General features: G+C 40.2%; 8 protein-coding genes across 22 annotated transcripts; 3 read left to right on the top strand and 5 right to left on the bottom strand.

Annotated features, from left to right (window-relative positions):
• Positions 1–7889: 7889 nt before the first annotated feature.
• LOC137260760 (probable G-protein coupled receptor No18) lies at positions 7890–9128 on the bottom strand. Its single transcript, XM_067798336.1, has one exon. It carries the CDS (start codon positions 9126–9128, stop codon positions 7890–7892), a length of 1239 nt encoding a protein of 412 aa, XP_067654437.1.
• A 20320-nt stretch (positions 9129–29448) lies between these two features.
• Positions 29449–46953, bottom strand: LOC137261081 (uncharacterized). 2 transcript variants are annotated; one of them, XM_067798750.1, is made up of 8 exons: positions 46652–46868; positions 39465–40232; positions 37806–37908; positions 36816–37084; positions 35400–35576; positions 34490–34637; positions 30372–30397; positions 29449–29680 (listed from the first exon to the last, which is right to left on the bottom strand). In XM_067798750.1, the coding sequence occupies exons 2-8, from the start codon at positions 39774–39776 to the stop codon at positions 29564–29566; spliced, it is 1152 nt and encodes a 383-aa protein (XP_067654851.1). In that variant the 5' UTR covers positions 39777–40232; positions 46652–46868; the 3' UTR covers positions 29449–29563. The 2 variants fall into 2 exon arrangements, with proteins under 2 accessions (XP_067654851.1, XP_067654852.1); XM_067798751.1 differs by lacking the exon at positions 29449–29680 and having other exon boundaries at positions 29717–30397; positions 46652–46953.
• A 13385-nt stretch (positions 46954–60338) lies between these two features.
• LOC137261954 (uncharacterized) lies at positions 60339–76506 on the bottom strand. The gene is made up of 15 exons (XM_067799768.1): positions 76425–76506; positions 73051–75001; positions 70893–72608; positions 70208–70368; positions 69806–69849; positions 68511–68664; positions 67827–67990; positions 67053–67207; positions 66706–66786; positions 66183–66294; positions 65807–65884; positions 65079–65206; positions 64474–64590; positions 64216–64326; positions 60339–60503 (listed from the first exon to the last, which is right to left on the bottom strand). Exons 2-15 carry the CDS (start codon positions 74967–74969, stop codon positions 60413–60415), a joined length of 5031 nt encoding a protein of 1676 aa, XP_067655869.1. The 5' UTR covers positions 74970–75001; positions 76425–76506; the 3' UTR covers positions 60339–60412.
• Positions 76507–76663: 157 nt separating this feature from the next.
• LOC137261908 (splicing factor 3A subunit 2-like) lies at positions 76664–95979 on the top strand. The gene is made up of 9 exons (XM_067799726.1): positions 76664–76765; positions 80070–80211; positions 80965–81036; positions 82296–82342; positions 83311–83420; positions 85171–85220; positions 85943–86083; positions 88000–88068; positions 95377–95979. Exons 2-9 carry the CDS (start codon positions 80086–80088, stop codon positions 95743–95745), a joined length of 984 nt encoding a protein of 327 aa, XP_067655827.1. The 5' UTR covers positions 76664–76765; positions 80070–80085; the 3' UTR covers positions 95746–95979.
• A 2667-nt stretch (positions 95980–98646) lies between these two features.
• On the bottom strand, positions 98647–164041 carry LOC137261905 (transcription factor ETV7-like). 11 transcript variants are annotated; one of them, XM_067799720.1, is made up of 10 exons: positions 163896–164041; positions 122780–122896; positions 119513–119620; positions 117160–117264; positions 109710–109817; positions 108904–109101; positions 106469–106543; positions 105591–105713; positions 104922–105165; positions 98647–103324 (listed from the first exon to the last, which is right to left on the bottom strand). In XM_067799720.1, the coding sequence occupies exons 1-10, from the start codon at positions 163942–163944 to the stop codon at positions 102862–102864; spliced, it is 1590 nt and encodes a 529-aa protein (XP_067655821.1). In that variant the 5' UTR covers positions 163945–164041; the 3' UTR covers positions 98647–102861. The 11 variants fall into 11 exon arrangements, with proteins under 11 accessions (XP_067655821.1, XP_067655820.1, XP_067655819.1 ...); XM_067799719.1 differs by having other exon boundaries at positions 108904–109104; positions 163896–163999; XM_067799718.1 differs by having other exon boundaries at positions 108901–109104; positions 163896–163984.
• Positions 164042–170139: 6098 nt separating this feature from the next.
• Positions 170140–181140, top strand: LOC137261676 (CD151 antigen-like). Its single transcript, XM_067799454.1, has 7 exons — positions 170140–170280; positions 175136–175372; positions 176071–176145; positions 176647–176754; positions 177503–177706; positions 177881–177964; positions 179571–181140. Exons 1-7 carry the CDS (start codon positions 170212–170214, stop codon positions 179643–179645), a joined length of 852 nt encoding a protein of 283 aa, XP_067655555.1. The 5' UTR covers positions 170140–170211; the 3' UTR covers positions 179646–181140.
• A 2467-nt stretch (positions 181141–183607) lies between these two features.
• Positions 183608–186882, top strand: LOC137260627 (uncharacterized). Its single transcript, XM_067798225.1, has 4 exons — positions 183608–183960; positions 184737–184815; positions 185928–186077; positions 186751–186882. The coding sequence occupies exons 1-4, from the start codon at positions 183631–183633 to the stop codon at positions 186861–186863; spliced, it is 672 nt and encodes a 223-aa protein (XP_067654326.1). The 5' UTR covers positions 183608–183630; the 3' UTR covers positions 186864–186882.
• Positions 186883–192960: 6078 nt separating this feature from the next.
• Positions 192961–228381, bottom strand: LOC137261903 (putative ammonium transporter 1). Of its 4 annotated transcripts, XM_067799710.1 has the most exons (13): positions 228138–228329; positions 213493–213582; positions 207846–208073; positions 206520–206626; positions 205778–205915; positions 205381–205614; positions 204899–205037; positions 202595–202689; positions 202062–202188; positions 201299–201415; positions 199804–199824; positions 198128–198142; positions 192961–195631 (listed from the first exon to the last, which is right to left on the bottom strand). In XM_067799710.1, the coding sequence occupies exons 1-13, from the start codon at positions 228268–228270 to the stop codon at positions 195354–195356; spliced, it is 1722 nt and encodes a 573-aa protein (XP_067655811.1). In that variant the 5' UTR covers positions 228271–228329; the 3' UTR covers positions 192961–195353. The 4 variants fall into 4 exon arrangements, with proteins under 4 accessions (XP_067655811.1, XP_067655812.1, XP_067655813.1 ...); XM_067799711.1 differs by lacking the exon at positions 198128–198142; XM_067799712.1 differs by lacking the exons at positions 198128–198142; positions 199804–199824 and having other exon boundaries at positions 228138–228381.
• Positions 228382–244361: the final 15980 nt, after the last annotated feature.

Below are 244361 nucleotides of genomic sequence, written 5' to 3' on the forward strand. Positions count from 1 at the left end.
TCCTATTCTACCCGGGGCCTTCATGAGTCAGCAGATGTATGGATCTATATGGTCGCGCTTCATGTTCAGTAGCAGCTTTCAAAGTACAATTCCATCAGGGTAATAATGTAACACCAGAGAGCAGCATTGCATTGGATAATTTCTTAGGCATTATTATTCTTCATATTATTATTAACAAATGAGCAGGCTGCGAGTGTGGCCTTATGAGGGCAGAGTGCTAAATATGTTGAATACGGTAATCCCCAGTCATTGTCCTGTCTGTCAGAAAAAGCCCTGACCTACATTGACACTGTCACTCATGAAGGGTGGGTGGTTATTGTTGCTCTGTTTTTAAGGCTTTGTTTAAACCAGTGGCGCATCTAACAGAAACACCTAATTATATGAGGAAAGGTGGAGTTGATTAGCTGTTGAGAAATATGTGCATGCTTTCTTGTTTCAAAGGCTTCCTTTTAATGAAAGATTCAAACTTTGAGAGGTGAGATAAGACAGTCAGAACTTGTTGAAATGTGTGATTTGAGAACTTGCCTTGATTTTTTTTCCATTTTATTTTTGCCTAGCAGGGATTCTTCAGTTCGGCCTGAGTGCATAAAAGTCACGCTTTTGCCACGTTGTTTTACACAGACTATCTGATATTTGTGGTGCATAGAGTCCTTCATATACAAGTGTAACAAAGAATATTTTATGAGCTGTTGTAAGTGATTTTCTGTTTACTTTGGATTCATTTCTGTTTGAACTCTGCTGTTCTGAGAGGAGAGTGCTGAGATAAAATGTCTCCTTGTGTGTTGTGAAATGTTGGTAGTCGCTGTGTGGCTGAACCAGTTGCTAGGCAACTGTAAATTTTAATTCACTTTGTTGTTGGTTAAAAAGTTATGGTTCAAACATCTCTGATAATCATGTTGATTGTGTGTCCATTCTTTAGGATGTCAGTGTCATTCATAACTTAAAGATCACATTGTCTGAGGTGCTGAGTTGCCTCCCTTTGGAACACCAGAAACCTATTTTGAGCTTGAATCCTGACTCTATTGTTTAATAACAGCAGAATTTTTAACTATCATAAACCAAGAAGTAGATATGGCTTTACATGACTAGTAGTAAGAAATGTATTTAGTCACTAAAATTTTTCATTCTGTTTTAGTTTTAACAATATCAGCTGCCAAATAAGTATTTATGGACATTCTATGGATATGTTAGAAATCCATGTCATAACAGACATTACGAATTATTGTAATCCAAAACCATTGCTCTTATCTGGAAACTTGCCAGCATCCTATCACCCCTTATATATGTAATGGAATAAACCACATGAATATTCATTTATGCGATACATTTATGCAGAGAACTTAGAAATGAATAAAGGCAGCAGTAGTGGTGCTGATCTCAGTTTTATGAGTTGTCATACTGAAGGTTATATTTTTTTAAGAAGTATTTACTTTCAATTTTTATAATTAAGAAGTGTAAATTTAAGCTTATCTTATTCCACAACTAAGGATTCAGTTTAGGAATGGCTGGCTGGAACCTGTGGCCAAATTGGACAGGTGTTCAGACCTGTTTACTGAATTGTTCACTGAATTGATCATGTAATCCTGAGATGATTGATTAAGTGTGTAGCAGGTGTCCAGCTGATCAACATAAATGACAATCAACCTCTGACCACTGAGAGTGTGAGCTAAGCGTTCACTGTAATGAACAAACATTCTTGTTTACTGGCATGTATATAATTGCTACAGTTAATTATCTACAATTAAATTTAATTATCTATTATCATCAGTTATTTTTGATGACTGTTGTAATCATCTGTATTGAATAATGTGTATATGTAGTATAATGTTTCTACTTACAAGACTTTCTGTGTGATATATGAGAATGGTATCTGAAATATTTCCAAGATTATCAAGTGTTTTATAGGACTGTTTTGCTGTAAAGAAACATGTTTACTGGGAAGTATTTTTTTACTGGTGTATGTAGACTTTGTGATCAGGTTCATTCCTTCCTACGGAAGCATCATTGAAATACAAAGAATGATAAATGTGTATAATATTTAGAATTTTTAGTGATTTTGTACTCTGAAATACATCTTATCTCATGAAGAGAGGAGGTTGGCCATTGTAGTTTGATATGCTGTCTGGAGCCATTTGCAGCTTCAGCTTCCTTGTGACATCCATATCTCCAAAACTCTCATGTTCAGGTGAGGTTGGGTAGCCATGTGGTTAAAGCATTTGCTTGTCACACCAAAGACCCGTGTTTGATCCCCCACATCATTTGGGTCTTCTACAATTGTCAGAATCGGCTATGTACCAAAATGTTACAGAATATTTAGAACAAAACAGAAGTCAAGCCAACATTCTGTTTTTTGTTATTTACCAACTTTTAAAATGATAATCAAAGCTTTTATGCCATTCTCTGTAATATTCTGCAATATTCCTGCGATATGATGTTGAGTGAGTTTTAACTCCACTTGTAGCAATATTCAAGCGATATCACTGCAGAGGACTTAAGACATGGGCTTCAAACATCATTTGATTATCATTTTAAAAGTTGGTAAATAACAAAAAACAGGATGTTGGCTTGACTTCTGTTTTGTTCTAAATATTCTGTAACATTTTGGTACATAACCGATTCTGACAATTGTAGAAGACCCAAATCATAGAGCAAAGTTGTCATTTAGCTTTCAGCTTTCGGCTCCTGCCACCAACTTAGCAGACGACATTTCTCGCTTATGAATTTGAGGTCAATAACCAGTCAAAATAACTGCTGCAGGGAGTTTGACAGCTTCATGTCAGAGTTCATGTTATTGAACAGGTGGTTTTGACTTCATTTTATTTCAACGATCTTCTAAATGAGTGAGTGCATGAGTGAGTGAGTGAGTATGGTTTTGTGTGCTTTTAGTAATATGCCATTATGGCAGGGACACCAGAAATGGGTTTTGCATCGATGTGGGGAATCAAACTCAGGTCTTAGGCATGACAGATGAACACTTTGAGCTAGGTATGACAGATGAACTACAAGGTTAGCTATTCCACAGTTTCTAAATGAAAATGTAGTGAATGAGTCCAGGGGTTTATCAGTGTCAAAATACAGTTTTATGTTATGATGTACTACATATGGAAGGTTGATAAATGCAGTATGTTTTTTTTTGGGAAAGTGTTTTGATTGCTCAAAGTCACAGATTTCGTGAAAATGAAAACCACATTCTGTGTGTAGGCCATCATGTTGTAAGCCTTTATTGATCAGTTTAACCACCTTGACAAAACTTCAAAGATTTTTGTTTAAAGGTGGTATTTGAAGCTTTAAAACAATACCAGGCAATATTGATTGAGATCAGTGCATATAGAATGTGGAAATTTGCATATTTAAGTAATTGTAATCCATGTTGTCATTGCTGTTGTGCACATTTTTTGAAGATTTTTACTTGAAATGCAATACTAAATACAATAGTTATTATATCGACTGGTCTGTGTTTGTTGTATTTAATTGTAATGGATATATTTTTTTTTAAATCTTAATTTTATCTGACTGTCATAATTATTAACAAATATAGTGTTGTGCATTATGTGTACCTGTTTTTCTAGATCCAGCTTTGAACTGGTTTTCAGTAACCCATGCTTGTCGTAAGAGGCAACACTTGGAGTCAGACGGTCTGTGACACAAGTCATTGTATCCCAATCACTTGTGCTGAAAGTACAGACCACCAGCACTTAGCTTGAATACTTCAGAGTAATAATTGAGACCAGACAATCCAGTGATCAACAGCATAAGCACCGACCTAGTCAAGTGGGATATGTCAACAGTGTCTGACCATCTGATCCCATTGGTTGCCTCTTATGATGAGCATGAATTGCTGAAGACCAATTCTAACCCAGATCTTCATCAGTCTGGATAAAATAAATGACATCTCTGTCACTATACTATCTGCCTTGTACACAGTGCAACATGTCGTAGCATGCAAATAATTTTTATGTATATGGACCAGGCAAAAAAGGTGGCTGTGGACATTGCAACACAGTCAGTTGTGGCATTCTCTCGCTTGTTTTGAGTAGTATGTAGATAATAGCATGCACTGCTCAGTTGTCATTTTGTTTTCCAGAAGTGCTTCATATTGGTCAGAGGCTGACTTACTGTGGTAGATGGCTGTTGTAGGTGACCACTGACCTTGTGCCATAAGTACAAGGTCATATCAGCAGACAGTCTTCATGACTTTGAGATGCTTTTGTAATTCATTTGATTGTACCCTACAGGACATTGTAAAATAATGTCTGTCTTTTGTAAATGCAATGTTTTTTGTAACCTTGAATAACAGAAAATATGCAATCAGGGAAAATGCCAACGGACTGTGTCTTAATGATCAAGTTTGTAATTACAGATCTGTTGCTTTCATCATTGAAAGTATACTTTTGTGTGATTCCTGTATATATTTGTCTTTGTGGCATTTTATAATAAAAACAGAATTTTGGATGTTGTTTTTATAGAGAGTTAATGTATTTACTTTGTGGTTTAGAGGTTGACACTTACAAGCAACCCATCTGTATTCCCCGGCCACAGCTTCTTGGAACATGGGCACATACAACAGGGTCTTTTTATAAGCTGTCAGTCATGACTCCCTCAACAAATGGATGTGTAACCGACATGTGGAATGTGGAATCCAGACTCTGACCACCCGATCCCGTTAGTCGCTGTTATGAAGATAAGTCTTATCCCGGATCTTCAATGTTTGTTTTTTTTGTTTTGTTTTTTTGTCGCTAAAATGAAATACAGGAATGGTCATATATTTGATGCAGGTACTGCCGTTAGGGTTTTCAGGTGCCAGTGCTTTAGCGACTATTTCAAGACTATTTCAAAAACAACGTCCGATAATCTATAAAAACTGTATACCCAGCAGGAATATGCATGTTTGTGAGTTGTTATGACCGACAGAAATAGATGCTATCAGATCAACTTCTTTACCAAGTGTCTGACAGCCAAACAACACGATACTAGGATATGTTTCATTGTTCACGCACACTGGCCGAATTGTTTGGTTTAAGGGTGTGTGCTTTAAGCTGGCTTGAATCAACCGAAGTGAGTGAGTGAGGTTTAACCAGCCTTTGGTAGTATTCCAACATTACCACGACAAAAAAGCGGTCCGGAAAGGGCTTCACATATTGTACCTAATTTAATTTTACGCTGCTTTTAACAATGTACCAGTAATATCATGGTGGGGACACCAGGAATGGGCTTCACACATTGCACCCATGAAGGGAATCGAACCCAGATCTTGGGTGTCGAGCAAAGGCTTTAACCACTAGGCTGTAGTCTTTTGGCACCATGGTATCGAATGGGAGACTTTCGTTCTCAGAGCTTCTCTGACCATTTCACCGCTATAATATGCCCTGGAACATCTCGTTCAGTCGAACTTATTGGTTCAGATGTTGCTACTAACCGGAACGGGTGGTCAGACTCATGTCATCCCAGTTGCGTAGATCGATGCTCATGCTGCTGATCACTGGATTGTCTGGTCCCGACTCTGTTTAAAGACAGACGCCTTACAGATGGAATATAACCGATTGTGGCGTTAAACAGCAAACAAACAAAACAAAAAACAAAAAAACCCAACAAAAAACGTCAATGTTGGTAATATAGTTTCTTTTTGGCTCGACGGTTATTCTACTGATGTTTTGCGCTATTTCTTACGATTATGATGCCCTTTGATTCATCTCGCAAGTGTCTTTATAAATAAGAATTTAGCGAATTTTCAAAAAAAGATAATTCGTTATTTCCTATATTGGATGTATATTTATATAACCGACATTAGTGTATGCACTGATGCAAATTACACCTTTACCTTATTTATTTATTTATTTATTTATTTATTCATTTATTTATTTATTTATTTATTTACAAATGAAAAGAAGTCTCTGTCGAGTGAAAGCAAGCAAGTAAAATCTTTCACCATCGATGGTAATGATCACGGGTGTTCGTGCAAACTTTAAATACACTGCCCCACCGCTGTCACCAGTCACAGAAGCATGCAGAGGTAGGTCAATGTTTCAACTGATAAACACTCTGGTATAGTAAACATATTAAGTCGCTGTGTGGTTTAGAAGGCCAATAACTATTGCAATTTGTACTTTCCAAACCTGGGTCCTATCCGTGAAAATTACATTGTGAAACAAAAGCGATAGCGTGGTCATGTGCAAGAATTACCATTTACTGTATGCACAGCAGATTTGTCTCCTGGTTCGATTCCCCACGTGTGCATAGTGTGTGAAGTCCATTTCTGGTGTCCTGCGATGTTATATTGTTGAAATATTGCTAAAAGCGGCATAAAACTACCCTCACTAGCTGACTATTGTCATAAGGTAAAATGCATACTCTAAATAAATGAGAGAATTACATCAGACTCCGTGTATAGATTTGCAGTTTGGCTCTCGATTGATAACTGCTAGACTCTCTTGAGAGACTAAAGTCTAAATGGCGTTTAGTCGTAAGTTAGAAATGTATACGTCGTGGGAGACGGAACACAATGACGGATCCATAAAATAAGGGAGGCGTTACAGAAAAGTACTTACCAATAATTTTTCAATCATAATACATGTATTCATGAGTTCTGGGACGGATAGAAGATTTACGAATCAAAAAGACAAGTTGAAACATGTGGCAAGATGAAGTATAGGCTCGAACCATATAAAAAGATAAGTTGGGCCCGAGCAAGCGGTGCCCACTTTTAAGTGACTAAAGCCAGTCCAAGCCACTAAGTTGCCCCGTAGACTGCCCTGTCTGTTGGTTACGTTGTAGTTAGAAAGATGGACTGAGCCCGAGTTAAAAACAACTATGCGAGTATAATTATAGACTGACCCGTGAAGGTCCGGGGTACGAATAGGCCTTCACAACCCATGCTTGCCATAAAAGGCAACTATATTTGTCGTAAGAGGCGACTAACGGGATCGGGTGGTCAGGCTCGCTGACTTGATTGACACGCCATCGGTTCCCAATTGAGCAGATCGATGCACATGTTGTTGATCACTGGATTGTCTGGTCCAGACTCGATTATTTACAGAATAATGGTGAGTGCGGGGTAAAACTAAAACTCACTCACTGGTGACATGGTTGCTATTTAGGACCTTTCCATGTGACGTAATAAGGTATGGCGTCAAAACAGAATTACCTTTGCGTATAGTCTAATTTTGTTTCAGACCGAGTTCTGTGCAAGACGAAGATGTGTGAAGATTCGTTTTGCGCATTTGCTTTCCATAAATCAGAACATATGCACAACAAACTATAATTTCAGATCAAGCACCGGGCTACAATTACGTGCCGCCCTCTCTTTATTGTAGCGAAATTTCTGATGTAATGCTGAAATCCAAGTCTTCTTAAAGACATGTTCTATATATCTTATTGCGCATAAAGTCTTGTAAACAAGATTAAACTTCAAGGTGAGAAAATAAGTCTGTAATCAGACGGAACTGTTTCTTTAAGGCGTAACAAGGAAAATAGCGTTGGAAACAACAAACTTTTCTGTAAGCCAGTAGAGAAAAATAAAAGAGATTTTGAGAAATAATTGATAATACATATATATTTGCGGCAGAGATAGCTGCGCTTCAATAACACATACGCACGCAAGCAAAATATCCGTCCTCAAAGTGTGTCACCAAACATCCTGTTAATGAAAGTGGTAATTTTTCACCCGCTCATTAATTACCAGTTTTAGTTCCAGGGTGTTTATACTACCTAAAGTGTTCTGTTTTTTCTGAATCTAAAATAATAAGCCGACGTAAAAACGCACAGAAATAATGAGATTATCACAATTCTAGGAAAATGAAATTCACTACAAACACTAATTTCAGGTTTCACTGTAATTATACATAGACCTTCCATACAAACAAATTAACAATTTGTAAACAAGTAAAGCGCTTTTAATCGATTGGGCGTTCATTGTTTGTGGAAACAGATGGTTTCTGAAGATCTACCTTAAACACAAAACTAACACTCGGTTTACACTCGTGAAGGAGTTTCAGAAATGATTGTCTTACGTGTGAATTGACGATGCCGTACACGAGGGGGTTTGTGGCATTCCCGAGGAAAAACATATATCTTAGAAGAAGAAACTGCGTAACGCCAAATATGTCAAACCAAAAGGGCATCCAGGTAACCAGGTATATCACAGTACACAAAAACAACATTTTCGCGGTTCGATAATGAAGCCAAATTCTTTTATGCCTCACTGTTGTCCCAAAGGTACTTCCGTTGGCAGATTTGCAATGTTTGTCAAAATGCGTTTCTTCATGTTTTGAAACTTCCGAACGTTCTCCTTTGACAATGTTCGAACCATTGTCAGCAATGCGTGAACTTAGTACGCTTTTTGGTCCGGAAGTGTCACTTTTGTTCTCATTTTCGATTGTCGTAACTTTGGGGTTCTGTTCTGTTCTCAACTTTGTTCTATTCCATAGCCTGGAATAAATCAGGGCGTAGAAAATGACAATGAGTATGAGGGAGATGAAGAATGACATCATAAGGAGGCCTTGGTAAAGATATGCAACGAGGGGGCCGGTAACTGATGTCGTAAAGTGGCAGAAGTGGGTCGCATTTTCGGGATGTGGAAATTGACACTCAATATCTCTGATGTCATCGACTGTTACAAGAGTAAAGATCAGGACTGCAGGTGTTGCTAGGATACCACTTATTGTCACGACAATTAGCATTCCACAATTCACTTGCTTAACGGTGAACCTTTTTGCGAAATGACAAACTGCAAAATATCTTTCCGCTGCTATGGCAACCAATGTTACATTCGATGATATGACGGCGAAATGTCTCATAAATTCGAATAATCTGCAGAAGATATCTGAATAGACCAAATGAAGTTCATAAACCAGAGTATAGGGCATTATAAAGGCACATACTAATAAATCTATCACAGACAGAATTTTTATGAAAGTATTTGAGGCTTTTTTATCTTTCCGGCGGAAATACACAATAAGCACTGGGATATTTCCTGCAATTCCAACCACAGACAGCACGCCGATTGCAGTGAAGAAAAGAATGTACTCAGGAGTGTATATGACGTCAGAGATAGTCTTGACGTCATGTCCGGTTGTGTTTACGTTGTCTATCACATCAGCGTCCAGCCCAGTCGTATCTTGTTGAGAGGCCATTATGCGCTGCTTGACTGGTTATGTAGGAGGTCTGCTCGTCCCTTCAACTGGAACGAGATGTCATTTGAGAGTTACACTTTTTTTCATTCAAACAGTCATTACGAAATGGTCAGGAAGACGTGGGCGTTTCAGATGGCAGTCGTCAGACAACATGCATGTAGAAACCATGAGTGAGTGAGGGGGAGGGGAGGTGGTTGTTAGTCTTTGACACCATATGATGTTCATCGGATATTAATACTTGTAAGATAACAATCCCACAGCCATGTTGCTTTAAGTGCACCACATCGTTGAACTATTTTGGTTTCTCATGGGTCGGCTTGTTCTCCAACAAACATCACCGTGCAAACGGCGGAATGTCGTTGGCGATGCCGTTGAAAAGAGTCGTTAGTAAAACGCCGCCAGCTGTTTTACTGTATTATGTTTCAGTTTCTGAAAGTCTTGTGCTGACTTTGTAAGCTAAAAATGAGACGATAGATTTCACAAAATAATTGATACTGATCTCTTTCACAGCAACAAACAACTTCTTGGAGCACTTACGACGTCGTTGTCACGTGGCACTGTGAGGTCAAATGTGATTGGTTCAAAGGGCCGCACCAGAAACCACTAAAATACCAGACGATTGGACCACTAAATAGATCTGGCAGGAACAGAAATACATATCGTAATTGTCTAATTTACCACATAACAATTCCGTCAAATTTGTCTCCCTGGTAAAATGGTCGATACTATAGTCCGCTTGGCTCAAAAGCTGACCGATGAATAGCGATGTAACTCGAAAACGAATAAGCATTACATACTCAGTGAAACGCTGATCATAATCCAAACATTCTAACAACTCTGTGAGGCTTTCGCAGATTTTTTTCGCAGAATAATAAAAAAAGTTGTTTAATAAACTATCATTAAAATATTGACAGTTCACTGTTTATAACTAGGGAGGAGTGCAGAGAACGACACGGCCAGGTGTTCGAGAAGCACGTACACAAGTGCCGACAAAACTATTTATTCATTAACCTGTGCTGTCTCCGTATTTTTTTCGCACACCTGGCTGTTCCTTCCTCAGCACTCCTCCCTCGTAACAAATATTGAAATGTGTGTATTCATGGTGCTAAAGGACCGTATGGTATTTGATGGAGAAGCTGTATCCTGACAGAACTTCAATTCTCTGTATGACGACTTATGTTCGGCAAGATCGCTTTATCTTCAGCCCTATAGCATAATGGCATTGGTTTCCCAATGCAAAAAATACGTCTCAAAATGTGTTACATTTTCCGTGAAATCGAACTGATTTGAAAATCATAATCTCAATTTAAGTAGTAAAATCCTCAAGCTTTAGTCGCAAATACCGCATTATGCTTCAACCCCTAGCACAAAGAACTTGTTTTACAATGCTAGAATCTGTTCTGAGAAAGTGTAATCCCAAATATGTATTACATTTGACCACTTTCCTAAATGGGCGGCGAGGTAGCCAAGTGTTTAAAGTGTTCGTTCGTCACGGCGAAGGCCAGGGTTCGATTTCCGGTATGGGTACAATGTGAGAAGCCCATATCACGTGTCCCCCATGATACTGCAGGAATATTGCTAAAAGCGGCGTAAAACTCAACTCAATCAGTCACTAAATAGCATTGTGTATTTAATACGAGGAGTAAGTCTCGAGATTTTTTGAGGCTTCGTGAAATTCGAACCGAACTGGAAAACGCAATCTCATTCACGTAATAAAATCCACGAAAGGGAAAAACCCTTTAAGGCGCCTTGATCTCGTCTCTTGGTAGCTTTACGTCCTAGGTAGGAGATCAGAGGACGCAAGTGATTCGGTCTAAGTAGGATTGTAGCTTTAAGGGATATTATCAGTGTTCGTGCACGGACGGATTCAGCTTTTTGAGAAAGTGGGGTGCACACGACTGAGAAAACAAGGTACACGCGAGTTTCAATGGTCATTTAATAACCTATTAGGAGAGAGAGAGAGAGAGAGAGCGAGAGGGAGGAGGGTTAGTGTCGGTGAGTTTAGTTTTACGCCGCACACACCAATATTGGAGTCTTGACCAGACAATCAAGCGATCAACAGCATGAGCATCGATCTATGCAACTGGGATACGATGTAATGTTTCAGCCGATTCTGACCACTTTTAGTCGCCTCTTACGGAAAGCATGGGTTCCTGAAGTTCAGTTCTAACACGTACCACACGTTTCACGTTTATTATATACTCTATACATTGCTTGTCGTCAGAATTAATTCCATAGTATAGCATATGAGAAATATACCCCTTATGCTCATAAATATACATATATTTACAGGTCATATTAAGTCGGGAGCGTAGTCGGTTCTGATACATCCTCGATAGTGTAATGTAACCATTTCCATTTCATTTTCAAACAAAGGCGGTAGGGTAGCTTAGTGGTTAAAGTGTCTGCTCGTCACGCCTAAGACCCGGGTTCTATTCACCACATAGGTACAAAGTGTGAATAACGGTTGCGTTGCAAGCCGAAAGTCGCTTCGAGTAAGCAAATGAATCGCTTATTCCGGGCTTGCAACAACTGGAAGCGTTTATAGCTCTTCCAAAAATGGCGGAGCGATTACCGTTTGCTCGTTTGGCGCTAATAAAGAACGTATTAGAGTCTCGATGACGAGTGATGAATGATGTTGATCTGAACCAGTGGAAGTGGAGTGTAACCTGTTTTTTTTTCTTTTTTTGACAATTTTGCAGCCGAACAATTTTGTTCAGCCTCCGAATTCAAATTTTCTTAAGGCGCCAGTTTGGTTTGAGAGCGAGACCTCATCCAGCGACTGCTGCTATTGCAAGTCCCTGAACGTTAGCGCTCCGTTGTCAGGCGAATCGCTGTGCATCGCTTGCAACCACATACTCACTCACTCTCAGTTTCAAACTGCGGTGTCACCGCGTAGCATCGTTTAGGAAGTGGCACATTAATTCTAATTCTACTGTCGCAAACAGTTAGTACACTCGCCAGAACATTTGTTGCTCATGGGTATATATTCATTGAACGTCTTCTTCACGCCAAATGCTCCTCGTCGGCTCAATACGAGGCCATGCTGGCAGACATATCTTAGGAATTTAACACAGTAGAATGGGCACGTGATAATGGAAGATACTTTGCTTATCGAGCGTGGAAAAAAACTGAAGGCAATTAGCGTGTTAATACAGTGAAAATTCGTTAAATCGAAATCCATTAACTTGATGTGTCGTTTAAGATGATGTTCCCGGTCAATTCTAATCGTGACCTTGAGTTTGTTGTTTACCGCTAGTATTCTGCAACATTCCAGATGTATGTGGGGCGGTGGGGTAGTTTAGTGGTTAAGGCGTCATGTCGAAGATCCGGGTTCGATTCCCCACATGGGTATAATGTGTGAAGCCCATTTCTGGTGTCCCAAAACCGCGCCATCACTGGAATATTGCTAATTGTGACGTAAAACCATACTCACTCACTTTATTAAGGCCGTAACTGTTAAGACGTTATGAATGTACGCTGATACAAGATAAAGACTGTCTAATATAAATGCTGATTTCGGTTTGGTGATAAGCATGATAAGAGCGCGACTTTTTGAATTACTCGCTCAGAATTTAGTCAAGGTGATATGATGGTGTTATACACATCCTCTTGTAGTGTCGAGACACGTGCATGAAATTCAGGAACACGTGTTGACGTGTCCAAATGGGTTACATAATTTCTCCTTTACATTATTAATGTTTTCGAGCTGTCGCACTTTAAAAGATATTACTTTGAAGAAAACTGGATGGAATTGAAAATATGCGCTTTTCTAGCCGCCAGGCCCTGAACTAATAGGGCTTATTCAATAATATTTGGCAAGTGGGTCTGAGTGAGTGATTTTAGTTTTACTCAGCAATATTCCAGTTATATGGCGGCGGTCTGTAAATAAAAGAGAAATGGAAACATATTCCTCAGTTCGAAGGCTACAATTTCGAGTTTTTCAGTATCTTAACCATGCATGATATACAAAAGAAATGACTGTAAAGTATCTCTAAATCTCCAAAGACAATACAACCTTTTATTCATGAAAGAATAACATATTACATTGTCTAATCTATTAGTCAGCTCTTTACCCACCCGTCCAGGTTGCTCGCCCCACCTCTAATAGAAAGAGTACAATTGACCATTCTAAGGTTTCATCAGGGTACTTCCAGTCTGATTCCAAAAATATTTGTCACAACCCTAGGATGTTTTACAGATGTAAATGATAAATGCAAACACGCATAAAAAAATAATGGTTACAATAACACGCATGAATGAAGAATGTAAACATTTTACTACAATAAAAATGAGTTCTCATGTTTTTATTGACAAACGTGTCTCGGGCTGTAGCAATGTATATTGACAAGGTATGATCGAATACTAGTAATTAGGAACGGCTAAGTGGTAGTGTTTGCTCTATAATTGCCTTCCTAAGTATACTGTGACAAGGCGTTCCTCACACACCCTGTACAAGACAAATGTGTTTTCCTGCAGTTCAGTTCTTTCTAATCAGCCCTATGACGATCCGGGTTAGAATTATCTTCAGTAACCATGCTTGTCACAAGAGGCGATCGGGTGGTCGGGCTCGATGACGTGGATGACACATATCATCGTATCCCAGCAGCATAATTCGATGCTCATGTTGATCACTGGATTGTCTAGCTCAGACCCGAATATTTACAGCCAGCGCCAAATAGATGATATGTTGCTGAGTGCTGCTTGAGACTAAACTCACTCACTCACTCACTCACTCACTCACTCACTCACTCACTCACTCACTCACTCACACACTCACTCACTCACTCACTCACACTAATCCAGATATAACACTACTGTAGCCACAAAACGGTCAAGCTAAATTTTCAGATTCATGTGAGTTAATATTATATTGAAAAGATAGTGTAATTTCCTTTTTACCCACTTATAACGTACTGTACTAATTGTACATATTGTTTTCTGTTCTTTCGTTGATAGTTCGTAAATTTGATTCTTCTCATCATTTGTTTTAAATGTGACTCATCATTCATTAATAGCTTTTAATTTGTCTCCAATGTCCATAATTTGTAGTTTTGTTCATTTAAAAAAAAATTCTGAAGGTTTTGTAACTGTATGTACAGTTATTAATGGTTCTTTTTAATATGGACCCGTGAAGGTCCCTTGGTAGAATAGGCCTTCAGCAACCCATGCTTGCCACAAAAGGCGACTATGCTTGTCGTAAGAGGCGACTAACGGGATCGGGTGGTCAGACTCGCTGACTTGGTAGACACATGTCATCGGTTCCCAATTGTGCATATCGATGCTCATGTTGCTGATCAGTGGATTGTCTGGTCCATACACGATTGTTTACAGACCGCCGGCATGTAGCTGGAATATTGCTGAGTGCGGCGTAAAACTAAACTCACTCACTCACTCACTTTTTTTAATTTGCCTTATAAAGAGCCTGTATTTTTGCTTATGATTTGTCTGAACTACCAAATTATTAGATATTTCTCTTTTAGCTCTACTAAGTATCTATTCGTGCAAGTCGGGTTAGAATGAGCTTTCAGTGCTCTTCGCAAGAGGAGACGAACGGGATCGTTCACTTGGTTCACACATGTCGGGCTAAATGAAAAACAAAACTGATTTTCAGCGTTTGCAGGTCAAGTGCTGCCCGCATGTTCATCTTTTGACCTCCAAATAGGGGCGTGTTTTACGCAAACACCTATCTTATGAGGCCACTTCTGACACAGTTATGAAACACACGAACAAGTCGCCAGTTACTTGTCGGTCTCCAAATAATAGCATTCGCAAATGTGTCCTGCTACTTCAGATGTGACATTATTTTTATTCAATGAAATTAGAGTAATGTATGCCTTCACGACCTTTATTACAAGATGACAAACTCATTACATACCAATTTAAGCCCACTACCAAACTGAAGTTCCATAATCATGCATTGACCTGTTCATAATTGATTATTGATCCCTGGGTGGCACATTTTTCGAACTTTGGTTTCTTTAATGACGTTCCGATTAACAACACGCAACCCTACTGATTAAGTGTTCGCATTATCGCGTCACGAATGGCGGAGGACGAAGGTAATAATATTTCTCCGTGGGTGTCAAATTGGAAACCGATAAAGCTGGAGACTTGTTCGTGTGTTTCATAATTGTGTCTGAAGTGGTCATATATAACAGGTATTTGCGCAAAGCACGCCCCCATTTGGAGACCAAAGACTGAACGTGTCAGCAGCACGTGACCTGTAAACGTTGAGAATCAGTTTTGTTTTTCATTTAACCTAAAAAATTATTTAATTATGACTACTTAGGCACCAAACTTGCCCTTTTATTACAATCATCTTCATCCTGTAGAATGGCTCAGAAGAGAAACAATATGTAATTTCTCTACATATTAACTGTGACACATTTTCTATTTTGATACTGCACATTGACCTTTCGTCTTCTCACTGCGACAACTATGGGTGAAATACCGAGAAACAACCAAATGACAAAGCAAAAATAAAATCACAGAACCCCTCCCCCCCCTCCCCCCGCAACCAAAAGAAAGAAAGAAACAAACAGACAAAAACGAAATAGAACGAGAAGAGACAGAAAAAACACACACACACACACACACACACACACACACACACACACACACACACACACACACACACACACACACAGACAGACAGACACACACAGACAGACACACACAGACAGACAGACACACACAGACAGACAGACAGATAGACAGACACACACACACAGACACACGCACACAGAAAAAAACAAAACAAAACAAAAAACGAACAACAACAACAACAACAACAAAAAGCAACAAAAAACGACCAAAAACAAAACTAAAAGAAAAACAAAAGCATCGCTTAACAACAACAACAACGACGACGACGACGACATAAAAAAACAAACCCCAATAACACCCAATATCAGATAAACATAAAACCCACATGGATGCTGTCGTTGATCTAGTTTGTATCTTGTCGGTTTCCAACATGACGCCTACAGCAGAAAAGGATGAAGTGACATTTTTGTTGTGTGACCTAATCCTCTTGGCAGAGTGGATTCCGGATTGTTTGAGATATACACAGCGCAGGGTGTGTATGGGACAATATGGTCCGATTTTTGAGAGCTTTGGATGATGAGACCTTTCACATTCCCATACTCCAGAGTTAGTGAGTATGGCTCAACGCTGCTTTTGGCAATATTCCAGCAATATCACGGCGGGGAACACGATAAGTGGGCTTCACACATTGTACCCATGAATGGAACAAAGAATAATTCTTATTATTCGTGGTATATGAACACTTCTAAGGACTTGTACCTTGGAAAGAGTAACCATTCAAATATACACTGACGTACAAATGAAAGTATACTTTTGGCGTTTTCGTTTGCGTTTGCGTTTGCGTGCGATTCAACTCACTTTTATCTATCTACGAACTATACATTAAGTTACTTACATTAAACCGCTTCCTTCAATTGTTCCGTTCCATGGGCTTGAGGCTCCACATTACCTTTGAGAATAAAGATTTGTTAACAAACTTAATAGTTTCATGATCTTTACCACGCACAACACTGTAAAGGATATTAATCACGCACACGATGATTGCAACTTTTAATTCACAATCCAAATACTTTCGAAAGTTTTACGTTTGCGGTACAAAAATAACCGCGAAGCTCCAGCTGTGTACTTTCTTTGGTACGTCAGTTTACTTTTCTCACCTTCTGACCAAACGCACTTACGCGTTGACAATACATCAGAGAATATCACAGTATTACAGTACAATATTACAGTTTTCCGGCACTGAAACACTTCTAAAGCCGACATAGATGGCGATGTTTTTGATTATATGGTATGATTATTTATCCTGAGTCACATGCTTTCCTGAGATTATGGACGCCGCGGGAGCAATATTACAGCTACTAAAATCTCGTTCGCTCGTAAACTCACCTAGAAATGTCAATACGCTCCTTCATAGTATACACGTTAAGTCAGAGTCAATTCCATTGACGCTGAGTTTTTAAACTCGATACCCGTATGAATGTGAATCCTAATTGGTAAACCTCACCTCAAAGGTCAACGCTGCATGGATATCCTATGATTGGATTTGGTAACCAAGAAATATCGATCTTGGAACCACTGCAATATATCAGCACTACAGATGGAGTCTTACAGATTCTGTAATATATTACCCACTTCGGGGATGGAAGAGTTAGAGAATAGCCAACGAGGCACGAGTGATTACCGGAAATATGCCCGAGTTGAAATAATGTTCACAATGCCGAGCCTTGGCGAGACACTGAATATTATTCTAACGCGGGCATATTTCCCGTAATTACTCGTACTGAGCTGGTTATTCTGTTTATTACCCATAATGCAATTTAAAAAGAAAGAAAGAGGGAAACACCAAACCTAACGTCTCCGCGGTAATAACATATCTACGCTATAACAAAGAGCAAATATAAAATCTCTTTAAAATACAACAAATACTATCTTTTATGGAATAAGTTATCATTTGTTTATATGATGTTTAAGTGCTATGTCACTGAACTTAAAAACAACAATGAAGTTGTTTCATAATGTCAGTGCGCCGGAACATCGTGTGTCTAATGAGGGGTGACTGTGTACGGTTGAAACACGCTTTGACAAAAACCTGTCAATTTCTGGGAAAGTGAACGATTAAATGTTGGGAAATTTAAAACACAACCATCCAACGAATGCATCTAAAAGGTTTTCAGTCAAGAAACTCAACACGTAAGAAGATTGAACAACATTTCGTTCTGTGGAAGGTGTGTTACAGTCACCTCTGTGGAAGGTGTGTTACAGTCACCTCTGTGGAAGGTGTGTTACAGTCACCTCTGTGGAAGGTGTGTTACAGTCACCTCTGTGGAAGGTGTGTTACAGTCACCTCTGTGGAAGGTGTGTTACAGTCACCTGATTCCAAGAAGGATAACTGTCAATGGGAAGAATACGCCACTTTGGAGCTGGAAGTCGACTGACAGAAGTTTCGTTCGAGATGTTGAAGTGGAATACACCACCATAGACTGGGCCTGAGCATGGTGTATCGACAGAATGAAGATTTACGGCTTGCCATAAAACCTGTCATGGTGGCAGTCTGAGGCAGAGAGTGAGCGAGCAGAGTGGTGGAGTTACAAGAGTTTGACAAAAAATTATTGATGGACTGACGTTGATACTCATTAACTGAAGGGTATCTGTTTACTGATTGAACGTATTTTATGCCCGGAAATGATTTGATTTGATGTACACTATTGTCAGAGAGGGTCTGGATGAGACGTTTTCGGGATGGGGGTTAGACTGATGGGGGCCATATGTGTTTACAAACAATATGCAAACGATTGTTTTCTTCTTCCTTTTTTTGTAATGTTATCTTTTTTAAAAAGACCACTTATTTATCACGCAGTTGTATTGCAAACTAATATCTAAAGAGCATTCATAATCTTTAACCTATATATTTTCTTCTTAAATCTCGGAATGTGGGAGTACAGCACGTCTTAATTATCAAAGAGTGAGTGAGTTTAGTTTTACGCCGCACTCAGCAATATTCCAGCTACTTGCCGGCGGTGTGTAAATAATCAAGTCTGGACCAGACAATCCAGTAATCAACAACATGAGCACCGATCTGCGCAATTGGGACCGATGACATGTGTCAACAGTCAGCGAGCCTGACCACCCGATCCCGTTAGTCGCCTCTTACGACAAGCATAGTCGCCTTTTGTGGCAAGCATGCATTACTGAAGGTCTATTCTACCCCAAGACCTTCATGGGTCCTAATTATCAAAGAAAAGGGAAAAAGTTGTCAATGAACTTGATTCATGAAAAGTAGTTCTGTATACAACATCCCTCAAGCAATTATATTTCTGCTTAGCTGACCACTCAACACCGAGAATAACTAAATTGCACACTATGCAAATGTTATGGGTACTAAATCGATTTATTACCTACGAGGACGAACATATCGGGGTTCATGTTTTTCATATGATACGATGCCTTAGGGCAAAATATTACTTTGTCATGGTAACGTGAAGTCATGAACAATGTCATGACGTCATGATTCTCTGTGACGTTGCGTTCTACGGCGGGTAGCCAGCCCATGTTTGAAAGTAGATTGTAAACCAAAGGTTACTGTGTTCTGTAATCTGATTGGTTGAAAAACATGATTAAATGGTATTAGATTCAAGGAAACTGAAAGACTATTCACCGCGTATTGACACGTAAACAATTGTTTTGTTGTGTCATCAACAGTGGTGACGTCATTCAAATCATATTGTGACGTAAAGTTGGAATGACGTCACAAATGAGCAACTCCAGATGCTACCATGAGAACCAGCTGAAACGGCCAGCTGATGACACTTCACTGCTGTGTCCGTATTGGATGTAAACGAGTGCAGACACTAAAACCCCTTTGGTTTACTTTTGTGTTTACAATGTCGATAAACATCATGTGTTGGCCAATTTCCGGGTGTTATTGAGTATTTCAGGCACGGGAATATTTCATTTGAAACCTCCGGCTGACGCCGTTGGTTCCAAATGCATTCCCGTGCTTCAAATACTCAATAACACCCGGAAATTGGCCAACACATGATGTTTATCTCCTAATTTAAGTTTATTTTCACAATTTAACGATGTCGGTAATAATATCATTTTTTTACAAGACGTGACGGAACGTTAATGAATCGAATGACGTCGTGTTAGATCATGGCCGGGGAGAGGTCGGTAGCGTCTTGATTACGACGATTGCCTCTTGTCCGGAAGATTTAGTAGAGAGAGAGAGAGAGAGAGAGAGAGAGAGAGAGAGAGAGAAGGAAATCGAAACGAAACGAAGCAGTATGCTGAAAGTGTGAAGTATGGTAACACGAAAAGGAAAACTAAATATGACGTGAAATTTCTTCACACCACGATACCGTCGGAAGGCGAAGATAGAAATATATTCTTCAATTAACAACGCGTATTTGGACCAAAATCCCCAACCAACCAACCAACCAAAAATCAACAAAAAAAACAAAAAAAAAAACAAACCCCAAACAAACAAACAAATAAGCAAACAAACAAAAAACAAAAACTACAAGAAAGAAAATCAGTACCCTAGCAAATTAACAAACAAAATTAAAGATAAGCAACAGCAATTGATATCAAGAAGTAATTAAATGCAAAACCCCGGAATATCATGATTGGAAAAGTGAAAAAGTTTTCGGGTACTTCTTAAATCAACATTTTTCAAACACATTGCCAAACCTATTACGCACTGTAGGCCCTAAACATGATGTGATGGATAGTACAAGGTCTATTTCAAATCTAGATGATTACATCTGATAAAATATATAGTAAATAAAAGTTGTTGCCAAATCAGCTCTAATAATATGCATCATTCTTCAGCCACATCGGAAATGACATTTCGGACAAAAGAATTGTTACAAAAAAAAGAACTCACCGAAATTTACGACACGAAAATGGCCTGGAAGCATAAACGAATTAGACAGCATGGTAATTCCCAAGCCATACAGCCCAACTCAAGAGATTACATAACACTCACGCGAGGAAATAGGTTTCCTAAATTACCAGCGATAAGATTCCATGTGATTGATGTAAACAGATTAGGAGCGAGCACATTGCCTTCGCTGTTTTACTAAATGAGGGTGAGGCGAGACAGGGTCAGGTTGAGGCATCGCACTGTGAAACCTGTGTGTTCATAGGAGTTGTACACGGGGGACGGGGCTGGGGGTAGGTGTGCAGGAGGGGAGGGGGTAAGAGATGGAAATGAGTGACTGAACGTGACATTCAGCAACATTCCAGCAATATCATGGCGGGGACACCAGTGTTCAAACGCTGTCTCCCTTAAGAGAATCGAACCCGGCTCTTCGGCGATCGCTGTAACCGCTAAGTTACTCCACCGACGAAGTCCATTTTTGGTGTCCCCGACGGGATATTGCTTGAATATTGACATCAAATTCCACTGACAAACTTCATTATAATGCCACGTCAAGGCTCTTTTGACAGTCCTCGTTACAATATGACGTCTAGCGTCTGTGGCACACCTAATTTCAATATGACGTCTGGTGTCTCGCGACCCACATTACAGTCCTCATTACAATATGACGTCTGGTGTCTGTGGCAACAGTCATTACAATATAACGTCTAGTGTCTGTGGCAACAGCCATTATAATATGACGTCTAGTGTCTGTGGCAACAGCCATTATAATATGACGTCTAGTGTCTGTGGCAATAGTCATTACAATATAAGGTCTAGTATCTGTGGCAACAGTCATTATAATACGACGTCTAGTGTCTGTGGTAACAGTCATTATAATATGACGTCTAGTGTCTGTGGCAATAGTCATTACAATATAAGGTCTAGTGTCTGTGGCAACAGTAATTATAATATGACGTCTAGTGTCTGTGGCAACAGCCATTATAATATGACGTCTAGTGTCTGTGGCAATAGTCATTACAATATAAGGTCTAGTATCTGTGGCAACAGTCATTATAATACGACGTCTAGTGTCTGTGGTAACAGTCATTATAATATGACGTCTAGTGTCTGTGGCAATAGTCATTACAATATAAGGTCTAGTGTCTGTGGCAACAGTAATTATAATATGACGTCTAGTGTCTGTGGCAATAGTCATTATAATATGAGGTCTAGTGTCTGTGGCAAGTCATTATGATATGAGGTCTAGTGTCTATGGCTATCCTCATTACAATATGACGTCTTGTGTCTGTTACAAATCATCATGTCGATATGGCGTCTAGTGTCCGTGACAATCCTCATTTCAATAACACGTCTAGCGTCTGTGTCAATCGCCATTACAATATGGCGTCTAGTGTTTGTGGCAATCCTTATTTCAATGTGACATCTAGTGTCTATGGTACCGTCTAGGGCAATCCTCGTTACAATATGACGTCTAGTGTCTGTGGCAATCGTCATTACAAAATGGCGTCTAGTGTCTGTGGCAATAGTCATTACAATATAACGTCTAGTGTCTGTGGCAATCGTCATTACAAAATGGCGTCTAGTGTCTGTGGCAATCATCATTACAAAATGGCGTCTAGTGTTAGTCCTCATCATTATTTGACGCCTAAAATGTCTAGGACAGTCCTCAACTGTAAGCAAACTTTTAATTTATGTACTACTCCTCATTTTTATGTGACGTTTAGTTTCTATGACATTACTCGTTAAAATTCAACGTTTAGTTTCTTCCAGAAACCTTATGACATATGTATTATCTAGCTTTTTATTAACTTTTATGTCTAGTCTATTTTATACTTCGAGGCCTTTATCGGAATATAATTTTCATAATAAGACATCTAGTGTTTGAATAGGGTATGTCTGTGCTCTGTGAATCTTTCCTCAAAACACGATGTGCCTAGTTTTCGCACCCTCCTCGCAAAAAAGGGCGTCTTGAGATTGTAGCCTGATATAATACCAGGTTTACGTAACGTACGAGGGGATATAAATATATATTCTAATTATCACCATGAGTGTATTGAGCAATTATGTATAAGGATAAGGAAATAATAATAAGGAAAATTATAAGGTGATCCTTATCTAGTTAATGGACTGGATACTACCTACTTCACCTTATTCAGTCTTCTGGTAGTTGATCCTAAACACGAGTAACCCAATGCTTGCTGAAGACTGAGTTATGCAGTATTATCACGTTTTTAGTAAATGAAAGTTTGCACTACTTATAGGATGAAGAGGAGATAAAATACCGTTTATGGTGAAGATAGCCAATCTTGTGATACTGTTGTGAAATGGAAAAGGAATTTTCAAACCGGTAATATGTCCCTGACAGATGAGCCAAGACGTGGATTCCATTTTGACGATACCATGCTAGATGACCATTGCTCGGGACTGTCAAAAGTTACTGAAAATGGCCCGCTTGGCTATTAATAATTTGGGAGCTGATCCAGTTTCCTGAATCCTGATCATTTTAGCGACAACAAGGTCCTCGAAAACATAAACGAATAGTCAAATGCAAGTTGTTACAAGTAAGTATCTAAACTGTAAGCAGTAACGCCACTGGTAAGTCCCTGGTTCTCCAACCTGAATAATCTGAGATGATGAGCAGGTTGATTAAAATTGTTTTCAACAGAAAAAACGTCATTTAAATTTACACTAAATTATCCATACTAGATGCAGAATTAACATATTGAAATTGAAGTAGATCCCAAGCTGATGCATTTTACTAATTTTACTAATTTTATTTTAGATTTGTGTAATTTCTTGCAAGCAAAAGGGCTTGTTTTACTTGCATATCATGAGGCAGGGGATGGTCAGGCCCAAACAGCTCAAGATTTTGACCGTGACAGCTACTATGGTAGTGTTGGCAGCATCTCAGATTATGCCAATGTGATGTGGAGGATTCTTCCAGTGATGGTGACTGAAGTTCTCAAGACAATTTAAAAAAAAGATAATTTAGGTATTATTAGAGTGTGTCGCATCCATGTCTGAGGCTCAGAGTTAATAGGTTGAAACAATTCATTACTCTAACTATTCTCATATGCGCTGTTTTTATTGTAAATACATTATCATGAATTATTCGGGCTAGCAAAGGTGTCTGAAGGGCTAGTGACCTTTCTCACTTGCTACTGACAGTTTGAATCTGTTTATAACGCTGTTGAAGGGGCGGAGTGTTGTTTTCCCATGAAATTAGGGGGTCTGTTTGAGCGGTCTGCACAAGGTCAAGAAATGTTGGGAGAAATGTGTCACTCTGGATGGTGGCCATGTAGAGAAGTCTTATGGACAAGAAATCATAACAGAGTTTCTACCCTGAAACGTCTTGGTGATAAGAACTTCATATCCCCTCGTATTCTCATATGACGTCTAGTTTATGTTGCCTGTTCTTTCACTCTAACATATCGTCTAGATTGTGTAACCTTCCCCAGTGAAGCCCCAGTGTCTTCAGCCCCCTTATAAAGACACCCCAAACAACCTTGACTCCTATAATGGTTGGCGTCGAAATACTACCGGAGCAACCTTTGGTAATAGTTAGTCTCATGTTTACAGACCAATTGTCTCGTTCCCCGGAGTCGTGTGATAATGGGCGTCAAAACCTTTACACGTCTATGCAAAGTACCAGAGACCCGATAGTAGAGGCGCTAATGGCTGCATTAGGGTTCCTGAATTAGGCGGGTTGTAGCGGAAATCGGACATTAGCGCAACAGACCAGAAGGCTTTGAGGGAAGGAGATTACCTCCATTTCGGCGTGTTTGTCACAAAACACATTTGAGGAAAATATGGACCCTGGGGTGTTTCTAAACGACATCATCCGTCGTGATGACATCATGCACACAGAAACCGGTCATTAATAGCGTCGGGTAGCACATATTCGTCATCATTCGCCCTTTTCCGTAACCGCTATTCGGATTGTCCCGGAAAAACACGAGTTGGTCATGGATGAGGGTAGCATACTAACCAACGTTATTCTGTAAGCCTCGTTCTGGGTTTACCGGCACATGGAATGAACACTTGATGACTACCTTTAATTGATGCAAGGAATGTTACAGATGAACAGAGGGGTGTGACGATCAGCAGAAACAATAAGATGCGTGGCCTAGCAACTTCGGTACACAGGTTGCGGGTTAACAAGCAATCATGAAATCTTAGAATAGATCGGGCGAATTAATGGCGAGAAACAGACATTAAACACATCAACCAGACTTGATCTTGTTTACTCCGTCACTCAATAAAACACGTGTTTTGGTTCTCACACACAAAGAAAAAAAGGGATAAGAAAAAATATACGAATTGTTCGTGGTCTGCTTAAAAGGTGTTAACAAAGGAAACTGTTCCAACACATGTTTATTCATAAACTTAATAAAATTTCACTGTCAGTTTAGCTTATAGGCGGGGTGAAGGGGTTAAAGCATTCGCTCGTCACGCCGTAAGTCCGGGTTTGATCCCCTGTATGCTGAACTATTGCCAAAAGCGGCGTAATACCCCACTCGCTTTCTCACCTTGCTGTAGTTTGGTGAACATGCAACAGGAACTCAGCGGTTTTTTTCGGAGTGGGAAGGTATGCTTGTGACGGCAAAAGACATGACTTCCCATGACGTCATACGAGTCAAAACATCAGAATAGACTATAACTAAGATGTCCTATTTTAGTTCATTCAAAGAAAAAAAATGAAACAACTACATTGACTATGGCTTATCTAAAACGAATCTCACCTGTATTGATTTTACATGTAAAGGCATTTTCTAAACGCTTTAGAACGAATTTATAAAACGATTAAAAGATATTGACTTACATATTTAGATGAAAAGATTGAAGTGACTCGACCACAAAGTGGTAGATCAAACGAATGCCTTTGTGAAAGAAAATTACAATACAAACATATGGTTTAATGTATGTACTAACCTGAATGATATTCAGTATAATGTATTTAAGACTACTACTACTACTACTACTACTACTACTACTACTACTACTACTACTACTACTACTACTACTACTAATGCAATAACCATGCAAAACAGCAAACATACGAACATAGTTAATAATAATGATCTTGATGATGATGATGATGATGATGATGATGATGATGATGATGATGATGATGAAAATGATGATGACGCTTGGAAGCCCTACCTTACAGAAGTTGTGACTGCTTATCCACTGTCGTCCTCCAATCCTCAGTGGCAACCATATAGCCTTTGTCCAACGTGTTGGCTCCCCTCAATCAGTTGTCTTCGCTGTCAATACCAGATCGATATGCGGGTTCAGATAGACCAATCAGGGACAGCCTAACAAGTGATAGGCAGTAATAACTATCATTTCCCAGGACATTCTAAGTCAAGGCCATGTAAAATGTTTTGTATTAGTTGTTGGAGTTAATAACTTTCAACAGGAAGTGTTGTTTGCTTAAGGAGTTATAAAAATCCAAAGTACTATTAGTATTTTTTGTAAGGTTTCGGCTTAGCAGAAAAGACAATGTAATTATAATAAACATTAATATCTACATAGGGTTTGTTCCAACGAATTTTTTCAGGGTGAGTGAACATGATTGCAACCCGCTTTAGCGACACTTCAACAATATCACGGCGGGTGACACAAAAATGGGCTTCACACGTTGTACTGCAGGGGAATCGAACCCGGATCTTCGGTGTGACGAACGAACGCTTTAACCCCAAAGCTACGTCCCCGCCCCTAAAGGCGCTCAGACCAAGGCAGCGTGAAATGCGGTGTTTTTTTCCCATTTTTTTAGCACTTGCTTGAACTCGAGTTCGCATATGGCCTGTATGTTGTTTGGAGATTGTTCCACAACATAAATGTGAAAAATACACGGTGGTTGATGGTGCTGAAATGACTACCTGCTAATCGAAGAGATTTGTCATCGCATGTCATGATCCATTGCTCGTATGTTTGAATATCAAATTCGCGATAACAATGTTCCGTAGTTTGTCAACGTTAAAAATCTGTCCGTGCGGCTTCTTTCGTTCTGAAAACGATCGAACATTTCCGGCCAAGGAAACCTTCATAGTGATTCGTAGTTATTGCTAGCCGGAACTGTATTTGACCGGTTCACCTCGCTAGCGTGGACCAGCACGTGATATAAACATAAGAACTAATGGTCAAATACCGTGAACACTGCGGCAGACGGACAAGGACGCACGGTGGAATTCCGGTAGTGGCAGAACTAAAGATAATTGCGATGGTCGCCATGATCAATGCAGAACGCAAACCTTCGTATTTTGCTTTGCTGGCCCTATGTTTGATTTGTGTTTTAATATGTGTTTTAACGCGTTAAAATTGAATTCTGGAATGCCCAGAAACACTCCATGGGGAATTCTACATATTGTTATCATGAGTATATGCTAAAGATAAAAAAAAAAAAAAAATTCCCCCGAAAACTCCAAATTTAAACTACTACGCCCATTGGGCCAACAGTGATCCAGGATGTTTACATTCGCCCAAAATTAATGTTTTGGAGAGTGTAAATGAGTGAGTGAGTGAACTTTTAGCAACATTCCAGTAATAAAACGGCGGGGGAAACCAGAAATGGGCTTAACACATTGTACCAATGTCGGGAATCGAATCCGGATATTTGGCATGGCGAGCGAACGCTTTAATCACTGGCCCTGGTTGTAAATGAATGAAAGAATGTTTATAAGTATCATGACGCAAAATGTAAATCAGTTTCACTCAGTTCGACCAGTCTAGAACAATACTGATGTGTCTCGAGTCCATAGGAGAAAACATTTCGCGCGTGGGCTAGATATCCACTTTCGTTCAAAATACATACCCACTAACTGCTCATCTCTCCTACTTTTGTTATTCCTGTTTGTCCAAAATATATTCAAAAGTGTATTTTTTAAAATAAGAATAACAAAAATAGAACAGAGATGAACTGTTGAAACGAGCAACGAAATTATTTAAGAATAAAACAAGCGGCGAGGTAGCCTAGTGGTTAAAGCGTTCGCTCGCCACGCCATAAACATGGGCTCATTTGCTTACATTGGTATACTTTTGTTGTTGATGTTGTTGCTGCTGCTGCTGTTGTTGTTGCTGCTGTTGTTGTCTGTCGTCGAGCTCTGCAATATTTCAGATATATAACGTCGGTCTGTATAATCGAGTCCTTCGTGTGTGGAAAGAATCGTGAATAGAAAAACTATTCATTCACATATGTTGGGAAATAAATGTTGATTAATGTGCTATCGCAGATGTCAGTCCTTCAGTGTCGATTATGTTTTAATATTCCCTGTATTTGTATGTGAGAATTTACATTTTTCTTGTTCGCATTTTGTTTTGATAGGTTTGCCCCCTCTCTCTTTCTGTCTTGCTTAACGCCGCTTAAAATTTTCGGCACAGTATAACGGAGGCCTTTATATCTTCGAACTTGGACCAAACGAACCAGCGATTGCCTTCATTAGCATCGATATACGCAACTGAGAACCGACATTTGTCAACCAAGTTAGCGAGTCTGGGCCCTTATTCTCGAAACGTTCGTAGCCCTAAGAATTCTTAACTTTGATCGTAGCCAAAGTGTTAAGAGTGGGCTTAAGAAGTTCGTAGGGCTATGAAAGTTTCGAGAATAGCTAGCCTGACCACCAGATCTCGTTAGTAGCTTAGATAAGCAGTGATAACCACTTCTAACCCGGATGGTCATAGGTCTAGTACAATGTGTGAAACCAGCGCGTTGTGTTCCTTGCCGTGGTATTGCTGGGATTGTGCTCAGAACGGCGTAAAATCATATTCACTCAATATCCAGGTCACATCGGACGCGTGTCTGACACCCATTTCGCCCGGGTCGAAGTAGTATAACTTAATGACCTAGCATGTTACCTGAAATGGTCATTGAATGAATCGTCTTGGGTCATTAATAAATCAAAGGACATGTAATGCAACAGAAATGCGCGGTCTCAGGTGCTCATTTGTATGCTTAATTATTCCTGTGGGCACTTTGAGCCATATCATCATGCATTATTGACGCTACTGGTGTGAATAGGTCATTGGCTCTTCTCTTGGACTTTGACGGGAGTTGGGAGGTTTCCAGAATTCATGTTTGGCAGCTCCTAAATCGTTGTACCGCTGTGATAGGTTAGTGAAACGCGGCATATAGTTTCTTGTCCGTGCCCACAGCGCAATACGTCTGCTTACTGCGGTCTGAGGTAAGCTGAGTGTGTTGCCTCCCTTGACTGTTGACTAACAACGGTATGACTTACGACCCTCGTACCTCCTATACTGCAACATAGACTTACGACAGTCGTATCTCCGATGCTTTAACACGGACTTACGAAAGTCGCATCTCCGATGCTTTAACACGGACTTACGACAGTCGTACCTCCTACACTGTAACACGGACTTACGACAGTCGTACCTCCTACACTGTAACACGGACTTACGACAGTCGTACCTCCTACACTGTAACACGGACTTACGACAGTCGTACCTCCTATATTTAAAACTACATTGTGGTTATATACTTGCATATTTTATAACAACACTATGCTTGTATACTTGTATATTTTATAACACTACACTATGGTTGTATAAATTACGCTTACCCCTGAGTAATGCAATATGATAATAGCGATTTGAAACTATGATCGCTTGTTAAACAACTTTATCCTCAGTTGAAAATAATTCTTAGATTTACATGTTCAGCTGGCAAGGCAGAATTATGACTGTTCGAAATGTACATTTCACTTTGGTTTACATTTTTGTGTAAAGTGAAATTCATCGGCACGTTTTCACTGTAAACAGATTATAGTTGTTTAGTACGTTTGCCTCTGAACACTCTTTCAGGACGGTCCCCATAGTGGTAGATGTAACACCTCCAAGGCTCTTGAAACATCACCAAGTGTAGTGACATATAAAAGGTATGCAATTTTTTATTTGTCGCTGTAAAACGTGTCAGGTCAGAACAAACAGTTAGCGCAATGCTTGCAAAGTCCGACCGCGGCTACCAGAGGGCGACGTCTCTATGCTACACGTGGATTACCTGGCCAGTTCGTCCCTTCAATTCCCTGACTTGCCTTTCTTCTGGTCTGTAGGTGCTCTTCCTGTTGTCTGTCGACTCTTCTAGCGTATGCCCGTCTGTCCGCTTTTTAAAAAGGCAGATGAACGACTAACAATCTGCTTAGGTATGTAGTTCTCATAGACGTACTTTGATTATCTGGACATATTTTTACGAGCATGACAATTGTCCATCTATTGTCCCCGTAAATAGTGATATTGAGATTATCTACAACTTTCTCAAATACCTTCTATCGGTCGCACTTAGATGCTATAATAATGCCGAGAAAAAGTTGTATGGATAGACATCTTGTTAGATTTCAATAGATTTGTTAGATCCATTGATGCAGATCCTGATAATGTTATCAAGCGCATCTATTGCAATAAAGAAGTTGTCTATGAAAAAGAAAGTGTTCATCTTCTCTCAAAGAAGTGGGGCAGCGGTGTAGTCTAGTTGTTATTTTTTAAAGTGTTCGCTCGTCACGCTGGAGAGTTCGATTCTCCACATAGGTACAGTGTGTGAGACCCATTTCTGGTGTCCCCGGTCGTGATATTGCAGGAGTATTGCTAAAAGCGGCATAAAATTATACACTCTCGCTTACTCACTCTTAAAGACGTTTGAGTTAAGTATGACATAGGATCAAAACAATGCTTAACAAAATAGTTCAGTTTACGTTCACAAGTGCGTCGGTGACATCAACAATTAACGTTTCTTATGAATTTCCAAAATCAATAACAATATATACTGGTCGTTCACGTATCCCTCAGACGCATCTCACCAGCGTAGCATTCGGTTGAGGAATATCTGGAAAACAATGATGGAAGAAAATAGAAATGATACAAAAAGACAAAACGAATGTTTGTCCGAAAATATAAGCTTCATAATAATATTATTCCAATGTTGTCTCAGTGGCAATATTCTAAAATATTTTATACAAACCCTCCTTTGTATCATTTCTGTTTAGTGATTTGATCTGGATAGATAACACACACACACACACACACACACACACACACACACACACACACACACACACACACACACACACACACACACACACACACACACACACACACACACACACACACACACACACACACACACACACACACACACACACACACACACACACACACACACACACACACACACACACACACACACACACACACACACACACACACACACACACACACTGCGCAAAGCACAAAAATAAAATGAATAAAAATAAAAATGAATAGTGCACTGTGTGAGTTTTCTGCACTTATTTAAAAGATGACAACATTAAAATAACTTTTCAAGATGCAGACTAAAATGCACGAAATCAAGTTACAATCATGCATGACTCCATTATGGCAACATCGATACTAACTTGAACATTAAACACGCGTCCTAGACTTTACTATGAGTGAGTATGGGTTTATACCGCTTTTAGCAATATTCCAGCAACATCACACCTGGGGAGACCAGAGATGGGCTTCACACATTTTACCCATCGAATCAAACCCAGGCCTTCGGCGTTTCCCTGTATACGATGACCAATACCATTCTCCTAAAACATCCTAAGGATATCGTTATATTGTCGTGTTATCGATTTGCATTCATTCCCAAAATCTTAGTCCAGTACTTAATCACCCTTATTTTATAAGCATACGATGGCGTCCACATTCACCTTCAACATCTCTGCTTGCTGCAAATTTATCTACACCAAGAATATGATTAAAATAGCAAGCTTGTATCTTCTCACTTCGTCATGGTATTTTAACACCCCACATTTCCATATAATAACACAAAATAACACTGTAGTGAATTTACTGTGAATTATTTTACAAGCAGTAAGTTGTTATTACTGAACAAATGAAAAACTGGCCACGCGTGCCTGACGAGTCTAATATGCTTTAGATCATATTGACGATTAGATCATATTGATTATGAATAAAAACATTGTTCCTTGATATTTATGGCATGTTAGCATGTTTATCTTCAGATGGCGAAAAATCCATGATTCATACTGAGATACTGTCTCTCCATTTATGATTACATTTGATTTATCAAGATTGACACATAATCCTATGTCGAACAAAGCATTGAAACTGTTCTGTCTCTCGGGACAGAAAGATATTGACCTTTTGTGTCGAAACATTCGAAAAACATTCGAACTGTTTCTTCAGATTTGTCGTAGCTAATAACAGAGTGTCATGCTTATAACTAAAGAAAAAAGTCTATACCTTTGTGCGAGCCAATGCCAATGTATATAAGAAAAAAGTCTATACCTTTGTGCGAGCCAATGCCAATGCATATAAGAAAAAAGTCTATACCTTTGTGCGAGCCAATGCCAATGCATATAAGAAAAAAAGTAATGTATGCCCCTACAGATGAAACATTTCCTAAGAAATGGAATAAATTTTCCTGTATTTTTCTTCACCGTCTGTTTCTTCCTGAGCTCCATAATTTACGTTTTACAAAATTTTGTAAATGCAGTATGTCCTACTTTTTATTGACTGGTATATTTGTTCATCTGTTCCTTAACAGCAGTAGCACAATGACGCTAATTAGGGTCATCACATGGTTCATTGCCAAAAGGGGAAATGAGGGAGGGGGCAGCACACTCCTTGCCTAGCTCCTTCCTAGTTTAACGCTTGAATGTGTATCACCTTGATAGTACTACATGCACCCATTTAAATCGAAAAGAACGAGTTGAGTTGAGAGATTAAGCCTGAACCTGGGGAAATCTAGACTAAATTGGGCTTTAGCACTGCGGGGAAGGATAAACATTAGGGACAATAATGTGGTTCAGGGGCTGTGAGACAGACAAACTCCTTCTGGGCGATTAACACATTAAGTTGTCACAAATGAATGATGCAGCGTATGTGCACATTGTGAGATATACTAGTGACACTATATCTCGAGACAAAAACAATTTTTCAAAGCCTGTAGCAACAAGGAAATAGGGGAGGTGCCAAAGTACTCCTTGCCTAACTCCCATGGACATTGAACATATTCATTTGACACTTTTTTCATTAAGTATGTGTGTAAATTTTGAGATATGCTAGTGACTCTATATCCCCAGACAAAATTAAAATAATTTTTGGGCAAAATCTGTAGAAAAAGAGAAATAGGGCAGGCACAAATGTACATGGCAGGTTGTAGGCCGGGAAAGCTACATTCAAATGTGAGTCAACAGTTATACAGAACATTCAGTTCGGCTGAAGAAGGACGAGCGTACAAGTCTTTGTAACGGCTAAGGTACCATCATTTGAATTTTCAATATCGAGAATTAAATGTATTTGAAGTTCTTAGCGGTTCCATACATTATTACGTGGCGAGCTGGGGACGTTATTGACATGAAAGCCCGGAGTTTAACGAAGTGTTGAAACGTAAGTTTAGAATATTCAAGAACAGAATACTTGAAAAGAAAATATTCTGTGCACTTTGTGCATTATGATAATCATGTTGCCTCATAAAGTGTCAACCTGGCTTAGTTCGTCCTATCATGAAGCGTTAGTCATCATTGTGGGTTACGCAAGCATAATTATTTAGGTATTGTGATTGTTCCTTTTCACTAACAATGGATTATAGTCCTTTTGGCTCAAAAGTGGACCGCTGAATTGCAATGTAACTCGAAAACTAATAAACATAACATTCTCAATGAAAGGCTGATCATAATTAGGACATCATACCAACTCTGTGACGTTTTTGCAGAAGTTTTGTCCTAATAATACAAGTTGTTTATCAATCTACCTAATCTGTTTACTACGAGGGAGAAGTGCCGAGAAAGTCGCAGCCAGGTGTTCGAGTGCCGAGAAAGTTATTATTCATTAACCTGTGCTATGCTGTCTCCATGCTTTCTCGCACACCTTGCTGTCCCTTTCTCTACACTCCTCCCTCGTAACAAATTGTGAACTGTGTCAATATTTTAATGATGTTTTTTTTCGGGGAAAATATTCTGCAAAAACATCACAGAGTTGGTATGATGTTCTGATAATGATGAGCGTTCCATTGAGTGTGTTATGTTTATTAGTTTTCGAGCTAGACTGCAATTCATCGGTCTGCTTTTGAGCCAAACGGACTATAGTTTATGTGTATACATGTATAGCAACAAACATCGACTGTCAAATTCACGAATTCACTTTGATCTGCCATTTCAGTCTGTTCGTAAATGCATTGTGTGATGCGTACAATGTGTTTACTTGCAAGACTCTAACATGTCATTTTTAAATGATTTTAGTGTCTTAAAGACATTACACGCGATGCACCAAAACGACATACAGCGGAAGACATGGTCGTGATATAATTTATAAAGGACAAGTCACTAAAACAATTTCGATCCATTGTGATCAGTGGGTACGCTTTTTTGAAGAAGGTATTGTTTCGCTGCGAGTCGAGTCACCATGGTCTGTACTTAAAATGTGGGGTTAGCGGCAATTGATATTTTTCAGATTTGGTTTTCCCGGGCCGACACCGTTTGTTGACATCGACTTTAACACAACGTTTGTAGACATGGACTTCGGCTCAGCCAAACTGGCAGTCATCAAAACGGTTTACCCTTTGCACACTACTTAAGTGAGTGTGTGCGTTTAGTTTTATGCCGCACTCAGCAATATTCCAGCTATATTGCGGTGGTCTGTAACAATTGGCGGCGGTGATCAACAGCATGAACATCGATTTGCGCAATTTGGGAACCGATGCCATGTGTCAACCTAGTCAGCGAGTCTGACCACCCGATCCCGTTAGTCGCAAGTTACGACAAGCATGGGTTGCTGAAGACCTATTCTATCCCAGATCTTCACGGGTTTCACAATGGTAGGTTCATGAACCACAAATAACAGAATGGGCGAGTAAAGTGGTTATTCTGTCGATATATTTTTGCATGTATGTTATTGCCCTGAGTCTTACCTTCCGACTCGTTGAGGTCAAGGAGAAGCTGATCTCCATCGGGAGAGCAACCCCCACAGAACCCCCCACAGTGGACGTTCACCACAGCGCCTCCTTCTGTCCTGTTCACAAGCGCCAATGGGAGCCAGCCATGTGTTTTCCATTGTTGCTGGTAAGAAAGTAACAGAGATAACTATCCCCGATCCTGACAAAGCTAAGGGACGCAACTGCACCTGAAGTACCTAAGACGTCAGGAATGTGTAATGGACGGTTCATGTACCGAAAATAATAACGTTAAGCGCCATCCTATTTCAAAACTAAGATGCAAAGCTGTGGAAATGTTAGGCTGATCGAACTGGGAAAACCAATCCATATTTTGAGAAGGTTCATCTGGTGACTGTCTTAGGGAAGTCATAATCATCTGTATTTTACAATTAAAGGAAATATTGTTACAGATATGTTGACAGTGGTTTTTAAAGCAAAATAACTATTCCTGTTGTGCTTATACAAGACATAAGACATTTAGGTTTCATGTGTTAAAAGTGACAATCATGTGACCATATAACAATCATTTCTGATTTTCACTTTTCAAATGAGGGTAACCTTTTTGAGGAAAACAAAATGCCTGTTTTCCAAAAGCGCATGGATCCTGTTGAAACTAATATATACTTTCCATTATGGTTTTCTTTTTACACTGAAAGTACTAAACCAAATTATGATCAACAGCATGAGCATCGATCTGCGCACTGGGGAACCGATGACATGTGTCAACCAAGTCGACCACCCGATCCCGTTAGTCGCCTCTTACGACAAGCATAGCCGCCTTTTATTGCAAGCACGGGTTTGTCGAAAGCCTATTTTACCACAGACCTTCACGTGATACGGTAATAAGCCCACCAGTGGATACAAATGGTAACTCAGACCCATTCACCTTTTCACTGACGACAAATCCAGTGTGCCTGAGGTCAATGTAGAAATAACCCTTGAGGCCGCACGCGCTGAGGACACCATTACCATGCTCCGAGTAACAATCTTGAGCCTGGCCGTAGCGGAGAGGTTCGCCGACAATGTCGGCAAAAGTTGCGTCCTCTATGTCAACGGCCAAAGTCTGAAACGTTATTGGAACGAAATTGGTTAAATACATTCGTAAATATGTACATGATTATACCAACATGTTGTAGCACCCTTTTCACAAGCTGCAGAGTGAATATAGTTTGACGTCTTGATTTCATTTGTTTGTTGTTTAAGGCTGAACTCATCAATGCTACAACTATAACTAAAAAACAAAAAACAAAACACACACACACACACACACAGACAGACACAAACAAACAAAACAACAAAACAAAACAAAAAAACCCACCCCAAACAAACAAGAAATACAAAAAATACAATACAAAAAAATATTTAAAAAATATAAAAAGGATTAAAGAAAAAACAACCCCCAAAATATGTCTAACAGTGGCATAAAAGTAAGCCCCCTCTCTGTCTCGTTCTTTGAACTTGTACTTATTCCAGATAAGAATTGGCCACAGCCACTTCGGTGACTTGGTGGATCGGATCACAGGCAAACTGTAGCGCAAATGGGGTTGCGCAACTTAGAGAAAATGACCAGTCTTCTCACATGCGCGTGAAGCGAGCAAAGGTTGGCAACGTACTTTCCTTGATTCCGTTCGAAAAATATTTTTCATGTCAAAATAAAATATCGCCATCATCAGAGGTATACACATATTTCTTCACTTGGTTGTGCTTTCCAACCTCATGTTCAACAACTACTCACGTGAAATATTTTTAATTCAAGATATGTCAGACCGTTCTTCGCCTCCATTCCCCCATCCAGTTTCCGGTTCAACGGAAGAGGCAGGTATTCTTCCATATGGAATACTTACAGTTACCTGCCCGGTTTCATTCGCCCATGACGCCAGAAGTATTTTTATGTAGAATAAATGTTAAGAAAATTCTAACAATAGCGACGACAGATAAGAAACTTCAACAAGGTCATGATAAAATTCGGAAACATGGTATTTAACTTTTTAATTTTTTTCTTATTTTTGTTCCGTCACGTCCGATTAACAGGAAGCTGGCAGAGGTAATGGCGGCGAAGAACGATGTGAATACCACGAGTATCGCTGAAAATGTCGAACAAAAAGTATTTCACGTGCGTAACTGTTAAACATGGGGTAGGAAATGTGAGAGCACAACCAAGTGGGGAAATGGGAGTGTACCTTTGATGGTGGCGATATTTTTTTGACATGAAAAGCATTTTTCGATCCGAAGCGTTATGAATGTTCTTGATTACTATTATTACAGTTTCGAACTACTGCACTCTGAATGTGTGATCACTTACTGTTTCGTCCAATCTTATTTTACGGTACGCCGCTTCTTTACGTTGGCCTTGAAAGTACTCTCCTCTACACTTATGATTCCTGATGTTCGGTTCCACGCCAACATTCGGCGTTGACAAAGTCAGGAACGTCTTGGGCGCAGTCTCGTTCATTCTATGACAAAACAACCGCCTAGGGGCGCCACCAAACTGTTCAAGAAATATCCAGTATTCACCATCTTCTTTACTTCCGGTACAAAGTTTTACGTCTGCGCACGACGTCGGGCGACGTACTGAAAGGTTTAAAAAACCCATTAACAAGTTACAGAAGAGAGTAAGTCGTTGTTCACAATGCCAAAGTTTCATGTGAATGTACGTCTCACGTATCTGTGATGGACGTAACCAAAATCCACGATGTGTGTCTGTGGATTAGTTAGATGCCGTAAATACAGATAGATTTAGATGCTCATGGCGTAATCGAGCTTAGAAAGCAAGTGACTGACATCATGGCCGTCGATCTACAACTTTGGGATAATTTGACATCCATAAGCCAAATAGGAGTCTGACTCGGATTCTCACAATCTCACAGCAAATATCATAATATTATATGTCTCGGACTCACTTCACACAAACAATCTTAGCATTGAGACCGCTGTAAAAGTTGCTATCGATATAATTGTGTTCCCAACCTAGGGACACTCTAAGCACAAAACAAGTCAGATGTGACTTTTTACAGCATCTTTCATTCGTGACTGACTACTGCAAGATATCGTATTGTGAGAGAGTGATTCTAGGAGCAGTGGTAGTCCGTGGTTAAAGCGTTGGTCGAATATATATAACTGGAGTATTGCTAAACAGAGGCGTAAAATCACTCCCACTAATGTGAGACGGTCGAAAGACATCCACGTGAAAGATCCTTCTCCTTACAAACACAAACGTCTCCTTACATTATAGTCTGTTGGATATGCAGCATGCAGGAATCTGATGTTTGAAACAGTTTGTAAAACAAAATACCTTTGTCATCTAAAGTACAAAGGCCTTGCACTGACCAGTTAGCTGTGACCTTACAAACGTCAAACTGTGAACAGTCATGATAGGCACAAACTCCAACCAGTCTCTGAAATAGTTACAAAACGTTGTAAAAAACAAAGAAAATTAAAACAGATCGAAATAACGCAACAGTATTCATGGTGTTTCGGCTTTTCACTGAAAAAAATCACTAACATCAGGAGCAGACTTGTATCGACACTCAGGCTCTGGATCTGGAGTTGTAAAAGACTCGCATATGAAAGACGATAAACAGCGTTCAACGATGACTGCATACAAGCTAAGAAGGCGTGGAAAAAATACTCTGTCTTTACACTCGTGTTCACTACTTGAATATCTTATCCAATTACGGCGTACCTTTAAACAAAGTAAACGCCAATCTTGGTGAAACTATGTGTCGATTTAGTTCACGTTCACCAGTATCTAAAGTATGTAATATGATCCAGAAATCAAACTCACAGGCTATAAATCAAGCATTCGGCAATTTTAGGAGCATGAATCAGACATCACGTCTGGATCTGATGTCACTAACAAACAGCAAAACACAAAGAAAAGAATTAATTTCAGAGTAGTGGGGACTAGTCTACTAGATCCATGACGACCAATGTGGATACTCTCATGTAGGTGAAACATCACGCCCTCTCCCACTACGAATTAAGGTACACAAAACTTCAGTCCAAAAGAAAGACTTCAAATCAGCCATAAATCATATCAACTCTTTTTAGAATTGTTGCAAATGTGGTTTTCTAGAATTATTGCAAATGGCTAGGTTCGTATCGTGTTTTTATTGGTCATGTTAATGTTTGAAGATGTTGAGGAGATTTCCTCAAGAGATCTTAGAATGGATATATTTCAAATAAATTATTAAGGACAAGATTACCGGTGACTCAGTATGAAGACGCCTTTTCCTGAGGAAAATGATAGAAATAGCTATCTTGTGGAGTTACGAAGATTAGTTCACCCTCTATGTAAACTACAGATGATAAGTCTGTTTGCCACTTACTCGCCAATCATAGTAAGTATTATGGTTCCAGATGTCTTAGGAATTATACAGACGCATTATGGATTGGATAGCATGTTCAAATATGGAATGTGGCGATGACATGGAGGTAGGTTGGAAAAACATATGAAATGCTATTTAGCTGGGTTGTTTGGTACCAGACAAACTCAAACAATTTCATGATTATTATTGTCTCCATTATTTATTACCTTTCTAATATCTTAAATGGTACCGGGAGGGCAACACTTGATTCATTATTAATTCCGAAAACATTTGGGGCATCGAGGAAATTTCATTCCTTATGACCACACCATAATTGTCCCCAAACGTAAACCAATTTCATTAACAAGCTGCGTTTGTAAAACCATCACTTCTTGTGAGTGATTTCAGTGGATATTGTCGTGGCCGGTAAATGTATGCATACCACTGAGCAGTATATGCATTTTCAAATCATTTTTAAATGGTGTTTAGAAAATGGATTTGAATCCCTTCTGAAAGAATTTTGTAATTCTATAACAATCTGGCTACTGACCAATATAATATAATCTTCTGTTGGACATCTAGCCATGTGACGAATAACTGGAATATTGAGGCGTAAAACTAAACTCACTCACTAAATCTCTCACCTGTGGCCAAGTGCTGATATCTGAGAACACAAAGGACGAATTGTTGACGAGTTGACTCGTTGCAGCATCTTCGGTTAGTTGACACATACCGGACTGGATGCTAAAGTTGATGGATCTGCATCTCTTCCGGTTCAAGCAGTGAACGGCGCATGTCATGACACCTTCCGTCTGCAGGACCAAGAATGCCGATCCCTGGAGCTGGACGGACCTTTCCACGTGGGGGACATTGTCCAAGTTGGTACACGTGTTGCCTTTACCGGACACATGTATGACTAGACACGCCCACAACAGGGCGGATAATCCAGGTGTCATTATGGAGATCACTCAGGCGTTAGCAAGATGGCAGTCTTCAATTAAATGGGTTTGTCTGATGCTCTGATTTATCACCACTCGTGTGTCCACTCTAAATGGCCAATATTTTCAGTAGCATCGTGTCCAGATAATGACATCCAATAGTCCAAATGTTCTGGAGTATATGTACATTTTCCATATCAAGGGTCTGAACTACGTGCTGTAATGCTCGATTTACCCGGGTCAAGATGGGTTCTTTGGTGTTCGGATCCTTTGCAATGCAAGATAGAGAGCCGTGACTATCTCACACACTAATTGTAGAAAAGTGTCAGCTTTTCCCGGATTATAACCACTTGCCACCTTCCGTCAACTTCTTATGACTAAGCCAAATGCTTTGTTTTAATGCTTGCGTATTTCCCAATGTTTTAACGTCCGTGCCGGAGGGTGTCAGATGTTGTTCATATTGATGCCCCAGTTCTGAAAGACGAACAACGAATCATACACACGTATCTAGCAATGAGTGAGAGTGTGAGTTACAGTTTCCAGGGAAAATCAAGTCATATTACGAGTGAGTATGGTTCCATAACGCCTCACCAATATCCCAGCACTGTCACGGCGGGGGACACAGGAAACTGGCTTCACACATGCATCATGTGGGGATTGGAACCTGGGTCTTCAGCGTCACTCAAGGGTCCTTTAGTACTGTTTGATATCTGTTTAATCCGCAGAATTTACCAGCAGATGTAGCTGGTAAAATCGGGTATTGTAATTCAACTTTCTGCTGAACAAGACCCTCTGAGAAATGGAATTGCTTACTTGTATACTGGCATGTTAAGCGTTGAAATGTAAAACGCTAAATGGCTCCTTGTTTTGCAGCAACGACAGCGACGCCCTATCATCTCAACCATCAGGCCAAATACTTGCTTCGGTTTGTTTGATCAATAAATCTTCATCTTGCAAAGATAGTTTTCCCGGTTGGTTTGCTTGACGCGTTCAAACAGTTTGACAAAGACTGATTCACGAAGGCAACATATTGTTAACTCGCGAGTTTGGGGAATCAGCTCGCTTGGCAGCTAGGAGGTGTAACTATACCAACCCACACACAACACGAGAACCTGAGTAAATAAACAAGGAGTTTATTGCGCCACAGTCACAGGATGATTTTTACATGGTTAGGTACAAATAATTATTGGATCATATTGACACGGTAATCAGGTGTCAAAATACATTATCATTATAGGCCGATATACAAAGTACATAATCATCATACGTCGATGTACACGACACATACTACATAAGTCAAGATACATTTCTAACACATAACATCAACACAATTTCGTTCATACATCTTATATTACTAGCATATCCAAAACAACATTACGCAGTACATAATGAAATACACAGTGTCGAACACACTCTATACATTATACCAGTATCATTTAACACGGAAAGATATTCACAATAATTATAATAATAATAATACAATAATTGAAACAATACACGACACGCTCTACGACAGCCACGAAACCACTATTATCAAACAGACAAAACATGAACAGCAATACAGGGAGCGATTTGGGTTTTACAGCGCTTTTAACAATATTTCAGCAATAGCTTAGGACACCAGAAATGGGCTTAACACATTGTGCCCACGTGGGGAATTGAACGCGGACCTTCAGCGTGATGAGCAAACGCTCTAACCACTGGGGTACCTAGAGTACCGCTCCTGAACAAAGCAATAGAGAGTAATATATTAACGACCACGTTCCACCTAAACATAACGACCTTGCCAAGGATCTTAACATGTGGTCACGATAGCAAAAATGTTTTTCAGAAAACATTGAACAGTAATGGTAACGATTTGCCAAGGTAGAAGAAAGTAAAGGGTCTTACCTGAGTAAATAAACAAGGAGTTTATTGCGCCACAGTCACAGGATGATTTGTGACTGTGGTCGTCCCTGTTTTATACCCTTTCCCAGTTGTCATAGCTAATCGGGTTTACTGATAATATTGCTGATAAGTTGTTGTATCTCAATCCTATTGCCTAATTCGAGTACCGATAACGTACCTACTGCGAAGTTAAGTTACTCTATCTGTCAGAATTACATAAAGATTTTCATAACGTATTTGACCACAACGGCGTTGACAAGCGAAAGACATGATGCATCTGCTGACACATACAAGATATTGGTCTTGGACATTCGATATCAGTGTGACCACGAGTGAAGTACACGATAAATTGGATTAGCCTATCTCTATCTGTTAACACTTACAAGATACTGGTCTTGGACCTTCGTTATCATTGTGACCCTTGGCAGACTGAAGATGTGGCACGTGTAGCATTTCGATATTTCAATAAAATATTCTGTCATAGAATCCTTATAAAATATTGTGCATTTCCACCATGTTAATAATATTGTTTGATCATAGAGTCAGTGACATTCTGCGAAACGGTCCGGTGAGGACATATTGTACAACCATAAAACATGTGGAAAATGGAGAGGCAATTATCATAATTGAATAACTGATTGGGTGATTGATTGAGGGAGTTAAGTAAAACACTTAAATCAACAGTAAACCTCAAGCATTCCGAGTACAGTGCTGAATATTTTAAATTCGGAATCAATTATCGATAATGTTGATCGATGTGGTGAAGGTTTGTTCTTTGGAACAAAAAAATGTCCTCAAAAGAAATACGAAACGATAATTTCTTGTTCATGATTACAGATGCCATTTTGAGGTACGGGGCATTTGGATTCGCACTTTTAGAATGACAGATATTAAACGACATATACCTTGCTGGGAGCTCTAAATGAACTTGGAAAAAAAGTCAGTATGGCGTTTGAAACCAAACGTTTAACTGTCGAGGGACTATAGGATAAATGTGTCTTTAAATAAATTAGCTCTCAGATAATTGTTCTGTGATTCCGGCCTCACTATTCTATATTTGCAGATGAGAAAATATACACAAACAATTTAGTTAAGCACTCCTGACATATTTTCCGATTGACTGAATTCCGATTTGAATCGTTTGAGAACATCTTGGTCATGACTGGACGTCGTAGGCAAAGAAATCAGTCCGTAAAGAAATTGGCATTTGCTTTACAGGAGGAATTTTGTAGAATGCCCCTTCAGAGAATCAGGAGGCTGAACAGTTTGAGAAGGAGAGTGCTGGCTGGCAAAGGGAGGTTACACTCGGTATTGACCTTGAATCGTGTAAGACGAAATAACATTTTGCATGTGCATACTCACCAATAAAGTCATCATTCAACATTCCATTGCCGTTACACACAAACTTTATACCTTCTATATTTCGTGAGAACTACGCCCTGATACAGATTGTTGTACCGCTGTCAAGCAGGCAGACTTGCCGTGTCCCTGGCATGGATGAAATATATATAAACGCACAGATTTTCCACAAATATATTTTAGTGCATGAAATTTTACACCAGTTTGGAAGAAAGAAACCATGTGAATTGTTTTAGATAACGGAGACGTTGAGCGCAATGGTGACGACGTAGCACGACCTCGACGTCGGGTTTCCTGGCTCTCAGACCGATTTCTTTCAGTTTGACCGGATATCCCCTGGAGTCCAGGCACCCTGGCTGTTGTGCTCTCAACTGTGGCAGTATGATCACGAAACTGTAGCACCCGGAATCCCAGGTGTACCGATTTTGGGTCTCGAGGTCGCCTGTACGGGAACGGTCATTTGTTATGCCTGTGTGGTTGCAACGAGCTCCATGCCACGATATCTCGCTCAGACTAACATTCAGACGCCTGGCAACAAAAGATTGGTAATCTCCAATATGCATTCTTTCAAAGGTGGTGGTCCGTGTCGTAGAGTCAAGATGTGACGTTGTGATTTGACCTTGAAAATCCTTCGAAACGAATGCCAATTTCTGAAATTAATCTGGACTTTTATTGCCTGACAGTGAATGCTCTTTGCTGCACAGTTTCAACGGGAAGGTGATTTCTCTTGCATTGTGGCGATGCCTGTCAAATCCTTGTAAGAAATCAACTTTTTCAGACAAAATCCATTTTTACTTGTGCAATAGTGTAAAATCATGTTATCAACACTTTTCGTTTCATATTTCGACGCTTGTTTGAACACTGTAGGTAATTAATAGGTTTTTAAAAACTACAAGTCGCCTATGTGTTTCTTTTTGGGATAGTATACAACAACAACAACAACAACTGCTGCTGCTACTACTACTACAAACTTCAAATACTACTACGACTACTACAAATTACAACTACTAAGACAACTACAACTACTACAAATTACAAATACTACTACAAACAACAACTACTACAACAAATGATACCGCTACATATATATATATATATATATATATATATATATATATATATATATATATATATATATATATATATATATATATATATATATAACAACATATTACTTTGGTACAAAAATGCTACTACTATTACTACTACTACTACTACTACGTAACTGTGCAAAATTTGGTTTTGTTTCAGTAATCAGATTTTGTGTTAATGAGCAATTCATCGTTCTAAAATGAGTGAGTGAGAGAGTAGTTTAAGTTTTACGCCGCACTCAGCAATATTCCGTTCTAAAATGAAATCAAACGGACTGGGTGAAGCGATACATCCGTGGCACCGATACATGTTGAATTTCCTTGCGGTTATAAGACACACAGTATGCTTTCTATCTGCATCGAAATATGATGCTACAAACGTTATGGCAATTTAGTTCCTCTTTCCGAGCCAGTGTGCACGGCCTCTTCATTGTTTGAAACATGTGTTGGGATTAGCGTTCCAAGTTAAGTATTGACACTCGTCGCTGTAAGTATGTTTCATACGACTGACTTTCCATTTTACCTGGTCTTAAATTATAGATAAGATTCCATAGGATTTGACAAAAGACCCTTCTCATTAAAACTAAACTGTACAGCAACAGAAACGAAATTCCAGAAACAATTTATTTCCTTGATCAAATCCAAACTCATGTTGAAAGCATGTAATTTTCATGAATTCTGAGTTGCGTTTATATTGCTGGTCAGTATATATGGAGTCGACGTCTCTCTCAGCCAGTAGAGAGGAATGGTGTCCAAGAGTTTGAGTCAACGATAAATTGGAAGTTTCTAGAATAGCATACACCAATACAGAAGAGCATGAAAAATAAACAAAAGCGTCAACCGAGTGCTTTTGCCATTTCACACTACCACAAGATTGATCGAAATTCGCACTCACTGCCATTGTGACCTATTTCTTATAGTGCACTGTTTTTGCACTGCCACTAAATAATGAACTACTTTACTTTTCTACGCCGAAATTGCAATTACCGGTTGCAGTTGGTATTCATTTATTACCCTGGTTAATTAAAAAATAGGTAACATTTCGTTTTCTTGTTAGTTTCAAGCTGAATTCTTTCTCGTATAGATTCCGGCGCTAATTTACTGTTTCGTCAAGAAAGCCATTCTCTTCCCACAGAGGTTACTTGTCAAATCTTCGTACGAACCTCTGTTCTAATACGGCCATATTTCGCTGTTCTCATGAAGTACCCTCACGGTAAAAAATGGCAGCAGATCCCCCTTTTCTGTCCAATCAGAACACGTGTTACATCGACCTAGATTCAACTTGACAAATGCAAGCAATATGGAGAAACGAACATGACATGACTGAGTTCTGTCTAGAAGAAACATTTGAGTATCGCGCTCGGGAAGAGGTTCTAGTTTTCACGGTGCATCCGGTAATTACCGAGAACTTGCGAACGATCACTTTTGAAACAAGGTCGCTGATTGCACTACTAAATCTAATTGTCTCCAATCACGAGTCTTGAACACTCGCACCATGAAACGGTCGTATTAGAACAGAGGTTACGTAGGAAGATATGACAAGTAACCACTGTGGGAAGAGAATGCAAGAAAGCATGTAACCCGCCATTAAACTGGGTTGCCTGTAAGATACGTCAGTGTTATAAATAGGCTTACGGTCCGGTCCCAGTTGGCAGAACTACGCAAATTAAACCGGTAAAATATTAAACTGTTAAAAACAGTAGACGGTTCGCAGGACACGGTAATAAAATTTAAGTTAGTTAATCCTTCTAAAAGTTTGTTTTTTCTTTTGTTTTTTTTATACAGTTTGGAAATTGGTGATCAAAACAGCTGAAAGTGCTTTGCGACACGGCAATGTAGTTTCTGTTAATTAATGATTCTGAAAGGCTGCTGTTTTTGTCCTGTCCTATTGAATAATGCTGTTATGTTAACGAGGAGTATTCATTTAGCGTATCGTGGGAGCATTTTTAACAATATACCATCACACGCAAGAATACTTGCAGTACGCGGTGTAGTTATGTGTATTGTGTCATCTTGATAGAGTCAGAGGGTACTCTCGGAAATAGATAAACATTGTTTTAGGCTGTTACTGTGTATTCCAAAAATTTACACTGCTGCAGATAGCATATGTTGAAATAACCCATTTCGGCCTAAGTGGGCGTTTGGTGGGATGCGTAAGATGATATCCAGAAAAGCATGTTTACTCGTAAAAATCGGGCAAAACTTACAAAAATTCGAATAGCTGATGAGTGAAGGAGTGAGTTGAGAATTACTCAGCACTCAGCAATATTCCAACTATATGGCGGCGGTATGTAAATAATCGAGTCTGGACCTGACAATCCAGTGATCAACAACATGAGCATCGATCTGTGCAATTGGGAACCGATGACATGTGTCAACCAAGTCAGCGAGCCTGACCCCGTTAGTCGCCTCTTACGACCAGCACAGGCCCTTCTTATGGCAAACATGGGTTGATGAAGACCTGTTCTACCCCGAGACCTTCAAGGCTCAAAATAGCTGCTGAAAACAATAGATCACACTATAGTTAGCAATAAGGTCGCTCAGTCGTCGACTCACCTGGCATGAAATGCATCTGCTGAAGTCCCTCTTCACATTTGCTATCTCCCTGCCACTCGAACTGTACTGTTTGACACTTGTAAGATGAGCCTGTGCAGTACACGCGTGTGTGACGAGTAGGCGAGGCAGGGAATGTTGACGAATACACTTGGTTGCTACAGGTACACGGGGATCAAGTACGCGCAATACACGCTGACCGTGGCGTGAACTCAAGGACACTTCTGGTTAACACGTGTCACGCAGACACGATTCGCACGAGAAAATTGAATCTGTCCAGTTGTAGGCGACAACCTGTTTCATTCATTTTTCAAGTGGAATGTTCTGGAGGGCCTTCCAATATATGCAAATTGGGGTCAATTGTCAGGTCGCGGCTCATCTAAATACTTCTCAAGCCGTTTCACACATATTTCACACTTTCAAATTTCAATTCAAACTGAATAAATTGCAGAGTCTAATGTGAAAATAATACTTATTTTTCCCTTTCCGACTGTGCTTCTGGTTTGCAACGATGCATCGAACTATGGGTGTCTTGCACCTGATGAGTCTCCAACGGCAATTAATTGGTGGTAGAAATGAAAAACTGTCGGTGCATCGATAGTATTTGTGACTATTGATATTTTAGTAATTGTCTTCCGTTGATGGGCGGTGGGTAGCCCAGTGGTTAAAGTGTTTGCTCGTCACACCAAAGGCCCGGGTTCGATTCCCCTTTCTGGTGTCCCCCGCCGTGATATTGCTGGAGTATTGCTAAAAGCACCGCAAAACCGAACTCACTAACTCACTTTTCCGTTGATAGATACGTATATCCAGCGTACGATACAGAAAGTGCAAGATTCGTTCACAATGATTACGTGTTATCCGCCCCCTGCAGACTAGCAGCTTAATTGAGTTTAAGTTTTAACTGATTTTCACGTTTCTTGTTGATCGCTAGAGGAGACTGAAACTGCTTGAATTTGTTTATATTTCATATAAACTATGCATTCATTCGTTGAACGTCTTCAAAGGAGACAATTTAAGGAGAAAAAATAATCCCCTCAAAACTACTGCAATAGTATTGAAAAAAGAGACGTATCCGATGTTAGTTGAATTTGGAAAGTGTTATATGCGAAATATGCGCCGTTTAAAGTCACTTTTAAATATGCAATGACTTAATGATTCTATTCGTCATAACTTGGTTGACTGATCGGTTTGTTGTTTAAAATCAGAAATATTCCAGGTATACTGTCTGTAAATAAACGAGCCTGGACCAGACAACCCAGTGATCAACAGCATTAGCATCGTAATCGGAAGGCAATGACATTTGTCAACCAAGTTAGCGATCCTGACCACCCGATCCCGTCAGTCGCCCCTTACGACAAACATGGGTTACTGAAGATCACTTCCAAACCGGATATTCACGGGTACCAGAAGGATGAACGGCCGGATACCACGAACAGTGGGTCGGAATAATATTAATATAAAATTCCCAGGAATGTTTTGTTTTCTTTCTAGAGATTTTCTGATTAAAGGGGACCGTACTGGCGAGGTTTCATACTGTGTGTCTCGATGCAAGTGCGACCCTGAAGGTCCGGGCTAGAATAGGCCTTCAGCAATTCATGCTTGCCATAAAAGGCGATTGTACTTGTCGTAAGAGGCGACTAACGGGATCGGGTGGTCAGGCTCGCTGACTTCGTTGGCACATGCCATTGGTTCCCAATTGCGCAGATCGAGGGTCATGCTGTTGATCACTGGATTGTCTGGTCCAGACCCGATTATTTACAGGCCGCCGCCATATAGCTTGAATATTGCTGAGTGCGGCGTAAAATTAAACCCGATGAAAAAGCATAAGTAATATACTACTTGCTTACTGAAGATCAAGTCTAACCCGGATCTTCACGTGAATCATGATAACTAGACACATATTGAAGTCGAGAGACCTGTAACAAATGCAGCTCTCATAACCCGGGGCTAGCACGCATCCATCTTTTAACAAGAAACAATATACAGAACGCCTGAGATCAAACAGCATCTTCAACGGTTGTGCAGGAAAATAATTAGTTGGGATGATTTACTCTTAGGGTTAATGGAAAGTCATTTGAAGGCTGTCACTCTATAAGCTCAGGTCAGAGTGACCTTATAGGAAGTGGCTTCTAAGATGCACTTGGGAGTTTTGTGTTATAGAGAAGTGGTACTGCAAATCTTTAAATGCCAAAGATATTGATATAAACAAAGATTTAATGTAAGATTGGCTTTTAAACTGCAAAGCTGAAAGTGCTTACTTAGTTGGCTTTCAGAACAGAAAAGAGATAGAATTTACAACTCGCTAATTCACATTGCTTTTTTTAAAGGAAAATGCACCCAGAGAGATGAGATGAGACTTCCATTACTGTGTGAGAATGCCTCAGTAATTTCTTTCGAAACGTCGCACTAAGAAAACAAATGAAATTGTTATCCACCCACTTCCATTACTGTGTGAGAATGCCTCAGTAATCTCTTTCGAAACGTCGCACTAAGAAAACAAATGAAATTGTTATCCACCCACTTCCATTACTGTGTGAGAATGCTTCAGTAATTTCTTTCGAAACGTCGCACTAAGAAAACAAATGAAATTGTTATCCACCCACTTCCATTACTGTGTGAGAATGCCTCAGTAATTTCTTTCGAAACGTCGCACTAAGAAAACAAATGAAATTGTTATCCACCCACTTCCATTACTGTGTGAGAATGCCTCAGTAATTCCTTTGGAAACGTCGCACTAAGAAAACAAATGAAATTGTTATCCACCCACTTCCATTACTGTGTGAGAATGCTTCAGTAATTTCTTTCGAAACGTCGCACTAAGAAAACAAATGAAATTGTTATCCACCCAATATAATATTGTTCGAGGGCACGAGTGTTCGCTAGCCTATATCAAAACTTAATTTCCTCAGCTGCCATTTCAAACCGATCTTTGTTGGCTAGGTCGTGAAGTCACCCCGTATAGAAGACGAGCTATGTCAATTTGGATGAAACGCAATATCCAATCAGATCGTTGTTCTTATATGGCTTCAAGGGGCATTCGTAAGTTCTCGTGTTATTCCGGCAAACCGGATAGCATCTCGTACCCATCTCGTGGCTATAGTAAAAATGTCTTTGTCAGGGCTCTGTCTAAGCGCAAACGGACACAGAGATGAGAGTAGTTTAGCACTGTTTCTAAGGAAAAATAACTCTGAATTTCCAAACTTGGCTACTGGAATACCCCACATTCGCGGGCAAAACAGCTATAGAGTCATTCCCTTCGTAAAAATGTTTCAGAGAATTTGCTGACCCATTAGCTCAAAGTGAACGGTTCAATTGTACTTCGCATATGTTTGCGATGTTTTGAAAGCCCCATGTTGCCGTCATTTTGATGCTTCGAAAATGCGCTTTACAACGCGCGATTTAATTGTATGCCATGATTCTTGGCAATAATGGCGTGCCATGGAGAACCGAAACATTAGCAGACATTATGATCGATCAGAAAGGAAAGATTTCCCTGGCAACCAACCAATACTACACTTTACCATGGGTATTTCGGTATTTGCACAGAAAAACTGACTTGAAAGTGCAAGGGTAGAATCTAGACTTCGACACTGGTTCGCGGAGACCTTTGTCTTGGGGGAAAATACATAACTATAGGCAAAGCAACCAATAGAATCGCTTAACCACACAAATTCGTTTGTTTGTTTGTTGGTTAACGCATCACCATGGAATATTCCAGCCTTATGGCGGAGACTGTAAGTACTCAAGTCTGGAGAAGAGAACGTAATGATCTAAGCTGCATGCGAACAGGATTAGATGCATAAAAGGAGAGAATAATTATCTTTCAAGTCGTAGTTAAAAATGATAATGGATTTATGAATATTTGACGACCATGTGTAAATGATGAATATGGGAAAACAGTACAATACAGTGAGTGAGTGAGTTTAGAGTTACAATACAGGAAGAGAAAGATCTTCTAAAGAGATGACAATGAGCAAAGCAAATCCGTTGTGTTTGAGAATCAACATTGTATGAAATGTCTGAAATACTTTCAAAGAAAGTCCTTCCTTGATTGTATCAAGCTTAATGGTTGCGAAGATACGGTGGTGTGCTCGCCTGATCCAGCAATGTCTTCCTCAGTTCAGGGAGCCCTTTCTGTTTGTGGACCAACAAATCATACGATACAGACAATATAGTCTTGTTCGTTCTTTGTGGAGACTCACTCGTGCACACTCAAAGATCGAACTGTTTTCGCATCAGCAAATCAAACATTACAAACTGTGTAATTCCACAACATACGTCCTGTTGACAACGCCGAGAGACATTTTGCGTTCTGGGACATACATTATGCATGGTTGCATTCCCGTTGCACTGCTAATGACACTGTTCCGCCGAGCTACAAACAATAGCAAAACTAATGTCCAAGAACAAGTCAATATAGGTGATAGAAATATAGAAAAACTGCCACGGCAATCTTCCTTTAAATTCCTATCACATTTTACATTTTCTGACAGCCTGATGATCAGTCAACATGTGTACCTACGGCAAAGGTTTGATTGATGCGAGGTATCTAGCTATGGGAACAATATATAATTATACCATTATAAGTGATGCATTATAACCCTATTTTCCAGGATTACTTGATATACATTATATATATAAAAGGATGAATTCATCAATGATATACTTCTTTGTTCTAAAGAAAAGGAAGATGATGAAGCTTTCAGAGACTGCGGGAGTCGAGTAGGGACGACTGGGAAGTTGCAGACAAAGTAAACATTATACAGATGCTAAGGATGTTTGGCACTGAGGATGTAGTCTGTATCCATCCTGCAAATATATTCAGTATTGATCAGATCTAGGCTTGTGGCACAACTGTCCTAACTGTCCCATAATATTCCAGCTTACATCACGACTGAATGAATATTACATAGTCTGGACGGGACATATGATCAATGAAAGAGTGAGTGAGTTTAGTTTTGTGCCGCATTAAACAATATTCCAACAATACCACGGCGGGAGACACCAGAAATGGGATTCTCTCGCTGTACCCATGTGGGGAATCGAACCCGTGTCTTGGGCGTGACGAGCAGAGGCGATAACTAGGCTACCCCACCAGCCAACCAAGGATGATCACAGATCCCGGCTCGGTGGCATCCCATACACAGTCATTAGCCTGACCATCCGATCACAGGCAAACTGTAGCGCAAATAGGACTGCGCAGCATAGAGAATATGACAAGTCCTCTCATATGCGAACGAAGCGAGCAAAGGTTGGCAACGTACTTCCCTCGCTTCGGTCCAAAAATACTTTTAATGTCAAAATGGAATATCGCCACCATCAAAGGTGTACACCCATTTCTTCACTGGGCTATGCTCTCACATGTCCTAAGTCATGTTGAACAATTACTCAGGTGAAATATTTTTATTCAACATTTTAAGCGCGACTTGCGGTATGACCGTTCTTCGACTCCATTCCCTCTTCCAGTTTCCGGTTCAGCGGAGTGAAGGAACAGGGGGTATTATTCCATATGGGCTACTTACAGTTACCTCCCCTGCTTCATTCACCCATTAGGCCAGAAGTGTTATATGTAGAATAAAAATGTTACGAAAATTCTAACATAGCGACGACAGATAAGATATATAAACTCCAACAGGTTCATGATAAAATTAAGCAACATGCTATTTCTTTATCTGAATACCGGGATTGGTGCTTAAAATGTTAAATAAAACATATTTCACGTGACTAATTATGAAACATGGGGTAGGAAATTTGAGAGCAGAACCAAGTGAGGAAATGGGAATGTATGTTTGCCAGTGATCCGATCCACCAAGTCACCCGACACATCACGCCGAAGTGGCTGTGGCCAATTCTTATCTGGAATAAATACAAGTTCAAAGAATGAGACAGAGAGGGGGCTTACTTTTACGCTACTTTTAGCCATATTTCAGCAATATCACGACGGGGGACACCAGAAATAGGCTTCACACATTGTACCCATATGGTGAATCGAACCTAAGTCTTAAGCATAAAACTAAGTGTTTGTTAAAGTCAAACAAATTAAAACAAAACAGACTACATTGCACAGTTTCTACAAAATCAGTTACAGAATCCTATTGCGTTGAGAGACATATCTATTTGTTGAAGACTTGCGTTAACATCACTGTGCGCAAAGCGCTGAATACCAGAAAGTGAAACTGTAAGTTATCGTGACACAATGGATCATGGATGAATCCCGAAGGTTAATAAAGAAAAACATTAAGGAAAAGATTCCATCTGAAAAATAAGCTAATTTACAGCAGGCCATAAAGGCCCGCAAATATTTAAAAATGCTGGCCCAATACCATAACAACCAGCGCTGGGCCTCCGGCGATTATTTCGAACGCTACCAGCCATATTACAACAGTCTGGAATGACCATCAAGTCGCCGAGCCTGGTCCTGTTACAAACATTCCACTAGTGGGTCTTCCTGAAGTGACCTAGCAGCTGTGAAACGTACACAGAGTTGGGTCTCCTTCGTAATAAAGAAATGCAATGCTGCACAGAACACAGGAAACCGGAAACAAACGCAGTGTTATGGTTCAGGGTCTGTATCAACGAAGAGTTCTTAGCAGTACGTCATTCCTATGTGATAAAGTACAGAGTTCGTACCGCTACGAACACTTCGTGGATCGGCTCCCTATAAGTAGAGGGGCGGTCGGGTAGCCAAGTGGTTAAGGCGTCCGCTCGTCTCGCAGAAGACCCGGGTTCGATTCTTCACGTAGGTACGATGTGTGGGTCCATTTTCTGTTTCTCTTGTCGTGATGTTGCTGGAATATTGCTAAAGGCGGCGTAAAACTAAACCTACTCACTTGCTCCGGTAAGACAATAATGACTGCAGCATGTTTCTCCAAGAACTAGGTGTTTGATGACTGCTCAACAACGTAGGACTTAGGACAAGGCCCAGGGTCGCGATCAACAAAGTATTCGTAACGTTATAACCTGTCGTAATGCTACTCTTTACCAATGGTTTACGAATGTTGTAGCGTTATAAACGCCTTGTGGATCTGGACCTAGCAGTGCTTAGGACAAGGTCCAGGGTGCCGTCGTACAAAAAGGTCTTTGGGCTGAGGTGACCGTAACCCTCATACAATAGCATTTGACTTTCGACTGTCGTAGCGCTAAAGTTGTTTTGTACACCGGTATCCACTGGACTCCATGGTGACCACCGCTTACAGATAAGGATCTACAAGCATCACACCTCAGCAAACGTACAGACATGTAGAAACTGTCATCTCATAAGATAAAGATCGTAATTCTAAACATAGGTCAGGGGGCACCTTTTATCAGACCAACCAGAGTTCCGCTTACCAGATCGGGAAGGAGACATTCAGAATGTCAATACGAATCATGAAATCTGGAAATCGTCAATAATTAACTGGATTTGAAATCGTCACATTTGTCAAAGTCTAAGTCTCGAATCAAAGCCAGCAGCTAGAAACTTGTGCCGTGGAGGATGAGAAAATTAATAAAGGTCGTTCTAATACGGCGTGCCCTTTGAACTTCTGTACTAGAAGCGAGAATAGTGACATTGTTGTGGAAAGCGGGTACAGAGACGCAAGGTCATTGATCCTTTCAAAAGTAAGTGGTATTCCAGATAGTCTCGACTGCACCGCACCAAACTCACATCGATCTGCTTAAAACTCGTACACGGAGCCACACCGTCCATTTCATCTACGACTTGACCCAAGAAGATCCGAGTAATAGTTGTTCTTCAGCAACCCATCATGGGAGTGATTTCTATCAAGCAAAGAGCGCATTTGCGTACAATTTTGTCCCCTCCTCCAAGGTATTTTTTAAGTTATTATTTCGACCCTGATAGGCTAAAAAAGGGCTTTTCAAAAGGCCACTGAGAATGTCACATACTCTTCGCACCGGTATAAGTTTGGCTCAGCTCCGCTGTCACATTAGTAGCATGCTCAGTGTGGAAAAAGTTGTCTCCCTTACAAGTCGTCAGGGGACGATACTCTCCGTTGTTGACTCAGCAAAATGAAGTGAGTGAGTGGGTTTAGTTTTACGCCGCACTCAGCCATATTGCAACTATATGGCGGCGGTATGTAAATAAATCGCAGCCTGGACCAGACAATCCAGTGATTAACATTGTGAGCAAATATCTGCGCAATTGGGAACGATGACATGTGTCAACCAAGTCCGAGTCAGCGAGTCCGATGCCGTTACTCGCCTCCTATGATAAAGCATAGTCGCCTTTTATGGCAACTATAGGTTGATGAAGGCCTATTCTAACTTCACGGGTTGCAGCAAAAAGAAGCGTGTAGTGGCCGCTACACATGAAATTGAAACATTTCAAACGCGCCGTGACAACTGTCCCAAAGACACACCAGACATCGTGTACTTTCAAAAGCATGAAAAAAAAAAAAAACCCAACCCAAAACAAAAAACAAACAGAAACAACTAAAGAAAAAAACTAATAAAATACAAAACAAAACACAATCATCCTCCTTATGTGTTCTCCGTGACATACAGTCGGTAATGATTTTCAAGCTGTGTCCCAACAATCAGCAGGAACTTCCACATAATTTGAGCCATATGTAAATAACTGACAATGGTTGCTTGTAACAGCTGTTGATAGGCCCCAGGAGGCAAGCATAGCCGATTTCACAAGGATATCATGTTCTGCAACAGGTTCCTTAACTTCAGCGCCATTATGTTTCTACGGTAACATGGAGTTCCCAAAATGTCAAATACCATTATTATACATTTGGGGAGACATTGTATCTCAATGCTGCTTAACATTTTGGATGCTGGATGACGCACTTGGGAATATTTCAATTGTTGTACCATCCATAGTAGCTGAATATGGTTTATGGGGACAAACCTAGGGACATAATCAGGGACAATCATGGGTTCTAAACAACACACAGCTGTCCCTAGTGAAAATGAAAACAACATATCTAATTCAATTATTTTATCAAAGTATATATTTGATATAACCATACATCACTGCCCACTTTGATATAATATTAAACTTATAAATAATACATAAACCTTTTTCGCTGAAAAAAACCCCAAAACATTCTCAAAACAATCAACGTCATGTATGCTGGCATTGCATTATAAGTCAAGTACCCTGTCGGCTAAAATTGACAAAACAAGGGACAATGTCAAACAAGGAAATTCCCTTACAATTCTTTTGCACCTGAACAGGGACATTCATTCTAACTTCAGTAAATACAAGGACTTACCTCGAGTCCCGTAGTCACTGTCATTCAGTGGTTCTAGACAACAAAATAAGAGTCCAAGACACTTTAATTAATACAGTTATTGTGTATCATGATCATCACATACATTATTACCGTAATTAAACTGCAAATGATACCATAACACAGCTAGTAGCAAACTAAGTAATAACTTATTGTTTTTGAGTGAAATTTTTACAAAAGGTATTTAGACTTTTTCTGCGGCCCTGTGGATGTGCTAATAAATTTTGTTGTGTCCACTGTCAATTTTAATGTGTTTATGACACAGGAATTCGCGTCCTGTAAATCCCTGTAAATGGTTTTAAAAAAAAGGATGAATTCAGAAAGAAGAAAATGCACAATAATTTTAACACTACATGTAGTTCCATCTGTCTTGAACACTGTGTGTCCATTATGACAAATGATAGAATATCTAACATTATCTTCTGCAACGTTCTCTACTAATTACTTATATAATTCTAAACTGAAAAATTACTTATATGATTCTAAAAAGACTGATTCTTTGATCATAATTTAAAAACGAATATTAATTTCAGACGTTTTCTTTTAAGGTATATATGATTACAACCCCTATATTTTCACATTTTTCACATGTGGGAATATAATGTGAGTGTATGTTTTTTTATACTGTATCTAATTTTTTTTGTATCAGTGGATTCAACCTCAAATCATTTCAGACATATCTTATCCTTTATTGTCCTATAAAAACTATAAATCAACAAAAAACGAATCTGGCACATTAATCACAGAAAATACCTTTGATGCTAAATCAGCCAATCGCCAAAACAAACTAAAAATCAACTTGGGTTTTTAACAATCACAAAACTAGAAAATATTTTTGATGAAAGCTGATATATGCACCAAATTCAAAAGCAAGCAATAAATACATTTTCAACAACTGAGAGAGTGAGGTTGGTTTTATGCCGCTTTTAGCAATATTCCAGCAACATCATGAAGGGGACACCAGAAATGGGCTTCACACATTGTACCCATGTGGGGAATCAAACCAGGGCCTTTGGCGTGAAGAGTGAACGCTTTGGGTACTAGGCTACCCTACCACCCCTCATGCTGGAAGTCAAATGGACATTAATATTAAAAAAAAGTATAAATCTACACTGAGTCTGTCATATGAAAGAAAACATTATTGAAAACCAGTCGGTTAATTGTGAAAAAACAAAGAGAATGCTAACACATACAGGAGTTTTCTATGCAACAAATTATAAATATAGCCGTATCATAAATAATTATTTTAACACAAAGCACAATAACACAAAGTAGTCAGTCTTATGATATATGAATATGTTACTGCAAATTCATAAAATTGTAAACAAGGTAAATAACTATGTAACTGAATGACAAAAATCTTAGATGTTGTCTTTTGTCTCACAATAAGCCATAAACTAATACAAGCTGTCAACAATGTCATAAAAATAAAGCTAACTCATATTCATAAAAATATGAAAATTTCTACAGACTAAGGTCTCAAGGACACATGTATTACATTCATATTGCACCATCTTGGATGAACACAGGATTCAACTGCCTTAAAAACTCAACCCTCTGAGAGAATTTGTAATGTATTCATGATAATCGTGATCTGTTCTTATTGTTAAACAGTATGAGGAGGATGTCTACTTGAACGATATTGTGTACATGTCACAAGTACAGATGTCAAGGGCAAAGTCCTTAACGACATATATTAAGTTGGTCTATTGGTAATATGCAGTGATAATGCACAGAATCGTAGCGTAAGAATTACATGGCTAATGACAGAGTGCTCACACAGAGACTCAAACAACAAATCCCACTTAAATCCCACTGGCCACACAATGATTTCATGTTAAAGTAGACATCACATACTCTCAGAAAATGGGTGGGTAGGCATAGTTTTTGGCCACTATTAACAATATTCCAGCAATATCACATTTGGGGACACCCTAATGCGCTGTCACACATTGTACTTCTATGGGGAATCGAACCCGGTCTTCGGCGTTTAAACATTAGGCTACCTCATCATACCGCTCAGAAATTGATACATATGTTTGATATAAAGCACGGACATTCATACTGAGTGAAGACTGACAAGTAACTGAGAGAATGAGAGAAAAAGAGATTGTGTGTGTGTGTGTGAGAGAGTGGGAGGTAGAGAGGGGGAGAGTGAGAGAGAGAGAGAGTGAGAGAGAGAGAGAGTGTGAGAGAGAGAGGGGTGGATGTGGGCTGTTTAAGAGTTTGAATGTTAAACTCTGGTTACATCATGACATCCCAGCTAAATGACTGAAGTTAAGTGATGCATGTCTCAGTGGAACTCTAGAACATGGGCGTGGTGGTGTCACATGTAAAATCAGGCCAGGGACACACTGGGACTCAAACCCATAATGGCAGGTTTCTGCCACACCCAAGGTATGCAATGAGTAGACAACAAGACAGTGTTGCCCAAAATTTTCAGAGAGAGCCCAAATTAACATCCCACACATTAACATCTTATTGATGTATTCTTGTTTTACATGGAACTCTGTAGCTTCTTAGTTTATTTGATTATCAAACTAGACTTAAAACCTACCATATTCTTCTTCAACATGATAAGGAACTTGTATGTATATATGCATCCATGCAAGAAAACATCCTCAACACAGATATAAACTCTCAAACAAATAACAATCCTAAATAGATCCATATCAACAAAATATGTGCAAAAAACAGCAGATAATCTTTATCGGTTCACCATAGAAGGCAAAAACTACAAATGACAAAAAATATGTATCAAACTGTTACCATAATGATATCTATATATATATATATTACCAAATGTTTGTAAACAACATTTGTAGAAGCAGTTTTGTTGGAGCAGTATCATGTTTGATAAAGATGCAATGAATGTTGCTCTTGATAGCAGTTGTCTTGACCATGGTCAACACATGATCAACACAACAATACAATCAGCTATACAAAATACAATAAATTACTGGTATTGTACAAATATACATACTGGCTATTTACAGTTGACAGGGAAATAGTTTCAAGGATGATGTCACCAACACAGGACCAACTGTCAAGTACCTCAGCACAAAATCCTAGTATTAAACACTGTGATCAATGTCAGCTCGTTTCCAGTACAAAATTACATAAATGAATCAGTCATCAAGTCAACACATATCAGATGCAACATCCTCAAATATGAAGTCCAGTAAGTTTGATGTTTGGCCATATGTTACTGTACCAAAGTACATCTTATATTAATCAACCATTTGAAATGGGACATTTTCAGAAATGAACAAGCTGTGATTCTCGAAATGCCATCAATAGAATAAAAAGTGAAGAAAGGAAAGTTTTCCACCTCTTTTAGCAATGATCCTGTATAATCACAGCCAAAATGGATTTCACTGTGCTGAACCTGGACTTTTGACATGATGTATGAACCAATGAGCTCTAGCTTAATGGTATATAACCATTATATTTCCTGATTCTTACGTGACATTTCGACTCATGATGTTCTAAAAAATGTTCATATTTCCTTAATGCTGTAGTTCACAAAAGATCACTGAAAGTTTAGCATAAAGAGAAATCTCTTCCATTCAAGCTTTGATGCATAAGATGTAAAAGGATAATTATGATTTCAATATGTACATTCTCAGATGTTTATAGACATGGTTGGTTTCAGAGTGAGCATTGGAAATACTGGTTAAAAATACTAAAATACTTTTCGAATATACAATAAAAAAAAAAAAATAATAGGAAAAATCTTATATAAAATGTTAAATATTTCACAGCCAATCATAAGTTTGTACCTTGATGATGTGAATGTTACTCAATCATGTTCAATACTGACACTAGAAATACAATTTTGAGATAAAACAGAAAGTTTGATAATTGTTATAAAAAAGCCCTCGAAACAAGCATTGTGCATTTCAAATGCAAATTATAATTGTTGTGTGATTTCTGTTCAAGAAGTAATACTGTAAATACCATTTGGTATCTGAAGGTTATTGTTCTCATTAAATCCAACATGCTATTGATGACCAGAGTGCCATTGTACATAACAACTGTAGTGCTATGTCAGTCGTTAAGGTATGACAGTTTCAATCACCTTAGTGCTAAGATTACTTTGCAGATGGGCACCCTGGTCATCAACAGCCAAAGGCACATGGTTATGTAAAACATCTCCACAGGTGTTCAAGGACATCCGTTGTTCAGGAGTTGGCTGAAGTTAACATCACCTGTTATCAGTTAACATCAACAATGCATCTGTCTTTCAATATCAGCTGATTATCAGTTGCTGTCAACAACTGAAAGTTAACATCACCTGTTCATAAGTTAACATCAGCTGTTTGTTGCTTAATATCATATCTTTACCATCTAACAACATCAGCTATCCACAAGTTAACATCAGCTGTTGATAGTTAACATTAAGCTAACTTCACTGTTCAGAAGAAAACATAACCATTCCCACAGTCAGTCTCAGATGTTCAGTCCTGTCTGGTGATGAACATTTTCCCACGAGTGAACATCCCATGAAGGGTTGTAATGATGTTCACATCTCCACATGGAGGAAAGGACAGAGCTGCATAAGTTTGTCTATACTCCGGACACTGGTGCAACCATACAGATGAAGGGTCTTTAATCTGGGAAAAAATACAAGCATCTCGTTAACAGTGAGTGAGCTTAGTTTTATGATGATTTTAGCAATATTTCCACAATATCACGACTTAGGACACCAGAAATGGGCTTCACACATTGTACCTATGTCAGGAATTGAATGCAGGTCTTTGGCATGTTGAGCAAGCGACTTTACCACTAGGCTACTCCACTGCCCCTGAAGTGAACATAATCCTAAGTGATGATGATGATGATGATGATGATGATGATGATGATGATGATGATGCCTACAAAGCATATACTCAACACAGTTCATTTTGTTCAGGCATACAATTATTATAATTATCCAAGATCACATTGAAAGTGTCTTGTAAATAAGTGGACATATATTCCAAGTGATGATGATGATGATGATGATGATGATAATATATGTATATGGTATACAGTACTTCTACTTTTCAGCTGTATTACTTCACCAAGTTTTCAAATAATATTACTTGTTTATTACTCGCCTGTTGAAGATACTGCAGTGTAATATTTTTACGGCAATATTGCACTAGTGTAATACCGCTTGACGTATGACGTCAAAATGGTTCAAAGTTGTGATGTCACAATGCTAATGCCGATGTCACAATTTTACTAGACCTTGCTTGACTTGCGGAAAGCTGAGAGTTCTCACACTGTTGGGAATTTCTCAGCAGTTTCTGTCAATTTATGTTGGCGAGTAATAAACAGAATACTAAACTCTCTTCTGTGAAAGATTTGTTAAAGATTTGGTATCAAACTCGTTTGATACCAAATCATTAACTCGTTTAATAAAAATGGTATTACACGGAAGGTCGTTTAGTATCTTCTATATATTTCATATAACTGTACTTCTTATTGTATTCTCTCAAATTCATAAAACAATCACCTTAATAATTGTACCTTCAGTTATATGACTCATTTCACCCTTCATAAGATATTCATGTAGTTGCAAAAAAAGTATCACCATGAAAGCTTTTCTCTTTTGTTAGGCTACTCCCACTGGCTACTCTTCATAGTAGGGAACACTGAAAATGTTTGGTGATCAAACGAAGTAGAAGCCTAGGCATATTCCTCATTGGTTAGCTTTGTGTTTTCAGTGTCCTACTTTTAAACCCTTTGTTTAATTGTGTGTACTGACACTTCACACTGTACAAAGAAAAGGCGAGAATTTGATATTTAAAGGTTAGTAGTTTGAGGTATTATTGTGTTCTGTTTGTATCAGTCTAATATATGAGTGAGTGAGTTTACATTTAAGCCGCACTCAGCAAAATTTTAACTATATGGCGGTGGTCTGTAAATAATCGAGTCTGGACCAGACAATCCAGTGATCAACAACATGAGCATCGATCTGCGCATTTGGGAACTGATGACATGTGTCAACCAAGTCAGTGAGCCTGACCTCCCAATCCTGTCGCCTCTCACGACAAGCTGAGTCGCCTTTCATGGCAAACATGGGTTGCTGAAGGCCTGTTCTACCCCGGGACCTTCATGGGTCAGTCTAATATATAATCACATTAAACTTGTAATAGTGTAAACACATAAAAGTGTATGTTTACTGGAGATATTTCATTGATTGTATGTGCGTTTGTGTTGGTCCATGTGTTAATTGGTTGAATCTGAGTATTTGATTTGTAATAGTTTAAATGTATTGTTCATAAGGTACCCATCAAATGTAAAGACTCAGTAGTGTAAATGTAGCCACTTTCTTCAGTCAACTGTTCTAAACTAGATTTGTAAAATATTCCATACTGTTTTAGATACTTTTTACACATTGAATGATGTTTTGTAAATTCTATTCGGAACACTGAAAAGGTTATTGTTGTGAGTTCAATAAATGATGAAACTCAGTCTTATTGTCAAATTCAGCTGAAAAGCTTACATCCAAATACAGCTGTTCCCATGCATGATAACTGAACATGCTATTCAGCAATTTTACACATGCTCCTTGGCAATTATTGATCTGCATAAGGTTTGCAGTTGGTTCACCCAAGTTTGTGAAGAGATTAATCTTTTCTGAAATCATGTATATTCAGCCAGGGTGAAAATAACCCATTGCCTGACATCCCAGTCCAGTGTTTTTTTCTGTTGGGCATGCATGCATACGGAGCTGTACCGGCGTCCAGTTGACATTCCAATGTTAATTAGGCTGTTAAATATTATATATTTCCCCTTTCATTCTACTCAAATGCTATCATTAGAATATATATTCCTCATCTGACAAGGATGAGCTTTAACATGTTGTTTTAACTGTATCTTAACAATATTAAAAGACAACTTCTAAAACTCTCAAAGAAATTTTGTCCTCATGCTTAAACTTTTGGGGGGAATGCAGGTTGAAGTCCTACCTATCAAGAAAGACTTCCACCCGTATCCCTCTAAATTTAACTGTAGTCACATCATATCACCTGAACATATACTCATGGAAAAAAATAAGGGACCACCTTATTCTTTTCCAGGTTTCTTGACAGTGTTGCACAGTGTTAGTGTTGCACTGTGGATGAAATTCTGCAAAGAAATAGAGGAACAACAGTACTTTCAGGTGTTCCTTTATTTGTTTCCACAAGTATATAGTCCTCATCTGATAAGGATGAGTTTTAAAACTCTTTTTCAAATGCTCATGCACATACTGATTGACACATCCTACTTCTAAAAGTGCCACTCACAGAACTTTTTCGTCATTGTTAAAATTTGGGGGGAAAAGGGCAAAAGTCTAACCAAATATCATTCTTATTGTACCATATTAATATGACATGTCAATGTTAAAATGATACGTAACAATTAAAATGGTATGCATTATACCAATGCTTAAGAATGCATAATATTACATCAAACATATCTTTTCTGTGGAATACACTATTTACATTTTTTTGTTACTTGTGTTAAACAATCCACTGCCCATCATATAATTCACAACAATCGGCAGTATCCAGATATATGGTGGTGGTCTGTAAATAATAGTCTGGACCAGAAAATCCAGTGATCAATGGCAAGAACATCATATATGCAATTGGGATGCGAAGACATGTGTCAACCAAATCAGTGAACCTGACCATCTGATCCCGTTGGCTGCCTCTTATGACAAGCATGGGTTGCTGAAGACCAGTTCTAGCCTGGATCTTCACAGATATAATTTTATATGATGGAAAGATGAACTCTTATCATTGCCATCATTATGATGTCAGTTTATTATCAGTAGTGGAAAGCAGTAAACACACCTGATGCCCTAGTCTGAGGGTGCATTGCAAATAACCAATCACTTGCAAGTGATGTACAGCAATTTGCCTCAGAATGGCATGCTAACTTTCAGCCGCTTGCAATCGCACCAATTGCTGGATGAGGTCGCTTTGTTCTCTAACCAAAATTGTGGCTTAGGGAGACTTCAATTCCACAGCTGAGCAGGAATTGTTTGACTGGCAAAGTGGCAAAGACAGCTTATATCCCAACATCCCTCAGTTTGTTCCATGGGTTCAATGTAGTCATCAACAATCATAAATTCATCACTCACCATCAAAACTCTTCTGATACGTTCTTTAGTAGGGCTAGATGAGTAAACAGTAATTGCTCTGCCATTTTTGGAAGAGTGAGAAACGCTTTGAGCTGTTGCAAGCCTGGAATAAACGATCCATTTGCTTACCCTAAGTTATTTCCAGCATGCAAGGCATCCTGAGTCATCATTTTTAACAACACATGCAAACATTTCCGGCTACTCACTTCTTGCAGTTCTTCACCAGCTTCTGTAGGCAGGCCTCGGTGATGTCAGCGAGAAAGTTGAGCTTCAATGTCTCCAGGTTACGGTTGCAGTAGCTGGCTAGAAGTGTCACACTGGAATGCCAAATGATCATCTGTGGGCTCACATCTCCTTATCAATCAGTTGTATATGTTAAAGCATCAATATTCAAGTTTCTTGAAAGTTACCTGTATGTTACCGAGTCTGAGAAGATGACATGGAGTCTACAGATATCTGCTTACCTCCGATGAGAACATCCCGATGAGCTGATGTCGAGCTGGGTGAGTCGCTGACAATTGTTGGCCAGGGTCCGGATGCTGTGATCTGTCACGTTGCGACATCCACAGATGTCGAGACTCCTGAAGGACAACACAGTACACATAGATTTAGAAGTCCAGTTTGAATGGGTAAGGTACAGAATGATACAGGATTGTACATTGACAATACAATGCACTTCAAGTATAGTAACACTGCGGTTTGTCAGAGGTCCGTTCTATGAACTGGAAAACACAGACCCTTCCCAAATACTTGACATCTTTTTGCAATAGACGAAGTCAGATTTGAACGAGACTTGACTGTAGAACTGTAATGGAAGTAATGGTAATCAAGCTGAAATATGGATTGCAAAATCTTTGCAAGCTCAACACTTAAAAATTCCATAGAATAGGCAACAATAGTATGACAATGGAACAAAAGATTCACAATTCTACAATGTATTAATTCCTCGAACTGAATTCAACGTGCCAGTGTTTCCAGTATAAAAGGTATGTTTCAAGCTCTGTTTTGTATCCTTCTTTTCCCATGCGTACAGGTATAAAGGGGAGGTAATTACTGGTGGTGAACTTACCGTACATCCATGGAGTATGTTGCTATCTCAATGAGAGCTGCGTCTGATACATGGGGACAGTTGGCAATAATGATAGTCTTCAGACGAGGGCAGTTCCGCACTATCTTCCTGATACAGTTATCACGGATCTGGAAAGGAAACATGCCACTCATAACTTATGCTATCAAAATGTTTTCTTCAAACTGAAATAATATTAGTAATCACATGACAACACAATGCCATTTAGAAAGTGGTAAAATGTAACATGTTATATTTGTTGGGATTACACTTTCTCAGTAAAGTACAGATTTTTCAGTTGAGTCCCATTCTGGATTCTAACCTGCACCCTCAGTCAGGCACCTAATCGCCAGTGCACAAAGTCAGTCACCTAACCCGCTCAGCCACCGTGACTTCCACTAGTAATCACAGCCAATGACAGGAATTATCACATTTCACCTTGGTACACAATCGTCTATGCACAAAGAAATATCCCCGAAAATTGTTTTTTTTCCAGACAAGCTAAACTTAGCATTCAGAATCGTTTGGGTTTAAGAGGTGAAAGTTCAAATGGTATGTGTGAATGTTGACGCTCTCAATTTGGTAGGCAGTGTTATGATTGGTTAATTCAAATGGTTTAGTTTGTACTGTGTGTTGCTATGGTCTTCAGATATTACATGATAAATTTTTACAAATTATACAAAATCCTTACAAAATTCATACTGGGAATGAAGTGAGATGACTTGACCTACCTGCTTACACCCCCGAAGGTCAAGGTTTTCCACTCGACCCAGGCTGGCAGACAGGTGTGTGATGGAAGAATCAGTCAGCTGAATACAAACACAGGGTTACCATGACTACAGAAAGGCAGCAGTGAGTATGGCTTTACATATACAGCTAGCCAATGTTCATCATCAATATTTCACAGGCTTTGTTACCTTTATGCTATACTCCTCTTTCAACAATGAGTGCTAGTGAACACAACTATCGAAATGAAGAATGATGAACTTTGCATGTATGCTAACATTGTCTGTGTACAAACTTTCCAGCAATCAGATGAAATCATCATCCATCAGAGGGAGGAGCACCTCATTCCTGAGGGTTCAAATATGAGGGTTATGTACATACCCGGAAGCACTGTCCAAGGTTGATGGTGAGGAGGTTGGTGCAGTGGGTAGCGATGCAGCGGATGCATCGTGGAGTAAGATTAAAGCAACCAAACAGCTCTAGTACTCGAAAGCTGGAAAAAACGCACCATTTAAAACTATAAGAACCCTTGGGTATACAAAATCATTTTGAATGCCACTTATTTAGTCAAAGATGCAATTTGTATTTACTCTGTGAAAACAGTCCTCACAATTGGGTCATTTGGTCTTAATCTTTTGTTATGGCAACACAGTGTCAATAAATATAAATGCTCGGCAGGTAATATTAGTCTGTAATGTTTACAAGACCATAAATAAAACTCTTTGAAACAAGAACCACAAGTGACTAAGTGAGTTTCGCTTAAAAACTTCAGCTTGTGAGGCAGAATCCAGACAATTCATGGCAGAAACCAGCAAGCATTGGTATGACACTGAGAAATCTAGAAACATCTTTTTGTTTTTTCAGCCCCCATGTAAACATCCTGTTCTGGAGGTGCCACACCCACCTGGATCCATGTTTCTTGATGACTGTCTCCACACCCTCATCAGACAGCATCTGGCAACCATTGAGACACAGCGACTCCAGCCTGTAACACAAGGACACGTATAAATATGTAAATGTATAAAAACAGGGAGCAATTAGCCACAAGCCCAAAGCAATTTAAAAGCTAAGGTGCAAATGTCATAATTTGATATCATTTTACTATTCGAGTAAACTTTTGAAAAGTAACAATTTATGTCTAAGCTATTAAGGAAACTCAATCAATCAATGGGATCTATTCCATCCACAAATGTTTCAAGATTAACTAAATCTCAGTCAGCTATAACATAAAATCTCCTGTTGTCATCCTACCTGTGAGCACTCTCTGACAGAGCTGTCAGGCCATTATCGGTGACATGACACCAGCTAGCGTCGACGTGTGTCAGGTTACGACACCGCGCCGATGCATGTAGCAGGATGCTGTCACCGGTCAGACCTCCACGGCTGCACCGACTGAAGTTCAGCTCCTAGGACACAAACAAGACTCATTGCAATCTGGCACATTTGGTGGGGTAGAGACCTTGAATTATATCCTGCTTGTCCGCAGATCATTTTGTTTTCACCCATTGTCTTTACATTGTGTCTGATTGGGATATCCATACTCATCTGTGGTATCACAGTTGGCTAGCACTATGAAAGCAAGTGTCCATCTTCGAACAAGCTGCCACACATAAAAACAAACACATGCACACACACACTTCACCTTTACTAACATAAGATAGAGACAAGAATCCTTGTACTTTCACACACTAACCTGGATCAGTTAACATGCCTATGCTTCATTTGTGAACTTACCCCTTATTCCTGTTAGTGCAGGCTTTCCTCTTAATGACTTAATCACTGTATTGATGTATGATATATATTTCCCAATTTTGTTTGAGTTAAATGGATGAAATAAAAATCTGAAGTCCAACTTTGAAATTCATCAACGAAAAACACTCACTTCACTTCCAAATAAAAAGGAACAAAACATTTCTAAAACAAGGTTGTAAAACAAGATGTGGTCTTAAAGCTAAGGGTTTTCAAGTGCTCTTCAACAGCAGACTCCTGTTTGAGAAGTGTCCATTTTTTGTCAAAGTAATCTACCTTGAGATCGTCCATACATTCCCTGAAGAGTTCTCGGAGGCCTTTAGCTGTGACACTGTCTCCATGACACTGGATGAGTGCCAGAGAAACTGGGTGCCTCTTGGCAATCTGGGCCAGCCACTGATCACATATAGCATGGTTCTTCTTTACTGTAATGTGCTTCCCTGCAGCAGAAACAACTCACACCATAACAGGTTGAATGATCTTCACATCCAGAGTGTAACAGTTTCTGCTTAGAGCTCTTGATTTGGCTGTGTAACACTGATACTCAAAATAGAGAATTTGCAGTTATTTGAATTCAATTATCGATTGTCATTTCTACCATTAAATATTGCACTAAAGTCACACAAGATGAATCTTCTATCAAGACCTGTTCTTCGGCAACCTATACATGGTAAAAGGTGACTGACGGAATCTGCTGATCTCACTCTCTGACTTGTTTGCTGCAAGTCATTGATCCCATTTGTGTAGGTTGACATTTCATGATGCCTATCACTGGATTGTTTGGCTCAGATCTGATTATTTACAGACTGCCATAATATGGACTGGAATATTGCTGAGTGCAGCGTTAAACAACAAACACTTAATCAAGACTTAAGATATTAAGACATTTTTCCCACATCAAATGGTCTAGTGGACAGTGTATTTGAGTTACTATGCATATGTAAAGACAGTTTTACTCACAGAGGCTGTCATCCACGGATATGCGACAGAACTGTTTGCAGGTTAGTGCCACCCGTGCTAAGTCACTGTGTGGCAGGAAGGAGAAGATATAGAGCCAGATCTCGTCTGGCAAACACTGCCATTTGGAAAACTCCCCCTCCTCTATCCGTGGAGTCTGTTGAGGAAACGATAGACCTGAGAAAGTACTGCAAGCTTAAGACTGAGTAACTGGTTAAACATACTACTCTATCAGTATCTCCAGCTGTGTAACCTTCAGGTCAAAATTCAATGGTACGAGTACTCCTAGAGATGGGTTTAACATGGCTTAAACAGTACTTATATCAACCATTACCGATGTGCAATGTTTACCTCTCCTTACTCTTTACATTCGAAGGACAAGATATTACATCTGAAGGGTCACAGCCCTTCAGTACGAATGTATATTTAGCAACATGACACTTACATAGGAGGGGTGTGATATCATGAATCCATGGTTGCAACAGCTGACACGGACCATTAATGGCCATCATGACATCACAATACATGTGAACTGAATTATTTCCAAAATTATTCCCTTTCACTATAATCTTTCAGATTAGAAATAGAGAATAAAATGATGTTGTCTTTAGCCTAGAAACATTGGAAATGTAGTTTTCAGTAAAAGGAGAAACAAAATTAAACTTATACAGCAGTGTGATAACTGCGAAAATATTTTTTCGATCCAGTGACTACACTACAACAGAAGAACAAACACAATTTGTACATTTATGTCATCACTTTGTATTATAGGGTCATGACATCCAAAGAATGATGAAACAAGTGTTACAGTTATAACAACAGAACATAAACAATTCAATGTCAACAGCTACTCTCACCATGAAAAGGGGCATAGAGAACTTGGTCGTAAGTCTGATACGATTTTTGATGACCAGCCATTCAATGCTGTGTGGTCACCAAATGTCAAGGTCACATAGCATGTGGTTTTGACCACAGGAGATAATAAAGTAAATTCTAAAAAGTACACTGTCACAAGGTACATAAATAGTATTTGAATGATGAGCATACATGGCTCAAAAACAGTGAAATATATTTTGTACGAGTTGACTAGTTACGACAATACTGTAAAAATCCTGTCATATGCAAGGGTTTTCGTCATATATAAAGAGTCCCCCTAAAATGGGTAAAGACTTATACAGTAAGTATCACAGTTGGAATACATAGGAATCAAACAAACAATGGACTCAAAGTCTAGAGGATGCAGGTCTGAACTGAAGCACCTCAGAATCTCATACCTTTATATAGATTCATATACTTACCATCTCCATGTACATGTTGTAGGCGGTCATGGCAGCAGAGGGACCTGAATCAGCGAAAACTATTCACTATAATGCAAGTTTTGAAACATATCCAATTAACTGGTAAGATTAAGGAAACAATTCTTGTCGACTTTGGTAGATGAGTAATTGCTCAAACAAACAAAACAGACTAACCTAGTAACAATCAAGGTGACTCTTGGATTTGAATTCATGATGAAAGGATTCTGACAGGCCAAAGGGACATAACTCCACAAATACCATAAGGCATTTTGAGTTGTCTAATAGCATTTGCTTCATGTAAAAAACCTGTTGATGGATGAACCTGAGGAAGACAGACTTTTGGTGGAGCACCACAATTATTAATATGAGCTAGATCAGTAATAACTGTCTGTATGTACGAACCCTGCAGTGTCCTGGCCATGGGGGGATCCTCCTGGGGCAGTCTGTGGGCGATGACGCTGGTCTGGGATGGGCTGAGGTTAGGGGGGTCAGTATCTCTGACACGGGGCTGGTGGTTTCCTCTCACCTGGGCACTTGTTGGCCTCACACTGGACTGCACTTTCCTGGATAAAACACATTACAGTGAGAATGTATTTTTGCTGATTTTGTAATATTTTAGCAACAACATGGTGGGGGGAAATCAGAAATGGGGTGCATACATTATACCAATGTGGGGAATCAAACATGGTTCTTTGGCATGATGAGCCAATGCTTTAACCACTAGGCTATCCCTCTTCCAGTACTGCATTACAACTTTATGCGGTAATACTGTAATCCTTGAATATCCAGCAAATCATACCTCAACTCTGTGGTGATCAATACCCTTGACTCATTTGCTTCCATAGCTTCATGAATGAATGAATATTTGAAAAAGTGACAGAGTTTAGTTTTATGATACTTTTAGCAATATTCCGGCAATATCATGATGGGTGACACCAGAAGAGGGTTTCACTCATTGAACCCATACAGGAAATCAATCCTTGGTCATCGTAGCAACAAGTGAATGCTTTAACCAATAGGATATTTGAATAAAATATCTCCAAATTGATCCCAACATATATTTTAAACATATACCAGCATTGCTCACCTCCGATACAGGTCTGCACTTGCTGGCCTTGACTTCTTCTGTGTCTGCATGACACCCTTTCCCTCTGGCTTTTGTGCGTCTGCTGCCACCATGTTCTCCTTTTTGGTGGAACTTTTCACTCGGGTGTCCTGCATCATGACGTTCTTCATCGACGACCTCGTGCTCAGTTCTCGGGGATGAAAGGAGGACCATGCTATACTGGACTTTTCCCAGTGCCGCTGGTAAGGTTCTGCTTCAATAGACTCTCTCACAATACTCCTAGTCATTCTCTTCCTTTCAAGAAGGTCAGCACTTCGGGGACGCTGGTGCTGTGGCCTACTGGAATTGCTCCTCATGGCAAGGATATGAGCGAGAAAACTGGGGTCCTGTGAAGGATTTCTTTCATTGGAGTTTTCTGCCCTTGGGGTATCGAAATCGTCTTCTTCAGGAAGAACTTCTTGTGGGAGCTCTGGACTCTCTTCAGTAGGATTGAGTTGTTGGGATTCATTAACAGAAGACCAGTCATCTGTGTCGATGGAGAAGCTGACTGGCTGTGTTTTCATTGCTAACCTCCTTGCTTTGACGATCTCCTCGTCATCACTACTGTCATGGAGATCAAGGCAAGGAACGACGGGGGCATTGCGGCTGGATGTTCGACTTTCTCGGGTGTCTTTGATGCCAAATATCTCGACATCAATATCACCATGGCTTGGATATTTCTTGCCTCTGCCCTTTTCATGACTGGCTGATGGAGATTCAAAGTTTACTGATGATTGGAGGTTAAGAATAACCTCACCATCTGAGAGATCATTGTCAACATCAGCCTTGGGTGTTACTTCATCAGCCTCTTGTTCTGTCTCATCTGTTTCGGCTTCAACATCATCAGCAGCTTTGGCTTTTCTACTGAAATAGTTCTTGATGAAGCCTCTGATTACTGGATCGTTGATAACCTCACAAAGATCATTAATTTCTTGAGGAGATCGGATACACTTACCAAGAGCATTTGAGCCAGTGCTTGGTACTGCCAGATCTTGCTTGGCCCGCTCAAGCTGTTTCATGTGACTGTTCATCGGAGATGGCTTTGTCACACTGACTTTCATGTCGGAGTCATGTCGGTAGGAAAGAATCTCGGGAGAAATGGACATGCTTTTTCGTGTAGACACCACAGGCCCTGCTTGCTCAGTTGAGTTTTCTGCCTTAACCTCCACTTTTTCCTTCTTCTCCGCATTTTCCTTCCTTCTTTCCTTCCTCTTTGCGATGATGGACTCTACCCCGATCAGTATCTCCCCACAATCAGCACACCAGGACATGTACTCCTTGTTCCATGATGCACATCCAGGACAGACCTTCACCTTCTTGCGCTTCTTCTGTCTGTCATCCTCATTATCTTCTTTAGCAGCATCCTTGGATTTGATCTGACCAACATCTATCCCAAGCCTTTCAAGCCTCTCCGTTATTCCACCTGCCTTGACACTTGTGGCCGTGACGCTGGTGAAGGCATCTTCATCTACTAGATCTTCACGCTCAGCATCACCAGCGGCTTCTCGATCTTCGGGTTCGTCTTCTGGGGTTTCCTCAGCCTCTTCTTCAGTCTGTGGGAGACTGCCTTGCGGGGAGGTGGGTCCCCTGTATATGTTTTCCAAAGAAGAGAAATATCTGTCTAAAGATGCCTGAGCAAATTTCTTCTGTTTCTCCATGTGAAAAACTTCGTTCATTTTGTCTTCTTGCATCTGCCGTCTGCAACAGATTTGAAAGCAAAGACTTTATGAAAAGTAAGATCACCTTTGTTCTTCCATTTATTGCTCTATCCCACAGTCAGCAATATGAAAGCTATGTAAAACAGTCTGTAAATATTCAAGTGACGTCTGAACGAGACAACCTTGTAATCAACCAGTCCACACAGCCTTAGCATCCAATCCATTTCAGTTGTACTGACCTCTGATCTTTGACCAAGGATGCCATGTGCTTAGACATAAAAAATCCAATAATGAAATCCAATAATCTACATCAAGGACTGGGTATGTTCAAATGTAATAAATGATCTGATCAAGACTAATAAGAGATCTTTCGTTAATGTCATCATATATTCATGCACAGAACTATTAGAATAAAGATTTTAACACAGATTTATGTCACGATAAATCCTATAATGGTTGTTCCCATGTACATTACTACATACCTTTGTTCATGATGTATTCTGATTGCCTCTATATGTCTATCTGGAGCATAAGCTCCCTCGTCTCTTTCATCTTCAACCTTTTTGCGTTGTATCTTGTCCTTGCCTTGAGCTTTAGCCCGCTCAACGTTCTTCGAAGATTTCTCTTTCACAGTGTTCTGGGTTTGCGTCAGTACCTCATCAGGAGGTGACAGAGGAGGGTGGGGCTGGTGCTGCACTGTGGGGACAACCTGTGGTGGGTAGTACACTCCTGGGGGCTGCTGAGTGGTGCCTGCAGGGGGTTGGGGAGGGGGATGGGGAACATGGACAGGGGGAGCAAAGTTGGTGTAATGGGTGTTGTAACCTGGAGGGGAAAATGCCTGCTGTTGGTACATGTTAGAATAGCCTTGGTAGCCACCATGGAACCCAGGATCAGCCATGTAAGGTTGATAGAACATAGGGTGAGGGGAGGTGGGCGTTGGCGGAGTTCGGGGGGTGAACATGTCTGGCTGTCCACCATACATGTAAGGGTTTGGTTGATGTCCATGCATTCCTGGGGCTGTTGGTGAATGCATTCCTGGCACTGTCTGTGCATGCATTCCTGAGACTGTCTGAGCATGCATTCCTGGAGGAGGCTGGGTAAAGTCCGGTGGAAAATGTCCATGGGGAGGCTGGAAACTGCAACTTGGTGACTGAAAAGACCCTTGAGGTGACTGAAACCCCACTGAAGCTGCTTGGAAACTCCCCGATGGCATGTTCATCATCATGGCTGGATGAAACGGCATCGCCTGGTTGTACGACATAGCTTGAACAGGCATTCCTCGCTGTAACTGAGTTCCAGAAGAACCATAAGCCTGACGGTATATTTCATCTGCTGAAAATGTCACTTTTGGAGCTACAGTTATTTGTTCATAGTTTTTTGCACTGGCAGGAAGAGATTCTGATCCTTCAAGTTCCAAATCTTGTTTTGTTTTGGCAACAAGATTCTGAATGTGGACAGGCTCCTTCCTTGGCCTGTTAAGCCTATGTCTTGGTGACCGGGCCTGAACCTGGTTATTCATATGTCCTTCTGTCTCAGTTCGGCCGTGGCCTGCCTCTCCCTTCTCTTGCTCCACATCTCTTTGTTCTATTAAAGATTTGATAAGATGTGGCGATGTCTCGGTTGTCTTGTTCTGATAAAGCTCATTGATATCTTTTACAGATTTGTCCACAAATTCTTGATACTTGCTCTCTCCTAACAGATTTTTCATCTCCTGGGAAAGACTACTTTCCATCAGATCTGCATTGTTGTTCTGGTTCCTGTCAGAGTCAGGTCTGTGTGTAGAAAGACCTAGATCCTGGCAGTCCACTTCACTCCTAAACATAGACACAGCATCCAGATCTTGGGACTCTCGCAACAGCTCTTGAGAATCACCTCTGGACAATATCTTTGTTTCCTGGCTTTTCTGATGCCCTTTCCTAAATAAATGTTCCACATGTGAATTCCAGTCCTTGGATAACAGGTCATCTTCTGGAGCAGCTGAATCTACTTGAGCTGCTCTTGTGCCAGAGAACTTTCTCCCAGGCTGCTCATTTCTACCATCCTTTCTGACGCTGGTCTTGATGGTCTTCGCTGATCTTGTATTTGGCACAGCAGCCTGCTCAGTATGAGTATCACATTGTCCCAACACATCTGAACCCTTCTGTCCTGTTCTAAGGGTCCTGACACCCTTCGTAGATCGTGTAATTGGCATAGCAGCCTGCTTACTGAGAGAATCGTGTTGTCCCAAGTTATTGAAACCCTCTGATCCATTTCTGTTGTGACTTTTATCACTTGGTTCATGTTTTTGTTGTTTGTCTGAAAGCTGACCAGGAGCAGAGCCAGATTCTTGGGATGTGTTCTGGAAGTATGCCAGTCGCCTTTGTCGGACTTCTTCCACTGATGGGGGTTTATTCTGATCCATATCACTTTATTAACATCCCTTTAGCTGAGTACCTGAAAAAGGCAAGTACAAATAGGACATGATTGTCAATAAGGCCCTCCCTTGCTGGTCTGAAACCCCACGCTAACAAGCATTGTGAGGGCAAATAGAAATGATGCTGATTGGGCAACTGACAGCTGGAACGTTGATTCCATTTAATAACAATAGCATGAATGACATGTTAAACATGTTTCAGCTTGTTAGTACATACATATTTCCGTTGCTCTGTACCTAACTTGGGTTTACAGTAATAACTCACTTCATCTCATTGTTTTGACACTCCTGCATCAAAGCAATGAAACCGTGCAATAGAACATTGGTAGACATGCACACAGAATAGTATACTGGATACAGTCATCCCTTCCAATAACACTTTTTGCGAAACCAGTAATCTGTTGTTCCCACAAAAAATATGATTATATATCTTCATGTCTTCTGGTATAGCATATCACCAAATCTGCTGTTCTTAACTTGCAGAATTCAGTGAATATTGAAATAAAAGTTTTCCTGTACATATCCTTGTACTATGGGTTTCCAAATGCTTTAGAAACATTCAGGGTTTTGTGACTACTTGCACAAACAGCGCTACATCATACTAAGTTATGGCATACGTAAAAACTGCTATGATGTCAGAAAACAACAGATATAATGATCTTCTTCAATCTTCCTCGATTCCATTTCACTGGATTAATTTTTCTTATGCTTTGCAAATGGAAAATATCATTTTACCTAGTCTTTATCATGTTATGCCAAGTTAGGTATAAAGCAGGGGTTGGTAAGACTACAGAATACCTTACACCTTCAGACATCTTTGAAAGCAAGCGAGTTTACTTTGCGTCAGGATAAGGTTTAGGTTTAGGCTTTGGGCTAGGGTTAAAACAATGTGACACTAAACAATATGGCTGGTAGGTATCCAGTATTCTGTAAGTGTACCCAGTGGTCTCATAATGTGGGGGTAAGCCACCATTATTAAGATTCAGTGTCATCTGTTTTCGTTCTTTTAGGGACTTGCGTATAATGTACACTAACTGTTTGATGCACTGACATGGGGATTTACCATCATAATCATCCTGACAGTCACATGTCTAACAACCTGTTGATGCTTAATATGTGTTGATAGTAACGACATATGTCACTTCCAGCTGGCTTAGCACTGAAATCTTCAAAAATATTCATGCACCTGCCATTGTGCATTGTGTCATAGAAACAAAAACATAGGGGTATAGGTAAATCTGATACAAATATCACTGGCATGCTAAGCCGATGGTTCTTGAGTTAGCTACAAAGTTCGAAAAGTAAAAACAAAACTAACTGTGACTTAGCAAAATCAATCTAAAATAGAAACAGTTTTTGCTTAGATTTAAAAAAATAAATAACATTTCTCAGCAGGTGCTTAAATTCATTTATCAGCTGTGAAAAAAGGCGAAGAATACGTACTTCTCCACTCATACATCCATCAAAACACTTTCGACAAGCACCTGCAAATAACTTTAGTCGCCATCTTGTAACTCTGACATTTGTCGCCAGGGTCCCGTTGAAGGAAAATAACAATCATAATAATTATCTTGTAATATCAAATATGTGTTTTTGTAACATAGTTATGTGAAATAATTAATCTTTTCAAAATACGATTGCCATTAAGAATATTGTTATCTTATTCTCGACATGCGAGAACCGGAAGTTAAAAATTGCGAGACGTAATGGCGACGTCCAATGCCCCACGCTAAGCTAAATATTGACAATAATCGTCGATAATTATAGTAGATTAAGCGTGTTTGGTGGGTATGCACAGAGTTACTTTCTGTTATTTAAAGATAGTTCAAACAAGAGAAGTTGTTATTTATGTACGATTTTACAGTGTACAGTCACTTTAAAAGAAAGCTTATGGAACACAATGAAAGCCGGTATTTAGTGGATTCGCGGTATGCGCTCGTATTATAGATCAGCCAGATGTATGGTTTGTCTTTTTCTCAGGATTCACATACATGATGATGTAGTGATGCTATGACATTAACACTTTACAAGGTGGAGGTTGATGCAGGGGTTCAGTAATCCCATCGCCCGATGCCCGGGACAAATCAGTTTTCATTTCGGGCAGTCAACTGTCAAGTAATGGTATATTACTTGTCCGTGTACTACTAGATAAATTTCACGTATGGTTTTAAACTGCAAATAAACTGGGATTTCATTTCATATCTGCTCATAATGTAGCTTGTACATTTTGCAGTAACAATTTAGAGCTATCATTCTTTGAAATTTATCACTCTTCGATAAATAGTCCTCGGACCTCGTTGTATCGCGGCATTCATGGTATCGCGGCAAAAGGTATTTCCGGTTTTCCGATCGAGACACGCCTCGTAGAGATCATTTGCATATGTAAGTCGGCAGTCAGACGTCAGTCGCTTGTTTACATTTTGGAAAACAAGCACGATGTATCAAATCCTTATAAGTATTATCCAGGAGAAATGTTAACATTAAATTCTGGAATCTTTTGGAATCTGTTTCAACCCCATCCATGAAATAATTGCAATAATATTTACGTGTCGTTTATGACACTTCCCACTTGATCTGAACTAGGTCGCTTGCATCTTATTGATGCCATAAAAGGTAACGGAAGTGACATTAGGAGCTATATTAATCTACCGGTGGATGGCAAAATTTGTAATACAAATAAGGAAAGAAAATGTAATATGATCCCTGATCAATGAAAGCGAATTTGCACACTCAAACAAAATAGAAATTGAGAAAGAATTTTATTGTACTCCTGTACACATAATTATTTATTCATATTCTCTCATGATTTAACATCATATTTTGCTTTGAAATATGGTTGAAATCATGCCTAAAGTATAAAATCACACAATACATGTATATGAAATAATATAGAACATTACAATGAAAATGAAATATTTTAAGATATTACATTTTCTGAAATATTCTTTTCTCTTTTTTATTCAAATATTCTTAAAAAGAAATCATTTTTGAAATAATTTCAATCATATTTATTCAGGATTGTCGCAAAGCTAAGAGAAAACTCAATTTTTCTGCTAAGGCAAGACGACAGTATGACCCTGTTAGCTTGCTGCCACCCGTATCTTGTCATAGTGAAGTGGGCTCAGTGTGACAAGTGTCAGTACTGGACCCATTTGTCATTTTGCACTGACATCACTTGTGTGAGGCGCCACAGTGAATTTCTCTGTCCACATTGTGAATAAATTCTCTGAATGACTGTGAAACTAATTTGATTGAACATTTGTGCATTCTATTTTTGGAAGCCTGGTGATTTCCCTGGATAATGTTTCATTATGGACACAGTTTTGTGCAATTTGGATAGCCAAAAAATATCTCAACCTTTTTCACATTGAGGGGAGTAAAGAAATTTAATTTTCTTTCCCTATTTCACTTTGCAATCCGAGTTTTAGTGTTTACCGTGATACGATAGAGTCATCTCCTTTGGTAAATATTAACCGGCTTCGTTCGTCTGATGGTTCTCGCTGAAACACTATCAAAGTTAAAATAATATTTTCTACACAAATGTGCTTATTAAATGTCATGGTAGTCGGATTTCATGATGAAAAAGGCCATATAAGTTCCAAATTCTATTGATTATTACGGATATGCTAAGTACCGCGATACAACGAGGTCGCAGGCTAAACATTAACATCAAACATTGTGTCATAAAATCAGGACAACTTGAAAAGTAGTCACTACAAGTTACTTTCCTGAAGTCACTTGCCTTGTGGGAAGTGGCTTTTGAAAAAAAAAATTGAAACCCTGCTGATGGAGCACCATGTCCAAGATGCTGTTTATTAACCAAGGTTGTTACAGTGGCATTATATATGTGTATGTCTTTCCGAGGGAAATTGTACCCTAGCCAAAATAAGAATGCTGAAAAGTACTCTGGTCAAAATCTGAAGATAGAAACATACCCAAGGATGGGTCTATTCTGCATAGTGCTGTTTTCTTGATAGGAACCGTCATGTTGTTCTGGGTGCATTTGATTGCCTTTTATCTGCCTTTTATAAGATACAAAATGTTGATATTTTCCATGTTTATCAAAGTAAAAGATCAGATCTGGACTTGCACATGTACAGGTAAAATCTGATGCCTTATTAAAATACCTTGGCGAAACCATTTCCCTCTGCCAGCATTAGTAAGATCTCTGCAGTCTTCACTGTGGACAGAACATGTATTCCATCCTCCAAAGTGTCTCTGTTGTTGAAGTTTAACCTACTCTCCTCTTGAATTAGTCTATGAAGATCCAGGATATACTTGGTCTTCAGTATCCAGCAATTGAAAGAGAATTTTGACAATGGGCCATTTTCAGGATTATTAGTCTTTTTCTGAATTAAGAATGGGCCACTGCACTTGTATCAATAGTAAAATTCCAGATTTTAATGGGCCATTTTTCATTCTAATGGCCCACGGCCCCTGCCTTTCCCAGTGCCTGAGTATCCCATGCTGGTGGTAAGAGGCGACTAACTGGATTAGGTGGTCAGGCTCTCTGACTTGGTTGACACATCATGGTAACATCATGGATTTTCAGTTGTGTAGATTAATGCTTATACCATATACTGTTGATCACTAGATTGTTTGGTCCAGACTCGATTATTTACAGGCTGCTGCCATATAGTTTGGATGTTGCTGAGTGTGGCATTAAACAAACAACCACTCCCTTTTTTTTATTTTAACTTCCGCAACTCAACCCCTGAACTTTGCTCTCATGCTCCTTTGTGTGAATATAGAGTGGCATTGGTGCTCTTAAATATTCATCATGCATATTGTTTTATCAGTGGACAAGTAGAGAGCCTACTTCAAGGTTGTCAGCAATAACTATGTACCTAACTCACAGTCTCCTGACCTACTCACCTGCAACCAGCATGGTCAGTCAGTTGTATGCAAGTGTCTGATTGAATCCATGGACCACCCTCAGGTTCAGATCTGTATCATAGTGTATGTATGATATGGACCTTTCATTGGTGAATTTTACACATTGCGAAGCAATATACAGCTGATCATAATCTGGTGACCCGACAGCTCTGAAAGTATTGGTACATCATTTTCACTAATTGTTTGTTTCAGCTGACCCTGACCTACGATGGATTTCCAACATCGAGCTGGCGGGAAGACAGGGAGTGGAGGTGTGGCCTCTGCCTCCGAATCCAATCGGGACAGGAGGGAACGTCTTCGTCAGTTGGCTCTGGAAACCATTGATCTGAACAAGGTGATAATATGTGAACAGTGTGAGACAGTTGTCTGATGGGCGATGGGGTAGTGGTTAAAGCGTCTGCTCGCCACGTCTAAGAAGAAGGTTCGATTCCCCATGAGTTCAATATGTGAAGCCCATTTCTGGTGTCCCCTACTGGAATATTGCTAAAAGTGGGGTAAAACTATTCTCACTCACTCATTCATCTGAGAGACGACAATTTCAAAGTGCAAATTATGTCCCTTGGGAAAAACAAGTATCCAGATGGTCCTCTTATGCTTCTTGGTCTTGTCCCCCAGTTTCGGGGCCATCCACGTCCAAGACTTGCATCACTTCACTCTTCCTCCCTCATCAACATGATCAAGCTGATATGCTATGATATAACAGAAATACTCACTCACTCACTCACTCACTCACTCACTCACTCACTCACTCACTCACTCACTCACTCACTCACTCACTCACTCACTCACTCACTCACTCACTCTTCTAGATGCTGGTGCAGTATTGAGTATTGTGTTATTTTGATGTTCTTCTGTAGGAATGCCTTCACCTTGTTGACATATTTCATTGTCATAGGCATCACATTCTTTTCATAAAAAGAGAATTATGTTTAGTTTGGAATATTAATAAATGTCAGACTAGAAATGTGTGCTTGTAAAAATTACTATGATTGATTAAGCACAAGTTATATTCTTTGTTGTCTTGTAAAAGGCTGCACTTCCTTGTGCCTGTATGTGTGTCATTTGTCACTCTGTTTTATATTTACAGGATCCATATTTTATGAAAAACCATCTGGGTTCCTATGAGTGTAAACTTTGTCTCACATTACACAACAATGAGGTAAGCTTTTCAAGATAAAGAGGTAAATATATCTTTTTTCAACATCTTTGAGTCATATGTCATGATTCCATGTTATTTATGAACTTGGATATATGTGTCAAGTCCAGAAGATCCAAGTTTTAACTGCTGTTATTTTACTGCTCTTTGTTGCAAGGCTTTCACAGTTTAATTGTGTCTCTTATGAATTAATAACTTTCAAGTCACAATATGGCTGAAATATTGCCAATGTGACCATAAATTTTAACTCTCTCTGTCACCTCCAAGTTTTTTCTCATGTGTGAATCGTTTTCTTAGGTTCTTTATCTTTGAATTATTTTATGAGTGGCATTAAAACATACTTTGTCACTTCCTTTTCACATGGATGCTACTTGCAAGGTGTCTCTAAACATTTCTCACCAGTTTCCATAGATTTCTGACCCTTGTGAAAGAACTTTTGCTGTTGTTGAATATGGCATAGCCTCAGGTGGAGATTTTGATGTTTGAGCTGAGACTTGCTGAAGATCTGAACAGATTGTCTGAACAGTTGTAGTCATTCCAACACCCTCATTGTCTTGTATCCATTCTTACTTTTAAGCAATGTGGGATAAACTTATTGTGTCTGGTTTATCGTTTTCATGAAACCAGTAAGTCTCTGTTAGGTTAATGAGCTCAAAGTTCAAATAGTTGTCTTTGGATTATCTCCCTTCAATAATCACACTTCACCCAGGAGGGCTGTTAGGCATACTGTGTGGAAACAATCGGTGTTGGCACGTCATTTTGTGAGTTGGCTTTAGGGCCTGCTGGTGCCCTCAGGCTTTAAAATCTACAGGCCCTGAATGAAATCTGCAGGCTCAATGTTATTTTGTCAAGCCAAAGTAGACTGCACTGTACCCAGTTTCACACTGTTTCTACAAAATCAATTTGCAAAACCTATGGCGCAGAGAGGTTTATTTGTTGAAGACTGGTGCTGACAGTCCCACATGCAAAGTGTTGAAATTCCTGTAAGTGAAACTGTAAGTTATGAAATGAAGGATCATGGATGATTCCTGAATGTTTATAAGGCAAAAAGAACATGGAGAAGATTAAAATTAAAAATACAAGACAACCACCGAAGACCTCAAGGGCTTGTAAATATTTGAAAGTCCCAGACTGATGCAATATCAACTGGCCCTGGGCCTCCGGTCCGGCAGTTATTTTGAACGCTTGAAACGATGCATAATTTTGTTGGCATTGATCCTGCTGATACCCTGAGTAAGAAGTTTCTGAATGTTTTCTTGCAGGGAAGTTACCTGGCTCACACGCAAGGAAAGAAACATCAAGCAAACTTGTAAGTCTGACAAGATCAACAACTTAACCACCTCTTTGCACCTGTTTTCTACAGTTGGTATAATGTGGGTTACATTGATGGCATTGTTGAATATGACGTTTGCACTAAGGTGACCTCATCTCCAATATCTCAGTGAGGACTTTATAAGTTGTCCACTGGTCACGAGGGCTCCATGGGCTCATGTACCCTTGAGGTTTGTTTATGTTCCGCGAGCCCGCATGAGCCCAAGGACCCTGAGGGACCAGTGAACAACATATTGATATTAACGAACTCCTGAATTTATATTTTAAAGTGTTTGAAGCACTTCTGTTGAATGCGAGGTGAATCGCCATTTTGCAGACAACACAATTTAAACAGATTTAGAGTTATCTCCCTTTCCGTCGATTTTCAATTGCAAAACATCAGTAATTTCCGTGCTTCATGGGTGATTCAATGTTATTCGAGACAAAGAAGTACTGCCATGAAGCACCAGAAGAGTTCGTAATTCCCAGCGGTGCACATTGAAAATAATACATCGCCTGTAAGCGGGGTACATTGAAAATAATACAATGGCACTTAGCCAATCAGAAAGCGACATTCTTGTGTGAGGTAAGAGAAATATGTTTTCACAGCACTAAGGTTGTTTTGTGTGAGACTGCTAAAGCGTCTGTGTCCCTTCATTAGTGTTTATTCTAGTTTGTAGGGTGGAAGGGTAGCCAAGTGGTTTAGGTGTTTGCTCATCACGCTGAAGACCTGGGTTCGATTCCCCACATGGGTACAATGTCTGAAGCCCGTTTCTGGTGTCCCCTGCTATGATATTGCTGGCATATTGCTTACAGTATATACCTTTGCCATTTTAGAGGTCAGTGTTTTATCAAATGTACCTGGTTTCCATGATTCCTCGCACAAAACTTGTTCAGCAAGGGCAGGATGAAACTGGTAGCAGTATCTTGTGAAGCATACTTTAAGGCAGTGTTTTGTACTACCAGGGCTCGGAGGGCAGCTAAGGATGCCAAGGAAGCCCCTGCACAGCCTGCTCCAGAGAAGGCCAAAGTTGACATCAAGAAATTTGTGAAGATTGGTCGACCTGGTTACAAAGGTAGGTTCTGTTCGGAGGGCCACAGCTTGGATGGTTGAGGTAAAGAAAGGAGAAATAGGGGGTGTTTTTTTTTTTTCGTCTCACTGTGATATTTCTGTAATATTGCTCTAAGTTACATACACACTCACACACAAACAGATAGAGAAAGGTAATCCCTTTAAAGGTAAACTCTCATGCCACACTTCTTTAAAAATAAATTATATTTCTCGTTAATGCTCATCATCAGCCTCTAACGAGGCTACCATACAATGTATTCTGATGAAAAATTTAATATGAAATTAAAAAGTTAAGTGAATTAATGCAGTGTTGCACTCTCATGCCCACTACCGACTGAATATTATTTCAAACTAATCCCATAGAGTTATGTCCCATGGGACTCTCTTCTGAATGTCCTATAATGCAATTTATGATTGAAGTCAGTACGGCATACACTGACAACACCACATACGAAAGTTTTCAATGAACCGAGCAATCGTTTACATTCCATATAGAGCAAGTGTTATCTGTTTGGAAGCTGTTCACCTCAAAGTTTCAATTATCGATTTCAGGCACATATTAAGGGTTAATAAGTCTCTTATTGTATCAACAGGAAGCTAAAATGAGTGCATGCGTGACACTGTGCCTCTAAGTGGGTTGTGTGAAGTCAGTGTCGGCAGTGCATCATGGCCATTGGAGGATTATACTTGGCATTAGTTAACAGTTGACACAAGCATATAATCTGCACAACAAACATCTATTTTTGCATCCTGTTTTCAAAGAAGCCATGGCATATGTCACTAGTTCCACGAGACATGACAAGCAATGCCTCTGCCCTTCCCTAAAGCCAACTGTGTTCATGTAAACAAAGTTGACAAGTGTTGTTTCCTTTAATTGCTTACGAGAAAGGGATTGGTGACCAGGGCCTAGATTTTCAGTGTTTAGTGCCAAGAGAGCTTCAAGAATCTAGGCCCAGATGACCAAATATTGTTATAACATACAACTCATCAGCACCTAGCTCAATTAAGAAATGATACTTAAACACTTTTGTGTCGACTGAATTAACTGTTTTTGGATATTGTGTAGTACAAAGGGGTATACTTTCTTACAATATCTTAGAATGCTAAAATATGTTTTTTTAACAAGCCCTATCAGGTATTACTTTTAGCTTTGAAAATCAAAGGCATTCTTCAGACATTTAGAAACTCCTCTACAGAATATCATCTTGATGTCAGTGTGTTGTTTTTGTTAATACATATGATTGTGCAAGTTACCAGTGTTTTATTTTTAACCACACATGTACTTCAACTTTAAAGTGTAATGTTGCCAATATTAAGAGCATTTGAGGTGAGCTAAGGGGCAGTTGATTAGGCTAGTGGTTAAAGGCTTTCCTTGTCACTCCAAAGACCCGGGTTTGATTGGCCACATGGCTTCAGTGTTGAAGCCCATTTCTAGTGTCCCCTGCTGTGATAATGCGGGAATATTGCTATAAATGAAGGTAAACTACTACCTAGCTCACTCACTTACTCATTCAGGTGAGCTAAAGGACACTTTGGCTCTGTTACTTAATAATTATTAAAGCCTCATAAATCTGTCATCAGGTGTGTGTCAGTGCAATGCTTTCATGAAAAATGGCTTTCATGAAGCTGTTAGCTAAGCTTACAATTTCATGACACTGTTTTAAGTGTTTATGAAACTGTTTTTCTCCTTTCCTTCTGATGTATGTTCTGATATCATAGGGGAGTGGTACCTTTGACTGTTTTTTTTGTTTCAGTGACAAAACAACGGGATCCGGACACAGGGCAACAGAGTTTGCTGTTTCAGGTCAGTTGGGGGTAGCTTGTAATGTCATCATGACATACCAGCCGATATGTCACTGTGACCTGACAGGACATTGGGAAGTACTTCAGTAAAATGATCTGCTTGTAGTTGTAACTTCAGAAGCATGGGTTGTTAAGTGCTCTAACATGCTGGATCTTGCTGTCAAGAGTTACTTTCCTTAGCTGCCAGGATCTGCTGATCAGTGCCTCAAATTACAGCTTACATGCTTCTGTCATGATCTTCATTTCAGCAGAGAACAGTGTAACATAATGTATTGAACTACCTGGGTTTAATTGAGTCATTGATTTCAGTAACCCTTACTTGTTGTAAGAGGCCACTAATGGTCAGGCTCACTGACTTGGTTGGCACATTCATTGTATCCCAGTTAAGTATATTGATGTTCATGCTGTTGATCATTGGATTATCTGACTTAGACTTGCATATTTGCAGACCATTATCGCATAGAAGGAATACTGCTGAGTGAGGCATTAAACAATCAACAGTAGAAATTGACTAAACAATGACCATGTTTAGAATACTGCTTTGGATGCACGGGAGGCTTGGTTTCATTTCATGTGGGCATGATGTGTGACACTCTTTTCTGGTGTCTCCCACCGAGCTATGGCTTGAAGGTTGTTCAAAAGCGGCTTAAATCGTACTCACTCATTCTTTCACTCACTCACTCTTTTACGCTCTTGCTCACTGTTCCAACTGTTGGACTGCAGATTGACTACCCAGAGATAGTGGAGAGTATGATGCCGAGGTATCGTTTCATGGCTGCCTACGAACAGAAGATGGAACCCCCAGACAGGCGGTGGCAGTACCTGCTGTTTGCTGCAGAACCGTATGAAACTATCGCCTTCAAGGTAGGTGTAGAGAACCTTGGACTGTTCCTGAATGTTTGGACAGTTGTGCATTGAGATGAGTTGTGTTAGAGATGAAAAATGGTTTCAAGTGAAACCGGATCTGCGTTTATGATTGATAGTTTACATTAATGAAGTACTCTATACATGCATCTGGTGAATGAGGAAGAGGACTTGTGTAAAGGTGATGTTTAATTATGTAGACATGAGCGGTGAATCATATCACTGTCCGACTTTTCTGAGTCCGCCTATAGATTCCCAATGGAGACATTTATTTCATATCTCATGAGTAAATGATGAATGGATAAAGGGATGTAGTAACCATGGTAAGTGCAGTGAGTGTGTGTCACTCATCCATACATATATTGAAGTATGGAAGGGATGTTGGATGAGAACTCGTGTAATGTCAGAATGAGGTTGGGTTCAATTTAGGAGATAAACGACATTGTAAACAAAAAGTAAACCAAAGGGCTTTACTGTCTGCACTCGTTTACATTGAATACTGGTACAGTAGTGAAGTGTCATCAGTTGGCTGTTTCAGCTGGTTCCCATGGTAGCATCTGCAGTTGCTCATTTGTGACGTCATTCTAACTTTGCGTCACAATATGATTTGAATGATGTCACCGCTTTAGTTGACACAACAAAACAATTGTTTTGCGATGTGTCAATGTGTCAGTATGTAGTGAATAATCCTGCAGTTACCGGGAATCTAATGCCACTTGATCATGTTTTTCAACCAATCAGATTACAGAACACAGTGACTTTTGGTTTACAATTAATAATGACATACTTATACACACTGGAGATTGGATGTGACAGACTAAAGCAAAGAATACTGGTTGAAATGTCAAATGATTTAGGTGGAATTATGTCTGAGGGCTGAAGGAATGGTAACCATCTTCCTGCCATCTCTGTGGAAGTAAGATGGATATTGACCACTGTAATGAAAAACCAAAAAGGGATTTGGGAATATCTGGCATCACTTAACTGACTGGATACTCTGCAGATGCTGTTGAAACTCTTGTCTGAAACTTGCACACCATTTTCCATATTTTTCAAGAAGCAAATTTTATTATGCAATTTTGACTGGGCAATGAACAGACTTATTAGACCAGCTAGACATTTAGCTCCACAGTTACAGCAGGCGCAAATGGAAAAGTGGCTTCAGTTAACACTCTTATTTTGGAATGATGATATTTATGAGCAGTTCTTCCAATATGCAAGTAAATCCTGACACACAAAGGGTCCAATGGTGACATGGAAGTGAATGTGTCCACCATCTGCACTGATGCAAACCTGACATGTTTGTTTTTGATGGCATATGACTTTTTTCTTAGTGTATTTATTGGCTCTTTTTGTTTGCGGGTGATGGGGGAGCTTGTTTTCAAGAATCGGAACAAACCAACCCTATTTGCAAACAAAATGTCACTTACTTGAAAATATTTGGTCACATTCAGCATAAATCATCCTGTTCCAAAAGCCAGCACCAGCTTTTGAAAGACAAGGTCAGTTGTAATTACTGGATTGATTAGGTTTATGTAACACAAAAATCTTACACAAAAGGTCCACTCATAGCTGCCAGGTGATTAAAACTTCAATGAGGAAACTCCTTTTTGTATAACCATCTTTGATTTGGTATGGTATCACCTCAAGACTTTGTTGGCGTGGGTCAGAGGAAAGGGAGATAACTCTTAGGATACTGTTTATGACTGGCTGTATTTGAAAATGAACTCCTTGTGCCAATTGCTGGCAGACAACAGAATGGTTTAACTGTTATATGTGAACAGAGTATCCTTTTATCTTGTGTTGTGTGGTAAGAACTAAACTTAAATATATGGAAATGATAAGGTTTTGACAAATGAAAGGCAGTGGTATGAGAGAGTTATAACTGAGTAATAGTTGAGGTCTGTTGCTTGCAGGTGCCTAGCAGGGAAGTGGACAAGGACCCCAAGAAACTGTGGACACACTGGAACAAGGATACAAAGCAGGTTTGTGGAACTGTATTCATAATCCCTGTGCCTGAAAGGTGGACTGATGAATTGCAATCCAACGCAAAAACTAATATACATAATAGTGACACAATTCATTGTTATGAGGGAGGAGTGCAGAGGAAGGGAAAGCCAGGTGTTGGAGAAGTATGTGCACACATGCCGAGAAAGTCATTTATTCATTAACCTCTGCTGTGCCTTCTCACACACCTGGCTGTCTCTTTCTCTGCACTCCTCCCTTGTAGCAAGTATTGAACTGTGTGAATATTTCAATGATAGATTGCTAAACAACTTGTTATTTTTAGAACAGAAATTCTGCAAAAATACTTACACTCACAGAGTTGGTATAATGTCTTGATTATGATCAGCGTGTCATTTGGTATTTTATGTTTATTAGTTTTCGAGTTAGTTTGCAGTTCATCAGTTTAAAGGAACTATAGTAACTTTTGCATTGATTTATGATATTTTCTTAAGTATGTACCTGTCTATAATGTGCACCTCCTTCTAGGGTATGCAGAATTCTGGGAAAAGAATATTTTGAGCATTGTATACAGTCAGTGATCTACATTGTACCCCTTCAATGAAGTTAGATATCAAGGGGCACATGCTAATAAACTTGGTAAAAAATTGGAAGTGTAAGATGCAACATCACTAAAGTACTGTCAGAAATAGAAAGAAAACTGTTTTTTGGCACCCTAAAATACACATTTGCAAATAGCATATGTCAAAATAACCCACATTGGCCTAACTGGGCATTCAGTAGGAAGTCTAGAAAAGCATGTTTACTGGTAAAATCACACACACACACACAGTATGCATAGTAGCTGAAAACATTAGATCAGTCTATAGTTGCAGAAAAGGTCACTCAGCCAGTCAGCTCAACTGGCATGGAATGCATGTGGGCCTACAGGCACAAGGGTCCATCTCAAAGACATTTTAGGCCTTTCCCTGTGTGCTGAATATGTCTCATCTGTTGATTAACACCTTACATGCCTTTTATCCCTTTGGCATGTAATGCAGGAGGATATGGTCGCTGTCTTGACTGTCTGTCCCTCTGTCCATCAGTAATAATTTTGTTTCCAGAGCATAACTCAAAAAACATCAAATATTTTTATTCCAAAATTGGGAGATATTATAAAGTGAACCTGTGGTTATGCCTTTTGCCATTTACATTTAAATTTTTGGCATTTTTATTTCTTATGTTTTTCCATGGAACGTTTTTATCTTAGCCTGATGGAAGGGGTGGGCTTTGTTTCTGGATCATAATGAAAAAAAATGTTCAATATATGTCTGCAGATTTTTGTCATATTCATTTTTTCTGGTTCCCATGGAAATGATTCAGACTTCAGTCTCAAAACTGAGGGGTGGGTTTCGTTTCCGGAGCACAACTTAAAAACTTCTAAATATCTTTCAGTAGATCTTGGCAGATATATGATACAGATCTTGAAGTGGTGCCTTCTGCTGGTTGCAAATTTTTGGCATTTTAATTTTTCATAATTTCCATGGAAACGATTCAGACATAGTCTCAAAAGGGCTTCATTTCCGGAACACAACTTGAACTTTACTCACTTGACAAGGTTTACTTTTCCATCATTGTAAGGCAAAATAGGGATTGCACCATCAAATATTTTTGCCCCATATAGATCCTGGTTAGAATTGACGTTCAGTAACCCAAGCTTGTTGTTAGAGGTGACTTACACATTGTATCACAACTAGTTGGCATATTGCTGAGTGCTTCTGTAAAACTAAATTCACTTTCTCACTCATTCAAATATTGTGAGTGAAAAACTTAATGACATTAAGATCTGTGCTAATATGGTGATGTGCTTGTGATGGGTGATGCATTCTTTTTCACAGAGATTGTCCTTGGGGCACATATATGCATTTTCTGCTGCTGAAAATGTCACGTGACAGTTGTATCAATGTTTTAATAAAATATTGTACAATAAGCAAAAAGTCTTTTTTGTTCATTATATGGCCCCTTACCACATGGAGTCACCCCTCTGCTGCGCATGCGCAGGCACCCAGGTAAGCATCCAAGCCTGTATCATCATTCCTTCTGCTGAATGAACAATAAAGACTTTTTGTTTATTGTACAATATATTAAAACCTTGATACAACTGTCATGTGACATTTTCCATCAGCAGAAAATTCATAGTCTAGACTACCAGTTGTTTGACTTCCATTTTTGTGGACGTCACAGTGGCTGAGCGGGCTAGGCGGCTGACTTTGTGAACTGGCAATTAGTAGCCTGACTCTGAGGGAGGAGGTTAGAATCCCGGATGGGACTCAACCAAAAAGTACTAGAATTTGTACTTTACTGAGAAAGTGAAATCCCAAATGTGGCGTATGTTACATTTGACCACTTTCGAAATGGCATTGTGTATTCCTACTCTTAGTATATTACAATATGTATTGCAACATCGATGTCTATATCGCAATAAGTTGCAATGCAATATTTTTTATTTTAATTTTATTTGACTCAGCCCACACAGTGAATCACAGCTCCCCACAACACTCGCATTGTCAGTTACATCCTGGTTGAATATCTCATCCTCCTGCTGACATACACCTGACACTTACCTGTCAGGTGGGAAGGTTGGATAAAGAGGTGCGCAGTCAAACTGGTAGTAGACACCAGTATGTTGTGAGCATGCTTTCTGTTTTAGTTGTTGCATTACAAATATTTCTCCCAGAGGTAATGGTCAAAACTGAAATCAAAATAGGTAGGAGAAATTTGTTGTCATAATGAAAACTAGAATTCCAGTAGTTACGAGGGTTGGATGAAAAGTTCTCAGTCTGAGTGGTTTTTCCCCACCAGGTAGAGACAGGTGTTTGCCACCAATGAGGTCAATCATTTAGTGAATCATAGACACAAGAACTACAAACATACTAATAGTTTTATCTCAACTACAGCTCTTTTGGTAAACCTACCCTCTGAAATCATCAGAAATGGACAAAACTGAATACAGGGCAGTCATCAAGTACTTGCAGAAGAAAGGGATGTCCCCAACACAGATACATGCTGACATGGTCTCCACTCTAGGGGATGATGCTCCTTCATTTTCCACAGTAAAGAAGTGGGCTGCAGAATTTAAGCGTGGCAGACAAAGCCTTGATGATGACCCACGCTCAGGAAGGCCTTCAACAGCAACCACTCCAGAAAACATCACGCGAGTGCTCGATATGTTGATGGATGATCGACGATTGACTACTCGACATATTGCTAGTGTAGTGGGCATCTCTCATGAGAGGGTTGAGCATATTATCACCAACGAATTAGGAATGACTAAAGTTTCTGCAAGATGGGTGCCAAAGCTCTTGACAGCAGAACAGAAACGTGTCAGGTTCCAGACGTCCCTTGACAATTTGCGTCGTTTTGAAGCAGATCCTGATGATTTTGTGGCACGATTTGTAACCATGGATGAGACCTGGATACATCACTTTCAACCAGAAACAAAACTACAGTCAAAACAGTGGAAGCATCCTGATTCACCAGCTCTGAAGAAAGCCAAGTCTGTTCCTTCAGTTGGAAAGGTGATGGCATCAGTCTTTTGGGATTCCAGGGGTATTCTGCTCACTGATTATCTTGAAAAAGGTCAAACTATCAACGGCAGATACTATGCTGATCTACTGAACCAGTTGCGAGAAGCAATCAAAGCCAAACGACGAGGGATGATTGCTAAAGGTGTCCTCTTCCACCAAGACAATGCACCTGTTCACAAATCGGTGGTGGCCATGACAACAATCCGCGATTGCGGCTTTGAACTCATTGACCATCCTCCTTATTCACCTGATTTGGCTCCTTCTGACTTCCACCTGTTACCCAAAATGAAAAAGGAACTCGCCGGTCGCCATTTTGCAAGTAATGATGACGTCATTTCCGCTGTGACTGATTTTTTTAGGGTAGCTGAAGAAGATTTCTTCCTGACCGGGATTCGTGCCTTGCAGCATCGCTGGCAAAAGTGTGTGAACTTGGAAGGGGACTATGTAGAAAAATAAATTACAAACGTGGACTTTGTAACTTTTTTTCACAGTGAGGCTTAGAACTTTTCAGCCAACCCTCGTATGTTTTCATTATATGCACAGTTTAAAAGGGAGACAACCCACATTTAAACTCTGATCGTGTCATGTCAAGACCATTTCTCCATCCTACAGGGCATAGTGAGTGGGCAAGCTATCTAAGGTGCCAGTCGAGTGTTGTGAGGAGTTGTGACTCACCGTGGTATTGTTACAAAAGTATTGGGTTTCGAGTTATTTTTGAACGTATGCAAAGTTTTGTTAGCATTATGAATGAGCTTTATTCCAGGCGTAAAAACATCTCTCATTTTGTTAAGCAATTATTCACAATCAATGTATATTATAAGATCAGACATCACACAATGATACAATGCTTGAATATATTTCTCTTTATAAAGTAATAGTTTCAGATAATACACTATTATGATCACTGCAGAATTCATCTCAGGATATTAACGTATATGTTTTAAGTGAAAACCAGCTGGGGACAGCTCAGCTCTGCACAGCTAATTGCTAGTACTGGTGCTGTATACAAGACAATTACACAACAGTATCTTAATCCTTGCACATAAGACAATGCCTAGCAAAAACAAATTAGAATTGAATAGGTAAATAATCTTGTCTAGTGGTGGTTTTAACCCCCTGGATGCCACAGGGACATATATGTCCTTCCTCTTCACACCTCACTTTGAAGTCCAATAAAATTCTAAATATACCATGCACATGTATGTACTTCACAGTTTTGAATTTGGAAAATTCCCTGTTTCAAGAAACATCCACTATTATCTCAGACCAAGCTAAAGTGATTAAAATTGCCTTTCAAAATAAGCTTCATTGTAAATGTCTCCATTTTTCACACTATACAAAATTGCAATTCCGAGCGTTTTTTGCTGTATGAAATTCTTCAAAGGCATTTAGAAGTTGGTGAGGTAATACAAGACGCTATTATGGATGACAACTTCTTTAATTCTTTTAGCATGATGTTTCAAGGCTAATTCTTGCCCCTTTGTCAGGTGGATAATGACCATAGGTAACATTGCAGAATATATATATAGGTATACATGAAGCCAGAGAGGTAAGATGTATATACAAGCACTTAAATGTAATTAGGTATGTACAGTCACAGAGGGGAGATGAAAAGGAGGAATGTTTTAACAGTACATGGTTGTTTACACAGCAGATAGATTGAGAGTCTATGAGTCCTTGTTGACACACCAGGCAGAGGGTAGGTACACGCCTTGATCTCTATTGATCTGAGGTTCTAATATTCTGATGTTGATTGCTTCCCAAAGCTTCCTTCTCCGCCAATCACTGATGTTGGAAACCAGGATCTCAGTGTTTTTCCAGTCGATGGAGTGGTTTGGATAGTTGACCATGTGTTCAGAGAGGGCCGATTTCAGATCTAATTTTCTTACTGAAGTTTTGTGCTCTTTGAGTCTGATGTCGAATGGTCTGCAGGTTTCACCTATGTAGCTGCTGCCGCAATCACAGTTTATCTTGTAGATGCAGCCTCTGGGGTTGGGGTTGGTTTGATCACTGCCGCCTCTTCCATTGGCAATAAAATATGTAGTAAAACTGTCTAATTGTTGATAAATTCAGGACATTACTTCAATGGTAAAACCATTCATTTTATATTTTGTTAAAAAAGTGTTGAAGTTTGACACAGTAGCCCAGACCTTTTACACATTGAGTGGAAATTCGGCTAGATATATACTAATCGGCAAACCTGTGTCGTCTTTTTCCGTCACTAAATGCACAAAACATGCCATGACGTCAACTAAAGTGTTTATTATTTTTAGGTATTTCATTACATTTGAAGATGTGTCTGTTACTCTGTTAATAGTGATGCAAAATGAATAAAAATACATCTACACAAACAGGAGAATATGGGAATCTAAGAACTAAATTATGTATCAGATAGGGCCATCCAAATCGCTATTACCTCCTTTCTGATTTAGTACACTGGCATCTTTCCTTACAGATTGTGAAACTACCAAAAGGAATCCTCTCACATTGGGGAACTTTGTATTGGAATAGTTTGTTTCACTGTGAACAAAACATAACGAAAATATCCTGTCCCCATCCACAGCAAATTCTCTCCGTGTGATCTGGGTTACATTGACATAATATAAAGCTTAGCGGAGTTATGGCCCCTTATCTTTATACGTGCATGACCTCTCTGTTGATGTTTGACGTCATAGAAAAAAATTGATTTTTGACATTTATTGAGGGTTATATTTATGCCAACAGATAGGAAATGAATTTTTCTACATTTCTGTGTAATTTTATAGCTGTACACAGATGCAGGACCACACAAGCGCATTTCTCGGACAATATTCTTTTTTCAAACCTTACGAAAATATGTGTCTGAAGAAAAACGTGGCATCCAGGGGGTTAATTGCTGGTGTCTCGCGCCATGATATTTTAGGAAAATTACGAAGAGCGATGTAAAACTTTGCTATACATATGGCATATAGCAAACATTGAGCATATAGCACTTGTCAATCAGGAAAACAGTCCGAGATGTTGTTAGACTGGAGTGGCTGTATGGCTCAAGAAGAGGATTAATGATTTTCAGGTCTACAGTAAGATGGGTAGATCATAGCAAAGTCGTCCAGTTTACCTCCATGATTAAGTTTTTGTTGATCCTACACTAACACGTCATAAATTCCCTGCCTTGATTTGAAGTACAATGAATTAACGTCAACACACAGGGAGGGTAAGGGAGGTAAGTCATATCACATAAACATTAAAGCCATTGTCAGTTTTAGCATACATGAAGGCGCCCTTTCTATGGCCAACCAGTTTTACTACTTTGAATTTCTCACAAACCCTGTGATAACATTTGGGACTGGCCACATGTTGTTGATGTTACCAACATACTGTTTTGACTGATCTGTAACTCACTTTCTGACGTTAGACCCATTTGTGTGGTGAATCAGTTTGGCAAATGAAATTTTGAGTGGGTAATCTAAGATCACAATACCCATACCAAAGGATCCCCAAAGCCATAACAAAAATCAGCATTCCATCTGTGCTGTTTGTCCTAAAGATATAGAGGTAGACTTTGAAGTGACTCCCTCTCTCCCCACCCCGACTACGTCCTGGAGACCAGGAACATGAGTGGGAGAACTGACTGACGTACTTTGTCTCTTATTGGTCAGATAAATATTTACCAACATGTCAACATTTATGAGGATTATTATCTAGATTAGAGCCTGTGGGTGTGTCTTGTATCCGATTATGCTCAAGGCTGTGAATTTGCACTGTTTTTTCTCTTTGTTTCAGTATTTCCTTCAGTTTGCATTCAAGGCTGACCCCAAGGGCCTCATGCAGTCCATGCAGCCTCCAGTAGCTCTGGGTCCCCCTCGGATGCCTGGCCCTCCACGGATGCCTCCTCCTCCTATTCCCCCACCCATGGGGATGCCACCACGTCCCCCTCCCCCATCAGGCCCTCCTCCGAGCCAACAACCTCCTCAGGGTCCACCTCCAGTTCCTCCCCCTTCGAACATGATGCCCATCGGTCCACCCCCTTCTGCACCACCCCCACCCCCAATGATGCCTCCTGGCCCCCCTCCTTCTTCTGCTCCGCCTCCCTTAGCTCCTCCTGCACCTCCAGCTCCACCCCCACCTCCTCCGCCAAACCCACCATCTTAATAAAGGTGTGGGCAGTTTTAATGGAGGAGATGGAAAAGGGGGTTTTACTGGGTTTCACAATCACTTCTCAAACTTCTAAGCTGGAAAGTGAGAGACAACTAGACTTACTATCATTTTTATTAATTACATGATAATAAGGGACCGAAGTGAAAATTTGACCATAATTTTGCATTCATTCATTGTGTCTATCATCAAGACATATATATTGTACAAAATAAAATCAGTCAATATTAATTTTTTGTGCCTTATTTCAAATTCTTGGTTGCCAAAAATATTTTGCGTTGTGTCTATTTAATATTTCATTGTTTGTACTTGCATAATATCAGTCTATGAAATAAGTGAAAAGCCCAGCCAGACATCAGAGCTGGTAACGTAAAAATTTACCAGCCCAAAATGGATTTAACCAGAACCATCAAAATAACTCTGATGTTTGGAATATGATACACAATAGTTTACTAGACCATCAGACGGCTAGCTGTAAATTTAGACCATCCATTAGAAATCTAGCCCATCTTGGGCGGTTGTAAAGACCTTATTTCATACACTGTTAACATGCATCTGGTAATTTTATGAAGCTCAACATTTGAAACCTGACTAGGGTTTGTATCTGATATTCTCTCAAAATAAGATTCTTGGCCTGGTCATAAGGAGAGAGGGAGTAGCCTAGTTGCATGAGCATTTGCTAGTCAATTCCCCAGATGTGTACAATGTGTGAAGCCCATTTCTGGTTTCCCATACGGGGATATTGCCAGAAAATTGCTAACAGCACCATAAAACCATACTCACTTGGTCCTGGCTTTGCCAAAGAGTCAGTTAATGTGAAAAAGGAGCATGTGTTGTTGCTCTTGTCAGTGACCCAACAAATTTCAGTGCAGAGTTGCCTGCCTTATGTGGCCAAGGAACCTATGATTGTGGTTTTGAGACCCAGATTCTTGATTTCATGGTTTGTCAAGCATGGTACACTTGAAGGACTCAAGAAAGCTAAATGTCAAGAAAGTTGATGTCTAAAACCTGCATCACTTTCCTGGTCAAATCGCATGCCATATTATTTGCACACACACTGCCTGATACTACCTGGCCAGTGTGGGTGGGTGGGTGGGTGGGTGAGTGAGTGATGAGACTATCTGACCAATGTGGGTGGGTGAGTTAGTAAGTGAGTCTCTGTAAAGTCTCTGCAGTCTGTAAATACAACATATGTCATATTTGGGATTTCACTTTCTTAGTAAAGTACAAATTCTAGTACTTTTTTCGGTTGAGTCCCATCCGGGATTCGAACCCGCACCCTCAGAGTCAGGCACCTAATTGCCAGCACACAAAGTGGGTGCGGGTTCGAATCCCGGATGGGACTCAACCGAAAAAAGTACTAGAATTTGTACTTGACTAAGAAAGTGAAATCCCAGATATGACATATGTTGCATTTGACCACTTTCTAAATGGCATCATGTAATCACAGTCTGTAAATAATCACGTCTGGACCAGACAATCCAGTGATCAACAGCATGAACATAGATCTGCTCAGTTGATATATATTGACCTGTCAACCAAGTCAGGAAGCCAGGCTTAGAAATGTAAGCACATACCTACTTAACATATGTGGATATTGTTATCTATTTACTGTGTTGAAATGTCTCTCTGTTGCATGACTAAGGTTATTGCTATGGAGCCTACAACCATGGGTTTGAATCCCAGGTCTCCAGATACATGCTGGTCAATGAGCATTCTAATAAATCCTCCATCACTTCATAAGATTACCTCCCACAACCATATTAGCTGATCCTGTCTCTCTCTCTCTAGGTCCCCGCTAGAATAGGTCTTCAGCAACCCATGCTTGTCATAACAGGGGGCTATGCTTGTAGTAAGAGGCGACTAACTTAATCAGGTGGTCAGGTGGTCCTGACTTGGTTGACACATGTCATCGGTTCCCAATTGCGCAGATCGATGCTCATGTTGTGGATCACTGGATTGTCTGGTCCAGACTCGATTGTATACAGACCACCGCCATATAGTTGGAATATTACTGAGTGCGGCGTAAAACTAAACTTACCCACTCACTCCTCACTCTCTCTGTTTTGTTTATTTATGTTCTCATATTATTTCAAATGACCACTGAGACTGTTGAAATGATGTGTACCTTAACATTGTCTGTGCTAAGGTTGTGAAGTAGGGGCATATCCTATGTATCGATAGCCTTTGAGCAGCACCCAGGTTGAGCGAGATGGGATTAACGTGTCCGAACAGATAGTCCAGATATATTACGGTTGTCCGATTGCTGATATCGGAAACCTGGAAGAGATGGTCATATTAGACGTTACTCTACGGGTATGGTGTTCACAAAAACCGAAATGTGGTGGGGGCGAATCTGGATTCGAATCCACAGCCCAAGGTCGACACTGTGAGGACCACGCTTACAGTGCATAAGGTTTCATTAACCTCAAGTAATACGATCTACAGAATACGATAACATGAGTCGATCAACTTCAGTGGGCCTGACCACTCCATCCCGCAAGACACCTCATACGACAAGCATGGAGTACTGAAGATCTGTTCTAACCCGGATCTTCACCGGTTCAAACTGGGTCATCATCAACCCATTCTTGTCAAGACTTTGAGGCTTTGTTTGATGTTTAAGGTCACACAAAATTCCAACTATATAGTGGCGATGTGTAAATGAGTCCAGTGATCAACATAATGAGCATCGACCACTTAGTCAAACAATAATTACTCAACGACGCTGACCACCATATCCTGCGACAAGCCTCTTACAACATGCGCCCTTCTAACTCGGATCTTGACAGGTATCTGGCCATACGAAGCGGCAGATTCGTCGACACGGCGGATGACGTCTCTCATAGTATCAGTCACTGGTTTGATGGCCAGTCAACAAACAACAGTTATATGATAAAACCATCTTTATTCTTTAAGTAATAGGTAAAATTTCGAAAATACATATTTAACAAGCTCCATTGCATATCTGTAATAACATCAACATCTACAAATGTACAACATGAATAACAAACGACTCAATCTCGTTGAATAACCATTTCAAGCAGTTGACCACTTCAGTGTGATGACCTGTTTGCCAGAGTTAGCCTTTGAATGAGGACTTATGCTCTACGTCGCTTCTTTCAATATTCCAGTAATTTTCACGGTCTGGGGACACCAGAACTGGGATTCACATATTGTACCCATGTGGGGAATCAAACCCGGGTCTTCGGCGTGACGAGCGAACGCTTTACCCACTAGCCTGTCCTGACCCAGTTAGCCATTGACGTCATGATTGGAACAAAGATGACGATAACAAGTGCGCAAGTCTGAGGCAAATTATTTTTCGAGTATTGTCTTAAACTTCAGTAAATATATGAATACAAGGCCTCAAATAATATCAAAAGGTCGATCCAAAAAAATTCGCCACGAGCCGTTGACAAGTGTGTCTGTGAATCAAGTCAAAAGATGTCTTAAACAACGATTTATTCATGGCGTTTGGGGTGTGGCGTTTTGCAAATATCACAACTAAACATGATTGGTTTTTAACGAAAAATACGGAGCTGCAAATCCGACTAACAAATAATCACTTTCTCACACTGACGAAGGCTGAAACTAATCACGTGATATTTTCAGCGACGTCACAGTACATAGAATTATGCCTTTTGCGTAGGATTTCAGGAAGTTCATTCAACTCCACATGTACATGCGGTTTAGAACATGACCATATTAGGTCGCTTTTTAAAAAAACCCTTTAGGACCTTGTTTTACAACCACCAATGTGCTTAAATTTATGGCCGAGGACTGGACACACGGACTAACACAATTTAAATAAAATGGTTGTTTACGCGCCCGCTTAAAATTGGCATAGAGGCCCATATAGTCAAGGACGGCACAAAAAAAAAAAGAAGAAGAAGAAGAAAAAAGCCAATATCGCGTCATTTACTAGCTTTAATGATAGTATTTTTACCTGATAAGGGCTGGCCTATCTTGTGAAACAGAAAAAAATAAAAGCAGTATTTTCCCTCCCGCTGAAATTTGCACGGTTTACCGTTTGTTTTATAAACAAGATTGTCCGGTCTACACGTACGCTTTGAATAAAATCCACGTGCCCTGATTTATGTACTACATTTCCCCCTACCTACCGACCAGTATATTTAATAAACTGTTCGTGCACTAGCTCTTACACTGTTACACGGCACAGTCATTGTCACACAAGATGTTTCCATAACTTTTGTTCAAATGAATCAAAATGACGTCGTCTGTAAAATATATACCTACTGACTTAATCGCTCTAAACAGGCCTTGCATTGGCGGATCCAGCGAGCGTGTGTGTGCGTGCGTGTGCGCGCGTGTGCGCGTGTTGGGGTGCGCATTCCCTCTTTGTCCCGAAAGTTTATCAAATGAACATTGAAACTCTAGTAAAAGTGTGAAGTCCCCATTATTAAAAGGGTACCCCCCATCCTCTTTCCTCAAAAACCTGTATCCGCCCCTGCCTTGCATCCGATTGTATCTATAAACAAACAATAGTTTTCATGGAATGTACCATACGATATTGGCCCAGAGGAGTGAGTTATTGTGTGCAGTTTCACGCCGCAATTAGCAATTTTCCAGCAATATCACGGCGGGAGACGCCCAGGAGAGTGAAGGAGTGAGTTAAGTTTTACTCAGTTACGCAGCGCTTATAAATGGACCATCGTACAACCCATTCGCTCAGAGGAGGTTTTCGTTTCATAATGGATTTAAAGTGTTAATGTATCACTTTACTGGTCTGTTACATTTTGTTTTGAGCTCGATTGGAATGACACGGCACTAAAAATAGCAACCAATTAAATGAATTTAACACGTGATCGGAGAGACAAATTTAGTGACACGTACGAGATATGCGGAATGGACAGGATGACGTCACTTCGGAAACGATACAATGGCGGAAATATAATACAGGGAATAGTTGATTATGCTGACTGGGGTGATGGCGATGATAATGAAGACATTGTACGCACTGTACAGATTTAGCTGAGCGGTTTCCTCGAATCACAGTGTCATGACATAAATATTCACATATCACATTGTTTTATACGACTTGCCATTTAAGGGTTTCATGTCAGTATGGGTTAATGTTCAACTGAAACACTTCGTCCAACTCGATATGCTTAACTATGCTATCTGTTTACCACTGCATCTACGATTTTCGATCGATATAAAAATAAACATCCCCAAAACAAAGAAAACGAGGATTTATGTCAACTTACATGTTTCTTTTGACAGTTAATGCCGTTTATTCGTCACATTCGATCTCGGTACTACCATTGTATCACTAACCAAACACACTCGTGTCATCGACATTGATGTCACAGTTTTAACCTCGTGTAGTCATGGTAACCTGACATTTTCAGCTTAAGACGGGTTACAGGAAATAGAAGCGACAACCATTTCAATATACAATCTACACAAATGAATCTGTTTCATGAAATCTGAACATATGAAAAGCATTTGGTACAATGCTGTGGGAATGTATTATTCGAAATAAGTTCGGTTCTATGAACCTTTAGTTTATCAAAATATTTCACAATCCCTTACATTTTTGCCTTGAAATTAAACCAGATATAGCAGTTAATTGCTTCCTTTTAAGCCAATTCCTGTATTAATTCTGGTTAACAGCTGTCTGTAAATTCTACCTTTACTAACTGTCCTACAATAAATACAGTTGAAGGAAAGTCTTCCTCCTCGTAACGTTGCAGTGTCATCCCGAATGATCACTTACATTCACGCTGAGCCGAACATAAAATTAACGTTGAACGCGTCCACGTCGTTTCACTTTGATGTTTATTTCTTCATGGGGATTTTACCATACAGTAGACTACGGATATGTGAACATATATATGTCGAAATATCCGTAGTTCGTTAGACTCGTTACGACTAAAATTTACAGCAAGTGTGAGGGGCAAAAGAATAGGGGCTTGTCCACAAAGAGTTCGTAAGATTACGAGCTGTCGTAACTCTGTATGTTATCATATGCTGACGAGTGACGACGCACTACGAACGAGGTCAGTTCGGTATTTTCGTCTGTCCGTTATAAACGTGGTTTGACTTATAGAATTATATAGACGAAGGGCGTACATTTTGTACATACAGTGGAAGCTGTCAAAACCGGCATCTGACCAATCCGGCAAGTTGTCAACACCAGCAAAAAATCTCCGTGGCATGTAAATTTATTATCAGCTCTATAATCCGGCATGTTGTATAAACCGTATTATTTCTCCGGTACAGATAAGTGCCGGTTTAGACAGCTCCCACAGTACTACAACACATAACACTGTGGGCTATCTTTTTTGACTAACAGTGTTATTGTATACGTAGTAGGGTTATAATCCTTGGAATGTGGTAAATGTTCTAACTCATGGAGGCCTCAATCTCTGAAAATCACTCGTCACCTTTAGGGGTGTGTGGATGGGTTCAGCGTTGTTTGTGAAAGTGTTTTAGTTATATTACTGGGGGTCTGCTCAGTAGGGGAGGAAAGGCCGGAATGATCATGTTGGTCGTGTATCGCATTGTGAAACTGAACGCATTGGGGTACGTTGCCGACAAAGAATCAAACTTAGACTGAACAAGAGCCTCAGTGCCTCGATTTTCTGATCCTGACGCATCAAGGGGAAGTCATCGAACTCTCGGGTCTCAGAAGACAAGGGTTCTAGCGGCCTTCACCCTCTTAATATGATTAACAACTACCGCCTAAAGTCCCACAACATCTATGAAACATCTGTGTATATGTACCTGAAGACTATGAACGTATGCGTATGATTCCTAAGTACACCTTTAATGGCTACCATGGATATTTACAAATGGCTAAATGTTGCATGAATAGAATAATGCCAATAAGTTTCCACATCATGTGCAACGGTTGGGCCACACCTGGATACGTTATCTGCATATTGTTATGTGAGAAATCGCGGGAATTCACGAAGCAGATGGAATCAATTGTCACCTGTGAACTATATCAACAGATTCATGACTTCCAATGATCGGCCTATTGAAGACGGAAGTCAGTGTAACAGAATCCATTTGCGCGTCTTCAATCCATTCCTGGTTTTTCCTTTCTCGAAAGGGGGAAAATACCCAAAATCAACATTCGTGTCAGCTTGCCACTTCCAATTTTATGTGAGTTTCGAATGTTTCTTCCTTTCCATACTCTGTTGAATGCGACCTTCTTCTACTGTACAGCGTTTTCATAGATAAGTCTTCCGGTTCTTCTTGCACAGGCGCAACATTAACTTCCTGTTTAACATACGGAACTGTGTGGTCCTCGGGATCTTCGAATCTGTCCTCGTCATCGTCCAATGTTGGTCTCAAACGACCGTCAATTAGTTGTAAATCACACTGACCGTCGTAATTGTCAAAAGCTTCGATTTCTGAACTCCTGATTGGTGTCTGATCCACAGAATGAGTGTCTTTGCTTGCTGGAGTCACAGCCTCGTTGTGAGACTCGTGTTTGATTGGTTGAGGTCTGAGGTTATTGGGCTCCTGTTGGGCGACTCTGGCGGAATGGGGCCTAGCCCCTCTCTGGCCTTTCTTGATGCTTCTGGGATGCTGAAGAAACCTGGAATGGATGGTTGTAAGCTGTATCAATCATACAGATGTTTGATCTTATACAGAACAACAACAACAACAACAACAACAACAACAACAACAACAACAACAACAACAACAGCTGATGCGTTCCTTTGAGTGGCCATTGCTGAAAAAAAAATTTCCAAGTGAAGCAGGCGATAAAATTGAAAATTTACACGAATTTTTAAAGAATTTGCAGATTCACATGCGTCGACCAATCAGCGGGATTGCTTCGACTACATTAAATTTTGTAGACGGTTTAGAAGAGGGTCAAAATCGGTTAACAGTTGACTAAAAGAAAGAACAATAATCGAACTGGGAGGTGTCGTGAGTGCGCTGATCGATAGGGCCAGTCATCAATAGTTATGCTAACATAAAGTATAAATCGATTGCATGCGATGGTAGCGTAACGATCGGCACGGCAAACTGGTGTTCAGACTGTATGGCCTATTGTACTGTGAGCCATTTCGAGTCGATGGATATCTTTTTATTTGGAGGTTACATAAAATCCTGACTAGTAAGGTGATACATTTGCAAATAAACAATGCAAATGATCGTGTTTCGATCCTGGAAATTGGGTGAGTGAGTGAGTTTAGTTTTACGCCGCACTCAGCAATATTCCAGCTATATGGCTGCGGTCTGTAAATAATCCAGTTTGGACCAAACAATCCAGTGATCAACAACATGAGCATCGATCTGCGCAAGTGGGAACCGATGACATGTGTCAACCAAGTCAGCGAGGATGACTATCCGATTCCGTTAGTCGCCTCTTACGACAAGCATAGTCGCCTTTTATGGCAAGCATGGGTTGCTGAAGGCCAATTCTACCCCGGGACCTTCACGTGCCTCCTGGAAATGGATGAAGCCTTAGAAAGAAACAACATATTTTGGTGTATCTAAGAGTCCCTTTACTGGTTGTCCCTGTCGATATTAGAGAAGGCGCAGAGTTTTTGCTTTGATGTGCCAACGCTTTTACTACTGTCTCACTGCATAATCCACCTCCCAACTCATAAACTCAAGACACAGCGTTTACGCAACGTCCTGGGGAGGCTGTAGATTGGTAACGTCATGACGCAGCGTTAGTATTATGCCATATTATAACGTCATTTCACAAGGTAGTAACAACGGTTTTTTTGTTGTAAATTTACATTGAGGAAACGTCATGCTTTGGGCGAATTTCTGCTTTGTTTCTTATGTTGTGCCCTCTACTGCGGACACTATTCAACCATTACCGTTAAATAGAACCAAGACAACGTAAAATACATTAGCATGAAAATAACAGCTTTACCTTGTGGTGACGTAACTATGACGTATCACAACGTCACGGTACAATTTTGTGTTAGTGTAAATGCGAGTCCACGGAATTACGTTATAACAACGAAGGCATAACGTTATCACAACGTTGTGAAGTCACAACGTGAAATTGTTAGCCGGGCGCTCACCCACAGAATAACGTTGTAACAACGATGGCATAACGTTATCACAACGTTGTGAAGTCACAACGTGAAATTGTTAGACGGGCGCTCACCCACACATAAATTGCATAGGGCCATTCACAAAAATCTTAGTTGGAGGTCAAAACATACTGGTATGTGAGTCGTTTTCCTTGTACTTTCTTGATAATGTTCATCTTGTAGTAGTAGCGCAGGGCACGGGATAGTTTCTCGTACGTCATGTTGGTCCTGTTCTTCTGGTGTCCCCACAGTTCCGCCAGGCCTGTTGGGTTCATGATGCGGAATATCAACTCGTCCTGCTTCTCCCAGCTGACAAAGTCCCGGTACTTGTTGTCCAGCAGTAGCTGGTGGATGAACTCCCACAACAACCTGCATTCTAAGAACAGAAGAGGACATTGATCCTTCCACAACAACCAGCATTCTGAGGGCAGAAGAGGATATGACATTGATACGTCCATAACAACCGCCATTTCCGAAGACACCAGAGGACATTGATAATCCCACAACTGACATTCTGAGGACAGAAGAGGACATTGTCATTCTGAGGACAGAAGACGACATGGCATTGATACGCCCATGACAATCGCCATCCTGAAGGCACAACAAGACATTGATGCTCCCACAACTGACATTCTTAAGACAGAAGAGGACATCGGTATTCCCAAAACAATCGGCATTCTGAGGACAGAATGGGACACTGATATTCCCATAACAACCGGCCGCGGCATCCTGAGGACACTGATACTTCCATAACAACAGGCATTCAGAGGAAAGCAGAGGACACTGATACTCCTATCTTACCCCCTTCGCCTTTCTTGAGGTGGGACGTGTGGAGATCGGCAGACATGTCGTGTGATATGGAGCAGTCTTGCGATTGGTGCACATGGTTCTCTATAGCATCTCGGTACTCCATTTCCTCATCGCCTGTAATAAAAACACAAGGTCTGACTTCCAAAAGATTGACTAAAACACGAACGAATTTTAGAGTTGTCGGTTGTGTGCGTCGGTCTCACTGTCGAACTAGTCGACGTCGAAGACACACATCTCAGCCGACCTTGACGTAGTATATACGTCATCGAACTTCCGGTATTTGGTACTCATTGTGAGCTCTTTCTTCCTGAGTGACTGTAGGGTAGTACAGCTCGTCAAACCGAAGACCCAGGTTCGATCCCACGTACGGGTTCAATGTGTGAAGCCAATTTATGAATACTCATGCCGTGTTATTGCTGGATTATTGCTGAAAGTGGCGTAAGGTCATACCTTCCAGCAATATGACAGAAGATTGTATTTAATTGGTTTTGAAACAAAGGGACAATAAAACCTTCCGTGATATGTTAAACCAAACACTTGTTAATCCGGATAAACGACCTTGAGGCACTTCGATATTATGTCGCCTTCTGTGATCAAGTCACTACGCTGAATCCAGGATATAAATGATACGTTATTGGCGACTAATGTCCGGTTCGCTGACTTGGCATCCCAATTGCGTAGATCGGTGCTCATGCATCCAACCATTGGATTGTCTGGTCCAGACTTGAGTATTTACATACACTCATATACGCGTATACTGGTGCGTGTTGTAAAACAACAAACAACAAACACACCACTGATATAACCGACTATTATTGATCACAAAGACCCCTTTAAGAAATCATCTCGAAGTACCCCTTTAACCCTACCTTCAGGGGGCGACTCGGGATCTGACAAGGCGCTGTCTGTGTCTGTGTTGGTTAAGGCAGGACTCAACACGCTCTCTGTAAGAAGAAAAAGCTCTCTCAGCAAACCAGGAAGTCTACTTTAACATTACTTGCCCATGTATAAACTATTCACGGATTATTGTGCCTATGAAATTGCCACTGTGATTATGTCAATACGTTGAATTGCTCTTGGGATTTGAAATGTATAAAAGTGCCAGTGCGTTCAGACGTTGTTCCTAGCTGTTTGGAATACCCATGAAATTCAACAATAAAACTAAAAGTAGAAAAACATACTGGAATAAAACGTGCGTCTTAAGGATCAAAGTGGGCAGGGTCTTGATCCTCAAATCCATCTTATCTTTAGGACTGCCTTTACTACTTTGCTATGACATTGACTAACAACTGGCCCAGATGGCTTCGTGGTGAAGATCCAGTATAGAATTCGTCTTCAGCAACCAATGCTTGTCTTAACATGCGACTAACGGGGCATGCGACATGTCATTTTATTCCAAACTGCTCATGATGTTGATCACTGGAGTGTCTGATCCAGACTCGATTATTAACAGACCACCGCCATATTGTTGGAATATTGCTGAGTGCGGCGTTAGACAACCAACCAACCAGCCGTCTCGTAACAGCCTGGGTCCGAAAATTTGTGACCAGTGTGCTTTCAATGATGCCCCTAATGTACCGTATTTTCTCAAATAAGCGCGGGTATCTAATAAGCGCCGGGTATCTAATAAGCACCGGGTATCTAATAGGCGCCGGGTATCCAATAAGCGCCTGGGGTAAAGCGGCTCACTAACAACTACGGTAATTACATCCAGTAAACGCAAAAAGCGTCGGGTCTGGAAACGGTAAAAAAATTAAAATTAGAGGAAATACGGTATATAGTATGCACTGTACCGTATCAACTCATATCCACCGCAATATTAAGTGTATTTGACCTGAAAGCATCCTCGATCTTAGATTGGTATATACTCGGTATTAATAAGTACACTGAACCCATTCATTTTGAGCTGTAATTTAAAACACTATACACTAAACACTGATCAATCAATTAATTAGACAGAGAAGAGTAACAGTTAGATATTTAGTTGAAGGAAAAAAAGTAATAGATAGAGAATGGTAAGAATATATTTTGCAAGTAACTTACAGCACAATCTACAATGGCAAATGTATGTGAATGTAAACTCCATTCACAAGGTGAATGCTCATAATGCTTAAAGATATGGTCTGATTGTTATTGCCCCGGATGCATGGCATATCCCACTGGGTACCCAGAAAAATAACCAGAAAGGATCATGGACATTCGAGGATAGATGTAAGCTTGTTGCAAAGGGGACAGCTAGAGAATACACCCCCAACCCCTACACACCCAAGGCCACCTTAAATGTAACTTGCACAATGCAGCCGTAGCGATACGATGGTCCTAACACCCGTAGTACATGTCAAAACATTGATTACAGAACAGTCTCGTTTCCTGTTTACTTTGTTCTGTCCTATTGCGCAGCTTAATGCGATAACCAGTCCAGTACTTTTAGACTATGTCATTTAACTGGATGCATAAATATTAATCAGTGTGATTTGATAAGCCTACGCAGTTGTATATTGCAACACTAAGCTCCTTCTAATCCTAGTAAATACGTCGCACGGCGTGTTATGTCGTACAGCGAGCTCTGATAAACGGAAACCTGGAAATCGTGGAAATATCAAAACGAGGCTCTGCCGCTAGAAACGTTTAGCGGTCTCTGACGGAACTGATATTACATCAACCTAATTGTGCGTTACAGAACTACGCTCAATAAGCGGAAAACAACATATAACATTTTTAACCAGTGAGCCAGATGGATTGTAAATCGTTTTACGACCTCATCAGACAGGGGCAATCTGTGATTCCATAGTATGCTGCCTCAACCTCGACATAAAGTAGAGAATGACGGTGCAATTAAAGTTTAAAATTAAAATTCATTTGTAAATACCATTTTCTTATGAAACAAGGAACTGGAATTCGGTTTAACCAGAGTTGTTTGTGGTGTCAATTTACACTTTCACACGAGAAAATTCGGATCGTCTGAAAAGTAGGTCATTGTCTGAATAGGTTAATGGGACTTATGTTTCGGTATGCACACACTCGTAGCATACCTTTGTGCAAGTGCGGACTGGCGTCTAATGGAGACTGGGCGTTTAATAGTATTGAAAGGAATGAGAGTGAGATTACGCCGCTTTTAGCAATATTCCAACAATATCAGGGCGGTGGCCACCAGAAATGGGCTTCACACATTGTGCACATGTGGTGAATCGAACCTAGGTCTTCTGCGTGATAGCGAACGTTTTAACCACTAGGCTACACCACCGTCCCGTTTAATAAAGTGGCAGTGAGAACACACAACAAAAAACCCATTCTCTACGACTACCTGGAATGTGGACTTTAGGGCTGAGATCTTTCTGTGGTGGCAGCGGGGACGGATATGACGTCATAGGCCCTGGTAGGATGGGGATGTAGGACGTGTGCGGCTTGTCGGTGCTGTATGTGGGCTGGACGCTGCCACTTGTGGGGTTGTCCGTCAGAAGTAGGATGCCATTGGTTTTGTGGTCCTGGCTCTGTACCAGGGCTGCTGAAATGATGAATTGGTGAGTGAGCTGGGTTTAACTCCAGTTTGAAAGGTTTAACGACGCAAGACGGGTTGGTTAATCGAGCCGGCACCAGACAATCCAGTGACCAACATCATCAGCATTGATCTACGCAATTTGAAACGTTTCACGACGCATGAGGGTTTGGTTTGGTTTGGTTTGGTTTGGTTGGTGTTTAACGTCGAACTCAGCAATGTTCCAGCTGCATACTCGAGTCTGGACCTGACAATCCAGTGACCAACAGCATGAACATCGGTCTACACAACTGGAATACAATGACATGTGGGAGCACAATCAGCAAGCGTGAACCCCCGATCCCGTTTGTAGTATTACGACAACCATGGTTTGCTGGCGACCAGTACCAACCTGGACCTTTCCAGGTCCTCACTGTCTACTGCACCCGGTGTTCCGAGGCGGTCACATACACAAGTAAAATCCGGGAAAAACGTTGCTTAACTTCGGTTATCGGAAGAGAACCGGTGATTTCAGCGTGGTTTGGCCGTAGACACGTTATTGGAGTAAGTGAGCCGTAAAAGGTTTTTGCATTTAATATTTTCTAGGAAATAGCAGAAGAAAGGTTACAGCTCACCTGGTGGAGGTGGTTTCAGCTGCGAACATGTTGCATGGCGACTGAAACCCGCAGCGACATCTGGCGGCGGAATTGAGGGAAAAGGGGAGTAAGAGCAGACTGGTGTCACTGCAAAAGAGCGCCCGAATGTTTCATATGACTAGTTAAGCATAAAACAAAAAACGAAACAAAATAAAATCTGTTGATACGATATGTGTTTGAAACTCTCAAACCCTTATGACTTGTTCTGTTCTGAAGCGTTCAAACGCAAAATCATTCAAATCAAGGACCATTACCTAAAGACACTCGAGAACAAATTCTGAACGTCCTCAACAACAACGTGTTCAGTATAGAATACCTTGTAGTAGCCACACACCTGTCAATCAATGTGAATGTCAGGACCACCTTCAAGTGATCCCCATACTGACACCCCGCCCCCACAAAACAAGCATCTTCCACACCCAAGTCTTTCCTTATATACAATTATGGTTATGATTTTAATGCGTCGATAGATCGACATATACATAACTCTACATAGAGCCAGAGCAAAATGTCATCGTGACATTTCAAACTAGGTCATGTCATGTTGATAATGATGTTTTTTCCAGGTGTAAAACACTATTCATTTCCATACTCAGGTTATAAATACACTTATGTTGCTGAACACTTACGCCGAACATGCCAAATCTCAAAACACAAGGACGATATTTATAGTAAAAACCCTTTTTTATGTTTGCGGCCTGAATTCGAGCCTTTATACTGAATTAGTGAATTCAATGCCGGTATTCACAAAACATACTCAAGAAAGTACACCCCTGATGTTTGTTGATTTCTTCCCCCCCAAATGACGTAGACATTTTGATTGTGGCGTAATATGTTTGTTTGTCAGCAGTATAGACCTCACAGTCTGTAAACGTGTTGACTTCTGTCACTGAAAATGTCAACTTAATGCCCGAAGTTTGTCGTCTTGAAGAGGAGCGTACAGATAAATGTGATAAATCTCACGCTTCAACCAAACCGTGTACACTTTCACTATCTGTTGTGATAAATCTGATGTAAATATATATTAATATATGAGATGTGTGAGTGAGGATTGATGCCACTTTCAGCAATATCCCAGCAATATCACGACAAGGGATACCAAAAATTGGATTCACACATTACACCCATATGGGGAATCGAACCCGGGTCTTCGGGGTGATTAAGTACGCTTTAACCACTTGGCTACCCGACGGCCCCAATCGACGGAGACGAGACTGACACATCCGTATACACAAGCGTGCGTTTACATACCACTAAAAAAAGTAGGGGATATTCCATTTTGCGAGCATACAACCAGCTAATGCTAATTGATATGAGGCAAAGTAATATTCCATACAGATGAAACATTTCCAAATGAATGGAATAAATTGCCACAGTTTCCTTAATTTCTCTTCATCATCTGTTTCCTCCTTGGCTTCATCATTTGCATTTTATCGGTCTTGTAAATCCAATATCCCTACTTTTTTTTAACGAAAATGTACCAGTACCGACACTTGTATAGCCGTACTTACGATCAAATACAAAGTCAAAAGTCCATTGTTAAACCTAGCTCACACATTTACTACGATCAAATTCAGTTGTTGTCAGGAGCTTAATAGTCAAGGCATAAAGTATGTTGACTTCAACAGTACTACAATTACAGAGATCCACACATATCGCTTCTCACTGGAGGATTTCGAATTAGAATGCGTCACGACATAAGGTTTCATATGTCACACCAAAACAATTTGTCTTTCACATTTCCTTAAGTGGATAGGGTTGGGGACAAAATAACGTTGTGTCACTTCAGGTTGCGCAGTCGCGGTCGTTTATGGAGAAGCTGTTGTTGTTTATGATGTATGAACGTAATACTGATCCGCAAATGCAAACACTGCAAGTCTTTTGTAGACCGACCACCATTCTTTTATTGCATTTTGGCCCGTTGTTTATCCGAAATCCGACCACTTCCGCAATTCTGAACTTGAGGAGCAGTTTATTTGAGATTCGACGTTTATTAGGCCTCTGTCGTCTACTGGAGACTCAACGTTATAAGGCCTCTGTCGTCTACTGGAGACTCGTCATTAGGCCTCTGACGTCTACTGGAGACTCGACGTTATAAGGCCTGTGCCGTCTACTGGGGACTCAATGTCATTAGGCCTGTGCCGTCTGCTGGAGATTCAACGTCATAAGGCCTGTGTCGTCTACTGGAGACTCAACGTCATAAGGCCTGTGCTGTCTACTGGGGACTCAATGCCATTACACCTGTGCCGTCTACTGGGGAATCAACGTCATTAGGCCACTGCCGGCTATTGGGGACTCAACGTTATAAGGCCTGTGTCGTCAATGGGGACTCAATGCCATTACGCCTGTGCCGTCTACTGGAGACTCAACGTCATTAGGCATGTGCCGTCTACTGGGGACTGTACGTTTGTTATGCCTCTACAGTCTACTGGAAACACGACGTTTATTAGGCCTCTATTGTCTACTGGAGAGTTTACTGGACGCTCGACATTTATTATGCCTCTGACGTCAACTGTAGACTACGTTGGTTAGAACTCTGCTGTCTACTGGGGATTCGACGTTCTTTGGAGCTAAGGCTTCAAATGAAGGAATCTTTTATTTTAACCAGGCGTCAATTAAACCAACGCGAATACCACTAGTTTTGATTTAGATCCCTCGTTACACTGAATACTCTTGGAGCGTTGAGGTAGCCTAGTGGTTAAAGCTTTCACTCGACACACCGAAGGCCCAGATTCGATTCCTACATGACTACAAAGTATGAAGCCCATTTCTGGTGTCCCCCGTTGTGACATTGGAAGAATATTTCTAAATGCGGCGTAAAACTCACTCACTCACACACTCGACACCCGACGTCTGTTATAGGAAGTACGGTATGGCGAACCTGTGAACCTTTACATGCGCGAGTTGTTGCGTGGAATGTAAAGGGGAATTTAGCTGCTGAACCAGGATGCTGTTATATGTTGTAATTGTCCCTTTATTCTGGTCACTGACTGTACAACCAACAATCGTTAATGCTTTTGCGTCAACACGGTTATTTTAAGTAAACAATCACTGGAAATTGGCATCCCCGCAGATTTGATTCAAGCGCTATATATTTGCTTGTATAGAAACACCTGAATAGCATTTGCAAAAAACGACACCCACAACAACGGCTGCACCATCACGACCAACGACAACTACCTCATGGTTAACGCCTAATGGTGACAACGTCAACTCGTGACGATGTAGACCCGGCTTCGATTCCCCACATGGGAGCAATGTGTGAAGCCCATTTCTGCTAAAAGCGGTGTAAAACCGTACTCACTATGCGAAACGAGGACAACGTTATGCCTGACTGAGTAAGTATGAACTCGGGTTCAGTGTAACGTGAAGCTAACGGAATCGAATAAGGACCTTCGACGTGACGAGCGAACACTTTAACCACTAGGCTACCCAACAGTCCCCACAGCAAAAGATCGCATGTGGAGCACGACAGAGACATGTTGATGAATATCGTTTTTAAATGTCCACCACACTGCGTAAATGTGGTACCGCCTCCGTTTCCGTTATGCGTTCTCCTCGGGCGGTAATTGTCGTCATCGACTGTGACATCTTCAGGAAACAACGCATAAAACAAAACAGCTACGCGGACCTGATCATAAGGAAAATGGCTATAAAATTCACAGGATATGTCTGGGTTTATTTCCGCCTACCTGTGTCGTAACTGGTAGTTCGCAGTATGACTAAACCAAGTATCGAGAACAGCTCCCTGGGGGTGCGCCTCGACACCCCCGGGCGCTAGCGGCACACCAAATATGCATCCGCATAATGTAAATAATCCGTGTTTCGCTTGGATTAATAATGCAAGAGATATTTTTAAACTGTGTCTACCTGTTTTATTACAAAACCGGTCACAGATCTAGACTACTGCAAACACGACATAAAATTGATAAACTGTTTTCAACAGCACGTCACGTATTTAGAGTTCGGTTTATGGGTTTCATCACAGGTTTTCACAGTGCTTTCACACACAACATTCACACCCGTGTTATAATTAACATATGCTACAGCTTTCACATCTGTTTAACTAAAATATTTTCATCTTTGAATGAGTGAGTAGGGTTTTACGCCGCTTTTAAAAGCAATATTCCAGCAATATCACAACAGGGGACACCAGAAATGGGTTTCGCACATTATACCGTTTTGGTGAATCGAACTCAGGTCATCAACGTGACGAACCAACAGGCTACCCCAGCGTCCTGTTGTGAGGGTGTGTGTTGAGGTATATGCTGCTAATTATATTTTTTACAGCGGAGCAATGGTTGGGGACACCAAATTCTGTAACTGTCGTATTTAGAAGGAAACAGAATAATGAAATGTTCACCATTACACCAGATATACATATCTTCACCATTAAAGTAACTATACAACTTCACCTTTATACCAACTATACATAGCTTTTCCATTATACCAACTATACACAGCTTCCCCATTCTAGCAACTATACACAACTTCAACATTATACCAACTATACACACCTTCTTCATTATACCAACTATACACGGCTTCCCCATTACATCAACTATACACAACTTCCCCGTTATACCAACGATACGTAGATTGCATATTATACCAACTATACACAGCTTCCTCATTATAACAGCCATACTCAGTTAAACCACCATACCAACAACATACAGCTTCCCCACTATACCAACTATACACACCTTCCTCATTATACCAACTATACACAGCTTCCCCATTATACCAACTATACACAGTTACCCCAACTACATACAGATACCCCATTATACCAACTATACACAACTTCAACATTATACCAACTGTATTCTGCTTCACCACTATACCAACTACATACAGCTTCCCCATTATACCAACTATACACCCCTTCCTCATACCAACTATACACAAATTCACCATTATACCAACCATAAAGTGCTTCCCCATTATACCAACTATACACACTTCCCCTATTATATCAACTACACTTTGTCATACCATTATACCTAGGCGGTGAAGTAGCCAAGAGGTTAAAGTGTTCGCTCGTCACATCGCATGCTCGGGTTCGATTCTCTACGAAGTAGAATGTCCATTTCTGTGAACCCGCTGGAATATTGCTGATGAAATGCTGTTAGCGAGGCATTTAACCCAGCTCCCAACTCACTATTTTCCCAAAAATTGACAAGAAATATGCGACACGAATTGGAAAGCGTAAATGTGTAAGTCGCGATGGCTGTGCGTGTATACAGGTGGCTTACTTTGTGTACTGGCGGTCACAGGTGCGTTACAACTCCCTGTGCTGGAGACTAGGTGCCCGACTCTGAGGGTGCGGGTTCGAAACTCTAAAAAAATCTAGAATTTGTACTTTAATAGTGTTCTCCCAAATACAACATATGTTGCACCCATTACCGTTATAAATTCCAACTACCTTAATGATAGTCGGTACACAATACCTAAATGAACATGTGCCGGTGCAACTGGTCATATACTGCGTGTTATGAAACTGATACGTGTTGCCGATATTCTAACGTTAGTTGAATGTTTGTATCAAATAATAGTGACATGAATCAAGGTGGAAAGAGAATATTATTATTTCTAAGATCTGCAGAATCTACAGCAGTATCATTCTGCTTTCACTCTATATTAATGAGAGGCCCGGGAACCAGTATGCAGTAGTATGTTCTTCTAATGATTCTAATCAGTCGTCATGATTCATTTTGTACGGGTGAAACTAAAAGTTGGAATCCGGTTAAAATGAAATTTGAGTTGTTTTCTGTGAAGGGAGGATGCGAAAAATGCGATTTTTTCAGTCTGCATTGAATTCTATTTGCTGTTTCTGAGGCATCCTAATTATTTCACCATTTACCCTTTCAGAGCTTTGAAACGTCACACAGTGACTGATCCACATAGCTGTCCCTTCAGCTCACTCCTTTATGTAATAAGATACAACACAGTCTGAACTAAAATATAGATTTACTTCCATTCAGGATCTGAATTTCCTATCTCACTGAGGTTCTTGTTAAATCACAATCATATATTTTCTAAACCTAAGCGCTTGTCGATCACAAAGGTAACACGTGTACAGAGGAGTAATGTCATAACTTTAACTGGTCTTAAAACGGAACCAGGAATGGATATCAGTTAACGTTCCACAGGGATGGAAATAACTGATCGATTAGACCACTGAGGAAGGAATGAAATTTATCGTGTTTCGAGGAAGTTACTACTGTTCAAACAAAAACATTTTTATTTCCTACAAAGAATACAACACTCGAATTAACCGATCAACAAAAACAAGTCGGATGTTATGATAGAAGCATCATCGTTTAGACGCCCAATTGAAACCTCCTTCTCGTTTCGCCGGAACTAGCGATAAGGAAGCGATGCTCATTGGTTAAAATGTGCCACTAAAATTCATGAATGCCAGTCATCACAAATCGTTTCCCGAACAGGAACATGCCACACATCCTCACGAAGGAAGCAACATAGACACCACTGCAGGAAATGATATAATGATAATTGTCATGAATTTCCTTGAAGTAAGGCTCGAGGCATCTTTACGATTTCCTAAAGTAATACATGGAAATTGATATTGATTTGGCTTTATGGCCCGTCGATGAAGGGATAAAGGGATAAAGTCTTACTTGTCACTAGTATATTGAGCGAAATTCTATTCTAATCGATTAAATACACTGGCATTTGCGTGATGTCCTCGTGGCAAATTATGTCAGAGAGAGAGAGAGAGAGAGAGAGAGAGAGAGAGAGAGAGAGAGAGAGAGAGAGAGAGAGAGAGAGAGAGAGAGAGAGAGAGAGAGAGAGAGAGAGAGAGAGAGAGAGAGAGAGAGAGATATTCCACCTAATGTATATGGCGGTGGTCTGTTAATGTGTGAGTCGCAAGATAGTCGTAACTGCCATACATTAACTTACGACGATTTTAGCGCTAAGAGAGTTTCCAGTTTCGAAAATCTAGGCCCTGTCCACTCTAGCAGTAATCATCACTGCAAGGAGTCCTGCCTATCTCCCACAGTCAGGGCCATGATCTTAAGCCGCTCACGACAAAACGGGAAATCCGCAATGTTTGTCAAACATGGCAAGGCGCTGCAGGAAGAGTGGTCATGAGTGGCATTGCCATTGGGAAATAGATTCGGTCTATGCCAAGCCGTATGAACGTTTGACAACACATGGGGACATGCCCCATCATTGCTGGAATCATCTTATACATTCGTAGTTAGACCTAAACAACCCTGCATTTTTTGTGATTGCAACTTTACGATCGACTTAGTGCAAAGATTGCTTTGGCGAAGGGTGTGAAAGTTAGGTAGTTCATTCAGACAGTTAACTATCAAATCTGGAAGTAGCAATCATTGACATTTTGGAAGTGTATTTTTTTGGGTGCACTGTGAGGGCTGTGTAAACAAAATCCACTTACTTTCATGTTTGTTGATGAGTCTTTGTAGAGCGTTAAACAGAAGGTCCCCCGACGATGGGTCACGCTCCATGAAGTCGGCTCGGGTCAACAGACCGAGAGCCTTGCCTGAAACACGTAAACAAAAGTCAGTTTGTGTCTGCAGGAGAGACTATTGGGGTAAGTAAGGCTGTAGAAACAAACAACAAACAAACAACAGGGATCAGCAGGTTATTTCTGGAATAACAGCAAGGGTTACTGATACTGTGGTGACACCCTTACATCAGATATACTCTTAAAAAAGTAAAGTAGTGTTATTAATGGGGTTTAATAATCCCCTTATTACTTATACTACCAGTAGTGAGATTTTGGAGATTTATCAGGGTCAATCAATATTGATACAATATTATTGAATGTTCTGAGAGTGCATCACCATGTGCACTTCCTTACAACCATAGCTATTTGGAATGTAGTCGCTTTTGAAAGATGACTGGTGTATGACTGTAATTTGCATGTGTGCGATTTGCATTTTAAAACAAACGACTAGAAACAAAACACTAACAAATGTGTGATGCAACATTAGTGGCAAAATTTATGTTCTAAGTGATTTCTCGACCTTCTTGAAAACCTTCAAAATAAAGAATGGGACCCAATACACGTGTATGGGGCTACTGCGTTGTGCACGTGCATATCATGCATTGTGTTTAGGGGTGGTAATAGAGGGAATTGGTGGTGCGTTCATAAGATGTCTGTCCTTGAAACGTTTGTCAACGTTTACACTTCCTCTCCAATTTGAAAGTTCAGGTTCCCCTAGTTTTTGTGAAGAGTATATCTTTGAAGCCTTCAACCTTTTGCATACTGCAGTACATCACACTTAAAAGAAACTATTTCAGAAGTGAATTTTCTTACTACAGCACACAGGCTAGTAAATTATGATACGCGTGGGAGTGAGGTTAGCGTGGGACAGAAATGAACAGGTGCCCTTTTTCAGGAGCGGAGTAGGGAAGGGTTGCAGTGACCTGTGCCCACACAGATTTAGTTACAAGTGCGGGTGGAATGGGGGTTGGTTGACACAGTTAACAATGACGTGATGACATGGCGGGCAGGATGATGATATGTATTTGATAGAAGTATCTCAATGCATTATGCGAGAGCATATCCTGTTAAAAATACATTGCCAAAGTGAATGCAGTCTTTTGTATTTTATGTGTCAATGGTTATTGCGAACACAGAACTGTGGGTACGTCTAGATATAGATAAAGTAACACTGACAGTTTGCTTGAAATTGCTTCGGTCGGTCGATTTGTTTCAGGGTGCTTCTGTTCAAAAATATGTTTTCGAGCAATAAACTCTTGAAACAGGTTTCCAGTCCATTACATTCGGGAAATATATTGTGACTGTTTATGCTATTTTGGAATTCCAGCGTTTGATTCTGGTCATTCCAAAATATCATACATGGTTATTAAGATGTCCAATGATGAATTGTTTCTTACACAGTGAACATGCAGTTTTATGCCACAGTAATGGTATTCAAGCCATACAACGACAGCCCCTAAAACAATCGCATTTCAGACAAAACAGTGGTCGATAGTGTAAGCACGATGTCAGTCAATTTTCTAAATCACAGGGCCTGCCCACTCGATGCCCTTTTTATTCGTCTCTTACAAATGACACATGGTTTAGGTCATAGGAACATCTGTTCGAAATACCAATGTTCAGAGAGATGAATCTAGTTAGAAATGGTCCTTGGTTACCATTCCTGTAATAGGATAGAAGTTGTACGTGTAGGGTCCAGATGATGACATCAATGTTGCAAGGTCAGGGTCAGAGGTAGGGGCAGGGTCATTCTCAAGGTCAGAGTTAGATGCAGGGTCAAGGTCAGGGTCAGTGTCAGAGTTAGGGTCCGGGTTATGGTCAGGGTCACGGTCAGTTCTGAGGCTGAGAAGCAACATTCAGACGGAAATTAATGTCAGAACTAAAAATAGTACAGAAATAAAGTCCCGGTCGTGGAAACATTTCCTCAGAAATGGTTCGTGGGAATAATTGCGATAAATGATTTTGTACAAGTGAGTGAGTTTAGTTTTACGCCGCACTCAGCAATATTCCAGCTATATGGCGGCGGTCTGTAAATAATCGAGTCTGGACCAGACATTCCAGTGATCAACAACATGAGCATCGATCTGCATATTTGGGAACCGATGACATGTGTCAACCAAGGCAGCAAGCCTGACCACCCGATCCCGTTAGTCGCCTCTTACGAAAGGCATAGTCGCCTTTTATAGCAAGCATGAATTGTTGAAGGTCTGTTCTACCCCTGGACCTTCACGGGTCCGATCTTGTAGAAAGGAACATTTTCACTGCAACAACAGATACTTACCGTTCATGTCGAACTTGTCTGGTGAGACAGGCTCGATTGAGAACTCCGTCGCGCACCACTCCAGCCAGACTCGAACCTCGTTCTTGGTCCATGTTTGAGGCGGTTGGGCTACAACAGAAACGGGTATGTGAGGTGTAACGTATGTTTATAGGGAGTATTATTTCAGATTGGTGATGAGGTGTAAAGCAACACTCCCTCAAACAACACACCCCGTTTATAGATGGTATGTGCTGTACGTGCAAAGGAAGAACCCATTTCATCTAAACAGGGACTCCGATGGGCGAGTAAGTGACTTTCGTTTTACGCCGCACTCAGTATTCCAGCGGTCTGTCAGTAATCTAGTCTGGACAGACAATCCAGTGGTCAGCAGCATGAGCATCGATCTGGTTAGTTGGGAACAGATGACATGGCAATCAAATCAGCAAGTCTGACCACCCGATCCCGTTAGTCGACTCTTACGACAAGCACAGTCGCCTTTTTAGGCAAACATGGATTGACCTATTAATATTCTACTCCGGATCTTCACGGGTCGACACCGATGGAATTTGAAGCAGTGCATATGGAGGTCACGATCCACGTGTTGTTACACTCAAAGGAAGAGTCCATTACTGAGCTAAAGGTAGAATCCCTTCCGATGCACGTGAAGGTCATGATCCACGTGATTCAAGAACTGTTACCCAAGGTCCCGCCTCCCGCCACTGCTGTTGTCACTGACTGCACGGGTTAAGTTTTGTTTCAATGTTAATATTATTATGAATATGAACATTATTAATATTCAGTACTTTAATATTTTTATCAATCGAACCGAAGCACACATTTAACAAAATACGCGTCTCACATGCATACAATACATACATAATATGTATGTGCAAGGAACAACTGGAAGAAAGTAAATACGAACTACTATATTTCTAGCAAATACGTTCCACTGGTACTTCTGAAACATGCCGCCTGACGCCATGCTACATGGAACAGACCGGCCGAGAAGACACAAAGACTGTAAGTTATATATAAGTAACGTTTGTCCCTGGAGCATCCGGGTTAGAACTGCCATTAAGCAACATATGTATAACTTAACGGGGGCGGGAAGGGGAATTTTGTGAGACTCGAGGATCCCAATCGCGTGGTTCGCGGCGTAAAAACCATCCCCAACGTACCAACCAAAACGCTTGACTAATTTCACTGTAACATATTAAACCTTAATGTTAATATCGTATCATTTGTTCTGATGATCTTTCCCAGATATTATAAAAATCTATATCTTCCAAGCAAACAAAAGCCATAGTTGACAAACGTCTCATGTTACCAACCTGGATTACACAATCACCAGATAAGTTGAAAACGAATTTTGTAATTTTCCTTGTTAAAGAGGAATTTTTTGTAACCATGTTTGCTTAAAATATTCTACTGCAATCAAGCAATGCTCAATTTTGGGGGCTCGTCATTTGAGAAATTATGTTTACAGAATATATTCATTACTTTGGAAAACATCGGCTTTGCATGTCTAACATCAAGTCTAGAACTCTTTTTGAGTAAATGAACGAATTTAGTTTTACGCCGCTTTCAGCAATAATCCAACAAAGTCACAGCGGGGACACCGGATATGGGCTTCACATATTGCACCCACGTAAGGAATTGACCCCGGGTCTTTGGCGTGACGAGTGAACGCTTTAACTACTTGTCTACTCCGCCAACACTCTTTGTGTATTCACGGTCCGATATATTTTAGGTATCAATGACGACGTATCTTAACAATCCAGAAATAGTATTTCAACATGTTTGTGTTTCTTTAAAATATCTGTGCTCGAATGTACATCTACGTATGTGTCACACAAATGTTATAAAACAAGTAACTTCTAATTAACAACCAAATGTAAAAGACCCTAAGAAAAACTGCGAAAGAAAAGCGTAAAAAATGCATGGTTTGGGCGATTTCATGTAAATCTGACAAAATAATTTATCCGTTTATCTCGAACTGAAATAATTATGGCTCTTTTCTCATACAACCCAAGGAAAGTGTAGTCCGTATGGCTTTACCGCAGCAACAACAAAACACCCATATCTGTCGGTGACCCTCTCTAGGAGGATTGTGCAACATGGTATCAGTTGGGCCCCATCTCAGGTATGCCTACCCTCCCTCCCCCATTCTCCCACCTCACAAACTCCTCGCAGACTTTCCCGGAAGAGGACCTGTTAGGTCATTCAAAAATATCCAGGGTTACATGAATGGATGTCGGGTATGTGCTAGTTTTGCCTCACTGTGTTTGGTTCTTGAGGCTTGTGCATCTTGGTGTCGTCCGGTTTTCATGTCCGTTTTGTACACAAATACTGCAGCATTGTGAGAAAGCACCCTGTTTGCTCTTTTGATAAAACACAGTGTAAATCCAGTACATGCGAACCGTTCTAAATCAACAAGATGTAACTGTTAAAGGCCAACAGATTAGCAATACTGATAGATAGATAGATAGATAGATAGATAGATAGATGAATGAATCAACAAGGAAACAAATTAGATGAGGGGTGGATAAATAATTTTTAACACACAAAAAAACCCCAAGAAAAACCAACCAACAAATAAATAAGAAATGATGGTCTTCCTTTTGATGCAACACTGATTCTGATAACGATGACATGTTTACATTCAGCTGGAATAACATATTTATTGTCTGTTAACTGCATGCTGAGATACTGACATATTAAATTAAACTGAAATTACACAATGACTCGTCTAAAAAGGTACATTTAAGATTTGAGAGATATGCTGCTATATTGAATATACTGCCTTAAACTAAAATTACGCAATACGTCGTCTTAAAAGGTGCAGTCAAGATTTGAGAGGCACTAGTAATTATATAATGCATGCTCTCTTATGGAATTTCCAGATTCCGATTCTAATATTTTCGAAAATAAACCCCAATCAACAATGCAATCTTGTTATACAGAAAGCACACAACAACAACAACTACTACTACTACTACTACTACTACTACTACTACTACTACTATCATTGTATTACTGCTACCGTTGCTACTGCTCACGAAATTAGGAAAACTATGTTCACAGTTCCACAAACAAAATTTAACAACCATTCGACTATTTCTCAGCTCAAACTAACATTCAAGCCAAATCGTAAAATTAGTTTAAAGAAAGTGAACACATCAAAGAACATTGTTATTTGACAAAACATACAGATAATATATAAGTACATGCGTCGCACTGAAATAACGTGAAATCTCGTTAAAACCGAGACTAAAGAAGGGTACTCACCAAGACTAGTTGGCACTAAAGGTGTGTTGTACGGTGTTGGGGTGACGGGAGAGGGGACCGGCACTGTGGTTGTCCATGGCATGTACATTGAGGGTCTCGACTCGTCACGGCCCGGTGCTGGAAGGAGCATGATCATATCTAAGACAGTATCATTTGGCGGGCTTTCGTACACACTGGGAACCGGAACGATCGAACAGGAAGTAGTGCTGAATATTCACGAGCTCTTCGGGCTGACAGTGGGCGGAGCGTATTATGCTAATAAGAGCGGATATAGTTTCATACAAGATTTTATCAGTGTGTACCTGCGGCTTGACATTTGTGAGGCGACACCTGGTGTTTTGTGACATGGAGTGTTCGGATCCTTTGATGTATTTTTAACAACCAATTTAAAACATTCCTTTTATGACGTCACAAATCAATATGGTTTCGCTAATCTAGGGCGTAGATGTAAGATACGCGGCGTGCGAAAATGTTTCAGTTGGGTCGAAATAAAATAGCTGTCCCTTGTGACGTCACGATAATGGGCGAAGCTATGATGCTCCCCGCATCTAAAATTTTATATATCCATGGATGAACATTCCGAATTGTACATCACCTCTGTTCATTAGCAAAAACTAGTTAAAGATTTCAGAGACACCAAATCTGAATACTGACTAAGGCGCTGGGGTAGCCTATTGGTTAAAGCGTTCACTCGTCATGCCGAAGACCAGGGTTCCATTCCCCACATTGTACATCCCCACATTGGTACAATGTGTGAATCCCATTTCTGGGGTCACCAGGCGTGATATTGCTGGAATATTGCTAAAAGTGGGGTAAAACTAAACTCACTGTTCTGTGTTACGCTATAGACGCTGTTTCCAGAATAACATGACAGTCTTTAGTGTGTTCATAGCTATGTTTTTCTTCTGTAATATTTCGCAGTCCTTTCAATAAAAAAAACCCCACTCTCTTTTTGTTTTGTTTCTTTTGTAAATTCACATAAAATGTACTTGGGTCTAAAGGCCTTTATTATAAATTATTGTCATTGGCATAAACATATGACAACATATCTCCATGGAAACATGTGGTCACCATGTTAACCTTTGTCCAATCAAGTTTGTGGTAAAACACCACGTTGTACCAGACAAACCAATGTATGATGTTAATATCGCGGCTACAAAATTCTCTGAGTGGCCTGCTGGGATTCGAACCACGGACCTTCTGTTCCGAAGTCGGAGGCCTTTTCACATGACCAAAGAGGTTGTTAACCCCGTCAGCAAGCTGACAAGGTAAGGATGTCATCGGTGACAAGGTAAGGACGTCATCTGTGGGATGGCTCCACGCCCTGCTACACACTTCCCCGTCAACAGAAGCCACGACTCGGGTCGCAAAGTTGGGTACTGAGGCTTATTTTGTTGAAACTCCGTCAACAAGCTGACAAGTTAAGGATGTCATCTGTGAGATGACTTCACGCCCTGCTACAGTAAGAACTACATCCCACGCTATATCGGGGTACGATGGCACACACTCTGGAATCAAACGGGTTAACATATCAACACCTAATGCATCTTAAAATGAACAGTATCGCCACTGCATATAGAACTCTTAAACACTTCGAAACGTCCATAATTTTTGCTGTATCCTGTTTCCTGAAGTTGGAATATTTTGTTAGATTTTTTAAATTTGCTTTTCTAACCTATCCAACAATACATCCTCTTCTTTTGAAGTTGCAAATGGCGTCAGTAATCGCCCGCACGGGTTACATGAAAAAGTTCACCTATGGAATGGAAAATAATTCTAAATATGTGGAGCACTAACATAACCCCATCAGATTTAAATATCGGTCTGATGGGTTTATAAAGTGTGGACTTGTATACATGTATTTGCAAAACAACTGCCTCTTTTCACATCAGACGGTCGTAGGCACAACATCCGGGATCTTTCGATGAGGTGCACTTGGGATATCGGTCAAGGGTTATATAACGCCTCTTTATTAAGAATATTCGCTTATGAATGATAGAGCTGTCTTTGATCACTGTGACGTGATTACACTGTTGGCAGTCGGAAACAAACACGCCCATACTCTTCGAGCTGTATGTGTTTATTGATGGGATTAGTAGAGTGTAGGGACTTCCCCTTAAGCCTGCTCTAGAAATACCAAGATGAGTAATTCTGTGATATCGTTGACGTATGTTTGCCATGAATGTCCTGTTCACAGGTTATTGATAACATTTGATTTTAGGTACATTCGTGGTGTATTTGAGAAATGTACAGTTAACTGATAATTCGTTAGGCTCGCTTGAACAGATCGGTGTGATAGAGTGTGCTTGCTGTTATATGCCGCGCTCAGCATTACAACTATATGAAGGCGATCTGTAAATGATCGACTCGTTTACTTAGAATAGAACAGGCTTTCTGGACAGATAATCCAGTGACTGACATCATGAGCATCGACCTCCGCAATGGAATACTATGTCATGTGTGAACCAGGTCAGCGAGCCTGACCACCTGATCCCGTTAGACGTTTCTTCCAAGTATGGGTTGCTGGAGATCAGTTCTAACCCGGATCTTCATGGGTGAAATGGCCCTTATCGTCACAGATAGGATGGATGAACAGTGTTTAAAAATGCAGTCTGCATTGTTTCAGTTACACCACAACAGTCATATATCTGAAGTAATATATCTTAAACTGAGAGGTTGAAGAAGGGTGATACTTTTGTGGACATACAACAAACTATATGACGACGAGGAAGGGCTATTGGCAGTATAGCGATTGAAGCCTGTGGTTCCAGTGTAGACGAAAGTGCCAAATCTAAATGGGCTGTGTCCATTTATTTCCCAGGGAGAGGGTAGTTACACATAAAACCACATGTGTTAATATTATTTTTTAACACTGTAGGCCGAAGTCACTGCAGGCAATAGTAGACTCCACTCCTTGGACAACTCGCCCGCGATGCCCCCTCTACAAGTATTACAACTTTAGTTCCTGCTTGTGCAAAAATAATAACTAAACTTTTTTTTCTCAAGGAAATTTTAGTTAATAAATTTAGTAAAACTGTTTAATTTCAGTTGAATTAAGGAAAACGGGTTACAATGTGGCTCCGCCATTCCAAAATCAAACAAACTTGCACGCTGCTTTCTGCACGAGGTTAAACTTAAGGGCCTACATAATTTACAACCACGCGCTGAAATTAAACATCCTAGTTATTGAAATCCTAAAATTTGGATTTCAGTAAAGGGAAATTTTAAAATCAGTAGATTCATCTGCAGAAATGTAACTTTGCTCAGATGCAAGTGACTGCTTCTGAGAATATTTTGATCCCTTTTGTTTTTTACCCTTAGAGAGTTACATAATTAAAAGAAAATAAGATTCTGTATAAATCATAATAGAAGTATTTAGTGACGAGATCAAGTTTGCATCCATTACCGTTCAAAGTCCATGGTCCAAAAGAGTTTTGTTTCAGAAATATGTGTTTTCATTTCACTACCATTTAAAAACAGCAAATGTCATAGCACCAAATACAAAAGCAAGCAATTCGTTATTCTCTTTAGGAAACTACTATTTATGATACAGGTCGACTTCCCTCAAGGCATGTAGGATCCAATGCCTACTTACACGTGAAAACAGATCTTTCACATTTCTCGCAACATAATGGGCGTTCCTTGCAGCAGAAAAGTCCACACAGTCAAGCAAACCTTGCAGCAGAAACGTCCACACAGTCAAGCAAACCGTGCAGCAGAAACGTCCACACAGTCAAGCAAACCGTGCAGCAGAAACGTCCACACAGTCAAGCAAACCGTGCAGCAGAAACGTCCACACAGTCAAGCAAACCGTGCAGCAGAAACGTCCACACAGTCAAGCAAACCGTGCAGCAGAAACGTCCACACTGTCAAGCAAACCGTGCAGCAGAAACGTCCACACAGTCAAGCAAACCGTGCAGCAGAAACGTCCACACAGTCAAGCAAACCTTGCAGCAGAAAAGTCCACACAGTCAAGCAAACCGTGCAGCAGAAACGTCCACACAGTCAAGCAAACCGTGCAGCAGAAACGTCCACACAGTCAAGCAAACCTTGCAGCAGAAACGTCCACACAGTCAAGCAAACCGTGCAGCAGAAACGTCCACACAGTCAAGCAAACCTTGCAGCAGAAACGTCCACACAGTCAAGCAAAAATATGTTTGATGGTGAACACTTCATCGCAGGAGATACACATGGGAGTTTTCCAGCACTTAGTCATGAGTAAAACAGCTATAGCCAACATGACTTCATCACGTCTTGACTGTCAACCCAAGTAGGTATAACGTATTGTTGGCTTCAGTTCATGAAGTTTATTTATTTCTTCCTACCTGGGTGTCGCACCTTTGCATAAGGTGCCGAGTATAGCTTTTGGGTTTTAAGTCTCTATACGGGATCAGCATTGGAGATACGGACTTGTCAAAAGCTGCTTTAGCTGCAGCATTGACCTTTGTGTTACCTGCAATGCCGACGTGACCTGGCAGCCACCAGAGGACGATGACATATTGATCAGTAGAAAGATCGTTCTAAAATATCCAGGTTGAAGTAACATTCTGAAGTGCTTGAAGGCAAGATAATGAGTCTGTAAAAAGGATGAAGTTTTTCGAATGGTTCTGGTGTGCCATCTAGGTCAAAGCTATGAAGATAGCTTTGGCCTCAGCAGTGAAGAAGGAACTATTGTTTGGGAATCGTAACGGAAACATCTCCAGCTGATGAATCAGCACTTATGTCAAGATAGGCATTGACACTGGTAGTACCAGCTGATCAGTGAAGACAACTGATTGAAACATAAACAAATAGAAACACAGGTGAACGCTAATACATGGACACAATAACTAATGAATGTTTTGTAGTACATTCCATTTTCTGTTGCAAAGACTGGACTATCATTTTTAGCATTATGAAGACGTCTTTTAGGTTAATTTTAAATGAACTAATAAACGGTTTATGACCTGAATAAATACATGTCGTTTGTCTAGAATGATCATATGCGTTAATAAACTGTCATGACAAGACGAAAAAGACGTTATTTCAATATTCTGGACATTATATCAACATAGTTGTTAAAATCCTCTCAGAAGGATTTGATGCATGGACATTTTATATACACACGGTCAATATTTCCACCTTCTAACCCACAGAAAGGGCACAGATCGGAGTCAATCAATTTCATTTAAAGAAAGGCTTAATTAATTTAATAGTTTAATTTTGTTTATACAAACACCATCACTTTCAGACAGATCACAGGTTCTGTTAATATGTAGCATATAACTTTTCTATTCATTTTAGCAACACGGAAGTGCAAATTGAAAAAAAAATGATCCCATCGATTAGAAACGCTTAATGTGTTTTCCATCACCAGGAAGAGGAACAGATCGATCAAACACAACCTGTATTGTTTCTCGTGTAATGAACAAGCAGTACCGTTAATACTGGGTAGTTCAATAATTGCTCACCATATTAACCGGCTCATGCCAGTGTCAGTGTAAGTAGTCCGTTTGGTTCAAAAGCGGACCGATGAATCGCAATGTAACTCGCAATGAAAACTAATAAGCATAACATACTCACTGAAACGCTGATCATAATCAGAACATCATACCAACTCTGTGAGCTTTTTTGCCGAATTTTTGTCTTAATAGTAAAAAGGTTGTTTAACAAACTGTCATTAAAATATTGACATAGTTCAGTGTTTATTACGAGGAAATAGTATAGAGAAAGGCACAGCCAGGTGTGCGAGAAGCACGTGCACAAGTGCCGAGAAAGCTATTTATTCATTAACCTGTGCTGTGCTGTCTCCATGCTTTCGCACACTTGGCTGTCCCTTTCTTTGCCCTCCTCCCTCGTAACAAATAATGAACTGAGTCAATATTTTAATGATAGTGTGTTAAACAACTTTTTTTATTTTAAAGAAATATGTTAAAACCTCACAGAGTTGGTGTGATGTTCTAATTATGATGAGCGTTTCATTGAGTGTGCAATATTTATTAGTTTTCGAGCTAGACTGCAGTTCATCGGTCCGCTTTTGAGCCAAACGGACTTTAGTTCAATATTACACCTCCATCATATGGAGCTAACAGCACTGTTAACCGACAGTAAAAAACATCTAAAACAATCAGTATGAATCTCTGTTTAGAAACAGAACAACTATGCATCTCTCTAAATATCTACATGGATTTCTGTGTAGGAATAGAACAACTATGCATCTCTCTAAATATATACATGGATTTCTGTTTAGAAATAGAACAACTATGCATCTCTCTAAATATCTACATGGATTTCTGTGTAGAAATAGAACAACTATGCATCTCTCTAAATATATACATGGATTTCTGTTTAGAAATAGAACAACTATGCATCTCTCTAAATATATACATGGATTTCTGTTTAGAAATAGAACAACTATGCATCTCTCTAAATATATACATGGATTTCTGTTTAGAAATAGAACAACTATGCATCTCTCAGACAATCGACGTGAATCTCTTTTATCAAATAATACATTTATTCATCGATCTGACACTCAACAGGAATCTCTGTTAACAAATAGTACATTAATTCATCTGTCTAAAAATCAACACAGACCCCTGTTAGGGGACAGTATATGGCAATTTCTATGGCAATCAACAGAGGTGTCAGCTAAAAATACAATATCTACATCGTAGCCAACCATCTAATGTAGTTCAGTTGTTATTATCCAGTGTCTTGGCTTATGTCCGATCTCAGATCTCAGATGATTTCAGAAGGAATTAAATACAATTTATGTCAACTAGTCATTATCTCACACAGGATTAAATGCACCTGCTGCACGATGAAAGTGCATCGGTCGTAATCTCAAATAACATTAAATGCATGCGCTGCAAGACGAACGTACATCAGACGTTATCTCATTCAGATCAGGGCCCTGTTCCTCAATGCGATCGTGAAGGGATCGTAACGTGATCGTAACGTGATCGTAGCTACTTTATCAGACTTACGACTGTCGTAGCTCTACGATTGCTTTGAGGAACGGCTCCTCGACCGATAGAGTCGAACACTACACGGCACTAATTCCAAACATGTATCTGTTTGCAAAGTAATTCATGAATCTTTTATCGGTCTATACCAAGAAAGACGACGTTAGCAAACAACAGGATGCGCATCCTAACATGGTATTGACCGAAATGCATAACGATTTAATGACAGGTTTTGCTTGCACACAAATACATCATCTACACCGCAACACCAACACCTCAGTGACATGCATAAATCACATCCTCATTTCACGCCGTTCACATGCGAATTTTACGTAGCGGTGAATGTGGGGAATCCCCTTTCCCAGGAGCACCACGTGACTAGCCCTTGTGACAGCAATAGGCCAACTTACAACTTGGCATGCATCGTGTGGTTTAACATGGAACTCTGTCGGAGTACCAGGAAACAACGCGCCATTCACTGAAGCACCGCTCAGGAAGTTACTGCAAACAGTTCGTGAGTGCAGTTTCAAATCGGAAGATTGAAATGCAATTTTGCTATTCCTCATTCTGGGTAAAGGACAACTCAGAAGTAACTCTCTCTCTCTCTCTCTCTCTCTCTCTCTCTATATATATATATATATATATCGATGGTGAAGACAGTGCAAAGATATAAAAAACGCTGTCATGTCTGCTACACTACTGCATATATATTTATAAAGTTAAGATAGATGGATGATTTAAAAAAACTGGGTGCAGAGCGCGTAAAATAACGTCTACCTAACGTTAAGTCGGTCACGTGGCAAAGAAGCGTTATCAAAATATGCACCAGTGAGTACAGTGCAATGGGCGGCAACTGTTAAAAGAGGGTCTATCAGTAACACTAGGTCACGTATGAATTCACTCACTAAGGGCACACTAGGTCACGTATGAATTCACTCACTAAGGGCACAAGTAGACGACGATGACGACGTCAACGACAGAGAAACACGTGAGAAGAGGCGGAAAGAGCAGGAGGAGGGAAGAAAATGGAGATGAGAAGACGAAACGAGGACAAAAATGAGAAGAAAATGAGAAAATGAGAAGGTAAGCTGACAGAAGCCAAGAAGAAAAAGAAGAGGAGGAAGACGGGATAATATACACGGGAATGAGAAGAACGAACAAAAAAAAATAAAACGGAGGATGGTAATGGTACGAAGGAGGAGACAAAGGAGAAGAAAAAAGAACACGAGGGAGAAGGAAGAGGACCAGGATGAGAAAAGAACGGGGAGAGATGGATAATGAGACAGGAAGAGGAAGAAGGTTAAGAATAGTATTCTCATGAAGCACCGAAGCATTTAATAGCAACATCAACATATAAAAGAATTTTGTGAGACATGTGCAAGCTAGTTTTAAAGCACAGAGATAGCACTAGATGTGAGACAGGGGTGAATTGAGTTCAGGTGGGGTGGGGTGGGTTGGTGCTGGGGGGCTGGAGAGGGAGAAAGTATATAAATAATTTTCTTTCTTCAGTGTGAAAAAATACTACAAAACAGCCTATTGTTGTACACCGCGTACCTCTATACCGTCGAGTATGTGAATATGATTATTATGTTTTCAGTGAAATCGTAGGATGATATGTCACTCACCGCCTACTTCAACACGAGACGGTTTTGTCAGTTACTACCGACTTTGAGGTCTACAAGCATGCATGACAGGCACCTATAAATTCACTCAGGGTTGCCCATTCAAAACAGCTTTACACACGGAAACACGAGAGTACCCAACAGGCGCTGTGAGACGAATGCTGGGTTTGCGTTGATGTGGGGTTTGGGGTGTAGTGGAAGACAGACATACAGGTAATATTGGATAGCCAATCATCGCATCATGCATGCACGTGACAATGCATACGCAGGACAATTCATTCAAATATGTAATTAAAACAGTAAAGGTCTATTATCTGGACATGTTGTAGCCCCACGAATGACATGCTAACCAACCGATCAAACAGAATATATTCTATGCACTTGCATCGAGAGCTTAGATGAGACACACGATTGTGAAACCTTGCCAGTACGGACCCCTTTTAATCCGAAAACCTCTAGAAAGAATAATCACTCTAGGGAATGCATATACATAAGAACACTTTAACATTATTCCGACCCATTCTTCCGGGTATCCTGTCGTCCATCATTCTGGTACTCGTGAAGATCCGGGTTGGAGGTGATCTTCAGTAACCCATGCTTATCATAAGAACCGGTTGAGGGGTTTGGCTAGTCAGCTTGCCGACTTGGTTGACACATGTCATCGTATCCCAGTAGCGTAGAGCGATGCTCATGCTCTTGATCGCCGGATTGTCCTGTTCAGTCTCGATTATATTTACAGACCATCACCATACAGATGGAATATTGCTGTGTGCGGTGTAAAACGAAACTCACTCACCGACTCATCCAAAGAGAACGGGGCCGTGCATGTTTGCATCCTACAAACGTGTTATTTGAAATTTACATACCAATTGGAAGTAAGAAATTCTTTAAATATGGCACCATCACCTCCATTTCAAGTAACAGCAAATACCCGTTATAAGTGTTGACAAGCAGAGCAACCATTCATCATAGGACACGGACACAAATGCGGATACGACTGGTCTCTGAGTCACTGGGAGTGATAGACGAATGTCTCTATGCGGATATACAGCAAGCCAGCATCAGTAGAAATGCATTCAAATAAACCATATAGCTGACCTATAAGTAAATTCTGCCAGCTGGCACCATATTAAGACAGTTGGAAAAAACCCCACCATCATCATCCTATCAAAAACAAAACTACTTTTGAAACCGAAAGTGGAAAGCTTTTCGGCGGATTTTGATAACGCTACTGAGAAAACTTTCGTTTTTTTACGTCACTGATGATGATTAGGGACCGTTCATAATTTATCACTTGTATTTTTTCTGTACATCTCTGGTAGCACCCCCCCCCCCCCCCTCCAACACTTGGGACAAAACAAATAGCTCCCCGCCCCCTCTATATTCTGTGGACAAAATTAATGACCCCCCTCCACCCCCCACCCACCCCCGAATCCTCATCGCCTCTCCTGGTGATAAATTATGGACGGTCCCTTATGAATATGCTAGTTAATTACGTGATCGTGTTTTAATGATACAGCTACGTGATGCTCTGTTTGTCATATTCTCCGTCAAATTAAAAATAAAATATTATTCTTTCAAAGTGAAAGTACACATTTCCGATTTTCGCGGAAAGTCGTTTCGCTACCAAAGTCTACACACCTCCCTCTTAAAACTAGAAAAAAAATAACAAAAACGAAAACAAAAAATAAACCCCACACAAAACAGTTCATCAATGATGATGACATTCATAACGATGAAGTTTATGTTTTTAAACTGATCACCATAGCATGTCATCTTCTTGTAAAACGCCCACAATGTCAGCTCTTTTCTAAAAAAACGGAAAGAAAAATTTACATACTTTGTTGAAGACGGATTGTAACGGGGTATCCAGCCACAGGGTTTAGTAAAGCACTCTCCTTTGTCTCCAACATTTTAGCGGGAGGTTACGACGCAACCAGCAAGCAACGTAACATTCGTCGACGCCTGTACACCAGCGATAAACATAAACATGCTATGTCACGCAACCCCTCTCAAGATCCGAGCCCACTTCTTAGAATCGGACCCCAGATAGATAACTCACTGTACACAGGTGTAAGAATAAACAAGCCAAGCAATTCAGAAAACCGTGGCTTATGTTAATCTACGGCAGCAATTTCAAACGTGTAACCGTCATATCAAATAAAAACAACAAAAATCCCATCATACAATAAGATGGAGAGATTAACGGATGGCGAGTTTACGAACAAAAATGTCGTTAAAGAAAAAACCCTCCCTTGTTTGATAACGCCAACACGAAAGACATAACATTTATGCACATGTGCATTATATACATATATACTGCAATTATGCATGTATGAAAGTCGATTTATGTTTATCGGTTGAATCATCCGTAAAAAGCGTTGTATTTTATCCAGTTTGAATCCACGTATTGTCAATGACACAGATTTTACTGTTGCATGTTGTACCCGGAAACTGTTTCCTCCAGCCAATCACAGCGATCTTTCAACTTCCTGGTTGTTCCCATCGACAATGAATAGGCTTGCGACGGGACGCCCCAGCTCACCTGTGTGCGGTGTGTAATGCCCGATCGGGGCCAGCGTGCCAGAAGGTTTGGCCCTGAATGAGAATATGTACTGCCGCTACGGAACAGTGTTTACCGGTAAGCAAACAGGTTTTACGTTGATGAAAGTGCCGTAGGGTATATTATGGAGGCTTGTGTAGTACATGTACGGGGAATAGCCCGATGTATTTGAACAGCAAACATAGCTGTATAATGGTTAGCGTAGATGGTACTTATGCTGAAACAAAATGTGCACGTTTTCTTCACACGTACATATATACTTGCTAGTTTTACGCTGCACTCAGCAATATATTAGATGTGTGACAACTGTCTGTAACCGACAGTATGAGCATGAGGGGAGAAAGAGAGGGAGGGAGGGTGGCAAGTGGGGGTGGGTGGGGGTGGGAGAGAAAGGGTGGGGGTGGGAGTGGGGTTATTAGACGTCATGGCCTATGTGGGGAATCGAACGTGACGAGGTTTAACCACTAGCCTGCACCGTCTTTCCGAGAGGATAACACACTGGTTGGCATCGAACGAACAATATAGCTGGAATTCACACCTGTGTAAATCACACATGTGCAGAGGTAGTTGAAATACGGGGCCACGATCGTATGTCTCACCAGAGTCACCCAACCTCATCGCACGACCCCGTTTATCGTCACACATCATTTCTGAAGAGCAGTTATATCCTCGATATTCGCGGGTCCCATGACTCGTCTCCGCTGATACAATCTTGATTCAAAGCTCAGTGGGGCGTTAGCCGCGTGGTTGAAGCGTTAGATTACCTCGTCGAAGATCCGGGTTGTACTCCCCACATCACTACAATGCGTGAAGCCAGTCTCTGGTGTCCCCCGCAGTGATATTGCTGGGATACTAATAGCGGCATAAAACTAAACTCACCCACTCAGTTTCTGACACAGACTAGTGAAGATCAAAGTTAGGACTGATCTTCAGTAACCCATGCTTGTAAAAGCCGACTAACGGGATCAGGTGGTGAGTGAGGTTCGCTGACTTGGTTGACACATATCATAGTATCCCAACTTACAACGGTCGATGCTCATGTTGTTGATCACTGGACTGTGTGCTCTAGATTCGACTACTACATACCTACAGCTGGAATATTTCTGGGTGTGGCGTTAAACAGCAAACCAACCAACCAGTGCCAAACACACAACGCGGTGCGATCCTCAAGGCTTATTGCTTGACACTATATATACTGCCCGGCATTACCCCTGATGGCGTCAATCGTGCTTGACAAAGACATTTTGCTTGACCCAACATCCTTGCTTGCCTCTAACCATGTTTTGACGCACAACACATTAATTAAGACAAGGCACCTTGCTTAACACCTGAACGTTAACTGACTTATGGACTCACAGACAGTTTGAATACATTTGTGACTTACCTGGGGTACTATCAACTCACTGTCACGACAATGGTTACATCCAAAATCACCGGAAATGGAGAAATATGTTTCTGTTCACAAAGTCACAGCAGTAGAGATACCACGGACCACACCAATAGGCCCCTTCCGTGTGGTTATGCCATTTACGAAGTTGGCAACAGGAACACTAAATTACTTCCGATATGAAATTGTTAAGCGGAAGGACATTCCTGAAGTGTGTTGTGAGCTGACGTATGTAGTGCTTTCAGCAGGGTATACGTGTGTGCATCTATTATAACTTCAGCACGATCTCTGTGTCCATGACAACATGGGGGAGTGAGTGAGTAAGTGAGTTTATCTTGCATCTCACTCAGTAGTATTCCAGCTGTAGGGTATTTAATTAGTCGAGCCTCGACCATGTAAACCGGTGGTCAGCAGCATGAGCATCGATCTACCCAATTTGGATACGATCACATGAGTCAAACAAGTCAGTGAACTTGACCACCTGATCCCGCTAGTCCCCTCTGACAGGTTACTGCAGATCAGTCCTAAACCCGGATCTTCACTGTTCCCGCTGTGATAAACTGAACAAGACGCTGTTATGGTGATGTCAGTTGAACCAAGTTCAACAAGGCTGTAGATGATCACGGCTGATAGAATTCCTCTACGCAGACGAAAAGTGGAAATATGGGCCTGTTTGTGACAAATGTTTCCGGCCCTGTGACGTCAGATGGTGACCCAACGTTCGGAAATAGTCACAGATCCTTCATTCTTTTACACATCATTGTGAAGAATACAATGTCTTATCACACAACACGTTAACTGTAATAATTGTATACATGTGGAAACATTCCACAGGTAAGGTACACGGGATGGGCTGATCACACACGTTGTCGTTTGCGTAGCCTTATTATCTCAGTTTCAAACCATTCAACGTTGCTGAAACCCTGTTAAAAATGGTGTCCTGCTACAGGTGCTACATACAGAACTTTCATTGTTTATGAATATACGAATGTTGTGGTATAGGGAGGAAATTCACACCTATGAAATTAAGTGCACTTTCGCTTGTTTGATTGACATTTCGTGGAGGAATGGGGTTTGAGAGGGGCTGTGGAAATATCAAATTTCATATTTCACAAAACGCAATCTGTCTTTTAGTCCAGAAACCTTACTATCTTCCTGCAGCCTAGCCCTCCAGGTAATGCTAAATGAATCAAGTCGAAAGTTCCACTGGTAGAGGGATTTCAGGGTGGGTGAGTGAGTTTGGTTTTACTCCGCTTTTAGCAATGTTCCAGCAGTATCACAGTGGGGACACCAGGAATGGTCTCAAAGAATCTCTGGTCTCCCTACGGCTGCTTTACAATTCAAATGAATGCATTTGTTACAGTAAAAATTATACATATTCAAAGATTTAGCGCCAGTGAGGTTTAAGATCAGTCTAGAAGGGCTTTTGTTTGCATGATGATGATGATGATGATTATGATGATGTAAACAAAAGCCCTTCTAGACTGAAGTTAAATCTCATCATCACTGACGCTGATCATCATCATCATCATCATCATCATCATCATCATCATCATCATCATCATCACAACACATTTGTGATGCGATCAAAAAGAACCAAAAGAGGTGTGAAAATAAAACAGTTAAACATCACTGACGATCCTTTTTCGTTGACTGCAAACGTAGTACAGAAAAGATTGCATTTGAATCTCTTCCGAGAGAAAAAGGACATGAATATTCAGCAAATTCATCTAAAAACAACGTTTCCGAGAAACAACCAGCAACCTGTAGCTCCCATTAGATGAAAGGAATGCATCATGTCAATCAAACGTGTCAACTACATACAACTCCGATAACATGAAGGTGTGTGTCACGTCAATCAACCGTGTCAGCTATATACAGCTCTCATTACATGAAGGTGTGTGTCAAGTCATATAAATGTGTCAACTATATACAACTCCCATTATAGGAAGGTGTGTGTCACGGCAATCAAACGTGTCCGCTACATGTAGCTCATGTTATATGAAGGTGTGTGTCATGTCAATAAAATGTGTCAGCTATATGTAGCTCATATTAAGTGAAGGTGTGTGTCACGTCTATCAAACGTGTCAGCTATATACAACTCCCATTATAGGAAGGTGTGTGTCACGTCAATCAAACGTGTCAGCTATATACAACTCCCATTATGTGAAGGTGTGTGTCACGTCAATCAAATGTGTCAACTGCATGTACCTACAACTGAACGGTTACAGATCTTATATTTTCAATGTATTTATTTTCTTTAGTCTACAGGATGATGGCCTACGATCTATGATTCAGTATAACTTTTCACCTATCACCATTCAATATTATTTTAATATGTAAATCGCCAAACGTTGTACGGGGTAGTATTCTTCATAAAGGATTAACAATTTGAAATGGAACTTAAGTTTCCATGTATTGACATACTGTTTTAATGCTTAACTGGATAGACCTCAAGTAATGACTGATGGCATATATTTCAGCGCTCACAAATAGCCCGCGTCCCTTGACTGCTGTGAACGTAATGACACAAAAGGGCTTAGTTTGAATTCAAGCGTGCTCATTCGTCAGACATATTCAGTTTCAAAATCATTTCTTGAACTTGAATTTGTTTTTAATAGTATGAATTGTTCTTATAACATATTTCTGACGTGCACTAATTCGAGAAGCGCTGTCATACAAACAATGCGTGTTAAAAGCTGAATTGTAGCTTGATAACAAAATATTGGAAATTTGGAAGTGGGAAATTCATTTCAGTTCGATTGGATGTGCGCGTGAATGTGGATGTGTTGATGGGGGAAAGGTATGGCATTAATCTTAACATTTTGATTTGCTCCCGAAAATATAAGGGAAATGTTTAGCATTGAAGTCCACATAAAGAGGTGCCCCCATCCCTCACCTGTACACACACAAGCACGTAGGCAGGCAGGAACGCACACACGCACACACGGAAGAGAAACAATGGAAAACAAACAACAAAAACAACAACAACAACAACAACACACAGAAAACAATGCAAAACCAAACAAACCACAACACACACGCACACACATACACGGAACGTACATACAATCACGCATACACACCGAGACACAAACGCAGACGGTGGTCACTAAAAAAATCTATTTTTAGAACATTTTAAGAACATACACTATTTGAGGTTTAAGGCAAGATGTCCTACCTGTCTGAATCAAGTCAACAAACATCCGCGGAAGAACACCTACTATGCAATGTGTGTGCTATCAACATGGGATATGAATGAATTTATCTATTTATAGAGCCCTTTCCCCGAAAATTCTCTTCCCTGGAAGGATTTAAGGTCAATTCAAAGGTTGTCAGCCGGAAATACCATCCGAAAGTAAGCAAGTTTACAATGTCGATGACAACGTCACAGGCCTTGAGAGATGACATTGTCACAGGCTTTGAGAATGGGTCAAACGAGCCCGTACATATGCTGTTCTTCGAGATACAGAGAGTTGCGTTATACGGGACACCTAAGCGGTTTTTGCACCAGTATTACCATGGGAAGTTCTATAGGAGCAGGTACGTTTTCTGGGGGAGGATTTGAAACACTGCTTTGGGTAGCAGCAACAATCTCACTCTCTGGAGTATGGGCGATTGTCCCGAGATACTGCCGTGATTGAGGTGTATAGAGGAGGGAGGATATTAAGGGCATTCTGGGCGAGTACTGCTGTGAAGTGAGTAAGTGAGTGAGTGAGTTTTACGCCGCACTCAGCAATATTCCAGCTATGTGTCGGCGGTCTGCAAATATTCGAGTCTGGACCAGACATTCCAGGGATCAGCAGCATGAACATTGATATACCAAACTGGGATACGATGACACGTGTCCACCCAGTCAGCAAGTGCTGCTGATCATGAACATTGATATACCAAACTGGGATACGATGACACGTGTCCACCCAGTCAGCGAGTGCTGCTGATCATGAACATTGATATACCAAACTGGGATACGATGACACGTGTCCACCCAGTCAGCGAGTGCTGCTGATCATGAACATCGATTCTAACCCGGATTTTCACGGGTGACACGAGTAAGGTGTACAAGGTAAGAGAGGATATTTAGGCATTTCTGGGCGGATATTGCTATGGAAAGGAAGCACAGAACTTTATTGAACATTTTTTGTTCATTTGAAAGAGTAACGGTCGGACTTAGATTCTTACAGCCTTAAACACATTCATGGAGTGGGTGAAGCGTTCGCTCGTTTCCCCGAAGACGCAGTTTCGAATCCCCACAGAGGTGCAACGTGTGAAGCCTGTTGCTGTTTACCCTGCAGTGATATTGCTGGAATATTGATTAAAGCGGCTTAAAACTAAACTCTCTCATAAACTGACTGTGCGCCATGTACGAGCAGCGTCTTATCGCACCACTGTGTATCAATGGTGCCCCTTGAAACAATTCTGACATGTATACAAAACAGTACTTATTTTACCAACAGTACCTCTATTACCAACCATGAACCTTATACCAACAGTAACCCCTTTTCCAACAACGAACCTGATACCAACAGTACCCCTTTTACCAACCATGAACCTTATACCAACAGTAACCCCTTTTCCAACAATGAACCTGATACCAACAGTACCCCTTTTACCAACCATGAACCTTATACCAACAGTAACCCCTTTTCCAACAATGAACCTTATACCAACAGTGCCCCTTTTACCAACCATGAACCTGATACCAACAGTATCCCTTTTACAAACAATGAGACTTATACCAACAATATCCCTTTTACCAACAGTGACCCTTATACCAACAGTACCTCCTTGTCCAAAAGTGACCCTTATACCAACAGTACTTCCTTGTCCAACAGTGACCCTAATACCAACAGTACCTCCTTGTCCAAAAGTGACTCTTATACCAACAGTACTTCCTTGTCCAACACTGACCCTTACACCAACAGTGCCTCCTTGTCCAAAAGTGACCCTTATACCAACAGTATAAGTATTCTAGCATGGTGGAGCTTTATATCAGCACTTTATGGCGTGTACTTGCATACCAGCTGCATATGAAGACGTTTTCCTGGAGAATGCGTCATCTGTCACTTAATCGATTCAAAACCTCCATTGTCTGGATGAACATGTCATTGCTACAGCAGAATAAAATACTGAATGAACGCCATTAATGGAAAGACGTTACTGTTTATATTCATGACTCCTACCGATAGTCTTGCTTCTACTTTCGCAAGCGGCTGTTGCCGAGTGGGTTAGATGGCTGGGGTTGTGAGCTGGCGATTAGGTGCGTTGGGCTCGAAACCCAGATACGACTCAACTTAACAAAAGTACTAGAATCTGTACTTTGATCAGAAAATGTCATCCCAAATATAACACATGTTTCGTGGCAATGGACATCTGATACGAAAGTTCATTTTTTCCCCGTAGAAAATGTTACAAATAACCTTAATGAAACCGGCTTCGCCTACATCGTATCGCTATCTTTTTGTTTTATGAAATTAAATTAAATAATTTAATAAAAATAAATTTAATTTAAAAAAATTGCAAAAGAAAAAAACAAACACCCCCAAAACAACAACAAACAAACAAAAACACCAAAAAGCAAATACACACGCAAAAAACCAAGAAAACCCAATCACCCCAAAACAAACCCCCAACCCGAAGTGAACAAACAAGAAAACAATAAACAAACAAAACAAGCAAACAAAACAAAGAAGGGAACAACAAAAAACAACCACAACCACAAACAGCAACAACATCCACTATGTTAGAAAATTAAAAAATATCCAAACAAGCTAATAAAATGCCAAAGAAAATGTGGAAATGATTGTCGTGGTAACGTCTTTACGTCACGAAAGGTACGTACAGTATAGTACAGTGCAGTACATGTACGTGTAGGGCGGTCGGATAGCCCAGTGGCAAAAGCGTTCGCTCGTCACGCCGAAGATCCGGGTTCGATTCCCCACTGAAGAAGAGTTATATCTCTGATATTCACGAGTGGCCTGACTCCACTGATACACTCTTGATTCAAGGCTCGGTGGGGCGGTGGCCTCGTGGTTAAAGCGTTAGCTCACCTCGTCGAAGATTCCGGTTCTATTCCCCACATGGGCACAATGCGTGAAGCCCTTTATAGGTGCCCCCGCCGTGATATTGCTGGAATATAGCTAAAAGCGGCGTAAAACCAAACTCACTTACTCACAAGAAACAGTTGCTAAGACTGTAACAACTGCCCTGTTGTAACATGCAGGGTTTAATTGTTCCTGTGGTAATTTGCCCTGACATAATTCTCGGTTACATTTTGCGAGCGGGAATTTCCTAGCTGTCTTTAGATTATTATTTCTATTATTAATATTTGAAAGGTCCCGACAAATGATGCACTACCCTATACACATTAAGTGCATGGCAAAAGCAAACTATGGAAACAGAAGCGATTCACTAAAGACACACAAATAGCGTGGGTCCTATGTTTAGATTTGCCACGGAATCCCTATGTGTAAGCATATAGATAGTCAGCGTGCTCTGACTGAAATCATAGGACCCGGATGTCTGGAAACGGGGTCTAGTTTCTAAAGGCGTCTTTATTTCGTGATCTAATCATAGTGCACAGTAATGCCGCCTGTACCTCTGCATATAGGATATACAGCTTAACCAGCCACAACAGGATATACACAACAACTTGAAGGGGGAGATATTACAGAGCTGTATGTCATGGGATATCCTGTATCGCCAATATGATCGAATATATTGTGCATTTAGTTGTAGCAGGATACGGTGTAAAGTCGGTTAAGTATATTCAACTGTGTTAGGATAAAGTACAAAGGCAGCTGCTCAGTACTGACACTATATCAGACAGTACTACACAATCAATCATACCAGGGTATAGTTATAGTATACGGTGAGCTGTATCAAGATATACTATACAGTCAAATATATCACACAATACTACGTAATCAATTATACCAGGATATATACTGAGTTAAAAAAAAAGAAACTTCACATTCTTTCTTCAGGGCACTATAAAAGAACAAGAGATGGTAACATGGTTAAATTGTTATTATTTCATTGCTGAGATCTGTGTGATATACTCGATACACTGACAGTGCCACAATCAGTTCCATTAGGTAACACCGCCGTTCCAAAACATGGGTACTCAGAATGTCAAGTCACAATATGGACGTCGAAAATGGAGACTGGCAGGTCGCAACCGATTTCGAATGGTCTATGAGGACGGTCGACCTCTAAACATCTCAACCCTGATTCGTGTAGCCGGCAGAAATCAAATACGTTGCTAGTGACGTCACGACGACCCGACCATGGGCGATCAGAAGCGGTGCCAGTTTGTTTTAGACGACCTAGCAAGTCATACACAGTACGACAGCTGCATCCTATTACTCTTGCAACGTCAATAACTGATCTTCGATGCGAAGATCACGTGTCGACTGCACGTGCTAAACTTGATTTGGCACCAACGTCATTCTCACGACGAATGGGTGGGTTTGCGTGGGTTTTGCTAACGTTTTTTCAAGAGTGGAAAGATAGGGATCCCATTTCGGATACATAGATGTATCATCAGATAAACAATATTCATTATTTTAAAAAAATACATTTAGTGATGTTTCTTTTTTGACTCAGCACAGTATACAGTGAGCTGTATCAAGATATACTTGACAGTCCACTTTATCATAGTATAGTCCACTATGAATTATATCAGGGTAAACTCTACAATCCATTATATCATAGTATTGTCCGCAGTAACCTACACTTCCTCGGAGCGAGTTTGGTTTTATGCCACTTTTTGCAATATGGCAAATTCCAGCAATACCACCTCAGCTGGCAACAGTATCTCCTATAGAAATTGTACCCATGTGTGGAATGACAGCCGAACATTAACCGTGGCGTATGGCCGGTTTAGCTTCAGGATTATCTTCAGGATTATCTTCAGGATTATCCCACCTGATAATAAATGGAGATGACGCGTGACTACGTAGAATCTAAAAGTGAACATAAAGCACATGTTGCTTGATTTCTTGGGGAAAGATGATCACGATCACGGCCAGGTGAGATGACTCATATCTGTCACGATCATCACAGACAGGTTGTTTGTTATACAGGATCAGGGCACACAGAGAGTACAGCGTTTACCCTATCGAGTGTATCTCACTGTCACAGCTTATTTCCGGGAGAGCATGAATGGGCATGAAGATTGTTTTTTACCTTGTTTACAGATCAAGTGTAGAGTGTTGCCAGGTTGCGCCCTAGTATATGAAGGTCATTTGGTCTGAACAGATATACTGCTAACGCAAGTTCTTGACACTGGATACACATCCTCATGGAGTGAGTGAGTGGGTGAGTTTAGCTTTACGCCGCACTCAGCAATATTCCAGCTATATGGCGGAGGTCTGTAAATAATCGAGTATGGATCAGACAATCAGACAACAATGTGAGCATCTATCTACACGAATGACATCAGGCATGTGTTAAGCAAGTCAGCGAGCCTGACCACCCGATCCTGTTAGTCGCCTCTTACGATCAAAGCTCACAGAGCAGATCACAAGGTTTTAAAATAAAACTCTGCTAATCAGGACGCTGTCCTGACTGGCACTTTTATGATTAACAAGAATTCCGATTAAGGAAGGGCGTTAACCTGTGTACATTAATGTATGTACTGACAATCCCAAATGACGTGAAAACCGATGTCCGGATTAATGTTGTCCGGACTAACGAGATTATACCGAAATATATGAAACCAAATAATAGACATTTCGACACATACATTTTCACTTTTGCTTTTAGAAAGCATTTAAACATACGGAGACAATGATTTTTCATTGCTGATATAATGCCTTGGTGTGTATGAAATAACAACAATTTGTCATACAATTAAAACCACTTTCACAGTTACAGTCTGTACAGTCTGTACAACCCTAAACGATAAACAAGCCAAACATATGAAGAAAAAGACAGTCTCACGCAAAATATATTTAAATGGAGATAATCCTATATTTGAACTAACTTAAGAACACATGTTTGGTAAAGTAACAAATATTTTGTCCTTGTGACAAAAGCACATAAAATGAATTTACTCTACTTTCAGAACATAATTTACTTGCCAGCACAAACACTTTTGGGACCAGTCGGAAAGAACTGTAATGTATTTTTAAAATCTGCGAAAAAAAGATCATTCTCGATGAGCACCGATTCACAAAACGTCCCTTTTGACAATCCAATCTCTGAAGGATTTTAATACAGACACTTCTGCATATATGTTTTATTCATTTTTATATGGAAAACCACAATTCATAAGCCGTAGTTTCCTAACCAGCGCAGTTGTTCAGCTTGTACTTCACTATAGGTGTAAACGCATTTCCTGAAAAGTGTTCTTAAACATACTTGACCACCGGAAGTCGAAAACATAATCCGAAGATAAACGGTTTTAATGGTGTTATGAAAACAAAGCGGAAATATGTAAGCAGACGATTAAAAGCAGATTGTAAATTTTGAAGCGCAGTGAATTCTTTAAAGTTTTTACTTCACGACAACATGTAAATGTAGTGGGAGGCGGGATGATTGTCTAGCTAAAGATGATATGGAGGATCCTCGGAATGGCCGGAGGGAGTGTTGTGTGAGAGATTGTATGTGCGCGTGCGCGTGCGCGTGCGCGTATGTATGCGTGTATTATTGGTGAAGGACGAAGGCGTGTTTTAAGTGAACGATTCACCTTAGCCTTATTAAATTATTGAAAAGAGCCTAAAACCCCCAAACTATTAAAATATTTCCGAAAGGTTTTGTATCTATTTTTTTTAAAAATAAAAAACTCCCGTAGATAGATTTATCATTGTAAATCAGATACCTCCTACATTTTAAAGATTATTGTTTCGTAAATACCGCGATGCACGCATTAGTTTTCGTTGTGATTCTTAAAACATGTTTAAATGGCATGAACAAAAGTGTCAAATGTTAAGGATTCGTGTTTTTTCTAAATATCCCGATATTTTTGTAAGTCAAAATTTAACTGGCTTGACACAAAGAAAAATAAATTATACATGACATTTTTATAAACAATAAATATTTACGAATGTTTACATTGAAGAAGAGCTTAATTAGTATGTGGTTAATATGAGTAAAATACCAACTCGTGATGTGTTGTGATAATGAGGAAACTGAAGGACGTCTCCTTCATGAATGTTGTGTCTTTCATGAGTGACTGAGTGAGTTTTGTTTTGCGCCGATTACTAATAGTCCAGCAATATCATGGCGGGGGACACCAGAAATGGGATTTACACATTGTACCCATATGGCGAATCGAACCCGGTGAATCGAACGCTTTAACCACTAGGCTACCACACAGCCCTGTCCCCTTCAGGAAGGATAAACTCTTACAAAAAGTAATATCTTCAAGCTAATTAAAATATCTATCTTATGTAGCCAACCTTCTTCAAATTTCAATGAGACAGTTAATTAGAATCTTGCTGCTTTTGAAAATATACATATGAAGCAGCGCGCTTCCTTACATGATATATAACACGGTTGGAGAGGGTAAACTGATGATAATATTGATAATTAAGCCACTTTTTTGGCGCTGAACTCTACATCGCACATGCATGTTCTAAACGCTTACAACGTACAGACCAATGTTACCCAAGACGTCTGTAAGGCGCATCTTTTCCCACCGGGTACCCATTACCTGCTGGGTGAAGAGACAATTTAGAACAAATTCTCGTGACTTAAACCGAAGGAATGGTTATTCTCGGGGGAGTTTCGCTTACCTTGCCATTCACAAAGTTGGAGTTCTGTTGAAAAAAAGTTTAAAAAAAACCCGAAAATGACAACATGACTCCATGAACATCTCCTAAAACCATGGGTGATACATTTCTAAACTGAATATATTCACAACCAATTCGTTTCTAATTTTTCATCACATATGTTCAAAACACACCGTGAGTTTACACGATCTGAAAATACCTTACACCTTGCCAGCATACATGTCACCTTGGGTCATTGTAAAACATTATCTACATATTGTGCGTGTTACGTACCTGCTTAAAGTTCACATATGTATATAAAAAAATATACACCGGTAATGGGCGACAGTTGCTAAACTCCGCATTAAAGGAAGGAAATAAGGAGGTAAAACGTAAAATACTATCGATATTTACTCACAGAATTCATGGAAGCATCCACTCTTAAACGAATAAGAAAGTCAGTATGCGTGTCGGTATAGCCCGAGGGATGTGTTCCCACCTTAAGGAAGAGGTTTTCGAGGTGAGTGAGTTAAACAATAGCGAAGGAAATAGGGAAGCGGCCAGAGAAACTACACCCTACGACCTGGAGTGATTGCGGGATGTTCCGTCATTAGACGACAAAGGGAGACGGTGACGGGGCTTTTTTGTCTCCACGGCGGTGGGAAAGTGCATTATGACGTCAGCAATACCTTTATTTGTTAGTGTAATTAACGGTGTGGTATCTGGTGTGGTGATAATAATGAGTTTGTGGATAATAGTAGGAAATACGTGAGTTTGCTGTTGATGTAAGTTTGAGATCGTGGTTTCCAAATGAGTAATTGGGAGTGGCTGAACTGACCCTATCCCTTCTACCTGGATAGGTACTACATACGAATTTCCGACAGACTTCGTATATTTGCTACAGCTGTGGTTTCTGACCTTATGTCGAGATGCTACAGAGCTGCTACAATGTTTCTTTTACAGAACCTCAACAAAAGGGCTCTAGAGTTGCTAAATAGGTGCAAAGCAGTTGCTATGAAGATGCTGCATTGGTGCAATGCAGTTGCTATAGAGTTGCTATAAGATGGCTATGAAGATGCTACATAGGTGCAATGCAGTTGCTATAGAGCTGCTATACGGCTGCTATAAAAATGCTACATTGGTGCAATGCAATTGCGATAGAATTGCTGTACGGTTGCTATGAAAATGCTATATAGGTGCAATGCAGTTGCTATAGAGTTGCCATGATGTTGCTATAAGGTTGCTATGAAGATGCTACATCGGTGCAATGCAGTTGCTTAACAGTTGGGATCGGGTGGTCAGGCTTGCCAAATTTTTTCTTAACACAGGCCACCGTACCCCAAATGCGTAGATAAATGCTCATGCAGTTGATCACAGGATTCTCTGGTCCAGACTCTTTTATTTACAGCTTTAAATGTTACTGAGTGAGGTGTAACACAACAAATCCACAATCCACAGAACACACGCACGCACGCACGCACGCACGCACGCACGCACGCACGCACGCACGCACGCACGCACGCACGCACACGCACTCTAAGGTGCGGAAGGAGAAGGATTGTCGTGCAGTTTGACCGGCAGAAAAATGGTAAATGGTGTTATATTGGATTCGGAATCTTTGGAATAGTCAGTTACATTTGAATGCCATTTAAATACGGAAGAAATATACACTATTCCTATGGAAGCAGCTGGCCCGTCTCATTCTATGTCTTCAGGCTACGCACTAAATGTATGCTTCTCACGTATGCATTTCAAGCAGAAAGATGAAACCTATAGCGTTTCCCTATTTATTACCTCTCACTTTCATGCAATGTATATATCGTATTTTTCATTCTTGTCAAAACCATTTCTTAACCGAATGAAGGCCAACGTTGAATGAAATAATTCCATTTTCTTATGGACATACTGAAATCGCATTGACAGATTCTAAGTCATAGCCACTAATAGAAATATACGTTCTTGCTTATTGCAAATAAAGCTTGCAAATCAAATCCCAATGAGTCGAATCGCAGGGGACCTAGTAACAACTTTGACTTATCGATGCGTACGAGACATAGGTATGTCTATAAAGGTAGAAAAAAAGGATCGAAGGCTGAACAATTCCTTTATTCAGCACATAATATCAAACTATATCTCACCAACACATTAGGTGACAAAGATTTTGGTGCATTTACCATTTGCAAATCGCAAATTGCATATTTTTCAGGATATAAACAATGGCGGTTTTCATTTTCAAATTATTAAAATTTTAGTTTTCCAACTCATAGTTTAACATACCTGGAAATATTCCCCGTCGCTTACACACAGTAAACATTGCTTGCTGCAGTCGAGAAGACCCGCCTTCATTCAAAATGAGCGCTAACTTCCTTGTCTCAACGACCAATCAACCTGAAAGGCCTTGGTAAACACCACTAAAGATTTGTCGACGATACGATACTATAGATTATAACGTCCGTACTTTGGATCTGATATGAAGCGGTGTTACGTTAGCTGTTCTAAGAACTCTATCTCATTTCTCCGAAAGGCCTTCTCAGGCACTGCTAATATCTTAAGTGAGTGAGTGAGTGAGTGAGTGAGTGAGTGAGTGAGTGAGTGAGTGAGTGAGTGAGTGAGTGAGTGAGTGAGTGAGTCTTTACGCTTCACACATTATACCCATGTTGGGAAGCGAACCCGGGTCTTCAGCGTTGATGAGCGAACGCTTCATCCACTTATCCCGTTGATTTCTTAAGAATGATATTGCATGGAACTCTTATCCTAATAAGGCAGTGATTGATAAAAGTAAGTTGTTTTTTATGTTGGATTGTTTTATTATTAATTTCCTGATAATAAGAAAAAAACAGGTCCACATACAGCAGACGTATATATCATATATCAAAATATTCGTGAAGGTCCGGAGTAGAATAGGTCATCAACAACCCATGCGTGCCATGAAAGGCTCGTTGACGTCGTTGACACATGTCATCGGTTCTCAATTGCGCTCATGTTGTTGATCATTGGATTGTCTGGTCCAGACTCGAATATTTACAGACCGCCGCCATATAACTGGAAGACTGCTGAGTGCGGCGTAAAACTAAACTCACCCACTCATATATCAAACATTAATCACTTTCATATTATGATGGTTGAGTGAGTATGGTTTTATGCCGCTTTTAGCAATAACACGGCGGGGAACACCAGAAATATGCTTAGGAAATTGTACCAATGTACTCTGCCGCCCCTCCTTTTGGAAGATCATCATAATATAAGGGGGTGGGGGGTGGCATTGCTGTTAAAGCGTTCGCTTGCCAGTCTTGCCGAAAACTTGCATTCGATTCCCGACATGGTTAAATTTATGCATTAATGTGTAGCACATCTCTCGTGTCCCCGCAGTTATATTGCTGGTATGTTGCTAAAGGCAACGTAAAGCCAAACTCACTCACCCCAGGAGGGAAACATGCATGTTATTTCAGTCAGTAGCTGAGTGAGTGAGCTATGGTGCATATATTTAACACGACTGTAAATAAAAAAACACTGTGACGAACCCACGAGTAAGGGGAATTTGTGGCCACAAACCAGGATGAAAAAACCCAGAAAACATTCAAACATGCTTAGAGGAATCCTGGTACTGCAAAGGGTGGCAACTTTCAGTATGAAATTTCTACCTTTCAAGGCAGATTTGCTTAAGATAGAACGTGTGTGGTCAGAGAAAAAACGTGTTTTACTCAAATGGCTGTGTGTTTGAGTGACAAGCAACCAGGAAGTAGAACTAGAGAACCGGTGGAAACAAGTCTATCTGTTTCAGACAGCGCTACGGGGACAATGCAGTCATGTCATTTATCCACCTGTGATGTCTATCCCTTGGTAACAGAGACAAACAGGCCCCTGATGAATCAGCTACTGACAATGCAAGTATTTGATGGGAAGCCGTCTTTAAGACTGGGCGTGGTGTGTTTGTACGTTTGAGCGGTAATGGCTACACCTTTTTAAAACTCTGTTTGAATGATAAAGCTACCGTGTTTTGAACTTCTGGGTAGGGTCATCACAAACATGTCTCAATGATAGTACGTCGTGTCACGATGAGCGAGTGGTAATGGTGACGATTTTACTGATGTGTCTGATGACGATGACAAGGATGACGATGGTGATTATGATTATTATTTTATCGGGTACCCGCTGCTGGCAGAACACACGTAAGTTGTGTTTAAGTTCGGACAACCAGGAATCCAAATTTCCAAGCAAAATTACTTTCAGTCGACGATTCGCGTTTTACTTTCCTCTGATACCCGTGAAGTTTCAGGCTATGCCTAGTTTACACGTGGCCTGCGATGGGTGTACGGCGGCCTATGTAAACTGCCTGTAACATTTCCGTGCGGAAGCTGTGCAGCGGACACACAATCATTGCACGATTCTACGGGTGTCATTGTCTATACGAATTTGTCAAACAACGAAGTCTGACTAATTTGAAAAAAAACCCCCAGCCACTGCACGAGGATCGCGCGATAACCGTGCGGTAATCGTTTGATTGTTTAGTTAAAAATATCGCACGGCGAATGTGGGATATCCGCAAGGCATAGAACGGTTACCGCACGATCACCGTACGGCGTAAACTACACTCACTCACTACATTCATCTTAACAGTTTGGTAATATAAAAAGAGCAAAAACAAACACAACCGTGTTTGATGATGGTTGACCAAACAATAAATGGTTAGATGAGGATGTGCGGACACGAACAACATGGGCGATGTTACATGCACCATGTCGGTGAGGATCTAAAATGATTGGTCTAACATGTAACGCAAAAGCAAAGTCGGATGAGTGATTCTACGTGGGAGAACCAAGAGTTGGGCTTTTGTTGACTCCAGCTATGTGTGGAAAGATCACGTGCCATTATCCCAAGACTGTATTAACGTGTGTTCAGTTAGCAATCGTACTCACAGTGGACGGTTCATTACTAAAAGACAGACCTCCTATAAGACAGACTCAATGAGTTGTTTTATCCGGCCTGTGTTTTGGTAGGTCTGTCTTACGGGAAGATACCCACTAAACGATAGTTGTAAGCCAAGTATGGTACATCTAAACTTTAACGGAAGACACACTGGGTGGATCATGGTGAGATCAGGTGAAGTTGGCACTAAACTCGTTCATGTTATACTAATAGAAACAAGTTTTAGTCCATTTTCAGTTTCAAAAAATGATAAGTGGTCAGATATAAAACACTGGTTTATTATCCGCACAGGTCAAAGGTCACATGCGACCCAAAAATCAGAAATCATCAAAACACATGTATCACTTATATATAAAATGCATTGTTGATTAAGAAAATAAACCCAAACAAACAGAATTATAAGCGTATAATCACAATCAAAAGTGCAATATTTTGTGCTTGGGTCAGCATTTTAATGAGTCTTCTTTTGATGATCAGCGGTACTTTCGCGTCAAAACCATTCAAGAAAAACTCTAGAAGTATAGGACGGGTCGAGAACGAGAGACTGTGACTACGCAAGTATGTCACACACTTCTTAAACAAGAATGCTTAAAAAGTGTTACCTTCTCAAGCTCTTAAAAGCTTAAGTATAGCAACTGGTATATGCCGTTTTTAGCTAATTAAAACATAAGATTGTAGTTGCGTACAAATGATGCACTAAACGTATCTGTGTTTAGCTCAGTATTGCGTTAACTAAGTTACTTACATAGTAATACATGTAGACCTGTTCCGCTGATGCATTTGAGTGATTCTCGCCGCTTTTAATTAACACTGTGTTTGTAATATCACGACAGGAGACACCATGGACGTCACACGGTGTGGTCAGGCGGATAATCGACCCTGGGGCCACGGCGTGACGAGCAAGCGTTTCAATCTCAAGGCTGACCGAAGTTATGTGAACACTGCTTCGGCAGAATTTACTTGTTGAGGTCAGACAACTTAATCACACATGTACAAAGCCACCATTAATCACACAATCTTGGTCACACAATCTGGATCACACAACGGGAACACACATATCAATTAAATGCTTCGCACATCGTAACCATGTCGTGAATCGAACCCGGCCTCTCGGTGTGACGAGAGAATCAGTGAGTATAATTTTACGCCTCTTTTAGCAATATTCGAGCAACTTCAGAAATGAGTTTCACACATTGAACCTATGCTTGGAATCAAACCCGGGTCCGAGGCGTGACGAGCGGACGCTATAGCTACCCGACCCCAATGGGCTACCCCGCCGCCCTTACCCTATACAAAGGCTATCACGTGTCATATAGTAATAGCACATTCTCATATACCACGAATACCATTTTCATGCACCATGAATGAATGTATCATATACCAGGACAAAAGAAACCATAAATTACTGTATATTTCACACCAAGGATCTCTTACTAAACATACTTTGCACCATATCTGTAGAATCTGGAGAACACCGTATATGCTGAATAATGTATCGTGTACCAGAAATACCACACATCACATACCATGAATACCGTGTGTCGATACCTGGAAGTAATCAGTAAGTGAAGGAGTCACGTTACACTACATTCCCGCAATATCGGGACACCAGAAATGGGCTTCACACATAGTACTAACACAGCTAATCAAACCCAGCCCTTCGGCGTGACGAACGAACGCTTTAATCGCTGGGCCATTTCTCGGACCCCGAGAGTCGCAGTAATTACTTCCGCTATGTACGAAATGAGGCCAGCTGGCCTCGATCTGGTTCTGTTTTGGAAGGTGTATTCATTCAGCAATGCCAGTCATTCGGAACATGCTTGTGAACGGCAAAGTGACTTGTGACAACGCTATCAGTACTTATATCAGTCGTTCGGAGAAACCTGACGACGTTCTTGGAAAGGTAGGTAAAAAATAGCAGCGGATTGCGGAAGGTCAAGTTCTAGCAAATAGAAAGAGGTGCCGTGATCTGTAATGTTTGGACTTGTCTGTCACCTGGAGATTGATGACACTGTCTGGTTTCCAGATGAGCTGTCTCACACACGTGTCTTATACCTACTCAAACAGACACCGGATGTAGTGGGACAGACATGGATTATGTGTGTGTGTGTGTGTGTGTGTGTGTGTGTGTGTGTGTGTGTGTGTGTGTGTGTTTTGTTAGAGGAGCCTTTAACTGAAACAAAAAATTCCAGATGAAAGTTATAATTGATAAAGAACATATGAACGTACATTAATTAGCAACATGCACATAAAAGCTCACTCCGTGACAGAAAATGCGCAAACGCACGAACATTAATTTAAGTGTGCACACGCGCACGCACTGTAGGCACGCACCTTCGCTAGTAAATTTTGCAGGCTCCCACACACGGAACGTTCTTTTGCTTTACACGCATGAAATACAATCATATCATAAACGTTCGATGCATCGTAATTGTCATTTTGTATATATTTGTATCAACCCACCCGTCACAAACACAAGCAAAGGCTTGTCAGCGTTGGCACATGCGAAAATAGTGAATTGCAATGATGTTTACAAGTGTTTGAAGTTTGAAATTGAACGTATGTAAGTCGCTGTCACCATTAAAAAAACAACAGAAATCGAAAATCAGATCTAAGCAATTTCAGAGACACAGCACCCCACCCAACCACAATCGCAACTAATTCTATATAATGTTACACAGAAGAAGAAACGACACTTCACATTTGGAGAAACGAATGGTGGTGAAAATGGGTCGTACAGGGTAATTAATACGTGGGAATAATGGCGCTAAGACTCCTTTAGGTCTGTCTTAAGGTATGGGAGTTACGCTCACCTTAAAGCTTAGCGATCACTCTATAAAACGACACCCAGGTCTAACCTGACGCATTCGAGCACCGTGGGGAACCATGCGGGGGGCATGCAACATACTGCACGTGTGAAAACGCTACCTGTCACATGACCACAATTTCATACGCCTAACCTCCAACACGTGTGCAGAATGTATTGGTGATAATTACAAAATTCACGTCAAAAACCCTTGAGAGGTACACAATTCTCATGCCACGTCTGCCAAATGTTGAAAGTGAACTTGCACGCTCCATGCTGACTAGCCAGCTGTAGCTGTTTCACGTGCCACGAGACGCAGTAGACGGACAATTCATAACCTGAAGACACGTGTGCATGAAACGGGTACGTCATGTGATCGCCCTGGTCAGAACGACTACGTGTGGCGTCCCATGCCGTGGACAATCACATTCGTATGTGTGATTTGCGTAATCCTTTTGCGAAAGCGACGTCAACCAGTAACGTACTGTTTAGGGGTCACGTAACTGCCCGGACCCAAAGAAACCGCTTGCGCGCTGCTTGATAAGGTTTTAACACGTACATAAAACTTCTTGAGGTGACCACAATGGAAAATTAATTCTGACACTTTTGATCCTTTGACTTCTTAAAAACGACAAAACGTTTAGAATCCATATTGATTTTATGATGATAAATGCTCACATTATAAACAAAACCCCACTAATTTTCATACAAAACCATACCTGTACAATTTATTGGTGAATTTATTCTTGAAAGTGAACATTGAAAATATCATTTTCGTGTAATGTGTGTATATGACGGGTATCAGACGACCATCTGTGATGTTCAGCAGTATCTTGGTAATGAGACATATTATACTTATCCCACCCCCATCCCCCAAACATCTGACCCGTACATATATACTGGCTGGATTTGGCTGTCAAAGATTTAGACACTGATTGGTCCAAATTCTCTTAAGTTTATTGTTAATTCCATTGAAGCTTTCTTACTACGATCTGCAAGTTCTGAAATCGCTTGTCTAAGACTACAATTAACAGGGAACACACTACCTAGATATTTGTAGCTGTTTACCGTTTCAATGTTTCTCCCATTATGACGCCAATTTCCGTAATCGCTAATTTCCTAATTCTCCTAAAAACAAGAACTTTAGATTTATCTAAATTTACAGTTAATCGCCACTTATCCGCATACGATCCTAAAGTGTCTAGATGGCACTGAAGACCAGGAATTGTATCTGACACAAAAATTACAACATCGGCAAACATTGGAATTTCAAGTACACCTGGAAACTACTGAACTCAGTGTTTACCATAATTTGTGATATCTACAAAGAATTCGTATGATTTATAAACAACGAGAATTACATTGGACTCAACATACAACCTGTCGTAAACCAAATGGACAATTGAAAGGTTCTGTTAACTCGGATTGTACATTGATACAAGATTTCACAGTTATATATATATGCTCGTAAGAGCTTGTAATATTCTACCGGTTATGCTTTATGATGAGAGCAATTACCAGAGTTTATGTCTATTTACAAAATCCAAAGCTTTTTCTAAATCAATGAACAAAACGTATATCTTCTCCATTCATCTGCATATTTTTCCCAATGATGGCATACAATGTGAAGATATGGTCAGCAACTGAATAGCCCTTCCAAAAACCAGCTTCATAAACTGTACCCATTACATTTGCCCATTTTGTTTGTCTTTCTTTTAAAACAAAATATATATTTTCCCGAGTGAGCTGAGTAAAGGCATCCCTCCTTAATTATCGGGAATATGTACATCACCCTTTTTGTGAAAACATATGGTTTACTCCACATTTGTGGAAAACAACAACTGCTTTACCCCACATTTGTGGAAAACTGTAACCTAAAGTACTTAATTACCACGAAAGAGGACATTATTTTAGATTCACTTGTTTTAATCATATCTATAAGGGCGTTATAAATACCTCTGAATGCCTCCAACCTCCCTTACCCCTAATGTTTATGTACAAAGTAAGTGACCTCCTGCATGTCATGTAACATGTCCTTCCCCTCCTCTCATGATTTTAAAGCACACTATTCAAATATTGTTGACCCTTTAGTGCGTGTATTCAAAACAGATGTTACCCCACCTCTCCAGAACAAAGCGGGTGACCCCCCTTAAAATCATCACCCCTCCATGCTATAAATTATGAACATCCCTTAAACGTACCTCCGAACCACACAACAACTAGGTAAGAGACTAAACGATATCAAGAAGTCATGTATGAGTGTTATCATAATTCACTCTGTTACACAATACATAATTTATGCCGGATGTTATGCTTTTGAACGAGAATGATATTCAAACGCAGCGCGATACTTCATCGCCTCGGATGTTATTGATAAGAACCAATCACATCGCTGCACACATTGAATGACGCAGTTGGGCAGACACTGCTGGTTGTCGAGGATTCTGATTGGGTCACTTTACACCTTAAGGTATTTCAAAGAGGAGAGGTGACTTATACAGTGAGCATAAAATTGTTTAGCAGAAGAAAAAAAATCACAACTTCAGCAGCTATTGCTACGCCCTCGCTTGTGTAACACAATTGTGTTCCAGGTCAAACTGTCAACATATTCATGCAAACTATGACAAGTTGATAAGGAAAATGAAACTAGATTAAATGGATCAAAGTACACGAGCGGATGTGACAAAGTGAAACGGGTTATAAGTATTGACAAACTTGTTAAAACTGTAACTGTAAAGAAATATAACCTGCCAAACAAATTAAATGTTCATATACCATAAAAACAAATCAAACGCTGAGACTATAAATATAAATTGTCAGTGCAATGTGAGAGAGCAAAAGACTAGAGAAATAGGTTACACTGATTTCATTGTGGTAAAGAACATGGCAACACGGGGTATTACAAATATGTATCACCATGTTCACAAAATTAGCACCGCCATTCCCACAATCCGTTTATAATATATTTGTAGAAGGACAATTGACATGCATCGGTGGCGTGAAATGCTTCTTTGATTTCTAGGAAGCACCATTTCAAGGAATAGTGCTCTCAAAATTTTGCCACAGAAGTCAGTTCAGGTGTTGGGCATCTGCAGGGAGATGACAGGTGGCTTTGTAAGGACCAAGACGGCTGAAGTGAGGTTTCACAGTACCATTTGTTGCAGAAAAAATGTTATTCTTCACTGGTCAGGTCGATAGTATTGCCCACGTGATGAAATGCACGTTTCTTAGCACTGAACGACAACAGTTTTAACCATCTTTTACAAAGCACACAAAGAGAAAGGGGTTTTGGGTGGGGATCCATGGAGCATGGATAGGGGTTTTATGTTAAGGGTAAGGAGGGTAGTGGGTGGGCATTTGTGAGATGAGAAATAGAGCTTACGTGAATGGATTGAGGGGTCAAGGGTCTTGATGTAGGAGGGTGGGTTCTTTAGAAGTAAGAGAAATTTGGGTTGGGGTAAGGTTTGAAAGAGGGTGTGTATTGACAGAATAATCGGTTAAGGAACAGGCACTGCATTGCACAAAACTTTGCATGTTTTATGTTAATTCCTTTTGTTTTTGTTTTTAAAAAAAATATTCTTGTGAACCACATGTGAGGGATGGGTGACACAGAACTACCCGGATTGGCTGAGCATTCCCCGATCATCCTTGAGACGCAGACCAGGGGTCATTTACAACACAAACCTGGGCAACCAACCCTTAAACGGATATCACCGACAAGGAATACGAAATCATCTTTTGCAATTGGGACAGAGGGCGTCTAGGGGCCATGGTGATATGTTAAGAAACTCGAAGCGTGACAAGTACATGCACTGTCCAATGTTCTCTTTACAAAAAATGATTTCCCGAGGAAAACATATCTTCAGTTGCAACGTTCGCTCGTCATGACCATTAGCCGTCATCCGGTCTCCGAGATTTTTCGGTTCACTTGCACTCAGTAAAATACTAAAGCAAGTTTTGTCAGCAAAAGAATTTCGACAATTAAACTACATTTTATACATTGAAAATTGAAAGAAATAAATCCCATTCCCCACCCACCCCAAAATATAGGAACCCGAATCCAAAAAGCCCGTCAATGTCGCTGATAGAATAAACAATTATAAAAATATACAATGTCCATTTCAACGTACAGCATGGCGTGTTAACTACAATGTGTATACTGAAAACATATAAACACACTGCCTGCCAAAACAGACATGATACTTACATTAAATAGTAGTGATGCACTGGAACATGTACTGTTATTTTAGTTTGATTTTATTCGAAGATTCAACCTTGTGAGCTCTGCATACGCTTGTTATTTGTTTTAAATGTCAAATGTGCATATTTTTTTCCGGCAACTTCTGTGATGAGCTCAATGTGTGAGATGTATACTCAGTCTTTTTTCTGTGATTGCTTTAAAACGTAAATGAGAAGAGAAAAACAAGAATTTAAATATTATGGTATTTTGTGGAGCAATTCATTCTGTAATGTTATTGCTGATTTTCCACCAAGATGTATTTGTACTCATGAAAGTCATTAAATGTTCATATGAACTTTTAAACTACGGAGAATTGAAACAAATGTGTTGACTATCCTAAACTGAAAAAAATGATGAATTGTTTTAAATGTATATGATTCATTCATAAACTTTACTACTTTAATCTCTGCATACTAAACTGTAGTATAAGTGTAAAGATTTTAACCGAATGACTACGATTACGTAAGAGGAGATATTTTGTTTTAAAACATTATTTTGAATTTTAATTGTTGACTTTCCTCGAATACGTACTTGTGCTCGTAAAAGTCAATAAATATTTCAAGGATTGAAAGTTTTAATTTGGAAAAAAATGAAACTAATAAAATTTTTAGAAAATTGAAAAAAAATGATACATTGTGGCAATACTACTTTGACCTGTTCATACTAAAGTCAGGATTAATATGAGCTATTCAGATACGGAGAATAGAAACATATTTGTTTACTTTCATAATTTGAAACACTGATAAATTGGTTTGAATATATTTTATTCATTCATACATTATAGTACTTTGATCATACTACCTATGGGTTCAAGGTTATGGTGAATTTAACTCCGAATACTACAATTAAATAAATCTATCCCAATGATACTGTAATGAACTGAAATGAAGTATGTTTTAGTACCATGAAGGTACAACAGTGAACATTGTTCTATGGATGTACACAGAAAATGATACTTAACTAAATGATACTTAACTGAGATCGCTCAGAAAGTGCTGAGTTCATGTTTCTTTGTACCTTTATCTAGTATTTGTGGATTATTTTTTCCCATTTGGAGTAAACTCATAGAGATTTTTAAAAACATAATCTGAAATGTTCGCAGCCTGTTTCGGTACCGTTAATCTACAAAATTAAGAAATTATCAACGGGTTTCATATATTTTAAGAAATCAAAAAGAAATATTTTAAAACCGGTGTATCTTAACTGCATGCCTGCTGTCAGGGTTGCGACAGGTCACGTGCTTACACCTGCTTTGTCACGTACTCTCCAGGCGGGGAGGGTTCGTTCAGAGGTGAGAGTTCCTCATCACAGTGCAAAACACAGGACACAAAATCACCCGACGCTGCCCTTCCGCCAGAAGGTATTGGAGACAAGTGTTTTTTCTCGCTTGTTGAAATAGGACTTTTCTATGGCAACATCCCTATTTTAGATATAACATGAAAACCAACAATTTTAAAATCTAAAAATGAAAAAGGATACAATTAAAGGAAAAATGAATCAAAATATCCACGAAAAAATAAAAAATAAAACATTTCTAAACCTGCATAAGTGTAGTGAGCACTGGATTGATGAATTTCTGTAGATGTAATAGTGTGAATATTAGATTGATAAATTTCTGAAACCGTATACTTATAGTGAAATTTAGATTGATGAAGTTCTAAAACCGTATACTTGTAGGGAACATTAGATTGATGAATTTCCAAAACTCTACACTTCCAGTGATCATCAAATTGATAAATTTCGAAAATCGCATACTTGCAGTGGGCATCAAACTGATTCAAAATGCACCTGAACACCATGTTGACGTAGTACACCTGGACACCACGTTGACCTAGTACATCTGGACACCATCTTGACAGAATACACCTGAACACCATGCTGATCGAGTACATCTGGACACCATGTTGACCTAGTACACATGGACACCATGCTGATCGAGTACATCTGGACACCATGTTGACCTAGTACACATGGACACCATGTTGACCTAGTACACATGGGCACCATGCTGATCGAGTACATCTGGACACCATGTTGACCTAGTACACATGGACACCATGTTGACCTAGTTCAGCTGAATACCACGTTGATCGAGTACATCTAGACATCATGTTGACCTAGTACAACTGGACACCATGTTGACCTAGTACACCTGGACACCATGTTGACCTAGTACACATGGACACCATGTTGACCTAGTTCAGCTGAATACCACGTTGATCGAGTACATCTAGACACCATGTTGACCTAGTACAACTGGACACCATGTTGACCTAGTACATCTGGACACCATGTTGACCGAATACACCTAAACACCATGTTGACCTAGTACACCTGGACACCACGCCGACCATAATACACTTTGTGAGCATTTATGAAAATCGGCGTCTGTTCGGACTGACGTTCTTACCTGTACGCCCCTCCGTGTCCTTATGCCATGACATGCTTCTTGTGGAAACGGGAAACAGAAACCCTAACTCACAGATGGTTAGTGTGTGTATTGTTCATAGTGAGCCAAGAACACCGATTGTCAAGTGTCGATGTGTGTGTAGGGGTGTGGTTTAAGGGCGAGTGTCTTTTCGTGAATTGTTTGATAGTTAAGATATGCAATGTCCCATCAATGTTTATCATGGTAGCATTTGCGGTAAATTAGCCTCGGACAACACAGGACAAGGTAAAAAGTCGGCAAGAGTTCAACGTTCCACGGAGAATCAAGTGTTGTGTGCACGTACTATCCACCATAACACAGAGACTATCATCAACTGTCATGTACCACAGCCGACAAAGTTGCCTGTGTCACACATGTTCCAGTAGCATGGAGCACAATATCTACTTGCATGTGCCCTAACCACCCTGTCACACTGTCAGACTGTCGTGTAGCCTGTTCCACAACCTCCAGTATATTATGTCACTGCCTCTAAACGCATGTGGCCAGCGTTCCCCGTGCATGTGTCTCTGCTCCAAGACACTAACTGCATGTACCACACCTTTCAGTTCCACCTGTCACACCAAGCAGTGCCACTACATTTGCCCCTGTCATCTAGCATGTGCCACAACCTCAACTACCCTGTGCTACCCCCTCTATTTTAATGGGCCACACCTTCCAGTATCATGTACTACTACCTCTAAAAGTATGTGTCCAAAGATGTGGCACATGTCACACCCTCTGATAACACGTGTCCACTCTGTAACTACATAGCCCACGCCCTCAACTGCCACGTGTCACATCTTCCCTGGCATGACCAACACCTTCAACTGCCATGTGTCACACCTCCCCTAGCATGAACCACACCCTCAGCTGCCACGTGTCACATCTCCCCTAGCTTGAGCCACATCCTCAACTGCCATGTGTCACACCTCCTCTAGCATGAACTACACCCTCAACTGCCATGTGTCACATCTCCCCTAGCACGAACCACGCCCTCTGATAACAGGTGTCCACTCTGTAACTACATGACCCACACCTTCAACTGCCATGTGTCACATCTCCCCTAGCATGAGCCACACCCTCAACTGCCACGTGTCACATCTCTCCTAGCATGAACCACGCCCTCAACTGCCATGTGTCACATCTCCCCTAGCATGAGCCACGCCCTCAAATGCCACGTGTCACATCTCTCCTAGCATGAGCCACGCCCTCAACTGCCATGTGTCACATCTCCCCTAGCATGAGCCACGCCCTCAACTGCCACGTGTCACATCTCCCCTAGCATGAGCCACGCCCTCAAATGCCACGTGTCACATCTCTCCTAGCATGAGCCACGCCCTCAAATGCCATGTGTCACATCTCTCCTAGCATGAGCCACACCCTCATCTGTCACGTGTCACATCTCTCCTAGCATGAGCCACACCCTCTACTGCCACCTGTCACTACACCCAGAAGCATATGCGACTACTTGTCAAGTATGCGCTAACCCCTCCACTGACACGTGTCACACCCTCCACTAACATGTACCCCAATCCTTTACTTGCATGTGCCCACCCCCAACAAGCATGTGTCACTTTGCCACACCCGCTTCTTCCATGTACCACACCCTCCGCTTGGATGTGAAACAACATCCACTGGTGCGTGTCACACCATCTTGTAGCATGTGCTACAGGTTCTAAAATCTTCTGACACACCCTCCACCAGCATATGATAGCCCTTTATATGCACGTGTCAGACCTCCACTTGGATTTGCTAAACCTACTTTTTGCATGTGCCACACGCTCAACAAGGATGTGCCACACCTATACTTAAATGCACCATGCCCTACACTGGCATGCACTATATCCTCTACTTGTCACACCTTCAACAAATATTTGTCACACCCTGCACTAGCATGCATCTACCACTGACACCAAGCATGTGAATGCTTCCAAGCTCCCAAGCACGTACAACACTAGACATACCTATACATCGTATATAACAATAGTTGCCAAAAACTATACAGACTGTTCAAACTAAACCTGCATAAAAAGATGACCATAAGCCTTTTTCAGTTGCACTTAACCTTCGTCCAACATTTTACTTCACGAAATGTTCACACTGACCACACACAAGAAGATTTGTTGAATAAAGTTATTAGTGAAGGCCCATATTCTACCTTACACACAGTGTCTGAGGATTTCTGATTACGAGAAATATATGTGTTTCACGCAAACGGCAGCTTCTTCACATTGTATGCAGTTTGAATAGGAGGTGTCTCAGCTCTTACGATAGCAAAACAGACACTCTGTTGCAGCCTAGCCACACGCAAGGGAGGTAACTCTGAACTGCACCGCATGCCCCAGGTCACCGATTATCTCCAATGACCTTCCGGGTTCATGTGCTTATGAAACTGAGCCATTTCATTGGTTGGTCGACAAACATGGAAAGTCCCTGGTGGTTTCTTTTTTTCGCTGCACTTACATAGCTCTAATACGTGTTTACTCAGCTACCTATCTACTACGTCTCCGAGGACTCGTGTCGCTTCACATATATACATTATAACACCACTGACTCAACAATGTGTTGAAGGAACTCTCTACAAAAAGAAACCATATCCCTTTCAGTAAAACATACACGATCTTCCCCTTCCAATTTCCCAAAGTTAAGAAATATATTTATAGTAAGTGGTCCAGCTGGTATTTTGCCAACTATCGTCATCAACACGGATGCTATACATGATATAAAAAGATGACAATTGACGATTCACTGTAAGGCGGCAAGGAGCATTTGTTCCGCCTCTTTGTAGTGGTGAGTCTACGCAACGAAATCAGGGTGTGATTTATGCAGTTACACACTATTACATACATTTGGAACTTATATCAGGAACTAATGTGGCACAGAAAATGTTCAGTACAAACATCCCTACCTGGATAATAACATTGTCCATATTGTACGTCCAAGGCACAGGTAGCTGACTGGATGTTAGAACTCTAATCACATAACTTCCTCATCAGGACTTCCTTGCGGAAACTTTGTAATTGTGGGTAGACGAAAGGCGGGGAATGTAAACACAGTTATTTCGATCGTTTTAAATGTAAGCATTTCTAACACAAATATATCATAACAGCATTTATACATCTAACTTCATGGTACAACCCGGATCTAAAGTAGACGCGCTGATTCGTTCCAAACAAGCTACATAAATATAGGTTGAAAATGTGATATATTTTCATGATTTCAGTTGAACAGAATACCCATTGCCAAACACACACTAATAATATGTGCAGAGCATGTTTTGAAATATACTGACCCCAGAGCATATTCAGAGAATAGAACATGACCTATCGATGCGTCACTGTAGAGTCACTGTATCGCTTGGTATGTAAGCTTACACCAATATTGTATACATGTTGCTCTGGGATAGTGACATTTTCTACCATGTATGATTTAGTACTAACACCGACACGTAGGTAATACTGACAGTACGATGTACTCACCGTGAAGGTTGTGGGGAATTCTTGACATCCTGAACGTAGGGGCCGACATTAGAGTTGATACCCTTTAGCCTACTTCCATACTGCGCGGCTATACTTATCCGGGAATAGATGGTATGTGTTGAATCTACCACAACACAAACAGATTTACTTTCTCAAGATCGATGTAAGCTTGGTTTGTTATCTTTATTATTTTTTTTATGTTAGTGGCAGGAGGGGATGAAATTCTGGTGGTACATGTGCCCGTCTTACAAAACTGTCTGAAGGTTTCGACTTTCGTTATAGTGGGAGGTAATATAAAATCCTTGTTTTAAAAGAGGTTCTATTCTGTGAAAGGTTCACTACATTATCTGTGAGTACAGATGAGTGAACGAGATCGGTTTTACGCCTCAGTCAGCAATATTACAGGTATTTGGCGGCGGTCTGTAATAATCGAGTGTTGACCTGACAATCCAGTGACCAACAACATGAGCATCGATCGGACGCGTTTGGGACAAGAGTTTAGAAATACTTTCAAAACTATGTATACTATATGCATTAGGGGCACAAGTTTTACAATGAATTGAGAGGCAATCCATAGTTTGAGTGTTGCGGCAGATTTACCCATAGTCGAACACATTTTAACCCGAACTTCAACGTTGTTCGCTCGAAAAGATAATAGCAGTTGGGATACAATGACATACACACATACTTGGTATGTGTACCGTTAGTCGCCTCTTACAACAAGCATGAGTGACGACCAGTTCTAACATGGATCTTCACGGGTCTGTGAGCAACGTTGCATGGTGGGTACCAGGTGGGAGGTCTGGATAACCCGTGGTCCTGTTCCTTTAAGCGGTCTTTAATTTCGAAACTCTTTTTTACATTAGGGTTTGTTTGTGTTGGGTTGGGTTATTAGAGTTTTACAGTGACTTATACACCTCGTGTTCTATGAGGAACACGTTTAATAGCGGATAACCGAGGGGAGTTATAGTGATTGAGCATCAAGACTGCAAATCCGCCGCCAGAAGACCTTTCAAGATCATGATGTTGACGTGCCAACGCCGACGTGCCAGTTTGAGATGAACCAAGACTGCTGACGAATGCAAGTTCCAGCTCTTCAAGATCTGTCCCCAAATGAGCACCTTTGGGAATAACTGGGGCGTCATGTTCGGAAACACCAAAATCAGCCATTGACGAGGAAAGCTTTGGCAGCTGCCCTGGTCTGTAAATAATTGAGTGTGGACCAGGCAATCCAGTGATCAACATCATGAGCTTCGATCTGTGCTTGTGTCAGCCAAGTCAGCGAGCCTTTCTCAATTGAAGCATAAGTAACATTGTATGAATTTAAGATCTGAGTACATGTCTCTGATGACTTTATCTTTCACCCAGCAAATTATTGCAAACTGTCCAGTATCCAGGTGAATGACGAAGGAAATTCTTACCCCAGGGCAAAGTGTCTCGAATAAAGTGTCTCACATGACACGAATGTTTAGGTCCAGCCGCTAAAGACCCATCAAGGCTTTAAAGACCCGGGTTAGAATAGATCTTCAGCAACCCATGCCTGCTGTATAAGGAGACTCAGCACCCACAATTCCATTTTCGAATTTGTTTAGTTTTCGTTCCGGAGCGGAACTTTTTGAAGAAACCGTAACAGACGACACGAAACGCTCATTGGGATTTGACCGGTAAGTTTCAAAGCCTTGGTACAAAAGTAAATTCAGGTTATATATTTCCAAATCCGGCAGAAGTAATTACCATTGTGTCTTCATCTTGTGGTGTTCTACCATACAGCAGGGCTTTCCTGTCCACGTTGTTTTATTACATTATTGTATTCAGGTTACTGACACCTGTGCAGGTCCCGGGGTACAATAGGCCTTCAGCAACCCATGCTTCCCATAAAAGGCGACCATTCTTGTCGTAAGAGGCGACTAACGGGATCGGGTGGTCAGGCTCGCTGACTTGGTTGACACATGTCATCGGTTCCCAGCTGCGCAGATCGATGTTCATGGTGTTGATCACTGGAATGTTTGGTCCAGACTCAATTATTTACAGACCGCCGCCATATAGCTTGAATATTGCTGAGTGCGGCGTGAAACTAAACTCAATCAATCACTCACTCACCCAACCACTAAATGCTTTGAATAATGGTTCATGAAACCGATCTAAGCGTATTCTTCAAAACACGTCACGTTCAGTACGTCTGTGTACGTCTGCTAACACATGTCAGTCAGGTATCCACGTGATTTCTGAAAATCGTTATGCGAGAAATGATCCTGTTGGACTTTGAACGGATGAGTCACACTCTTCAGTTGCAGTACATTTGAATTTTCCCTTAATCACAATTAACCCACTCTGGGGTCGATATGGGTATCACCATCGTCCAAACAGGGGATACCCCGCATGACCACAATAGCCTCTCTCTTGGGCGAGGAATCCATAAAGATCCGGGTAAGAACTGATCTTCCCCCATGCTTGTCGTAAGGGGGAGATTAACTTGATCAGGTGGTCTGATTCTCTGTGTTTGAGACATGTCATCATATGCTAATTATGCAGATCGATACTTGCGTTGTTGATCACTACATTGTCTGGCCCAGATTCGATTATTTACACGCCGTCCCATATAGGTGGAATATTGCTGAGTGCGGCGTAAAACCAAACTCACTCACAATCGACAAAGGCGAATGTCTTGTCAATATCCTGGCCATCTTAACAGTGAATTAACGTCCCTGTGTTGACCCAACTCTACAAGATATTTGTGTGACGTTTTGTAACAATACTAACGTGGTTCATTTTCAAGATTCTGGCATGCATTGCTAAAGAAATATGCAGTGTTTCTTTAGCGTCAAACAGGGGCTCGATCATCGGTCAAGGACAAAAGAGAAAATGCCCATTCCCCAATATTAAAATCCAGCTTGACACCAAGTCAGTCTTGCTGATAGAGCTTATGGGCTTAAAACGGATGTCTCGGAGGATGTGGATTTTGGACCGTTCTGTTCCACAAACGACGATATGGAATCAGTCTGTATTTATCATGCCACTTGACTTGAACTGACTTGAAGTCTTGTGTTTCTGAGAAGGGTGTATCCTCAGATTTGGCTGTAGGTCGTCCTATACGTCCTTAACGTCACGGGATGGGGTGGTCTAGTGGTTAGAGCGTCGATTCCCAGGTTCGATTCAACACATGGGTATAACATGAGAAGCCCATTGCTGATGTCCTCTGCCGTGACATTGCTATTTAAAGCGGCGTAAAACCATACTCACTCTTACAGGCTCAGATGTCTATCATTTATTTAGAGCCCTCGAGCAAAGGTATGGTTCAGTCAGGGATTCGAACTCACGATCGTAAGTTAGAGTAAAGCCAAGGGACGCAACTCTTCACGAAAATCGCGTCGCTTCAGGCCACTTTGCCACCAATCCCCTATTCTTCCCACCTGCAATTATTCAATCTATATATGAAACGCAGTTCAACAACAATGTCCCTGCCCAAACCATATGTTGTGATCAGTATTAATGGTTGTTTTTTCACTCGCTGAACTCATTGAAGGATGAACTAGGCCTCGGGTTGAACGCGTGGACGTATCACGTGACTCCACAGGTGGAGAGCGCCCGTCTTAAGCGCAATCCACACCACGCCCGAAACTTTCCATCACGTCTGACAGTGACACAGGTAGATATAATCTCCACGACTTTGTGATGCATTAAAAATGACATTTGACTTGTATGTTATCAGTGCATAATACCACCAAAATTATACGGTGCTGAGATGAGCATGTTGAGGACATGGCGAGGCTAGACTTCGGATATATATAATATTGGTTGAAATAAATATATTTTATTATTATTATTAATTAATCTTACATTGAAAAGAGTCCCAGTGACATGAGAAACGTTGTTCATTTAGGGCTTCAGCATTGCACAATGAGGTGGGACTGTGAGACTTGTATGGGATGTCTCTGAGGATTCTATAGTCCTGATGAAAGCATTCAGTAACCCTTTAACTGGAAGGGTTGGCTGGTTAGTCGTTTGATGCCGCTCTCAGCAACATCCCAGCCATATGACTACGGCATCCAAGTAATCGAGACTGTACAAGGCAATCCAGTGATCAACAGCATGAGCATCGATCTACACAACTGGGATACGATGACATCTGTCCACCAAGTCAGCAAACCAAACCACCCAATCCCGTTTGTCGCCTCTTACGATATGCAAGTCTGCTGAAGACCAATTCTAACAATTGGATCTTCAACAAAACTCCGTACAGCTTATGTTCTATGACATGGAGAATCCATAACACAATTGTTGCTGCCCCGACCGTTCAAACATCAAATTCAGAATGTCAGCAACATTACGTGCCACGCAACAGAAACAAACCAAACACATCCATGGAACCAACAGTGTGACGTTTATGTAAATCCACCACCCGCACGGAAGTCCAAATAACCATTAAACCCCAGGCATGTATCAAAAAATCGAAATCCGGATTTCATCTGTGCGCAGACGGGTGTCGTATAAGCGGATGCGGGCTTGACTGCGAAGTATATTTTAATGACTGAGATACGCATCAATGCAAAACACAATATTTTACCTACTTCCTTAATATTCCAAGCCGTTGCGGTTAGCCCTGGGGGTATTTCCTGATTTGGAGACATAAGTGTGTTTTGTTCACGTTATATTTCTGGGTATATTTTTATCTGAAGATGTGGAAACAATGACATTCAACTGAAATAGACGAGGTTACAGATGCGTGGTAATTGCCACGTGGAGTACCTCGAGGCGTTGTCATGACGACGTGTGTGGGTTTCAGGCCACGTATATTGAAATATTGTTTTATCGTTTCGTCAGTTTATAAAATATAAATAACAATGCAAAAACCTTTAACTTGGTAATGAAACAGGAATATTATGCTTTCCATTTGAAAAGCCAAAATTCCTTCCTTCCTTCTCCCTTTATTTGTTTGTTTGTTTGTTTGTTTGCTTGCTTGCTTGCTTGCTTGTTTGTTTGTTTGTTTGCTTGCTTGCTTGCTTGTTTGTTTGTTCAGGTGCGCACCCCTGCATGCCCCGCTTGTGATGTTTGTTATGGTTGAGGTTGGCACCTGAAGTTAATGTTTGAATTTTGCCCTGTACCTCTGAGTGTGTGAGTACGTGAGTGTACCTATGTGTACGTACGATGGGTTTAACCCCACGTCATTGCTACAGAAGTCAGTCATAATAAGGCATGTCTGTTTGATTGTGAAGAAAGGCCTGACGCGATGCAGGTCTTTGAGTCAGTTGCTTTACAACCCGTTTGAGTCAGAAACGGACCGATGAATAATATTGCAAATGTTATCATTGTACAAAATTGCCACATAAATATAAATAGAACACGTTTATCATTTATTAATACCCAACAGCTTTCCTATATTTGAACATTTTCCGGACTCCACCAAAAAAGATGTTTAATAGTACATGTGTACCATTTATATTTATGCGGCAATTTTGTACAATGATTAAATTTTCAATTCATCGGTTCTTTTCTGGCTCAAACGGACTGTAGTGATGTAACACCTTGGTAGAAACTGCCAGGCAACAGGAAGAGCTCACATGGAACAAGGATTTGACAAAATCGTCACAACCTTATCAAAACGGCTGAAAACATTCGCTGAAACACTGCATGCTCAAAGTTCAAGCAACAAAGGGGATAAACGTATCAAATACATAAAACCATTTCTTGTTTGTTTCATTTTAGTTGGGACTGTCAAGTGAATGTATTCCTTTGCCACGTCCTGTGAAGATCCGGTTACAAGTGATCTTCAGTAACAATGCTTGACTATATTGCTGGAATATCGCTAAAAACAAAAACGCCCAACCTCACTCACTCGTAATATATGTATTAGGTACATACCATGAAAATAGGAAACATTTGGACACTTCCGGTTTTAAAGCACCTGCAGTTGTACGCCCGCGTTATCACATATTGGATCCCCATGTTATGTTGACACCACAGTCATTACTTACAAGCCTTCCGCCTTTATGGCTGTGTTCAAATGTTCGCTTAGATGCCTAGTCAAATGTTCCATCTTCAACCCAGGCCTTGTAAGGAGTCACTCCCGGAAAGCATGCGTCATGGTCAAACAGTCTCCACTGATGCCTAGACCAAACATGTACATTTCTCGAATGTCCATCTCGACGGACGCTGGTCAAATATGTCACGTGATTTTGAATCCACTCGAAATGACAATACACGACAAGAGTGACTTTATAAAGCTGGTTTTGTGAAGAACGGGAGCGTGTGTTTCTGATCAGCTGCTTGCGTGGGATTCTGACCAGCTCCTTGTACGGGATATAGAGACGCTTCTGTAATGGAAGACCTAGGGACTGTGGCTCAGTGTGGGAGAATCTGGCTGGCGGTGTTCAATACTGTGTTCACGGTGGGTCCTATTTTTCTTTTTTTCCATTATGCTTAAGAACTCCTGCGGGTAGCTGAGTAGTCAAAGCGTCGATCGTCACGCCAGGTTCGATTACCCACAAAGGTATAATACGTGGAGCGCTTTTCCGTCGCCCTCCGTTGTGATGTTCCTGGAATACTGCTAAAAGCGGCGTAAAACTAAACTCACTCACTAAAAATTGCCGCGGCAGTCTTCACTCGAGTTATCAAATTATTCGCTCATTAACAATGAGACGAAGGTTCTAATCTCTATTTGGGTACAATGTAAGACTATTTCCAATATCACCAAAAGTCCAAGTGCTGAAATGTTGCAAACAGCGGCGTAAAATAATATTTATCCAATCACACAGAAGTATTAGCTTGATCGACTTTTTCATCACGTGATTTTTGAAGAATTTTAAATAAAAATACATAAAACCTATTCTCCGCAGTTTGAACAACGCATGCCTCATTCCAGCTATCTCTATACGATGCGTAGGAGTGTAGCTTACTGGTAAAACTGTTATTTTGTCATGGGTTCTACTCTTGAAAAGTTTATTATGTGTGAAACCCATTCAAGGTGTCCAAAAAGTTGAAATGATTTAAAAAGCGGAGTAGAATGACACATAAACGACTTTTTCGACTATGTATTTACCGCAGAAAAGGCAAAATACTTCTCAAATGAAGTTTTTAATTTTTTTTTCGGACAAAAACAGGCAAGTGTGTGAACAGACAGTTAGTGCAGTCTTTTCTTAGCAAGGTTGTTTATTATACAGTGCTGTATAAATATATCAGGGAGTTCTTGACGGAAGTGTATAACTTTGTATAAACCCCCCGCCACGTGCTCTTGTTTACATAAACATCTGACATCACAGAAGCACAGCCTTCAATAACCATGGCCATCGTCGATCAACAGCTTCATCAAATATTCAAATATTGTCATGTTGTCTCTTTTCTAAACGTTAAACTAAACACTGTGTTGATTTATTTCAAGCAAGGAAAACAAGCGGACTGATGTTGTTAACGAAATTAGAAACATGCTTTAATCAAAACTTCTCTTTATTTATCTTTATTGTCTTTCACTAACAGTCGCACCAAAATAAACTGATGGACAAAAAAATGTTTCATCGTGCTGAAGCACTGACTATGTAGGCGGGACAACCACAATAAAAAGTCGAACATTCCCCCTGAGGTCCACACTCTACTTAGGGGTGGTCGGGTAGCCATATGGTTAAAGCGTGAGCTCGTCCAGCTGGAGAATGGGGTTCTAATCTCCTCATGGGTACAGTATGTGAAGCGCTGAAAACGGCATAAACCCATAATTACTGACGCTAGACTTGTATCGCTACTGATAAGTGGGCGAAATGACTGTTGTGAACGGACATTGGTCTTTACATGCACGGCCTTTTGAACTATGTGTGATAAACAGGTGTTCAGAGATTAAGGACACGATCTGTTAACAATCGTCGTGTTTGGATGTGCCCTATTCATATAAAACGAGGTATTCAGTTACAAGTATTCTGTATCTGTGCAGGTAAAGGAGTATTCGACAAGTATTCGGTATATCTAGAGTTGTTGGACTGGCATCCTAGAAGTTAGTGAATAAAAAAATGAGCATAACAAACTGTTTATTGAATAGAGAGACTTTTCGATGTAGACTCTTTCGCGGTTTTTTAGCTATAACCTGATAACGATGTAAGAACCTACATCGAAAGGCCGCTCAATGCGATAAACATGATGGTGTCATCCATTAAGTGGTGTGTTTCATTCTACAGTATGGTTCAAAATTATTGAGAATAGCTAAAGCATTTCATATTATTAAACGAGAACAAATCAGATAAAATTGAATGTATTGTGAAAGTGAACTGACCTTTTCATGTTGTGTAGGTAACAATTTAATATTTTATCAAGTCTCCTTGAGCTTCACGGCACAGTCTAAGACGGGTAGGCATACTTCCTATCAGAGAGGTTAGTGTCTCGTGAGTTATGCTGTCCCAGTATCGGACCACTTCTCTCTTCATGTCTTCAATTTTTGTCAACCCCTTTTGATTCACACATTCCTTCATCATCCCCCAAATGTTCTCAACGGGATTTAAGTCAGGACTATATGCAGGAAATGGTAATGCAGTCACATTTTTCTCCTGAAACCACTGCTTGGCATGCTTTACGGTGTGTTTAGGATCATTATCTTGCTGCAAAATCCAGTCATTTCCATAAAACACATGTGCACTTGGAAGGAGAAAATTATCTAATATGTTAGTGTAGCGTTGACTTGTCAGATTTCCCTCAAACACACACAGCGGGGTCGTTCCTAATAAGGATATCCCTCCCCATACATGAAACTTTGGGCTGTATTTAGGTCGTCGATACAACGGTGCTGACGCAGACTTTGTCCATATTTTCACATTATTGGGATATACCCATATTGAGCTTTCATCAGTAAAAATCACATTTTCCCAGTCAAAGTTTTCATGTGCCAAACACCACTCAACACGCCTGTCTTTATGTTCTTGTTTCATGAAAGGAGAAGGAATTCCAGTCTTTTTCTCCCATCCAAGATCAATCAAATTTCTTCTAACTGTAGATTTTGATACAACTGTTGATCCCCTTTCTATCATTTCATACCTGATGTTGGAGATGCTTGCCCATTGCTTTTTAGACGCTAAAATTCCCAGCTGGACGCAATCTGATGTCCAATTTTCTGGGTCTCCCTTCTCCTTTCTGATGCCCCAAATCCTTTCCCTCTTTAAAATTCTTCCTAATCCTATACACAGTAGAAAGAGGAGTTCCTGTTCTCTCTGCCAATGTATTTACATCATCAATTCCTTGATTACACAACTCAAAAATCAACCTTCTTTTATCTTCAGCAGACATTGTTGACAGTGCTGAGGAAAATGACGTCTGCTACAAATTCAGGGGAGGTAACTCTAATTGTACTATACTCAGTAGGCCAAGATGAGTTACCTCCCTTATACCATTACTTAGTTTTAAGTATCAGTGACTCAGTTGAGGTGTTAGGATAGCTCAAAGTAAGAAGAAAAATTCTCAATAATTATGAACCAGACTACATATACAAAAAACAAATCAAAAAGAAAATAAATAAATAAATAAATAAATAAATAAATAAATAAATAAATAAATAAATAAATAAATAAATAAATAAATAAATAAATAAATATACTCACTCACTCAATATGTAATGTTTTGCATTCGCTCAGTCAGGGTAAATTGTATCAAGTCACCACAATCGTTTGACACGTCAACACCAGTGACCTCACTTCCATCTGTGGTTTGATGCTAGTGTTGACTGTCAACACAACAACATATACTGACAGTCAACAACATGAACAGGACCTCACTCAGCATGAACACTGAAAATAATGGTCGACCCATTCTTCATCGACCTGTAGACGGAGACCGAAACACAGCTACTATGTCTATTTGAAGATGATGTCCTTTACACAATGAAGAAATGATATACATTCTTAAGACTGTAGGTCTTCACCTCAATGTTCCTCTTTACACTGAACCAATATCTCTTCAAACTGATACTGCCGCTCAAAGGATCAGCGACATAATGGTCCTGTCATCGAAGACGCAAGTGAGTTTAGTTTTACGCCGCTTTTGGCAATATTCCAGCAGTATCACGGCGGGGGACACCAGAGATCGGCTCCACATTGCACCCACGTGGGGATTCGAACCCGTCCCTTTCGTCGCGAAGATGAGCGCTATAACCTTTCGGTTACCACACCGTCTCCATCTAAGGCGCGAGATTGCGTTCTGCAGGGTGGCGTGTAGCAGAAGCTCCGGATCATGGGTTCTCATCCCTTATCACCTTGATTATGTTTCCTCTTCCACTCAAAGATATCGAATTGATCAACATCATTCATGATAAACAATTTGAACCATTATGTCGATTGTTACTATTTGACTAGGAATATCGTGTCAGAGACATATATGCAAATACAGGTTTACGTGGATAGATTTCTTAGTGCCTTATCTGTCATTGTAGGGGCGGTAGGGGTAGCCCAGTGGTCAAAGCGTTCGCTCGTCACGTCGTACGTCCGGGTTCGATGCATTCGTGGGTACACAATATACCTGGTGTCTTTCGACTTGATAATGCTGGAATATTACTAAAGACGTCGTAAATCTCACTCACTAACTCACACACTCACATCATCAAACCGACTCGACGATAAAGTATTGCATTACTGCTCAAAGCGGTTTAATCTAAACACACTCACAACTAAACAATTCGATCAATTATTGCACTCCTTAGTACTATTGTCTGTCGTCGCAAGATTATAAATTTTATTTGTTGAAGAAATCGATATAAATAGGAATGAAAGGAATGAAAATCAGTTGGTGTAACTTTCTATGTAAACGACGAGTTCAGCAATAATCCTAGATGGCGCTGGATGTTGCTCATATTATCAGTCAACGGCTTGTCTGCTCCAGATTCGAAATGCTTGTCCAAAGACAAGACATTTCACCTGTTAGCTAGTGGATACACCTGTGACCACCCGGGTTAAAATTGATCATCAGTAACCCATGCTTGTCGTAAGAGGCGACTAAAGAGACAGACTCGCAGACTTGTTTGACACGTGTCATCGTATCTCAATTGCGTAGGTGATTATGCTGTTCATCACTGGTTTGTCTGGTCGACTCGATTATTTACAAACCCTCGCCATAAAGCTGAAATATTGCTGCGTGTTGCGTTAAACTAAACTCACTCATTCACTTTGACTTTGAACAACAAACAATCTCCGACCACACAAAAAACCAAACACATATAGTATTATTTGTGTAAAATAACATACGTAATCCCCGTGAGCTGACTCATGATACATATATTTCAGATACTGGGCTCGGCCTGCTTTGTGTTGGGCAGCGTGTTGAGGTTCAGGTCGGACATATTCATCAGTTACCTGTCGGGTCTCGTCTCTAACGTCCAGGCAGAGGAATCGACCTTCACCTTAAGCGACTTCATCGAGGGCATTGCCTTCACCTTCATCGTCGTCGGACTGTTCATCTTCATCGTCGGCGGACTCGGTTGTCTAGGAGCATGCTGGAAGCTGAGAACCTGCTTGCTTGTGGTAGGTACAAGTAACAATTGTAACGTCAGGTAATGCTAGATAATAGATAATACCATGTAAGTATTGGTGTGCTGGGTAAAGCGTTCACTTGTCACGCCGAAGACCTGGTTCAATTTCGCACATGGGCACAGTGTGTGAAAAGTTTTTCTGGTGTCCCTGACGCGATATTCCTGAAATATTGCTAAAACGGCGTAAAACTATACTCAGTCATGTTGATGCATGTGTATTATATTGTAAATGAAATATTGGTATACCATGCTTGTAATGGTAAAGTAGGTACATGACATATTGATACACGTCATAAGAGCACAGTTAATATGGGTGCATGCAATGTTCGATGTAATATCAGTAATTAAGGTAGGTACATATAATATCGGTGTGTAATATTAACATGGAACGTAAGAGATCCAATCTTAGAATATGCCATGTTACCACAAGACATCATAAGACAGGGGCTTTTGGATAGCCCTGTGGTCAAAGCGTTCGCTCGTCACGCGGAAGACCCGGGTTCGGTTTCCCACATAGGTATAATGTGTGAAACCCTGCTGTCCCCTGACGCGATAATCTGGAGTATTGCTAAAAGCGGCGTAAAGCTAAACTCACTCATGCTGGTAACATTATGTTTGCACATCCAACACATTTGTAGATTTAATACTTTAAAAATGCCGTTAAGTGAGTTGTCTGTGTCTATGTTGCAGTATGCCGTGGTTGTAGTCATAGTGATGGTCACACAGGTCGTCGGCGTCACCTTGATGTGCACTCTCAAGTCACAGGTCAGTCCACCATGCTTCTTTGATGTCAGTACAATGAATTGTGTATGACGTATACTGTCTGTCCTGCTCCGACCAAGGTCGATTACTCTTGCTAAGCCCATGGATGTATGGACTCACCTGATGAGGGAGCAAAAATTAGTTCTGAAACGTCGTGTAAAGACTAAGAAAAAGGTGTTATCCATAAAAACGTGTCATGTATTCAAGTCTAGATTAGCGGACAAGGACGCCAGTCTGTTAGAAGGATATTCTGCTCTTCTTTCACTCATACACGCATACCCTGCTCTTCCTTTACTCATACACGCATACACTGCTCTTCTTTTACTCATACACGCATACACTGCTCTTCTTTTACTCATACACGCATACACTGCTCTTCTTTTAATCATACACGCATACACTGCTCTTCTTTTAATCATACACGCATACACTGCTCTTCTTTTACCCATGCACGCATGCACTGGTCTTCTTTTAATCATACACGCATACACTGCTCTTCTTTAGTTTGACATCAGTTTAAAGACGTTGCTGAAGAGGACGTTGTCATCCAGCTATACCGGGGACATCGGCACCGACCCCGTCACACTCGGCTGGAACTACATCTTCATGCAGGTATTTGTCCAATATGTGTATCGTTGATTTCAGCACGTGGATCTATCATTACACGATCACTTAAATACATATGAACTATGCAAGAAATTAAGACCATGTTGATGCTATGTGTGTTTTGGGTGTGTCAAGGCTGGAATGAGGGAGTGAGTTTAATTTTATGCCGAACTCAGAAATATTCCGCCTATCTGGCGGCGGTCTATAAGTAATCGAATCTGGACCGGAACATAGGTAATGATATGTGTCAACCAAGTCAGCGAGCCTGACCACCAGATCCAATTACTTACCTTACACGACAAACATGGGTTCCTGAGGACAAAGTCTAACCCGGATCGTCACAGGTCTAAACGTGGGATCGGAGAGTGAGTGAGTGAGTATGTTTTTACGCCGATTTTGACAACAATCCAGCAATGTCCGGGCGATGGAGACCAGAAATGGACTCGACATGTTGTAACTACGTGGAGAATCGAACCAGAGTCTTGAGGCGTGGTGGTCAAACGTTTAAAGATTAGGCAATCCACAAGCCCCAGGTTGGGAAGCGTGTGATGGGTAGCTCAGTGGTTTCAGACCACGATTCTACCCCTATATGGAACGTTTTCCTGTCATCCTGTTTGTAAAATATTGCTGAAATATTGACAAGAGTCGGATATAACCCTGCTCACTCAGTGGTTATTTAATGTCTGTGATTAGTAAATTATAACTGTGCTATGGATGAGCTTGTGACACTTTTGGACATGCCGTTGTATTGTAGCTGGATTGCTGCGGTGTTGACAACTACACAGACATCTATACGGCGACTCACTGGAACCGGACAGTGTCTCAGGAGGGTCTGACCGTGGTTCTGAAGACCCCCTTCACGTGCTGCAAGTTGGAAGGAGAGTACCCCGACATGGACTGGCCAGTTGACCCCTACTGTGCGCTGAGTCCTAACTCCTCAAACTCCAATTACAACCACGTGAGTACAGTTCTGCATGATGTCAACGCTATTGTCTGAAGTACGCATGCAGTGAGTACTGCATGGTGTCAGCGCTATTGCCTGAAGTATGTGTGGAACAGGTAAAAGCTGTCACCTGACGCATCTTTCTGTCCCTTCTATATTGAAGATGTAATTATGACTGTATGGTTTCAGGGTTGCTACAGCGCCCTGGAGGGCGTGGTCCTCGGCTACACAACGACGATGATAGTTGCTGGTATCATTCTGGCGGGTGTCGAGGTGAGAGAAACATGATATGGATTTTTTTGTTTTCGTTTTCGGATTCGTTTTCTAGGTCAAGTCGATGAATGAACATATGAAACCTATAGCATTAAATAGAGAACCTCAGTGGAAACAAAATACAAACAAATCTTGATAAGTTAAAAGCCAGGTGTTCGCGACACACTTAACTATTAGTGAGAGAGTTTGACCCAACAATATTCCAGCTACGTGGCGGCGGTGTGTAAATAAATGGACCTGCATTTAATCGATGAAATGCAATGGGGATAAGATGATATGCGGCAAATAATGGAGTGAGCCTGAAAACCTGATCCCGTTAGTTGCCTCTTACAACAAGCATGGATTACTATAGATCAGTTCTAACCCTGCCGAATCTTCACTGATCGGGCAGTGGGCTTTAGGCCAGTCATACTATTTCAGTCAGGTCACTGGGGTTAAACTTATGCTTTAGACTGATGCGCGAGGAAAGCCCGGGAAAGCTAAACTCGCAATAACTGGATAGTAGTACAGCTTGGGACACATGAAGATCCGGGTTGGTACTGATCTTCAGTAACCAGCGCAGGTGGTCAGACTCGCTGACGTGGTTCACAGATGTCATCGTATTGCGTAGATGAATGCTGATGCTGTATTGTCCGGCCCCGACTCGATTATTTACAGACCGTCGCCACATAGCAGCAGTGAGTGAGTGAGTGAGTGAGTTTAGTTTTACGCCGCACTCAGCAATATTCCAGCTATATGGCGGCGGTCTGTAAATAATCGCCACATAGCTGCAATATTGCAGAGTGAGCCGTAAAACTACACCCACTCACTCACTCACCGACGCAGACCCCCGCACAGCGACTAAGAGTTATTGTATGGTCTCATGAATATGTATTCAGTGTGAACGGACTGTATGAATAATGCTGACTGTCATGTTGAGTTAGGTTAATCCAAATCTGCATTACATTAAGATGAGCAATCCCTTTTTACAAGACTTGCTGGAAAAACAGATGACGCCATACTAAAATGTAACACATTTATCATGACACCCCGCTTACCTCACTCATATACAGAGTTGCGTCCCATAGTTGCGAGGATCTGCTGGGTTCGAATCCACGTTGTGAGCTCCTCGCTCTGTATGAATCTGATGAATGTCCGTAATCTGTCAGCACTTCACACACACACACACACACACACACACACACACACACACACACACACACACACACACACACACACACACACACACACACACACACACACACACACTGTTTCAGCTGTAAGTGTCACAGAATAGAATCTAAGTCAGACCAGCCTTTGACTGACATATTTCCTGAGCGACAGTGGGAATGAATACTGTTTAACGCCACAATAGCAATCTTGCATTTCTGACGAACCGATAAGCAAATGTTGATGCTAATGGGATTCGAACCCACGATCAGCTGACCAAGACGTACCTGTGCATCAGTTCGCATGGCTGAGCCACCTGTGCCCTACCTGACTATAAATATGTGACTTGCAGCACGAACACCCATATCGTGTGTCGGAACAGATCCTGAATCTACTGGCGAGGTCAGACGTGACGTCACTGCTTTGTTGTTTGTTTAATCCTACCTGTTTCTTTCAGATTGTCAGTACTGTTTTGGCCGTGCTGCTGTTCCGGGAACTCAAAAACGAAGAGGAAGAAGTATTTAAAGAATGAAAAAAGACTATCATGATCTGACAACTTCCTGGCACAAACAGTGATGGATCACTGCAAAATTGATATGTATAAGAGACACATGGTGGATCTGCTGTGAAGATGTGCGTCCCTTAGTCGTGTCAGGAGCCTATAATGATCCTGTTTAAGTATTAAAACGACATATGAAATTGAAATTATCGTTTGAGACATGTCCTGCATAGTCAGCTGATTGTATAACCTGATTCACTCACACCATGTGAGCATAGTAGCCGCATTTACCCCTGAATCCCATCGAATTTTTCACGTTAAGACTTACTGCTCACACCTGAATCCTCAAAAGGCAACAGAGCTGAAATCTCACAATACCCTGAGAACAAAATACGTAAGAATAGAAGACTTTCGATATTTTATCACAAATGTACAACTTTGTAAATGTTGAATCTGCGTACCAAATTCCATTTGAACCACATTGTCCCGGTTAACCATTAAATACACATCAGAATTCCGCGAATGTTGAGGAGGTGGCAGGCTCGTGTGTGACGTCATACGCGACGTTATTCATATAGCACTTGACAGGATTCGTTAGTCGGTGCATTCATGTCATGATCTGTCATGTCAATGCTTAGCTCTTAGTACGCATTTTCAGGTCGGCTGTCTGCTATGTGTTCATTAAGCACCCGCTCCATAGTCCAAGGGAGACAACTCCGTCGACACGCCTGTATATTAGTTACAGTTCTGGGAGTCATTCGACGACGCAACCTCATTTAAGGTTAATCTTAACCCTCATTCTATAACATTTGCCCCAAGGTTGCACTGATAACTTACGATCACTTTAGTGCTTTGTGAACAGAGGCCCAGGATCGTTTTCCTAATGATTGTCTCAGTGAAAACTGGATAAGATGATTGGGAATTTTTTGCTGGTGATCTGAGAGGTCTGATTTGCCATCTACCTTGGCTGTTGAGGTTGTCATGCTTTTTTAATATGTACGGGACCAGAGGTTTCACCTCTATAGAGAATCACCACACCCACAGTTAGTCTTATAGATCACTTATCTGGGAGATGTTTTTTGGAAGTGGGGTCAAACCAGATTCACACACTCATGCCAGATATAATTCACGTGTCATGGGATTTAGCAAATGTTGGGTTGGAAAAAACTTAGACACAATTAACAAGTTACCGATTATAAAGTCGAAATTATTACTTCGAAAACAATGTCTGCATAAGAGTTGTCTGTTCTGCTTGGACGAACCATGAACTGGGAAATCTATTTCTGGATTCGTAAACAAATCTCCTCGCGACTATGGTCTAAGGGAGGTAACTAGTGTTCTAGGCGTGCGTGAGTGGCTTTGTCTTGACTCCATTCAGGCTACTGATGTGACAGTGGTTGGATTGCTCATCGTTTGACCTTAATGTTGTAGTATTTTGTTCATGTGTCCATTATTCAGTTTATATCTTTCACATTTCACTTTTGTTTTTACATATTTCATATTCAATAAAATCTTTCACAATCATGAACATGAATTGGTTATCTTTCAACTACGTTCAAATTTGGGATAAAATGAGTTCAACTGTGAGAGAAAAAAAATACCGCAACACTGAAACCATTGATGGCTTCCTAGTACTTTCACGCTCGTACACAGTACATTAAGTGCATTTCTAAACGCTTGTCCCAGTTGCGACGCTCGATGCTAATGGGGTTGATCACTGGACTGTCTGGTCAAGAAACCCGTGAAGATCCCGGTTAGAATTGGTCCTCAGCAGTCCATACTTGTATGAAAGAGGCGACTAACTAAACTCACTCACTCACTCACTAAGTCCAACAACATGACTGCGATATGTAAAACAGTTGTCCAGATATCCATTCCAATCTCAGAACCCGTGAAGGTCCCGGGGTAGAATAGGCCTTCAGGAACCCATGCTTGCCGTAGAGGGCGACTGTGCTTGTCGTAAGAGGCGACTAACGGGATCGGGTGGTCAGACTCCCTGACTTGGTTGACACATGTCATCGTTTCCCAGTTTTGCAGATCGATGCTCCTGTTGTTGATTACTGGATTGTCTGGTCCAGACTCGATTATTTACAGACCGCCGCCATATAGCTGAAATATTGTTGAGTGTGGCGTAAAACTAAACTCACTCCTATCTCAGATTTCTTTTAAGAGCTTAGGGGAAGACCACATAGTTATCTATGCAGAACTTTCCTCTTCCACGTCAAGAATTGGATGTGTTCGGCATCGTCTTACTCGAAATGTCACTGCAAAGCTCATGCGATCACTTATTCTTTCCCGCCTGGACTACAACAACAGACTCTATGCCATTTCTAGGTATCAACTTCAAAGATTATAAAGATTCGGAAAACACCCGCGTGGCTAGTTACTAAGTCTAAATAATACCTCCAACCTCTGTTCAAGTCACTTTGTTGGCTGTAAGTCTACAAAAACAATGTAAGGGCTTATGTCTTGCCTAACAATCAGTCCATAAGATCTCCTCTCCATACCGTTACACTCTTACTGCAGTGTATAAACCTTCCACGAACCTTAAACCAGCTGACAAATTCTTGCATTGTATACCTCTCTACAAATTGTAGTGTCAGATCCTCGAAGCACTCGGCTGCTGTGCTACGGAACTCACTTCCCCTTCACCTCAGATACGCTCTTTCCTTAACTGCCATAATATCTGGCATGACTGGCGTAAAACTCAAGCACAGTGGAAGCTGTCAAAACCGGCATCTGTCCAGTCGGCGAGGTATCAACATCAGCGTAAAATCTCAGTCCCGTCTGTGGCTTGAACATCTATCACCAGCTCTATAATCCGGCACGCTGTCAAAACTGGATTATTTCTTCAGTCCCGATGAATGCCGGTTTAGACAGCTTAAGCCGTAGTGCATCCTCCACGCTGAATCCATCGATTCCGTCTCAGAGAGAGTAAGTGAGTATACCAGCAATATCACGGCGGGGGATACCTGGAATGGGCTTCACAAATCGTGTCCGTGTGGGGAATCGAACCCGGGTATTCGACGTGACGAGTGAATACGTTAACCGCTAGACTACCCCACCGCTCCTCTGTCTCAAACAAAAGTGTATGGCTACTCTAACGTGAGAAGGCTATTGTGTGTCAAGTATTCAGGCACGCGAAGGCATCTTGTATATTTGTGCGTAGACACGCGATGGCAGATCAGCGTGGCCACGAACTTGTCAGTACTTAGCAACGAGAGTGCCGCTCTTTCATCACTGCACATTTACTTGATGACGATTTGAGGACGAGGATAGTATCCCCATAAAAAATAACTCTCCTCATGGAAACGCCAAGATCTTAGACCCGAGACAAACTGGAATTGCTGAATCACACCAGATTGAATGAGTGAGTCAGCAGTCATGGTTTTACACTGCGTTTATCAAGATCACTGAAAATGGGCTCCAGGTAGTGTACCATTGTGGGGAATCGAACCCGGATCTTTTGCGTGACGAGCGAATACGTAAACTAGTCTATCCCACCGTACCCTCTGGAGTCCTGGTCAACCCCTCTTTTGAATCTATTTTCAATAACCATTAGACAAAAATATTGAAATGGAAGACACTTTGCAAGCCCAAAAGGGATTAGATATTGGTGTAGTTCTCCTATACTGGTTGTGACTGCCGGTTGTTCAGTCTTGGTGACTTGCGTGATGACGCCATTGTTTGTCATTATATGGATCCTCACAATATCAGCCACTGGTGTGTGACCTCAAGACGAGAGTACACGTGGTTACAGGTGGCTATGACACGGCCAGAATACTACAATGCAGCGTGACACAATATACGAACACTCAGGCGACTCAGTTGCCCTTTGACAATGTTCGACGGTTACACAACGACACTTATGATGGCGATCACGAGAGATAACGCGAGACAAACTGCGAGATAACTCGAGACTAAATGCGTCGTATCTGGACTGATAACGTATCAAGACAGCGTATCTCAGCAACGTATACCTCAATAGCGTTCTCGTAGACCCAGCCCAGAGTCAAGAATGAATCTCATAGTCAAATTCACACGTTTGAATTCAGGAAGCGAAATCTACGTTTTCACATTCACCTTGGTTTTCGTTCTGACAGTCATAACATCTGACCCGGAAGTGGTGACCTCTGAACCGAAATGCTGCGGTCCCGACCAATGGGAAGCCGTGAGTCTCGAGGTTGGAGGGTTGATTGACATAACGACTGACTACGTGACGCTGCACGAAATACGGAGCGTTGTTCATTATGACTACCGGAACAGAAGGTTGACCGTGGAACAGAGTGTGTGGAACGGGACCAGAAATGCTACCTTCAGTAGGACAGTGCACATTGATTATAATACGGTAGGTATGAGATGATGTGTTGTAAGTGAATTGTGTTTTGCTACCGCTTTGAAACGGCGAACAAGGCAACGCCTGTTGGCTGAGTGAGTGAGTTTAGTTTTAAGCATCTCTTAGCAATGTTCCAGCAATATCACAGAGGGGGACACCAGAAATGAGCTTCAGACATTGTACCCCTGTGGGGAAGTGAACCTAGGTCTTCGGAGTTTCAACCTTATACACCAGACTATCTCACCACCACCCTACTTGCTTGAAAGAGATGCTTTGTTCAATGACGTCCAGATGCGGTGATCATGTTCATGCGTGTTCATATTGTCTTGTCGATGTTATTTGTCTAATATTAAAAGTTACTTGCTAGTTTCTCTGGTATAATCTAGTTTTTATACTGTCTATTGTCGACAAGTGGCAATATGTTTAAAATAGTGCCTATGTGACCGATTTTAACTCACTCACTCAGTTATGTCTGTGTGCGATGGTTACCCAGTATATGTCTGTTTGCATATGCACATTAATTAGAATGTAGCTCATCAGTTGAATCTAGTTCATCAGTTAAATCTGAACGCTCGTTTTGTACATAACTGAGTCCGGACCAAAACGTCCAGTGATTAACAGCACATGCATCGATCTATGCACACGGTATTTATCGTACCTTGTTTATGCAGCCTACCTGCCTGGTGTGACAAAAGCATGGCTGTGTTGCAAATAGAGAATGATGACGATGATGACGATGATGATGATGATGATGATGATGATGATGATGATGTTGGCGCTTGTTGCAGAAGTTGAAGTGGACGCTGTATGACCGGCAATGTATCCATCAGTTTCACACAGACGCCATGCCATCACCTTGTATCCCAGGTGCGTCACTGAGTGAGTGTGTTTTATACCACTTTTAGCAGTATTCCTGCAATATCTTGGCAGGGAACACCAGAAATCGGCTTCACACATTGTACCTATGTAGGGAACTGAACCCGGGTCGTCGGTGTGTAGAGCGAATGCTTTAACCACTAGGTTACCCCTCTGCCCTTTGAAGCTGACTTTATAGCAGAAGGGAGTATTAGATCGTCCATGAGTGTTAAACGGCATATTTCTCAGTGTTTTTCTAAATTTGTGGCCTCTCAGACAAACTTCAGCTACAGCTACGTTACAATAGATCTTCAGTAACCCATGATTGTCATGAGGCGACAAACGGGATCGGATGGTCAGGCTCACTGACTTGGTAAGCACGTCATCGTATCCCAGTTGCGTACATCGATGCTCATGCTGTTGATCACTGGATCGTTTGCTCCAGACTCGATTATTTATAGCCCGCCCCACACAGATGAAACATTTCAAGTGCGGCGTAAAACTATAACCTTTCGCTCACTGCAGTTTCATGACGGCGACTTGTAAATTAATCGAATGTTGACCGGAAAATTCAGTGATTAATTAGTACAATGAACAGTAGTCAGCCATGTCACCAACCCGACGACCCAATCCATTAAGACGTCAGTTATGAGTGACTGAGTAGACCTTTACGCCTCTTTTAGCAATACACCAGAAATGGCTTTCTCACATGGTATCCATGTGGGGAATCAAACTTGGGGCTGATGAGCGAACGCTTTATCAACAAGCCTAACTCAACACCCCTCACCCGGTTGAAAATCACATGATGAATTGAATCCAGGTATTCGGTCTGACTAACCAAACTGTTCTCAACACAACGCTACCAAACTGACCCAACATAGAAGCGCTAGTACACAACGCACCTAACTAACACAGCACCCCCCGCCACCCCCCCCCCCCCACCCCACCCACCCCACACACCACACACCACACACCCCGCACACACACACACACACACACACAAAACACACAGAGACAGACTCTCTCTCTCTCTCTCTCTCTCACACACACACACACACACACACACACACACACACGAATAGTGATTATTTTGTCCAATAAAGATAAAGTGTGTTTTCCCAAAGGTGAAGCAAATTATCTAAAGACCAAGACCATCAGTGATCTGTCAGCTGACGTCTGGTACCTGAACGACACCCGAGGCAACAGCTACACCTACACCGTCACCAGCGACACCTGTGTCCACCTCGTCGAGATGGCCGTCAGCCAAGAGGGAGGTATGTACCAGCTGTCCAAATCTTAGCGTTAAGACTACCAAGTAAACCTGGGTGAAAGTCCAGGCGTTAGCCCGTCTTAAACGTTAAGATCGCTTCGTGCCGTCGGCTTCTGAAGTGACCTCCAGCAACCCATGCTAGTAGTAGGAGGGGACTTACGCTTTTTGTGTATTTTATTTTGTTGAACGCGTCATTCAGCAATATTCCAGCTACATGGCTATGATCTGTAAATGGTGACAATCTGAACCAGACAATCCAGTGTTCTACACATCTGAGATACGATGACACGCGTCAAGAACGTAAGCGAGTCTGCCCACCCGATGCCGTTAGACGCCTCTTACCACAAGCAAAGGTTACTGAAGATCAGTTTCTACCCGGATCTTCACGGTTAGGAAATCATGGATTGCTGGACCACCCGTCACCTGTGTTCCACTGAAGGTAGAGGTAGCTTAATGGTTAAAACTCCACACGGGTACAATGTGTGAAGGCCATTTCTGGTGTCCCTCGTCGTGATATTGCTGGAATATTGCTTAAAGCGACGTAAAACCACGTTGACTCACTCACTGTGGGCAAATGACATATAAACAAATTGATCCTTATCCAACATCTCTTTTGAAAATGATATCCTATTTGCATGTAAACAATCAGCCATTAGAAATAGTCAACCTCTTTTCAGTATCGGCGTTCTCACTGACACAATATGACAACATTACGATGGGAATAGCCGACGAAAAAGTATTCCAACTTCCATCATCTTGTCTCCTCAGTCTGGATATCAGGTTACAATAGAATAAAGACATTATTTTTACTACTATTTACGTGTTGTTTGACGTGGGAATTACTATCCACAACCTGCTATCACCACCGCCGTTGCCTTGTGGTTAAATGTTTAGCCTTATGACCGGAACTGCGGTTCGAACCTGTAACAATGTCAGTTTAAAAACAGCTTAGTTGGTGTGTTCTTTAACGCCGCACTCAGCAATATTCCAGGTATATGGCGGCAGTCTGTAAATAATCGAATCTGTACCCGACAATCCAGTGATCAACATCATGCGAATCGATCTGCGCTTTCGGTATACAATGACACGTGTCAACGAGCATAACCACCCGATCCCGTTAGTCGCCTCTTGCGACAAGCAAGGGTTACTGAAAATCACGGGACTAAAAACAAATAAAAATGGTACCATTTCTCTCGCTCTGTTTCAGGTATAAACTGAAGGGCAAAAGAAACTTTACCAACTTGCAGATTCCAGTATTTTGAATATTTGAACTGAATTTTGTTTCCAGATTACATAAACATATCACGAAAATACAACACACAACAATTTGAGCTCTAGTTATGTGAAAATGCACTTGTTCCGGCGAAAATCAGTTTTAGTGATGAAAAATGTAATGCCCGAGTATCGCATGATGGAAACAGTAATGGATATAAAAACACTGAAGTCAGTATTCCAAGACCATAAAGATTACTTCAACTAACATGCCGAGAGTAACTGCACAACAGCACAAGAGGGCGATTGATATGCTCAAACTGGGGGTCAGGCCTGCTCACGTGGCATGAATCTTTGGTTGCACTCGAACAACAAGACGGCAGACAAGACTGAGGCAAACAGATAGCACTGCTAGCAGGCCGAGGAGGTCAGACCACGAGTTACCACCGACAATGAAGACCGGCACCTGCGTTTATTGCATCTCCGTAATCGCCCCATCACTGTGACGTCATCAGCAGCAACATCGTTGAATCATGTGGTCAGTCGAAGAACAGTTACCAGACGACAGAGACATTGTGGTATTAGTGCTTATCGAACATTCCGTGGGATGACCTTGACCCCTTGTCATCGACGTGACAAACTGAGGTGGGCCCGCACTGTACAGCATTGGCAGAATCGGAATTGGCAACGAATTCTGTGTACTGATGAAAGACGTTTACAGTTATTGCAGATGGACGAGTTCGAGTCTACAGTCGTAAAGGTAAGAGAACAGCACCCTGCTGCATTCAAGACACGATTCTTTTTTGTGGAGGGAGAGTCATGGTGTAGGGCGGCATATGCAGAGATTTGGCGACACCGCTGGTAGTTTTCGATGCAAACATAACAGCCCAGCGTTACATTGATCACACTTTGCATCCTGTTGTGCTGCTATTCTTTACAGCAACATCGGCGTGTCATGTTTCAGCAAGATAAGGCCAGGCCCCATTTTGCCAAGATTGTACAGGACTTCCTTCAGCATAATAACGTGAATGTCCTGCCATGGTCAGTTCGACCCCCGGACCTCTCGCCGATTGAACACTTGTGGGATCACCTAGACAGACAAATTCGTACGCGTAACCCACCACCTGCAAATCGTCCAGACTTGGTAAATACATTGATAGTGGGGTGGCAGGCCATTGGAAACAACGTTATTCGGCGATTGATTACCTCTGTTAGACGTGTTTAAGCATGCATCGATGCATATGGAGGACATACCCGTTACTGACATTGAATTGTGTCTGATAATGACTCCTCTGATCTGATCATTTCAACAAGCTCCAATAAGTCTCTTAACAAACTGCAAATTTACAAATCACACCTTCTTCATTTAAACTTCTGTACATTTCTAATGTCAATCCCAAAAGCTGTACATTTTATGAATATCCATTGACAAGTGAGTGGTTGAACAATGAATTTCATAACTTTTGACATTTCTTCTTGTTATATTTTCCCCCGAGACAAATTTGTATTTGTATAGTTTCTTTTGCCCGTCAGTTTATTTATCAGTAATTGATCACCTCAGAGCGGCTGGCATTATGAGGAACTGACGTAAGTGTTACATGCTTAAAATCTGAATTCAAACCAAAAGATACCAATGTCATCAAAACGTCACTCGACTGAAAATTGTACGCTTGGGTCAAGAGTATTACTATGATATGTAGTGTAATGGGCGAGTTGTCTAAAAATGTGATCCAGCATTCTTGAGATGCCAGGATCAAGCCCACCCGTGATCGGGGGAAAATCCTGGAGTCATCTTTGTGTGAAGATTCTTTCAGTGTTGTCACAGCCCTGAGTGTATATATGTACAACCCCTAGTGGAAAGTAAAGAACCCACGAAGTCGTTAGTAAATGACCTTATCTAGCCTCATGTAAGAATGTCAAGTTTTGATTGGTCCATGTGACTCTGATAAAATATCATGTACATCCATCACGATCCGCCAGCGGGAGTATAACAGTCGTATACTCCCGCTGTGAAAGTCATATCACCTCGCTACGCCTCGGTGTCGACGCGAAGTGAGAAAAGCGTGCATCGACAAGCCTTTAGTAACGTGCGGTGCATTGAGGTCAAACGATCAGCTGGTGTTAACATGGCGGCAAGTTGATTCGATGCGTGTTGTTTTGTTTTGATTTGGTGAAAACATTCAGCTAGATAAATGCGTTATCACATCGTGTCTCGGGAAATACGGGGTTTCATCAGTCCCTCGTAAGGTTGTATTGCTCTCGCCTAGACGCCTGAACGAGACGTTACATCGGGGGAGGCAACTTTCAAGGACCATGGTTTTTCCCAGGCTAATTCTGTTCCTCATGGTATGTGATAATGAGGTGATGGCATGCATCAAATGTTATATTTAGGATGACGCATTCATTTTACAAATCACAATAATAAATGAAATTCATTTGACATAGTTCAAATTCATGTGGCCTATGTTACAGACAAGAATGCGGATCCAGACACGTTACATCGCATTTTTCCACGTTTTTACTCACTTACCAGGACATATAATAGGATCTCTTTATGCTGATTTCCATCTCTTTTGCAGTCACAACATTGTAGGAGATACGTCACAGTGTTAATGCTAAGTTATTAGAAAGGTAGTTTATTGACAGTAAAGGTCCACGACGCGGCCATGAAATCATTGGAAAGTAGAAAGTGAAATTTTTTCATAAACGTTCAGGCTTTATATGAAAGATTGTAGGCTCTGAACCCCAGCGGGTTCCATCCACTATATTTCTAGGGTATACGGTCCAATAAATCTCCACTATACCCCGGATGCATACAATAACTCGTATCCCATCGCCTTTAAACCCTCCAAGTGCCCGCCAGTCGTCCCCAACCAACGACGCACAGCTCTATAACAGGTTTCAATCTCGCCACCAGCGTTATCACCACACGAAAGAACAGTATTTCCCAAATTTACTTACGCCGGCAAATGAACGTTTCGTCAGGCAGTCACATGGACAAGGTTTAAAATTAGCGTTTCATTAGGCTGTCAGACTTGTACTCGGTTACGGAAATGTTAAACGAACACTTAAATCTGTATTACTGTATTACATGTGTGTCATAAGTGTGTAAGTTTTGTTATTGTTTTTATGTGTCTTCTGGAGCGGTGGAGTAACCTAGTGGTTAAACCGTCCGTTCGTCACACTGAAGACACGGTTCAATTCCCCACATGAGTACAATGTGTGATGCCAATTTCTGGTTTTCCCCGTCGTAATAAAACTGTAAAGCATGTTTTATGTATATGCATATATCCAAAGAATTTTGGAATTTCATGTATATGATAAGTAGCAGAAGCATTGACATCCAAATTCAAATTTCGTATAAAAATAGATACTTATGTATTTCACAGATTTTATGATTCATATCAACCATTACCGGCACCTAGATTATACAATGCGTGAAAAATTTAGGAAATAACTTACGTGGATTCTAGCCGATGTTTGTCACGTGTTTTAAACTTTTACAGGTAAATGAGGTCCTCATCTGTTGTAAAACGTACATCATCATGTCTAATTACAGTGCCTCAAACATTCAATATATACCTCCGTCTGTCAGTCCGTCCATCATACCATTTGGAATTATTTGGACAGTTTAATATTTCAAACATTACTTCAAGCTTTAAATTTCCGGGGATGGAAATGACAGACAGACGGGAGTATTGTAGGCAAGTGTCACATGACAGTTACAATACATATAACCAAGGCATTCAAAAAGATTACATGAAACACTGTCTTCCAGCCATTACTGGCTTATGAGACACTTAACACTGAAAACTTCTGAAATATATAAAATCATGTTACAGAACAGAGTACTAACTGAACATTATAAATAAAAAAAACTTAGAATATACATGTATAACCATTGTGTTTTGAAAGGTATAGCATGTAAATTAAATAAAAGCATTGCATAACATAAAAAGGTTAGATTGTGCTTAAACTACTTTCAAAAACTATGTAAATGTTCAAGTAGGTGCCTGTAAAACATTTTGTTGTACAATTTTTCTAACATTAAACATAATAAATATATGGATATGGAAATTGTAGAATGTTTTGCGCACGTTTGGAATATATGCAGTATCTTCTCAGACAAAAACATGCAAAACACCATATGCAGGCCAAACACACACACACACACACACACACACACACACACACACACACACACACACACACATCTGTGTGTGGTGTGTGTGTGTATGTATGTGTGTATGTATGTATGTACGTATGTATGTATGTATGCATGTAGGTATATGTATATATATATATATATATATACGTGTGTGTGTGTGTGTGTATATATATATATATATTCAATATACACATTTGCAGACGAACTAGTTGCACTTGAAATAAGTGTTGAGTGGAAAACCTTCAGATCATACATACATATTGACATTAGTTCGCGACCTCGCCAAGACGAGAACTACCATGCCAAATGTCCTTCATTTCTCGATTTCAGCAGAGACCATACATGGTCTCTGATTTCAGTATGTCGCATGACTACTGTGTCAGTCCAGCGGAGAGTTAAACAATTGACAGAGGTTCATCATGGAAATGGCTCGTATGAACCTCGCTTTTCATCAGCTGATGAGTGTCAACAATACAACGCAAGTCGTAAAATATTGCCAGACGCCGCCCAGATGAATACTAGTGAGTGAGTGAGTGAGTGAGTTTAGTGTTACGCCTCAGCAATATTCCAACTATATATGGACAATCCAGTGATCAACAACATGAGCTTCGATCTGCGCAATTGGGAACCAATGACATGTGTCAACCAAGTCAGCGAGCCTGACCTACCGATCCCATTAGTGGCCTCTTACGGCAAGCATAGTCGCCTTTTTTGGCAAGCATGGGCTGCTGAAGGCCTATTCTACCCCGGCACCTTCACTGGTCCAGATGAATACTAGCAAATCTACTGTTCTTAATGATATTGTTCTGACAGATATGTAAGTGAACAGCTGTGAAGGACATGACGGCACGCTTCTGCTTCTGCATAGTCCAGATGTATGTTTCCTGTCAACAACACATTCGAAAATGCTCAGCGTTTGAACTAATTAAGACATTTAAGCTACATAGACGTATAATGGACTGGCATCGTTTGAAAGATTAACTTTTTATCAAAAAAATGTGAAATCTGACTCGTTATTTTGTCTTTAAGTGATATGTGGTTTTTCTTGTGTATATTTGCGTGTGCGTGTGCGTGTGCGTGTGCGTGTGCGTGTGCGTATTTTCTGTTTCTTGTTGCATTTGTGTGGGTGGAGGTAAAAACAGACGCAAGCCAAATGAAGATATATGTGTTATTTAACCATCAAGCTGTTTCTGTATGCGCATATTGTATGCATAGTCTTCTCTTGTAAATCCGTTGGTGGTTGAACAGAAATACATGAATTGAATCGAATTGTGCCATAAACTCCCGGTTTCGTTCTGGTAACCTGCCTTTGCGTGTGTTTATTACAGGTTCCAGAGTTTGGAATTTAGTGTAACGATAGCTGTTTGCAGTGTCTGTTATGAGTTTCCCACGATAAAATTCGGATCAGCTGAAATATAGGTCTTTGCATGAATTGGTTAATGAGACTCATGTTTCGGTTTGTCATTCACTAACTCACTCGCTAAAACATTAAACACGGAAACCGAGGTAAGTATAAACAGAAATTTATTCAGTGTTCCCTTTGAACGCAACAACCATTATATGAGGCTCCATATACCTGGTCCTGCAAACAATGCAATTATATCAAATGGTTTCTCAAGAAACTCCATTCATATCTACAACATAAAAAGGTCCAACACGGATCATCTGCAGTAAGCATATACATAACGAAAAACACATGCTATTTTACAACATTATTCATAGGGGTGAAACGACTTCTTGGATTGCACTACGGCATACCGAACCGAAGACAAACTACCGTGGTTCTACTAATACCGCGACGCCGTGGTTCTGTATACCGTATAACCCCAAATTAATAACCAAGATGAATGCTTGGAAAATAATGTGGATGAAATATCAATGACGATTTTTTGCTGTAATGCTCATTATAATATCACAAAAGGGCATTATTTGCAGACGCCTACAGAAATGCATGCCAGACAACTATCGAATCGATTAAATATATATTCTGTACCCATTTATGGCCATAGGTGTTCTATATTCATGTCCGTTCGCCTAGTTTTAAGCAGTTTAAAACCAAAAATGTTTCTATGACCTCTGATAGCATCCTGTTTGACAGTAAGGTCCCATTTATCCACAAAACTGCTGCCCAGTAATGGGCAATAAGACCTGACGTGCAAAAAATAAGATGGACATTTATTGTTATACATCCTGTGGATGACACTCAAAAAGTGCTCTAATTAAGTCTTTTTAAGTTGAAAAGGTACGTGTACCGATTTTTATGCTGACATATCTAAGTGTTAAAATGAGCTCAAATACAAATTGTATCTGTTGAGATGTATTTAGGTGCGATAGCTAGTGTGAGTTTAGGGAGTCTGCGGTCTCTGGTGCCAAAATATGTGTACAATGATCAATGGAATGACATCAGCATCAGTTTTCTTGACTGAGTGTGTTTGTACATATACGTGTGAGTGTTTACATATCTGAGTGTCTTTCTGTGTGCGTGTGCGTGTGCGTGTGCGTGTGCGTGTGTTTGTGTCCTGGTATACCTTATACATATGAACATAATTACTCGGAATATGATTACCGGGAATGAAAGTGATAGTTGATGACATGATTATTATGTTAATGACGATTAATACATTTTACAAGAACATTGTTACATTGAATATGAAAATTTCATACCTACATCAGTGAAGCAGATAACATAAGATCACAGCTGTTAGTGGCTTGTCGGCAACGGCGGCTATATTATCACGAGACCTCGAAATGTACATTTATCACTAATCAACATAAATTTGCATGTGTCATACTGCAGTTTATAATTTTGCAACTCAGTTTCGACATCTGTGGCAGGAAACACTAAAGTAGGGATCCGAGAGGTTTTAGACTGGTTTGATGCTGAAAAACCTAAAATCATATATATCATGTTTGCACAATCAGAAGCTTAGATGAGAAAGGTGGTGTTTAGAGTGTGGATTGATTTGAATTACACGACTGTTTATTATAATTTCAGGTAAATGAGTTTTGATAATGATCAACCCCAATAGAAGTTAAATTCAGAACCTTTTTCGTTACTAAAGTCGGTTTAATGCCATGCTGTATTTTATTGTAAATATGAGATACTTGTAAAGGCATGCACATCTGTTATGTAAAAATATATCTGCTTTACAGTCATCAAACATACAGTGTTCCAAAGAACATAGACATGAACATGGCGCTCGGCTTGGGAAATGTTTAGAGATTTACAGTAAACAGTTGTGTCCTAAAGGCAAATATTGTAATAAACTGTGTATACATAAATTCTCTATGATAAACATCAGTAACATAAATGCCATTCAAAGATCTGAAACACACGTTGTAAAACTGTGTGGCTCTTTAATGATCAGTGTTGAGCATCAGCAAAACTGTAAACATTCACTGTGAAAAGTTGTTGAAAACTTGTGTTTTAGTTGAAACTAATATGGACATTTCGCATATTAATGGTAAAAATACCTTTTGGATTATATTGTAAGGCAATAGGGCCATTTCCGTGTTGAGTATTAGCGTTAGGAAAGCAACTGATGAAAGATCGTGGAAATTTACAATCATGATTCCCATTGTAGCATTAGCCATTATTACTGACCCCAAGTGCATGAGTCACTTGTATTGCAGATGCTAAGTTACAGTCGGTCGGGCAAACACATTCTTGGCATGTGAGTTAATGTTAATTGCTTTTGACTTCATTTGAAACGAGTTGAATATGAGTCAACATTGTTGCATGGTGTCAAACAGTTTCGAAATGGCCTCGCGGGTTATAAAACCATCTAGCTTGAAAAATCTCATTTGTGTTCCTTTGGAAAACTTTGGTGTTAGTCGATGTGGCAGCGGAGCGTCATGACCTTCAGTGTCTCCGATGGATCAGCACATTGGTGGCTTTCTTTACATGGCAGTAAACACGTGCTTGTCATTGACTGGATGCACCTGAGTGGCGTTGCCGTTGTCAAGGTTGGGACGTGGTGTGTATTGGGAGACTGCAGGAGTGAGGATGTGCCCGGCTGGGGGTTTGGGGTGACGATATCGGTATTTGTCAAGGTTCTGCGTGGATGGTAGCTCGGTTTTCTGGCCATGACCATCGCGCATGACTTGCACTTCCATGCTGTCGTAGCCGACGGCGTGAGTGCCGTCTTCATAGCCCCTGTTAAGAAGACCGGGAACAACTGGAAGAGATGGAAATTGAAGCTAGGTTACTTGGGAAAGCGATGAAGCGAAAATATTTTACTTTGTTTATAAACTTCGCAAAATTCACATTGGTTGACTACATAATCTCCATCAACAGATAGGTATGTACACACATAAATGCTGTGATTGACACACATACATGTAAACACATAAACACTGTCACATGCATACACATGTAAACACATAAATACTATCACATACATAGATGTGTAAACACATAAATACTGTGACTGACTCACAAACATGCAAACATACAAATACTGTCACATTCATAGATGTGTAAACACATAAATACTGTGACAGACTCACAAATATGCAAACATACAAATACTGTCACATTCATAGATGTGTAAACACATAAATACTGTCACACAGAGATGTGTAAACACTGTCTCTGATACTCATACATTTGCACAAACTGATAATGTCATTTATGTAAGCATAAATACATACTGTCAATGATACCTATATATTTACACACATTCTATCACTGACATGTATATATTTACACACAGAAATACTGTCTCTGATAACTGTATATTTATAGAAATAAATAATAGCATTGACACCAATATGTTTACACACTGTCACTGATACCTACATAATTACACACAAAGATACTGTCTCTGACAGCTATATATTTACATACATACTGTCTCTGATACCCATATATTTACACGATTTTTATAAAAGCATTGACACTAATATATTTACACACATAAATACTGTTTCTGATACCGATATGTACTTACATAACTACTGATACCCGCAGATGTAGAAATGTACACACGAAGAAAGCAAAAACGATTTTGACAAATCGGCATATAATTATTTAAAGCTGTTAAGCCTCCAAACCTCATTACACAACATCAAAAACACTATTATCAGTGTTAATATGCGTTAAATGGTGAAACCTAACGTCTCCTCAATCGCAATCCGATCGCGAAATGCGGACGATCCCAAACCATCTGGCCACACCAACGTTCGCGGTCAGACTGCGAAAGGAACGCGACAGAGGAGACATTAGTTTAGAAAAGTTGAGCTTTGCTGGGATATTGGGTGATGCCAATTAGTGGTTTGAAATATACAGGATGCAGGCATGTATCGCAGTAGCAGAACGGCGTAAAGGTGAGAGGGTGTGGTTTTATGCCGCTTTTAACAACACACCAGCCATACCACGACGGGGAAGACCAGAGATGGCCTTTGAACAATGTACCCATGTTGGGAATCGAACACGGATCTTCGGCCTGACAAGCGAACGCTTTAACCACTAGGCTACACTAGTAAAGGTGGAGTTATCACACACGATAATCGCACTCAAGCAGGATAACCAAAGTCATACGAACACATTAAGAGATATTTTATTGAAAACACTGGATTTCAATCATATTCAAAAACGATGCTACCCAATGGTTGAACAAGAAAAACATTCACCGAGAACAGAGTATGACATACATCTCGTCATGTGAAAATATATAGGCAGTTCGAATTTATGGTATATTTTGTGTGTCGATCTTAATAGTCTTGCACCCCGACCGATAACTCGACACTCCACCCCAGTGTGCGAAATAACCATAGGTCCGCTGGCCCGTGGTTAGTAAAAATCAAGTCGGACCAGCAAATGTCCAGTCACTAGCCCGCTTTGATCCCGAATTTTCATGAAGTCATTTTGTAAATATATCACTCTCTCGGACTTGTTGAGCTATAACACACTTCATACGAGCTTCCATACAAACAATGTAGGTCGGTTAGTAATGAGGCACAATATCAAAATGTATCTTTATGACCATGAAGTGCTTGTGTCAACAGTGCACAACAATATTGTACAAGAATACAAGTCCGCTTCTGGATCTGACTATCTGTGGAACTTGAGTATTTGTGTAAGAGATATTTCCTGATATTTACATTTGAAAACACTGGTGATGCTTTTGACCAGTTACAGCGAAAGTGAGTTCCGTTACAACATGTCTGCAAGGACAGTGGTGTGATTTTCCACAGTGTATCATAGTCCATTATCGACATCTGTCAGAAATGTACCCGGAGGCAAGAACGAGCACTGGAATATGGGCACACGTCCTAAGATGTCCCAAGATGAAAGATGTTCACGGACTCTTATTAAAGCTGCGTCAAACAATATAAGTCGTGACAGTCATAGTTGTTCCACCGGAAACGCTCCTTGGCATAGACGGTCCTGCGCAGATGCAAGGTACACGTGACTTCGAAAGGAAGTAATGAATGTAAGAAAACTGTTTACATATGTACGGGTATGATAAGAGTAAAATGTCACAACACGAAACATTCATATTTTCGGTATTTAATACCATCTCTGGATTAATCTTTTATTGATTTTATAAACATATTTTTTCGTTGTGACATTCTAGAGTGCACATGTGCAGTGTAAGTGTGTAAGAAATTCAGAAGTGGTAAGAGCTATACTAAAAGTAGTGTATACTGATCCATTGTGCTTATTATACCTCGGTCTACCGCAGCTGAAATAAGAACGTTATGGGTAACAACCATTATTACCAGGGTAAAGAAAAAAAGGTGTGAGGTGTGTCGGGATATCGTGTTTATCCTGTCTCATACCCTACTTTCGTCCCCATATTTGAGGGTCCGTGAAATGGCATAAAGTCTTTCTGAACGAACTGAAAGCGGAGCATATCTGATTGAGTGACTCATTGTTTTCGTAAGAAGAGACTAACGGGATCGGGTGGTCAGGCTCGCTGATTTGGTTGACACATGTCATCGTATCTCAGTTGCATAAAGCGATGCTCATGGTGTTGATCGTAGGATTGTCTCATTCAGACTCGAGTTTTTACAGACCGCAAGATCATAGCTGAAATATTGGGGAGTGTGAACATTCAAAATACCAGTAGAGTACAGACGCTAACAAATATTTATAGGAATATGATCTGAAAGATAAATGTTAAGTAGAAAATAGAAAATAGAAATTTAATAGGAATTTAAGTATCGTTGATAGGTATGTTTATTTAGTAATAGAATTCCATAGAAATAAAAGACTGGTTACCGGTATTAAACGAGTAGTAGCAAATGCCGCAAAAGCGATGTACTGTCTCTTAAAGAAAGCACGAATGTAAATGTACCACTAGATTGTCTCATGTCAGCTTTTGATGTCATGATATCACCAATCCCTACACACGGGTCCGAAATATGAGGACATGAGAAACTAGAACTTATTGAAAGTGTCCATTTAAAGTTTCTTATAATTGCCTCCGGTCTTAGAAAATCCACCCCAAACTTTATGGTTTATGGCGAGTTAGGTAGCACCCCTTTAAATATATGAATCTATGTCAATATGTTGCCTTTTTGGCATAAACTCGCGTCAGCTGAGACGATCAAACTATCTCATGTTTTATACCAATACATGTATATTAGACATGACTATAAACAACACCCTTCGGCATACCCTTGGTTACACTCCATGAAACATTTATTAGACAGACTCGGTTTATCCGAAATATATGTAAATCCCTCGGCATGTTCTACAAAGTCCTTAGTTTCAAAAGTAAAACAAATCCTAACAGGCCAGTTTATTAAAAAATGGCAAGAAGATAAACGTTCCAGTTCTAAGGGATTCTATTATCAATACTTTTAAAAAACACTGTCCTTTGAAAAATATCTTTTATTTCCGAAATCTACACATATCCCTATTTTGAAATTTAGGATCTCAAATCTAAACCTTCCGATCGAAACTGGTAGATGGCAGAACAAACCAAAAGTAGAAAGAATATGTAGATTACGTAACTGCAACTTAGTTGGTGACAAATTACATTATCTTTTTAAATGTATGTCACTCAATTCTTACAGAAAATCATTCATCCCCCCAAAATATCACAGTTGGGCCAATTTATCTTCTCTTAACAAGGTTATGTCGCCTGTCAGCTTTAAACTTAGCAAATGTTTATCACTTTTTATTTCTCAATTGTATACGAGGCATGTTTCTATTTATATTGTTGATATTGTATATTCTTTGCTCTTGTACCACCAATGGCGGTTTTATGAGAATAAAGAAGTTGAAGTTGAAGTTGAAGTTGAAGTTGAAGTTGAAGTGTATTAATATTTTCTTTGTTAAAGCACATACATATAATCATGCATGAGCGTGCGCATTATAATTAGTACGATTTCTTACCTTCCTTGTAATCCCGAATTGCTGTGCAAACAAATCATTATGTTCGTATGAACTACATCCCCTAGCATGCACTATTTCATAAGAAAACATCATGCAAAAAAGCAGGATTGTGACAACTGAATACAGCGATTCCCCGTTAATCCGTTCTTGTAACTGTCTGGACTGTCTAAACGAATCTCTGGACTATAGAGTCATGGGTACAGTTTACGAGGGCTGCGTGTTCGCATGTTCGTGCTGTTGTCCACGGGAAAAGAACATAAAAGCTGACCGAGTGGGTGCGGATTAACGGGGTTTCAGTGTGAACACGTGTACCCAAGATACACAAAATATTAGATGGAACATGCATAATAGGAAACAATCCTCGACCAAAATCTAATGAAAATCATTTTGATGTTATGGTAGAATTTAAACAAATCTTGACATTATAAACGCACCAAACAAAAGAAGTATTATATAAATAAGAATCAGTTCATGTAAAGATTAATGCATAGTGCATTAATCATGCATGTCAAGAATATCACCTACATTATCTTCCCGAACGTTACTCAAGCTACGGATTGTCATCAGGGACAGAAATGTAATACGGCCTGTAAGTAGGTCTGTCGCCAGGCCTAAGCACTTCCGGTGACAAACAACGTTTCATATCTTTTCAAATGGTCACACGGTTGTCCGCTGACAGTGAGGGACTGATAATCCTTTCAGGGATAACATATTCCCAATCCATCCAGCCCCAAATTAGCCAACTATTACGACTGTTAACAACTGTGAGAGCAACTTATGGTTGAATCATGGTTGTACACTTGGCCTGGTGTAGTAAAGTCATATTTGGCGGTCGAGCTATTTGGAAACAAACCCAGTTCCTGAATATCCGCTTGGCACCTGAAATCTGGTACCGGAAGAAATCTGGGCCCCTGCTCGCATATCGCAAACTGGTGTGCGACAAGCTTGGTACCGGAAGTAGCACATCGCACGACTTACAGGCTCAATGGGTTTAGAAGGAATATTGATACCTAGATATTCATGATCCGTAAAGTCATTGTCAGTGATGACTGGTATTGGTGTTTTTCAGCACACCTGTACGTTACAACAATTCAAGATGCATGTATTTCCCAAAAGCCGAACAGTTCCATCCAGCTGCATGTACATTATAACAACTTAAACTGCCACTCTGTACCAAAAACCTATTACCTGTCAATTACATTTCTGAATATTTTTTATTCCATCACTTCCATTCAATAACTGAATCTACGGTCTATATAATAGGCATTGATATATACTAGTATTTGGAGTCGACACATTGGGTTTTGATAGAGAACGTCATGAAGCATTGTTAGACTAAACAGAGATGTCTTGTCGCATCTGCAAATCAAAGTCATTAGTCGACAGCGTCTATGGCATTCATCTACATTGTACATTGTTCAGGGTAGGGCATTGGGGAGACGGACAGGGACTTCGTACGACATATACACTGTGTGGGGTGTGGACGGAGACATACCTTGCTGAACCTCCGAGAGTCGCCCGTCCTCCAATACTTGCAGGATGTGCTCCACCCAGCCATGGCCGTAAGACTCCATCGGATAGGCCGGCTCGCCATGTTTGGGTATGTCTAGACCTGTATAACGGAGCAGGAAAGCTTGTAGTGAGTGAGTGACTTTAGTTTTATGCCGCTTTTAGCAATATTTTAGTTATATCTGGGACACCAGAAATGGGCTTCAGACATTGTACCCATGTGGGGAATCGAACCTGGTTCTTCAGTGTGACGAGCGAACGCTCTAACCACTAGGCTACCCCACGCCCCAGGAAAGCTTGTAACATGTGAAGTGCACATGTCTCTTGTAGCAATATTCCAGCAATATCACGACAGCTACACTAGGAATGGCCTTCACACATTGTACCCATGCAGGTACCCATTCAGCGTGACGAGCGGACGCTTTAACCACTGGGCTATCCTAGTACCCTGCCGTCCCTACAGACTCATGGAAACGCATGAAAGTACAAGTTTTCCCTTATTTATTTCCAGAATTTCATCCACAGTGCAATACATTCATTTTCTTCATCACGAACTGTCAGGATTATGATAAGAAAACATGATGCAGATTTAAACGTTTCTTACTAAGTGAAAGTAAACGGCACGGCTATGATGCTGACAGCCTTAAAATCAGAATAAGGGCAAATGACGAATTTAAGCCCATGGTCATAGGATCCGGGACAATCTAAGGGAGACAACCCTACACTGACTTAGACCACTAGGCACCTACCTTTCCTCTCCAGGTTCTCGGGGACACGGAGGATGCCCATCAGCCTTAGAGTACCAAACATGAGGAGACACAGGACTGCCGACCACGCCGTAATGGAAACCACCCCCGTCAGCTGCCATGCTAGACGCTGCCAGTCCAGAATTAGGATTAACATCTTGTTAAAGTCAACTTACAGTTTAATAACATCTTTCGTTCGTTTTATGTCTAACGCCGCATAATATTCCGGCTATCTGGCGCCTGTCTGTACATAATCGAGTTTGTACTAGACAATCCAGTGATCAACTGCATGAGCATAAATCTGTGCAACTGGACAACTGGAAATGTCAAACTAGTCAGCGAGCTTGACCATCGAATACCGTTAGTCGCCTCTTACGACAAGAGGAACAACAGAAGATCGGTTCTACCACGAATCATCACGTGAAGGTTAATTTTAACGTTTAGAATTTTAAACATATTACTTCAACCAGGCCCAGTTAGACCGTACATGGATTTCATTGTGAGTGAGCGAAACGCATAAACACAACCCAACTTACCAATCCAGATTGTGTATCCCATGCAAACACAATTCCTTCATCTCTTTTGAAGAAAGCGACAGCAATGGCACCCCAAAGACCTCCTCCGAAATGAACTGTGAACGGACAGTGATGAAAACATATTATTTATGGGAGACGATTAAAGAGAAACTATAGAAGAGTCGTCCGTCGTATGTATCTGAACTGATGGTACTATACTGAACAACAAAAGGGAAGCACGATTCGAAAAAATGAATAATAGTTTTTGTCTACTATTTAAAACTTGACTGAAAACAGAGTTGTGTTTCTTTTGCTTGTCAGCATGTTGCGTTATCATGACTATCTGTGAATATCTATCTCTGTAACTCTTTGTGTATCTTTGTTTACTCTCTGTGATTCCCTATGACTTTCTAGGATAAAATATGTCACTATTTTATGCCAAGTGTGGCTCAGTGTGTGTACAGACTCTATGGCGCTCTGTTACTCTCTAACTCTGTGACACACTGTACTCTGTACACATATTTGTGATTAAGCTACTTGACTCACAATGGCTCTGTTTGACATCACATGGGACCATGTATTTTCCTTTTTCTTACTCGGCATGAAACCCTTTTCTTTGTGACACTATGTGGCGCTCTCTGTGATAGCCCGAAACTCTATGGTCCTTTCATGACACTCTGACACCCTCTGTGATTTACTCTGACACTATGGTCAAAGATTGTCAGTGACCCACTGTATGGGCACCACATTTCTTTCTTTGAGTTTCAAGTAGCCATAATGATTACATTCTGAATATGGGACGGTCGGTACCCCCCTCCTTCCATCACTCCAAAAATTAATAAATAAAAACCAAAACAATATAACAATAATAAAAAAACCCCAAATACATATCGAAAAAAACAAACACACAAACAAACAAAAAACAACACAACCAAACTAAAAGACAAGAAACCTTATAGAAATAAAAACAAAACAATAACAACAAATACAAAACAAAACAAGGCCCTCTCCCCCACCCCCACCCCCCAAAAAAGTCAAAAAATAAAAAAACAAAAACAATATAACGATAATAAAAAGACATATAAATATCTACAAAACAAAACAACAAAAAAAACCCCACAACGCACAACCAAGCTAAAAGACATACATAAAATAGAAATAAAAGCAAAAACAATAACAACAAATACAAAGCAAAACAAAATTCCCTACCCCCCACCCCCCATCCCCCACTCCACAAAAAATTAATAAATAAAAAGCAAAACAGTATAACAATAATGAAAAACAGATATATATCGACAAAAACCTCCCAAACAACAACACTCAACCAAACTAAAAGACAAACACACAAAACACACAGAAATAAAAGCAAAACAATAACAACACATGTAAAAGAAAACAAAGCAAAACAAGACAAAACACAAAACACACGCACATACACACACACATACACACACACACACACACACACACACACACACACACACACACACACACAAACCAAACCAAAACAAAACACGAACTCACACACTTACAACTTCATAAAGACGTTCTTCATCTGAACAGTGGTCGGTATTCGCATTCATTGTACTTCTTATTACAATTCTCGCGTTCTGTGGACTTGTTTTAATGCCTTATGTTGAACACGTCGTAAATAAATCTTCGTAGATCAATAGATCAATCGGTATCAATAGAAAAAATTGAAGCTAAAAATTAAAGATACATTGTTTTCAAATACTTTCAGTTATCCCGTATAAAGTGAGCGTTTGACAGACATCAATGAAGACAGCCAGGACTCACATTCATAGGTAGCTGACACGGTCTTAATGACTTAATTATGTGGTGCTTAAAGTTTATAGAGCTTGAGTTTATAGAATTCGTAAATCTTGAAAAGGTTGTTAAATTAAGATGACACTAATTCCACTGTGAAACGGGTATGAAGGTTGTACTTAAAAACAAATAAAGTGTTTGTCTTCGTTGTCGTCTGCTACGTCAGTCGCAGACGACATGACCGGACTGTTGTCAAAGGACATTTTTGTTGCACGGTAACATTTAATTAAGAGTCAGTACGTCCTATGTTCGAATCGGGGGTATTATAAAATTTGGGTCGGTCGGGAAATGAAAAACGTAGAAAATAAACATCCTGTCAAACGCCATGTCTCTACCTCTATATAACTATATATGCCAGCGCCATGAGCAATACCACTAAACTAGTATCATTGACATCCCTGACTCTCTGTGGCTTCCATGTGACATCTCTCTATGGCACTGAACGATAGCATGTGATGCTCAACATGTGCTTGATGACTTAACCAGGATATGTGTTACCTGCAGTAGCATCAAGTGGGTCATCTATCTTCAGCTTCAACATGATATTGGACCAAAGTTTGTAGGAAATGGCGGCAAAGAAACCGACGACAGCTGCTCCCCAAGGGTAGTAGACGTTGCATCCAGCACATGCTGCTACCTACACATTGCAAACATGTTTTTTCAACAACCGCAACAGCAGCAACAACAAAAACTACAACAGCAGCAACAACGAACCAGGAGGGGTAGTAGGTAGTAGTAGTAGTAGTAGTAGTAGTAGTAGTAGTAGTAGGAGGAGGAGGAGGAGGAGGAGGAGGAGGAAGAGGAGGAGGAGGAGGGGTGGTAGTGGTAGTGGTAGAAGTAGTGGTGGTGGTAGTAGTAGTAGTAGCAGCAGTAGTAGTAGCTCTGGTGCTATGCAGATCTACAGATGTATTTCATTCTACTGCTGGAAAACTGCTGCGTAACACTAAACTCTCTCGCTGGCTCAACTGCTTGACACTTACCATACCAGTGAGTGCGCCGTTAAGGGCGTTGAGGAGACTCCAGTAGCGGTTGCCAAAGTAGCCGCTTTTGTGTATGAAGAGAGAGATGAAGGCGGACATAGAGCCTGAAATGATGGTGTTGACGACGGAAAGACTGACGCTGGCTCCGCTGCCGTCACCGGAGATGCTGAGAGCTGACCCTCCATTGAAAGCAAGGAACCCGAACAGGAGGATGAAGCCACCAAGAGCTGCGAACTGAGACATTCGACTTCTTCTCAGAAACATTATTTATCTAAATTATTTCTATTTATTACCATGGTTGAATACAAACATTTAAAGCAATACGTGGGCAAATGCATGATCAAAGTCTGAGAGTTCCAACAGTCATATTGTGTCTGCAGAGAGAAAAGAAACTTACGGGCACCGAATGACCCCTAAGGTCAACCGGACCACGGGTATCCGGGTGGAACCGTCCAATTCTGGGACCAAGCAATAAAGCCCCACAGAAAGCAGCCACCCCACCGAGGACGTGGACGGCACCACTACCAGCAAAATCCTGCATACAGTGAAACATTCATAAAACCAAGGTAATGTGAATGTAAAAATGTAATAAAGATGAACACGATTACCACACTGACAACATCATGTCTTCACAGTCCGTGTGCAAGACCGGAACTACAAAGTCATGGCTACAAGGTTATGCAGGACTGAAACGTCATATTCAAGGTCAGGTCTACAATGGTAAGTCTTCAAGGTCATATGTAGAAAATTATAACTACAAAGCTATTTATCCAAGGTCATGTAACAGCCTCGATCTCAGATTGGTCCACGCGACCCTGAACAAAATTCCATATGCATGATCAGCCGGGTGGATGATATTTTCCAATGACCAATCAGTGGCATATACAGATTTATTTTTATTGATGCCAGTTTGAAATATTCGGTATGACACCTTTAAGCAGTCGGTCATCCGAATGTCAGCCTCCACTGAATGTGATAATTTATATGCTCAAATGCTCAGTCTAAAGGTCATGTGTACAAGGTCGTGTGTACAAGGTCATGACTTGAAGGTCAGCATACGTCATAAATACGTTGATCTGTCTTCCCTTGTGACGTCGATCTAATGAAACGAATACGTATGCTGTGATCTGTGTACGTACCTCGTATCCTATCGTGTAGGTGTCATTGCCGGTACCGTACACAGAACCAACCACAAGCCAGCCATCACTAGCCCAAACCCATCGGGTGACGACGGGGTAGATCACAGCTGAAAACAAAATTTTGAAAACTCTTACAGTAAAACAGTTATAAGACTGTAAGACAACTGTATTCAGTAAAAGGCCACAGGCCCATAATACAGTCAAATGTACGATCACACATCACATAAAAATTATCACACAATAATTTATAAAACTTGTTCTGCTCTTAAATCTACTTTGTGCATCATATAAAATAAAGAAAAATTCTTTATCAGATCTCTAGCAGATTGCATAATATGTATTGAGTTATTGTCGGGGGCTGACTTAAATATTTCACAATATATTTTTCTCAAACATCAGAAAAACATTCTCAGATATGCGACTCATCATCGACAACATTAATACATTATACAATACAATACATTAATGTAACTTTGCATTAGATGGCCGTTAACCTGCCAAATATTCTAATAACTGGCAAGGATAATAACTAAAGAGTTTTCACATTGTTAGATCATAGTGAGAAATATGACTAACTATGCTTTTATGCACATAGCTATCATGATCAACATCACTGGGATAGAAAACAGCTGAAAACAAATTTTAGAAAGTCATGATGTGTGGTGTGTATGCGATCACTGATTACATTAAGGCTGTCTTTGTTTGCCGCTAATTCTTGCCTAAGTTACAACACGGCTTAAAATAATTCCATTGCCACTGAGCCATAGCTGAATTAGTTTTGAATACAATATGTCATTTACTGAATTAGTTTAACGTCTATCTTATCGTATTTCGGGTACATCGGGTTAGTTCGATCTGAGATGCAACACCCCCCTCCCCAAAAACAAACAAACAAACAAACAAAAAACAAAACAAAAAAACGAACAAAACCAAACCCAAAAACCCCACCTAACCTCCACCCCTCCTCCCCCGAAAAAAACCCAAAAACCCCAAACAAACAAACAACAGAAACAACAACAACAACAACAACAACAATACACAAAAAGCCTACACAAATAAACAAATATATAAATAAATGAAATAGAAAACCCAAACAACAGAAAACAAACAAAAACCTCTGCACATCGCACATCATAAGACATTTGACTATGGATATAGTTATGAATGAATGGGGTTTTACGCCGCTTTAAGCAATATTCCAGCAATATCTCGACGGTGGACACCAGATTCACACACTGTGGGAAATCGAACCCGGGTCTTCGGTGTGACGAGAAAACGCTCCCCCTCCACCCCACAATAGTTAAGAGGTAAACTTTGTATACTCACATGTGAGAAGAAAGCTGTAGACGAAATAGGCCACGAACTCGCACCTCTCGGCCATGGCACCGGACACAATGGTGGCGGCGGTAGCGGCAAAGACATACTGGAAGAAGAAGGAGGCGAAATCTGTATCTGGGAGGTCTTTGGAAGCCCAAAATGTGTAACCGATGAAACCATTTCCTTTTCCGTATGCCAGTGGGTAGCCGATCACCCAGTACGCAATGCCAGCAACAACTGAAACAATGGAGATGTATGTAATATAAATACATTACTGTCGAACATCGTTCGTGTTATCCGGGGTTCGACAAACAAAATGATGACTAGATAACAAATACGTTGGGCCAAATGTTTACTACAAGACAAATGTAAGTTGGACATAAGGTGGTTCACTGTCTTTACAACGTACCAGGAGAAGAATTATTGAACACATATAGATGTAGCCACTTCTAGACAACAGTAAGTTGGACTCAAGTGTTCACTGTATTTATAACGGACCAGGTGCAGGATCAGTGAACCCATATAGACTTGGTCACTTCTAGACAACAGGAACTTAGACACGAGGTGGTTCGCTGTCTAACGGACCAGGTGCAGAATGATTGAACAAATATAGCGGGTGTAATCTATACATTATTTTTGTTTTACCTTTTACAAACATAGGTAATCAGATGTATGTTGCAAAACATCACCGTGCAGGTTCAACTTTTAGTGAGTGGTATTTTTTCACCAACAATATTTCAGCAATATGATCATGGAGACACAAGACAGACTTCACACGTTTTACCCATGTGGGGAATCGAACCCCAACCTAACTCCATCTCGCATTCTACTTGAACTTGAGATGAAATCAACTACACACTTAGTTCAACAAATCTGAAAATCTCAAGAACGTTGCTCTCCTTCGAATATTTTATGCATTCAAAACAACGTATCATTTGAAAGTGACGGCACATTGATTGGTCTTCAAATTAACCTAGATTTACTTCCGGTAGTGTCTGACGTAGGGGGATGGGTATGGGAGTGTCAGGCCACTTGACAAGTACTTCAGCTGTATCACAGAGTGACAGTTTATTTGTGAAAAAGTAACCAAAATATCGTTTTTCGTAGACGTTTTGGACGATGGTGAGACTCAAGAAGGAGTGAGTAAGTTTGGTTTTAGGATTATTCCAGCAATATTACGGCGGCGGAAATGGGCTTCACCTACTGTGCCCATAAGGGGAATCGAACCAGGGTCTTCGGCGTCACAAGCGAACCCTTTAATCACTAGGCTACCCAACCGTCCCTGCGACAGAAGGCCAAAGGTATGTTACTGACAAATCATCAAAACAGGATTAGAAAAACAAATTAAACGAATGACTCATTTGATCATGTAGGTCTTCAGCGTGACTACCCTACCGTTCCTGGTATATGAGAACAGAAGTTTGAAGATTCAACTCATCAAAATTAGAATCAAGACAACATATGTTTGGTTAAAGACTCGGATCCTCGTGTGTATATGGGACGCAGCTGTGTCCATTGCCATTTATTACATTGACAGGTTAACAGTTTAGGAAGAACACGCTTGTTTTGTTGTATGCATAAAAACCTACATGAAGTCACTGCTGAGCAGTGCCAGCTACGGGTATTTACAAGATATGACGGTAAGTACACCCAATTGCCCCACTACAATATATAATGAGGTCTTATCTCGCATATCTAGCTATCCCTTCAGCAATGGGGAGCATTCTCTGGCAAATGTTCCAAGGGTAATTTCACTGACAGTAATTTATAGCCATGATAATAAAACGGGTATAATTATCTGAGCAGTAACCATTTGGCTGAAACGCTGTCAAAAGTCTCTGTACATCACCATATATCGCTTTCATTTTGTTCCAAAGAATGCTTTTTAGTTCTGTATGAACGCTAACAGTCCGATTCTTAATGCAGCAACATAGAATGAATCATGAATTTACTGAGTCATAGGAATAGAATATTTCATATTCATGGGGTACAAAAATATTAAAAGACTTTACTCTTATATAGGTATAACCTAAGATAACGATATCTTTGTTATATTCACGTCCATTATTCTAAACTAAAGCAAGGCTATGAAGAAACTGATCGACATCAAAACATTTCACAGGTTTTGCTTCGTTGGTAATACACTTGTAGTTGTTAAGTTGCCCAACTGAATACCAACTGCTTGGAATAATGAGAGTTTTCAGTTTGTCATACATATCATCGTGATATATTAGACTAAGGATGTTTCATGAACACATGTATATCATGAACACACACAGACACACACACAGACACACACACACATACACACACACACACACATTGTTGTACAATTCAATCTGTGTCAGTGTTGTACAATTTCTTTTGAGTCTACGTCAGTGTTGTACAATTTAATCTGAATCAGTGTCGTACAGTGTCATTTGAGTTAACGTCAACGTTGCACAATTTAATCTGAGTCAGTGTTGTACAATTTAATCTAAGGCAACGTCAGTATTGAACAACCTCACCCGAGTCAACGTCAGTGTCGTACAACCTCACCCGAGTCAACGTCAGCGTTGTACAATTTCATCTGAGTCAATGTCGCACAATCTCATGTGAGTCAACGTCAGTGTTGAACGACGTTGGCTGAGATGATGATGCTGTTCAATACTGACGTTGACTAACATCAGACTGTACAACACTTAAGTTATATAATATTGTCAAAACTAAGATAGCACATAGGAATAAGACACTTCACCGGTCTGATAGACACCTCAGTGTTATTCTATTTCTGCAGATGTTGACAGTCTGAGCTCCCCTGCGTCTGAAATAATATTTTCTTTCCGAGTATTAAACATGTAGGCGTTAAATCAATATTATTTCAAGTCTAAGCTAGCTTCACGCGACCTATTCTCGAAATCACCATTTGAAATCTGGTATAACTGTACCTAGTTTAAATCTGATAGGCTTGAAAGGCATCACTAGAGCAAAACAAAACAAAACAAACCCCCCCCCCCAAAAAAAAAAAAAAAACCCAACCAAAACAACATCAACAACAACAAAAACAGCAAAAACAACAAACAACAGCAAACAAACAAAAAAACCTCCCAAAAAACAACAACAAAAAACAAACAAACAAACAAACAAACAAAAACCCCGATAAACAAACCAAAACAAAACAAAACCCTTTCCACATTCATTCGATTGTACAACTTTACCCATAAGAAAAGCACATATCTCTTTTCGAAAAGCAAACAAATGTCCTAATTACCACGTCATCAGAACTCGTTTACATAGCAATATGTGTTTTATCAGTTGGTGGTCAAATTTCAATTACGAAAGTTCTCAGTGGTCACAGTTTATGCTCAGTATTACGAAATATATTTAAACTCAAAATGTGGACAAAACTATTTTCCAACAAAGAGATTTGATTAACAATTTTGTTTCATATAACATATTCTCATACACAAGTTGTAATCTATTTCTGTTACACCATTTACTATTAATGGGTTTAAATGTGTATGTCATGTTGTTTTTTAACTAACTATTAATGAACAATGTTCGTATGTCCATGAATGTACAGCGGTTCATCTGCACGTTATTTTTCAATAAATACACAGCTGTCTTAATGATGGATATATGTTCACGCCCAAACCATTTGCCCTTTTCTATCAATAAAGTATGTTTATTAACAATGACTTTGATCTATATTTGGGTACAAATATCCGCATGCCAAACTCTTTTAGCTTAAAAAAACCAGGGGACCCATTAATATCTAACTTTAAAAAAAATATACAAAGTCATTGAAATGAGCAAAAACAAGACCTCACACATGTTACAACATTCACGGTTTCCTGTTGATTTGCACACGATTTTGATGTCTTTATATTTATGTAAGAATTTCGTGATAGAGCGTTAAATATATTTTATCAGAGGAATTTCACTCTAGAAAGTAGCTCTCGTTGTTTTAAGAAACAAGAATACCAAGCCGGGTCCTGTCACCGACAGTCAATTTTCTTCGTTTACCTGCGCCTCCGTGGAGCTCAATACCATACCCCTTTGCAACATTTTTCGAAACACGATAAACAGTGGACAAAGGGATGCCTGTTCTACCTCAAATCACCTAAGATGTCCTTGTTATAATACTGTAAAATCAACGTCCTCTTCTCTAAATCATACATACTGAGGATTGCTGAAAAATGTCGTGTGCGAGCAAGTAAACGAAGGGGGATAACTCTTCACAAACTAATGAAAAAAGAATTAACTGAGTTGTCTCTCTTGAATGAACCCAGGCACTTGATGAGGTCAAGGTTGTTTAAACTAGAAAACCAGTTAAACATATTACTAAAATTCTCAATAATTATTGAACTATAACAGCTAATAATGAATCCACCCTACGTAATCTAGCTCTCTGTGTTAAATATTCATTTATTTGTTGTAACGAGCACCTAATCAGGTCCTAATGTATATCCTACAAATTGTATCGCTGCTCTGTGTGTTACTCTCTTGTATAAGGGCCGAGAGCCTCAAATACTATACGTGATTGTCTTGCCTTGTCACAACATTATCAGTCCCAGATGAAAACGAGTTATTGCACCCTTATCCAGGTGAGTGTGGGCAACATTTATGTCTGAAACATCGACAAGAACATACGGCTGTATGTGATGTAGTCATTTCATTGCAACGCCATATGTTGGAAATAATAACAGTTATTACTGTGAATGACAAGTTGAAAAGTCGGCGCATGATTAACCGGTATACTAGAAAGGAAGCTCATGAAGGGCGTGGCCACCTAATCTTCAGAGATCAGCGAGACTCATGCAATACATTTTTCATGATGTTATCAAATCACACGACATATGTTATACAGTTGGTGATGAGGTATAGTCCTACACAAGAGATATTATTAGTTATTAGTGTTTTGAAAGGGAGTTCGGGACTGTAAGACTCTTATAAAGGAAGGAAGGAAGTACGGAATATTTTTTTAGTGTGTTGCAGTCCCGTACACCCTTTCAAAACACCGTGTGGCGAATTTATTACCGTAAAACTCTTTTTGTTTACCTTATCTTTAAACAATAACGTTCAGTCTTCGGCAGAATGAGAACATTTCGCCGTGACTTTTCTCTGAATGTCCATAAAGGGAGATAGCTCGGGATCGCTTAGTTAATGATAAAAATGATCAAATTTGATGTTTATCAAACGACAAGTGAAACACAGAGAAAAAAACAACATGTGAATATATTTATGGACACAAACAAATAAAAAATTATAGCAACAATTTTATTACTCTGTTTATACCCATTGTTGAATACGACAACTCTAAAATTTCGAAGCGATTAGCCGTTTAGCAACCACATTTCATCTAAGGTCAAGGTCATTCGTGCAAACCGTAGTGTGTCACGTGACAGATTTGGCGGGGTGCACGGTTGATCGGTGTATGGTTAGAGTTATCTCCCTTCCATCGATTTGAATTCGCAAAACATCGGTAATTTCCGTACATCATACGTGATTCAATGTTATTCGAGATAATGAATTATTATCTTCGGCATTCCCATCAAGGTACATAGAAACTGTTACTCGCTTGTACGCAGGGTACATTTACAATTAGAAAAGAGCGCTCATCCATTCAGATAGATGCATTCATATGTGAGACAAGATAAATATTTATGTAACTCACATGAGTCCATGAAATTCTTGATCAGGATGTTGGTGGAGTTTTTGCTGCGTACGGCTCCGGCTTCCAAAAAGGCAAACCCACCTTGCATCACTGGAACATAAACCATTACAATCAGAAATAAAACATTTGAAATACATCATAACCTTCAGAATATTTCATATTCCAGTTTGGGATTAGGTATAATGATATGGTTTGTTGGGATTGGTTGGGTAAAGTGATGTAAAGTTGATTTTTGCATCTCTTGAGTAAACTGAGATCTTTGAGCATGTCTTGGGGGTAAGGAATAGGCGCATCGTAAATACACATGTATTACTATTATTACATATTAATCAACGTATCAAAGTGATAAAGTATCATCTGGCCCCGTCTTCGAAACGATGAGGTATTCTGTTCAAATATTCTGTTCAAAGTAGGTCGAAATCGTCTTTACTGTCAGTTATTATCAAAGTCTCATGCAAAGTATACATGTAGGTAGACGCTGCATGAATTACCATGAGACAATGTGTTTGATATTTTCGTGGGTAAGAAAAAACCCAGGATAGCAATAAGGACACTTATATGGAGTTGAATTTTACGCCGCCAGACATGCTCTCAACGCATAATGGACATTACAACCCTGGATACCCAAAGCTGCCTGTCAAAAGTAAACAGTTAAGTGACATATCCCACCAGGAACATGGTAATTTTGAATAAACCCACTTCCCTTAAGAGAGACCACATGTGTTCATTTGTTTGTATCTCAGTGGTGAGAAGGCAAACACGACAAAACAAAATGTCGGTCGGTTTGATTTTCTTTTAAAAAAAATAAAAATATGCAAAGTAATTTCTACATTAACAGCAATACCCAGAAGTAAAAATGAATGATAGTAGTAAATTATTCCATAATTAACTTTGAGGTGTTGTCGGGCAGCAAGCCAAATGCGGAAATGCTCGCATGCAATTAAGCCGAACACGTATATATAATGGCCTGTAAAAGTATACTGATGTCATCATCTAAGGGTATTACAGGCCATTTCGCGAGACCAAGACACCTTAACAAAATCTGAGGTCGTGACTACGAAATCCTATTTCTGTGTCCCCTTCGAGATTCTCCCGCTGGACTATTTGAGTTGTGCTTCGTTGCAAGGCAGAAGATCTCATAATAGTTTAGCTGCAAAACACGGCCACCAATAGTGCTTGCTTCAGTTGATTTGTGACTGGTCTCTTTGCACAAGCCGAGCCACCATCATAGGCCAAGACCCACCATTAAGAGCACATCCTGAGTTTAACTTTAAATTTACAAAAATTTAAATTATTGCGACTAAATACAAGTGACACACAAAGCGTACATCATCTGAAATCGCTACGTGGTGGCAACACTCCAGGAGATCCAATCTGTGTCGGTAGGCCAGGTGTTTACGAGACATCTGTTAACATTTAATGCTTCTATACAAGGTTTATCCAGAGATGTATATGTCAACTGACATTCATTCACTAGTTGATCGATGAATAATATGAAACACTGGACTGAGAGGAACAACACTTTTTACCCAGTTCGTATGTTCTGCACATTTGGAGTGAACAGGTGAGTGAGTTGGTTAGTTACGTTTTACGCCGCACTCAACAATATTCCATCCATATGACGGTCTGTAAATAATCGAGTCTGGACCAGGCAAACCAGTGATCAATAGCATGAGCATCGATCTGCACAACTGGGAAACGATGACATTTGTCAAACAAGTTAGCGAGTCTGACCAACCGATCCCCTTAGTCCACTCTTACGACAAGCATGGGTTACTGAATTCGAACCCTGATCGTCAAGGGTCTTACACTTTCGGAAACTAAAAGTACACTTATTCAGTTCGATTATGACTATATATGATCTCCATTCATGTCTGCATAAGTTTATGAAGTCATATCCGACTAAGGCTATATGCTTGAAAAAAGTATTCATTTATTTAATCTATCGATTTCAGAGACACCAATCAGCGGTTGTCTATTGTGCGTTCAGAAACAAACCCCAACATTTAGATGCATTTTGTGAGTGACAACACAGTGTCAGTTTACTACGCCTTTACAAAGCTAACTTGCGATATTTTCAAGTGCCAAAATGATGATCAAATGAGATGAATAGTTTCTTTAGCCCTTGAGTATACTGTTGGCATGGACTTTGCACGAGCGTATTTTTCGGGAGGATTGGATGAGATGGTAATTCCTTCATCAAGTATCTTCGGTTAACAGCAATTGTACATAGCTCGCCCAAAGCCGGAAACACAAAACACATGGCTTTCTGTCTCTTGACAACCCATTGAACATCATCATTTGGTCTCGAGCTGTGATAGGATGTTGGAATATGATGACATGTACGTCAGCTGGGGTGAAAACCCAGTCCCCGTTAGTCGCCTCTTACGACACGCATGTGTTACTGTAGCACAATTCTCGCCCTGATCTTCACAACAGATATGGGTCGCTGAAGACCCGGATCTTCACAGGTACACATGCCGCAAACCGGAACACACACACACACACACACACACACACACACACACACACACACACACACACACACACACACACACACACACACACACACACACACACACACACACACACACACACACACACACACACACACACACCAAACGAAACTGGTACACCTTGCCGACATAATTCAATCTGTGCTCATTGTGAGGGAATTAAAAATCAGTTATAAAATTGATCGAAAAAAGCTGTGATTAATGCCTCCCGTCGTATTTATTGACTTTTAAACAGCGCGCTGTGCTTATATGTAAGGGATATTCATAAAAAGGGTTTATTCCCCTGCTTTCAACTGCACATGAACTCTGTTTTCTACGTGGTGGGCACAAACATTTATTCTCTCCCACTCAAAACAATCCACTCTTTGTGAGAAACATGGGTTTTCGTCAACATCATGCAAGCCAGTCAGACTTCAGATAACTATATCTAGTTCGTCAGGGTGTCATATAGTGTGATCAACATAGGAGTAAAATCGAGACACGATTATGATCAAGATAAAGGTGAGATCGACATACAGTAATGATGCACTCATCAATAGGTTTGTAATACAACGTTGATAGAAAAACGAGTATATCCGAGATAAGGGTCTTGTGGAGATCTAGAATTTCATGCAAGTACAATCGAGAAGCACAAATAAGAAAATCTGAGATACGCGTGAGATAGAAATACTGATGAGATCGAGACACAAGCATGATATATTCAAACACGTCCTGATTTACAAATTATGGTATTGGTATTATTAAAAGTGAGTGAGTGAGTGAGTGAATGACTGAGCACAGAAAATGTTCAGATGTAGCACACGCATGCACACTGGCCGTTTGCAGGTGCGTGAGTGAGTTTAGTTTTACGCCGCACTCAGTTATATTCCAGCTATATGGCGGCGGTCTGTAAATAATCGAGTCTGGACCAGACACTCCAGTGATTAATAACATGGGCATCGATCTGCGCATTTGGGAACCAATGACATGTGTCAACCAAGTCAGCGAGTCTGCACCTGATCCCGTTAGCCGTCTCTTACGATAAGAATAGTCGTCTTTTATGGCAAGCATGGGTTGCTGAAGGCCTATTCTACCCCGGGTAGACCTTCACGGGTTATTATTAAAAGCAGCCACTAGACGTTGTCAGGTAACGACTACAAGTAGGAAGGTATAACTTGTGGAAAGAAACATTGAGACATCGTTGAACACGGGGAATATATATATGAGTCCATTAAGGGTTGAGAAATGACAGGTAAATAAATAACATAATTCATCGTGTAATCCAACTCTGTTAACAGACAATTGTAATGTGGGAACTGACACCAACAAACCCATATTATATGTATGGAAGTATTTCTGAATCTAACGCAACCTAGATGACACCTCGAAACACGACACCTTTACCATTAAGTATTACTAATCCGATAGTCGAATGATATCATCTCGAATTACTTCCAAGGATAATCTTACACAGATGCCTTTGCATGACGGAAAGCTAACACCCGCTATGAATTGCCATAAACACTCTCGGTGTGATGACGAGGTGTGTTTTTTGTGAAAGAAGGTACCACGCTAAACAACTTTGTGAGATCACAGAAGCACGTTTTGCTTCATTGCTTTAAGAGTTCAAGGTCACAGACACGCAGGACGTTGGCACGTACATGAACTCAGAATAATGGTCTTGGGGCTCCATTACACTTACACTCATGGATCTCCGGAATCGTTACGTTACTGAAGAAAGCAGCTCCACACCGCTGAAGAAATTGACCGCGATGTGAAATATCGCACATGTGAACAGATGCGTTTTGGTGTAAAGTTGTGTTCATAATTCGCCAGTTTTCACTGATTTTTATCTTTCGTAAAAACTCAAGACAATAACGTCATATTTTTTCACAATACATCAGTTCATGTGAAAACAGTACCTTTAAACAACAGAATGGAATATTTTGCAAAATTTAGTTAAAAACAGGCGTCTCGATATAAATCGCCCACACTGACTGTTACCTACAAATTCGGAATGTTACAAACTAATGCACATATTAGCTACGACTCTACCGCTTACCTCGTGATATCAGGCACACGTTTACTTTTATCACCATCTTTCCTGACATTCCAATCAAAAGTAGTTCATGATATATCACTACCATGATATCACTACAATAAAATCTAAACCACGAACTGCAGTGCGTGCCAAAATAGAACATGTATTATTAACGCTTAGTTATGTAGCCATTTGAAATTCCAAGGAACTGTTTCAGTCTATGAATAGGCATTACTAATCAGTTTTATGATCTGCAATTATTGTCTTCAGTATGAAGTTTGTTATAGCCCCGCATTATGTTTTCTATTTCATTTTGCTAAAAACGAATACATGTTATCAAGAGATACCGTGAGCCAAAAGCCGAAGATCCAAGCAGGACACCGTTAACCAGTTTGAGAACCCATGACAATTCCTTTTGAAGCTCCGAAGCCTTTCCTTTTACAAGAATACGACTTAAAACCTTACTGAAATTAATGTTGGTTAGTTGTGACAGGTGTGAGATACGTCCTATGTTATTAAGACACGAGTCTATGTACATACATGTAGCATTCTTACAGAAATGTAAAATATACTAAGTCTTACTAATCACCACCATGGTGTCTGGTCTTATTTATGATGTCTTCGAAATGGAACACATGCCACGTGTTGTCATTCCACCAATCAATCAGAATGTAATCTGCTGTTGGTATTTGTAGGTAACGTAAGTAACTTTACCCACGAATACAGGTTCTTGTGTGTGATATCTTCGTATAATCAGCACAGAAAATGTTCAGATGTAGCACACGCATGCACTGTGGCCGTTTACAGGTGAGTGAGTTTAGTTTATGCCACACTCAGCAATATTCCAGCTATATGGCGGCGGTCTGTAAATAATCGGGTCTGGACCAGACAATCCAGTAATCAACAACATGAGCATCGATTTGCGCATTTGGGAACCAATGACATGACTACCCGATCCTGTTAGTCGCCTCTTATGACAAGCATAGTCGCCTTTTATGGGAAGGCTGCTGAAGGCCTATTCTACCCTAGGACCTTCCTAGGATATAAATCACTAATGTGTTCGTCTGTGGAAACAACAACATAGTTAAACTGACAGTCATTGAAAACTTGTGTAGGTAACACAAAAATACCACTCAAAAAGATATTACCAAAACTACGAATCATGCCCTAGACAAAATCATTTCAGGGGATATATTCAGGAAATATTTGGCAATCAGATTAATAAACTTCTGTTCCTCCAGTGTGACTAGTATTTAACACACAACATGTTTTCAACAAAATATTTTAAAAATAAAAGTGAATAAAAATGACCTGTTTTTGTCTCCCAATAAGAAAAATTTGTAATTAGAAATGATCATATTATAAATCGGCTCACTTGTACAAATGTGATGGGCACCTCGAAATAAATGACGATAGTAATATTCAAATGTTACGGGCCTAAGCATGCTGTGTACACCTTTTTGTTGGAATCGACCATATAGTGTCTCTCACTGACGTTAACAAGACAGAATGTTCACTCATGGTGTCTGCACGGACAAACCATGTAGACCTTTTGAGGAAGCGACCTTGACCTTGCCAAGAATGTTTCGGTTGCATGGAGAGGGCGTCAGTCATGCCCACTTAATTCTGTTAGTATTGTATCTTATTACTTGCTTTTCATCACCGAACAGCATGATGAGGCAATGTGGGGCTGTCCACGTCCTGATCACGGTCTCTACAGTTATCACGGTGCAGTTTGTGTCCGTGTGTACTCCTATGCTCTGTGTCACTGAGCCCTGGGGCTATTTTTAAAGATAAGGGAAAAAAAAGGTCGGGAAGGGCGCAGTCAGCAGTGAGCCTGTCAGTTTGTGTGAGTGCACTTGTGTGTGTGTATGCGTATGCCTGTATAAGTGAGTGTATTTGATCATGTGTCTCTCTGTGTGCGTGCGTGTATGCGTATGCGTATGCGTGTATTAGTGTGTGTTTGTGCGCGTGTGCGAGTATATTTGTGAGAGTGTATTTGTATGTGTATGCGTGTACCTGTATGAGTGTGTCTCTGTGAGCATGTGCGTGTATATTTGTGGGAGTATGTTTGTGTGCGTGTATGCGTATGCCTGTATGAGTTTGTGTGCGTGTATGCGTATGCCTGTATGAGTTTGGGCGCGGGAGCTTGTGCGTGCCTGTATGTCGGTGTGAGTGTAATTGTGTGTGTATGCGAGCACTTGTATGTGTGTGCCTATGTGCATGGTTGCGTGTGAGTGTATTTGTGTGTTTCTGTGTGCATGCATGAGATGTGTGTGTGTGCGCGTGAGCATTTTTATGTGTTTTCTCTGACTTAGTGACGGTGTCCCACTTGCCGCTTTCGTAAATGTAGTGCTACTCTCGGTGTCCTTTACATCAGTTACCCCATGTTCAGTTATGGCCATTCTAATCTGGTGCGCCACTCACCTACAATGCTGAAATTTAGTTTTCGCACAGCAAAAAAAACACTCTATATGGTCAAGTTTTTAAATAGAAGATACAAATGCTAAAGCTTACTTTTAAACGAGATTTCATTTTTTCGAAAGATGGGTTTCTTATGTTCTTCAGTATATGTTAGTTTGTCACCCAAACAGGAAAGACAAACTGCCAGCCAGCTTAAGAAATACAGTTCGCTCTACCCCCATGTATACTGTATTAAAATACACGTCTGTCCTTAGGCTGGGGGTGTAACTCAGTGGTTCGAGTATTCGCACGATGCGCCGAATATCCGGGTACAACTTGTTGAACCCTTCTCCAGTATCCCCGTTGTAATATTGGTAGAATATTGCGAAAAGCTAAATACCTGAGGTTACATGTAACATGCATTTCTTAAATAAAGAACTGTTGGCGAATTTGACCTTTTAGCAGAGCATCTTAGAAATTTAGTTAATCTTTCTCTGTGCCAACTTTACCTAAAGGAAATAATTAAGATCCAACCCACAAATACATGATATATGTTCTCTAACTGAGTGGATATGTATACACAAAATATTAGTGCCTATTAATGATTGACGTCCTCTATCCAGCAAAAAGTAGCTGTCTTGATCTGTAAACAGTCACAAATTGAGACGATGTCTACAAGGAAGTTGGAAAGATGATGGTGTATCATGATCTGTTTTGCGTGGATTACTTTGAGGATTCCCTTTTAACTGCTTTGCCTTGGGTGTATTTGTTTCATACAGTACGCACTGAGACTAACACAAACTTTAATAACTGCAACAAAAACAAATTTTACAATGTTACATGAAATCGACAGGAAAGCGATGATCATTTTCTCATAATTTTGGATACGCGAATGAAAAGAACACACAGGCACACTGACGCACACATGTAACACACGCACGCACGCATATACATACATACACACACATAGATAGATGCGCACAGATACACACACATACACACACATATACACACACTGAAACACGCACGCACACACATACATATTTGGTCCACTTCAGCTGTCGGTATGTGTCTCTTGACATCCCTTAGTATATGGTTCCTGACATCCCTCAGTATATGGTCCATTACAGCTATCGGTATATGGCTCCTGACATCCCTCAGTATATGGCCCATTACAGCTAACAGTATATGGCTCCTGACATCCCTCAGTATATGGTCCATTACAGCTATCGGTATATGGCTCCTGACATCCCACAGTATATAGTCCATTACAGCTATCGGTATATGGCTCCTGACATCCCTCAGTATATAGTCCATTACAGCTATCGGTATATGGTTCCTGACATCCCTCAGTATATGGTCCATGACAGTCATCGGTATATGGCTCCTGACATCCCTCAGTATATGGTCCATTACAGCTATCGGTATATGGCTCCTGACATCCCTAAGTATATGGTCCATTACAGCTATCGGTATATGGCTCCTGACATCCCTCAGTATATGGTCCATTACAGCTATCGGTATATGGCTCCTGACATCCCTCAGTATATGGTCCATGACAGTCATCGGTATATGGCTCCTGACATCCCTCAGTATATGGTCCATTACAGCTATCGGTATATGGCTCCTGACATCCCTCAGTATATGGTCCATTACAGCTATCGGTATATGGCTCCTGACATCCCTCAGTATATGGTCCATGACAGTCATCGGTATATGGCTCCTGACATCCCTCAGTATATAGTCCATGACAGTCATCGGTATATGGCTCCTGACATCCCTCAGTATATGGTCCATGACAGTCATCGGTATATGGCTCCTGACATCCCACAGTATATGGTCCATTACAGCTATCGGTATATGGCTCCTGACATCCCTCAGTATATAGTCCATTACAGCTATCGGTATATGGCTCCTGACATCCCTCAGTATATGGTCCATTACAGCTATCGGTATATGGCTCCTGACATCCCACAGTATATAGTCCATTACAGCTATCGGTATATGGCTCCTGACATCCCTCAGTATATAGTCCATTACAGCTATCGGTATATGGCTCCTGACATCCCTCAGTATATAGTCCATTACAGCTATCGGTATATGGCTCCTGACATCCCTCAGTATATGGTCCATTACAGCTATCGGTATATGGCTCCTGACATCCCTCAGTATATGGTCCATGACAGTCATCGGTATATGGCTCCTGACATCCCTCAGTATATGGTCCATGACAGTCATCGGTATATGGCTCCTGACATCCCTCAGTATATGGTCCATGACAGTCATCGGTATATGGCTCCTGACATCCATTGATGTGTGGTCCATGACAACTATTGGTGCAACGATCCTCCGATAGTCTCGATGTTTGCTTTATCATATAAGCAATTCTAGTGCAATGATTCACCCATACGTGTCCATTATACATCTATCTATCGTCACGAGAGACGATATATCCCGGTACAGCATAAATAGGCCAGGAGCATAAGACATGACATTGGAAAAAAAATAGTAGAAAGATGAATTTTTCAGGAAAGCTTCAGAACATCTTTGCCATGTGTAAAGTACAAAGTTCTACAAATTCTACCTTGTGGCATTTTCAAGATGGCCGCCAATTTCAAGATGGCCGCCAAAATCATTAAAATGATTATACACACAGATATTTTGTCAATAATTGTCATGTGATATATCAAATAAAAGCTCATCTCACAAGGAATCTAAATTTATTGATATCATGCATTTTGGCATTTTCAAAATGGCCGCCAATTTCAAGATGGCCGCCAAAACCATTAAAATGAATAGACACACATACATTTCGTCAATAATTATGCCACGTGACATATCAAATGAAAGCTCATCTCCCAAGGAATCTAAATATATTACTTTTAACACCACACATACATCACCTGAAAAGTTGTAAGGACGGGTTTCTCTGTAAAATCATTTCCAACAAATTGAACCTTATAAGAATTTCTTTGTGTTTTGCTAACTTTGTTGCATAACCAAAGGAATGTGTGTATAGGTGAAAGAGTGTGAACATCAAGAGAACAAAGAGAAGATAAAATTTAGAAAGCATTCTTATGAGATTTTTCAGCAATTCTGAATTCTTATATGTGTTACAATGTACACTGAACTGTTTGTGAAAGAACTGGTGCAGAAACACAACTCCATCAGTATAAGGTCTGTGACACCTATCTGTATACAATCCCTGATTTCAGTCACTGTAAGGCATATGACAGCTACAGTCCCTGATATCAGTCAGTATATGGTCTATGACAACTGTCTGTATACAGTCCCTGATATCAGTCAGCATATCATCTATGACAGTTACCTGTCTACAGTCCCTGATATCAGTCAGTGTAAGGTCTATGACAGCTATCTGTATCCAGTCCCTGATATCAGTCAGTATATGGTCTGACAGCTATCTGTCTACAGTCCCTGATATCAGTCAGTATATGGTCTATGACAACTATCTGTATACAGTCCCTGATATCAGTCAGTATATGGCCTATGGCAGTTACCTGTATACAGTCCCTGATATCAGTCAGTATATCATCTATGACAGTTACCTGTATACAGTCCCTGATATCAGTCAGTATATGGTCTATGACAACTATCTGTATACAGTCCCTGATATCAGTCAGTATATGGCCTATGACAGTTACCTGTATACAGTCCCTGATATCAGTCAGTATATCATCTATGACAGTTACCTGTATACAGTCCCTGATAACAGTCAGTATAAGGTCTATGACAGCTATCTGTAAACAGTCCCTGATATCAGTCAGTAAATGGGGTATTACAGCTGTCTGAACACAGTCACCGATATCCACCAGCATGTGGTCCCTGACACTCATATTGTCCATGATAACTATCTGTTATATGGCCCATCGCATCCATTGGTATGTGGTCCGTGAATTGTATCGATATGTACAATGATAATGACAGTCCTTTATATCCGTATTATGAGTATTGCTATTGTTCACTTTTATCGGTACGAAGGACAGAACATTCTGCACAAATGTTAATTGTCATTAATTCGAGTTATCGTTTGGAGCAAAGCCTTTAAACCCCTACTGCGCCCAGCTAGAACAATATAATAATCAAAGAACTACGCGGGCCATATGTCACTCTGCTTTATCAGAACTATTCGTGCCAAAACACTAATTTACTCATTTGTCGATTGCAGGTCTCCAAAACGGCAGATGTGAGAATTGTCCACTGAAATATTTTTGCTTGTCTTTTGTGGTTAGAGGGTTATTAATCTTTTGATGGCCGAATTATGCAGCTAGGAAGAACATAATAGCCATTAGATGAACTACTCCTTGTCCACCCTCTCTCATTCTACCCCGGGGTATCTGGGTCACCGTGTTCTAACACCACTGCATGCCAACAGCATGAACGGTAGCCTTGATTTCGCGTGGGAAATGCGTGCACGCCGAAGCTTTAAATGCGTAGGTCAAATGACTGGGTTCAGTTACTTTACGTTCAGTTCACCCATTCCTTCTCGTGCTTCAGTGCCGACACGAGGGGATGAGTGTAAATGATCTAAATAAACAAGAATGTACTTTACATGTACTTAACACCCAGCTAACGTGACCCTGCGCTCATGGATATTATGCGTTACGACAGTTAGTGAATAATGCCAAAATAATGTGAACTCCCACCACTGCTACAACTTTTGCTAAGGCTGCTTCTACTACGACTACTTCTACGACTACGACTACTGCTGCTGGCCCTGATAATGCTCCTTCCTTTTCTTCTTCTTCTTCTTCTTCTTCTTCTTCTTCTTCTACTACTACTACTACTACGACTACGACTACTGCTGCTGGCCCTGATAATGCTCCTTCCTTTTCTTCTTCTTCTTCTTCTTCTTCTTCTACTACTACTACTACTACTACTACTACTACTACTACTACTACTACTACTACTACTACTACTACTACTACTACTACTACTACTACTACTACTACTACTACTACTACTACCACCACCACCACTACTACTACTACTACTACTACTACTACTACTACTACTACTACTACCACCACCACCACTACTACTACTACTACCACTACCACTACCACCACCACTACTACTACTACTACTGCTGCTGCTGCTGCTACTACTACTACTACTACTACTACTACGACCACCACTCCTCCTACTACTGTTGCTGCTGCTGCTGCTGCTGCTACTACTACTACTACTACTTCTGCTGCTGCTACTATGACTATCACCACTACTACTGCTGCTACTACTAACACTATAATATCACTATTACTACTACAGTAACTACTACTGCATCTACTATTACTACTGCCATTACTGCCTCAATTGCTGCGACTACTACCACTATTATGTCTTCTACTTCTACTCCTACCACAGGAAACAACAACACTACCCCATCTATTTCCTTTAATTATGTCTAGCTGTCTCACTCACAGCATATTGGTAATTTACGTCCTTCTATGTTTTTGCCAACACATCAAAATTAGACTGTATTTCCGATTCTTAAAAAGCCCCGGACACCCAGTAATTATATCATTATTATCATGTTCTCTTCAGTCGACATGATTAACGGTTGACACACTTTAATATATGTGATAGAGCAAAGACAGACCCAGGTGGTTTCTCAAACAAACCAAACAAAGCATAAAATAACTGGGAATATTTTTAAATGTTGAACGAAATTTAGTTCCTTACGTCATTCACATTCCTGACAGATAATACTTGTGTGGAGGTCAGTTGGGGGATGCTTAGTTTCCGCTTGTAACTTCACTGGAAAGTGTCGTTAAGGAAAATTGAACTGACACTTGTAACTTCACCGGAGAGTGTCGTTAAGGAAAATTGAACTGACACTTGTAACTTCACCGGAGAGTCTCGTTAAGGAAAATTGAACTGACACTTGCAATGTCAGCGGAGAGTGTCATTAAGGAATATTGGATTGGCATGTGTAACGTCAACTAAACGTGTTTTAACAGATATGTTTTGTATTGATGCTGCTGTGACCTAAATCATTTGTCATATCTTCCAAATGTAGCTGTGATCTATAAGAAATAGGGCTCAAAGTGGGGTTAAACCCGACTAGTTCAGTCACTGACAATACGAATTATAAGCTGGTTGACACATGTCATCGTTTCCCAGTTGGGTAGATCGATGTTCATGTTATTGAGCACTGGATTGGCTCTCAAGGCTCGATTATTAGAGACTGCCACCATTTAGCTGTAAAATTGGCGAGTATAGCGTCAAGAAAACCCAAACAAATAGCTGTAATATAGAAGCTAGAATGTCATGACAACAGATCGGATGATAAACAGACAAATAGGTCGACACTATATCACATATAACATCCGTTGCAATTTCATTTTGCATATAAATCCTAACATATTATTTTCAGGTTACCTATACAAACATCATCGTGTCGAACCTACACCTGTCTCGACAGTTATGTCAAACCTCGAAAAGCTTGAAGTATTTACGTAGGTCACGTCGACACGTATTTGATTGCAACGGTCCTCAATATGTATTATGATTTTAACAAACACGGTCACCCTGACATCCAGTAATGTTATTTTTCTGATCTGATATGCCTCTCATTGTGAACGTTATGTACCAAATAATTGCATGTCAGCGTGCATGCTGAATACAATGTCAGCAGCGGTTCCCAATCATCTACCCTGTACACACGCCATCCGCAAACACGCGGGAGCAGCGAGCTTCGCTTCTAGGCAAATGAAAAGTGTACGCGACGCCCTTTTTTCCACGTGACAGACACAGATAACAGATAACACTCGTGGTCATATAGCTAGAGCATTTATCAAGAACCCCTACCTTTCTTTGAGGCGTGAGGTGTTGATAATAGAGATGCTGGCATTCTTGCATTTTAATGCACGTTTGCAATAGTATCAACATCACATTGCAAAGGACTCGTCAACTACACAAGAGCGGGCGTGTGGTTGTTGATGCAGGTGTCTGTGTAGCATGATAAAATGATACAGCGACGGTGAAGGAAAGAGAGGCACAATGTATCACACTTTCAAAAGCAGGGGACAAATTACATGAACATCGTAATGGAGGGAAACGTCATTTGTCACATATCATATGTGTGTGTGTGTGTGTGTGTGTGTGTGTGTGTGTGTGTGTGTGTGTGTGTGTGTGTGTGTGTGTGTGATATCATATATATATGTCATATATCATATATATGGGGATGAGCGTTACATAACAGCTGAAATTAATGTCTCTCGCAATGACCCTTTACAATATGGAACCAATACCAAACAGCCTCCTACGGAACGGTATTTTCCTGGATTTATGTCTTATTAAATGCATTACATGCTATGAAATTATGCATATGTCGGTTGGGGTTGCGTCATTTTTAAACGACTAAGGTCGACTTTAACATATATACACATACACAGAAATATATTTTTAAAAAATCCACAGTTATCACATTTTTTCTTTAATAACACTACCGAAAAAAGGTCGAAACTAATCATATATTAATCTAGAACGAAAATACCTATGCGTCCATCCGGAAAGGTATTACATAAGCAAGGTTTGCTTTTATACCAATGTAATTTGCATTTGAAATAGATATATTAAAATATAAACAATATGTATGAAAAAATCCTGAAAAGTGATGATGATGCTATAAACAAAATGATATTGTTAAGAAGTAAAACTGATTAAAATTCAAATGTACTTACAATATACAATCATCCCCATGACAATAAGGAAGAACTGATCCAGATTTGCTTTTAAGTTGTTGAGATTGGCATCTGATTTTTCTAAAAGTGTTTTTAAGTTGACAAATTCCTCCCATGTCACGTTTGTAGCCATGGTGACGTATCTCACAGAAACGATCCGCCTGTCTCCCTTGCTTTGCGAATAATGCTCGAATGTGCCTGTAGTGTCATTTTATGTCCGAATGAAGTCATTGAAACTCCGTATCAGCTGATTGGTTGGCGCTACCTTTGCTTTACCGGTTATAACAGCGCATGTTCTCTGCGCAGCCTTCTTCAGTCTCGTCACCGGCGAGATTTTACATAACCCTCGTTGTTTGTAGCTGAAACAGGACTGAATCATTTTAGAGGATCGACAGTTACACGGACGTGTTTCATGCGTGGAATTAATTTTAATCAAGTTCTTGGTGTCGTGGTACTTTATTTGAATTAATACATTACTCTTATCTGATGTTATACATGATTTTTCGATTTGATTAGCTAAACACGTTATTAAAACTTTAAATATTAATGTAAACTAACGAATGTTTTTCATCTATTTTGACTGCCTTGTTACATCATGTTTAGGAGCAACAGACCATAGAAAACATAATGTTCAGTGACCCGGAAATCGCCCACGTGTGACATACAGTATTTCACAGGTAAGAACTCGCTGACCTGTTGCAGTGTTCGCACACTCAGAAACTATGAGCTGTATGTTCACATAAATGGCAGTTAGAAAAGAAACCACTTAGTTTGGAGCAATACAATTCTCCTATATATGAACTTAAATAACATAAAGGGCTAACTGGATAGGCTTGTTACAAGATCTTTCTCATTTTTATCGCCTTAATACTTTATGTCTTAATGAGATTATGACCTGACAGCACTTTTTGCAACTTAGAAAACGTATTAACAATTGAGAAACCAAAATCGGTCAGTAGCAACGAATTTCGTTGTATCAAGCTTTGGTTAGGGATAACTGTGAACATCTGGTCGCTAATATCACGTGTTCGATTGTTTCCATGGTAACTGGTGTGACTGTCGATTTTCGCTGAAAAAACACAAGCTCGCCAAGATTCGACATTTGTTTGAAGTTTATATCAAATAAGAGTCCGATTCAGTCAATGTCGATTTTGAACTGCAACGAAGCTAAATGACGTACGCATTAAGGGCAGTTAACCGATGGGAGGTGGGTGGGGATGTGGGGTCCGGAAGGCTTCCTTGTGTCCATGAACAGAGGGAAGGAAATTCCTAACTAAATCTACCCAACCGGTGATATGTTGGTTAATCTTAATGGCTTAGGACAAAAATCAAAAGCAGACCCACCCATCTAAGTCCGCTGATCGAGATGACCTAGAAGGGAAAAACCAGAACGCATCATTTGATAAACTTCTTTCACAATAGGTTCACAGCTGACCAGAAGAAACTCCTGAGCCATTGACGCAATAACACAATTAAAAAATCACACACCTACAAATGATACATTACATGACCAATCTGATCGCCGAGGCATTCAGTGCCCCTGAACTGAAAGAGTACGAATGTACATGTATCTCATTCTCCACGAGAATACATGTTGTCTCGATTTTTATTTTACTTTCCGAATTCCGAACTAAGTCTCGTCTGTGCGACAAATTACTGAATAGTTTACAGTTGGGGGATTAGGACTGAGATTCCGTTAATAGAATTGTCTGGTATCAATAATCTTTAAACATAATTAAGTATAACTGGAAGCATATGGTAAATACTATATGCATCTGTCTAGTGAAATATGATTTCGTGACATGAAGAATTCGGTATTTTTTCACTTGTGTTTTACTTCACGCGACATATATGACAGATAGATCCTGATTCACCAACATCCTGAAATATCCTCTACGTATATATGTGTGTGTATGTTTGTGACCGACGAGGCCGATCCTTTACCCTCGGATCCGCTTCCCAGTGTGTCTCCCGACGTCTGGCGACGTTGACAAAGACGACAGCTCCAGGGCACCTTATTATTTCTGCATCTGATGAAACGGTTTGACGGGTCCACCGTCTATATCACGTCATGCTTCACCGCCCATTCGGCACGGCTGCTTGAATCAGACACACGACGAGTGAGTGAGTGAGTTTGGTTTTACGCCGCTTTTAGCAATATTCCAGCGATATCACGGCGGGGGACACCAGAAAATGGGCCTCACACATTGTACCCATGTGGGACACACGACGAAGTGAAAGATACATCTCCCTTCTTATAATCATCTTCATCCTCATCATTATAACACCATGACCCCAAACGAAGTACACAGTGATATTATATTCACGTCTCAGCGTTGTATGACATAAAACGTATATTCAGATATAAGAGTCAGTGCAATTGGTTGTGACTCGGCGAATGTCATGTCAAGCTATGCAAGAGGGTAGAAACATTATTTTATACTTATAAATGCAATATTTTATCCATGTGAAATAGGATTTCGAGGTTGCGGTATTTAGACGCATGACTTAGCAGTAATATGAAAAGAACACCTAACTTTTTTCTGTAATTTGACAGAGTCGAAAAGGATTCGTTGAGTAACCAAGTAATGTCGTCACGCCCCGGACCAGGGTGTGATTCCCCTCATGGGTTCACTGAGTGAAGCCAATGGGTGGTATTCTGTTGATGGAATATTGCTAAAGGCGGCGTAAAACTAAACTCACTCACTCCGTTTAAAAAAAAAGTTGTACACTTTATCCGTAGCATGCTTAAAGCAATATTTAAATGCACTTTAAATGTTAATATATATCTGCCAGTTTCTATTCTTTAAGTTGCGGTGTCAAAATAATAATCGTTTAAAAATCTGTAAGGACCGAGCGTACGTCTACCAGTAATATGTTTACCTGTCAATAAAGGTTCATGTCAGTTTTCAACACGGTTAACGTTGTTTATTAGAGAATCTTTAGTACAAGTACACATAGTATTTAAAGTATGAGTGATATTTAAAATATGTTGCATGCTTAAACTTGCCTGTTCCATGGTTCGGATAGCATCAAGCTATTCCCATCATAGAACAAAATACGAAAAAAAGAAAGAAAGAAAGAAAAATATAAAAACCCAAAAATAAATAAATAAAAAAAAGACTAAAAAATAAAAAAAAACTGACATATGAAATAAAAACAAAAGCCCAACATGTATATTTAAACGCAGAGGGTAAAAAGGTCGCACCCATGGTAAACTGTCTTAGAGGTTTTAAATATCGTCTCTCACGGAAAGCGTTGCAAACAATGTACATACAATTTATTTTGCGTATTTTCGACTACTGTTGTCACATCTGGGACAACTGTACCAAACAGCAAGCATTAACACTTGAAAAACTCAATCTTGATGCACTCAGAACTATTTGCGGTGCTGTTCGCGGTACGAGTTATAAGAAAATTTATGAGGAGACAAATTTCCAACAACTATGTACTCGTAGACACATCCAAAAACTTACATTTTTCTATAAGATGGTCAATAATTTCACTCCAAAATAGTTGAGCAATCTCGTCCCTCCTAAAGTATCTGACACAGCAAACTACAGTTTTCGGGATCGTTTGAAGCTTAAAACTATCGATAGCAAAAGTGCAATTTATGTTAGGTCATTCCTCGCCGAATATTGTAAGATTGTGGAATTCTTTGTCTACTGGTCATAGAGAATCGGCTACTCTGGGTAGTTTTTTTAAAAGAAATAGTGTGTCATATAATAATCAAACCTACTTTAATTTAAACTCAGGATCAAGATTCTGTCAGATTATTCATTCGTGGCTCAGGCTCGGTTGCAGTGATTTAAACGCACACAAATATGAACGATTTTTATCTTCAAACCCGTCTTGTTCTTGCAGCTACTCTTACGAAGATCCAATTCACTATTTCTTTTCGTGCATAAATTACTCTGACATAAGACACAAAATGCACTTCACTACCAAAGGATATGATATCAAATCAATACTATACGGCCACCCTAATGGATCTGCTAACGATAACCATGAATTACTAGAATCTATCCATTCTTTCATTGTACTCTCAGGCAGATTTGTGTTGTAAATTGCACCTCCGACACTAATGATCTTAATGTTATAAGTGGCTATGTTATCACGTTTTGATTGTTACATTCTCAGAAAGCTATTGTTTATTGTTTGATATTTGCATGCTTTTCTCCTCATGACTGCTTTATATAAGTTACTTGTATCCCGGAGTGGTATTAACATAGGCAATATATTGCTTGTTTACCAATGCAATTCCCCTTCTGGAAATAAATATGTTTAAACCATATTTGTGAAACAGAAACCTTTATTGCACTCAGGTCGGGATATTGGGCATCAGGGTACAAATATAAACAGCTCCGGTGGGATAGTTTAAATGAAAATGTGCCGTTTTCATGATGATCTGCCCACAACCTATCCCATTGTTGTTATTGTTAATCCCCTTGATGCATTCCCTTATGTTGTCTTACTTAATCCCTGTTATATGTATGTATAAAAGCCGATTCTGTGCTGTGTTGCTTTACTCTTGTTTGAAAACGGTGTAAGAAGCTATACCGAAACGTAGCACCACAGAAATAAAGACGGTTTTATCCATTAAGTATTATACTGTTCTGTTTTCGTGATAGTATTGCAGAATGTAGATAGTTTCTTCTAAAAAGCGAACTGTTTTAGTGCAAGGCCTTCGGTGTTTTCCCCCGCTTCTAAATCCAGTCGGTTATTCACCCATCAGAGTGAATATTGGGTCAATTAGTTCTCAGGTGTAAATTGATTTGCAGCCGGCGTAATTGACTCGGTATGAGTGTTGTTGCCACTGTCTTTGTATTGTCGTTATATTCTCACATTGCAGAGAGCTTGTGAATTTGCAATGTTTTTCTTAATCGCTGGCCATTGTGTTGGTAAATTGTTTTTAAAAACCTATACATAGCCGTCCATTGATACAATTGACTGAATTAATAGAACTGTGAGAGTTTATTACGTTCCAATTATCACTTTATTCTTGTTTAATGACATCTTGGTCTCAGAAGCGAGACCCCGTGGCACTATCAAAATAAAGAAAAGAAGCATACGGCGTGAAATGTAAGACAGGGAATTAATACATAACTAACAGATGGGTATTTTGTCTGAACAAATGGTGTGCTGAAATTACTTATGAAACACATCTGAGTCCCGACCCACAAAGTGTTCGTAAAATTACGAGATGTCGTAACTCTATAGTTTATCACAGGTTTACGAATGCCGAAGTGAACCATGACTATATTCTAGGGGTAACCGATCTTTAATAATTGGGCGCGTGACTGAGTTGGGTTTTACGCCGCTTTTAGCAATATTTCACGAACATCACGGCGGGGGACACTAGAAATCGGCTCATTGTACCCATGTGGAGAATCGAGCCCGGGTATTCGACGAGACGAGCAAATGTTTTAACCACTAGACTACCCCACAGCACCGATCCTTAATCACTGCACTACTATATTTGATAAAGGACAAGGTATGGTAGAGGCCCTTACTGGCCCATAACATGTCATGATTATCAAAATTTTACAACACGATAATTTTAGCATAAAAGGAGCTAAACTAATTGTTGAAGTTACCTCCAATTGCATTTTTATGTTTTAGTGTTGTTAGTTTTCCTCTTTGACGACCTGAAAGTTAACATATTTTACAATATCTTCTAGAAACCTACATTTTCTGATTTTCAGAGTGGTAGAAAAGTGTGAGCAAAATTGTTTCACCACATATGAAGAGAGTAAATTAGAATGCACACCTAAAAATTGTGGTGGGTCACACTTTTGCTCACGTCAAAATCTGTAAAAAGTAAATTTTTTCGGTTTATGAAATTGCCCCATACAACATCTCAAAAAATAAACATTGACATAAACTAACATCTTTAAAAACAATCCATCACATTTACACATCTGTGCCATGATGCATTATATTTTGAATGGTTTTGTGCTCTAAAATACACATATCAAACATCTTTATTAAAATTTTCAATATCATAAGACACTCACAAGGCTGATTTATGAGAGGTAAACATTGGTTTTGGGTTGTTGGTCTCTGCTAGAAAAGTAAGAAGATGTCTGAAGATTTTCAAAATATGATCAAGCAGTACTGTAAAGGTGAGAATCTTTGTTATTATGTAAGAATTTGATCATAGTTTTTCTATCATCTGTACATCAAACACCTTTGAGTCACCTGTCACTGTCAAAATAACACTGTCATTCAACAGGATTGCCATGTATAAACATATGGTAATCTGTTACAACACTGGTGAAACAAGCTTTAATTAACATCATGTAAATCCTTTCTTAAGACACTGACCATTCACCTTTTCAAGTCGGTCTAGTTGCCTTTGTTCCCAATATTTTAAATTCATGTTTTATACATTTTCATCTACTTTAGGTTTATACACTTTTGAATACTGCAGTTCTTGAGAGTGAATCAGATACTGAGATTGATGACTGTGTGAATGAAAAGTAATAGTGGATGTTTTATATCTTTAAAGTGGATAAGTTGTGAGTAATTACTCTGTGAAGTCCTTTGAATACTGACTTTAACATGTGCATGGTGTTAATATGAACCTGCGCTGACAATGAAATTTCACCCGAAATGGGCCCCTTTGAGGTCAAGACCTGTGATTGTTAGTGCAACATGGTTGGCTATTGTAATAACACATGATGATTGAGATGTTAACTGTATATTTGCTAAAACTGGTTGTAAATGCTGACTTGTAACACTTACTAGTTGGAATGAAGCTGTGCCCAAAATGTAGCTTTACCCCAAACAGGCCCCTGTGATTCTTAGTACAACGTGTTTGTTATCATGCTTACATGTTGTACAGTTGACACATGGATTACATTTGCAAAGAATGCTGTGAATAATGACTGAGTTTTGGGGACACAATTGGCAAGAAATTAAATCAACAATGTTTTTCAGCATGACTACCTGTCGTAAAACTGCTGTAATTTGTATGTAAATAAAATGTCAGCTGTAAATAAGCCATTATAGCACACTGATATTTCAGACTTTGTGTTATTTTTCATGGGAACTGATAAAACCCATTTTGGGCAACTCTGCAGTAAAATTACACCTCAGAACATATAAAATATAGCATTTTAATGCAAAGCTAACTTGTCTCTAAACAAATAACATGTTTTCAGCCAATTCTGTTAGTGGGCCAAAAACCACCCTTATCATACCTTGTCCTTTAGTCGGACGCTCGTCACGCTGAAGACCCAGGTTCAATTCCCCAATTGGGTACAGAGAACAACTGGCACATCGTGGATGTAAACTAACCTCACTGACTCAACTTCCGTGAGGGGTACCAGGAATGAATGAATCCCCATATCCCCACTTCTGTATATTTTACACCTTTTTTAGGAGCACGAAACTATGATTATGTGTATGAGAGAGTGGGTGAGTTTGGAACACGAACGCCGCACCGAACTTTCCGTGTGTGTAAATGTAGCTGTACGCCGCTTTTTCAAAAAAAACAAAAAAAAAACAAAAACAAAAAAACCAAAAAAACCAAAAAAAACCCCAACAACAACAACAAAAAAATGTGCTTCCCGTTTTGTACCCATGTGGGGAATCGAACCCGGGTTTTCTGCGTGATGAGCGAACGCTTTAATCACTAGGCTACCTAGGTGAAGGCTCGGCAACATAGATCTTATATGTACATATGAAAACAACAAAAATGGAAAAAACTATTTAGTGAAGATTCTTTGCGGCTGAGCAGTATTTCCTGGGACTCGACCCTGTGAACATAGGTGATGTCAACCTTTCGTTTTATCTGTCAACACTGGAGTTGACTCATCAGCATACAATGCTTCAATAACGATCAGTTCTATTTCAGTTAAGCTGCCTTCGATTAAACATATTGGACATACTAGTCTTTAGACTGAAGACGATTTCACTGGATAAATAAATACTAAACCTCCCAACAATGTATAAGACCAGTAACTTGATTCCCAGTTGTAGATAACTACCCGACCTAAGCTAGACATCACTGGGAGGTCGGTTATTCACGAATTACAAGGAAAACTGACATGATATCGTAGTATCTGGGAATAATCTGCCACCATAACCACTTTCTGAGGAAATCTGAGCTTGGTATTACCGCCCGGTAACGTTTAGGTTCATAAAGAGCATGCAGGCACTTACAGTTCAAAACACAAGGTTACTACAAAGGTTTTAACGTCGGAGACAGATTGCCTGGTTGGTATGTTATTTAAAGCTGTACTCAGCAATATTCCAGCAATATGGTCTGTAAATAATCGAGTCTGGACCAGACAGTCAAGTGATCAATAGCATGAGCATCGATCTACGCACTGACATGTGTCAGCCAAGTCAGCAAGTCTGATCTTTTCCCTTTAGTCGCCTCTAACGACAAGCATGGGTTACTGAAGATCTATAGTAATCTGGATCTTCGATCTTCACACCGACGACAACATGGTGAGGAAACTGACATGTTTGTTAACATGTTCTAATAGCAACCTAACCTCTCAACAGACATGAAAGAGTATAAAAATAAAACGCTATCCAAATGTATCAAATGCTAACACTAAAAATAGACAGTAAGATGTGTACAATTATGAGAAAGCCAGAATGTTCACACATAAATGACAAATATCTACAAGTACCTGAATTGTTGAAAGTCAAAGTTTAAACAAAATATTTTATTGCATTACTATACCATGAACGAGGCAGCAAATATACTCTTTAAAAAGTAGGGGAACCTGAATTTTGATGTCTGGTAGAAAGAAAACCCACTGAGGAACGTTACAATGACATTCATCTTGTGTATGCAGCCTCATTTCACGCTATCACCACACGCAAACACAATGCATGTTAAGCACGTGCACAACGTGGGAGCCTCCTACTCGTGCATGGCCATGGGGTGTCATTATGAATCTTGACGTTTTTCAGGCAGGTCGATAAATCACAGAAGACTATTTTTTCCTATACTTTTCTTGCATCTGTGCGAGGTGAGGGTTTTCAGGTCAAATAAAAAACTGACATGAAAATTGTAAACATGGATTTTTCATGTCATACTCCAGTCATCTAACAAGGGGGATAACTGAACGAACAGCTTCGCTTTGAATGAAATCCATGTGGTGATGCATTCTCAAAACATCCATTATTATTGTGTCAACATTGATTCAATCCCATACATCTCTCCCAATGTCGGCAATCGTACATTGAAAGTACAGTTCCCCTACATTTTTAAGAGCATACATATGAGATAACTCGTCAAACACGTGTGTAGTAAAAGTAAGCCATTTTGTTGTAGAATATCTTTTACGACTTGCCATTCGTTTGGTCTTTAATGTATTTGCCGAATATCGACCAAAGACGGATAATTATTTTATAAATGTATATCACTACTTCTTTCACCACTAGGTTTATTAGTACTACAGTGTAAGATACCCTGATGAGATACCGCTTCCCTTCTGCCAAATCTACATGTGGTATAGCAACTTAAGGCTTAACCCTCTAGGACCCAAACCAACTTTTAGACATCCCAAAAATATGGAACTTGAAGTCTGACACACATTTGGTCTAACTAGAACAGATATGTTTTGTTTTCAACATTTCGAACAGTTGTTTATTCTTTTTTATTTGTATCACATGCGATACGCTGGGTCTTTGTGTTTTGTGAAGGATCCGTATCACCTGTGATACACTTTGGGTCAAGACTGAAAATACGAAACACATACTTAAAGAGACAGAAAACAACACTTTTTGTAGACTGGGTTTATTAATAATTCATAAACTATCTTCAAACGATAAAGAACCTTGGCACAATTTGAATTTGCACAATATATCTGAGTATCTTTGCATTGCACAGATGGAAACTGAACAGTAAAATGTCTGTCGATATCCATTGAAGGATGACACAAGACAGCTCGTAGAATGAAGAACATTTGAACAATTTCATTGAACACAACTTGAACAAGTGAAAGCAGGTGCAACTTGAACAGTATCAGTCAGCATCAAGGATGTTTGGACGGACATGGCAGTTAGGGTCTTCTAGAAATGAGACAAAACAGTCCCCAGGAAGAAGAACCAGAAGTCTATTTGCACAGATGAAACTGACCAAACATCAACATCACCAGTCATGCCAAATGGAGAAGGTGCTCGGTTTTGGGTTGATGCTCCTAGACTTCAAATTCATAGAGAATCCCGGAAGCTCCTGCCCTGCCCCATAGTTTGAACCCCCATTTATGTGGCTTGCTTTTCATATATTGTTTTACTGCAGACTGTCCTTTAAACGCAATCATTACCTCGTCGACTGCACTGTGTTCTTCCTGAGGTATCTTTTTGAAAGCATCTTTCAAGTTCTCCAACCATGGGCGCATTTCTTTGCCTGAGACACTGGTGTTGTCCCTCATATGTACTGAAGTCAGGAGCTTCTGGAACCGATTTCTGGACATTAAATCTGCGACTAAAGGACATCGAGTTTCCATAGCCCAGTAAGCTTTCACAGAGTGAGCAGCAACAAGCCCCATACGAAGATAAATCCCCAGAAACAAGGCAATTTCTCTGGATGCTGTTTTAACTGAAATGCCATCTTATTCTCGATCATTGCATCTGTTATGAGATCCTTGAAATATTCTATAGGCTCTTTCAGCTGTTCGCCTTGAGGAGGCTGTTCAGGAACACCTTTGAAGGTTTGGTTTGGTGGGAAGAACTCCTCATCCTCCCAGAAAGGAGTATCCAACAATTGTGAAAGGTGCTCACTCTCGTCTTGATGTTCTCTAAGCTGTTCTTTGAGTCTTGCAATAGGGATGTCATCATCAGAATCGTACAGTGTTGTTCTGAGCTGTTTGAGAGGAATGCCCTCATTATCTGAAGAATCAGATGTCCAGTTGATGTTGCTGCTTTATGCTTAGATGAACGTCTACTTTTCTTTCTGGGAGTGGCATCCTCACTCTCATCCTCTGTGTTAGGAATGTATTCATCAGAGGAGGTTTCATACTCACTCTCTGTCAAATCCTCATCTAGGATGTTCTCCATTCTGAAGAAATGGAAGGTATTGTATCTGTATTTCACACTCTTTGATACTCTAATGAATTTAATTATAACTACATTTCTCATGATACATTACCATTGATGTTAAAACAGTAAGTGAATTTACACATTCCACGAAGTCCCGAAATGTATCACTGGTGATACAGCAGAATATGCCTTGGTCCCATTGTATCACGTGTGATACATATGATTTTTCAAAATTAACTGTTAAGAATGCATAATGATTTCACTGAAATGTTGACATCTACTGTTACATGCATGTAAAAGAGAAAGGAAAACAACAACTTGAACCTAAATGGAACTTAATTTGAGTCGATCGGGATGGATTTAAATTCCACCCCTTTCACGCATCATCAGACCATGTGCCAGTGATTGAACAGGAAGTGATGGGTGAGTTGAAAATTAGGAAGGAAGCACGAAACGAAATGTGATCGTTAAATATATCATATTAAGAATTCAGACGCTGTGAAATTAATTCTTCCAGTGTAATGAGTGATTAGATACCAACAATTGAATCTTCTGTATCATTTGTGATACAGTGGGTTCTAGAGGGTTAAAACGGCAAATACATGAATTAAAATGTTGAGGTAAAGGTACGTAAGTTTTAACTGCTATGAACTTGTATAAGACGGAGACACATTTTCTTATGTCTTTAGAGCAGATATTTTCACAAGAGTGACTAAAGTGTCTTTTTAACATAGTCAGACTGCAAAAAGTATGTGTCCTCTTTGAGCACGAATTCTGTCTCACTGCCTGAACTTGTTTCTTATTATTTCATCCCAGAAAACCTATTAAATCGGGATTTATGAATGTCTAGAACCTGTGTATATCACATAGAACAAAACCAAAAGCATCATTCCAACAATTAAATGAATGTCGACCACACAGATGTACACCTTCCCTACGTGGGCATTCGGTCCACTTCCCCCAATCACTGGGAAAGTACATTTTCCAGGGTGCTTAATTCTTTCTTAGGCTTGGCCTGGCTTCCGTTGTTATAATTAATACCTCCCTGGCTGGGTGACGTCATTACGAAGCACCTCGCAACGATGCCATACCTTTCCGTCCAACCAGAATACTCACGACTCACGTCTGGAGGCAATTGTTATTTCCAATGAAAGGAACCGAATTGGTAAACAAGCATAACCCTATATAAATAAAACTCCGGGACACAGTGGAAAGAGGAGTAAACATGCCATGATGAATGAGGCAATTGTGTCTTACAATGATTTATTTGATACTTTAACTATGTGCCATTGCTATTTTACACATATACACATTTATGCAAACTGTGTACAGGTTTGTATTGTAAACTGTCTCATATCCCCCCAAATGACTGCTTGTTATGTATATTGTATGTCTTTTAAATGTGTTTTTACAACACCTTAACTGGTGACAATATAATGACCAGCATATAGTAGTATCTGTCTATGTCTGTCGGTTAACGGTGTTTCAATGAAACAGCTGAACTGAAATTGATTACTTTTACTCAGGTCGAGAAAATAGACGTTCATTCAAGTATTGATTGTATGAAGAAAGGGTGTTCGAAGTCTAGAATATCTTTATCAACTAAAATGTATCACCGTGTCTCATCGTGAATATCACGATCATGACAGAAGTGTTACGGACTTGTACTTGTAAACAATGCCCTGTGGATAGCTAATTTTTAAGGGTTGTTTTTGTTGGTCCACAGCAATTTGTTTGAAGTCTATTTACACAGCAACTCGGTAGTGTAGGCTAACACTTTGTCTCCGAATATATATGTAGACTGGTAAGAAACCCGGTGAGAAGGGAAAACCAGAGACAATCTAGACTTGCTTTATTTAGGGTTTCATCGTTACGGGAAGGGCTTGGAAGAAGGAGAAATTATGTGGTTCAGGGGCTGTGAGCTGGATTAATAGAAGTACAGCAACGGTTTAGTCTCTAATCGCCTACATCTTTATTCAAATAAATTAGAATACGTGTATATGGATGACAAATTCTTTAATACTAGAATACTAGAACAAATTCTTTGATACTAGAACCCCATACAGGTTCTTGTATCGTTTTCAAGTGTAATTGATACAGAGAGAGAACAGGCGATATATACAACGGTAAACTAATTAACAAGTGATGATAACAAAACAAAACAAAAAAAACAAACAAACAAACAAACAAACAAACAACAAAAAAGATACACATAGAAGCCCGTCGTACACAGGGCATAGCATGAATAAAACTATTTAAGCCAGTGAGGTACGCAGAGCAGATTGTTTTTACGTGAGGTTAGTGTGGTTTGATGAGCTCATCGTAAGCCGTGGGGATGGTGTAGCCTTGGTCTCTGTTATTCAGAGGTCGGTATCGTTTGATGTTGATAGCTTCTCTTATTATTCGTTTGGTAAAGTCTGATTGGTTCTTTGAAAGGATGGTGTAGTCAGTCCAGTTGATTTGGTGATCGGGATGAGCCGCTATATGATCTGAAATGGCTGTAATCTACAAAACTGACTGCAACTGTGGGCACTCATACATACGAGAAACATCCAGGCCAGTCTACATCAGAATCAAGGAACATCAGACATCAACCATCAAATCGGACCAGAAATCGGCCATTTTAGTGGAGTATTTCCTTATTATTAAGATGTAAAGTATTGGCGAATGATCGTTCTTCGTTTAGTAGAGACTATTTTTATTTACAAGAGATATATACATTTTAGCTTGGTCACTCTGTCAAAGGCAATAAATTTACATGATTTGCGGTATTATTTTTTTCTCACTTTTGATCTGGTGAAAGTTAGGTTTAACTTCATTTCTGCTCACAGTAAATATTCTTCTTTACTATCAGACAGATAAGGTGTAGAGGGTTGTTATTTTCCCCCTTAAAATCAAATGATTTATTTACTAATGTAAATTCAATTTGTCCTTCGCCCAATATCCACAGTTATGAGGACATTTCGGTCCCCACTTCCTTTACAAAACCATAGTACTCAAACAGTAGATGCAATACAAACTCTCGTGTCTGTTTACAAAATGTGCAAGATGGTGATTTTCTAATTCCAGTCTTGTGTCAATAATTGTTAAATGTTAAAGTATTTTCAGTAATTTTGTATTGGAAACATTTCAAATTTTCACTGTGTACATTAATTAGGTATTAAATGTATACATCCCAGTCACCCTGGGGAAATCGTCTTCCTAATATTTCTTCCCATGAAGACATTAAATATCTTTTAATATCAATAAATAAAGTCATTTTATACTTCCATATACGTCTTTTTCTTCTTTCAAATAGAAGAGTTCGGTTTCAGATCATAGGGATAACGCATATTTATGTGTAGTCAACAGACTATGGAGTATGGTTTTAAGCTTAAGGATGTAGGCGAATAGTGCGAGCATTCCCGGGAAGCAGAAAGTTGTTGTTACAGTATAGTGTCCTTGATGTTGTTCCGGTTTTGTTATAAGGTATTAAGTCACAGGGTGCCGTGAGATTCTGAACTATATTGTGGTATGTGATTTGAATTTGAGTTTAACTCACTGGGAATATTATACTGATTAATGTGTTCACTCTATCGGTGCCATAAAGTACATGCATGTCTTGCATATTGTATATATACCTCTAAGTTAAAATAGTAGCATTATTTTCGAAGTGGCTCAAGACAGTTAGGAGAGTTCGATTACAAGTTCCAAAACTTAAAACGCCGATACTTATTTGAGACATTTAATGGACAGTCAATGTTGCTCTTGTGGATATCGGAGTGAAAACGCCCTAAACAATTTGTCACCTCGGGATAACTATATTCAGATTCAGTAAGAATTGTTATGCTTAGGGTTATCAAATGGATATCATTATGAACGGACACAAAGAACTTACAGACACTAAAAATTAGAAATAGTTGAATCCGTCCACGATTTTATCATCAAGACACAACGCTTATAAACTTACCTGAACTTAACTTGACCTTCGAGAATGGAACCACATGACACCGACATGCCCAGAACAAATAAGAACTTGGAGGGTTGGCAGGGGAGGTTAAAGAAGACTGTTGCAAAGGCCAACCCTAATGTTTTCGAGATGATAAAATTTTCGCTGGAGGAGCCAGAAATACAGTAACTACTTCACAGTCAGAACTGAATTGTACATGTAATGAAATGTATCTCTACTATTGGTATAACTGCTGCAAAAGTTGATATACAGCGGAAGTTGTCTAAACCGGCACTCGTCGGGACTGAAAGGTTCCCCAGGACGTCTCGTTTAGCATCGTCGGATTTCAAACTGATCTGGAAGGACAGGCGTGGCGTCCCAGGAACGATGACGTCATCCGTGCCCAGCATTGATCATGCACTGATTACTGGTGATGATCACCTACCCAGTGCCTGGGAAATCAATTATACGCAAGGCTTCACCAATCATCTGCCAATCCACTGTTACTGCATCATCTTAGCTTTTGTATATTGTTAGACTATCATCCACCCACTATTGTACACCAATCAAATACACTGGCTTCTACTGCTTAATCCATTGTAACAACACCAGCTTTTGTATATTTTAATTCTCTTTTCATCTTCTATGTTTTAATTGTGTATACATTCTTAAGATCACTCTGGCTTCATGTACATTACTAGTATATATATGTTGTTTAACTGTTAGTTAGCATCCAGCTGACGAAGGGGTAAGGAATAGCCCAGAAACGTCGTGAAAACAATAAAGAAGAAGTTGACATCCATAACATTTTGTCCTATATTAGCTATGCTGTGCTGCGCTCATAACGCATGCGCAGTGAATAGGCTTGCGGAGCTTGAAACAGTATGCCTGTCTGGAGTATGAACTCGTGTGTACACAAACAAGTAAATAATCTACTCGTGACATTAAAAATCACATGTTGATTATGATTAGCAGATTCCGTCACAGAGAAAACTCCATGTCTGGTTTATTGACACCTATATGCCTGCCTGCCTGTCTGTAATGACAATATGCATTATGCAACTTCAGTCACTGACCACATGGAATTTGAAATTAACACCTATTGGGCTTATTGGCCATAAACAAAGAACCGGCTAAAAGTATCGGCAAATGAACCAGTGGCCAATGAAAAAGCTTCATCACACTTGAGATCATTACCACCGGCTCTGTTTGGGTTCAGTATCTTGGCTGCTTTGTTTCGAGGAAGGTAAACCCAAGTACAAAATATTGGACTTTTGATTTGTGATTAA

This window comes from Haliotis asinina, chromosome 14 (assembly GCF_037392515.1).
Source record: "Haliotis asinina isolate JCU_RB_2024 chromosome 14, JCU_Hal_asi_v2, whole genome shotgun sequence".
Taxonomy (NCBI): domain Eukaryota; kingdom Metazoa; phylum Mollusca; class Gastropoda; order Lepetellida; family Haliotidae; genus Haliotis; species Haliotis asinina.

Bases quoted from the DNA above. Each gene is read 5' to 3' on its own strand.
- LOC137260760 (XM_067798336.1), bottom strand. From the start codon at position 9,128: ATGGCCTCTCAACAAGATACGACTGGGCTGGACGCTGATGTGATAGAC.
- LOC137261081 (XM_067798750.1), bottom strand. From the start codon at position 39,776: ATGACACCTGGATTATCCGCCCTGTTGTGGGCGTGTCTAGTCATACAT. The intron at 35,577-36,815 runs GTAAGTGATCAC...ATAACGTTTCAG, and splicing joins AAATAAGATTGGACGAAACA to ACTTTGGCCGTTGACATAGA. The intron at 30,398-34,489 runs GTAAGACTCAGG...ATTGTTTTCCAG, and splicing joins TGACCTCAACGAGTCGGAAG to ATATTCCTCAACCGAATGCT.
- LOC137261954 (XM_067799768.1), bottom strand. From the start codon at position 74,969: ATGGATCAGAATAAACCCCCATCAGTGGAAGAAGTCCGACAAAGGCGA. The intron at 66,295-66,705 runs GTGGGTGTGGCA...CGTTTTTTCCAG, and splicing joins ATCAAGAAACATGGATCCAG to CTTTCGAGTACTAGAGCTGT. The intron at 64,591-65,078 runs GTAAGTTCACCA...GTTGTCCTTCAG, and splicing joins ACATACTCCATGGATGTACG to GAGTCTCGACATCTGTGGAT.
- LOC137261908 (XM_067799726.1), top strand. From the start codon at position 80,086: ATGGATTTCCAACATCGAGCTGGCGGGAAGACAGGGAGTGGAGGTGTG. The intron at 83,421-85,170 runs GTAGGTTCTGTT...TTTTTGTTTCAG, and splicing joins TGGTCGACCTGGTTACAAAG to TGACAAAACAACGGGATCCG. The intron at 85,221-85,942 runs GTCAGTTGGGGG...GTTGGACTGCAG, and splicing joins AACAGAGTTTGCTGTTTCAG to ATTGACTACCCAGAGATAGT.
- LOC137261905 (XM_067799714.1), bottom strand. From the start codon at position 133,261: ATGTTGGAGACAAAGGAGAGTGCTTTACTAAACCCTGTGGCTGGATAC. The intron at 109,105-109,709 runs GTGAGCTGTAAC...TCATCATTTCAG, and splicing joins GCTGAAACCACCTCCACCAG to CAGCCCTGGTACAGAGCCAG. The intron at 105,714-106,468 runs GTAGGGTTAAAG...TTTTTATTACAG, and splicing joins TCCCGAGTCGCCCCCTGAAG to GCGATGAGGAAATGGAGTAC.
- LOC137261676 (XM_067799454.1), top strand. From the start codon at position 170,212: ATGGAAGACCTAGGGACTGTGGCTCAGTGTGGGAGAATCTGGCTGGCG. The intron at 170,281-175,135 runs GTGGGTCCTATT...CATATATTTCAG, and splicing joins TGTTCAATACTGTGTTCACG to ATACTGGGCTCGGCCTGCTT. The intron at 176,146-176,646 runs GTCAGTCCACCA...GCTCTTCTTTAG, and splicing joins TGTGCACTCTCAAGTCACAG to TTTGACATCAGTTTAAAGAC.
- LOC137260627 (XM_067798225.1), top strand. From the start codon at position 183,631: ATGAATCTCATAGTCAAATTCACACGTTTGAATTCAGGAAGCGAAATC. The intron at 183,961-184,736 runs GTAGGTATGAGA...CGCTTGTTGCAG, and splicing joins TGCACATTGATTATAATACG to AAGTTGAAGTGGACGCTGTA. The intron at 186,078-186,750 runs GTATGTACCAGC...ACCTCTTTTCAG, and splicing joins GGCCGTCAGCCAAGAGGGAG to TATCGGCGTTCTCACTGACA.
- LOC137261903 (XM_067799710.1), bottom strand. From the start codon at position 228,270: ATGGCTACAAACGTGACATGGGAGGAATTTGTCAACTTAAAAACACTT. The intron at 208,074-213,492 runs GTGAGTTACATA...CCATTGTTTCAG, and splicing joins CAAGAATTTCATGGACTCAT to TTGTTGCTGGCATTGCGTAC. The intron at 205,916-206,519 runs GTACGTACACAG...CACTGTATGCAG, and splicing joins CCTACACGATAGGATACGAG to GATTTTGCTGGTAGTGGTGC.